This window comes from Odontesthes bonariensis, chromosome 3 (genome assembly GCF_027942865.1).
Source record: "Odontesthes bonariensis isolate fOdoBon6 chromosome 3, fOdoBon6.hap1, whole genome shotgun sequence".
NCBI lineage: Eukaryota > Metazoa > Chordata > Actinopteri > Atheriniformes > Atherinopsidae > Odontesthes > Odontesthes bonariensis.
This window is the reverse complement of record NC_134508.1, coordinates 20,728,556-21,003,173: the sequence shown is the minus strand read 5'-3', so window position 1 is coordinate 21,003,173 and position 274,618 is coordinate 20,728,556. Positions and strand designations below refer to the sequence as shown.

General features: G+C 40.9%; 15 protein-coding genes, 1 long non-coding RNA gene and 68 other non-coding genes across 94 annotated transcripts in view; 8 read left to right on the top strand and 76 right to left on the bottom strand.

The window, feature by feature from the left end:
* The window catches only part of LOC142377135 (vasopressin V2 receptor-like), a 3,313-nt gene extending 2,159 nt beyond the window's left edge, over positions 1 to 1,154 (top strand). Inside the window, exon 3 of the mRNA XM_075460946.1 lies at positions 205 to 1,154. Coding sequence (XP_075317061.1) covers positions 205 to 413 — 209 coding nt within the window. The 3' untranslated portion in view covers positions 414 to 1,154. The remainder of the gene's footprint in view (positions 1 to 204) is intronic.
* Positions 1,155 to 7,968: 6,814 nt separating this feature from the next.
* On the bottom strand, positions 7,969 to 23,708 carry crbn (cereblon). The gene is made up of 11 exons (XM_075460942.1): positions 23,607 to 23,708; positions 23,206 to 23,318; positions 22,905 to 23,107; positions 22,300 to 22,449; positions 20,137 to 20,299; positions 19,609 to 19,671; positions 19,415 to 19,499; positions 19,168 to 19,283; positions 13,986 to 14,050; positions 12,464 to 12,595; positions 7,969 to 10,232 (listed from the first exon to the last, which is right to left on the bottom strand). The coding sequence occupies exons 1-11, from the start codon at positions 23,677 to 23,679 to the stop codon at positions 10,049 to 10,051; spliced, it is 1,347 nt and encodes a 448-aa protein (XP_075317057.1). The 5' UTR covers positions 23,680 to 23,708; the 3' UTR covers positions 7,969 to 10,048.
* Positions 23,709 to 24,881: 1,173 nt separating this feature from the next.
* Positions 24,882 to 26,418, bottom strand: LOC142377799 (uncharacterized). The gene is made up of 4 exons (XR_012769552.1): positions 26,360 to 26,418; positions 26,234 to 26,260; positions 25,806 to 25,828; positions 24,882 to 25,214 (listed from the first exon to the last, which is right to left on the bottom strand). It is a non-coding gene; the product is annotated as an uncharacterized LOC142377799 (long non-coding RNA).
* Positions 26,419 to 29,659: 3,241 nt separating this feature from the next.
* On the bottom strand, positions 29,660 to 37,230 carry pa2g4a (proliferation-associated 2G4, a). The gene is made up of 13 exons (XM_075460928.1): positions 37,029 to 37,230; positions 35,811 to 35,939; positions 35,432 to 35,537; positions 34,564 to 34,633; positions 34,391 to 34,483; positions 34,005 to 34,068; positions 33,819 to 33,897; positions 32,017 to 32,095; positions 31,761 to 31,894; positions 31,553 to 31,647; positions 31,338 to 31,465; positions 31,174 to 31,227; positions 29,660 to 30,833 (listed from the first exon to the last, which is right to left on the bottom strand). The coding sequence occupies exons 1-13, from the start codon at positions 37,108 to 37,110 to the stop codon at positions 30,771 to 30,773; spliced, it is 1,176 nt and encodes a 391-aa protein (XP_075317043.1). The 5' UTR covers positions 37,111 to 37,230; the 3' UTR covers positions 29,660 to 30,770.
* Positions 37,231 to 40,983: 3,753 nt separating this feature from the next.
* erbb3a (erb-b2 receptor tyrosine kinase 3a) lies at positions 40,984 to 59,404 on the bottom strand. Its single transcript, XM_075460927.1, has 29 exons — positions 59,020 to 59,404; positions 52,336 to 52,493; positions 51,769 to 51,955; positions 51,302 to 51,427; positions 50,795 to 50,860; positions 50,404 to 50,522; positions 49,527 to 49,668; positions 49,247 to 49,360; positions 48,820 to 48,937; positions 48,637 to 48,710; positions 48,450 to 48,540; positions 48,263 to 48,280; positions 47,252 to 47,460; positions 47,033 to 47,165; positions 46,817 to 46,910; positions 46,404 to 46,558; positions 46,252 to 46,308; positions 46,011 to 46,152; positions 45,828 to 45,938; positions 45,629 to 45,727; positions 44,922 to 45,107; positions 44,653 to 44,808; positions 44,427 to 44,502; positions 44,157 to 44,303; positions 43,952 to 44,049; positions 43,656 to 43,835; positions 43,489 to 43,551; positions 43,133 to 43,394; positions 40,984 to 42,519 (listed from the first exon to the last, which is right to left on the bottom strand). Exons 1-29 carry the CDS (start codon positions 59,105 to 59,107, stop codon positions 41,765 to 41,767), a joined length of 4,224 nt encoding a protein of 1,407 aa, XP_075317042.1. The 5' UTR covers positions 59,108 to 59,404; the 3' UTR covers positions 40,984 to 41,764.
* Positions 59,405 to 62,012: 2,608 nt separating this feature from the next.
* Positions 62,013 to 68,152, bottom strand: arf3b (ADP-ribosylation factor 3b). 2 transcript variants are annotated; one of them, XM_075460926.1, is made up of 5 exons: positions 68,054 to 68,152; positions 66,284 to 66,528; positions 66,084 to 66,194; positions 65,853 to 65,977; positions 62,013 to 64,139 (listed from the first exon to the last, which is right to left on the bottom strand). In XM_075460926.1, the coding sequence occupies exons 2-5, from the start codon at positions 66,429 to 66,431 to the stop codon at positions 63,978 to 63,980; spliced, it is 546 nt and encodes a 181-aa protein (XP_075317041.1). In that variant the 5' UTR covers positions 66,432 to 66,528; positions 68,054 to 68,152; the 3' UTR covers positions 62,013 to 63,977. The 2 variants fall into 2 exon arrangements, with proteins under 2 accessions (XP_075317041.1, XP_075317040.1); XM_075460925.1 differs by having other exon boundaries at positions 67,993 to 68,055.
* A 3,981-nt stretch (positions 68,153 to 72,133) lies between these two features.
* On the top strand, positions 72,134 to 75,382 carry fkbp11 (FKBP prolyl isomerase 11). Its single transcript, XM_075462116.1, has 6 exons — positions 72,134 to 72,522; positions 72,636 to 72,698; positions 74,117 to 74,204; positions 74,318 to 74,351; positions 74,505 to 74,575; positions 75,133 to 75,382. The coding sequence occupies exons 1-6, from the start codon at positions 72,397 to 72,399 to the stop codon at positions 75,339 to 75,341; spliced, it is 591 nt and encodes a 196-aa protein (XP_075318231.1). The 5' UTR covers positions 72,134 to 72,396; the 3' UTR covers positions 75,342 to 75,382.
* A 1,847-nt stretch (positions 75,383 to 77,229) lies between these two features.
* On the top strand, positions 77,230 to 79,090 carry LOC142377117 (small ribosomal subunit protein eS26). The gene is made up of 4 exons (XM_075460924.1): positions 77,230 to 77,284; positions 78,168 to 78,345; positions 78,622 to 78,752; positions 78,996 to 79,090. The coding sequence occupies exons 1-4, from the start codon at positions 77,282 to 77,284 to the stop codon at positions 79,029 to 79,031; spliced, it is 348 nt and encodes a 115-aa protein (XP_075317039.1). The 5' UTR covers positions 77,230 to 77,281; the 3' UTR covers positions 79,032 to 79,090.
* Positions 79,091 to 81,067: 1,977 nt separating this feature from the next.
* On the bottom strand, positions 81,068 to 87,182 carry LOC142377116 (zinc finger protein Eos-like). 3 transcript variants are annotated; one of them, XM_075460920.1, is made up of 7 exons: positions 87,111 to 87,182; positions 85,708 to 85,812; positions 85,231 to 85,482; positions 84,532 to 84,699; positions 84,306 to 84,455; positions 83,914 to 84,045; positions 81,068 to 83,493 (listed from the first exon to the last, which is right to left on the bottom strand). In XM_075460920.1, the coding sequence occupies exons 1-7, from the start codon at positions 87,154 to 87,156 to the stop codon at positions 82,610 to 82,612; spliced, it is 1,737 nt and encodes a 578-aa protein (XP_075317035.1). In that variant the 5' UTR covers positions 87,157 to 87,182; the 3' UTR covers positions 81,068 to 82,609. The 3 variants fall into 3 exon arrangements, with proteins under 3 accessions (XP_075317035.1, XP_075317036.1, XP_075317038.1); XM_075460921.1 differs by having other exon boundaries at positions 85,919 to 87,181; XM_075460923.1 differs by lacking the exon at positions 83,914 to 84,045.
* Positions 87,183 to 89,023: 1,841 nt separating this feature from the next.
* On the top strand, positions 89,024 to 94,591 carry rhebl1 (Ras homolog, mTORC1 binding like 1). The gene is made up of 8 exons (XM_075460919.1): positions 89,024 to 89,434; positions 91,563 to 91,634; positions 91,729 to 91,796; positions 92,261 to 92,343; positions 92,494 to 92,550; positions 92,633 to 92,680; positions 93,558 to 93,639; positions 93,742 to 94,591. Exons 1-8 carry the CDS (start codon positions 89,383 to 89,385, stop codon positions 93,832 to 93,834), a joined length of 555 nt encoding a protein of 184 aa, XP_075317034.1. The 5' UTR covers positions 89,024 to 89,382; the 3' UTR covers positions 93,835 to 94,591.
* A 3,155-nt stretch (positions 94,592 to 97,746) lies between these two features.
* On the top strand, positions 97,747 to 103,133 carry prkag1 (protein kinase, AMP-activated, gamma 1 non-catalytic subunit). The gene is made up of 13 exons (XM_075460918.1): positions 97,747 to 97,873; positions 98,783 to 98,834; positions 98,923 to 99,023; positions 99,109 to 99,190; positions 99,298 to 99,356; positions 99,511 to 99,556; positions 99,641 to 99,695; positions 100,069 to 100,195; positions 100,403 to 100,568; positions 100,661 to 100,698; positions 100,869 to 101,015; positions 101,361 to 101,463; positions 101,618 to 103,133. The coding sequence occupies exons 1-13, from the start codon at positions 97,865 to 97,867 to the stop codon at positions 101,626 to 101,628; spliced, it is 996 nt and encodes a 331-aa protein (XP_075317033.1). The 5' UTR covers positions 97,747 to 97,864; the 3' UTR covers positions 101,629 to 103,133.
* A 7,002-nt stretch (positions 103,134 to 110,135) lies between these two features.
* Positions 110,136 to 110,208, bottom strand: trnaf-gaa (transfer RNA phenylalanine (anticodon GAA)). Its single transcript has one exon. It is a non-coding gene; the product is annotated as a tRNA-Phe (tRNA).
* A 667-nt stretch (positions 110,209 to 110,875) lies between these two features.
* trnaf-gaa (transfer RNA phenylalanine (anticodon GAA)) lies at positions 110,876 to 110,948 on the bottom strand. The gene has a single exon. It is a non-coding gene; the product is annotated as a tRNA-Phe (tRNA).
* A 757-nt stretch (positions 110,949 to 111,705) lies between these two features.
* Positions 111,706 to 111,778, bottom strand: trnaf-gaa (transfer RNA phenylalanine (anticodon GAA)). Its single transcript has one exon. It is a non-coding gene; the product is annotated as a tRNA-Phe (tRNA).
* Positions 111,779 to 112,535: 757 nt separating this feature from the next.
* On the bottom strand, positions 112,536 to 112,608 carry trnaf-gaa (transfer RNA phenylalanine (anticodon GAA)). The gene has a single exon. It is a non-coding gene; the product is annotated as a tRNA-Phe (tRNA).
* Positions 112,609 to 113,365: 757 nt separating this feature from the next.
* trnaf-gaa (transfer RNA phenylalanine (anticodon GAA)) lies at positions 113,366 to 113,438 on the bottom strand. Its single transcript has one exon. It is a non-coding gene; the product is annotated as a tRNA-Phe (tRNA).
* A 757-nt stretch (positions 113,439 to 114,195) lies between these two features.
* trnaf-gaa (transfer RNA phenylalanine (anticodon GAA)) lies at positions 114,196 to 114,268 on the bottom strand. Its single transcript has one exon. It is a non-coding gene; the product is annotated as a tRNA-Phe (tRNA).
* Positions 114,269 to 114,576: 308 nt separating this feature from the next.
* On the bottom strand, positions 114,577 to 114,649 carry trnaf-gaa (transfer RNA phenylalanine (anticodon GAA)). The gene has a single exon. It is a non-coding gene; the product is annotated as a tRNA-Phe (tRNA).
* Positions 114,650 to 116,239: 1,590 nt separating this feature from the next.
* On the bottom strand, positions 116,240 to 116,312 carry trnaf-gaa (transfer RNA phenylalanine (anticodon GAA)). Its single transcript has one exon. It is a non-coding gene; the product is annotated as a tRNA-Phe (tRNA).
* A 308-nt stretch (positions 116,313 to 116,620) lies between these two features.
* On the bottom strand, positions 116,621 to 116,693 carry trnaf-gaa (transfer RNA phenylalanine (anticodon GAA)). The gene has a single exon. It is a non-coding gene; the product is annotated as a tRNA-Phe (tRNA).
* Positions 116,694 to 117,480: 787 nt separating this feature from the next.
* On the bottom strand, positions 117,481 to 117,553 carry trnaf-gaa (transfer RNA phenylalanine (anticodon GAA)). Its single transcript has one exon. It is a non-coding gene; the product is annotated as a tRNA-Phe (tRNA).
* A 757-nt stretch (positions 117,554 to 118,310) lies between these two features.
* On the bottom strand, positions 118,311 to 118,383 carry trnaf-gaa (transfer RNA phenylalanine (anticodon GAA)). Its single transcript has one exon. It is a non-coding gene; the product is annotated as a tRNA-Phe (tRNA).
* Positions 118,384 to 118,691: 308 nt separating this feature from the next.
* Positions 118,692 to 118,764, bottom strand: trnaf-gaa (transfer RNA phenylalanine (anticodon GAA)). Its single transcript has one exon. It is a non-coding gene; the product is annotated as a tRNA-Phe (tRNA).
* A 1,726-nt stretch (positions 118,765 to 120,490) lies between these two features.
* On the bottom strand, positions 120,491 to 120,563 carry trnaf-gaa (transfer RNA phenylalanine (anticodon GAA)). The gene has a single exon. It is a non-coding gene; the product is annotated as a tRNA-Phe (tRNA).
* Positions 120,564 to 121,320: 757 nt separating this feature from the next.
* Positions 121,321 to 121,393, bottom strand: trnaf-gaa (transfer RNA phenylalanine (anticodon GAA)). The gene has a single exon. It is a non-coding gene; the product is annotated as a tRNA-Phe (tRNA).
* A 2,036-nt stretch (positions 121,394 to 123,429) lies between these two features.
* trnaf-gaa (transfer RNA phenylalanine (anticodon GAA)) lies at positions 123,430 to 123,502 on the bottom strand. Its single transcript has one exon. It is a non-coding gene; the product is annotated as a tRNA-Phe (tRNA).
* Positions 123,503 to 124,670: 1,168 nt separating this feature from the next.
* On the bottom strand, positions 124,671 to 124,743 carry trnaf-gaa (transfer RNA phenylalanine (anticodon GAA)). Its single transcript has one exon. It is a non-coding gene; the product is annotated as a tRNA-Phe (tRNA).
* Positions 124,744 to 125,500: 757 nt separating this feature from the next.
* trnaf-gaa (transfer RNA phenylalanine (anticodon GAA)) lies at positions 125,501 to 125,573 on the bottom strand. The gene has a single exon. It is a non-coding gene; the product is annotated as a tRNA-Phe (tRNA).
* Positions 125,574 to 125,881: 308 nt separating this feature from the next.
* On the bottom strand, positions 125,882 to 125,954 carry trnaf-gaa (transfer RNA phenylalanine (anticodon GAA)). The gene has a single exon. It is a non-coding gene; the product is annotated as a tRNA-Phe (tRNA).
* A 1,726-nt stretch (positions 125,955 to 127,680) lies between these two features.
* On the bottom strand, positions 127,681 to 127,753 carry trnaf-gaa (transfer RNA phenylalanine (anticodon GAA)). The gene has a single exon. It is a non-coding gene; the product is annotated as a tRNA-Phe (tRNA).
* A 757-nt stretch (positions 127,754 to 128,510) lies between these two features.
* Positions 128,511 to 128,583, bottom strand: trnaf-gaa (transfer RNA phenylalanine (anticodon GAA)). The gene has a single exon. It is a non-coding gene; the product is annotated as a tRNA-Phe (tRNA).
* A 1,138-nt stretch (positions 128,584 to 129,721) lies between these two features.
* Positions 129,722 to 129,794, bottom strand: trnaf-gaa (transfer RNA phenylalanine (anticodon GAA)). The gene has a single exon. It is a non-coding gene; the product is annotated as a tRNA-Phe (tRNA).
* A 757-nt stretch (positions 129,795 to 130,551) lies between these two features.
* Positions 130,552 to 130,624, bottom strand: trnaf-gaa (transfer RNA phenylalanine (anticodon GAA)). Its single transcript has one exon. It is a non-coding gene; the product is annotated as a tRNA-Phe (tRNA).
* A 2,382-nt stretch (positions 130,625 to 133,006) lies between these two features.
* On the bottom strand, positions 133,007 to 133,079 carry trnaf-gaa (transfer RNA phenylalanine (anticodon GAA)). Its single transcript has one exon. It is a non-coding gene; the product is annotated as a tRNA-Phe (tRNA).
* Positions 133,080 to 133,836: 757 nt separating this feature from the next.
* trnaf-gaa (transfer RNA phenylalanine (anticodon GAA)) lies at positions 133,837 to 133,909 on the bottom strand. The gene has a single exon. It is a non-coding gene; the product is annotated as a tRNA-Phe (tRNA).
* A 757-nt stretch (positions 133,910 to 134,666) lies between these two features.
* On the bottom strand, positions 134,667 to 134,739 carry trnaf-gaa (transfer RNA phenylalanine (anticodon GAA)). Its single transcript has one exon. It is a non-coding gene; the product is annotated as a tRNA-Phe (tRNA).
* Positions 134,740 to 135,047: 308 nt separating this feature from the next.
* On the bottom strand, positions 135,048 to 135,120 carry trnaf-gaa (transfer RNA phenylalanine (anticodon GAA)). The gene has a single exon. It is a non-coding gene; the product is annotated as a tRNA-Phe (tRNA).
* A 1,658-nt stretch (positions 135,121 to 136,778) lies between these two features.
* On the bottom strand, positions 136,779 to 136,851 carry trnai-gau (transfer RNA isoleucine (anticodon GAU)). Its single transcript has one exon. It is a non-coding gene; the product is annotated as a tRNA-Ile (tRNA).
* Positions 136,852 to 137,404: 553 nt separating this feature from the next.
* Positions 137,405 to 137,477, bottom strand: trnai-gau (transfer RNA isoleucine (anticodon GAU)). The gene has a single exon. It is a non-coding gene; the product is annotated as a tRNA-Ile (tRNA).
* A 2,725-nt stretch (positions 137,478 to 140,202) lies between these two features.
* On the bottom strand, positions 140,203 to 140,275 carry trnaf-gaa (transfer RNA phenylalanine (anticodon GAA)). Its single transcript has one exon. It is a non-coding gene; the product is annotated as a tRNA-Phe (tRNA).
* Positions 140,276 to 141,032: 757 nt separating this feature from the next.
* Positions 141,033 to 141,105, bottom strand: trnaf-gaa (transfer RNA phenylalanine (anticodon GAA)). Its single transcript has one exon. It is a non-coding gene; the product is annotated as a tRNA-Phe (tRNA).
* A 757-nt stretch (positions 141,106 to 141,862) lies between these two features.
* On the bottom strand, positions 141,863 to 141,935 carry trnaf-gaa (transfer RNA phenylalanine (anticodon GAA)). The gene has a single exon. It is a non-coding gene; the product is annotated as a tRNA-Phe (tRNA).
* A 308-nt stretch (positions 141,936 to 142,243) lies between these two features.
* trnaf-gaa (transfer RNA phenylalanine (anticodon GAA)) lies at positions 142,244 to 142,316 on the bottom strand. The gene has a single exon. It is a non-coding gene; the product is annotated as a tRNA-Phe (tRNA).
* Positions 142,317 to 143,729: 1,413 nt separating this feature from the next.
* trnaf-gaa (transfer RNA phenylalanine (anticodon GAA)) lies at positions 143,730 to 143,802 on the bottom strand. The gene has a single exon. It is a non-coding gene; the product is annotated as a tRNA-Phe (tRNA).
* A 2,352-nt stretch (positions 143,803 to 146,154) lies between these two features.
* On the bottom strand, positions 146,155 to 146,227 carry trnaf-gaa (transfer RNA phenylalanine (anticodon GAA)). The gene has a single exon. It is a non-coding gene; the product is annotated as a tRNA-Phe (tRNA).
* A 757-nt stretch (positions 146,228 to 146,984) lies between these two features.
* trnaf-gaa (transfer RNA phenylalanine (anticodon GAA)) lies at positions 146,985 to 147,057 on the bottom strand. Its single transcript has one exon. It is a non-coding gene; the product is annotated as a tRNA-Phe (tRNA).
* A 308-nt stretch (positions 147,058 to 147,365) lies between these two features.
* Positions 147,366 to 147,438, bottom strand: trnaf-gaa (transfer RNA phenylalanine (anticodon GAA)). Its single transcript has one exon. It is a non-coding gene; the product is annotated as a tRNA-Phe (tRNA).
* A 1,658-nt stretch (positions 147,439 to 149,096) lies between these two features.
* On the bottom strand, positions 149,097 to 149,169 carry trnai-gau (transfer RNA isoleucine (anticodon GAU)). Its single transcript has one exon. It is a non-coding gene; the product is annotated as a tRNA-Ile (tRNA).
* A 553-nt stretch (positions 149,170 to 149,722) lies between these two features.
* Positions 149,723 to 149,795, bottom strand: trnai-gau (transfer RNA isoleucine (anticodon GAU)). The gene has a single exon. It is a non-coding gene; the product is annotated as a tRNA-Ile (tRNA).
* Positions 149,796 to 152,520: 2,725 nt separating this feature from the next.
* On the bottom strand, positions 152,521 to 152,593 carry trnaf-gaa (transfer RNA phenylalanine (anticodon GAA)). Its single transcript has one exon. It is a non-coding gene; the product is annotated as a tRNA-Phe (tRNA).
* Positions 152,594 to 153,350: 757 nt separating this feature from the next.
* Positions 153,351 to 153,423, bottom strand: trnaf-gaa (transfer RNA phenylalanine (anticodon GAA)). Its single transcript has one exon. It is a non-coding gene; the product is annotated as a tRNA-Phe (tRNA).
* Positions 153,424 to 154,180: 757 nt separating this feature from the next.
* Positions 154,181 to 154,253, bottom strand: trnaf-gaa (transfer RNA phenylalanine (anticodon GAA)). The gene has a single exon. It is a non-coding gene; the product is annotated as a tRNA-Phe (tRNA).
* A 308-nt stretch (positions 154,254 to 154,561) lies between these two features.
* Positions 154,562 to 154,634, bottom strand: trnaf-gaa (transfer RNA phenylalanine (anticodon GAA)). The gene has a single exon. It is a non-coding gene; the product is annotated as a tRNA-Phe (tRNA).
* Positions 154,635 to 156,047: 1,413 nt separating this feature from the next.
* Positions 156,048 to 156,120, bottom strand: trnaf-gaa (transfer RNA phenylalanine (anticodon GAA)). The gene has a single exon. It is a non-coding gene; the product is annotated as a tRNA-Phe (tRNA).
* Positions 156,121 to 158,091: 1,971 nt separating this feature from the next.
* trnaf-gaa (transfer RNA phenylalanine (anticodon GAA)) lies at positions 158,092 to 158,164 on the bottom strand. Its single transcript has one exon. It is a non-coding gene; the product is annotated as a tRNA-Phe (tRNA).
* Positions 158,165 to 158,921: 757 nt separating this feature from the next.
* On the bottom strand, positions 158,922 to 158,994 carry trnaf-gaa (transfer RNA phenylalanine (anticodon GAA)). Its single transcript has one exon. It is a non-coding gene; the product is annotated as a tRNA-Phe (tRNA).
* Positions 158,995 to 159,751: 757 nt separating this feature from the next.
* Positions 159,752 to 159,824, bottom strand: trnaf-gaa (transfer RNA phenylalanine (anticodon GAA)). The gene has a single exon. It is a non-coding gene; the product is annotated as a tRNA-Phe (tRNA).
* A 308-nt stretch (positions 159,825 to 160,132) lies between these two features.
* Positions 160,133 to 160,205, bottom strand: trnaf-gaa (transfer RNA phenylalanine (anticodon GAA)). The gene has a single exon. It is a non-coding gene; the product is annotated as a tRNA-Phe (tRNA).
* A 1,658-nt stretch (positions 160,206 to 161,863) lies between these two features.
* Positions 161,864 to 161,936, bottom strand: trnai-gau (transfer RNA isoleucine (anticodon GAU)). Its single transcript has one exon. It is a non-coding gene; the product is annotated as a tRNA-Ile (tRNA).
* A 553-nt stretch (positions 161,937 to 162,489) lies between these two features.
* Positions 162,490 to 162,562, bottom strand: trnai-gau (transfer RNA isoleucine (anticodon GAU)). The gene has a single exon. It is a non-coding gene; the product is annotated as a tRNA-Ile (tRNA).
* A 2,314-nt stretch (positions 162,563 to 164,876) lies between these two features.
* trnaf-gaa (transfer RNA phenylalanine (anticodon GAA)) lies at positions 164,877 to 164,949 on the bottom strand. The gene has a single exon. It is a non-coding gene; the product is annotated as a tRNA-Phe (tRNA).
* Positions 164,950 to 165,706: 757 nt separating this feature from the next.
* On the bottom strand, positions 165,707 to 165,779 carry trnaf-gaa (transfer RNA phenylalanine (anticodon GAA)). Its single transcript has one exon. It is a non-coding gene; the product is annotated as a tRNA-Phe (tRNA).
* Positions 165,780 to 166,536: 757 nt separating this feature from the next.
* On the bottom strand, positions 166,537 to 166,609 carry trnaf-gaa (transfer RNA phenylalanine (anticodon GAA)). Its single transcript has one exon. It is a non-coding gene; the product is annotated as a tRNA-Phe (tRNA).
* A 308-nt stretch (positions 166,610 to 166,917) lies between these two features.
* On the bottom strand, positions 166,918 to 166,990 carry trnaf-gaa (transfer RNA phenylalanine (anticodon GAA)). The gene has a single exon. It is a non-coding gene; the product is annotated as a tRNA-Phe (tRNA).
* A 1,413-nt stretch (positions 166,991 to 168,403) lies between these two features.
* On the bottom strand, positions 168,404 to 168,476 carry trnaf-gaa (transfer RNA phenylalanine (anticodon GAA)). The gene has a single exon. It is a non-coding gene; the product is annotated as a tRNA-Phe (tRNA).
* Positions 168,477 to 170,447: 1,971 nt separating this feature from the next.
* trnaf-gaa (transfer RNA phenylalanine (anticodon GAA)) lies at positions 170,448 to 170,520 on the bottom strand. The gene has a single exon. It is a non-coding gene; the product is annotated as a tRNA-Phe (tRNA).
* Positions 170,521 to 171,277: 757 nt separating this feature from the next.
* Positions 171,278 to 171,350, bottom strand: trnaf-gaa (transfer RNA phenylalanine (anticodon GAA)). Its single transcript has one exon. It is a non-coding gene; the product is annotated as a tRNA-Phe (tRNA).
* A 757-nt stretch (positions 171,351 to 172,107) lies between these two features.
* On the bottom strand, positions 172,108 to 172,180 carry trnaf-gaa (transfer RNA phenylalanine (anticodon GAA)). Its single transcript has one exon. It is a non-coding gene; the product is annotated as a tRNA-Phe (tRNA).
* Positions 172,181 to 172,488: 308 nt separating this feature from the next.
* trnaf-gaa (transfer RNA phenylalanine (anticodon GAA)) lies at positions 172,489 to 172,561 on the bottom strand. The gene has a single exon. It is a non-coding gene; the product is annotated as a tRNA-Phe (tRNA).
* Positions 172,562 to 174,219: 1,658 nt separating this feature from the next.
* On the bottom strand, positions 174,220 to 174,292 carry trnai-gau (transfer RNA isoleucine (anticodon GAU)). Its single transcript has one exon. It is a non-coding gene; the product is annotated as a tRNA-Ile (tRNA).
* Positions 174,293 to 174,845: 553 nt separating this feature from the next.
* trnai-gau (transfer RNA isoleucine (anticodon GAU)) lies at positions 174,846 to 174,918 on the bottom strand. Its single transcript has one exon. It is a non-coding gene; the product is annotated as a tRNA-Ile (tRNA).
* A 1,590-nt stretch (positions 174,919 to 176,508) lies between these two features.
* On the bottom strand, positions 176,509 to 176,581 carry trnai-gau (transfer RNA isoleucine (anticodon GAU)). Its single transcript has one exon. It is a non-coding gene; the product is annotated as a tRNA-Ile (tRNA).
* A 240-nt stretch (positions 176,582 to 176,821) lies between these two features.
* On the bottom strand, positions 176,822 to 176,894 carry trnai-gau (transfer RNA isoleucine (anticodon GAU)). Its single transcript has one exon. It is a non-coding gene; the product is annotated as a tRNA-Ile (tRNA).
* Positions 176,895 to 177,760: 866 nt separating this feature from the next.
* On the bottom strand, positions 177,761 to 177,833 carry trnai-gau (transfer RNA isoleucine (anticodon GAU)). The gene has a single exon. It is a non-coding gene; the product is annotated as a tRNA-Ile (tRNA).
* Positions 177,834 to 179,491: 1,658 nt separating this feature from the next.
* On the bottom strand, positions 179,492 to 179,564 carry trnai-gau (transfer RNA isoleucine (anticodon GAU)). Its single transcript has one exon. It is a non-coding gene; the product is annotated as a tRNA-Ile (tRNA).
* A 240-nt stretch (positions 179,565 to 179,804) lies between these two features.
* On the bottom strand, positions 179,805 to 179,877 carry trnai-gau (transfer RNA isoleucine (anticodon GAU)). Its single transcript has one exon. It is a non-coding gene; the product is annotated as a tRNA-Ile (tRNA).
* A 553-nt stretch (positions 179,878 to 180,430) lies between these two features.
* On the bottom strand, positions 180,431 to 180,503 carry trnai-gau (transfer RNA isoleucine (anticodon GAU)). Its single transcript has one exon. It is a non-coding gene; the product is annotated as a tRNA-Ile (tRNA).
* A 240-nt stretch (positions 180,504 to 180,743) lies between these two features.
* On the bottom strand, positions 180,744 to 180,816 carry trnai-gau (transfer RNA isoleucine (anticodon GAU)). The gene has a single exon. It is a non-coding gene; the product is annotated as a tRNA-Ile (tRNA).
* Positions 180,817 to 181,056: 240 nt separating this feature from the next.
* On the bottom strand, positions 181,057 to 181,129 carry trnai-gau (transfer RNA isoleucine (anticodon GAU)). The gene has a single exon. It is a non-coding gene; the product is annotated as a tRNA-Ile (tRNA).
* Positions 181,130 to 191,879: 10,750 nt separating this feature from the next.
* ankrd33ab (ankyrin repeat domain 33Ab) lies at positions 191,880 to 195,546 on the bottom strand. Its single transcript, XM_075459981.1, has 5 exons — positions 195,471 to 195,546; positions 194,325 to 194,631; positions 194,107 to 194,236; positions 193,797 to 193,937; positions 191,880 to 192,709 (listed from the first exon to the last, which is right to left on the bottom strand). Exons 2-5 carry the CDS (start codon positions 194,583 to 194,585, stop codon positions 191,880 to 191,882), a joined length of 1,362 nt encoding a protein of 453 aa, XP_075316096.1. The 5' UTR covers positions 194,586 to 194,631; positions 195,471 to 195,546.
* A 5,252-nt stretch (positions 195,547 to 200,798) lies between these two features.
* On the top strand, positions 200,799 to 230,437 carry arhgef25b (Rho guanine nucleotide exchange factor (GEF) 25b). Of its 4 annotated transcripts, none has more exons than XM_075460917.1 (17): positions 201,065 to 201,146; positions 212,394 to 212,433; positions 218,573 to 218,892; positions 218,988 to 219,092; positions 222,901 to 223,028; positions 224,620 to 224,686; positions 224,773 to 224,876; positions 225,055 to 225,124; positions 226,121 to 226,210; positions 226,356 to 226,448; positions 226,628 to 226,678; positions 226,774 to 226,851; positions 226,938 to 227,129; positions 227,216 to 227,396; positions 227,488 to 227,690; positions 227,788 to 227,928; positions 229,458 to 230,437. In XM_075460917.1, the coding sequence occupies exons 2-17, from the start codon at positions 212,394 to 212,396 to the stop codon at positions 229,554 to 229,556; spliced, it is 1,962 nt and encodes a 653-aa protein (XP_075317032.1). In that variant the 5' UTR covers positions 201,065 to 201,146; the 3' UTR covers positions 229,557 to 230,437. The 4 variants fall into 4 exon arrangements, with proteins under 4 accessions (XP_075317030.1, XP_075317029.1, XP_075317032.1 ...); XM_075460916.1 differs by having other exon boundaries at positions 218,570 to 218,892; XM_075460915.1 differs by lacking the exon at positions 212,394 to 212,433 and having other exon boundaries at positions 200,799 to 201,146.
* Positions 230,438 to 231,651: 1,214 nt separating this feature from the next.
* b4galnt1b (beta-1,4-N-acetyl-galactosaminyl transferase 1b) lies at positions 231,652 to 248,055 on the bottom strand. Of its 2 annotated transcripts, none has more exons than XM_075460910.1 (12): positions 247,754 to 248,055; positions 245,941 to 246,042; positions 242,565 to 242,787; positions 242,298 to 242,474; positions 241,632 to 241,738; positions 240,193 to 240,230; positions 239,930 to 240,110; positions 235,893 to 235,985; positions 235,612 to 235,799; positions 235,398 to 235,538; positions 235,076 to 235,313; positions 231,652 to 233,469 (listed from the first exon to the last, which is right to left on the bottom strand). In XM_075460910.1, exons 3-12 carry the CDS (start codon positions 242,777 to 242,779, stop codon positions 233,252 to 233,254), a joined length of 1,596 nt encoding a protein of 531 aa, XP_075317025.1. In that variant the 5' UTR covers positions 242,780 to 242,787; positions 245,941 to 246,042; positions 247,754 to 248,055; the 3' UTR covers positions 231,652 to 233,251. The 2 variants fall into 2 exon arrangements, with proteins under 2 accessions (XP_075317025.1, XP_075317026.1); XM_075460911.1 differs by lacking the exon at positions 247,754 to 248,055 and adding an exon at positions 247,582 to 247,734.
* A 936-nt stretch (positions 248,056 to 248,991) lies between these two features.
* os9 (OS9 endoplasmic reticulum lectin) lies at positions 248,992 to 264,613 on the top strand. Of its 3 annotated transcripts, none has more exons than XM_075460908.1 (15): positions 248,992 to 249,195; positions 249,606 to 249,788; positions 253,591 to 253,654; positions 253,734 to 253,810; positions 254,483 to 254,581; positions 258,192 to 258,393; positions 258,583 to 258,738; positions 258,852 to 258,967; positions 259,382 to 259,442; positions 259,613 to 259,692; positions 260,139 to 260,342; positions 260,440 to 260,635; positions 261,079 to 261,246; positions 261,641 to 261,750; positions 263,318 to 264,613. In XM_075460908.1, the coding sequence occupies exons 1-15, from the start codon at positions 249,046 to 249,048 to the stop codon at positions 263,453 to 263,455; spliced, it is 2,004 nt and encodes a 667-aa protein (XP_075317023.1). In that variant the 5' UTR covers positions 248,992 to 249,045; the 3' UTR covers positions 263,456 to 264,613. The 3 variants fall into 3 exon arrangements, with proteins under 3 accessions (XP_075317023.1, XP_075317022.1, XP_075317024.1); XM_075460907.1 differs by having other exon boundaries at positions 259,610 to 259,692; XM_075460909.1 differs by lacking the exon at positions 261,079 to 261,246 and having other exon boundaries at positions 259,610 to 259,692.
* A 1,987-nt stretch (positions 264,614 to 266,600) lies between these two features.
* Positions 266,601 to 274,387, top strand: c1galt1lb (core 1 synthase, glycoprotein-N-acetylgalactosamine 3-beta-galactosyltransferase 1, like b). 2 transcript variants are annotated; one of them, XM_075460906.1, is made up of 4 exons: positions 266,601 to 267,126; positions 267,274 to 267,543; positions 270,289 to 270,953; positions 271,655 to 274,387. In XM_075460906.1, exons 2-4 carry the CDS (start codon positions 267,318 to 267,320, stop codon positions 271,964 to 271,966), a joined length of 1,203 nt encoding a protein of 400 aa, XP_075317021.1. In that variant the 5' UTR covers positions 266,601 to 267,126; positions 267,274 to 267,317; the 3' UTR covers positions 271,967 to 274,387. The 2 variants fall into 2 exon arrangements, with proteins under 2 accessions (XP_075317021.1, XP_075317020.1); XM_075460905.1 differs by having other exon boundaries at positions 266,601 to 267,543.
* Positions 274,388 to 274,618: the final 231 nt, after the last annotated feature.

Below are 274,618 nucleotides of genomic sequence, written 5' to 3'. Positions count from 1 at the left end.
GGGGATGAATAAAGTATTTTTCTATTCTATTTCTATTTCTATTACATTTAGTCTGTTTTTGTAACAATAAAGAACCATGTGCTTCTCTGAGCTTGCGAGAGGTGCGCATTTACGCACCAATAACAATCAACATTTAGGCCTATACATGGCAAAATATATTTTCTTGCAAACATATGACAATTTGCACGTCTGCCGTTCTTTCAGCTGCAACTTTCACCATCCTCATGCTGCTTGCCAGCCTGAACAGCTGCGCGAACCCCTGCATTTACCTTCTGTTCAGCGGTGAGTTTCCAAAGAGGTTTCTGAAGCTCCTGTGCCGGCGGCATTCAGAAGGCAAAGATTCAATACACGAAGAAGCAACTCTCGTCAGCACTTTGTATATGAGCTTCAAAAATGTCTCTGAGTCCAAGTGAAGATACTGAAACCTATCCCGGTTAGTTTAAAACAAACAAACAAACAAACAAAAAAATCAACAAGGAAAAGGAAAAACAATGAAATCTTCGTGCTGAGAGGAGCAGTCCCCAAGCTCGCTTTGAGTTTGACAACGAGATGGAGACCATGTAACCATCCTGTCTGGATTTCTGACCTGTGATTTTGTCACGTGTCGTCGAAGCAGTCACGATTAACATAACATAATTGGGTGGACATGAGTGAGAACTGCATTCCAGGTGTTGTTGGACGTTGAAGGAAGAGGTGAAAAAATAAAGAAGTTCTGCTGTGCTGCGCACTTTGGGAAATAACCAGTATTGGACTATATGAACAGCTGTTGCGTTCACGTCATCAAAGTGTTTTGACTAAAATGAGACATTAAAAAAAATAAGTTTTTTAATTTTATGAGACATTCCTCAACTGTCACAAAAGCTGGATTTGAGGAGCATTTTTGTCCTTTCAAAGAGTGAAAGAGACATCACTGAAAGTAATTTAAGAAAAAAAATAAAGCCATTAATTTACAATACAACAATAATTACACCTTAGTCCTTGAAGTTGATGTCAGAGATAGGTGTATTAAGTGTTGTATCTAGAGCTTAATTTTCCAAAGAAATATATACTGTTACAAAGAGAGAGAGCAAAAAAAGCCGTCTTTTCATGGATGATGCAGTTAAAAGCCAGTAGACACATCATTTTCAAGAGGAGCATGTTCCAGCCTTTGAAAGTTTTGGTATTGTATAGTATTTAAAAAATGTGAACCAGTCCTGTAAATGTTCCCTGTGGTGAATAACTGTTTTGACTGAGTCTCAGAACAAGCGTGGAATAAACTCATATTGAAACAACTGCTTTGTGTTTTTCTTGTGTTTTCACATCTGAAAATGCTCAATTTACACACAACATAAGGCCCAAAATGGAAGTTAAATGATCCCACAGGATCTGAATCTCCTGTCTAAACAGGGACCGTGTTGTCCACACTGGGAATGTAGCTCTGTGTGTGTGTGTGTATTAGACAGATTCTAGCACGCTGTATGTCACACAGTGTTTGCGTTACCTGCAAGTCAACAGAGTAATGAGGAATTTTCATGTAGACAGAGCAGCATACCAGAGGCTGACAACATGAAAAATATTTCACTTGCTCTCAGTAAACATGTGGAGAATGTGGGCCATTTATTTTCTATATTTGAAAGCGAAGATAACAATCTTTTATCAAGATAAAACTATCCTCATCGGGACTTTGGTTTAAACCCCAAAAAAATTGCCACCATTTGTTTCTACGGGCAATTTTGGACAATATGAAAACTACAGCTGTATCGTCAAATGGGACAGGAGGCAGGTCATTAGTGTCTGACTGCTCTACACTGTGAGCAGCAGTATAGAGCAGTCAGCATCGAGCCCAAATGGAAAGTTTTTATTCGTTGTTAGTGTCACTATGGCAGCCACGATAGCCTGAATTTCATCAGCAAGTTATAACCCATAGCAAAACCTTCGACTCCACAGCCACCAGTAGAAATTTTAGTATCTCGACCTGTTATTTACACAAACTGTTTTAGTACCCCCTTTTGTCTTGTTCATTATTATGATTTGTTTCATAAAAGAACATCTAAAATAGTACCCTAACAATGGTCATGGTAAACCAAACACTGGAGCAACATGCTGTGGATGTAACTGTGAATTTCTTGTGACGCTCACCAGGCTTCTTTCTGTTGTGGAAACTCTTTCTATGCAAATCAGAACATCGTGTAGCCTTATTGAGTTTGAGGGACAAAAGAAAGAAGAAAAAAAAAGAGGAATTGGGCAGAGTCCATCAGACTACACGGTCTTGCATTTTTTGTTTCTCATCTCATCTAATTCACATCGGTCTCCATTAGTGGAAGTAGAACTGTTGCCCAGTCATCAGTGATAAAATTAAGTAAAGTAAATCATTCTAATGATCCTACCTGGCAAAGAGAATTTTGCATGAAAATTACTGAGGCATGTTTTAAATATAGAAACCAATTACTCACAGGTGACAGGTGAAGACAGCAAGGTTTTAAAGATATTCTGGCATAGCAAGTGATTTCACAAAGTGTTTGGTGTATGATAAAATGGAAAGAGTTGAGTACCTTTGATAAAGGCCAGAGACAGTCATGTTCCACCTAATCGGGCACAACTTTGCCAATGTTGATGCACTTCCGATATTTCGCCAAAATGTTTACAATGGTTTGAAATCTTGTGTGTTATAGTGTCAGTAAGAGAGATCTTGTTTTATTCAAACCTTTTTAAACACTTTGTTCAGCCTGTCAACATTCAGCATGATTTTTCTTTTATTATTTAATTCAAGCTCACAGGTCCAATCATTGGTGTCTTCTAATAACTTTACTCGTAAATGTCCCTTTTTCTATTTAATGCTATCACTTTTTAGTCATTTTTTTTGTTAAATGATATGTTTGGATTCAGTTGCTTTTTCAGAGCTATTTTGCACAGAGCAAACTACTCGGTCAAGGTTAGGTATTAGATATTAAAGGCGGGGTAGGGGATCTTTTTCTGGAACATTTTTTTACATATTGCTTGAAATACTCTTCACACCCCCATTGCAACCAATTAATTAAAAGTTTTGACACAAATATGAAAAGTTTTAGTGGCCTCTAGAACGTAGCCTGGCTGACGCGTCCACAATCTCGATGAGATGGTGGTCTGGGAACTAGGTGTGCATTTTCTCGTATTTGAGGCGTGGTTTACGAATGCCTAGAGCCGTTTATTGGGCGCTACGAATGTCTATCAAATGACGTGAGGTTCTTCCCATGCTGCTTTGCGCGCGATTCATAGCCAATTGTATCACTTATACCAGATGACGACAGAAATTCGACGAGGAAGAAGAAAAAAATGGAAAATAAAAGTAAACTTGCGCTCTAAGCTACTTAAATTGACAACAAAGTAGGCCTATATGCTATATTCTACATGAATTTTTATGTTGTAGAGTTGTGAATTTATTTTAATAATGGAGAAATTGAGCAGCCTTGCTTTGTTGTCTACAGTAGTAGATCAACCCTCATCTTACTTTGAAGCTCCCAGCTCCCAGAAGTGACGTCAACGAAGCTTTAGCAGCAGAAAAGCTATCAGGCTTGTGTTGATGATAATAATAAACTCCTGGACTATGTACAAACTTCCAAATGCATCGTTTTGTGAGTACAGACCATATTTGTACAACTGTAGAAGTTTGGTGTCATGGCATGTGATTTTAGATTTTAGTGTGGTAATTTTGGAGATACTGCCAGGGTCCGTTAACCCTTGTACTAAGCTATTCGGGATAACTCAGTAACTCAGCTGATGTTCAGCCAATATCGGAAAAACTTCGGGTGGGCTACTTGGCTGGATGTCACGGTTCAAATGACCCTAGGGTGAATCTACTCCGAAACACTTTCTAAGGCTGCATTGAACGGTAACGTTGTGTCCGCTGTCATGTTGGATTAACGCTCTACAAGCTTCGGTGTAGCGCATGGACGTCGTCATCGTCTTGCTGCCCCCCCCCCCGTTCTATGATTGGTTCCCAAACTCTAGCAAAAATAAGGGCGGTGGTTTCCAGGCTGACTTTGCAGTGAGAATGAAATCGAGCGCAAAGCAGCATGGGAATTCCCAGGCTATCTAGAACGTACAATCTAGGAAAAACACTATCCAATCATACTGAACGGACCGTTAACGATGATTGGATACTGATGCCGTCTATCAAACTGCAATCTGCTCCTCCCTCCCCCTCCTTCCCCCTGTGCGCGTACCCTGCTCCCTGAACGAATTACGCGTCCAGAAGCTTGGCAGGAAGCTAAACTAGAGCCAGCTTGGGTGGCACCTAGCATTATTAAACGTATAGTTAGCATATACTAAATACTAAATACGGCAACGATCGATGCTTGCTGTCAGAACAGCGCTCGTGCACCTTCGTGCTCGTGCACATTCATGTATTCTAGAGGCGTGCCTTGGGGGGAAAGTGAAGAAAAGGGTTGGGACTTCTTACCTGTGTATTTTCAAAATGCAGCTTCGCTGGACTCAAAATCCAGGATCTCCTACCCTACCTTTAAGATGACATGGTTATTATAGTGAGGTATTGCACCGTACTTGGTTAGGTAATAAAAAATGATGTGTTCAGAGGTAGGAAAACATCATGGCTATGGCTTTCACTACACACAAATGTCATTATCACATATGCATATGAACCTACTGTAAATTAAACTCCAGAATATTACTCAGTGTGCATCAGGTGTCTCCTCGACGTCATTTCAATTCCTCTAACAATTACTATCCTGGATAAAATCAGGCTTTAAAGATGAATTCCATCTTAATTTTCAAAATTCAAATTAACATGAGTTCTCATGAAATCGTTTTATAGTAACTGTTCATCCGCCTCTTCTTTGTCATAAAAGAGCATTTCACAGGCAGATGCACTACAAGCTGTGTATTATTCAGTTTCTGTTTATTTTCACTTATTTTACTGTCAGCTGCGTTCTTCTTAAATATCTATATTCCTTTCTAAATTTCTATGTTTCTAAAGCTTTTTGAGGATAATAATTGGTAAATAATGATGAATATGGGGTGATGGTGATGATGACCGATGGGGTGATCACGTGTGTATAGTATGTATGTGTGATATTTAATAGGTGTAGGTAATGGCTATGTGTTGCAGTGATGTATATTATATGTAAACTTATGAATACTGTTGATGCAGTTGACTACGGAGTATAGTGGGAATTGAAAACATGTAAACTATTGCGGATTGGATGGGGGTGGGAGTAAATAAGCTTGTCTTCATCCCACTCCTTTTCAAGCTGGTATTCTGTTGTTTAATTTATCATTTGTTGTTTTCTATGCCCAGAGGGCATAAGTGACTGTTATTTATAAATATATATATATTTTTTTTAATTTATTTTTTAAATTCTGGCTTGAAATAAATAAACAAATACAAAAAAAATACAAATACAAGATTAACATCACTCAGTTATTTTTAGAAGTTGTTAGTGGGGATATGAATCTGCAAAACATTTCCAAAGAACAAATAATTCATCAGCCAGCTTCAGGTTGTCTTTGCAACGGGTACACTAGCTGTAATTGAAAATAATTAAACATAATATGTACTTGCATTGCCTAAACGTACACACATACACACACAGCATGTTCACGTGGAGCGGCTCATGCACTTTAGTAATATTAGCACCTTACATCACCCACGGCTGTGAATACACAGTTGCTACTTAGTGTCCACCGGCTCATTTGATGACTCATACAGTCTTCTTCAGTGCATAAACGTTTTAATTAAGCAGAATTCTATCTAACCTTCCACCGATCAGAGCACTCTAGGAAAATTTTGTTCTTTTTCACAGTATATCCTGAGATGTAATGTGACAAAAGACTACAAAGCAAACTGAACATATGAAAAGCCTGGCACACAGTCACAGAAGAAGGGAATCTCCATCGATTTATCGGTCTCCAACTTGAGTCCCGGTTGTGAAATTGCAATGATTGTAACGTACACTATCGTGCAAGTCAAAAGCAAACAAACTGGCTTATCCATTTTGTGCGAGTTTGTTCAGGTGGTCGCTTAATGGAGATTACTTTTTAGGCTGGGTGGTGCGTGTTGCTGCTTATTTTCCAACTGTATCACTCAAGTTATGTCCTCATGTACAAATAAGAATATAAGAATGCAGGACGGTGCCTCTCATGTTTTGTGTGACCACAGCCAAAGAGCAGCTATATTCTGTCTGCTGTGGTTTGACAGATCTCCTTTTACATTCAGTGTCTCAGGCATCCCCATCACTCACTGAGCAGCAGCTCAGACAGCAGAGAGGCGAGGCAAGGCAAGTTTATTTGTATAGCATTTTCAATTCAACTACAGGGCAATTCAAAGTGCTTGTGTCTTCAACCTGGACTTAAATACACTGAGTGTTCCAGCTGATCTGAGGCTTTCTGGGAATTTGTTCCAGACATGTGGAGCATAGAAGCTGAATGCAGCTTCTCCATGTCTGGTTCTGACTCTGGGAACTGATAAAGAGGAAAGTGGCTCAGTGGTTAGAGTCAGTTGTCCAATAACCAGAAGGTTGGTGGTTCAATTCCCACTCTCGCCACTCAAAAGATTGGTGAAACTGACAGCTGGAGGGGTGTTAGTCTACCTCCTTGTCATGGCTGAGGTGCCCTTGAGCAAGGCACTATACCCCCATGCTCCCCGGGCGCTGTGAATGGCTGCGCACCGCTACAGGTTGGCATCTGTCTCTCTGAGTGTGTGACCCTGTGCATGTGCATGTGTGTGTCAACAGGTCCCCAACCTGGATGGGTTAAAAGTGGAGGACCAATTTCGTGTGTATGCATGACAATAGATCTGATCTTAATCTTAAGTAGCATCAAAACACCTAACAAATACTGGGAAAATAATTTCATGCGATCACTCATTTAGAGGCTAATGTATTTGTACACATCAGTGATGTTGGTCGTTATTACATCTTCTCTTTTATTTTTTTGTCATTTCATACCATGCCTAAAGTTTCCCCCTTCAGCTCTGATCAGTTCCTGTAATTTTACCTCATAAAAGTCATACAAATAAAAACTTTAAATGAATACAAATGGCACACAAAATCTGTCTAAAGTCTGCCATTTATGTGCAATGTTATGAGATCACATAAAACCCACGACACTCACCACATGACAAATAAAAGCATACAAACATCTCTTGAATAGATCTAAAATTTCAACACTCACATCTATGAACGATTTCAGAGACAGTTGAATATAATTCCAAAAAATGTGGCAGCTAGACATTAAAAAAAAAAAAGAAAAAACAAAGCTGACCCCCAAAAAACATCAGATTTGACGTTGCAAGGAAATTTGAGGTTTAAATGCACAGCAGTGTACTGTTTGTTGTCAATGTCATTATCCAAAATACTGCACACACACACACACACACACTTACAGACATACAGTATATAACATATCCTAAAAACAAAATATTCACAAATTAGAAGTAATAGCTACTTTTATCTAGACTGCTCCTCTGTATTCCTGTAAAAAAAGCTGCTGGAGAAAAACAGAAAGACTCGACACTTTGAGGAAGCTACAAAGAAAGTTGAGTGTTTATGATAACAAGCTAAAGTGGCAATTATGAGATAAGAAATACTTTTCTCTTGAGTTCTCACATTAAAGACGTCAGCGAAGCACGGCGGTCGGCAGGTCTCCACTCCCACACACGCAGACTCATTAAACTCTCACCATGCAAGCATACAAATGAACCCCCCACCCCGACACGTGTAGGGGTGTGGGGTATACCACAATGACATTACATGCAGACACACAAAAGCACAACCAAAGCGCATGCCGACTTGTCTGCCAAAGATTCACGGATTATCTAAGGACACATGAAATCCTTTACCTGCCTCTTTTGAATTCGAAGCTCACGGCATCATTTAAATAATGTTTCCGGCTTTACACAAACTTCAGCTTCTGGAGGACCTTCTTTAAACAAGTGCCGGAAGCATGCTGAACATAGCGGCAAGAAGCATTAACAAAAAGAGACAGACAAGAGTCCATGTTTGCAACCTGCATGTTTATTTTACTCAGTGGTACACTAAATGACATGGAAAAACAAGCAAAGGCTTTCTCTGGAACCAGGCAACTGATCTCCTCACTGAAGCATCCATTTTATAGCTTTATAGTTGAACGATAATCTGACAGCCTGGCAAACACTCAGTCAGGATATAACAGAGTATATAATTAAAAGCACTATCGTTTGGATTTCCTGTGATATTCTTATGGGCAGAATGTGTCCTTAACAAGATGATATGATATGAAACTTGAGAATTATAAGGCTTCGAAATGTGATTTTAAAAGCCTCTGAAGAGGCTCACATGCTTAAGAGTTCTGCGGGAGGATCCCAAGAACACGAGGATCAGCGACTAGATTGCTTCTCGATGAACTCTGAAGTGTCAGCCCAACTCTGTAGTCCTATGTGATATTTCAGCTGCTTCAGCCACATAAATAACACGCAACACATGTTTGGCTGAAAGTTGTTTCTCTCTAAAGCAAAAGTTTATCATTAGTAAATATGCCAGCAGCATATTTGTCTCGTCTGTAGACGTTTTGTGAGTCTTTGCTTCCAGCAAATAACCTTCGAACAGTACAACTGCAGATTGTTGTATTGAACTTGTATTTGTTGCATTATATCTTTTTTTGACAAACAAAAGATGCCAGCTGTTGCTCTGGTTTGAGGTGTCCCATAATCAGTAATGTGGCATTAGGCACGTCTCTCGAGGTGTTAAATTTCTCTGTCAACTGATGAAAAAATGATTTTCTAACAATCCTTCCGGACAAGAAAAAATGAGTTTAGACTGAACAAACTACAGAACAATAGCACAACAAATGCTTTAACTTCCTTATTTACACAAACACGAGCCAGCTCTCTGCAGTAAAAATGTTTTTTTTAAATCCTGGAAACTGAAAGCACTAACTCAAGAGAAACCTAAAAGTCTGAATCTTATCATCGACGTGCTGTTGCTCATCTGTCATTCATGACTGTGTTGCACAAGTTACTCCAACTTAAGAGAAGATACTGGGAGGGAGCGCAGACACAGCATTTTAACATGCCACACACCATGATAAATGCTCTTCTTTCTGTCTCTCTCTTAATTAGCTTTGACCTTTAACACAAAGCCTGCCCTGAGGCACTGATACATATCTAATTTTTACTTGTGCAACAAGAGATAATTATTCTGCGAAACATATCACCAGATGGGACACCGAGTTTCGGTTGAATACAAAACAAGACAGATTCCACTGGGTACGGATCACGTTGTCATTATCATCAACTCCGTACCTTTGTTTCTCACAACAACAACAAAAAAAAAAACAAATGTTGTGATAATTACCTGCCCAGTTTCTCCACACATCAGCATGTTCAATTATTTTTTCATTTCTCTTGCGTACAAAAAATACATCAGATTTAATTCCACGATTCAAAATGTCCCCTTATCGTTACAGCTCTACTTGTACATTGGCGCCCTACCATCCAGACAATTTCCTCCATCTGCCTGTGGGAGCTAAAATATTGTCTAAAACACATAAAGTGTCTGAATGCCAGTTGAATTTACAGCAAGTTTACAGATTAAAGTGGCTGACACACAAACCTCTGTGCCAGCTAAACGCAGTCAGACTCTGCATTAGAGGACAGGAGTTGACGGTATGAGGCATTGTGCATTAAGCACAACATCTTTGTGAACCTGCAGCTATAGCTTGATAAAACAGCTGGACAGGGGTGCAGATCAGGGAGCTGCATGCTGGGACCTTAAACACGATCACAGTTTGTCCAACGTGTCCTTTTCATTCTCATTTGCTCTCATCATGTCTCTACTCCATGCTTTAAGAACCTTTTAAAGCTATCATTAGATTCCATTCTCTTCAAATCTGCTCTCAGGATTGCCATCTTAAGGCTCAATGACCTTTCCACTAATGTGATGGATTTGCTGCCGGAGGTGACAGGTGCTGTGATGCATTGATTACAAGTAAGTAACTAAGTATTTGCAGCCAGACACTGACTGGAAATCCAGACATGGGGAGGTTTGCAGGGCGTTTTTTTTGTTTTTTTTGAACGAGGCAAATGCATGGCCTGACATCACAGGCAGAAGAGGCGAGAGCCCTCTCTGCCCTCCTCGCCTTTCCCCTCTGGGATGCGGGGAAGCATGGCTGAACGCGTCAGACCCCAAAAACGAGGCGGAGACAAGTCTTTCTTGGTGGCTGTGAACTTCCAACCCATGTGAGAGCCGCAGGTTCGGCACTGAGCAATGGTCCAGGCATACCTGAGAGCAAAGAGAGGAGCACATTTTCTTGAAGACCTTTCTCATTAGGATCATAATGACAAGAAGTCACCTTTGTCTGACCTTGCCTTTATAGGCAAAAAACCCCCCCTCTACTTTAAGATTATTTAAGCGTGGCAAAAAGCAAGAACACGATAACATATTTTTAAAAAAACAAGAGAGCAGATAAATCTAGCATATTTGAACCACACCACAGTAAAAATGTGCATTACCAATAAGTTAATAAAAAGACTATCAGCTGATATACTTTTCCTCTCTGAAGTGACAATAAAAGGGAGAAGAACACACACTAAGCATGGTTTACATCTTTGCAAAAGTGATGCCCAGCAGTGAGCTATCCAACAGGTCTGACATATTTCCTGACGGAGTCAAACATGGAGCAACACGGTTGAGAAAATAGTGACCTTTTTTTTTTTTTAATATGAAGTTGCTGAACTATCAACTTTACGTGTATCAGTTTCATCGGTGGGTGCTGGTTCCAGGAGGATGACATTTTTCCACATGTAGGAAATTTGAAATATATTCTAATTTTATGCTAGACTTTATTGGAGTAGATTTTTGTTTCAATCTTTTCTCATTAAATTCTGTGCATTTTCTCTTCCCTGTTTACAATCCATAATGAATTAAAAACATCACTGAAGATGTTTCCTACTCCAAAACAAAGTCCAGTCTCAAAGTGTGAAATTTTTCCACACCACACTTGCTTAAGTTGCATATTTGACAATGATTGGCTCGTTCACAGGCAGAGATGAAACAATGATATATCGTACATTTGTGCACATCAAAACTTAATATGTTTGAGCACAGGGCGAGTTTCCCCCTTTAGCAGATGAAAAACCTTTTGTTTTGTGCAAATAATCATCTGAAATAACACTAAGCAAAAATATGCTATCTAAGTTAAAGTTGTACTTCAAGCTGAAGCTTTCTATAACCGCACAGACCGAGTTACCCACAGACCTCTGAGGCAACAGCATTCATATCTCACAGATGCTTTAACATCCTACATTTACACGACTCTATTAATCAGCTTGCTTCTTATCTTATTCTGTGTCACTAAGTGCCAATGCATTAGTTTCCTTGGAGACTCTAGTCCAAATGAACTAATGCAGCCCACATAGTTTTAATATCTGGAACTGTTTGCTCGCGTCCTAATGTCCTAATTTAAAGTATCATAAATGAATGGAGAAGGGGGAGGAGGAGGAAGCACTCTGTCAGGACACAGCTTTGTGAGCTCCAAAGAGAAAAGGGTGTATTTTCATTGTAACATGATGAGCAAACCACCTGTAGTTTCAATAAAATAACTACATCTGCTGTATTTACATAACTAATTATTAAGCAAACGTTTTTTTCTTTGAGAGTCAGTTGTATTGTCTGCATGTTACATATGTTGGTAGGATGAGGGTTAAGGACAAAACACATCTATGTACAGTGTATTAAATTGAAAAGCCACCCTCCAAACTTTAGGACTTGCTCCTGTGTGGAGCAGCTTGGATTGATAAATAAGATGGGCCTGCTACAGCTCAGTTAAAACAGGCACCAGCATCCCAAAATGGATTAGTGGCTTGAAAGTTGAGCAGCTGCTGATTTTCATCATCATTGCGTTGATATGCAAAGCACACAATTCTGCTGCAATCATTAGTGAATACAGCTCGAAGATGAGTCTGACTCAGATCCGATCACGTTTCTCTCACAAACCTCTCTCTCATGTATAACTGGTCCGGTTGCTGCTAAGAGTCTGAGCGCGATTGGTTTGATCTGCAGCGGAGTTAAATCATCATAATCCAGAGAGTGACTCAACAGGTCTGAAAAAAAGTTAGTCTGACAGCACTCACAGCTCAGTTTAACTGCTGTTGAAATGAAACTCTAAATCTCGGGAAAAGACCAATCGGAAACCGAGTAATGTATCAGTGATACAAATTCATAACGATCTTACAATAATAAGATGTTTTAGGTTAGAGAAACACAATGGCCCTCCTCCTGCCACTAATACAAGAGAAACAAATGCCTCTCTGATAAATATCACACCACACAGTCAGAGTTTTTTAATTTCAGCCACTAGATCAAAAATTTTACTAAAGCCCAAAGGGTGCTGATGACACTGTGCGTCTCCAATTTAAAAGACAATTTCATGGGTACAGTGGACAAAAGAGCAGTGCTGTGTTACTGCATGGATGGAAGAGAGTCAAATAAAATGCAATGAGAGTAGGAGTTACCCTGGAAACCAGCTGTGCAGTGTGGACGGCCTGCCGACCAAATTGAGGTTGTTGGCTTTGTAGACGGTCAGCGTTTCGTGGACATAACCATGAGGGTTCACGTATGCAGCCATGGGGCCGTACAGAGACAAGCTGCGGAGAAAGAAGAGGCCATCAGCGGTGATTCTGACTTCAGCTAAACACAAAACACTGGCCTGATCCTTTGAAGAGGAGACTGCATGAAGAAGCCTAAATGGAAATGGAAATTCTGAAGTTTCTGATCCAACAATGACTTGGCAACATTTTGTAGAACGGCAAGTAATGTTAAAAGGACTTACAGTTTCAGAATAAGATGTAGATTATATCTGAAATCAGCATGGAGTGTACACACTTTTGAAGTAATGAAAAACAATACACAATGAAAGCTTAGAAGGACTGTTAAGAGAGAGAAAAAAAAAGAAGAAATGCAACAACATAATTTCCCTTTCAGGTGAATGATGTACTTTTTCCATTTCATTTCATTTCCGTATTCAACTCTATGAAGCATTTCAATCTTTTTCAAATGACACATTAGCTATGTTGTTTAATCTTGTCAGTGTCATCATTCTGCAGAGACCCGGACCAGAGCTAAAAGAGGGTGAATCGTGGACTTGCATGCAATGCTAATTCTGCCTTGTGACTGTTATGTGCGAACAAAGACATATTACAAACTTGACTGGTCAAAAAAAGGTTGTATATTCAAGTTTAAACCACTAGAAGTCTCCCTCAACTCATCATTCACACATTGTGCAACACACTTGAATTGTTCCTGGGCCCCTCACAGTGTGTGTTCTGCATTAAGCCCGCAGCACATCATCAGTCAGACGAGGTGAGCTTAACAAGATGCTCATTTCCGAACGTCTTTCTCAGAAATCATCTTGAAGACATTATCGCTCACTCGCGCAGACAATTTGGATGACAGGACCACTTTTTTTTCACAAACATTCAGTCAACGGCACAGACAGTTTCATTGGTCTTCAGGGTTGTGCGTGTCACTTTTGAACTAAGAGATTAATCATAACAAATCACAGAGAGTGAGAAAATTAAATTATATAACTGTGAGCGTTTGTGTTCTCAGGCTGTTGGTGTGGAGGTGCACAGCGGGTCCGCCTATACTCGTGATGCAGTCCCTGAATTTACGCAACTTCAAGACAGAGAGAGAGTCGAGCTGGCCTCGGCTTTCATGTGTTTATAATGACAATGATTACAGTGAAGAAAGTAATGCTGTGCGATATATAATCTTACTCCACTGAAAGCGAAGTACATTCAAAGTTTGTTCACTTTTTTCAGGCATGCGTTTGTGGCTGTCTGTGTAACAGTGGCACTGTTACTGCCATTAAAGCCCACGCTGCACAGTGAGTAAAAGATTTCTAAGATTTTCTCCGTGCTGCATTGTGGTCACATCAGTCACCAATCGCTTCAAACATCGGGCTGAAAAACATACGACATACATGTGAAACCAACAAGACGTCACAATGAGAAGAAATAAATGAAAAACACTCACCTGAAGATCTCGTTTTTTGTCGTGATTTCTGTGTCCTGGCACTGCTTACAGCACAGCGATGTACACTGAGGAGGACACACAGCAAAGGGTTAACGGGATATATGACAAATACTCTTAGGCGTTGAGGCTCATTGAAGACGCTACAATTATCCTCCGATCTTATGCTTCCACCAGAGCCACTCAAGCGATGATGCGAGTTGTGGCTGCGACGGTATAAACAGTGAGAGTCCATTAAAGGGGATTATCATCCTGATTCAGACAAAGGGGAAAAAGGTGATAATGGGTCGACGAATTTAAAAAGCACAGCGCATATCCACCTTCAGCTTCCGTTTATGGAACAGTAGAACTCCGCTTTAGTCAAAACGACTTTACAGCTTAATGTCTGTGAAAGGGTTAGCATGACACTGGCCTTCCTCACCCAAAGACACCTCTAATTTCTGTTCTTTATGGTTTCTTTCACGCTTTTAATGCGATACCTTCACACTTATCCCTTCTTAGTCCTCAAACTATTGTTTAAATGTGCGTTGTTCTTACGTCTTTTTCATTTCTATGACGTTAATAATCTAATAGGGGTGATGCGGTGGTGAGCACAATCACGTATTGACCATGTCTGCGGTGTATTTGACCATGTCGCAATATTTACTTAGGCACAAATGTGTACATAATCTGTATTAAGATGGGATAGAGACCCTTCAAAGACAAAACCAGATGCTGTTCGTACCGACAGGCAGCACAGAGGCCATTCCTGCCATTTCTTCTTTTTTTCTGCACCACCTTTTTTCTTTGATAAATACAACAGTAGAGCTGTGCTCGCCGTCAGGATGTGACCATTATCTTGTCTTGTATACGTAAAAGGAACATGTCTTCATGTGCTGAAGTACAGACGAGTGACACTTTAAAGAAAGAATCGCCTCCTTCAAACTTGAGAATCTAAACCGGTTGGCATTCCGTCATTGGGACACTGATCCCTTTTGTACTCAGACTTGCCTGTGAAAGCTAATGGTCACAGTGCGTGGGCAGTATTTGTCATTTGTGCAAAATTGGAAAGAAAATAAAGTTAAGTATATCTCTTCAGCCCTCGCAGTCAGTTTCTTACAACAACATGACATATTGTTATAGCAATTCATATCTGTGAGCCAAGCCTGCAGAGGGTGTATAAAACATATCCACAGTGGATGGAGGCTGCTGAAAAAGAGAAACACTTTTCTACGTCTTTTCGACTTACTGAGCAGTCAGTGTTACCCCTCATCAGGCACGTGCACAGACATTTTGGGGGGCAGGTGCTCAAGCAAAAAAAAGGGCACCCATCGCCAAAATTATACATGAAATTAAAATAATGATAAATAAATAAATAAATAACACAGTCGGATATTTTCAACGTATATATTTATTTTTGTTAACGCAACCAATACTAACTCAAATTATCAAATTGAATAAATAAATGAATAATAGTGTAAGCTTAAATGTAGTCCTTTGCAATCACAATAATATTACAGGGAAACTGCTTGAATGGTAGCCCATTCATTTATTTCATTTAGGTGCAATCTCGCAGGGGAGAAGCGCTCTTGGCAGCAGTTTAAGATGAAATATAAAAACTTTGTTCAAACAGGTGAGACCTCGGCATGGAGGTACCTCATTTTGATCATGTTTTACACTGTAAAATAAATATTAAGTGGCTATTTGACTGTGCAGTTATTTTATTCCCAACATAATGCTGTTTTCACACACATAAACTATGTCTTCTCATCTATACCATCCATCCATCCATCCATTATCTATACACCGCTGAATCCGTCAGTCGGGTCGCGGGGGGGCTGGAGCCTATCCCAGCGGTCAATGGGCAAGAGGCGGGGTACACCCTGGACAGGCCGCCAGTCCATCACAGGGCCACATAGAGACAAACGAGACAAACAACCATGCACACTCACACTCACTCCTAAGGACAATTTAGAGTCATCATCTATATCATGTTCTGTTAAATACTTAAGCCTATTTAAACTAACACAGACTTCTACTGAGCCAACAGAAAGAAGGCAGATGCCCGTAAAACGGGTGGTGCCCAGCACCGCCACCTCTAACGGCAGGGCAGTGGCGGAGGGAATCCACCCCCAAGACACGAGTGCCTTTATAAAATATAATAGGCCTATATATGTCTTTTTTAAGCCTATTCATACAAATATTTATTTGTCTTTTATGTCTTTTTTTTCTTTTGTCCCAACAAAATTCTGATGGTGCCGCTCAAAAAGATAATTGTCTGTAAATGCAAAAATCTATGCGGTCTGATAAACATCTCTGACGAATATTTGTTTCTCTGCGCAATAATGCTGCACCTTCATCCACGGGATCGTTGTCAAAAGGACATGTTGGTGAAAAAAGTTGCCTCCTACTGTGCCTAATGGACTTATAGAAGTAGAAGAACTCGCTCTGCTGACTGAATGAATGAGGAAATCAAATGTCGTGTGTGGCTGAAAGAGGGCGGAGACAGAAAGAAACTCAAGGTTTCTTGAATAAAACCTGCTCCCGACCAGGTTAGGTTCAGAGAGTCTGTTACTCCGGTAACTGACCGTGAGGTTAAGTTACCTCTCTTTGAGAAACAGGCAAGAGTTACCCCTCTTTCTCAGGGTTGAGTTACCTCCCTTTGTGAAACGGAAAACTCAGGGTTTCCCTCATTTCAGGGTTAACCTACTCAGAGTTTTCACTAAACCTGCTTCATGAAACGGACCTCTGGTCAGTAATTCTCTGTTTGTTTGCCTCTCTCGCTCTCTGGCTTCCACTCCCTTTACATCTGATACTTCAAATGAAGTCTGGAGTGCCTTTTGTTTGTAATGGGTCCTCACCATGCTTGTCATGTGGACCTCTGTGACAGAGTGCTGCTTAATTTTTTCAAGAGCAGTATTCCATTTTCTGATCCCATTTCTCACTTCCTTTCTGCTTTTATATCCATCTTCAGGTAGAAAAAGCCAACCACTGAAACAATGCATTGAATCAGCACTTGGGAATACTCCAGCCACACATTTCCAGAAAACCAATGCTTTTTGGAATGACCGCCCCTCAGCATTTTTGGGAAAAAACATTTCTGGTTGACAGGGCCCTACACTGCAGCACATATCAATGTAACTCTCATTGCACCTGATGTGAAATGCTTCAACATGGGACGGATCTGTAGGATATGGCATGGTGGCTATTTTTGAAATTGCATTCTCACTTTCATCAACAGCTCTTTCCTCCATATGCCCTTGTTGTGATGTAAAGGGAGCTACGGTCACTTCACCCTCTTCTTCACTCATCTCCTCAGGCAAAACTGTTTCTGTTGCTGCCCCTGAACATAACTCAGTCCTACACTCTGTCTGTCCTTCCTCATCTGTGGTGGGCTCATCTGGACCAGGTAGGGTTTCTGATTCTCCCTCATTTGTTTTAATAGTTGATGGCCTGATCCAAGATAAAAGAGAGCTGCTACCCTGAGCTGCTTGCTGCTTTTCCCTGTCCTTCTGTTTTTGTAGTCTCTCTTTTCTTGGCATTATGCTGCAATTTTTTTTTAAATGACATAAATCAATGTTGTGCATAATAATCAAGACATTACATATCTCTCTAAAGCTGACAACACAGTACGCACCCATGTTTTTACTGTTTTCTGACAGTTGAAGCATAAGCAGCATTACACTAATAATAGCCTATAGCCTTCCACATTACCTCACCAGACTGTCATGCAGCTCAACTTAAGACCTACCTTTCTTTTCAATAATTAAAATAATTAATGTCTGCCTGCCTCTCTCCCCTCTCTCTTCATTAAACATGACAAACGTCATTAAACAACTGGGCAAGGCTTTTAAATCATGGATTTCATGAGGGGTTTTTTGTTTGTTTTTTATCAAACGTCGGACCAGTTGCGACGTAATGTTTTCAGCGGCGCTAATTGTTGTTGTTAATTTATCACCAAACAACGTCGGGGTATTGCACTGTCATTACCTGTCTGTCTGATGCTCTGGGTCAGAGAAGAAGTTGGCTTCAGCCGTTTAGCCTGACGCTCAGCACTGCACGCACAGTAGGCAGTAAGTGAAGGAGGAGGAGGGAGGTGCGCATGGGAGGCTTGTGGGCGCCGCGGTGCATGTCGGGGCGAAATTCTCACAAGAACTCAAATAAATGCACCGTCAGATATCGAAACAGAGTTGGGGGGAATTGATGACAGAAAAAGTCATTTTTATTTTATTATATTTATAAAAAATTGGGCACCAGCAGAAAGGGCACTTTTCTCATCCAGGGCAAAAGGGCAGGTGCTTGAGCACCACTAGGGGTCTATCTGTGCACGTGCCTGCCCCTCATGATGGTTTAATCTCATTACTGTAAAAATCTCCATATCTGTCTTCCTAGAAAATACGACTGTCAACATAAAAATGTTCTATCATGAAATAAAAGTAATCATTCGGAGCAAATTTGTATTATTGTGCAGTGACCTTTTCCCCATCTGTAAAATCAAAGTTTTAGAGTGCCTAAGGAATGCGGTTTCCATAGAATTTTAACCTGATAATTGTGCAGGGAAAAAAAATCCAGACGATTGCAAAATCCCTACAAATCATCCTATTGAGAACACTAATGTTTGTGTGAAAGTGGTGGAACCACTAACCAGCAGACGTTCCCTTCCAAGGAAGGGAGCCATCAGCACGGCTAAAAAAAAAAAATAAAAAAAACGGCTTATGATCTCCCTTACAAACACTTAAACCGGGAATGACAGAGCCCAGACTGCTTCTGTTTATATTAAAATATGGATGTTAGCTGAGAGGTAGGAAAGGTACAATAAAAAAAACAAAAAGAGCCCCTTCAACACTGCCTGGATCCAAACACTCCCTGGGATCAGAACAACCCCAACCAAACAGCTGAAGTTAAAATTAACAGTCACCACCTATAAAATCAAACAGTCTTTGCTTATACTTACTGATTTCAATCATGAAGGCCAACTCTAAGCTGAAATACTGCAGCAACAACACATCTGTCAACTGATGTCAGGCTTGGTTAAATATACCAAAGAACATCAGAGTGAAAAACAGACACACTCCACAGAGCAGCGCACGAAAGAGAACTGGATCTCATCACAACATGAGGGGAATTATGTCTGCTACTGCATGAACAGAGGAGAGGTAGGGCAGGGCAGGTCACGACAGCGAGGCGAGCTGTGACCTTTTCATACCCGATCCATGATGTCCAGCTCACAGCGAAGTCTCTGGATGGCACTGCCGATCTTCAGCAGCTGGAGCCTCAGAGCATCATCTATGGGCAGACAAGCCGCCACCCTGTACGAGAAGTCTGACGGAAACCAGGGAGAAGGGAAGGAGAGGGATGAAATCATCACAGTGCAAATAACACCAACAAAAGACAAACATGCATGCGTACATGCGTCTGCAACCCCCTCTGTAATAAACCGAACAGAGGCTGACCTACGGCGTTTGTAGGAAGAGAATCATCCTTCAAATTTTCATCCCATTCGTGGAGCTGTTTCTTTACTCTGTTCATGAGCGACTCCTGTGAGGTGAACCACAGGAAGCAGAGAAATCTTTGTTTACATTCACTTGTATCTGATGTTTATATGTGCAGGAAATTCTACGCTGTGCACATGGACTGCGGTACTCACAGAGTCATAGAGTGCATACACCCACGGTGGCCATGGCGTCAGACTGGCACAGTGAAACTTCCTCTGTGAAAAAGGACGGATGCATCATGGGTGAATTAAATGTATTTGATATGAGTGCTTATTCCTGAAGCATCACAAAATCTACAGTTTCTTTTCCCATCCATCTAAAATTTGGAACTGAAAATATATATGTGCACATGTGGATGTTAAATCAATATGTAACAACTTCCCCTGAACACAACTTCACACAGTGACAACAATGACTTTGATCCATGTTTACGAGAACCTGCAAACGCACTATTGTCTAATACTGTATACAGTGCATGACCACTTGCTGGTAATTGCAACTAAAGACCCTTATCCAAACCACAAAAGACAGCCTCAGAACAAAAGAAGACAAAAGGGTTGGACACTAAAACCCAGGGGAATTCTAGTCTCACGTGCAAAGCAGCTTTGATTTTCTTCTACCAAGTAATGTCGCTTTTTTTCCCAATTCTAATTCTAAGTTTACATGCAGGAGTGTCTGACCTGCTGATAGGTATTCCACCAGCACTGAGCCTGTTTGCAGCTCTGAGTCAGAGGTTTGGAGGAGGGGTGCATGTGGAGCCTTGACAGGGGCGTCAGCTGCACGGCAGAGAGGGGGTCTGGAAGGATTCGTTCTGGAAGGATCTGCACTTTGGCTTGTCTGATGCTGAGAAGAACAAAGGGTGAACGATGAGAAAAAAACATCCAACAAGTGGTGTGCCGGCTGAATGTTATAAAGTATATGACAGTATTTTAGTAAATGTGAGATGATCGTTTTTTTTCTAAAGCTCAGAAATACAAATGAAGCCAGTGATGAGCAATGATAAAAAAAAAAAAAAAAAAGTTCAAATGGGACTGTAGACATTCACAGGAAATAGCACAAAGTCCTACTGTGCCTGAAGACAATGTGCAGTGTTTAATCAGTGGCTGACGCAAAGACTGCAGCAGTAGATTTGCAAAAGTTTTTTTTATTTTTTTTATAGCATGTTTAGTAACCTCAGGCTCAGAGGAAGTGCACTAAAATATAAGCATATCTTAACAGATAGCATATACCATACAACAGAAATGGCAGCTTCCTTTTAACGACTGCATAAATGCAGTCATATTAGGAGGTCAACAGGATTATCAAGACCAATTTGTGGGTTACATAAGAACAACTAGAGAAAGATAGAAATGTGTCCTAATAAAGCACCAGCTTTATAAATAGAACATCTCATGAATTTCCTGAGGAGAGGAGGTAAGTAAACATGATCTATAGCTGGACTGCAACTGTGCGTAAGCAGCCCTTCCGCATACGACCGTATTTAGTTTATCCTTGAACTACCGCTCATTTAATCAGGAAAAGTCTAGTTGAGATCTACTTAACAAGAGCTTGAGGCAAGGACAGCCGCAGCACAGTTTAACATACATATAAAATCCTGGTCTTGAGACTCAGAGTGAGCAGCTGTGATAATAGCAGTTTGTATTATATTAGTTCTAAGGAAAAAAGCTCTAATGCTTCCCTTCTTTGGTTCCTTTAGCATAAGCTGGACCATTCTTTATGAAACAAAGGAGATAACTCCGTCACATATTCCATATGATCTCAACTTTCAAAGCGACACCCCAAAGATTTTTCATGCAGTTGTGCCAACTGTGATTTGTGTGCATAAAAGTGAGGACAGGAGGATGAGTGTGAGCCATCTGTGACAATATAATTCCCTTTTGTGGCTCTTGACCCATTCTTTATTATAAACATTGATAATAAAGCAATATTCCATTATATTGACTATCATAATATACGAATATGATATGTATGATATAGTCTGAATGTAACAACACGATAACATTGCATTAGATGACATATCGAAGGCACGTTTTGTAGAATATTTTTTGAACACCTGAAGAACCACATCACAGCTTCTTATGAATTTCTCCAACCATCTGTCCATAACCTCATGGCGTTTTCCATCAAGGTGAGGGAAAAAAGCTAAAGTGAGTACGTTTTTTTGAGATTATTTCGATCGATTGGACATCAAGTAGTGTACAAACATGTTTATGACCTATAACTTTGAGTCAAGTGTGTTGAAACAGAGGAAAATCTTTCACATGAAAGGCAGTGGATCCTAAGGCCTAATACTGGGAGGCACTAATCTTGTTTTTGACATCTTGAAAACAAGAATGCCCGTCGTTGCAGGGACAGATGCACTACAACAAGATTTGGTGGATGTATTTATAGTTACTCAATAATGATTTCCCTTGAAATCCTAAAGATGGCTGTACAAATGGTTAGTCTGCCATCTAGCTGTGAGCTGTTTGAATCGTTCTGGTCAAGAGTCACAAGATGGCTGGTCAAAAACTAGTTATTTTCATTGTCATCAAGTAAAACACATCTAAGTAACTTTCAGCCTCAGAAATGATTCCATTGGTCGTGCTGAACTGAGAAAAGGTTCAGTGATTGTCCAAGGACTCCTCAGTGTGTGAAGCAGACAAGGATCGAACCTCAGACCTTGAGATTAGCAGCCAATGTAAAACCAAAGTCAACCTCCTTTTTTTTTTTTGAGGAAAAATAAAATATGAGAAGAATGTGTCAATTCTATCCTTTATGGCAGGCCCTTGAGCCAGGAAGTGACAACAAGCATTTAGTTGCTGACCTTTGGTTTCATGCTTTATGAGGTAATTTCAACTCACCCATCTGCTTGAGTTCTTATCTCATGAACCTTAAATCTCTGCCTCCCCACAGCCTTCACTTTGACCGTTTCAATGCCGTACTCCTGCTCCTCTCGATATGCATAGATTTCTGCGGTTGTTCCAAATTCTGCCTCCGGCTCAGCTCCATCACTGCAGAAACAAATAAACTATTTCAATTAAGTACCCCCCCAACAAAAAGATAACAATGGCTGACATCTTCTAGTCCCTCATATGGTCCAAAAAAACTTCTTCTACATTTATATTGATACGTCTTAATAGCATCTCTTTATGTATACCTAAGAAAAAAAATGTGTGGGTGATACCTAAATCTTCTTAACTTAAAGGAGGTAGTCTGGTCTACATGTTTAATGTATCCAATTTGATCTCAAATGCATCATCAGGGAAATGTTTTGATCACTTTTCAACGTTCCTCCATTATCAGTGAAGACATGGTACGACTGCTTATACAGGGAGAGGAGCACTGCTCATGGTAAGCGGAGTGGCATGTTTGTCATTCCAAATAAATGCTTTCCATCTCAAAGCCCTGTCCACCCTGTGAAGATTGCTTACGGATAGAGAAGCAATGCATTTCAGTCTCTACACACCTGTGTGCAAGCACAGCAAAGGTGCGGTCTCTCAGTATGACGCTCCGCATCATGCTGACCTCCTGCGGCCTGAACAGCTGCAGAGGCAGTGTCTGGCCCGGCACCAGCATCACAGCTGTGTGTGGCAGCACAGGGATGGTCTGGCAGCTGTCGTCATCGTGGACTGTCCGGCCGTGAAACTCCTCCATGTCCGAGCCCAGGTACTGAAATCACATTTGAAAAACAGTGGGATGGTACACATGGAAGTCAACTACATACAAAGAGGTGGTTCTGATAATAAGGAAGGTGGTTGACTGCTTACAGAATGAGATGTGGGAAGACTGGGGTCAAAGGTGATGACTTTGGGCTTCTCCGTCTCATCATTATCTCGGTCTTCAGTCTCCATGTCATCTTGTTCCTCCTCTTCCTCGTTGTCTATCACGACACAGCAAGTTAAAAAAGACACAATGAGGCTACTTATCGCTCCTCTTGTTTCCCACCGAGCTTATAATCTTAAAAGGTCCCTCCGAGTGTTTGAAATAAAGAAAAAAGAAAGCAACGATGAAAAAGAAAGCAAAAGCACAGGAGTAATAATAAAAAATGTACCAGTCATGATATGATCACTGACAGTGGCCTGTGTTGAAGATGTGCTGGTTAGCTGTTAGCAGGAGGAAGCTCTCCTGGTGAAACACCAAACACTGTCTTTGTACGCTTTACTGTTACCTGGTAAAAGCTGCAGCTGGTTTCCCATGTTGTCGTTTACGTTGTCCTCGCCTCCACCCCTCTCGTCAGCCATATCTTTGTGTTTACAATGCCAAGTCTTCTTCTACGGCGTCTACAGCGTACAGCGCCAACACGGGGCCAGAGCGCCACCTGGCGACGTTTCACCGCCATCACGAAGATCACAATCAATTCTTTTAGATTTATCTGCTTCCTAAACAATTACCTTTCGGCAAGCTGTTTTTAGCAGCCAGTCACCTCACTTTAGTTGTACTGCATACATTGTAGTCACATTGCTATAATCTTAGGCAAACAGTTATGACTTATTTCAAGAGGAAATGATCTGCACTGCAGCTGTTTCCAGTAGCTAATCTAAGTGGCATGAAACATTTAAAAAAAAGAAAAAAATGGAAAATATTTTGAACTAGCATGTAAAGCTATATAACATGTTAAGTCATTATTTTGTCTTGTTTTACTGTAGCAGCAGACCAGAAATGTTCTCAGAAAGATACAGCTTTGAATCTGCCCATGATGCTGTGCTGCTAGTGTGTCCTGAAGCAGTCATTGTCTGTGGCATTTGATACGTTTATGTAAGATTTCATCTTAACCCTCCAGACAACTATAGAAGTCTTAATTTTATGAGTTATAGGAACCTTGCATCCTAGGCATTTGATTTAACTTTAAGACTAAAGCAGTAAAATAGGCAACATTTGGCAGATTAAGTCAGTTGCTTTTTGGTTCAGACATGTCCAATTAACTAATCCAGTCTGCAGTTTAGTTTCATTAACATGAAGCAATGAGTTACATTAATATCTGCGATGCACACGATGCATTTTCTTTTCCTTGCTTTTGCTTTAAAAACAAACAAAAAACCCCCAAAAACAAGTGAAAATGGAAGAAATTATTAGCTTAGCAAAAATCAACCAGAATCACACCTATGTGATGTTGGCCTGCAGCACTGAGGATTAAGACTTCATCTAATGTAATTTCATTACAAATTATAATACAATAAACTTCAACAAGGTTTATATTTTCCAAGACATCAAGGTGGATAGATAAAGAAGTCATAGGCTGCTCCCTAAACATCCTGTATTCATTTGTGCACTTTCAGCATATCAGACAGTGACAGTGTTGCTTTAAAAATTGCAGAAGGATATCTGGGATGAAACTGCCTCCATTACGAAAGATGGTCCACTATTAAAGGATGCAGTGATACAAGTAAATTTAGAGAATAATCCTCGAACAGTTAACGAGTCTAACAAAAGGCTGAATCATATGGAAATTTAACAGTGTTACTTTATTGTTCAATACACCACGTGACAGTTTTAGGTAAACAAGATGTAAAATGGTCCATGAACAAAGCAGCTGCAGTTCTGATGACATTTCAGTCCAGCATCTTTGCCATCCTCCAGTCAGACATCCACAGCTGGACTTGGGGTTGCCATGATGGTTTGAAGTCAGGATTTGGGCCCATTTAGCAGATTGAAGTGCCATGAGGTCCATCTCAGCTTCATGCGTCAGTCATCTGGAGAGGCTCAGATGGGATCACAGCTTTCAGGGATGAGGGCTTACTTTGACCTCTGCCTCATCTTTCGCCTTTTACGCTTCAGCCTGTTAGAAACACACAAGTGGCTCAATACCCGTGTAAGTTGGACATATGCACACTTCACAGATAGTTTCATAAGCCCCTCTGATATAAGCTGACAATTTAGGAATTTGTTTGGCCATTAACTGAGACCTGTTCTAAGAAATACAAAAATCAATAACTGCGCATGCAGTGTACGGTGGAGCTGTAAACCTGCACCTTCACTCAGTGCAGGGCTTCAAACGGCCTTACATAGAAAACGCTGCTGCAGTGAACATGTGCTGATCAATTCACAAAACCAATGAGAACCATCAACTAAAATCGGTACCTCTCAATTTCCAACCATGGTAATTTTCTACGATCTTGCATCGTGGGCAGTTATAGATACCCCACCCAATATAAACCAAAATCTTTTAGAGAAAAATAGTCCTGTTAGTCTCCAATGAGTTAGACATAGCAAAGCTGCCCATCTAGTCCACCTTTTTTATTTTTATTAACCTTTACTCTAGAGAATTACTTCAAATGAAACATCCATCTTCTACAGCTCAACAAATCCAGCCTCAAATAAATGATGATTGTGTGAAACAAGCTTGAGTGGATCAAGAGTAATTGCTTACCTGCGCATACGCTTCTTCCTCCACTAAAAACACAAAAGGGACACTGATTAATACACACTCAGAGCATCTGGAGTAAGCTGTGTTTACACTCCTAATAAGTATTGCAAGGCATGCTTGCTGTGTCGCAGATACACGAGGGTTCAAGGCGCTTCACATCAAAACAGCCCTCTGCTGCTGCTGCTGCTACTGATAATAGAGCAATAGAGCGGGCCTCCTGGTCTGCTGCTTCAAACATTATGGCATTAAGTTAGCGTTAAAATTCATAGATATATATGAACAACTGGAATGACAGCGAGAGAAAAAAAACCTTGTAAGCTACCAGGCGTCACTATGCAGCGCAGGTGGTGTTAGCTAACAGCTAGCAGCACTGAGTGTGTCAGGAAGAAGAAACAAACGGCTAAAATACAGAGTCAGCTACGTTGTCTTACCTTCGCTCTCATCGTGTGGGGAGGTTTCTGTGAAAATGAGATAAAGATGTGGTCATTAACAGCGGATGAAAATAAATAATCAACGATTGCTTTGGATTGTGTTCGCAGTGAATTCGGGTTCCATACCTCAAAGCGAGAAGAGCAACGGAAAGAGGATGTGACGAACAAAGCGCGCCGTATTTATTAAGTATCTGACGTCATGTTTAAGCGCCAAGCACCAACCGCCTTTTGGCTACATGGGAAATGTAGTCGCAGTCGTCAAGTTCAGTTATGGTTGCTCCAAGTCAGCGTAAGTTTTGCTATTTACTGTGTTTAATGTAGTTTCTATTTCTACAAGGCGACAGTTGATATCGATTATCTGTAATCGGACCGATTTAAGGACTTGTTCAGAGTGATAGGTTTTTCACATTTCTATTGCACTAGGGTCTGGGTTAGGGTAATAATTAAATTCACTTTAAAATAATTAAAAACCTTTATTAACCTATAACAGCCTTTCACTTCTTAGACCCAGTAACTGTGATTCTGATCTTCAGGCACTTTAGCTGATATAGTGGGAGAGCCTATGTATTTTCGTGGGATTTCAATGTTAATTTTTGGAGACTAGTTGAAATGTGTTCTAGGGTCATTGAACTTTGAGAAAAAATATGTCTCCATTTTTTTTCCCCCGTTTCTTACCTTTTTCCACCTGATTTTGATATTTTACTGCAATTGACGCCTTAAATATGGCTTGTATTACTATTTTAATTAAAATAGTTAGCATATAATGTTTTTCTTCATGCATAATTGTTTTATAATTATTTTAAATATTTTTTCTTTTTTCTTTTTTTTTTTTTTTTCTTTTTTATTATTTTTTTTCTTTTTTTCTTTTTTGTAATTTTTATTTTGTAACATACAAGCTAAATAAATACTTAACACAGGGAAATTAACATCCAAACTTTCTGTTTAATAGTTGTTTTAAACAGTTTCAACAATATGAAACAAAATATATACAATATATACATCTCTGGAATGGTTCATGGTTCATGTGCTGCTGTCTACAATGACACTTTCAGATTTGCAATCAAATTAAACAGAAGTATCTCCATCCTCCTCCTCATCATCAATTCCCACCATATCTCCCTGGCTCATATTTCCACAAACCTCTTCATCTGCTCCGCACAGGCACATCTCTGAGCAGTTGATACCCTGAGACCTGCAAGAACAGTGTGACATGCATTTGGTCTTCTTGCAGCCACATTTAATTAATTGCGTAATGGTGGCTGGGGCATGGGGAACACGAGATGTTATTGGTACCAGTTAGCCTCCCTCTTCTTCCCATCCATTATCCGTTGGTGATGGTAACTTCGGATGAGCTACATGGTCTTGATCCCAGATTATTGCCTGGAAATGTGCACGGGCAATGGCTTCATGTAATGCCCCTCGTGTGGGGGGCAGCTTTTGAGCTTCCAGCTGTCGTTTGGTGAATAACGTCCACCCGAGTTCACTGACATCTGTCAGGGTAGTGCCAGGCTCATACAGCTGGCAAACAAATTCTTCGATGCTCTTTTCCATATCAGGAGTTATTTTTTCTTTAGCTCCAAGACCAGCAAATGCAGACCACACATCTGGGGAACACCTGTTTAATGCTTTCCAACATGTCAGCTTTCCCTTACCAGCAAATCGGCCTGTCTGGTCAGCTCCTGAAAAAGCATGGAAGCCTGCCAAGGCTGCGGTCCTTTCCTTACCAAGTGCATTAACCACCGGTTCCAGAGAGATAATCCATTTTTTATTACCCACACCAGTGATGAAGTAGGTGTCTTTGCATAGCTGATGGTACCGTCGAATTGCAAGAACAAACACATCGGTGTCAGGGGACTCTATATAGAGTTTTGTTGCACCTCTTTTAACAGCATCCAGACCATGAAGAATTACTCTTGCGTCAGCCTCTTCTTGCGAGCTGTGAAGATGTTGCACATTCACACAATTTGAGAGAACATCTTGCCTTGATGTGACAATGAAAACCTGTGGTTTTCCCATAAAGTGTTGAAGAGCTTTCCTGGCAAGGTAGACAGTCAGCTCATCTTTGGTACTGATGCTTGATAGGAACTGTTTTGCAGACACTTTCCCCATTGGTGTGCTGTCCTGTACATGGTAAGCAGTTGGCTGCTTTCCACCTTGGCGTCTCTCTCGTGTGGCCTCCTTTAGTGAAGAAGGAAGATCATAGCGATCAAACACTACATGGATCTCATCATTCTCTGGCTTACATGCTCTTTGGTCGTGAATCTTAGCACGCTGCAGATGCTGACTGTTACAGGTTGATTTGTAACAGTTCCTGTGCCATAGAGCGTTATTCTGCTGCAGATCACTTGCACTGTATGGTTGTAGCTGTTTGCTTGTCTGTGGGTAATCGTCATCTCCATATTTTCCTCTCTCATGGACAAAAGACAGAAATTTGGAATATGTTTCCAGTGAGGGCTGATGTACCAGTCCAGATATATCTGCTTTCTGACACTGGATACATAGCTGAAAATAGACTTCTGATCTTGCTTCAGAGAATATCTTGCTTGCCATCTCGAAACATGCAATGCATCAAACTGAAGGTCACTAACCCTTTATATATCATATACTGTACCTCGAAACAAGAAAAAATACTAATGAAATGAATCTAAGCAAGTTAAATGCTAAACATGAAAACTTGAGAAAATGAATGCAATTTCGCCAAAAAAGAATAATCAGTCAATTATTTTTTTTGAAACCACGTGACCATCCACAGCAAAACAAACCAGTCTTGTCGGTCAATTATGACTGGAACACTGGTAATGGTAGACTAAACATGAAACATAAATGTGTATAATGTCAGATAAAAAGTTATTTTATTGCAGACAGGTTGGAAATAATAGATCCCGAGTTTGCTTAGCTGGCAAGTAAAAGGATGCTAACATAATGTAAAGTTGGGGTGATCACTATATTTGGCCCTTGATTTTTTGTGCTCTCTGTTTCCAGAGCCAAGAATCTTCAATTTTAAGCTCTCCTGACAAACATTAGCCCTCTTTTTGAACAAAATGTTTAAATACTCGGGGGCCAAGCAGCGAAATTATACAGAGAATATATGTTTATATATCTCACCTTTTAAAGGCACTAAAAGCCAAAAGAAAAAATGGAGACATGTTTTTTTCATTCCTTAGACCCTATAGAATGAAGATATAAATGTCTCCAAAAATTAACATCCAAATCCAACGAGCACCCAAATCAGATACATAGGCTCCCACACTAATAATCAAAAACCTCAGAAAGTTTTAAAGGGCACAAGGCTATATTTTTGTCTCTGATGTCCAATTCACTTGATTTAAACAAGTCTTACCCAAAGGATCATGTGACAACTCTTCAGTGTGAAGTGATGCGAGTGAAGACGCAGTAAGTTTGCCAAAAAAGGACAGAAAACAAGAGTATGAAAACTTTTTTTTTTATTTGATGTAAAGTTCCACAGCCCAGTGGCTGCGCTAAAAAGCAGGACGTTGCTTTCCCCAACATACTCAGTTGTGGACAACGATGTGACCCAACAGTAACGGACATGAAATGATTTTACTGGTCCAACTGATCTGAAAACTTCCCCCAGAAATGACATGTTCCCAAAACCTTGTCAGTTTTAGTTTTCATGCTTCACAAGACTAATGATGTAGCAAATTAAGTCACAGGTGTCACTGATAGAAAAGTGTAAGCCCCCCCCAAAAAAAGTGGAACATACAATATAGATTTCAGTCTTTATCATAAAGGGGAATGGCAGTAAAATGTGGCAGTTTGTTCCCTAAAGTCAAGCTGATGACACGTTTGACTCAAGTACTTATAAATATTTATTCTTTTCCTTGTGTTATTGCTTCAAAATGTTAAATTAACCCTTTACTGCATGATACGGGTAAGGAAAATAAGTTGATTAAGTTCAGTTTAACGATACACTGCAATGATAAAATCATCTTTTGGAATCCACGGTGGTACAAGACGTACCTTAGACATCTGGTTGACAATGCACAAGTTTAAATGGCTTGTAGAGACTGTCAAAAGGAAACAATACGCCCTAACTCACAACCCACTAAAGCAAAAGGAGAATCCATCACACTCCCATCACAGGGTGTGAAACAATTTAGGCCGACTCGCTCCCATCAATGCCTGGTGTTAGCTTCAATTTTACTTAAAGAAAGAATCAAAAACAGCAACAAAATAAACATTAAAAGGATCAATGAAGTGTTTGTCACACAGTTACCACAGGGGCAACAAACATCTAAACCTCCTGACACATTTCCATTATTTCTTGGTCAAATTAGGGAAGAAAAAGGCAAAGGAACCTCCGATGGTACTTTTCCATTAATGCAGTAAAGGGTTAAGCATCCATGTAGGATTGCCATATTTTGAAGTGATGCTGGTGGGACTTTTGTGAATTCCTCTGTTTAATTTAGTCAAACCAACTCTGTGAAATATCTAATGGGCAGAGAGCTTAGGGAAACATGTCATATTTTCCCCTCATTCTTCTCTTTGGGGTCTTGCATTTGTGGAAAGGCAGTTTTTATTCAGCGGCTTCTGTGTCCTCCGTCGGCTGTCCAGTCGCGTTTTCTGCCGTCTTTGAGGCCTGAAGAAGGACGTGTAACGGGAAAAAATAAAATAAAATCAGTAAGCAAGAGTAAAACAAAGCAGCTGTTCACTGTAACATTAAAGACGGGTAAGTTAATGGCAGCGCAGTGTCAGGCCACGTTTTTTTTCTTTTTTCGAACTTTATTGCCAATACAGTATAGGCAATACCAACAAACACACCACACAAAAACAAACAAATAATAATAATAACAATATTGTACATAAAACACACATATAGAAATAAAAGAAAAGAAAAAAAAACGGGCCCCGTTTTAATCATGGTATACAGATGAGTCAACGAGGCTGGGCATCACACGTACATAAAATGAATATATTACCTTCTTTTTCTTCTTTTTCTGCGTCTTACGGCTCGCGGAGCTCTGTAGTAAAGTCTGGAGGAGAGAGGAGATGTTTTGTTATGAAGCAAAAACAATGTTTTACGTCTCGCATTTCTCTTTGTGGCCAAGAAGCTCCAGTTTAAGAAGTTAATTCATTCCCTCACCCTAAGCTCTGCATCCTGAACCTCATGCTCTGACTTGTAGAGCTCCGGATCAAAAGGTCCGTTGGTGATTCTGTGAGGACCATTGGCCATCAGCAGCACTGTGAACTTAAACTGAGCTACACACTCCCCTGAGAGGAAAAGACAGAAAAGAGTTGAATAGGACTATTCAATTACGAAATACATAAACGTGTTTAATGGGAGGGTTCGACACTCACCCTCTTTTTCATGAAGCACACTGAAGGGTTGTAGCAACTCATGTTTGGCACATTCTACCACACCAAGACGAGCCTTGGCCTCATCCTCGAAAGCCCTGATGGAAAAAATGATGTCGGAACACTGAGCGACAGCCTAATAGTATTCAACTTGACGTCAATCCATTTAAAGACATTTTCAGCAGGCCGGTTGGGCTACATGTGTTCCAACCTCAGAGTGAAGGGCATGGCATCAAAGCGTCGTTCCACCTCGCTGAAAAAGGTACGAGAGGTTTTCATCTTCAAACCATACTGTTTGCTCGGGTCCCTCTTATATATTGTGGTCCTCAGACCTGAATCTCTGGCCTAAAAGTAAAAATCACAGACACTAAGCATTCATTTCCAAAGTCGATTTCCGCGTTGACAGTTAAACTGCTTTGAAAGCATCATATCTGTAAAGGTGAGGAACAAACCAAAGAGACACTGACCTTCCCTTCTCCGGTGCTAATCAGAACATCCACAGCATATACTTCATGTACCTCGAACTCTGCCTTTTCGTGGTCCTTCCTGGGGGAGGAGTGAGGAAATAACGATAACAGAAAAAAACTCATATATAAATACAAATATGGCATCAAATATCCGACACTTTCATGAGTTTTGAGATTTTATTTTCAGTTAACCAAATCCAGACAAAAAATATCAATTTATAAAGCATTGTTTTGCACGCTGGTGCAGGAGACATTTTCTGGTGTCTTGAATACTGTCACTCTCAGAGAGCCACTCATTAAAGGGGAACTCCGGGGCATTTGAAGCGCATTCCCATTGCTAGAGGTTGTCAAATACTGATAGTAGGACACAGACCGGTGCAAATCTGCGCTCCTTGTGAAGCGATAGCGCTGTTCGCTCAGCCTGTCATGCTAACCAAATACGTGGTGGCTAAGGGGCAAGCGCTAAACCTTCCACGTAAAACAACAACTTGCACACTGCAGAAACGTCACACCACTTTATAAACCATCCTACAATAAAGTCACAAGCCTTACCATCAAAACCATATGCATGGTTCTCACATTACTGGCATGGGGACGATACAAAACAACTTTATAAACAGCATGTAACTCACCGGCTGGTTGTAGGCTCGCGCATGTGAAAGCCCAAAAGAGTCGATGGACGATACTCCCATATACAAAACAATTATCTTCTCTAGAAAAACTGCGTTCAAGTATTTAAAACATTACAACAATACATGCCCAGTAATATTGTTGTAATGTTTTAAATACTTGAACGCAGTTTTTCTAGAGAAGATAATTGTTTTGTATATGGGAGTATCGTCCATCGACTCTTTTGGGCTTTCACATGTACGCGCCTACCGACAAGAGGTAAGTGACATGCTGTTTATAAAGTTGTTTTGTAACGTCCCCATGCCAGTAATGTGAGAACCATGCATATGGTTTTGATGGTAAGGCTTGTGACTTTATTGTCGGATGGTTTATAAAGTTGTGTGATGTTTCTGCAGTGTGCAAGTTGCTGTTTTACGTGGAAGGGTTAGCGCTTGCCCCTTAGCCACCACGTATTTGGCTAGCATGACAGGCTGCGCAAACAGCACAATCGCCGCACAGGGAGCGCCGATTTGCATCAGTCTGTGTCCTACTGTCAGTATTTGACAACCTCTAGCAATGGGATTGCGCTTCAAATGCCCCGGAGTTCCCCTTTAAGTACGAGGTCCATCAACGCTGAAAGGTACAGCGATGCGGGAGGGTGCAAACGATTACGTGCTCACTGCTCTGGTGAACAAGTGAGGGTGGCCAGTTCTCAGATGAAAATATCTTAAAACCCTGGCAACTCCCAGCAGTTTGAATTTAAATCTTGATTTCTATGATTTGGATGTATTTAAAGCAAAGATAGAAATGCGTCTAATCGTACTTAAAAAAAAAAAAAAAAAAAGCCTGTAAGTACTTCAGTGAAAACAAGACATCTAAACTCAGATTCCACAGTTTAAAAAAAATCATGTCAAATTATATTCTGTACCACACAATCTGTACATAAAGAAACAGTGATTTTTTTATTTATTTCATTTCAATGAAATCGGGAAAAAGAGTGAGCATAATATTTTAAGTGTCCTGAACGTCGTTAACTTTTATTCTTACTGAGTTTTTCCAAACACAAAGTTCGACTGCCCTCAGCCTCAAAAACCTATTCAGTGCATTACATAGGAAAAAGCCCACTGGTGGGAAACTCAGTTCTGTGACTTCCTCTTGAGTAATAATAATAAAAAAATTTAAAAAAGGGGTACCTTTGCTGGTCTGTGGGGTTCTGGATGATGGTCTTTTCTCCATCTATGACATGCTGCTTTAACTGATGAGACAGCATACCTTTGAAAGAAAGCCAGACGGAATAAATCAAGTTGTACAAAGGTTATGAATATGCAGCAGTCATCGTCTTCCTGTGACAAACACGCACATCATTAACAGACACCCACCTTCAATAGGTGAGCATTTGAACGACTGCGCGATCTTGTTCCAGGCTTCTGTCACTTGAGTGTTCTGAGGGTACAAAATATATATTTTTATACCCGCTTTCCATTATAAACATTTTCCTTTTTTTTTAATCTATTCATTTTGTGTCTATTATGAAACCGCTGATGATTGGGTGATTTATTTCTGTGGATGCAGAGGAGGAAACACCTGAAGTCCAGGTCTTTTAGAGAGAATCAAATGTGAGCAAAAGCTTCATAAATGTAACGCGCACAGTCTGAGGGTAAATCTTGAGAAGAATGTCAATATCCATCTAAATAATTTCATGACCAGCACCAGCCATTGCAGAGAATTCATTCCTCAAGGTGACAAATAAAGCCACGTGATGTACCTGGTTCCCAGGTTTCACGAGGCGGAGAGCTGCTTCCGCACACAGATGGGCAGCTTTGATGACGTCAGCTTTTCTGCCTGTGATGGGGTTCTCCTGCAGAAATAAAGTACAGTTGTTCCATACTTGGACATAAGGATGCAAGACTTTTTCTCCTTTTAAATACAGGCTCTCACCTTACTGGCTCCAACGATAAAGCTGTGAGCAACATTGGCAATGAAGCCGTCAACATGAACCCCGAGATCTCTGCACAAAGGAGGAAGAAACGGGACAAGGGAAAATGGTGAAATAATACAGCAAAGGAAACTGATCTCGACTCAAGCTTTAAGTGGTAACCAGCTGCCATGATAATGAATAGAAATGCAGGACACAATCTAATCATGGGACAAGGAGACTTTCAAAGACTTAACAGTGTTTAGACTGAAACAAAACATTTCAATTTGCTATGTCTATCAAATTACCGATATATTTGAGGCTGAATTTATTTTGTGGCAGCTGGAACACAGCTAATGACTCAATCCAAGGCAGAGGCGCTACAGACTGCAATAAAGTGAACAGACATGCCAGCCAGGGTGTTAGGAAGCGTGTTACATGGGAAAACATAGACACCACGTTTTTAACTTGTTTGACCACATCACCACGAACACTACATGTTTAAAACACCAACAGAAGTACACACAAAACAGAAGACACGGCAGAGGACAAAGACACCAGTGGCAATACAACAACTAAGATGACTTCTTTGTCAAAGCACAACACCACATTAGAGAAATGTGATATGGGATTTAGCAGATGGATGGGAATCGAGGCTGAAATCCAACAATCGTTTCAAAAACACCAATTCTGGGGACCTTACTTGTCGTTTGCCACACAAGACAGACAGGAAGACAAGGCCTTACTAATGAAGCAAACAATCATCTGCAAAGAGAAAGGCCCCACAAAGAAGCCAGACTCTCACACAGAAAGAAGACAGGACAACACACTGGGAGACTCAAGACACAAGGGGAAGGACGGGTTGACATTAATGCAGAGCATGATGCCTACATTTTGACCAGATCCCCATCTTTAAGTGTGTAGTCAGGGTCACTCTTCAGGGGAGAGAAGTGGCAAACACAGTTATTGACTGAGACGCTGGTAGGAAAGGCAATGCCTAGAAGAGGGAGAAGAGAACCACCAGGTCTTCATTTGGAAATCATCCACAAATTTAGCAAGAAAGCTATTCAAGGACGGAGGAAGAGCTACATTTACTGTCATTCTCACTTCTGTCATGTTTACCGCTTTTAAAACAGTTGATCGAGCTATAAGGCACAATGTGGGAAACATCAACACTAGCAACAGTTTTTACAAAAGCTTCAACTCCCCCAGATGGGTCTACCCCAGCTCGTTCAGAGACAACTGACACACTTTTCTATCTTCGCCTCACCTTTCTTCATCTCCTTCTCCTTCTTGAAGACCTTTCCAGTCTCAGCCATGATATACATGTCACCTTTCTCACACAGGCTGAGGACTGAAACCCCGGGCTTTGCTGCTTCCACGACCAGACGAAGAGCCTCTAGGATTAGACAAATGGTACATGGTTAAAATAAGGGTGATGGATGAGAGCAATGCGCTAGATTATCTGCAGAGGTGCTACAGGGACCTATGTTTTGCTGCGACAGTTTGCACAGTTTACCCGAGCGTCTGTGCAGCCGTTTGATAAGAGCACATTTTATTTTCATTTAAACAGTCTCTGTGTCAATGGCTAGAGAAAAGTCTTGTACATGTGTTACCGCACATCAATCATCCAAATGCTCATTATCCTCTACAGCAATACAACATAAATTTGTCGAAGATTGTGCTGGCATATTTAAACTGTAGTTCACTTCTGGATTTTATATGATTTATGTATGGAAACATCAAGTCTAATCCATAAAAAGTTTCTCAAATTATTTTTTTCCTTTAGTTTAAAATGACTCAGTGGGTGAGATATATCATTGTATTATTAAAGAATTCAATTTCTATTTCCCAATCCCAATTTCCAAAGATGTAGTAATTGTTTATTACGTGTGTGATAATTAATAGCTACTTTATAATACATTCTGGAGAGGCTGGAGGGAATAAAAGTTGCAGTTGAAAATAGCGAGCTGGTGGGTCGATAAATGGGCAGAAGTGACAAAAGTCATACACGACCATGCAAGCTGCTGAAATAACTGCACACCAGTGTTTGGCCCAGAAAAAGTTTAAGCAGAAACTAAATAAGCGTTCATTCTGGCCTCGTGTCTGTGGTTGGCTTTCTTATCTTTCAGCTCGTTAGCCTTTTGCTGAACACTTTAGGCTGACAACAAGGCAGCAAACTGAGCTAGCTATTTAGTTAGCATCCCACGGTAGTTGAACAGCTCCCACCAACAAAGCCTCACGTCAACGTTAAGCAGCAGAAGCAGAAGCAGCAGAGACGCTAGCATTAGCAAAGTTAGTCAGCTAAAACTCAAGAAGCTGCACCTGTTAGCTAGCAGGATTAGATAGCATGTGTGTAACTCGAATGTTAAACCACATGGCTGCTGCAGCTGCTGCTGTGGCGGAGATTGACGTTAGCTGGTTGCACGACGGGCCGAAACGATCTTACCATCCAGTCACAGACAGATATTCATTTACATCAACTTACGGTTAGCGATGTCACCCCCCATCTTATATTTGGTGACCACCAGATCCTCGGCTATAGTCTGCTCTTGCTCCTCGTCAGACATCTTGGAAATTAAGTTTCAGTCGCTCCTTGGTCCGGCGTAGCGTAGCGACGACTCCCGGCAACTCAGCACAGCTCTGACCGCTGCTGCTACACGGGCCTCGTGCGGCCCTCCCACCTCACCGTGACGCGGGGATACGTCACATTGGCCGAAGCCCGCCAAAATGCTTAGTTGCTCTCCAAAATGTGGAGCGAGTATGGAAGTTTTTCTGTGCCATCAGTTTGAATACGAATTTCTAATATTGAATTTTTACAAAATCAAAATCAGACTTTGAATTTGAAAAACCAACAGTGTAAAAAAAAAATCAAATTCTAAAAACAAAAATCAGTGTAAAAGAATTCAACATCTAAAAAAAAATTCAACATCTAAAAATTCAGTGGAAAAAGAACCAGACTCAACATCCAGGTAAACAGGGAGAAGCAATCGATCCCTGTCTCAATTCATCCAACGGCAGCCAATCAAGTTGGACAGATCAGCGATGTCCACCAACGCTTGTGATGGTGCTTCGGTGAGTGAGTTTACTTTATTTGCCATTTGTGTTAGTAAAATTGAGTAATAGATATTACTAATATCTATTGAGCTGATATTAGCTTGATTGGCTCGAGGTGTTCCAGTTCTGTCGGCTTAGGGTTACATCCTGTGTTTTTGAAGATGATGTGGTCCCCTAGACTGGAGGTGTAGAACAGATGTGATCATAATTAGAACGTAGTTCATAATGATTCCCATCAGTAAAAGTGTGACTACCCAATGAGTTTCTGCCTTCGGTGGAGTAGTTTGGTTTCTTGGGATCGTGGGATAAAACGGAGCAGGATGACATTATATTGCTTTGTTGTGGTAAGCAACAAGCAAAAGCAGAGCTGATTGTTGACGCTGTTGGTTAACATTTGATTTACATTTCAATGGTTAGAAGCTATGCTGACTAAAATAACAAGATCACAAAAACAAGTGGATATAGTTGCCTTCACCTAACTACCATTAGAGATAGGTTGAGATGCTCTGTCATTCAAAAGAAACTTTTAATCATGTTCAATCGTGTCCACCAATTCAAAAGGAGGTAGTTCAGATGATATCAGGTATCTGATCAGTATGCTGTACAGATGTTTCCCAGGAGAGGCGTTTAGGACACATCTCATCAAGAGAAGGCCTCAGGACAGATCCGGGACTCACTAGAGAGATACGTCGCTCAATTTGCTTGGGAACGCTTTGGCCAATCAGTTCTTCTGTTGGACCAGTCCAGTTCATTCGTATGATAAGCTATCAAATAAACCAAGTCAAAATCACAGAGATGGTTCAATTTTGAGGCTTGATACAGAAGAAAAACATCTATTTACAATGTGCAGTCACTACTGTAGGTGTTTTTAACCTATGTCTCGATTTATCTGGCTTTATATTAGTCTCTTAACATCTCAATTGCATCTGGAACAGAATGGAAATAGTTTATATTCTATAATGTAAGAATATTTGGCCAAAATGTCTAAAATTATTATCACATTGTCCTTTCACTAACTTCTCCAAGATCTTTCAAGGGATTGAGGCTAAGTACACATGAACACATGTACTTCTAAAAGCAGTTTTTATTATTTGTATTGCATTTGTATTCATGTCCAAACCACCTTTATTGACAGTCCAAAGACATTCACTGTGAAACATCAGCCTCTCTGACATGCCGAATAACTCAGTCTGCAACTGTTCAACAACTTTTCCCTTGATATAGAAATGTAAAAATGCTCACTGCAGCCACCATACTTAAGTTATTCAAGCAAGTGAAGGTCTGATTAATCGTGTAAGGTAAAAAAATTATGTCTATGTTCTTCAAAGGAGTCCAAACTACCTGCACATTTACGTGAAAGCATGTAAAAAAAATGCTGTATACAAGGTTAGCACCTGCCTTATTGTCCCTCTCATGTCAACAAAGGGGAATTCTGTGCACAGTCTGATGTTGCGAGCTGAAATTCCCAGTTTTCCAGTCAACCCATACAAGCTGTTGTGGAAGTAAATGAAAATCGTCATCCTGGAGGGTGTTTTCCACGCTAAAATCTGCAGTTGTCAAGATATATGTGTGTGTACAGGGCCTGAGTGCTGAGCAAACATTCAGACTAATACCCCATCGGCCTACAAGATGTGACATGTGCCTGAAAACTCCAGACAAACCAAAGACATAGATTTTTTAATAATTTCACCACAACAATACAACCTGTGTGAAGTTGGCACCCCATATGTTGAAAATATGAATAAAAGCATTTTGGTTCGTTTGTGCACCGTTTGTGCAGGATTGTGCAGGCAAAATCAGCGTTTGTGCACAAACCGTCTTGAAGATATTTAACTTTTAAGAGGTTGGTGACCGTAGGTCACTCAGCACCCCATTAACATCCAAATGACTCGAAAATGGTTGGAATCGTTTGTGCATCGTTTGTGCACGTTTGTGCAGGCAAAATTAATGTTTGTGCACAAACAGTTTTTTTTATAATTTAACTTTTAAATTTTTGAAAGTAGGTCACTCAGCACCCCATCAACATGTCTTGGCGATCCTCATGTAAATGGGAAGAATATAATGACCTGGCCGAACGGGTCACAATGGCCACAGAAAAGTCTGTCATCCTACCGCATGTTGTCATCTACACCAAAGATTGATTTTGTTCAACTAGTAAACTAATAAAACTGCCCTGACTGAGGAAAATATTTTTGCTTTGGAGGTCCGTCACAAAAGGACAGCAATTTCGTCCTCCACTCACAAGTTACCCCCCACGTTTGAATCACTGTTGCTGCAGAGGCAGTTTGAATGGTTTGGAGCCACCCACAGCCTGCAGTTTTCTGAACGTTGCACTGCCAGACAAAACGTTTCATGTTCTAGTCTGGCTTGTTTAAACCAGACTTGTTTACAGTTTTAGTTACAGTCTGATAATTTCTGTTCACATCAAATAAATGATTCAACAACACTTCATAGTTGCCAGACATTTTGTCTTATATAATAGTTCAGACAAAGTGGTGTTTTCCTATTGTTGATCTTCCAGCTCAGATCATTTCCCTGAAGGGTCCAGAAAAACATGGCACTAAAACAAAAAATCCCATATAATCGTAAAGCAGGACATATTGTACACAATAAATACATCTAGGTCTGTCTACATACATATATACATACATACATACCTAGATAAAATAAGTAATTCACTGACCATGCCATGAGATGAATTCAAGGTGACCTGCTAAAAGGTCAGGCCTAAAAAAAAGAAGTTTGGTTCCGGTTTTGGCTGCAACAAGTTCTGAATCTCGTCGAACATGGAACGCGACTGAACAGAAGCCTTCTTCCAACAAGACGAGATGATATAATCAATGTTAATTTGAAAAGAATGTCCTTACTCATAACGTTGCCGGTGTATTGCATTTTGAGGCAGGTGGTAATCTGTCTGTGTCAGCATATTTTCCTTTCTAAGTCTAAGTTTGTCAACGTTCATTTTGCCTGCACAAACAAAGCACAAACAATTCCAACCATTTACAAGTCATTTGGATGTTGATGGGGTGCTGACTGACCTACTTTCAAAAAATTAAATGTTAAATTATAAAAAAGACTATTTGTGCACAAACATTAATTTTGCCTGCACAAACGTGCACAATCGTGCACAAACGATGCACAAACGAACCAAAATGCTATTATTCATATTTTCAACATATGGGGTGCCAACTTCACACAGGTAACAAACACAACAATTCACCTGTTGCTACAGTTGCAGAGTTCTTAAAATGTTAGTAAGTAGCTCGTAGGTGAGATTTTTTTTATGATTAATTCATTCATAATTAGTGTTAACAGTAAAAACATTGCCTTCGGTTCATGAGTTACCCGCATAATCTGCCAGTAAACTGAAATAAAGATATCACACAGATATTCAAAATATTTTTATTGAGTAGAAAATATGTTTCTTATTAGTTGAAGAGGTCTTGAAACATAGTCATAAACTCCGAAAGATTTGTTCTCAAAAATATTTAATCCATTCAAAATGTGAACAGAAGAAATATAGCTTGTAATCTGTTAGTATTTTCAACACTCATTCCTGAAATGCCCCAAATCATATGCCTGAATTCCAGGCTTCATGTAAACCTTTACATATGTGTGGAAGCCCATTTCTACCAATGTAATATGAAAAACTGTTCCAGTAGGTTATTGCAATGACAAACTTTCTCGGAATGATTAGCTGCTCCAGGTTCATAAAAACATTTTTTTCCACATATTGACTTACTAAATTGTGCACACTATTCATCTCTTCGTGCTTGGTGCTCTGCACAGAAAGGCAAGTGAGAACTGGTAAAACATATGTGAGCTTCATGAAGGTATCGTACACCTACCTTTACACATGACAAAGACAGGGGAAAAACACAAAACCAACTCTTCCAGCAACAATGATAGAAAGTAGTACAAAAGTCATTATTCTCAGAATGTTTTTTCATTATTTTGAGGTCTATTATCATAAGCACTTTGAGGATTTTTTTTCTCATCAAAATTGTCAGGAACGGGCTTCATTTTTAAACAACAAAGATACAGTTAGAGTTAATTTTTATTTTTTATTTTCTATTTGTGTCATAGGCTACATCATGTGGCTCTCGATTCTTTTCCTATTTCAGGTCCTTCATGACTGTGTCCCTGAGATGAGATTTTAAATGTTCTTCATGTGGGCACTGGATTGGGTTTCAGGAACATCCTGCTGTGCCAGTAGCCTGGATTGTCAAAAGATCTGTCCGCAGCAGCAGGTTCTCCCACCCCAACTCCAGCTCGAACTTTTATTTGGGGGTTGAACCCAGATGGGTGCGCCTCTATGCCACCCACTGCTCCGTCCCCATCTCTCTGCATGTTCTGGTACACCACCACATCTACAGGTGGTGGGGCAACAAAGTAGTCCATGTCCTCGTATTCATATGCCTCACCATCATCTCTCTCTTGCATCTTCAGCTCCTTCTTGTCTTGAAGAGCTTGCCGTAGCTTCGGCTGACTGTTTGTGTAATGATAGTCACCATCCTCCACATAATCGTCCTCCGCTTCCTCCACCTTTCCTCTCATTCCTCCTGATATTGGAGGTGGAGGAGGGTCATGCGCTGGAGGGCTTACTTCGTTTCCGCTGCATCTGATGTCCATGTATTCATATTTAACTTCACTGGATCCCTGCTGCTCTGATTCAGAGCAGTTCTTGCTCCTGTTGTGCCCTCTGAACTCTACAGACACTGAGGAGCATGCTGTCGCTTGTGATGACACAGAAGAGGTTTGTTTCTTGTTCGACTTCGGCCGCTGGCCGTTGTGCCTCAGTGAAACAGGTGTTACACTCATCTGCTTGTTCATGTACTCATATTCTTCATCATCTGGATCATCCAAGAGACCTGATGAATGAGACTTTCCCATCCTGGCTCGAGATGAGGACAGCAGATGATCTGAAACAAAAAAAAAATCAAAGCATAAAGTTAGGTACGACAAAGTTTAAGAAAAAAAATGCATTCCCATTGAAAGGATAAGCAGTTGGTTAAGGGATAGATATATCTGTTCATCAAAATATGATAACTGTTTATCCGCTTTAAGGAGGATCTTTCATCTCATATGATTGATCTTTGACAAGGTGTCTCCCACAGCTTTTGTGCTCAAAATACATTTGTGTTCTTATATCATTATTAACTGAATCTCCTTTAGTTACAACCACAGACAGTGCCTTAATCTGTGATTTCTTTTGGAGATGCATGTCTTATTTGTCTGAAAATGGAAATGAAAGTACAAAAAATATATATATATTGTAGAACTTTTTTATTTCCTTTTAATTTTGGTGCCTTCATGTGTAAGTCTTAACCCTCAAAACATGGCTGTGCAATAGTTGTAAATCTTGGTTGTGAATTGATTTGGTATAAGAAATTGCTGGTATTTTTTTGTTTATACATTGGAACATTAAGTTGTTCAAAGTCCTTCTTTTTTCTCTTTCTTTGTACAAACAGTCCTGTTTCATAATATTATTCCAAATGTGAACTTTACACAAAACTTTTACAATCAATGTATCACCTCTTTCTGGGCTACCTCCTGGAAGCACATATCCATTCTGATCCTCTTCCTCTATCTCTGGGGAGGGAGTCTCTGGCGGGCCCCCAGACATGCTGTCCCTCTGCGACATGTAAGCACTGTCTTCTCTGTGTCGTCTTCTTTTCAGGCTTCCAGCCAGAGAGAAGTCCTCGCTCATCTCCAGCTCAACTGGTGGGGCGCAGCCCTCCGAACTCTCAGACAAAGTGCGCGCAGAGTTTAGCCGAGAACGTGACTGCCAGAAGGTCTACCCAAAGCAAGGCAAACATTGCTTGTTTAGTGATCTGCTGATTTTTTTACATACAAAGTGGTCTAAGAACACAAAAGCTTGTTTTAGCTACCTGTCCAACATTGTCAACACCAGGAGTCATAGGCAGGTATCCGGCTCCGCTTGATGGATTAACCTTTATCGCAAAAAGAGAGAATGAAGCATAAATACAGAGGACCAGAAAACTATCTTCCCAGACACAGACTGACTACTATATGGACATAAAACTGTGTCACTTACTCTGTGAGTCTCCATCCTGGAGAGGCGATTGAGACTCCTGGACACGTAGATGGGTGCTTGAGGTATGCCCTCCACCACCCCCTCTGCTCCCAATTCCTCCATTTCGATATCTAGATCATCCAGGTCTGTACTCCGCTGGGCAACTTCATCTGGGGCTGACTCCTGTTGGCTGCAGTCCTCCTGACAGACCCGAGACAAATAAAGATTAGCATATTGCATAAGCAGAACATTTCCGCCCTCTGATGAGCCACAGTGGGAACAATCTAAGGATACTGATAGGGCAGGGAGTGTCTTACTCTGATCACTAGGTAACGAGGTGGGTCTCTGGCCATTCTGGTAAATTCACTGGCCAGCTCCTTAAATGTTGGACGGACATTCTCATCAATCATCCAGCCTGGATAATCAAGAAGAAGAGACATAGTTTGTTGCTGTTTTCTGAAGATTTGAAACTCATTGAAAACTAAGGACCTGCAACACCAGATAGAAAATGTAGTTACTCACACTTAACCATGACCATGTAGACATCAATAGTGCAAATTTGAGGCTGGGACAGACGCTCGCCCTTTTCCAGCAGATCGGGAACCTCCTGTGGACGCATTGTTGCATATGGCTCTGCCCCGTAAGACATCATCTCCCATATTGTCACACCTAAAATGAAGGAAAGGAAGTTAGAGTGCAGTGAAAGCTGAGATGTACACACCATCATCTCACTTTTCAAATACCATAAGTAGTTATCAGTCAGGCACTTGTACTTGGTGCTTTAAAGCTCACCATAACTCCAGACATCGCTCTGATGCGTGTATGTACGAAACAAGATGCTCTCCAAGGCCATCCACTTGATTGGAGTCTAAAATGTAATTAGAAAAAGCCTATTCGTTAGCTGAGAGAAAGCAGCAGGAGAAGTGGTGCAACAGTGTGCAAAAATAATATTGAAGTCGGGGAGATAATAATTTTACTGAAAGTCTGTCTTTAATATCTTTTCTTCAAAACAACTAACCTTGACTTCGTTGTAAAAGTACTTCTTGTCATCAGGATAAAGTAGGTCTGCAATGCCGTAGTCCGATATCTGGGCGGTGTAGTTATTGTTCAGGAGCACATTTCTGGCTGCCAGGTTTCTATGGACTATCTTGTTGTCCTCCAGATAATTCATACCCTGATGGAAGAGGATAGCAATGTGCTCAGTAGATTAGACCTTACATGTATATGTGTGTATATAAAAAAGTGTCCATGCATGCAAAAAACATGCTTAACTTATCGGTTCTTTACCTTTGCGATTTGAACACACCAATTAAGTAGCCTCTGCGGGCTGAGCTTGTTCTTGTTGTTCTTGACGTGCTCCAGCAGGGAGCCCTGAAGGCTGAGCTGGGTGACAAGCTGCAGGCTGTCACCGGGGCAGATACCCAGGGTCCTGACAACGTTAATGTGGTTGAGGCTTCCCATTGCTACCATGTGCTGCAGTGAGTTTAGATTAAATCATTAGATCCCATTCAGTGCCAGCATTCAAGGAGAATTCTCCATTTAAAGGGGTATTCCACAAAAACAGGTGCACGTATGAGCATAAACAGGAGAATAACCTTAGTACAATGCAACGCTGGCATTCGTGTGAATGTTAGGTTGACATGAATCACCCGTGAAAATATATTTTCACATCAATCGCACACCCCAAGAGCAGCAGCCAACCATCTCTGGACAGCATGTCCAGCGGACAAACTCTCCAAAAACTGCTAAGGAATGTGCCTGAACAAACTCAATCCCTGTAGGCTCCACAGCTCAACTTACAGGACCCACAGCTTTGGCTGCCAATGTCCTGGTGCCAGATAAGACAGGACCCCCCACCCCCCCAGAGATTCTGAGTCCTTACCCTATTGGGTCAACGTTGTGTTGGGAGCACAATACCCTGCAGGTGGCTTTAATGTTGTGGCTGATAGGTATATACTTTACTCAAACTTTCTCTTTAAGTCACATTTTCTTACATCTGTCAGCTGACAAAAGGTCTGTCGGCCAGTGCGATCATGAATCGTCTTTATAGCAACAGGCAGCTTTACTGTGTCACCCTCAGGAATCCAAATACCCTGTAAAGTACATAGAGCAGAGACAGTTCCAGTATTAGCTAAATGAACATTAAATGTGCAAGATGAACATTTTACAGGAAAATGTCACAATAAAAAGTACCTTGTGGACAGATCCAAAGACTCCGTTACCCAACAGCTTGATCTTACGGAGATCTGTGGGCTTCAACATCCGAGCGTTGACTTTCTCTTTCTCTTCCAAAGCCTCAAAATTCTGCAAGCACAAATAGTATAGCCTAACATATACCCAAATTCAACAAAACACAAAGTATAGAAGCTGACTTACTTCTCCACTCTCCATGTATCTCCTCATAGCTCGCTTACGCCGTATGGCGAGACTTCGGCGGTACAGGATGGTCAGAACAAAAATAGAGAATGAAGAAAAGAAGAAGGCAATCACTCCCAATACGATGGCTGTGGTCGCTTGCCTTATAACAGAAATGAAAATCAAAGTCACACTTTCAGCACTTGATAGAGAATCAAAATCCATATTATATCGAATGTGCCTGAGTGAGAGGAGAGTTTACCCAGAAAAGTATCGAGAAGACATTCCCACACAGTCCCCAATTCCAGGGCCAGTGCACCTTAACACAGAAAACACAGGGAGTCATTTTTAAAGAAAATAATTTTCAAAAATAGAATAAAATAGTCTTCGCTCAGATTTCTGTTCGTTTCTTACCCTTGGGTGCAGTTTATGTGGCATGGTTCACAACGACCTTGCTTGTTGGGGTATTTAAAGATGACTCCTTCTCCGCCCATCACACCCTCAGGACAGGAGGAGACACAGTGGGGACCATCCTGCAGACTGTCACATGCTACACACTGATCTGCTCCCTAGAGGGAAAAAAAAAATTGTTTTGTTTGACAGAGAAAAGAAAAGCGCGTGTAAGAAAGAAACTTTTCCAAAACACCAAAATATGGCGCATAGTCATGTCTATTAAGATGCCACTAGAGGGCAGTGTCTATGTCCAAAGCTGTCTGAAATGTCTTGACCTTTAACCCATTATGACATATGAGTGCCACTAAGGACGTCATAGGTCTTAATGGTTTAAACCCTATTGTGAAGTAATTAGTCAACAGGGAATATCTTACCGGGCCCCTGCAGGTCTCCTTCCCCTCCTGGACCTTGCACTCAGGGTGACAGGGCATACACTCCCCCGATTGAGTAGCAAACTCCCTCCTCTTCCTGCATTCAAGGGAAAAAGTCACATAGATTCCTGATAAGATCAAAAATTTTGGTAAAGCTAAGCCCCATGGCTTCTTCTTCTTATAGTTGTTGGTAATGGCAGTTATTTTGCCAAGACTGACCCAGTTAAGAACATGCAGTCCGGCACACACGTCCCTCCCCGGCTGTACTTCTTACAGGAAACACACTGGTCTGGTCCGGGACCCCAGCAGCCATCAGATGAGCACAAGGAGTCGCACACATGGCCCTCTTTAGCTGGACGCACAGCAAAAGGAAGAGAAAATAATGTGAGGGTGTATTATGATCGATGATCAGGTTAAATATGGCCAAATGCGACTCACCACACTCAGCTGATAGCCGGTTGTCCCTGATGTCAGTGTTCAGCCGTTTCTGTAGACGGTAGTTCAAGATACGTGTCCAGTTCACTGTCTCATAGTAGCAGAGGTTCCTGTTTCCTGTGATGTAGACGCGGCCGTCATTGATTGTCCGAAGTGAGCGTAAGCCGAGGGAGGTGAGAGATTTGATTCTCATCACCAGGAGAGAGTAGCCCCTGAAACCACAGGTGAGCAAGTGAATAGAAAGTCAAGGGAGCGGTCATTTTGTTTGAAAGACTCTAAACAAATTATACTGAATATTCTACTTTTAAAATAATTTTTTGCCATGTACAAATTTAAGATTTAGCGTCCTTTAACCTTTTTACACATGCTTATTTCAGGTTTTGCAATTTCAAAAACAAGTATTTATAAGGTCTGCAAATTCATTAGAAAATATACATTTCAACCAAAGTGAAGCTAGCTGTTACAAACATTTCAACATTTCGATTGCCTGAGTTTGAAGTCTGAATTCAGTTTTTTTTCTGCTTCATCAGTAAAATCTTTGAAACTGTTTTTTCCATCTTAACTTGTACTTGGTAGACCCTTAAAAGTAATTCTTCTCATGTGCTTTTCAAATGACAAAGTTTGCCTCTCGGGAAATGCAAGCCAAATAAATTCAAATTACTTTAATGAGTGTAAAATATTTCAGTACGGCTGTATACGTTTTGTGGTATTCAGATGTCAGCACAACATAAACAATAAGGAAGAATCAAACTTCAAGATTAAGGCAAATTTCTGCATCCACAAAACACAGGTAGACTTTGAGATTCCTCATCACACCCAAATACCCACAAAAAAGAGAAAAGAAAAACATGAAAAAAGAACCTACAAGAATATACTATGTTAACTCGTCAAAGAGAGCCCACCACCAACTTAATCACACAATCCCAGAACTGAAGCCCTTTGAGGATAAACCAAAACTGACAGTGAAAAATGAACCAGACATAAAGAAATAAGCATGTAAAATTTTGACTGTACCTTTTATTGCTCAGTCCCCTAAACAGGGTAAAAATGCCACATAGAAGCAAATTTAAATAAGATATAAAATAATGCCTGGGAGGGTTTAGTGCAAACTGCAGTTCAGGTTACATCATAACATTTCCATGGTTGACTTGTGAAATAGAAACAATGCAAGTGCAAAGAGTGGGGAAAAAAAACTACTCACTTGAAAAGTGTTCTGCCTTGAATTGTTTGGAGGTTGGAGAAGACTGACAGATCGGACATGCTGTCAGGCCACGACTGTATACTGAGGATGTCTAGAAATAGAGACGATGCGTTTCAGAGGCTTTAATCAGACTGCAAACACCACCACGCAACATTAACAACAAACGCAATCTTCAACCCACACCCACCTGTTATCTCCCGCACAGTGTTGAAGATTTTGAGTTTGTCTGGATCGAGGGCTGGTATGTCGTTGTACTCGTCACTTTGAGCAGACAAATAATATCCATGAAGCACAGACACAAATACTGAGAAACCTGAGATGTTCTTTATGAAAAGTAATACCAACTAGGACAAGGAGGAGTTGTATTTACCCTTTTATTCCTGTGACCAGGAAATGCAGACTGCCCTGGATCTTAGTACAGTTTATGAAACTGTCTATGTTACTGGCATCAACGGTTTGTCTGTTCTGACTTCCTGTGCCAAGGCATGCTATGAGGCAGATGAGGAGGAGGACAAAGGTTAAATAACGTTAAATAAATAAGTAAAACTATAAAAGATTTAAGCATTTGTGGGTAAAAATGTACAGTTACAGACTTTCTACTTTTGTATAACTAACTAGTTAATGGTGCATAATGCAGTTCTTGCATAACTAACTCCATCGCAACCTGCTACATATTAACAAAGATAATGCTTTTACATAGATACTTAAACTGTTGACTAGAGTGGGATAAAGTCAGCTTAGTTTGTTCAAACTGTTGTGACTGATCTGTGAAGCTACTGTTTAATTGTTGGGGATACCTTTTGGGCAGAGGCCTCCACAGGGCTCACAGCTTTTCACCCTCCCTTTGTCCACCTCCATTTTATGCGGCGGACAGTTGCTCACACATGAGCTGTCATCCACCACAAAGTTTGCTGTTCAAAAAAAACAGAAAATGATGTAAATCACCACAATGTGGCATGCTAGAGAACACATGTAACCTCCAGCAAACATTTCCAGCTTCATGAAGAGCAAACATAAAAGCTGCATTCATATAGGAAGAACAGTGAGTGCATGTAAAGTGAGTGTGTGGGAACTCACTGGGGCACTGGGCCACACAAAAAGAGCCATACTGGTACTTGGCATTGGGATTGGGCTCCATTTTGAATGCATTCTTGTTATAGATCAGAGTCTGGGGACACTGAGGCACACACGAGCCCGAGTTGTTGAAGTTCTTGCAAGCCTGTAAAACATCACACTGATTACCACAACAAAATGATCTTTTCCTGTTTCTCTCTTTTTTAAGTTATATTAGATCATTTGATTTTTCCTGAGAAGCACAGGTCCAAATATTACAAAGTAACACGAACATTTTCAAGAATTCCAATGCGCCATGTAAGCGGGTGTGTTTCCATGGAGTCTAATTAACTATGTAAACATGTCTTTGGCTGTATATCAATTAGCCATGATATCGAAACCAGTGGTGCTTCTACTGTACTGCTTGACATAAAGGAGTAAGTTTGAGTGTGAAATTAGTGCCTCATCTAACCAGCCCACCCAATAAAGTCAGCTACTACAAGCCACAAAAAAAAAATGTGTCACTTTATTTAGGCAATAATACATTAAGGTGGAAGCTGCTGCGATCAGAAGGATTTTGACTCGATTGAAAAAATATTTGCCATGTAACAGCTAATGTGACGGTGAAACACATACATCTTAAAAGTAAATCAGTTTTTTTGCCACCTGGACATTAAGGATAGGATCATTTTAGATACATTCATGAGATCAGATTTTTTTTATTTTAAGCAGGTCTGTAACTGATTCCGTGGAAAAAGCTGCAGTTTGGCATGAGACCTGAGAACGGCCAGCAGGAATGAATCCTGTGAGCAAAGACCGTCACTTATTGTACATTTTTAGAGATGCATATCAGTGTTATTGTTATAGTATTGTTTAAGGCATACAGTGGGTTCATACTCACAAAGCAGTCTGTGTCAAGTGGTCCCCTACAGCCTCCAGCACACTCACTATGACAACACTCGCTCGGGTTTCTACCAAAGCATCGGCCGTTACACTGAGGAGCGCACACAGTCTTTGTCACTGAAAGAGAGTCGAGTATGTTAATCCACCACACCAGCGGCAGGACACCTGATGTAAAGATGTCCTGCAGTAATACCTTAAATGTTTATTAGAGCTCTACATATACACTGAAGTTTAAATGAGTCTTCGGTGAAAGATGAAAATCTCTTATCACCCATGACTCATTTTTCTCAGGCAACCTTAAGATACCCCAGGGCAACCACTGCATTACAGAACTGTGTGACTGCATATAAAGCGAAGTGATTAAATATAAGACTTTTGATGTCACTCACAGATCTGGCATGTATCATTTCCTGGTCCCCAACACGACACGTCTCCACATGCTTCGTTACAAGGCTCTGGAATGTAGAGTCATCATGAATAAATGAAGTTTTTCTTTACAAAGTAGACAAAAGCCAAAGCGTGAAAGTTACGCTCACATTCTTTGGGACACTGGCATCAGTTCATACACTGAGTTATTAGCCACTGTAATTATCCCAGTTGTTCATAAACAGTTTAAATAAACTGTTTCTCTAAGAGGAAAAGTATATCCATTGCAAAGATCAACTGCAACTAACATGAGCCGTTAGATTTAGACATATCAAACTGGGGATGTTACTTTCTTATTTTCCCATCTGAGCTGCAGGAGAAACGATAGCATTAGGGAAGTTTGTGCTAGAAAAGACTTTTTCTGTGGAAAACACCCAACTTATGCTGCTCGAGTCTTGTGTTTACAGTTGCTGAGATATAATTACATGTAACCATTGGTCATATGTGCAGTCATCCCACTTTTCACTCACTCTCAGGGCCGTTGCCTTCGATCATTATTTCAGCTGTTCCATCCTTCACTATATCCAACCAATTCACCTGCGGCGCATAGCTCAGGTACTTGTTCTGGATGATCTTGACGCCTCCCTCCAGTATCTCTGTGGGCAAGACACATGGGTAAGAACAATTAGCGAAGCGAGCCTGGACATGCCCATGAGTCATCTCATCAAACGCTGCCACTCGCTATTTACTACACCTCATACAAACACAGTGTAATGTGCCAGAGCTCATGTTACACTGGCAGTTTGGCGGTTGAGCACATGAAACATTCCAGGGACTTCTTTGAGAGTACACACATCACCGTGCTGTGACGACTAGTATTCTGAGGGTGTGGCTGCGCTGTGTGGGTGTGGGAGCTCCAACAGTGCCACTTGTACCTCTTATCGCCTCTACTGCTACCTCCCACACTTTAAACACACACCATACATCAACGGTATACCTGTTAGGTGTGTCAGGCCCAGTTCTTGAAGGCCATGCTGCCCGTCTTTCTGGTAGTTGACCATCACAGCCAAGGCGTAGCGGCTCTCATAAAGAGTGGTGCCTCTGATGACACGCAGGTTGTCTAGAGGGAGGCGGGTGAACTCGTTCACGGCAAAAAGAATGTAACCCGTCACCTCCTTAATGGACTGTAAGGGTAAAAAATGAAGAAGAAGAGAAAATGCAGGTGTTTAAAACAACCTTGTTCTCCTGTTTCTGTGCAACAGATAGATTTCAGGGGCATATTCTGGCAGGAAAGGCGTGTTTTGCTCATAAGGTTAGTCACCATTGGTGCTGTGAATAAAAGAGCGGTAAGGCAACATAATGAACTCATAGAGACACAACCCTCTGTAAACAGTAGGCTTTCCCTCTCTTTGGCCTCTGAATCAACCTTATATGTGGGAATATGTCTAGCACTGGTTGATACACATCCTTGTCTAGACTGCTGAGAAATTGTTTTTAGTAACACATCCTGTGAAAAGACAGCTTACAATCAACCCTCTACAGACCGTGTTGCTGACAGTCTCACCTGCAGAAAGCTGAAGTCTCTGGTGTGCTCCATCATGGTAATCTCAAGGTTGCCCATCACGATGTCACAACTATTGTACATCTTCCTCATCAGATTGTACTGGATCTCTGAATTTCCAGTTGTGCTCAAAACATTCTTGGTGCCGGAGCAAACCACCACTGGAAAAGTAAAGAATGAGCAGGAAATTGTTGATATTTTCCATGCAAATATGTTTGATTACATTGTCAGATTAAAGCAAAAACTGAAATATCAGGAAGGTGAGACATGTTAAATCAAGACAGAATGTTATTTCTTCGGTACCTGATTATCTTACCTTCATATCCAACTTGTTACTGGTTCAAATTAAGCTAGAGCTTGAAACTAGAAATACCACAAGTGTAAAGCTTTTTGATGAACACTACTAAGTGCAAAACTGAAAAACGTTTCACGACACATTTGTTGTAAGAAGACAAATGTATTCGATTTTAGTGTGGTCACTCTTGTTTCAACACACCAGTCTCTGAGGTCTCTGAGGCTAGAAGAAAATGACTTGTTTTAAAAAGGTCTTGGTAAGTCTCACTCAGTTGGAAGATTCTGGAAGAATTTAGCTTATTTTAAGTAATACATACATACATAAACTTCCTAAATTTTCTGGAAAGCAGTTAGACAATCTCTATCTCATACTGAGAACCAGTTGTTTTGTTCTTGTAGAAGAACAGATATTCTTTAATTTTCATTTTTGCTTATCATGTATAAATCAGTTATGCCCAGTGTCAGTGCTGTACGGGCCTGGTGGGAGCATGTACAGCACCACAAAACACAAGAAAGAAAAGCACCAACTGATGATCATGCTAGGATATAAAAACACAAATAGTCCCATACAAGTTCTAATAGATAGCGTGAGTTTTTACAAAGACTGTTTTATGTCATTTACTATAAGCAGTTGTGTTCAGCTCACTCGATATGAATCAGTGTACTGTAACAGTGTCAGACAAGCTCAGGATTGTGTGCAGGCCATGTCCTTTTCTCCAACAAACACACAGGGCTTGTTTATGGTCTGTGGGAGTTTAGCCATTCAGCATCACTAGTAGGCTGCTTTGCTATTCAAATGCTGTCAGGAGACCAAAGACTAGATGGAATAACACATAAAAAACAAAGAACTGAACTTGACTGTTCTTGGAGTCATCAAGAAATAAATAATTTGCACAAATAGATAATCATGTACAGTTTGTTGGGACTGTCAAGTTACTTTTGGCATGCGATAGATTTTTATGGTTTTTACTTGTGCATCCAAGCCACAGTTTCCCCTGTCATCAACATCTTTAAGATGAGTTGAAAACCAAACTGAAAGGTCAGCATTATTAACCAGCAGTCCCTGACGTCACTGACACTTTTGCATCTGAAAGTGAGAAGAGGAGCTGTATACACTTTCCTTAATGGAAAACCTCATTTCCATAGTAGGAAAGTGGAGGATGTTGATTTTGGAAATAAAGCTATCCCATCGTGCACTGGTTGAATATCATTATATATATATATATATATATATGTATATATATATATATATATATATATATATATATATACACATATATATATATATATATGCCTTGATGTGATTGTAAAAGATCAAGTTTACCTCTAAAAACACAAGATATTCCTCTGAGTCTCCATATGTAGAGATAGTTAAAATAAAAACTGGTTATAAATACCAGTATATAGTTTTTGTCTAAATCATATTGTCTGAGACTAAACATTTATTTTTGCAGTGATGGTTTTAGCAAACAAATGCAAACAGGATGGACCTGTTTCCTTGAAGTCATGTAATTAACTACACTCCAACTCTTGGAACTTGAGGTCCTTGTTTGGGTTGCATTAGTTATCCATCAGGAGTTTCTACTTCCTTGATTAGTGTTCATGTGGATATATACACAACTGTGTCTGATACTGAAGGGAAAGTTACAAAGATAGCTCTAAGACTGTTGGAGCTATGAGAAGCATATTTTCAGCCAAAGTTTCCTATCTGTTTCATAAAATATGGACTTCAAAGGGAAATCCTGAAATATATATCATGTCCAAAGTGGCAGAAAATTCGTATAATCCTAAGAGCATGAAACAACAACTGTCGGCATAGGTAGAAACCCTGTGAGATCATTTCTTTTTTAACTTTTTTGTTATTTGGTGCACTGATCCTATGATAATGAATCAATTCCCACCTTGTGATTTCTGTGTTGGTTTGAACGTGTGTTAAACTGCACACATAATTAGGTCACATTCCATCAACTGACATTTGAGTCAAAATAAAAGCCAGTCAAACAACAGGATCAACACGGGCATAAAAGACTAACGATTATTAACCTCATAGCAGAGGCAGGTCAAAGCATGGTATATGTGCGAGTGCATGAACTTCTTTTGCGCGTGTTGTTACGGTCCACATTGTGGACACACACTTTATTTTAGTTTCAAGTTGGTGTTTTTGGATAAGTCTTCAGAAGATTAATTAAGTCAATGTAATGTCCTCTGAGGAGACGGAGAAATGACTGTGTGTGCGTGTGTGGCAACCAGCACATCCTGTGATCAGAAAGTCCTGATAAGGGTCACTTTATTGTGTTAGAACACCGAGTTTACTGGAACTGATTCTGAAGTAGTTAGCCCACTCAGAGCTTTACAACATTAATCTCTCTATTGCGTGGTGGTTAGTCATGCAGATGTGTTTTAGTTTTTTAGATATTCTTAGAAACATCTTGCTCTAAAAGCCCTGTCACCTCCACGATACAACAGAGGTGAATGGAATTTGTTTATCCTACTGAAGGCTTGCTTTCCAGAAATAATGTGCTATTCATAATAGCAACAAGCGTCAAAGGTTTCCAGGACGTCTGGACTGGAAACAACAGTGTTGTAACTTTTCTTTGTGGGGAAAAAGAAAACTCACTTTCATGTTATTGGAGTGACGGCGACCTGATCATATTCCCAAGTTGTGGGTACAACTGTGGGTAGATTATATATCTGGCTTGGAAACGCTTTGATAAACCTCTGTAAGATGTTCAGGCGTGTTCAAGCATTGTTCTAAGATTATTGCTTTAAAAACACAATTACATCTGTTTTTATATGAATTTTTTGACTGCAATGTTTTTTTTAGCCATCAACTGTTAATACCTGTGCGTTTTTTTCAGTTTATGTATTACTTGAAAACTTTTGATCACAAGAAAAGACTGGATCTTTATTAATTTAACCTACAAATTAGGATGTTTTCAGAATCCGTCCAATTCAGATTAAGTTACCTTCCGTTACAGTTGGATTCTCACAAGAGTCGCAAGGCAAGGCAATTTTATTTATAGAGCACAATTCATACACAGGGCAATTCAAAGTGCAATTCAAAGTCGCAAGAAAATTCATCTTGCTTGCCTCTCTCAAACACAGGATAGCAAAATGTAAGATAGAAATCTCAATCTGGATTTTAAATAGACATAGTACTTTCAGCATATCTTCTCTGGGGTTCTCAAAATCACCACGAAGTCTTGTTCATGGAGTTTTTTGATCTGACACCACAAATTTGGCCAAGTGATCTCACACAATCTCATATGCACTTTCTTGCAACCTTAATTGTGCTGAACTGAATTAACTGAAAATGTCAACTTGAGCTCTCGTAAGTATCCGTATCAAGTATTCAGTTGTGCTCACTCATGAACTGCTTAGATTCTATATCTTATTTAGTTTTAAGATTTAAAATTAAAATCAGGTTCACAATCAGCTCTTTATCTTTATCTTTACCTCGTCCTGTTTAAGCCCTGAGAGCAGTTCGGTGCTATCAGTGAATGCTTTGAGCTGTTGACTCTATACTGTTTGAACTGGATGTTAGGAAATACCTGTGAGCACCTGAACACGTATGTTTGAGAACCTTCCACAATGTGCAAAATGAGGAGCATGCATGTGGAACAGGTACCACCCACTACTGAGGGGGACAAACCAGTATGTACACATGCAGGACAGAATGTGACAAAACAATTTCTCTGCCACTTTGACAGGACACAAGCTGCAGATTTGGAGGCTGAAAATCTCAACAGGCTGAGTGGGTTTTCTCTGTCAAAGGAGGACTTTCAATGTTGGCAGATGGATGATGGAGAAAAAAGGAATGGGGTGGAGGGTTTAGAATCAATACACACACATTGACAGACAGATGAACACAATGACCCCATTTAGAGAGATTGCAGAGCAAGTGTTGTAGCTGTGTTTCTAAACCTCCTGCTGTCTGCAGACACTTTACTTTCTGTGTGCTTCCTCACTCTTTGAAAACACTGAAGCAAGTCAGACTTCCACCTACCTACCATAAACTGTCACACACATGCTGCATGAACTCACGACTGTATAGCTTCATTGTTCTCAGTGTTAATGTGTAACCTAACACATGTTGAAAACATGGCATGGATCAGGTTTAGCTGTTATTTTCATTTATCTGTTACCAAGGTTTCAATACAGGAAAAAAAGTGAGGGAGGGTGTTAAATGAATAGAGGGAGGAGGAGATAAACAAGCCCAATAAAGCAGCTGAGACGATGACTGATGTAAACAGAAACTTGGCAAAGTGATGGACAGAGATTACTGCATACCTCACAGGTGAGCGTGCTCAAACGTGCACGCGTAAACACAAAGACAAACACCTGAGCACATGAACTACTTTGTTTTCTGGTGAACCCACGGGTTCACAGCAAAGGTTGTCTACAAATGAAGTGGAAGATTATCTTTCTGTCACTGTATGCAAGACTTTATTGAACGCACTAAGTTGCTTAACATCATCCTTTGGCATCAGGTGCTTTTTGACACATCGGCTATTTGGTCAGGTCTCACCTGTTAGTAGAGACTCTTAAATATTAAGAAATCAGATTTTACTCTGAGGTGCTTAACACTTCAATGCTAGATCTTTAAACTCAACTACATCTGAGCCATTTAATCCGGCTGCAAAATGTGTCACGACAAAAAAACACTTGCTCTTCCTGTTGGCACTGCAGCAGCATTCAAAATGGAAGTACTACAAGTTGGCAATACATGTGTTGTTTACTTACAATGTGATTGTGTAAGGTGTTTTTCTAACTTCATTCCAGTCAGAAGGTGAACAGTAGTTTGATGAAAAGAACTGCTTCATTACAGACAGGGAATATAAAAGCACACTGGCATTAAAGTTTTGCATAAAAAGATATTAAGAACGCCCCCATAGATCCACAGACATCAATAGTTATTTTAACTTGAATAATAAAGCTGATGTGCTCTTTTAAAATTGATGATCCGAGCAAAATAAATACTTTCAAGCAATACGTGTAAAATTTGTGAGTGTGAATATTTTTATGCCGCAAAACTCAGCAAATACAAGTGATGCGTTCCAGTGCTCTACTCCTTCGGTGTTAACAGCATCTTCAAAGAAACAGTAAGTTTAATTTTCTTTGGTAGTGTGTTGCATCTACTGTACAAGTTGATTTCTAAATCAAATAAGAAATTTAAATATAATGTCTTTTTGAGTGCAGTAACACGTTTGGGATCTTTCATATAATTCTTCTTTGTGCTTTTGTGTTTAGGAGAGTGTCACATTCAAGATCTCAAGTTCACATTGTTTTTCTCAGAATCGGTCACTGCAGCCAGGTGCCAGAAAGAACACAAAGGCCAAAGTTCACAACAGGATTCAAATCCCAGCAGCTCTCTTCCTCGAAACTTCATCGCAACTTTCAGGAGAAAATTCAATAAATTTACTCAGGAGTAAAACGTAGATGTATTTGAGTAGTTTTGGTCTTCTTCACAACAGCTCAGCCTTGTAACAGCATCACTGTTGGAACAATCCCTTTACTTATATAAAAGTATCAATAGCACTTTGCAAAATCGGGCTTCTGAAATAGGACTAAAGCTAAATTATCGTGAAGTTTATATGTAAAAGATTGTACCTTGATTTGACTGATAGAAATATCTTCCTATGATGGAAAAGCAGGATTTTAGAGCAGTTGCTTGTAAAGGTAAAACTCAGAACTATTTAGTATCCTAATGGATCCAATGATTATGTCCATTACTATTTTCTTCATTAATCAGTTGATTCATTCATTTGGAAACCACATTAAAACGGTGAAGAATAGCCTTCCACCGCAAATGCTTTGAATGAATATATGAAGAGTTTACAAGTATTGTGAATTTGCCAATTTGTGAATCTTAATCATTTAAATAGTTCTGTTGAATAGACCAAGACTTTGTAATAATACTAATTAGGTCTGTCTGTTTCCCATGGCTTCATGTTAAGGTCAACATTTAAACACGATAAGAAGTTTTAAGTTTTAAGTTTGACAGCAAGTTTGACTAATTGTTCCACAATTGATTAAAGTGTCTCAAAAGAGACTTAAATATTTCAGAGATAAGATTTTCCAACTGAAATCCAGATAGCCTAATTTCGCCTGTCTGCCTAGGACTTGGGTAGTGAAAGACTGGGCTCTGTGGCAAAAACCTTGAAACAATTGAGACAAACAAATTGTGATAAAGCGCAACGAGTCGTGGGAGAGGTACAGGTGAGTCACAGCAAACAAGTTTTACGTGTGCAGAACAGGTTCTGTGGTCTGTGGAGACAGGTGTTCTTCCACAGATCCCTGGTGCTCAGAGGGGCTTGTCCACAGCGTAAATATTCCGTGTTGAATAAAATAAATACGAGGGTGCCTGTGTGAATGTTGCGTGCGCGCACCCACCTCCTTGTGTCTCTGCGCTGCCGAGTTGGAGAACACACAGCAGCAGGACGCAGAGCACCTGCTGCACCTTCCACAGGTGAACGGTCATCCTCGTTCAATTCTCAACGCTGGTGACGCTCGAAACAAACATTGAAATCATGTGAAGAAGAAGAACATCGTCCGTTTATCATCCAATCGCGTTCCCGGTCATTTCAATCCATGCAGACCAGTGAACTGCACTTCGATTAATCCTGATTGAATCGTTTTTCCTATTCCTTAGCGTCGCTCTGGGGAAGGTATAATCCCTGAGGAGGAAATCCGTGTATATTTTTTCTATTTGGCATTTAGACGAGCCACAACTTTACTTTGCGCCCGCTCCAATCTGTGTGAGAGAAATCACTACAGCGCAGTGATTGGAGCGCAGTCTGGAGCCAATCAGCGAAGGGAGCGACTTTTTCTCCAACACTGATTCAAATGGGAGGGCTCTATATGAGCGTTACAACACCCAGATAATAAGGCTACACACCCCTGACAGCTTCTGAAATTCTTAACAGTCTGGACATATCAAAAGCGAAGGTTTAAACAAGTTTTTTTCTTCTTCTTTAAACAATATTCCCCGACATTTTCAACACGTACACTAAAAAATAATGTATTAAAGAGCACACTCAAGAGCAACACAAATACACTGCAAAGTATCATAGCACAGTCGAGGATTTGAGGATAACGGATGAATGAATGACCATATTTAAACCTGTTAATAACTATTAATATATATGGGAGCACTGGCTGCACTGTCGGGGTAAAACATGTTGCAGATCTCAGAGTCTTTGCTGCTAAATTTGTGTTTGTCAAATGAACAAAAACAGAAATGTGAGAACAAATCACTGCAGAAATACTGACATTTTTGTGTTCACATGGATCCAAACTCATTTGAACAACTTTAATTGATATTTAATCAGTAAAGAAAGTTAATAGTTCACCTTTCAGGTAACGATGATGACTCTTAGTTTTCTCTGACTGAACATTAATGGAGGGGTCAATAAAAGCTCAGTCCTTATTTTTCTTCCTCATTGTTCCTCGATGTGTAAGCAGCTTGGTCATTACAGTTAGAGCAGGCATGGGACTTCCTTTGTGTGCATAACCTGAAAACACTGACCATAGAGAGAAGCAGCCTCTCTGATGTTGTTGGCTGCAACAGAAAAACAACAACAAGGGCTGAAACAGGTTTAGAAGCTTCCTCCTTTCTGTTTTCCTGCATGTATCACTCATGGTATGCTGGCACATTTCTCACATCTTAATGGGGAGACTTTGATCCCTCCACTCCTTGGTGCTGAAGTTCTTTAAATGTAAGATGATTTTATTGCTCCACCATTGCATAGGGGCTGCATGAGTTTACAGCTGAACTTGGGACTGACTTGTGCACAACAACATTGTATAACACGACTAGTAACCAGCTTGACATGCTGATAAGAGACATTGAGTGTTTTCTTTCCACCTTGGTTGGGTTAGAAAAGCCTTGTCTGCCATAAGAGTGGACAAGCAAGCTGAACAGCTCTGTGGAAACTTGTTTTGCCTGCATGTCCAGTCTGTCCCACGCAAGCACACACACACACACACACACACACACACACACACACACACACAAACACATGTGCACCTTATTTCTGTTTTCCCTATCTGGTCCGCTCTGACAAAACACAATTATGCAAAAGAGTGGAAAACATGCTTCAGTGAAAATAATCACCTTATTCTTTTCCTAATAACTAAGAAGGCTGTTCCAGACCAATAGTTAATATTTGACCACTTACAGCAAGTCCTTACCAAAAGTGTTTCTTTGTTTTGCTCCCACAGAAACCCACTCAAAATCAAAGGAAGTTCAGGGAAACGTGAGGAGAGTTTGGCATTGTAACCAGAATCCATAGTCATTGTCTATCTGATAGAGATGGGTCAGCCTACTCTGTAAGCAAATTAAAATAAATGTAAAAAATATTTCTCCATAATTACAATTGATTCCAAAATCATGTTTTGGACACCTGATAACTCTTCAAAGCCTTTTATGGCCAAATTTAAGGTTGATTTAGTTGAGGAGGCCAAGTTCCAATTCCTTCCAATTGACCCAATTTTTTTGGTGGGGTAAGGTAGGTGCTCCATTTCTTTTGAAAATCAAGGAACAGTGATCATCTAATCACACAAACAACCCAAAATGCCCTGGTTAAAGGGCTAGATGATCATTATTTCTTGATCCCTAAGGCTGAAGGCTCAAGCTACCCTCTGCAAAATGGAGACGTAGGGCCGAGCGAAGGAGCTGGGATTGGGCCTTAGTCAAAGTTTGTCTCTCTGTTGTTGTCTGCATGGCTGGATGGCTGCAGACAGCAACAGCTGCTTCTGAGGAAACAAAGATGTCATCAAATCAACTATTTAAGCTTTTCAACACTGCTGTATTGTCTTCCTAGGTTTTCATAACTTATTACGTAAAAAACAGTCAAAATAAAATAGTAATCCTTCTCTTAGCCATAGCGTTAGAGATTGATTCTCACAATACATCAGAATAATCAACTGTTCACAATTAATGAAGCTTTGTTTGACTTTTTTTTTTATGATCAAAGGACCAACAGGCATTCATCTTATTTGTACGAATTGAATTGTACACGTCGTTGTCTTAAGTAGGAGGAGTAGTGTTGTGCAATTACACCGATCACAGCTGCAGACAACATGAATGTGTCATGTGGAGTTGTTTCAAGGCCCATAATCCCATAATTGATCCATTTTAAATTAGAGGTGGTAACAAAAACAGAGTGTGGCATCAAACCATTTCACGTGTAAAAAAAATTAAGTAAATTCATGAACGATGTTGAACGTCCCTGTTGTGATTCACTGCATAGATATGCTTGCTTTAGACTGCCCTCTACTGGTGGAAGCCCGTAAATGTAAGACCTCCTGTGCATTAATATCAGCTGTTCACATAAAAACTACTTTCAGCAGTAACAGTGACTCGTAGCTGAAGAGACAGCACATACAGAAAATGGTTTTATTTGATATACAGCAGGATCTTGTCGTCTTACATAACATACAGATGTGTCCATGCATTCAGCAATGGAACATGGTCTTCACTGTTTTTAAAATCTACTAGCGTAACTATAACGGTACAGCATGAATAATCAGAAATGTTCTCTCTTTTTTTTTCACGCTGATTTTCATTGTTTCACAGACACAGTCTACATCAAAGTTTCTTTAAACCTCAAAGGAAACGGAAGAAATCTACCACCAGAGATGATTCCAGTATACTGGCAAAACAGAAGATACTCTACAAAACTTTTGCCTTATCATTGTGCAGTGTGGTGCAAAACAGGCCTTTGGAGGGCATTGAGAAATAAACCATTTTATAGATAAATACATGTTACTTCAAATCAGAAACAAACCAGCTGAGAGGAAATCGATCTAAATGTAAGGCCACATAAGCCAAAAGATCAAATTTTCGACTTAATGTATAATAAATGCTGGATATGATAGAAGCACTGATAAGTTGGTAGTGGATGTACAGTATGTGGTACTGTTACTAGTGTATGAGTAGTAGTACCCATTATGGCACATGGATATAGTTTTATTGACATAAGTCTGTGGGTTCTGCTGGTATCAGCGGTGTCGCAGTCCTTCGCCTGCTGCAAAAGTGAGTTGTGGACGTGCTGATTTCTGTAAAATCACCGACATAATGATCTGTTGACCCTGCTTTCCTTCACATAATTGAGAACACAGCACTGGAAATGACAGAATATGTATGCCAAATAAATATAATTACAGCTATTTATAGATTCATCCACAATTTTCACATTCAGTAGCACAATTATCAGTGACATAATCAACCCCCGATCTGCAAGACAAAAACACACAAGCAAGAACAACCTGATGCAGTTTGAATCCTCGTATGGACACACAAAAAGGCAGACAAGCAGCTGCTGTACAGGTATTGCGTTGATGTGTACGTCAACCTATATACTGTTCTCACAATAACGTTAACTGTATGGTTGTTAGTAAATGCTGCCACCCAATGCAGAAATTGGTGTTTTTGCATCCTACTGTAATGATAAGGTCAGTTAGAGAAAAAAAACCTACTAACAGCACCAACACCTATGCAGCTATAAGGATGGAGAAGTATGCAACAAGGCCAGCAAGAGGCATGCAGGTTAGGCAATCGAGAGCATGTTTAAATACTCAAAAAGGCTCTCCGGGTTGCCAAACACAGGGAATAGAAACACAGCACAGATATCAAAAGATTTCCAAAATGTGGCAGTAAGAGGACGTTTCTTTTGCAGTTACAGAGAGTCGTTCATGATTATTGCTGCCCGGGCTGCTTGCACAAACACATGGAGAAGGTGTGCACACTCACACCCACGCACTAAATCTGAGCATCAGAGTGCTCAGCACTGCTCACACATGAGAAGGGAGAGCAATACATTACAACCTATTATGGTGGAATGAATCTGCGAGATGCGATTGTTCTCGAACATGGCTCTGTTATCCGGCAGGACAGGAAACAAGCAACAACATAAAGAAAACAATACAAATGAATAAAAGCCAGAAAGTGCAACTGACGCAGGACCGCTCTTTGCATGGATGACTTGCTGTTAAAAAAGATAAAAGTGATATCTGACTGCTTTCTGACGCAGTGGAGTCACACATGATTCTTCACAGCACCTAGAGACGAACATACAGCACCTAAGGACAAGAGGTGGACAGGAGGAAAAGCAAGTGTCTGCTGTGACTGCTTACAGTTAGTGTGTGTGGTTGAATATGAACATGAGGATGTGTTTCAAATAACCACTGAAAACTATCAAGAACAGAGCAAAATTGAAATGTCCCCCACACAAACGGAGTCTTGCTTCGCACCCATTAATCAAAACCACCTAACCTGAACCCCTACCCCCACAGGAGAGAGAAAGCTGAATGAGTTTTTCTTTTTTTTTTCATTTCCAGTTTTCGTCTTATTTCTTGTTCTTGAGTTGATTGGCCAGCCAATCAAGACCCTCATAGAGGCCGTCGCCGCTGGTGGCGCAGGTGGCCTGGATGTACCAGTTGCGGTGACGCAGGGAGTGGAGGCCCAACTTGTCTGTGATCTCGGCAGCATTCATGGCATTCGGTAAGTCCTGTCAAATGTCAGAGGCGAGAGTTCAGGAGAGGAGAGCACTGCCCTTACGTCACTGCACAGACGCTTGTGTTTCTGTTTGTCTGCACTGAGCTGATCATTTCCTCCACCGTAAAACGATCAGAGCCGGTTCTGATACCGGTTTATCTTTCTTTCTTTCTTTTCACATGTGAAAACTTACTGCTGATGGTTATTGTTCTGTTTGTGTGAACTGAATATCTGGAGTTACTCAATAGTAGCTCATACCAAACAATTACTTTTGATTGAGGATGGCCCTCATCATTTTCTGATATTTAGAGACCAACACAACGAAGCGGACGTCAGAATATTATTGATGTGTTGTCCACTTTTGAGAAAAGAAAACTACTTCAGATCTTGATAATTGGAACTGAATGCTAATAACTGTTTCAAGCTGGAAATGTGAGTAAGCATGCATTATTTTCATTTATACACAAATTGTCTACAGAGGGTATGTAGTATGGACACTTCATTTTGTGTGAGTTCATATATAAGTCTATATTTACACAAATTTTAGGTACTTTTGTCTTTCCTTTTTTTTTATTGGGAACATAACATTTTTTTAGGGTTTCGGCCTGATGGTTGAACATAATAAAATTACTGGAAACAGCATAATATTTGTCATGCGTTTCGATATTGTCAAACAAAACTAACATTACATTAGGATTAGATTTTTCAAGAACAGATCTTGCAGATTAATCAGTAATGAAGAGTGAAACCCTTGAACCACACTAACCCACATACACTTGTTTAAAACAGTGGGTCCACAGATGGGGACTTTTTCCAACATTTATAAACAAGAAAACAATTGACTCAGTGCCAGTTTGCATTTTATCATTTATTCAACAAAATCCTCAGTAGATTTAATATTCCACTGTGGAAAAGCCCTGTTTTATACTAAATTAATTCATTTGCAGCATAATGAAGGTGTTCTTCCGTGTATCCGTCTTAAATCTGATAAAATTTCTTTGCTGGGATTCAAATTTGACCCTCCTATTCTTCATTTTGAGCCATATTTTGGGGTGGTTATCTTGGGGGGTAAAAATCCTCATCCCTTGTAGATAATTACCTTCATAGGTGATTACTTAGGTCAAAGAATATATAGGTTTTTAAGAAATGTTCTTAAAAGAAATCTATAACAATTTTCTGAAGGGCTTTTTATGATGGCTTCACACACTTCGACAGTAAAGAGAAGGAGCAGGTCAAGAGTTTTTAAGTGAGTCGAGCTCCACCCGTCTCTCCCCAATGAGTGTCTAATCATGACAACTAATTATAATTTTAACTGTGTGATAGTGTGATAGTGCATAGATGTGACTTGTTTTTTTTTATATGACTGATATGTGTTTAACGTATTTTAACTTATCAAAATTGCAAAAAAAAATAAAAAATCAGTTGTATACGTGTTTCATTTGTTTGATTGAATCACTCAGAGAATCAATTCTTCGCTTACTGAAGAATATTGAAAAAGTCAAAAATGTCCTGTGAGATTTTAATTCTGATGGAACTTTTTTCTTTACCAATCACAAAAAGCATTCATTGGTCATCTTTTTAACCAGTTACAACTGTATTTGAGTTGTAAAAATAAACAATTATGAAGCAGACATTCATTTAGAGGGGCTCATCTCCTACAACAAGCCAATTACTGTATGTGCAACGTGCAAGTGTCAACATATGCAGAACAGTAATGGTTTCTTGCCTGTTTATTGGCGAACACAAGGAGCACTGCATCTCTCAGCTCGTCCTCGGCCAGCATCCTCATGAGCTCCTCTCGTGCTTCATTCACGCGTTCTCTGTCATTACTGTCCACCACAAAGATCAGACCTAAAACAGCAAGGAGAACATGCTAAATATGTTGTTTTTTTTCAAGAGGAAGAAAGGCATCAAGGCTGGTGTTGCTCTCTGATTAGCTCTGATTAGCTCTGCTCACCCTGCGTGTTTTGAAAGTAGTGCCTCCAGAGGGGACGGATCTTGTCCTGCCCACCCACATCCCACACAGTGAAGCTGATGTTCTTGTACTCCACTGTCTCCACATTAAACCCTGAGAAGAGGGAAGACGTCATGCATCATGTAAGGCGAGCACAGAGATTCAATGTAAGCACGCATAAATGTGAAACACCCAGGACGCACCAATTGTTGGGATTGTGGTGACTATTTCCCCCAGTTTGAGCTTATAAAGAATTGTTGTTTTTCCTGCAGCGTCGAGCCCCACCATCAAAATCCTCATCTCTTTCTTTCCTATGAGGCTCTTAAGCAAATTCCCAAAAATGTTCCCCATGATGATTCAGGAGAAGATGTCAAACTTCAGTATTGTGGCTGCGGTCCTGGTGCTGGAGGCCTTCCTGAAAAATCTCAGTTGTCCAGCAGTAAGAGGGCTGAAAGGAAACAGAACAAAGACCTGTTAAGTAATACCTGTATATGTGTTACAATAATGACCCAAAATACCAATATGTTGGTATGAAGGCAGAATTATCAATACACCAAAATGCTACTGCTTACGCCCCCCCCTCACTTCTCTAAAACTGAAAGCTTATCTCACTTCGGCTGAAAATGCACGCCGCATGACAGGTGCAGAGCTATGTTACGCACCCACAGTCATCATCAGAGAGGGTGATGGAGATATGTGTCTGTGCCATGACTTCAGGCTACAGCACAATCTGTTCAGACCCTTTTCTCAATCTTTTTTTTCCTCACTGCAACAACGCCAAGTCTTTAGGGCACATGCAACATGTCCTACATTACCAGGCCTACCACTGACTTTAACACATTTAAAATGACCTCACCACAATGCCACCTGATGTAAAAGAGAAGACTGCATTTCCCCAGTGTTTTATGCTCAACGGTACATCTCAAACACTTACACATCAAGTCATTTTAAAAACAAATGACAATTTGCTCGTGGTGCTACACAACACTCAACACCTTACATCTCTGCGCCATTAAAGGTTAAAATCCTCACAGCCATATAACTGATGGCACCAAAAAGTGTTGAACACACAACAGAGATGTAGAATTTGTTTCTGGGGTTGAAAATGAATCTGAACTCATTTCCCAAACAGTTTCAAACACATCATGAGTACATCTTAATAGCGTTAATCCAAATGTGTGAGAAATCGCATTGATCCCACATCCTGAATTATTAAGTATGTGTGTTATCTTCGGGGTGATTTGTCTGTGCATATCCTTTCTGAGTAAATGCATTGATAAAGAAACAACCGATTGTTGCTGCAGAGAATAAACAGACTCAGAAGAGTGAAATAACAGAATAAAAAATGGAAATAAAAGTATTCCTGTCTATATATACACATAAGAGGCTGGCTGCAGCCCTGTCCATGGTGCTGAAGGAGATCGACTCTCTTCTCCTCAGCTCTACCCCTCTGACAGATATGTTTAACCTCAGGTTTGGCATTTCTGAATGGAGATATCATGAGGGAGCCGGGCCTGATAATGTTCACTCAGCTCCGGTGTCCCAGGTTAGCCTGGGATGCTACGTTGCACAGCCAACGTTTCACAGTCATCCGGCCGTCAATAACGGACCATCCAGAATCTATTGGCCTGAGCTCCACCTCATTTCAGCACACATGCCAAACAATTTCTTCCCTTTCCTATCGATATAAATCTCATTTTACAGTCTCGATTTACGCTTCATACGCAGAATCGATTAAACGTGACGGCTGCTAACGTCTGAACCGTCCTGATCCACCCCATTCATCCGTCCGCTCATCCTCTCAGCGGGCATCCTGCCTACTGCGAGCCGCCTGTCGCTGCTTCAGCCCGGCCAACAGCGTGTCCACACAACCACCACGGGGTGGACGTCTGTCCCACTATTGTTTTATCACCTGGTGATGTATCCTACCCGATGTGTATCCCGTTGATGGTGCAGTCAGAGCCCTCACTTACCTTTTTTGAGCAGTCCTCTATTGAATCTCACGAGACTGTCAGGGGAAACAACTCGACAGTAAGCGAAATCTCGCGTTAGTTGATAGAACCAAACTAGTAGTTGCCAGATTACCAGTAGTTGACCTTTAAAGAATGCGTAACCTGTTTCGTATTACGCAGTCTGTGTTTGTGGTCGGTTTGTTTACAGTTGACCATATATAGCCCTGCTTTCCTTCATAGATGACATCACAATTTTAGATCCAACATTTTAAAAAGTCATATAGACACTATACTGATGGTTGGGTTATCTTATTTACACTTTTGACCCGTGATTTCTGTTCATCCCAGTTTCTTATTGAATATTTTGGTGTTCTGTCACATATCCCACTTATTTGTTGGATTGATCTGAACTGAAATTGCTCATTGAGTTAACAGCTGCCATTGACTTTTTCAGTTAATGAGCTCTATAGATGATAATTAGCTTTCTTTTTCTATAACCAGTTACAGGGTCTTTATGCTGTTGGCTCAATAGGGAAATCAGAAGAACAGAGATAGAATCAGTATTAATAATTACACCTGTGCTTTTCCTGTTATCACCAGTCAGCATGTCTGCTACAAAGGCTTACTGCATCCGCTGTCCTCCCACGCTCTTCTAGTACTCGTCCAGATGGTCAGATCCCACCAGTGGCAATAGTTCCAACAAAGATGTTTGACTTAGATTATGTCACATGGGTCTCTTCACAGGACAGGAATTCAAGGTTATATAAGACTACTGTGTTCTGCAAAATTTAGGCTTTCATTGGTGTTTAGTCATGAGAACAAATAACTCACCAGGAGTTTTCTTGCTACAACACAGGCCATATAAACATGAACCATAAAACAAATAAGTCCCTGAAGTCAGTTAAATTTTAGGCAGTGATAGGCAGTTGGTCATACTGCAACTGCTGATCAATCTACACTGAAAAAAAGATTTTGTGTGTAGTAATATTTACAATTTTTATTTTCTAATTGTAAGTATCAGTGAGAACTGGAATTATTCAAGTAAAACTACATGTATCATTTGTGTAATAAATAAACTGTGTGGGAAGAGTAAGTTTTATTATGTATTTTCACATAATAGTCAAAGGTTTCAAGTGCTTTTTCACCCATAATGCTCCGAAGAGACAAATTGGGATATTTATCATCCACTTTCACTGAATGAGTAAAGATTTTTACTGAGAATATGGGTTGACTGACCAAAAATCAACAAGAAACTAGTAATCAATTTTATGGTCGCAGCAAACTGTATAAACTAAGCATGTAGCAGTTTGAACTATAAGCACTGTGATGGCGTCACTTTGAGACACTTCAGAATTTCTACACCAAGCAATAAATTCAAACTACATTAGTTGCATCCTAATAAGTAAAGTTTAACTTATCACTTACAAGCGTAAAATACAGCTTTAATGTAAATGCATTAGTAATAACAATTTAGTAATATATGATGCCGTGTAACATTAGGAAAGTCAGATATGTAATTTCCCTGCATTAGTGCTTTTTCTTCTAGTATGTTGATAACAGTCGCCTCATCAAACTTGCTTTTGCTGAAGTAACACTTTAAATGCAGTGGAATGAGCAGGTTGGTAAAACGTTCAGACTTATTTCCCTTATTTCTAAATCATAAGCTAAATACTTTTCTAAATGTAATAAATCTAATTGTTTCTGAGCTCTTTCTATATGAAGTTCTTCTTGTATGAGTGAGGTTGTTGAGCGTTCAGGAACTGGTTAAGTGGTTACCAGCACTTAACTCTTGTGCAACATTTCAATGCACAGGCAGGGCACAAAGTAAAGTATCTGTTGCAAGAGACTAATGCCACAAATAAGGATAATGAGAACATAATTATGAAATGCTTCTTAAAAGGGTTGGGCTGATTTGTGTAGTGTAAACAGATTTTTTTTGTGTGTTGAAACATATCTATGACTCATAATGGCAGATCAGATCATACTGGATTGTTTTTACCAGCTGTTAACAATGACAGTCTATTACCAAGCCGTATTTAGTTGCAAACACTGAATGAGTTGATGGAAACGGATGACTGCTTTTACATTTATCTTGCTCTGTGATCTGAGGGACGAAGCAGACTTTGTCTTCCGTTTGCAATGAGTCATCAGTTTCATTTCATTTCATTGTTGCACTATGAGTGTTTTCAGACAGCCTGCTGACTCAGACACTTGTTTTGATAAAAAACAACTAATTAATGATCTGTTAATTTATTCATCTTGTTGGTTTCTATTAAACACACACATTTGCTTTGGTAAATCACAGCACTGATCATTATTAAGGCTCTGGCTTGACATGACATTATATCAAATAACACTATATTAATCCCTGAAGAGAAATTGTAAATTAAATAAATATGCAATATGGTGTGAATACATGGATGAACATGCAATATGGTCCTCCAACCTTTCATGCCAAATGGCCTGAAACACAGGATGCAGATATTTGCTTTAGTTAGCACCAGGACTTAATGCTGAACTTGCTCCCCTTTGTCTAACACATGAGCGTGTTCCACAGATTCTGCAGTCTGTACTGGTGATCTTTCCACGATATTCCACTGGGGAAAACAATTATTGGGACAAATACAGGTTTTTAATACAGTTAGTTTTGATAGCCTTACTGGGAGAAATGGGAGTAATTTACTTGGGAACACAAAACAAACTGACTCCTTTAGCAAACATAACCTTAATTCCTTGATTACTTCCTTCCACAGGTTTGGGATTCTGGAAAAAAAAAAAGGATTTAGCTATTTGACTTGTGTGACTCTGACACTAACATATTTCTGACCAGATTTTGCAGGAATGGAGGGGGCTGTGTGTGCGTTTAAGCAATAAAATCCTGGTGTTTGTCAGACTTTGTCTGGATTCTTGCTCAAGTTGTTTTGTGTTTAACGGACGCCTTACATTTGCAAAACTCACACTAGCTTTAAGTGATATTGGTTTGTCTTAATGGCTGACTTGCTAACATTTTGTGACCCTGTAACAAAATACTGGGGATTTCCGCCTGACAAGAGCGCTCATACATTTGACTAAGAATAAGTCGTGACAGTGAGTCACGGGTGAAGGAAATGGGCCTTCAATTCATCAGCAGTTTTTTAAACCTATCATAATCATGTTGTTGAATGTAACTGATCAACATCTATGGATATTTGATACACAGTTTCATTTTGGTTTTGAGCTAGACTTTCGTGAGAGCTTAGAGTTAAAATGTATTAAGGAAACTACACCATGTAAGCACAACAGAAGCTGAAGATAATGTAAAATGTGATGACTTGATATTGGTCTTGAGGGCTTTATGATAATGAAATACTACCATTTGCTCATCTATCTGTCAGGCTGGTTGATTTTCATTCTGTTCAAAACTGCTTTATTTATTGCCAAAGGGAAAATATTGCTGCAGAACAAATTAAAAATATCCATGTTAAGGAGAATAAATAGTCAAGAGTGACTGTGCTAGGCTGTTACTGAACTGACTTCTTTATTGCAGCAGAGCTGAAGAAGCTTCAGACTGAAGACACTGTTGCTCAATGACTATGTTGTGTGCAGGTATTGTCCATTTTGTTTTGCACTTTGTGCAACATTCTTCTTTGCACAATCATCTCCGGTACATGACATCTTATGAAAGTTAGTGTAGAGGTGGAGCATGTGTGAAGGAAACTTGTCCATTAACTGCAGTCTAAGTACACAAATATTCAGCGTTTACAAAGAGACTTTTTCACTATTATGCAACCGTTCAACCCAACCTTCTTTCCTATTTTTCTTTTTAAAAACAATAAACAGGGAGTTTGTTCATATTTAAATACAATCACAATGACTGTAAGTGGGTTGCTTATGTTGCCAAACTGTAGATCATTTGAGCCTGGAATTCTGAATAGGAAATAATCACCCATCTTTCATTCACACTTCTGCAGTCCAGATCAGGGGGCAAGAGAAACACTACCAGCGACGTGGCATCTCTGCAGCAGCCTGTATTTGGGGGGGGGGGGTGTCTGCATGCTGGAGCTGGAGCATCAGAGCAGGAGCAGAGGCGGAGCACAGCACCGCCACCCCCCCAGCGCCTCTGCACAGCGCCGCTTCCGCTCCCCACCCACGGCAGCTGATGGGATGCTGCTGGCGGAATGTTTGAGGCGGGCTCTTAACAAAAAACCAGGTGTTGGGACAACGTCCACGGACTGCTAGTGCTTATCGCTACAGTATTGCAACACATCAGCAATACCTGCTGCTGAGCCATATTGGACGCAGGGGTCGACGGACGACGCAGCTCGATCGGCTCTCTCGGTGTGCGCTCTGCATTCTGTAGAAGAAGCCTACACGGACATTACTGGATGGGAGCTCTTTCCCAGAAGTTCACAATGGAGGCACGCGTTTTTCTACTCCTGCTCGCAGCTTTCGCGTGTGGACTCGCGCAGGTAGACGAAAACACAGCGGAGGAGCTGCAGGTGGAGACATTGGTGAGTTGGACGCATACTACACTATAACACAGTCACATTGCAGCAACAAAACCTGTGTAATGCAACACCAAGTGAAAGATAACTGCCTCAGAGTTGTGAACTCTTGACTTTAGGTGAAGCCTGAAACTTGCTCCGTACTCTCCAGTTTGGGGGACACGCTGCAAATCCACTACACGGTAAGTCAGAGTCACACTCGGTCCATCTGATATTGACACAATACGATCCACTCTCCTGTGTGTGGGGGATTTTTTTATTTCCTTCTTTTTCTTTTACAAACAAAGGCAGGGAGCTGCCCAGCTGATGACGAGCGCAGTTGTTGTCTATGTGGCACAGTCTGCATGAACCATGTGGAGCCCGCTGCATCTCCACACAGCGGCTCAGTGTGAAAAATGAAAAGGCTCAGCCGCTGATAGAGAGGATTTCTGATGGACAGATTGCGGTTTAGTGTGTGTTTGCATGGTCGATGTGGCTTTATGTGGAGTCCGATCGAGTGTGCTTTTACTATGGAGTAATGGGGCGGTGCAACACGTCAGCAGTTACAGCTCTGTCAGCTCTGTCAGTGGGGCAGCAACACAGCGGGTGGCTAAAGTTGTCAGCTCTCGTACATAGCGAGTCCTCACACACTGATCAGAGTGGAGATTGGTATGTGTGACTTTTGTGTGACCTGAGGCTGTGGGTCAACAAAATGTATAATGTCACATTGGGGTATACTTAACATTTGAACAGTTAACACCAGTTTGTTCATTGTGTTACTGTTATAGACCCCGTAGCTGAACATTTCCCAGAGGATTTTTGTATATATATATATACAAAACGAATTTAATATATATATATATATACACATATTTTTTAAAAATTCGTTTTAAATATTAAAAATGGAGGATATTGAGATTCTTTGAATTCCTTTGAATTGGACACAGTTGAAAATTCGTTGAGTCGAAAAGTCTTTATGGTGCCTTGAATTCTTACCATAATTGAGTGTTTTGGGGTGTTTAGGAGGTCCACAACTAGAGTGCTGCAGTGTACCTTCCCTTTAATAAAACAGGGATGGTACACTTAAGGGTCCAGTAAGGGTTGAACTATGCTCTGAGTGCTTTCTTGTTGATAATTAACTGTTTTCAGATCGACTTTTTGTGAAAACCAACAAACATCAACAATGATGAGGTAACTATTTATGCTGAATGAGAAATTCTTAAGGGCACAGCTCTGGATGAGTTTCTTTGAGCGCTGAGGCTTATATTATCAGATGCCAGCAGTTACTATTTTACTAAATTCATTTCAGCTAAACATAAAACTGAAGTCAGCAGTTGGTCAGTTTAGCTTATAAATATAAATGGAAAAATAAATATGAGGTTGTCTTAGTTTTACCCAAAAATAAGTAAGCTTGCTTAGCCACACCTCTAAAGCTCACTGACATTTTTGTTGAATTTGTGTAATAAATGTAGGGGGAAAAAAGTGGAAAGTTAGACAGGAGATTATGGTCTTCTTTCATAAAATAATTAGTTTTCATGTAACTGGAGAGGAAAGTACATTTATCAAAATAGAAAATCCTTTTTCACATGCACGACCTCTTGTTGAATGGTTTCTTGAACAGGGTAAACTGATGGATGGAAAGGTGATCGACACATCGCTATCCCGGGATCCGCTTGTTGTCGAGCTGGGAAAGAGGACGGTTATTCCCGGTAAGTTAGCAAGTTTGTGCAGGCTGTATTTTGGGAAACTTGGTGAAACCTGTGCAAAGCAGGGATTGCGTTGGCTTTGCTGATTGACTGTCTCTGTGTGACTTTCTTATCAGGTCTGGAGCAAAGCTTGGTGGGCGTGTGCGAAGGGTAAGTTGAATAAGAAAAGGTCCACCGGGGTGAAAGAGCTTGGCAACTGATATACAAGCATGTAGTTACAAATCAGTTTAAATGTTTTTTTTTAATGAAATGTGAAAAAAAATCCTACCTTAGTGTGTAAATTGTTTTGTTTTTTCATTCAAGGCAAAAAATCAAAGCCACTATTCCGTCTCACCTTGCATACGGAAAAAAAGGTTACCCTCCTACAATTCCAGGTACACAGCACACGTGCACAAATCAGAGCATGCTATGAGGGACGTCAGTTGAATAGATATTTGAAAAACTGCATAATTACACAGATACTATAACACAGTCCTGGGTGTTATTGCTAAGACAACATCACATGTGTTTATAATGTCAGTATCCATTTTTCTGATACATGTTTTTAAAAAAACTGTCAAAATATTACTAGTGTTGAATCTAATTAACCCTGTTTTGGTCCTACAACTACAGTTACCTTTTTTGTGCATTGATTACAGCATGACACATTTCATTACAAACCTTCTGTTTACTAAATATTGTTTTTATATATATTTTGCTATTTTAATATTTCTTACATCTGTTCAGTTAGACATAACTTATGTGTAGATGAGTGACATTTTTTTAGAAAACGTCTTCATAAACAAGAGGCCAAATAACAAATGCAAATCCTTCCACGCAGGTATAATAATATATAGGCTTTACCTACTGAACACATAACCCTTTCACCTCGTGTTGCACATATGAGTGAACTACCCCACAAAACAATCCATGTGTCCTCGGTCTGTCTCAGGCGATGCCACTCTTGAGTTCGAGGTGGAGGTGATTTCTTTGTCACAGCAGACGCAGTGGCAGAAAATGGTCAACGATGTGCTCCCCCTCGTGTGTTTGGCGCTGGTGCCCACTCTGCTCGGCTTGGTGGGACTCTACCTCTACAAAAAAGCCAATGCACAGAAGCCCAGCAAAAAGAAATCTAAAGATAAGAAGAGCAAGAAGAAATGAGAACAAGGCACATAATTATTTAAATAAACTTTTTTAAATGACTTTGTTCTTTATGTTTATTTAATTGTTGCACGTGCTTTTATAAGTCTTTAGGTGTTGTGAAAATGCAGAAAACAGTTACTTTGTAAACTTAGTCCAGCATTCATAGTGTATGCTGTGCTAGTATCAACTTCTGTTGGTCCTGGATCAATGTTAGGAGCTAAGACTTCATAGATTCATTAACTTGCATTGCAGAATTTGCACTTAAGGTCTGTTGTATTTGACAGAAAGAACAGCTGTGGAATAACAGCATTACTTCATTTACACCTCAAATTATCATGTGAACTATAACTGAGTAAATTATTATGAGAATACCATGAGAGGTGTACAAACACAGAAGGAATTGGTATCAGAATATTACTGGATCTGAGGCAAAGGTAAATGCAGTCTTTATGATGTGAAAAAAACAACAACAACATTTGCCCGACAAGCTGAAATGGCATCAAAGTCTGAAGCTTTCTGCTAATTCCAACACACTGAACAAAAGCTGCATGTAACATCTGGCCTACAAAGAAAAGCATACTGTATGTTGAGCATATAAAGCAGCCATGCTTTTTTTTAAGCAGTTTTATTGTTTATAAATTGTACATTGAGATAGAATCCTCTTTTGGGGTTAGAAAAACAATGAGAAGATGATTTCATCAATACCAAATGTATATGTGAAGAATAAAATCCCACATCAGCATCCAGGCACGTCTTATTTTGTACATAGTGTAAATTAAGTGAAATTAAAATTAAATGAATTCCTGAAGATCTCCTGGACTGTTATCTGTTGCAGCTGAGCTGAAGAAGCCTCTGAATGAACACAATCTGTTGTGCCATCCCAGTGTTCTGTAAAGGTTGGGCAGTGTTGTCCATTATGTTGCAGAGGATTTCTTTCTCAGTTTCTTGAGGTTCTTTGAGTAACAAGCTGTGATGTTGCTGCCAAAACAGATGGCTGCAGATCAGACTGAACCCTCCACCACAGACTTGTAGAAAATATGCAACACCGAAAGACCCAAGTTTCCTCAAGAAGTACAGTCTGTTATTTCTTTTCTTGAAACTGACTCCTTGTGGACTCAACCCTCATAAATTTGCACATCCTAATTGGCAGCAGATATTACAATACTACTGCCAGTCCTTTGAAGCAAGTATAATTAAACAGCTGAGCTTTATATGCAAGAGTAGAAGAAATACCACATTTTAGAGAGCTTCTCTTATCACCAAACTCTTACCCTGAAAAGATGCTCTAAACTTATGGAACTGGATGTTTTTTCACAGGTATTTGAATGTTTTAGCAGATTTCTTAATGCCTCACTGATAGTTCAAACAATCTTTCATTGTCTTTTGTTTTTTGTTGTTGTATGAGGTAAAAATACAGATATGTTATTAGAGAGAACTTATCTGTCTTTTTCTAGCGTCATAAAGGCATGATAGAACAGAATAATTACTGGTTTAATGAGGAAAGAAGCTCTGATAGTGTGATGAAGTGATCTAGCGCTTTGCAAATGATGGGTGTCAAACTAGATACACTTACTCTGGTAAACTTTATACTATCTTTACTTTTTGATGCTACTCTGTGTCTAGGAAGAACACACGCATACACAAAGACTAATAATCGTTTTATTTTTATTCAAAGCTGATAGTGCGTTTTTTAGATAATTGTAAAACATCGCTGACTCCTAAAGCTCTGTGTAAACACATATCACTCCGCGAGATTTTTATTGTTTTTTCAAAGAAAAATAATGTTGTATTTGTTTTTATTTCCAACGAGGTGTATAGAATACATTTGGAATTTGAAAATAGAAAAATATAATTTACGAACCTCTTCTACATGATGAAAACATTCAGAGGGCGGGGCGGACTGCATTTCTTCTCACCGTACAACCTCTTCCGGTCCTCTTTCCAGCTTCCCGTGCAACATGGTGAGTGTGTGTCACTGGCGGCCGATCAGCGAAAACAGAATAAAATGATATTATACTCGAATGCTGAGACACAGTGTGCATCATTTTTGGTGTGATAAACATACAACTTAAAAACAGTGTAGAGAGCATATTTTAAATTGCACCTGAATTGTCGAAAAATGAATTTGGGCCTAAGGCTAACTGTTAGCATGCTAGCCATTTCATGCATGTGTTCCGTGAGCTAGCTTAGGATAATGTCGCTGCTAACGTGCGGTGAGACATTGAACGGTTATGCGTGTGTCGTGATTATTTAAAGTTCTTTAGTGAGAAAAAAACCCCAATAACAGGTAAAGTACGTACCTTTTCATATGCTTTGATATGGCTTTCGGCTAAAGACACGGCAGCCGTACCACGCACATCGTCATCGGCTGCGAATTGAATTGATCGTACAATCTGTTTTTTTTGTAATTAATGTATCGTATTAGAGACCTTAAAGGTATAATGAATCGCGATTTTATGTTGTTGTTTTTTAAAATACTGACACATTGCCTTTTGAATACTTTTCTTTTACCAGACAAATATGAAACGAAATGTTCTTCTGGCCTATGTACTGTAATTGAAACCATTGGTTGAGGTGTAAAGGACAGCTCAATACACATAAGTCAGTGAAAATCACATAGTATAAAATCGCGACAGTTTTCTTAACACCTGCAGCTGCCCAAGAACACAAGTTAACTGAATATTCTTTAAGTAGAACTGATTGTATATGTTGGGACAAAGGTTGTTCCTGCTATGGCGTAAAAATATATATATATATATATATATATATATATTAGTAGCACATACCAACTGCAGTTGTTAGGCTTTGATGAATCTTTTTCTAACTGCGGCTACTGTTTTGCAGACCAAGAAAAGGAGAAATAACGGTCGTGCCAAGAAGGGCCGTGGGCATGTGCAGCCCATCCGCTGCACTAACTGTGCCCGTTGTGTTCCCAAGGACAAGGCTATCAAGAAGTTTGTCATCAGGAACATTGTGGAGGCAGCAGCTGTGAGAGACATCTCAGAGGCCAGCGTCTTTGACTGTGAGTGGATTTTCTTGTTAATGGACTGATAATGACATGGGATAGTGTTTGAAAATTGTCACTGTACAAGCAAGATGTTATAAAAGTTTTAATCTTAAGAATATTTAAGTACTTAAGAATATTAAATACCCATCATGACTACCTGGTACTTAATATTAAGATGCTTCTGACTGAAGCTTCGAGGCTCAAGTGACTGTTCTCTCCTCTGTTATGGATCATCTTTTGTCTCTGCATCTCAGTATTTTGTTTTAATCTGCTTGATTCTCCACTCTGCAGCGTATGCTCTTCCCAAGCTCTACGTGAAGCTGCACTACTGTGTCAGTTGTGCCATCCACAGTAAGGTGGTGAGGAACCGCTCCCGTGAGGCCAGGAAGGACCGCACCCCACCACCCAGATTCAGGCCGGCTGTGAGTACTGTCCGAAACAAACTGTTGGCAATCACGTCTTGTCAGAGTAGCCTTACAAAGTCCTTTCAATACTGCACCTGATTTATGCATTTTAACAGAGCTGACTGGCCACAGCAGGAACAAATGCAAATAAAAACAGAAGGCTTGCTTTATATGATCATGTGTGTGTATATAAGTGCAGATGCCTGCAATGAGACATGTACTGATTTTTTTATTTTTATTTTTTCTCTTCCATTCTTATAGGCTGGTGCTCCGAGAGCTCCTCCAAAGCCCATGTAAAGCAAAATATGAACATGCTGTACACCTGAAAAAGGAAATAAAAGAATCTTTACAAAACATTAATGGGTGAAGCTCATCAATCTGTTATGTAGATATAGGAAAGACAAGCTGGTCAAGTATTTTTATTTGGAATAGACACAGTACAAAACTTACAGTAGTTTAAGATCAAATTACGCAAATGTATAATTACATATGATACATTTAAAAATGCTCTGCAGTTATTTGTAGCAATATTAGACAAGAGTGGCTTGGTTAAGATCAGCAATACCCCGGGTAACAAAGTGCTCCGAAGGAGAAAAGCCACCAAGCTGGGGGTAGCTTTCAGAATAAGAACATGAACTGAAGTAGGCGTTTTTATTTGGAACTAACTGCTTTGGTACCACATGCATCAGGTCTAAAAACACATTACTGTCTGCTGTATTACACAGATAATCAGTAGATTTTCTCCCCAATATTAGAACTTTGATCTTTTGTGCATAAATTGAGAGGAAAAAACGAAAAACCGGTGTGATGACTTTCTGCTCCTCGACTATGAACCTCAAGTCAAGAACAGCAACTACTTCGGGCCAGATGTGTTGACTAATAATGGGTTCTTGGTGTAATCAAAGATCAGACCATTAAAAAAAAAAAAAAAAAAAAAAAGTATTTCACACAGCATTAATTTTTTTTTTTACAAAGACTTGCAAATGTTCACAAAGAAAAACGTAAAGCCAAAGGCACAAGAGCAAAAATCTACTTCACATAAATGCCAACTGGAGAAGTCTCAACACACAGTGAAGAAAGGTCATTGGTCAAAACATGGTTTCACTTTTTTTTGGGACATTCAGGTCAACAAACATTTTTAATCAGACTAAAAGGAGCAATTGTTCAGATTCTGGGACATTTATCAAACCTCTTCTGTCCTGATGTGATCGAACGTTCACTTTAAGGCCAGATAATCTGATTTATTACAGTAGTTTTAGATTACGCTGCCATGTTAGAATTAAAGTTACGAGATAATCAGTGCTTTGTGGCTACTTAAAAGTGAATTCTCTCAAATCGTGCACAGCCAAGTACATCAAAGCTAATTCTGGCAAACGATTTCATCTCCACCTCGGAGCTTAACTTCCCCAATTGAAACAAAACAGATGTTTACATCACCTCTTTAAAGAGTTCCACAAAACTAAGTAGAGACGTGGTAAAATTTAACATCTAAAAGGATTTAATGTCAGCAAAGAGAAGTAACCTGCATGTACAAAGTTGATGACTGACCTCAATTTTCCATCTCACCACTATAGCTGGGAAAAGTGCATAACAGTAGGAAATAGTGGTTCTTTGGCTCAGCTATGGAGAAGTTATTCGGGGCTGTAAGGACCCACACTCGTGCTGATCTGAAACTATGAAAACAGGCTACTTTTTTTCCCCCTTTATTTCATAAAAATGTTTCCGCACATCTAGACAACCACTAAAACTGAGAATCCATAGATCGCCGGGTTCTGTTGGGACAAAACACTGAAACTGTACACAAAACTAATATTCATTCAGAGCCTAAAATAGGTGGTTTGAGTTTAGTTAAAGCCAACGTGCCTGAAGCTGTGAAAAAAAAAAAAGTTTAAATTTCAGTTGTGGTTAACATCGGGCCGATCATATACACTAAGCCACTGTCTGCTCAATGCAAAAGCTAAAAGCCTCAAGTCAGCCGATCATTTTCACCATCGTCAGCGTTTCTCAGCCTTTTTTTTTTTCCTTTCTTCCATTCCAACATTTATTAATTAATTTGTCCCAACAAAATGAGCGGGTACCGTGTGTCACTTATCTTTGCTGCTATTAATATCTGGTACCTTATAATAATAATAAGTCCAATCTACAAATCTAATGTTTATCGGTCATTAAGCTTCAATCTGTGAGTCTAACTCTTGACATTTCGAGCAGCCTTCTGGACAATAAACGTCTGATGTAACCTGAGTAAAAGTTAAAAACAAAACAAAACAAAAAAAAAAACTTGAAAAGCCATCTTTCAAAACACGTAAAGGAAAAAGAATCTGAGAGCGTTAAGATACATTGGCATGCATTTAATTTGTGCACAAATTACCAAGACAGGATCATTTATCGTCAATCAGAAGCGCAAAACAGATTCTAAAAACAGTGAATAAAGACTCCTGAAGGGATTTGGGGGGGCTTTTGGATTTAATTTGTAATGACAGTGGTGCTCAGCCACAGAAAACTGCACTCAGGTTATAGCTGCAAGTTTAAAATAGCATGCGCCTTTCAATTGTATCCGACAAATTGACTGAAAATCAACCTCATCTTAGTTAAGCGGGACAGCAAAAGCTTCAATTTAAAGCCTGAATTATTCTGTAACTTAAGACCTGGAGCATCACAAGATCCAAGATCTGTTTGGAAACAGCGGCTGGTAGATCAGATTCTCCTGTCTGTTCACAAAGCGAAGACAAGGCACAATACAATGACAAAACATCAAACTCATGTTTAAATATACTATAAATAGATCTGTTAAATATTAGTGTTGCTTTGTGGTTTAATTTAGCTTTGAAACGGGAACTATAAAAAAAAAAAAAAAAAAAAAGACCATTAAGCCTCTAGGTAATCTCTTAAAATTGTGGCAGTGATGTCTGAACCCCTTTTCCACGAGAGCAGAGCATTCCACAAGTTTTTGTCCTCATGTTATGAGAGAAATGTGCAGGTGGTCAATGTATACCATAAAACAGTTTTAATGTAAATCAGAGAATTCTGGCAGGTATCAGTGCAACAAAAGCAGTCATAGAAAAGGAAAAACAATTCATACACCAGCCCACATGGTATGAACACAAATAAACACCTTCATTTTCCACTGAACTCATCTCTCACACACACACAAACACATATAAATCTTTTCATATCATTTGTAAATATCAAAGTGCAATTCTAATTCAAGGAGAGCCGCCCCCCCAAACATTTAAGTTGAATTAACTAATCATGACCTGGTCTTTGAGTTTGGTCTGCACTTTATTATTTGATGAAGCGACGTCTGTACAGAATAAACCAAAACTTGAGAAAAAAATAAAAAGTTAAAGAAGCATAATTTATAATTAATTTGCAAAAGGTTCTTTTCGAACACGTAGAAATCTGTACACATCCACTGCTGACGAGCTTACAAACTGTATTTGGATTTTTAAGTCGCCTCCGCTAAAGTGCTCAAGAGGGTTTTTGAAGGTTATGAACAAAATCCTAGCATAATTTTCCTACCATATTTTGTGCATCGAGTTTGAATCCTGAATTTTGGAGCAAGGCACGTGTGTGGGGGATAAAAGTGCATTGGCTCTTCACATACTTTGGAACGCCTTTAATTAAAGTTGCATTTTAAATATATTTGCTGTTGAAGCAGTGCTGAAAGTAGTCAGGACCACTAATATGATTTTAGAGATGTAGAAACTTACTTCCTATAATGAGGTTGCGTGCCAAGTGCGCCAGTGCCTGTTTAAATATCTAAATATTTTATGCCATCGTTGACTCCTTTAGCTTAAGTGCAGACCAAACTCAGCCAGGTTCTCGTCTCAGTGTAAAAACAGCTCTCGGTGAAGCAGGTTGTCCAGTTTTTGTCCTCAATCAATGATGTGCTCTCCACGGACAATGTGGGAAGAAAATTCATAGCGGTCCTGGCTGCGATGACCACAGATGTTACACTCAAAAGGCTGGCGAAAACCATGGCAGCCCATGTGGATGGTAAACATGACGTGGTCCAAGAAAATCAACCGGCAGTGCTCACAACGAAAAGAACGCACAGCTCGACCCTCTCCGTCTACAACCCGAAAAGCCTCCCTGGAGGTGGAGGAGGGTGCTGTAGGTGAGCTGGGGGTTGGAGCAACGGCAGGAGATGGGAGGACGGAGTGTCCTAAATCTTCTCTTTCCACCTCCCGGTCTTTGGCGTGGCTTGGGCTGTGTCTGTCCCGGTTCCTGTGGTTTAAAATGGGAGGAGGTCTTGGGATATGGTTATTGGAAATGAGGAGGTGGTGCCCATTGTTACTGTGCAAGGTTGGAATAGGAGCAGTGCTGTTGCACAGCTCATCTGGCATACTTTCAGTGTCCGTAGAGTCCTGGCAACCATTGCTAGGTGATGGTGCATGACTTCGACCAGCAGGGAGGTCTTCATGACCCTCCGCCGCCTCCCTTCCCCCTACACTCACAGTTCCAAGCCCAACACCTGTCCCTGTGCAATCCGACCTCGGGCCTAGAGTGACGGAACTGTGAGTGGAGCTGTGGGTCGGCCTGAGTTCTGATACACATGAAAGGTGAGTGGTGGGAAGGTGTAGGGGCCTCAGTGTGTCTGATGCCCCTCCTCCTCCATTACCTGCTACCCCTGCGTATTCTCCTCCAAACCCAGCAAAGTGTGGGGCATCAAGGTCCCCTGCCTGCATGTCCCCATCTTTATCCAAACCGCCAGGCTCGTAAGGTGCATCAGCGAGGCTGAGGCGTATGTGCTTCTGCCCTGTAACATATAGACACGACTTCATGAAGTTTTAAAACTTTCTTTTTTAAAACTTATCGCATTAACATTTTCTGAGGAAGTAGACAATTAATTCCAACGCTTGACTCGGATAAATAAAAAGCCTGAATTCACTGTCTAATGGGTTTGTACTATGGTGTTGAACTGACACAACAGTAAAGTTTTACTTCCATTTCAGAAAAATAACCGGCATGTATGGGTGAGGGCAGCTCTGTTCAAACCAAATAATGCTGCCAAGCTAAGTCAAACCACACTACTATGATATATAAAATATCAAAAACTGGTGGTCCCATCATGAGGACAAAAAGTTTTTTTTGATAATGCATGGGGTGGTGCATTTTAAGCAGTGGACATCGATTTGTTAGTTTCTTAAAACCGTCCACACGGTGACCAAATGCTCACCTACAAATTTTTGTGGTGTGGATCTCTTGCGTTTGGTGATGCTGTTGGCGAGCCGATCAATAAATGCCATCTTGTCTGAGGAGGGTTGTAGTAGAGAGTCTGGTATAAACTCTAGTTCTCTCATCTCCTCTCCTGCACAGAGTACAAACAAACTGTAAAGTTAATTTGGGAGTTGTTGTTGGTTTTTTTTCTCTTATAACCCAAACAGAATTAGTTTGCCTAAAAATCTAAACCACCTTTTGAAACTCAAAGTAGTTTTGAATGGAGGATTCACTGCTTAACCCTGTGTAAGGAGGAAGACTACATTTCGAACTCAGATGCTGTAACAACACCTTGTGGAACGGGGACACTGGTGTAACAATTTATGAATGATGTAATCATTTATGCCACACCTGGATTCTGTGCACTGTTTGGTGGTTGCGACTCCAGACTCTGTAAGTAGCTGTGGCAGCGCTCGTGGTGCTCCTCCAGGGTGCTCTGCTGCTTGTAACTACGGCCGCAATAACTGCATTTATACGGCTTTCCAACAGTTGGAGAGGACACTGCGGACAAAGGAAGATGATGGTGTTATAATGGCGACTCTATACTTATATATTATAAAACATTATTCAGTCCTACCTGCATGAGTGCGAAGGTGGCCTGTAAGGGCGTCTCGTCTGCGGCAAGCATAGCTGCAGAAGGGACATTTGAAAGGCTTCTCCCCCGAGTGCAGCTTGATGTGACGGAGCAGATTACCCTTTTGGGTGAATGAAGCGCCACACTGATTGCATTGAAATGGTCGTTCACCTGTGGATATGACAAATCTGTCAGCCAACTACATCGACAGTAATTGGCACACTGTCTCATTACACCAAGTCGCATTTCAGAAACTGCAAGTACTATTAGTTACTATTCAAAATAGTAACTATAATATTCTTCCACAAAGACTCTCTGTGATTAAATTCCAAATGGCATTGTTTCTATGCTAGAAGACACAACGCTAAGTTGAGCATGATTGCCTAAGAGTTGCACTTTCAGTCAACAGGCTGCCGCTGGTCAGAGCAACCAATCCAGAACAAGGTTTGGGTGATAATAACCAAAATGAGAAACTGCTTGTTGGCATAGACAAGCCAAAACCCGTCATTTTCTAAGAACAAGAGAGTTTTTTTTTAGGTATTAAATCAGAGAGGGGGTTTAGTTTAAAAAGTAAGGCTCTGCATAGGGAATATTTTTTCCGTATGTCTCATCCCATATTTCTAAGATCATTTTAATTATACCTTAACAAAAGGTCAGTTATTTGTATATTAGCAATGGCATGAGATACATCAGATCAGTCACCTGTATGGCTGCGTTTGTGCACCATTAGGACATTGGGACCAATGCAGATCATTCCACAAATGTCACACTTGAGCTTTCCATTTGGCAGTCTGGTGGCTCCGCTTGGCATGGTTTCAGGATTGGCGAGTTCCCTGTAGCCTCCAGACTCCGATCCCTGTACTGCATCTCCTTCCTCTGTCCGCTCCCCTCTTTCATCCTCAGTACTGCGACCTGGGTCTTCATCACTGTACAACTCCACTTTAATGCAGCTACCTATGGAACAAAGGAGCCATGGAGAGGAAATATTTGACATTAGTCATGTGAGCTTCAATAGTAACTTTATCATGCAGCCACATAATCAAATACATTAAGCGTAATTAGAAAAAGAAAGTTTTTACACTCTTGAAAACCCATGATATTTCATAGAAAGATTAACAGACAGCTGGATATTATTATAAATTTAGGAAATTAATAAAGATGGCTTAACTTCGCACTGACCACTAAGGGAGTGACTTGGAGAGTTCTCCTTGCTATTTGGGGTGCTCACTGTTGGACCTCCGAGGGCCCCAGAAAACTCTCTTTCCATCGAGGAGTCTCCACTAGCTGCAACCACAAAGAAAGGACAAAAATCAAGATCTTCTATTTAAAAAATAAAAAAAGCACATCAACCTTAGAAAGTAGGTGTATCGTCCATTAAATAAACATTTACCTGATATGTTGAACTGGCCATTACAGTCATCAACATCCATACTAGATCAAACTGAATCCTGATATGACATTTATGTCAGAAGTGAATCCTTTCTCACTCACAAACACTCACTACACTGATTCAATCAAGAATAACTGAACATGACTAAATCCAGTACCTCCATTTATCTAAAAAGGAAAACGTGGAGAACTGTAGGTAGGTCCAACTTCACAACACAAACGACATTCCCAGACGTGCATAAAGTTCAATTTATATGTATTAAAATGTAATTCACAAGTCAGATTTTAATCAGACAACCCCAACTTCCAAGAAAATAAAACAATAGCACGAATGCTGAATTACAACAAACTAAGACCAACTTGTTGGTCCGGTGCTACCGAAAAAAAAGCTAATTCAGTTTGGACAGTAACAATGTTTCTAACTACAGCATTAGCTTGTAATGCGAACGATAATGCGCTGAAGATTAGCTCATGTGGGTCAATTAACCTTATCAGAAATTAAAACCTGAACGCCTACGTCTCAGGCGAAAGTAACCTTACCATTTAAAGACAAGACTCAACAACCCACGACAACTTGAATAAAGGAACCTAAAGTTCTGGTAATGGTTCATGTCAAGTTTGTCTTTGATAATTTAATCTGACATCATTGTTCAGAAAGACAGTGTTACCAGCATTTACACAACGGTGGCGTTGAGGTAACCTAAGTTTACGGCCTTGGTGGCTAACGTTAGCGTGTGATGGAAATTACCGTTTGCCAAGTTAGCTAAACTCAGCACCACAACGTTAAAGCAATCTGGCATCATCGACAGATTGCTAAAAAGCAAGGATCAAAGTTACAGTTAATCTTTAAAATAAACGACATTCACACATAATACCGTTTTTTGTCAATAAATGACTGACTATCACTAAACTGGATATGCAGGTCTGTTCGACGTCATGTTTAAGGCTAGCATAACAAACAACCGTTAGCCTGAACCATCTTGGTTAGCTAGCCAACACAGCCAATGTTTCCTTAACGGTTGCTATGGCACCCACCGCCACCCAAAAATGCTACGACTAGCTCGTTAGTGGTTTGCCTGCTAGCTAGACCTTCTTGAAGCCTAAAACTGACTTTTGTTTGACAGAAAAAAAAATCCAGAGGCAGCTAACTATAACTTTTAAACTGTCCAGTGCGCAAGCGCCTATTGCATTACCTGTCCCTGTCAGGGCCGTTTCAGTGAGGTTATTCTGAATTTTCATCTGCCTGTTTAAGACGGCAACATATCCCGGAAGGGTTTACCAAGAGTTGCAAATGATTTCCGGGTCATAGTGTTTGCTCTATATTTAGAGCTCTACAACAGTGCTCTATTTTATTTTATTTGGAAACTGTATCTTGTTCATATGCATTTCTGTTGCTCGAAAATATATACGAGTCGGATAATCTGTGACCAGTTCAAAATCCAGCATCTGTGAAACTATGAGGCTACATTAGTGCACATGCCATGAGTAACTTGTATATGTGTGAAGGTCTTGATTGCTAAAGGTATACATACAGGTGTCAGAGCCACATGCTGCTATTCACAAAAGGCCTTGCTTCTCCCAGCAATATAAAGTTAAACCACACTGCGCATTTTAGAGCTAATTTAGCTGATAAATAAATTAATAAATAAGGATCCAAAATCATTTTTGGCTTATGCGGTCAAGAACAAGACAGTGAGAGAGAAAAAAAGTGGAACGCAAAGATTAAGCTGGAGATTTGAAGGTAAAATATGCATCTATTGTGAGATAAATATTTCTGTCATATCCTAAGCCAAATTAACAGTACAGGCAGTGTAAATTGTGATATACCCAAACCTATAAACTGATTTTTTTGGGCACCTTCATTAAAGTAAATTAAATAAGATTTAGCTGTCAAATAAATACATTAGTTAATTCATTTGAAAATCTGAGGATTTAGTTTTCTTTCATTTTGATAATTTCATGTTGACCCCAAAATAGTGACTATGTACATTAACTTCTTGGACACTTCCTGGATCAGAGGTGGAATGTAATTTTGGTCTACTTCCCAAGTACTGTGGTTAAAGAGGGTGTTTTTAAGGTATTTATATATTACTATCTCATACTATTTTACACATTACTCCACAGCATTTACTCAGCCATATTTGAGTAACAGCTGTGACATTTTTTTTCAGGTGAGATTTTGGATTAAAAACAGATAATAAGCTTACAGAATACAAATCGTAAACCTATCAAAAAGTTGATTCGGTAGGTTGGTTCTTAAAAGTGAGTGGCTCTTGATGTTAATCTTGATCTGTTTGTGCGTTCATGTAGTTGCACCAGAGAGTGATGTTTCGACTGATATTTTCAGACAGTTTTTAATTGAATACATTCACATTCATATCTTGCATAGTTTAAATCAACAAGTAATAAAATTTCTGTTTCTATTACTGTTTTGGATCAAAATGCATTCAAGTTAGGATGTGATTTCACATGTATTTTCTTACAGCTGTGAAAGGCCTATAATGTTTTATTTTAAATCTGCAGCTTGTTCCAAATTTATTGAAACATTGCCTACTATGTTTCTGCAAATTGAAATGAACTTGCTTACAACATAATATCCCTTTGATTTAACCTCCATCTGTTTTTCACATTTTCAAAGTCTGCATCTGACATTATGTTCTGATGCTTTCCTAGTTTGTTTACGATGATAAAACTAGAAAATCATCATGATAAACTTGTATTTACAATTTTCTTGCATTCACCTAGAAAGTTAACATTTTGCTGTAATTCCCATATATTAATTTAAAAAATATATAGTTTATTCTTTCATTGACATGTTTATTATCACCTGCCCCACTTTCTGTTGCTATTTGCTCTGGTTGTGTGTTATTTTTTATGCTGCCCTGTTTTTGAATGCTGTGTATGACAACTGTGTAAATGCATACGTGTTGATATGGAAAACTTAAAATTTTCATCCGATAGTGTGGCTTGGACGTCAGTCTGGAAAAGTCTAAAAAAGGAGAGTGGTCAGTAAAATGCTGGGACGAACAAAGAGTGACCTCTGCTGTGCAGAGTGGCCTGAATGCTCACTTCTGACGTGTTAGCCAGTTTTTACGACGGTGTGCTTGCACAATGACAATTTCCGTCAGTTTGACTTGCAGATCGCGACCGCGTTGAACTCGCCTTTTTTTTTTTCGTTTTCAATTTAGGCCCAACGACATTTTTATGATTTCAATTTACCTGTAGATATTGATGACTACATCTGTTGCAGGAAGGGAATACTTTTAGAGATACGCACTGGCGTGTTTGCTTTGGTTTAACTCTAAAATTCCAGCTCGAGGCCCAGCGGAGAGCTCGAGCGGCAGCTCAAAAAGTTTGTTGTTGTCACGTGACGCGAGACGAATGTGGCGATAAAAGTTTGTTTAGATAGTAAAACTAGGTGGCGTACTACATTCTCAGAACATATTGAACAACGTTTACCCTACAATGCCTCAACCAAAATACCGAAAGATCGCCGTTATAGGTTACCGGTCCGTAGGTGAGTATATCACTTCAGCTCATGCACAGCTAATGTTAAATAGCTAGCTGGCTAACATGCTAACGTCCTGGCTTTGTTTTCCTTTTGAGCGTATAGGACTATCATCAGACAACGCTGGTTTACTTTTGTTCTTGTTTCGTTGTGTTAGATTATTTTTGCTGCGCCCCTTCTCTCTCACCACATTAAACTGAACCATACTATGCTGTACTGTGTTTTTGCCATATGTTAGTAGATATATAAATGGAAATAAAAGTTAGCTCAGTCGGTGATATTTGAGTATGAGTCCGAGTTATGCGTACAACGAAGCTTTTAGTTTGCCAATCGTGATATGTGTATCTTAACCACAATTTGAGTAAACTTACCGTCAGCCACCCACGGCTTCTTACTAAGCCATTAAATAGTTGTTTACATTCAACAGTACCCCGGTATGCTCGGCTCAGGAAAATATTAGTTTGCCGTCGAATTAGATACCGTGGTTTTAGGTAACGGATAGTATACAATCTAATTTAATCAAACGTATTCCTCATCATAGGACTAGGCACTAGGCACCTACACGTCCTACACAAGCAGGGATATTAACAGTATTGCTACTGCGCAGGTTATTATGTTAAGACACATTTTCACATACCTATTTATTCGGATAGATGGATCAGTTACACATTACTGTAGAACTAGTGTAAGGCTGTCTGGAAGAAGGAAAATCACAAACCTGTTCAGTCATGTAAAGAGTCCATGTTGTGATTATTTACAGGTCCAGAGTTAATTTGGTGTTCCTGTAGAATATGTTTGAATGCTTTGATTTTCATTTTTTTTTAATCAAATTAAATGGTCTTCATTTTATAAATTGGCACAACTTGTCTTGTAACCTTCTTTCTGAAACTATCAGTGCCCATTTGAGCTCCTGTCCCTGTAAAGCTGAATTTATGCCTTATGCATTGGTCACTGCACACGTAAATTCTGACATCAACTTAGTGTTTTTACTGGTGGTTGAGGCACTGCGCCTAACGTTGTCTTCATCTTAAACAGGGGGTGTCGTTTCTTATAAAATTAGACGGTACACGTATGAAATGGCAATAGTTGTCATACTAAAGGTACATCATTCATGCACAAAAGTAACCCGACTAATTGAACTCTGCTTTTTACTTTTAACTGCTATTATGTGAAATAATGATGCTTTCTTGGTTTTGATGGATCATACAGATTCTTGTAGGGATGGACCTGCTTCCATTCTCCTCCCTCCAGCTCATCCGTCTTTTACATTCTTTTTTTTTTTTTTTTTAAATGCGCCACTCAAACGCTGTTTTACAAGTTAGAGAAATTGCAAAGTGAAACCTCATCAAAGCACCACATTTGCCAGGTAATGTGAGGTTACCCCTGACGAAGCCCACGATTAGCAAGGCAGAGCGCAGCGGCTGTAAACTAGTTTGTTTTTTAGGTAGTTGTGGAAGTGAATAACTTCCTATGGCTTGGTCTTTGTAACTCTCCAGACTTTTTTTTTTTAATGAACCAATAATCTGTACACTGAAAGGAAAAGGAACATCCAGCGTGGCATCTCATTGATTTATCCTGTTGCGCTTGAAAAAATGTTTTTTCATTCTTTGATTCCTACACAAGGTTACACACCAATTCCTACAGAGCTGACACAAAAGGTGTTCAGGGTTCAGCCACATTCAGCTTGTGGAGCTGGCGATGAAAATGGCAAACTTGTGATTTACAGACAGTCTGGTGTCCTCCTGAGCCACAGATGCTCTGGTGACACAAGTTATGATGTAGATGTCAGAGGTCATAGGTTCAGTTCGCCGAAGGAACAACTATTAAAAATGTGTGACCGTATCTAAATATGAAATGGGGCACCATCTCTGCTAACAGCTATCAAAATGAGTCGGTGCTGAAGACTGGAAGAACATGTCCTCTGCTAATGTAGCTGAAATTACTGATCATTTGATCAAATTTGACGTGAAATTTTTAAAGGATGGTGTAATTTTTTTCGAAAACATGTTGTCCAGTTTAGGTTGCATTTAAATGCTCAACATACTAAATAAGTTAATATACTTATGTTAAGTATTAGATGGTTTCAGTGATGTTTTGAATTTTTAGTGAAGCAACATTGTACTTGCGTCCAACACAGGAAAGTCGTCTCTAACAATACAGTTTGTGGAAGGACAATTTGTTGACTCCTATGACCCCACCATCGAAAACAGTAAGTGTCATCAGAGTGCTCAGACATACTGCTGTAGAAACCACCATGGTTGGCGTCATGTGATAAATGTAAAACTGTCCATTTTTCTCCCCAGCCTTTAACAAAATGGTCAGCGTGAATGGTCAAGACTTCAATCTTCAGCTAGTCGATACAGCTGGGCAAGTAAGTTGTAAATCTGCTGTCGCAATTCACATTCATCATTTAAATCCTAGTCTCAAATTCTGTTTATTTTTAAACATTAGTTAACAGGTAGTTAACAGCCGTGGCCTAGTGGTTAGGGAGGTGGACTTAATATCAGAGGGTTACAAGTTCAAGTCCCGCCATTACCTCTCCCTACACCTCTATTCATGGCTGAAGTGCCCTTGAGCAATGCACCTAACCCCACATTGCTCCAGGGCCTGTAACCAATACCCTGTATCTAAATAGATGTAAGTCGTTTTGGATAAAAAGCGTCAGCTAAGTGTAATGTAATGTTAAATGTCAACTGAAATGCTACATTTTTCATAAAGGCTAGAGGCTTGTATGCTTGAGTTTTGTTGTTGTTTTTTTTATTTTTTTTTAATAACACGTTACATTTGGTAAAAGTTAGACTTTGAGAGATTGTGATCATTATTCTTTGTCTGTAGGACGAGTACTCAATTTTTCCACAGTCCCACTCAATGGACATCCATGGCTATGTCCTTGTATATTCAGTGACTTCCATGAAAAGGTGAGGGGATAGTTGTGTTCTTGCATGTGTTTTTCCCATATTCTTAACAGATGTATGAGTTGCCCATTTGGTCAGAACTTTAACCAAATGTCCCAAATGGCTTCTCTCAGACGAGAGCCCAAAGTTACTTTGATGACCGTCTCTTTTCAGTTTTGAAGTTGTGCAGGTCCTACACGACAAGCTGCTAGACATGGTCGGCAAGATTCAGTAAGTATTTGGCTCTCCAAAGTTTCTGAGATGAGTTTTTTCAAATGATTTTGTTTTTCATCACAATATTTTTCCGCTTTAGGGTTCCAACTGTTCTTGTAGGGAACAAAAAAGATCTCCACATGGAAAGGTATGTGTTGCTTTAGGTTGGATAAAATATTAAACTACCACTGACATACTTTGACCCCTCAATACACTTCATTCTTAGTCATCAAGAAAACATTCACACAAGCACAAACCTCATTTCCACTCCCGTTTTTAGTAGTGAATGGTTCATTCCCCTTATTTTTTTTTTTGCATATTCAGATATAGTTTGCACCGCAGTTAAATGGGCATGATGGTGAAAGCAACAAGTAAAGAAGAACTGTTTAATACGGACACACTCACAAGTGAAGCAGAGAGAAAGGAAAACAGTTATATTTAGTGATCTGAGTTCTGTAGCCACAAACGGAATAAAAAAACGGGAGAGTTATAAAAAGTCAGAAGCCATCAGCTCTGTAAGTTCAGAGCAAATGATCCTTAAATAAAAAAAGGAACGGTCGGATTAAAAACAAGCGGCCAAAACGCACATCAGCACGCACATTGCATCAGGGCTGTGTGTACTCGGCCCTAAAGTGGCTGTATAATGTGGTCACCTCAAAAACGTCTATGGAAACGCTAACAACAGCATGATGGATTAAATGCTGCAGCATCAAGCATCAGTGCATGCCAGTGCGGCGGTTTTACATAGAAAATAGCAGCTGACTCTTGTTGTTTGATGTTCATTGGTGCGATATTTTGGCCTGAACGTTGTTTAGGTTCTCTTTCATTTCTTTTGCTGTCATTAACAAAAAGGTGAAAAAAATCTTGGTCTCCGTGTTCTTTAAAAAGAAGGTGCAACTTTTCTTGCATTTTTGTCAGCACCCACTCAAAACACTTTTCAAATACCGGTACTCCGAATAAACATTTGGATGTTGCATACAATCATTTTTCTCTTTACATTAAGTACGCTATTCTATAATTCCAAGGGTTATCAAGCCAGAGGAGGGGAAAAAACTTGCTGATTCCTGGGGTGCTGCGTTCATGGAGTCTTCCGCCAAGGAGAATGAGGTAATGACATGTCTAACCTCTGGTTACCAACTCATTTATGCAATCCCCCTCATCATCAATGGCATAGATTCACACTCTGCTGACAATGTTCTTGCAACACAGACAGCTGTGGAGCTTTTCAAGCGGATCATTTTGGAGATGGAGAAAGCTGATGGGAATGCGCCTCCAGAGGAAAAGAAGTGCGCTGTGATGTAAAAGTGTGTTCAGGACATCAGTAAGCTACTTTACTGAAGACAGGAGGCACAACTTCACCAGCTTGCCAATCGTGACCTCGCCAATACCGAGATGCTGCAGTGGAACTTTTTCTTCTTTGTTGTGATATCAGATTGATTTACTTTGCAAAGCAACTGCCCAGACAGTTGATACCCTGTCCCACTAATTGTAACCAATGGAAGAAGTTTCTAGACCGCGATTAGTCTCTGTTTTAGGCAAAGAAGCACCAACAGTGAATACTTTCCTCGAATATCGAAATGTAATCTGGACAAAATCTTGATTTGGAGTTAAACCAAATGCTCAGAAGACAAAAAAAAAAAAGGATATTGGCAAACTTGGTTCTTATGTTTGAGACATGATGATCAGTGTCTCACAGCTTTGAGTAAATTAGTTCATGTACAGTGAGGGCTGGTTAATTACTTTTCTACAGACTGGTGTGGGTTTTTTTTTCAGCAGATCTCTGACAATAATTTTGTCACAGTTCACATTGATTTAAATGTGATAAAATGTCACTCTCACAAATGGTGGTTTTCCTTGAACACTAATGAATTTCATGCAAGAAATCCCACTGTAATTTTTAACAACTCATCTTCAGGTACCTTTCACCAATGAACTTGTGGAGCTGCGTCGTCGTGACGGGGGAGGCTGTTATTGTATATTTAACAATTCATATTTTAAGCTCTTCTGCCAAGCAGATAGACCTTCATTGTTTCTCTAGTTTAATTTCTCCCTATTGACTGTAATAAAGATGTTATCTTATGGATGGCACTCAGTTTAGAATGGAATAGATCTTTGTTATTTATCAGTTCTGGCCTTTTTATACAGCACAAATAGAATCTTAGAAATCGGTCCGGTACCTTTGGTTTATATCTGGCTTGATACGAGTTTGTGTTCCCTGCGTTATCCTAAATAGAGTACAAGCTTATTTGTGCATTAAAATTATGAGCCTTCTTGAGTTTCAATTTTTAGATAGCATTTTAACATTGCATTAAGACTATTTAAGTGGCTAATTTCCACAGAGTTAGTCATTTTTGAGTTGATGGTTCATGCTCGCCTGATAGTCTGGCGTGAAGCCTGTTTGCTAAAGAACAGTCAGATACTTGAGATCTTTAATGATATATATATTTTTTGTTAAAAAGTTCTGTAGCCTTATTAGAGAAAAACAAAAAAACACGACAGGCAGGATTTTTTTTTTCTTTTTCCTATTAGCCTCACGTTGTACCTGTAGTGGAATATTCTAACTTTATCAAATGCTTTGCATAAATAGTTAAATGATGGATGATTGATGATAGTTGAGCAGAAGCTGGTGATGCTGTGTCTTGTGCCTTACAGTTCAACCCCCCCCCCCCCCCCCCCAACTGCTTCCTTTCTTGATCTTAAGGTGCTCTTAAAGTTTATTTTCCCTTCTGTTGACATGACACCATGGTTGCAGGTGTTGTGCACCTGAGCACCAAAATTCCCTTGTGGGTCAATGTTGATTCAGAAATCTTGCTGTAAACAGTTTTGTAAATAAATAAATCTGTTACTCATTGGCTGTGCCTGCTGATTTGTGCTGCATCTGTTCATTTAAGTAGTTATATACATTTTATTCATAATCAAATGTGTCACTGATAATTGAAATTTAAGCAAATTAGCTTTAAAGTAGATTGAAACCTAACGGTACCTGTGTTTTTGAAAAAGACGATGAGGCAAATTCCTACAAAAAGTTGTATCCTGAGAAAACAAGTCACTGCTCAGTTGATGAGTTTTCATCATAGCTAATCGTTAAAATGTTGCGTCAAGTTTCTACGTGTTTGTTTGTAAATTTTGTGTTGGAAATGAACAGGAAAATAACAACAAAGCGATGCTTTGCTGCAAACTCATTAGCACTATACAGTACACAGGTCCATGTACCAATTTGAAATGAGATCTTTCATAGAATCTGTAAATATAAGTAATGCATGAAGACATAAATCTCACTGTCTGCAGAGGAGAGGTGAAATTGAAATCCTCCCAATGGTGTCCTTGCGTTAAGTATTTACTCTCATATAAACTTCCTTTAACTGCAATTCTTTCACCTTCTCAATGTTGCCAAAATTGAAGTTTGGGGCTTGAAACGTTACTTTTTTAAAAAAGTGTACCATTTGGATTGGCTCAAGTGAGCCCTGAACCTTCCCTTTTGTTATGTTGTTATAAAATTCTTAATCGTACAACTGAGCATTTTGCTAATTATTCACGAGGCTTCAGTGGCACTCAAGTGAGTCTCCAGGTATTTGACTTCTTGAGGGGTTACTCACAGTATTAAGAGTCGGTGAAATGCAATGCATTGGGCTCAATAAGGGACAACACTTAGCCACTGGCTTAAATATATGGATGACACCCGATGCCCAATTCTAAACCCAAGAGTTAGAGACCTTTATATAACCTATGTAGAGTGTTGTAGTTGGTGGACGATAAGGTCATGTTCATATGTGAGGATTTGAGATGCTTCCTCCTATTCCTCTGATTTACCAGAAACCTACACAATCAGATCAATTTACCCATGAAAGACATCCCAACTGGATCTTTGTTTAGTATGCAAAGAAAATGAAGAAGACCTGCAATAACATTGTCAATTTACTCCAAACACATCATGCCAGTAAACTTCAGGCCCAGTAACATTCCCAAAAAAAGCTGCATCGTGTAAAGGATAAAACAGCTAAACACAATCTGTCTAATGTTTTATGTGTGGCCCAGTGCTGAGAGGAGCACAAAGGTGGTTATGTTGGGAAGACATGACTCAACACGGGAGAGCCAAATCCACAAGACTCAGCAGTCCACCTGCATCTCAAAGATAAGGTAGACTCCTCTGAGGATTGAGATCAGATCAAGATAAAATGTATTGTCATGCATACATGCACACACGCAAAATGTATCCGCCGCTTTTAACCCATCCAGGTTGGCACCTGTTGACACACTCAAAGAGACAGATGCCATATACTGGAGTACTGGGCAGCCATACACAGCGCCCGGGGAGCATGGTGGTAAGGTGCCTTGCTCAAGGGCACCTCGGCCGTGACAAGGAGGTGTCACCCACTCCAGCTGTCAGTTTCACCAATCTTTTTGAGTGAGGAGAGTGGGAATCGAACCGATTATTGGACGACTGACTCTAACCACTGAGCCACGGCCATCCTCCACATATGTACATATTCTGGACAGTGTAGAAAAGACTATATGAAGCTATGTGCGTTTAATCAAAGCAACCACGACACACCAAAGGCTTCATCCATCACACGCATAGGCTGCAGTGAAGTCCGTAAGCCCTCTCCAAGCAGTTTCCCCAACATTTGCACCTTTATTCATGTGAACTTATAAATGACTTGATGGTGGGTGGGGAAAAGACCCACATGTGATCCAAGTGACCCAATGATTGCTTGTGGGTTCGTGACTCACAAAGCTTGTGACCAGTAACTCCTCTTAAGGGTTAAATATCTGGAATTCCCTCTAAGTTTATTCAAACTGAAGAAGCCTCTTTGGTTTGAAGCCCAATTGTCCTTAGAATAAAGTCTTCAGACTACCTGAAAATATCTTTGGATTCATGTAGTGATGATAAAACCAAAATCTCCTCATCAGAAAGCTTCAACTCTGCCATGTTAACAAAATCTTTTTAACAAGGCTCCAGTGATCAAATGTCTGTAAATATCTATGTAGGTTAAACTTGTTTGTATGATCGCATATTTGAACATTTAAAGACAACTTGCCATCATGTAATTAACTGGGAATGTTTCGTTGTAGTTTTACGTGCCCTCACTAAGTAAGATTTTGAAAGCACATCTTATTTGGGAGATAATGTGAATATCTCTTCCAGGCATGTAGCCTCAGGTGGTGAATTTCCGCGTGTTGCGTTAATACCACAGATATTACGGTAACCGCCGCTGCTTATCCATTCACGTAGCTGAAGAAGTTGAGTTGTAGCGGAAGAAGATCTGTGTGGCTTTGCGAGGTCCTGTCAATTGTGCACCCGGTCATAGGAAGACGATTCAGCCAATGGAATATGGAGTGTGTAAGTCATGTTGTTTGCTTTAACTTGTCTATATTCCAATAGCCTTTTCAACAAAGTTTTTCCGTCTCATGAACAAAGCCGACTCTCATGCTAACGTTAGCTGTTAGCTAGCGAGCTAATTCGTGATAGTTGTGTTTTAAAGGCTCTCTGTCAGTAATGTTGGTTGGAAAAGCACACATAATTAAGGCTTTAACTTCAGTAACAGAGCACAGTTATCACTGCAACATGGCAGTGTGGCACATAAAGTCTTAACATGGCAACCGACGTCACTTAAAAAAGCCAGAGCCGAAAAGGAAAGTCACCTCGACTGGTGGTTCGTGAACGTCAACAGATTGTGACGCTAGCTAACAAGCTAATATCTATGCGGTGTTTTTGTGCAATTTGCCGTCTTCAAGTTGTGAATAACTTCAACAGTCACAGTGTTGGTTCGACAACCAGGCATTATTGAATTAACGTGGTACACGTGACTTGTTCGTAACAGCAGTTACTGGCGCTGTTTGATGTTTAACCAGTTTGCTGAACGTGCACGTTATAAACTGCCTTCATCCAACAAAGACTCAACAGTGAAGCAGCATGTTTAGTTTTTTTGTTATTCGTGACTGCCCAGAGCATTAATGACTAAACACATGACTAGATACTTAAACCGAAAACACATTAAGGATTACATTGAACATGTAAAACTTGAACGTGTTAATATAACCCTTGATCAGTAGTTGAGCTCGCCTGGGGGTTTTCTTTTAGGGTTGGCCCGAGGTTACTTTAATATGTTGTCACAATAAGTTTGAAAAAGGGAAACAAGAACTTTTTAAACTTGGAAAGTAAATGAATAAACACATCCACAAAGTCTGAGCTCTTCAAATAACTGAAAACTGAAAACTTTATTGAGCTGATCTCCTTTTTTTTTTTCAGATCCCAGTAACTATTGATGATTTTGAGGGCAAAAAGGACCCAGTCACTGAAGGTAAGAGATTCCCATAAATCTCTTGACAACAAAGTTAGAAACGTTGACATGGGAGTGTCTTTAATCATTATCTTCCTTCTTTCTTCAGACCCAGAGCACAATGTGTACACCAGGTTCATGAAGTCACACCGTTGTTATGACCTCGTACCCACCAGCTCCAAATTAGTTGTGTTTGATACTTCACTTCAGGTTAAGGAAAAACTTTAAATCAAACATGTATATATTGTATGTGTCTCTCCGCTAGACTGAATCCTTTTTGTTAATAATCTTAAAGGTGAAGAAGGCGTTCTTTGCTCTTGTTTCTAATGGAGTCAGAGCAGCGCCTCTGTGGGACAGTAAGAAGCAGTGCTTTGTTGGTAAGAGTAATTTCCATATGTCCCCGTTTCCCTCCACATGTAGAAAATGACGACACAATCGGCTTAAAATGATGAACTGATTTCATGCCTCTCTTCGTGCTCTGCAGGAATGCTAACCATCACAGACTTCATTAACATTCTTCATCGCTATTACAAGTCTCCATTGGTAAGATGCTCATGGTCCTCAAGCAGATAAAGCTTATAAATCTCAAACTTAAACTGTAAAATGGTTTTGTTTAATCTAAGAGGTGAACTTATTTGCTCCCCAATTTTGTTACTTTATCACTTAACTAACCCATTCTCTCAATGCAATCATTTAGGTTCAGATATATGAGTTGGAAGAGCACAAAATTGAAACATGGAGAGGTGAGAATGTTTAATGAACAGCGTGAACATTTATTCTTCTCGTCATGGCAGTGAGTTCTATTTTCTTTTCTTTGATAACGATAGAAGTGTACCTCCAAGACTCTTTCAAGCCCCTGGTTAGCATATCTCCCAATGCTAGGTGAGTAGCAGCAGCACTTACAAGCATCTACATTTAGGGGGCTTTAGTTGTTGGTGTCAGATTTCACTTTTCTTAAAGAAGCGGTTCTGTATGCTTGTTTGTAATCTTTCACTTTTATTTCTGTTGACTAAATAGTTTATAACTACTAAAACGTTTCTCTCTGTTTTATAGTGTTTGATAATTCTTTTTATTATGTGTATGCGGCTCTATTCTTATATGTGAAGTTACTGCACGTCTTTGTAAGACACAAGATGGCTGACGAGCCAGCACACTTTCTGATTGTGTGTTTTTGTTCAGCTGTCTTCTTAAATGCTGTCTCCAATAACTTGATTACCACAGCTGTCTCTGAACTTGCTCTGCTCCTGTGCCACAGTTTGTATGATGCAGTATCGTCGCTGTTGAAGAACAAGATCCACAGATTACCTGTAATCGACCCCCTTACAGGGAACACACTGTACATTCTCACACACAAGAGGATTCTGAAGTTCCTGAAGCTTTTTGTAAGTCCGTCCAGGCTTTACTCCGTCCTGTTGCTACATGAGTATACTGCCATTGTCTGTTTGTTTATGGTTGTTCTACTGTAGCTCTCCAATACATGTAGTGACTACTGAATAAAGTAAAGAAAACTCGGATCTTTTAAAACTATTAAACAAAGTTACCCATCCCCCTTATGGTTTGTAACAAATTCTTCATATGCTCATATTCAGATATCCGAGATGCCAAAACCCTTGTTTTTGAGTCAAACTCTAGAGGAACTGAATATCGGGACATTCCGAAACATAGCAGTGGTCCGTACGGACACGCCGCTGTACACAGCACTGGGTATTTTTGTTGAGCAGCGAGTGTCGGCGCTCCCTGTTTTGGATGACAAAGGTACGTGGGCTGCTTGAAGTCAAATCCCAGATATTTCTGCATTAAAACTCATCTCGAATTTTATATTTTTATGTGCCGTCTCTGTTTTGCAGGCCGAGTGGTGGACATCTACTCGAAATTTGACGTTATAGTAAGTAAAAAGCAGTCATTGCATGCTGTTTTTTCTGTCTTATCATCATGCTGCGAGCGCCACAGAGACGTGTTGTTGTCTGCTAGTTGTAGGCACGTTTTTGTGAATGTAATGAATTAAAGAACAATGCCTGGTGAAACGTTGTACATCGAGGGTTTGTCTTTGCACAGAACCTGGCAGCAGAGAAGAACTACAACAACCTGGATATTACAGTGACCAAAGCATTGCAGCACCGCTCCCAGTACTTTGAGGGAGTGTTGACCTGCAACAGGCACGAGACCCTGGAGGCCATTATCAACAGACTGGTGGAGGCTGAGGTGGGAAGCCAATGTCATTAGAGCCCCATTTCACAGTGGACACAACAAAACTAACGCCCACTAAACTCTGCCTTTTGTCTGTAAAGGGAAAGGGTACAAACAGCATTCAGTGTGTTATTTGCACACATGTATGCTTCATTGCAGCTTCCCTGTCCTGAATCCGTGTTGCAGTACATTTAAATCTGTCTGACTGTCTTGCTGCTCACTGACAAATATCAAGGAGCAGCTGTTGTGTGTGCACACGTTATCATCCTGCAGATTTTCTCCGCATTCCTTTGGCAGTGGTAGAAATGGTATTGTAAAGAGCTGAGAGTAACGGGGGTGATGTTTCACTGTGTCCTCCAGGTTCACAGACTGGTGGTGGTGGACGAGCAGGAAGTGGTGAGGGGGATTGTTTCCCTCTCTGACATCCTGCAGGCACTAGTGCTAACGGACAGAGAAGAGTTAGGTCAGTACAGATGTCAAAATGTCTCTGAAAATGTAAAGCCTCTGCGCCATATACATAATAAAGGTTGCATTTAAAGCTTTTGAATCATTTCCAAATATTCCTGAATTTGTTGATGGTAAAGTTTTAACTAACGGTTTGATTTTTCTGCCCACAGGCACAGCTTGAGGGAGCAACCGTGAAAGGCTTCACAGTTTAAAGATGTAACCAGAGCACAGGCAGGAAGGAACGAACATGTGAGAAGGGAATTATCAAAGTAAATTGAAGTATTATCCATGGCCTCTAACATCCAAACATGGAGACTCCTCCCCTTTCTGCAAAAAATATGAAGTTTAGGAATACAGCAGCTTATAACTGCAGAAGCACACAACGTAGAGAGCCTCCTCTAAATTGAGCCAAATTCCAAGTTACCATAAGTCCAGGAGCGATTTAAAGAAGAAAAAGCACAAAAAACCTCTGAAAAGTTGTTAAGTTGATAATCCAGCATCACACCCACCTCTGTGGCTGTGATGCTGATCTGTATGATCTGATAACAGAAATGCTCTCCGTAATATTAATTTCTGAAGGAAAACTAATTTCCCCATATTCTGTTATGTTGACAGCATCCCACTTTCGCTTTAAGGTTACAAAGCTACAAACACAGCAGGCCGGCCTGAGAGTGATGGTAACTTGCATCTTTGGCAGGTCCGCAGCAGTGTGTGTGTTGCTCTGACACGTCACACATCTCCCTGGTGCGTGTAGTATGTTATCCAGCTTAAATTATTCAGTTATTCCTTATTTAGTCAACTTGTTCATTTAAATGCAGTTTGAGGACTTGGCTGCCAGTTTGCAATTTGCAAATTTACACATTGATTATTTAGATTTGAACACTACACTTTGAAGACTCCAGAGTGGTGTCGGTTAGATTTTAAGATGATTACTCAGAAAATGAATAGTCTTATTCTAAATTAGTTTAATCAGTCTGGATTTTTCAGGTTGCAGCTTCCAAACCTTTTTTTTCTTTCCAAAGACAGCTGAATGAAGTTTTTTGCCTAGAACGTTGTGTATTTAACCTTTTTAAATTCTGTTGTGTAGCCTGACAGCAAAGTAGCAAACCTGGGAGAACACAATAACAGCACTGACGAATCTGCTGTTACAAACGAGCTGTTTTAATGCCCAACACTGGGTATTTATGGATTTAGCATTTTACCACTTTGTGTGTTGTCATGTATAACTACAAGTGTAACGGATTGTATATTTTACATTAGAAACATTCTTTTCTCTGTTCGTGACCGATGCTTTATTTTTGTGAAAGGGATTTGCTTCAGTGCAGTAAAATCTCCTTGTTTTTGGTAAAATTGGTCCATCACTTAAAGGTCAAATTAACAGTTAATCTGATTAATTTTGATGCAGTGTTATGTTTTTTTTTTGTTAGTCACCATCAGTCTTATGACTGTCAGAATATTACAAATTGTAGGTTTATTATTTACCATTGTCCAGTCATTGTTTTTATGGGACACGATCACTAAAAACCAGCACTTGGTTTCCGTTTTCTTTGGTTGATAAGTGAGGAACATTTAAAGTTTTGGCATATGTGAGACTGAATGTATGCATCTGTATGTAAGGGCATAATTTTTGTACTAATCTGCATTGACATAATTTAAACAACGAGCAATAAAAGTTCTTCAAGTGTGCTTTTATTTAAAAGTATTTTTGGGGGCTTTTTATGCCTTTTAATGAGAGGACAGTTGGAGAGAGACAGGAAGCAGGGGGCAGAGAGGGGGCAAAGACACGCAGCACAGGGCCGCTCGGTGCGGGAGTCGAACCGGGACCAGCTGCAATGAGGATCATAGCCTCTATACACGGGGCGGCCGCCCAACCCACTACGCCACCGACCGCCCCAGAGTGTGCTTTTATGATGGCATGAATCACTAAAGGCACATCGTTTTATTTGAACATCTACCTGGTGACTGATCACTTCTACTGAAGGTTTGGGGTTGCGGAAACCAGCTTTAAGCATTTTAACATCCGTTGAATGTGCACTTGTGATCAAACACGTGTCTAAATGCACGTTTGGCTCACATGGAGTCAGAGTTGTTTTTGTAAAACCAAAGTGAGCTAAAACAATTTGCTGAAAGACACAATGTAACCGACAGGGATGCAGAATCAAGTCATAGTTACTCATATATACAAGTCACGGTGAGATTCTTAAAGTAAGTAATTTGTTAAAACTGTCAGAAAACACCTTTTAGGTCAATGGTAGCGTAAAAGTCTTTAACGTGAACATCCAAAGCAATTTGTCACAACAGCACATTTGACTCCTTTAATCCTGCAGAGCGAAAGAAGGTAGTTAATGTCTCGATTTCACGCAGCTCATTAAGATTTAAAGCAGACGTGACCAAAAGTGTTTAAATCTGGTTCATGTCTCATAGACCGTTCAGTCTCTCCATCAAAAAGAACCGTGTCAAATGGAGTTTGTCTGTTTTAACAAACATCTCGTGTTAAAGTGATTAATAAAAAAACATAAAAATCTGTTTTTGCTTTCAGTATTTCTCCCATAGATCAGAGGAAACGTCACATACTCTTTGTAGTTTCCATCCAGAGGAACAAAAGCCCTTCGACTGATGGGCACGGTTAGTGTAAACACACACATTTTTCAGTGGTGTGATCTTACATAAACATTGGCTGCTGCTACTGGAGATTATTCTGGGAACGGTTTGTTTTCAATGTTAAAATGAGAAAAGATGCATGGGTCAATTTGTCTGCTGGGTCCTATCAGTCAGACAACACAACAGTTCTTAGATAACCATACATGGGAGAGCTTTTGAGATTTTCAAAACATTTTTTTTACAAAGACCATGTTTTAAATCGAAAATAAAAAGGTTTATTGCAGCTTTTCCTTTTCAGCCTTTCACTGTACAGTGACATTCCCATAGAAAATGTATCGTGTATGTCACCTTGATAAAGCTAAGAGTACAAATTCCCTGCAGGTTTTGGTTGTAACAGGTTTACAGCAGTTCAGTAAACTAAACAGTAAACTGTCTCTCAGTTTCAAGTATGTTTATTTACATTTATTTTTACGTTATAACTGATAGAAAACATGTTTTTGTCTCTGCTCAAGGAATATGAGATATAAGAACATTTGATCCAACTGTAAAAACAGATGGCAAAAACATAGATTCTCACCCAGCACACCGCACCATCACAGAGGCATCTGATTGGTTCTTAAGTTTATTCTGCAAAATGACACCAACTCCAAACATTCAGCCTGACTAGTAAGGTGTATCTAAAAAAATCAAGAACACATGGTCCTACAGCTGATTAAGGTTGGGAAACATGGCATTCCCATTCCCATGGCATTTCAACTTAAGTCTGCTTTATATCAACTCTTTAATCATCATTGTAAAAAACATCCCAGTTAGTTCAGAGTTGGACAGACGCTGATATCGTGGTTGCAGCTGCAGCTCGACTGACAGGAACACCTATGCTTGAACCAGTGGCGGCTGCTGACTTTTAAAACAGGGGAAGCCCATATTACCCGTTCAGGGTTGTAGTGGCTCGTGCCATCCCAAAGCAGAAGATAGCAAAGTTAAAAAGAATTAGTTATAACATAGCTGTGTCTAGTATGACAAGTATGCCCAGCAAATACACAGAAAGAAGGACTTCAGTGAAGTTAGTTTTAAGTTGGATATTCGACAGACATTCGCAAAACACTCCAACATTTCAAGTGCACTCGTATTGCAGACTTTACAGTAAACACACGGAAAGGAGACTGCAGCGTGTACCAACTTCCTGTTTTCAAAATAAAATAAAATTTTAAAAATGTGATATTTAAAGTGATACTCCGGAGTAGATTCAACCTGGGGTCATTTGAACCGTGATATCCAGCCAAGTAGCCCACCCGCAGTTTTTTCGATATTGGCTGAACATCAGCTGAGTTACAGAGTTATCCCGAATAGCTTCGTACAAGGGTTAATGGATCCTGGTCCGTATCTCCAAAATTACCACACTAAAATCACATGCCATGACACCAAACTTCTACAGGAGTACAAATATGGTCTGTACTCACAAAGCGATGCATTTGGAAGTTTGAAAATAGTCCAGGAGTTAATTATTATCAACACAAGCCTGATAGCTTCTCTGCAGCTAAAGCTGCGTCGACGTCACTTCAGAGAGCTGGGAGCTTCAAAATAAGATGAAGGTTGATCTACTACTGTAGACAACAAAGCAAGGCTGCTCAGTTTCTCCATTGATAAAATAACTTCACAACTCTACAACATAAAAATTCATAAAAAAAAGCATGTAGAATATAGCATATACTTTGTTGTCTACAGTAGTAGATCAACCCTCATCTTACTTTGAAGCTCCCAGCTCTCTGAAGTGACGTCGACGCAGCTTTAGCTGCAGAGAAGCTATCAGGCTTGTGTTGATAATAATAAACTCCTGGACTATTTTCAAACTTCCAAATGCATCGTTTGGTGAGTACAGACCATATTTGTACTACTGTAGAAGTTTGGTGTCATGGCATGTGATTTTAGTGTGGTAATTTTGGAGATACGGACCAGGATCCATTAACCCTTGTACGAAGCTATTCGGGATAACTCAGTAACTCAGCTGATGTTCAGCCAATATCGAAAAAACTGCGGGTGGGCTACTTGGCTGGATATCACGGTTCAAATGACCCCAGGTTGAATCTACTCCGGAGTATCACTTTAAAGGTAGGGTAGGAGATCCTGGATTTTGAGTCCAGCGAAGCTGCATTTTGAAAATACACAGGTAAAAAGTCCCAACCCTTTTCTTCACTTTCCCCCCGAAGGCACGCCTCTAGAGTACATGAACGCGCACGAGCACGAAGGTGCACGAGCGCTGTTCTGACAGCAAGCATCGATCGTTGCCGTATTTAGTATTTAGTATTTAGTTTATGCTAACTATACGTTTGATAATGCTAGGTGCTAGCCAAGCTGGCTCTAGTTTAGCTTCCTGCCAAGCTTCGTTCACGGAGCAGGGTACGCGCACAGGGGGAAGGAAGAGGGGGGGGGGGGGGGGGGGGGGCAGATTGCAGTTTGATAGACGGCATCAGTATCCAATCATTGTGAACGGTCCGTTCATGTCAATGATTGGATACTGTTTTTCCTAGATTGTACGTTCTAGAGGCCACTAAAACTTTTCATATTTGTGTCAAAACTTTTAATTAATTGGTTGCAATGGGGGTGTGAAGAGTATTTCAAGCAATATGTAAAAAAATGTTCCAGAAAAAGATCCCCTACCCTGCCTTTAAAGCAGAGATGAGCTACTGTGTATAGAGTTATTGAAAATTATGAACAGATATAAAATGTAAAAATAAAAGGTGTATCTCATGCAGCCAGTGTAGTTACATGATACCACACTGATTTGGAGTCAATTAATCGCATGACCTGGAAGCTGTTGAGCAAAAATGCTAATATTTACAAATAAAAATGAATGAAAATTATGAACAGATGTAAAATGTAAAAACGTAGAACTAAAAAATAAATAAAATATAAAGGGAAACCCTCGGAAAATAATATAGCAAAGTAAACACAGACAAAACATGATAAAAAACAGGAAAAAAACACAAAAACTTCGGCTTTAAAGGAGCTGCTTTAAAGGGATAGTTCGCCTCTTTTGACATGAAGCTGTATGACATCCCATACTAGCAATATCGTGCATGAACTATAGGTTAAGGAATTAACCCCGGTTCTCTGAAACACGAGTGAGGTATCTCACTATGGGACATGCCCCCTGCGCTTCTCCCCAGAAGCAATTTTCCACTACGCCAGTCCTGACTGGCAGACAGACGTGTCGGACTGATCATGGAGGAGTGACTTCCTGCTCCTTATAAGACCGGAGCATCATGTCGTCTATTCAATCTGAGCAAAGTACACCTCTTCCTCGCTCCAGGCAAGGAGAATGATCTGGTGAGATGCCTCACTCATGTTTCAGAGAACCGGGGTTAATTTCTTAACCAGTCGATATTTGTAACTTGGCTGCGCCGAGAACGACAAACCGGAAGGATCGATCTGAGACCAGGCTCAGTCAAGAGGTGCGTTTGTACAGGCAGCTGTACGAAACTGCAGTGAAAGAGCACAGGGACCGCGTAAACTCCCAAAACTGGTGGACAGAGATTGGCAGAACTTTGGGGAAAGAGGCAGAGTTCTGTAAGAATGTGTGGAAGAAGCTACGGGACAGATACGTGAAGGCAAAGAAGAGGGCAGAGACTCCAAGTGTTGATAACGGGGGCTTCAAACCTTCACTCTATTGACTGAATTGTCTTGGCTCACGAACTTCGTGAAACACAGAAATACACGAAGCATTTCATCTTCCAGATACTGCAGCAGCATCATTGATGACAGTGTTCCTGGTCTTGACAGTGGCATTGTTTTCTTTTCGACTTTCTTCGTTGTAGAACACTGTAAAATAATAATTTTAATCATCAATATGAACTGAAGGCTTCAAATTGCGGAGATCAGCCCCACCGCGACCTGAGTCATTGGATTAGAACGGGAGAAAATGAAAAATGATTATGAAAAAAAATACAAAGTACAGTGGGACAAATAGTGACTCACGTGTATTTCACTGCTCTTCTGATTGAGCCGCTGCATCCTGACTCCGCTCTGTAAAGTTTTTTTCTTCTAAAGCCTGCGGTGCAGGTGTGTTTTTTCGAGAGAGAAACTTGAAATTGCAAGAGAATTTGCAAACTTAAATTTGGCAAGCTGTTTTACGTACGTGTACATATTAATCCGCAACGTTATTGACAGAGAGGTAGAAGCGGAGAGACTGTTTAGCCAATCAGAATGCGGAACACAATGCCAATCCGTGATGCAGCGAGACCGTGATAGGTCTCGCTGCATCACGCTGCTCGCTGCTCCCAACTGAGGTATTTCAGCTAGAAAGGGCTAAAATGGCCGTTTTCATTTGGAAAGTAAAACCGGGACCTCGCTCCGTGGAGCGGAGACGACAAAGCTGGGGAGCCAGATAAAGGCCACAAAAATGCAATATTTGACGGTTGTAGCCTCATGTGTTTTCATTAATCTAGGTTTTTGGAGATAATTCCTTTTTACCAGTTCACTTTCCTACCAGCCTCGTGTGTTTTCATTAATCTAGGTTTTTTGAGATAATTCCTTTTTACCAGTTCAATTTCCTACCAGCCTCATGTGTTTTCATTAATCTAGGTTTTTTGAGATAATTCCTTTTTAACAGTTCACTTTCCTAACATGGGCTGTTGTTCCCTACTGACAAACATCCACAATTCATAGTAGTCTTTGCCGAAACCCGGGATTGAACCAGGAACCTTCAGATCTTCAGTCTGACGCTCTCCCAACTGAGCTATTTCGGCTAGGAAGAGCTAAAATGGCCGTTTTCATTTGGAAAGTAAAACCAGGACCTCGCTCCGTGGAGCGTAGAAGACAAAGCTGGGGAGCCAGATAAAGGCCACAAAAATGCAATATTTGACGGTTGTAGCCTCCTGTGTTTTCATTAATTTAGGTTTTTGGAGATAATTCCTTTTTACCAGTTCACTTTCCTACCAGCCTCGTGTGTTTTCATTAATGCAGGTTTTTAGAGATAATTCCTTTTTACCATTTCACTTTCCTACCAGCCTCGTGTGTTTTCATTAATCTAGGTTTTTGGAGATAATTCCTTTTTACCAGTTCACTTTCCTACCAGCCTCGTGTGTTTTCATTAATCTAGGTTTTTTGAGATAATTCCTTTTTACCAGTTCAATTTCCTACCAGCCTCATGTGTTTTCATTAATCTAGGTTTTTTGAGATAATTCCTTTTTAACAGTTCACTTTCCTAACATGGGCTGTTGTTCCCTACTGACAAACATCCACAATTCATAGTAGTCTTTGCCGAAACCCGGGATTGAACCAGGAACCTTCAGATCTTCAGTCTGACGCTCTCCCAACTGAGCTATTTCGGCTAGGAAGAGCTAAAATGGCCGTTTTCATTTGGAAAGTAAAACCAGGACCTCGCTCCGTGGAGCGTAGAAGACAAAGCTGGGGAGCCAGATAAAGGCCACAAAAATGCAATATTTGACGGTTGTAGCCTCCTGTGTTTTCATTAATTTAGGTTTTTGGAGATAATTCCTTTTTACCAGTTCACTTTCCTACCAGCCTCGTGTGTTTTCATTAATGCAGGTTTTTAGAGATAATTCCTTTTTACCATTTCACTTTCCTACCAGCCTCGTGTGTTTTCATTAATCTAGGTTTTTGGAGATAATTCCTTTTTACCAGTTCACTTTCCTAACATGGGCTGTTGTTCCCTCTTGACAAACATCCACAATTCATAGTAGTCTTTGCCGAAACCCGGGATTGAACCAGTGAACTTCAGATCTTCAGTCTGACGCTCTCCCAACTGAGCTATTTCGGCTAGGAAGGGCTAAAATGGCCGTTTTCATTTGGAAAGTAAAACCAGGAGCTCGCTCCGTGGAGCGGAGAAGACAAAGCTGGGGAGCCAGATAAAGGCCACAAAAATGCAATATTTGACGGTTGTAGCCTCCTGTGTTTTCATTCATCTAGGTTTTTGGAGATAATTCCTTTTTACCAGTTCAATTTCCTACCAGCCTCATGTGTTTCCATTAATCTGGGTTTTTGGAGATAATTCCTTTTTACCAGTTCACTTTCCTAACATGGGCTGTTGTTCCCTCTTGACAAACATCCACAATTCATAGTAGTCTTTGCCGAAACCCGGGATTGAACCAGGGACCTTCAGATCTTCAGTCTGACGCTCTCCCAACTGAGCTATTTCGGCTAGGAAGGGCTAAAATGGCCGTTTTTTAATTTGGAAAGTAAAACCGGGAGCTCGCTCCTTGGAGCGGAGAAGACAAAGCTGGGGAGCCAGATAAAGGCCACAAAAATGCAATATTTGACGGTTGTAGCCTCATGTGTTTTCATTAATTTAGGTTTTTGGAGATAATTCCTTTTTACCATTTCACTTTCCTACCAGCCTCATGTGTTTTCATTAATCTAGGTTTTTTGAGATAATTCCTTTTTACCAGTTCACTTTCCTAACATGGGCTGTTGTTCCCTGTTGACAAACATCCACAATTCATAGTAGTCTTTGCCGAAACCCCGGATTGTCTGACGCTCTCCCAACTGAGCTATTTCGGCTAGGAAGGGCTAAAATGGCCGTTTTCATTTGAAAAGTAAAACCGGGACCTCGCTCCGTGGAGCGGAGACGACAAAGCTGGGGAGCCAGATAAAGGCCACAAAAATGCAATATTTGACGGTTGTAGCCTCCTGTGTTTTCATTCATCTAGGTTTTTGGAGATAATTCCTTTTTACCAGTTCACTTTCCTACCAGCCTCGTGTGTTTTCATTAATCTAGGTTTTTTGAGATAATTCCTTTTTACCAGTTCACTTTCCTAACATGGGCTGTTGTTCCCTACTGACAAACATCCAAAATTCATAGTAGTCTTTGCCGAAACCCGGGATTGAACCAGGGACCTTCAGATCTTCAGTCTGACGCTCTCCCAACTGAGCTATTTCGGCTGGGAAGGGCTAAAATGGCCGTTTTCATTTGGAAAGTAAAACCGGGAGCTCGCTCCTTGGAGCGGAGAAGACAAAGCTGGGGAGCCAGATAAAGGCCACAAAAATGCAATATTTGACGGTTGTAGCCTCGTGTGTTTTCATTAATCTAGGTTTTTGGAGATAATTCCTTTTTACAAGTTCACTTTCCTACCAGCCTCGTGTGTTTTCATTAATCTAGGTTTTTGGAGATAATTCCTTTTTACCAGTTCACTTTCCTAACATGGGCTGTTGTTCCCTCTTGACAAACATCCACAATTCATAGTAGTCTTTGCCGAAACCCGGGATTGAACTAGTGACCTTCAGATCTTCAGTCTGACGCTCTCCCAACTGAACTATTTCGGCTAGGAAGGGCTAAAATGGCCGTTTTCATTTGGAAAGTAAAACCAGGACCTCGCTCCGTGGAGCGTAGACGACAAAGCTGGGGAGCCAGATAAAGGCCACAAAAATGCAATATTTGACGGTTGTAGCCTCCTGTGTTTTCATTAATCTAGGTTTTTGGAGATAATTCCTTTTTACCAGTTCACTTTCCTACCAGCCTCGTGTGTTTTCATTAATGCAGGTTTTTAGAGATAATTCCTTTTTACCATTTCACTTTCCTACCAGCCTCGTGTGTTTTCATTAATCTAGATTTTTTGAGATAATTCCTTTTTACCAGTTCACTTTCCTAACATGGGCTGTTGTTCCCTCTTGACAAACATCCAAAATTCATAGTAGTCTTTGCCGAAACCCGGGATTGAACCAGGGACCTTCAGATCTTCAGTCTGACGCTCTCCCAACTGAGCTATTTCGGCTAGGAAGGGCTAAAATGGCCGTTTTCATTTGGAAAGTAAAACCGGCAGCTCGCTCCGCGGAGCGTAGAAGACAAAGCTGGGGAGCCAGATAAAGGCCACAAAAATGCAATATTTGACGGTTGTAGCCTCCTGTGTTTTCATTAATTTAGGTTTTTGGAGATAATTCCATTTTACCAGTTCACTTTCCTACCAGCCTCCTGTGTTTTCATTAATCTAGGTTTTTGGAGATAATTCCTTTTTACTAGTTCACTTTCCTAACATGGGCTGTTGTTCCCTCTTGACAAACATCCACAATTCATAGTAGTCTTTGCCGAAACCCGGGACTGAACCAGGGACCTTCAGATCTTCAGTCTGACGCTCTCCCAACTGAGCTATTTCGGCTAGGAAGGGCTAAAATGGCCGTTTTCATTTGGAAAATAAAACCGGGAGCTCGCTCCTTGGAGCGGAGAAGACAAAGCTGGGGAGCCAGATAAAGGCCACAAAAATGCAATATTTGACGGTTGTAGCCTCGTGTGTTTTCATTAATCTAGGTTTTTGGAGATAATTCCTTTTTACCAGTTCACTTTCCTACCAGCCTCGTGTGTTTTCATTAATCTAGATTTTTTGAGATAATTCCTTTTTACCAGTTCACTTTCCTACCAGCCTCGTGTGTTTTCATTAATCTAGGTTTTTTGAGATAATTCCTTTTTACCAGTTCACTTTCCTAACATGGGATGTTGTTCCCTACTGACAAACATCCAAAATTCATAGTAGTCTTTGCCGAAACCCGGGATTGAACCAGGGACCTTCAGATCTTCAGTCTGACGCTCTCCCAACTGAGCTATTTCGGCTAGGAAGGGCTAAAATGGCCGTTTTCATTTGGAAAGTAAAACCGGCAGCTCGCTCCGCGGAGCGGAGACGACAAAGCTGGGGAGCCAGATAAAGGCCACAAAAATGCAATATTTGACGGTTGTAGCCTCCTGTGTTTTCATTAATCTAGGTTTTTGGAGATAATTCCTTTTTACCAGTTCACTTTCCTACCAGCCTCGTGTGTTTTCATTAATCTAGGTTTTTGGAGATAATTCATTTTTACCAGTTCACTTTCCTAACATGGGCTGTTGTTCCCTCTTGACAAACATCCACAATTCATAGTAGTCTTTGCCGAAACCCGGGATTGAACTAGTGACCTTCAGATCTTCAGTCTGACGCTCTCCCAACTGAACTATTTCGGCTAGGAAGGGCTAAAATGGCCGTTTTCATTTGGAAAGTAAAACCAGGACCTCGCTCCGTGGAGCGTAGACGACAAAGCTGGGGAGCCAGATAAAGGCCACAAAAATGCAATATTTGACGGTTGTAGCCTCCTGTGTTTTCATTAATCTAGGTTTTTGGAGATAATTCCTTTTTACCAGTTCACTTTCCTACCAGCCTCGTGTGTTTTCATTAATGCAGGTTTTTAGAGATAATTCCTTTTTACCATTTCACTTTCCTACCAGCCTCGTGTGTTTTCATTAATCTAGATTTTTTGAGATAATTCCTTTTTACCAGTTCACTTTCCTAACATGGGCTGTTGTTCCCTACTGACAAACATCCAAAATTCATAGTAGTCTTTGCCGAAACCCGGGATTGAACCAGGGACCTTCAGATCTTCAGTCTGACGCTCTCCCAACTGAGCTATTTCGGCTAGGAAGGGCTAAAATGGCCGTTTTCATTTGGAAAGTAAAACCGGCAGCTCGCTCCGCGGAGCGTAGAAGACAAAGCTGGGGAGCCAGATAAAGGCCACAAAAATGCAATATTTGACGGTTGTAGCCTCCTGTGTTTTCATTAATTTAGGTTTTTGGAGATAATTCCATTTTACCAGTTCACTTTCCTACCAGCCTCCTGTGTTTTCATTAATCTAGGTTTTTGGAGATAATTCCTTTTTACTAGTTCACTTTCCTAACATGGGCTGTTGTTCCCTCTTGACAAACATCCACAATTCATAGTAGTCTTTGCCGAAACCCGGGACTGAACCAGGGACCTTCAGATCTTCAGTCTGACGCTCTCCCAACTGAGCTATTTCGGCTAGGAAGGGCTAAAATGGCCGTTTTCATTTGGAAAATAAAACCGGGAGCTCGCTCCTTGGAGCGGAGAAGACAAAGCTGGGGAGCCAGATAAAGGCCACAAAAATGCAATATTTGACGGTTGTAGCCTCGTGTGTTTTCATTAATCTAGGTTTTTGGAGATAATTCCTTTTTACCAGTTCACTTTCCTACCAGCCTCGTGTGTTTTCATTAATCTAGATTTTTTGAGATAATTCCTTTTTACCAGTTCACTTTCCTACCAGCCTCGTGTGTTTTCATTAATCTAGGTTTTTTGAGATAATTCCTTTTTACCAGTTCACTTTCCTAACATGGGATGTTGTTCCCTACTGACAAACATCCAAAATTCATAGTAGTCTTTGCCGAAACCCGGGATTGAACCAGGGACCTTCAGATCTTCAGTCTGACGCTCTCCCAACTGAGCTATTTCGGCTAGGAAGGGCTAAAATGGCCGTTTTCATTTGGAAAGTAAAACCGGCAGCTCGCTCCGCGGAGCGGAGACGACAAAGCTGGGGAGCCAGATAAAGGCCACAAAAATGCAATATTTGACGGTTGTAGCCTCCTGTGTTTTCATTAATCTAGGTTTTTGGAGATAATTCCTTTTTACCAGTTCACTTTCCTACCAGCCTCGTGTGTTTTCATTAATCTAGGTTTTTGGAGATAATTCATTTTTACCAGTTCACTTTCCTAACATGGGCTGTTGTTCCCTCTTGACAAACATCCACAATTCATAGTAGTCTTTGCCGAAACCCGGGATTGAACCAGGGACCTTCAGATCTTCAGTCTGACGCTCTCCCAACTGAGCTATTTCGGCTAGGAAGGGCTAAAATGGCCGTTTTCATTTGGAAAGTAAAACCGGGAGCTCGCTCCTTGGAGCGGAGAAGACAAAGCTGGGGAGCCAGATAAAGGCCACAAAAATGCAATATTTGACGGTTGTAGCCTCGTGTGTTTTCATTAATGCAGGTTTTTGGAGATAATTCCCTTTTACCAGTTCACTTTCCTAACATAGGCTGTTGTTCCCTCTTGACAAACATCCACAATTCATAGTAGTCTTATCCGAAACCCGGGATTGAACCAGTGACCTTCAGATCTTCAGCCTGACGCTCTCCCAACTGAGCTATTTCGGCTAGGAAGGGCTAAGATGGCCGTTTTCATTTGGAAAGTAAAATCAGGACCTCGCTCCGTGAAGCGCAGACGACAAAGCTGGGGAGCCAGATAAAGGCCACAAAAATGCAATATTTGACGGTTGTAGCCTCCTGTGTTTTCATTAATCTAGGTTTTTGGAGATAATTCCTTTTTACCAGTTCACTTTCCTACCAGCCTCGTGTGTTTTCATTAATCTAGGTTTTTTGAGATAATTCCTTTTTACCAGTTCACTTTCCTAACATGGGCTGTTGTTCCCTCTTGACAAACATCCACAATTCATAGTAGTCTTTGCCGAAACCCGGGATTGAACCAGTGACCTTAAGATCTTCAGTCTGACGCTCTCCCAACTGAGCTATTACGGCTAGGAAGGGCTAAAATGGCCGTTTTCATTTGGAAAGTAAAACCAGGACCTCGCTCCGTGGAGCGGAGACGACAAAGCTGGGGAGCCAGATAAAGGCCACAAAAATGCAATATTTGACGGTTGTAGCCTCCTGTGTTTTCATTCATCTAGGTTTTTGGAGATAATTCCTTTTTACCAGTTCACTTTCCTAACATGGGCTGTTGTTCCCTCTTGACAAACATCCACAATTCATAGTAGTCTTTAACGAAACCCGGGATTGAACCAGTGACCTTCAGATCTTCAATCTGACGCTCTCCCAACTGAACTATTTCGGCTAGGAAGGGCTAAAATGGCCGTTTTCATTTGGAAAGTAAAACCAGGACCTCGCTCCGTGGAGCGTAGACGACAAAGCTGGGGAGCCAGATAAAGGCCACAAAAATGCAATATTTGACGGTTGTAGCCTCCTGTGTTTTCATTAATCTAGGTTTTTGGAGATAATTCCTTTTTACCAGTTCATTTTTCTAACATGGGCTGTTGTTCCCTACTGACAAACATCCACAATTCATAGTAGTCTTTGCCGAAACCCGGGATTGAACCAGTGACCTTCAGGGCTAAAGGGCTAAAATGGCCGTTTTCATTTGGAAAGTAAAACCAGGACCTCGCTCCGTGGAGCGTAGACGACAAAGCTGGGGAGCCAGATAAAGGCCACAAAAATGCAATATTTGACGGTAGTAGCCTCCTGTGTTTTCATTAATCTAGGTTTTTGGAGATAATTCCTTTTTACCAGTTCACTTTCCTACCAGCCTCGTGTGTTTTCATTAATCTAGATTTTTTGAGATAATTCCTTTTTACCAGTTCACTTTCCTAACATGGGCTGTTGTTCCCTACTGACAAACATCCAAAATTCATAGTAGTCTTTGCCGAAACCCGGGATTGAACCAGGGACCTTCAGATCTTCAGTCTGACGCTCTCCCAACTGAGCTATTTCGGCTAGGAAGGGCTAAAATGGCCGTTTTCATTTGGAAAGTAAAACCGGCAGCTCGCTCCGCGGAGCGGAGACGACAAAGCTGGGGAGCCAGATAAAGGCCACAAAAATGCAATATTTGACGGTTGTAGCCTCCTGTGTTTTCATTAATCTAGGTTTTTGGAGATAATTCCTTTTTACCAGTTCACTTTCCTACCAGCCTCGTGTGTTTTCATTAATCTAGGTTTTTGGAGATAATTCATTTTTACCAGTTCACTTTCCTAACATGGGCTGTTGTTCCCTCTTGACAAACATCCACAATTCATAGTAGTCTTTGCCGAAACCCGGGATTGAACCAGGGACCTTCAGATCTTCAGTCTGACGCTCTCCCAACTGAGCTATTTCGGCTAGGAAGGGCTAAAATGGCCGTTTTCATTTGGAAAGTAAAACTGGGACATCGCTCCGTGGAGCGGAGACGACAAAGCTGGGGAGCCAGATAAAGGCCACAAAAATGCAATATTTGACGGTTGTAGCCTCCTGTGTTTTCATTAATCTAGGTTTTTGGAGATAATTCCTTTTTACCAGTTCACTTTCCTACCAGCCTCGTGTGTTTTCATTAAAGCAGGTTTTTAGAGATAATTCCTTTTTACCATTTCACTTTCCTACCAGCCTCGTGTGTTTTCATTAATCTAGGTTTTTTGAGATAATTCCTTTTTACCAGTTCACTTTCCTAACATGGGCTGTTGTTCCCTCTTGACAAACATCCAAAATTCATAGTAGTCTTTGCTGAAACCCGGGATTGAACCAGTGACCTTCAGGGCTAAAGGGCTAAAATGGCCGTTTTCATTTGGAAAGTAAAACCAGGACCTCGCTCCGTGGAGCGTAGACGACAAAGCTGGGGAGCCAGATAAAGGCCACAAAAATGCAATATTTGACGGTTGTAGCCTCCTGTGTTTTCATTAATCTAGGTTTTTGGAGATAATTCCTTTTTACCAGTTCACTTTCCTACCAGCCTCGTGTGTTTTCATTAATGCAGGTTTTTAGAGATAATTCCTTTTTACCATTTCACTTTCCTACCAGCCTCGTGTGTTTTCATTAATCTAGATTTTTTGAGATAATTCCTTTTTACCAGTTCACTTTCCTAACATGGGCTGTTGTTCCCTACTGACAAACATCCAAAATTCATAGTAGTCTTTGCCGAAACCCGGGATTGAACCAGGGACCTTCAGATCTTCAGTCTGACGCTCTCCCAACTGAGCTATTTCGGCTAGGAAGGGCTAAAATGGCCGTTTTCATTTGGAAAGTAAAACCGGCAGCTCGCTCCGCGGAGCGTAGAAGACAAAGCTGGGGAGCCAGATAAAGGCCACAAAAATGCAATATTTGACGGTTGTAGCCTCCTGTGTTTTCATTAATTTAGGTTTTTGGAGATAATTCCATTTTACCAGTTCACTTTCCTACCAGCCTCCTGTGTTTTCATTAATCTAGGTTTTTGGAGATAATTCCTTTTTACTAGTTCACTTTCCTAACATGGGCTGTTGTTCCCTCTTGACAAACATCCACAATTCATAGTAGTCTTTGCCGAAACCCGGGACTGAACCAGGGACCTTCAGATCTTCAGTCTGACGCTCTCCCAACTGAGCTATTTCGGCTAGGAAGGGCTAAAATGGCCGTTTTCATTTGGAAAATAAAACCGGGAGCTCGCTCCTTGGAGCGGAGAAGACAAAGCTGGGGAGCCAGATAAAGGCCACAAAAATGCAATATTTGACGGTTGTAGCCTCGTGTGTTTTCATTAATCTAGGTTTTTGGAGATAATTCCTTTTTACCAGTTCACTTTCCTACCAGCCTCGTGTGTTTTCATTAATCTAGATTTTTTGAGATAATTCCTTTTTACCAGTTCACTTTCCTACCAGCCTCGTGTGTTTTCATTAATCTAGGTTTTTTGAGATAATTCCTTTTTACCAGTTCACTTTCCTAACATGGGATGTTGTTCCCTACTGACAAACATCCAAAATTCATAGTAGTCTTTGCCGAAACCCGGGATTGAACCAGGGACCTTCAGATCTTCAGTCTGACGCTCTCCCAACTGAGCTATTTCGGCTAGGAAGGGCTAAAATGGCCGTTTTCATTTGGAAAGTAAAACCGGCAGCTCGCTCCGCGGAGCGGAGACGACAAAGCTGGGGAGCCAGATAAAGGCCACAAAAATGCAATATTTGACGGTTGTAGCCTCCTGTGTTTTCATTAATCTAGGTTTTTGGAGATAATTCCTTTTTACCAGTTCACTTTCCTACCAGCCTCGTGTGTTTTCATTAATCTAGGTTTTTGGAGATAATTCATTTTTACCAGTTCACTTTCCTAACATGGGCTGTTGTTCCCTCTTGACAAACATCCACAATTCATAGTAGTCTTTGCCGAAACCCGGGATTGAACCAGGGACCTTCAGATCTTCAGTCTGACGCTCTCCCAACTGAGCTATTTCGGCTAGGAAGGGCTAAAATGGCCGTTTTCATTTGGAAAGTAAAACCGGGAGCTCGCTCCTTGGAGCGGAGAAGACAAAGCTGGGGAGCCAGATAAAGGCCACAAAAATGCAATATTTGACGGTTGTAGCCTCGTGTGTTTTCATTAATGCAGGTTTTTGGAGATAATTCCTTTTTACCAGTTCACTTTCCTAACATAGGCTGTTGTTCCCTCTTGACAAACATCCACAATTCATAGTAGTCTTATCCGAAACCCGGGATTGAACCAGTGACCTTCAGATCTTCAGCCTGACGCTCTCCCAACTGAGCTATTTCGGCTAGGAAGGGCTAAGATGGCCGTTTTCATTTGGAAAGTAAAACCAGGACCTCGCTCCGTGAAGCGCAGACGACAAAGCTGGGGAGCCAGATAAAGGCCACAAAAATGCAATATTTGACGGTTGTAGCCTCCTGTGTTTTCATTAATCTAGGTTTTTGGAGATAATTCCTTTTTACCAGTTCACTTTCCTACCAGCCTCGTGTGTTTTCATTAATCTAGGTTTTTTGAGATAATTCCTTTTTACCAGTTCACTTTCCTAACATGGGCTGTTGTTCCCTCTTGACAAACATCCACAATTCATAGTAGTCTTTGCCGAAACCCGGGATTGAACCAGTGACCTTAAGATCTTCAGTCTGACGCTCTCCCAACTGAGCTATTACGGCTAGGAAGGGCTAAAATGGCCGTTTTCATTTGGAAAGTAAAACCAGGACCTCGCTCCGTGGAGCGGAGACGACAAAGCTGGGGAGCCAGATAAAGGCCACAAAAATGCAATATTTGACGGTTGTAGCCTCCTGTGTTTTCATTCATCTAGGTTTTTGGAGATAATTCCTTTTTACCAGTTCACTTTCCTAACATGGGCTGTTGTTCCCTCTTGACAAACATCCACAATTCATAGTAGTCTTTAACGAAACCCGGGATTGAACCAGTGACCTTCAGATCTTCAATCTGACGCTCTCCCAACTGAACTATTTCGGCTAGGAAGGGCTAAAATGGCCGTTTTCATTTGGAAAGTAAAACCAGGACCTCGCTCCGTGGAGCGTAGACGACAAAGCTGGGGAGCCAGATAAAGGCCACAAAAATGCAATATTTGACGGTTGTAGCCTCCTGTGTTTTCATTCATCTAGGTTTTTGGAGATAATTCCTTTTTACCAGTTCATTTTTCTAACATGGGCTGTTGTTCCCTACTGACAAACATCCACAATTCATAGTAGTCTTTGCCGAAACCCGGGATTGAACCAGTGACCTTCAGGGCTAAAGGGCTAAAATGGCCGTTTTCATTTGGAAAGTAAAACCAGGACCTCGCTCCGTGGAGCGTAGACGACAAAGCTGGGGAGCCAGATAAAGGCCACAAAAATGCAATATTTGACGGTAGTAGCCTCCTGTGTTTTCATTAATCTAGGTTTTTGGAGATAATTCCTTTTTACCAGTTCACTTTCCTACCAGCCTCGTGTGTTTTCATTAATGCAGGTTTTTAGAGATAATTCCTTTTTACCATTTCACTTTCCTACCAGCCTCGTGTGTTTTCATTAATCTAGATTTTTTGAGATAATTCCTTTTTACCAGTTCACTTTCCTACCAGCCTCGTGTGTTTTCATTAATCTAGGTTTTTTGAGATAATTCCTTTTTACCAGTTCACTTTCCTAACATGGGATGTTGTTCCCTACTGACAAACATCCAAAATTCATAGTAGTCTTTGCCGAAACCCGGGATTGAACCAGGGACCTTCAGATCTTCAGTCTGACGCTCTCCCAACTGAGCTATTTCGGCTAGGAAGGGCTAAAATGGCCGTTTTCATTTGGAAAGTAAAACCGGCAGCTCGCTCCGCGGAGCGGAGACGACAAAGCTGGGGAGCCAGATAAAGGCCACAAAAATGCAATATTTGACGGTTGTAGCCTCCTGTGTTTTCATTAATCTAGGTTTTTGGAGATAATTCCTTTTTACCAGTTCACTTTCCTACCAGCCTCGTGTGTTTTCATTAATCTAGGTTTTTGGAGATAATTCATTTTTACCAGTTCACTTTCCTAACATGGGCTGTTGTTCCCTCTTGACAAACATCCACAATTCATAGTAGTCTTTGCCGAAACCCGGGATTGAACTAGTGACCTTCAGATCTTCAGTCTGACGCTCTCCCAACTGAACTATTTCGGCTAGGAAGGGCTAAAATGGCCGTTTTCATTTGGAAAGTAAAACCAGGACCTCGCTCCGTGGAGCGTAGACGACAAAGCTGGGGAGCCAGATAAAGGCCACAAAAATGCAATATTTGACGGTTGTAGCCTCCTGTGTTTTCATTAATCTAGGTTTTTGGAGATAATTCCTTTTTACCAGTTCACTTTCCTACCAGCCTCGTGTGTTTTCATTAATGCAGGTTTTTAGAGATAATTCCTTTTTACCATTTCACTTTCCTACCAGCCTCGTGTGTTTTCATTAATCTAGATTTTTTGAGATAATTCCTTTTTACCAGTTCACTTTCCTAACATGGGCTGTTGTTCCCTACTGACAAACATCCAAAATTCATAGTAGTCTTTGCCGAAACCCGGGATTGAACCAGGGACCTTCAGATCTTCAGTCTGACGCTCTCCCAACTGAGCTATTTCGGCTAGGAAGGGCTAAAATGGCCGTTTTCATTTGGAAAGTAAAACCGGCAGCTCGCTCCGCGGAGCGTAGAAGACAAAGCTGGGGAGCCAGATAAAGGCCACAAAAATGCAATATTTGACGGTTGTAGCCTCCTGTGTTTTCATTAATTTAGGTTTTTGGAGATAATTCCATTTTACCAGTTCACTTTCCTACCAGCCTCGTGTGTTTTCATTAATGCAGGTTTTTGGAGATAATTCCTTTTTACCAGTTCACTTTCCTAACATGGGCTGTTGTTCCCTACTGACAAACATCCAAAATTCATAGTAGTCTTTGCCGAAACCCGGGATTGAACCAGTGACCTTCAGATCTTCAGTCTGACGCTCTCCCAACTGAGCTATTTCGGCTAGGAAGGGCTAAAATGGCCGTTTTCATTTGGAAAGTAAAACCGGCAGCTCGCTCCGCGGAGCGGAGACGACAAAGCTGGGGAGCCAGATAAAGGCCACAAAAATACAATATTTGACGGTTGTAGCCTCCTGTGTTTTCATTAATCTAGGTTTTTGGAGATAATTCCTTTTTACCAGTTCACTTTCCTACCAGCCTCGTGTGTTTTCATTAATGCAGGTTTTTAGAGATAATTCCTTTTTACCAGTTCACTTTCCTACCAGCCTCGTGTGTTTTCATTAATCTAGGTTTTTGGAGATAATTCCTTTTTACCAGTTCACTTTCCTAACATGGGCTGTTGTTCCCTCTTGACAAACATCCACAATTCATAGTAGTCTTTGCCGAAACCCGGGACTGAACCAGGGACCTTCAGATCTTCAGTCTGACGCTCTCCCAACTGAGCTATTTCGGCTAGGAAGGGCTAAAATGGCCGTTTTCATTTGGAAAGTAAAACCAGGACCTCGCTCCGTGGAGCGTAGACGACAAAGCTGGGGAGCCAGATAAAGGCCACAAAAATGCAATATTTGACGGTTGTAGCCTCCTGTGTTTTCATTAATCTAGGTTTTTGGAGATAATTCCTTTTTACCAGTTCACTTTCCTACCAGCCTCGTGTGTTTTCATTAATGCAGGTTTTTAGAGATAATTCCTTTTTACCATTTCACTTTCCTAACATGGGCTGTTGTTCCCTACTGACAAACATCCAAAATTCATAGTAGTCTTTGCCGAAACCCGGGATTGAACCAGTGACCTTCAGATCTTCAGTCTGACGCTCTCCCAACTGAGCTATTTCGGCTAGGAAGGGCTAAAATGGCCGTTTTCATTTGGAAAGTAAAACCGGCAGCTCGCTCCGCGGAGCGGAGACGACAAAGCTGGGGAGCCAGATAAAGGCCACAAAAATACAATATTTGACGGTTGTAGCCTCCTGTGTTTTCATTAATCTAGGTTTTTGGAGATAATTCCTTTTTACCAGTTCACTTTCCTACCAGCCTCGTGTGTTTTCATTAATGCAGGTTTTTAGAGATAATTCCTTTTTACCAGTTCACTTTCCTACCAGCCTCGTGTGTTTTCATTAATCTAGGTTTTTGGAGATAATTCCTTTTTACCAGTTCACTTTCCTAACATGGGCTGTTGTTCCCTCTTGACAAACATCCACAATTCATAGTAGTCTTTGCCGAAACCCGGGACTGAACCAGGGACCTTCAGATCTTCAGTCTGACGCTCTCCCAACTGAGCTATTTCGGCTAGGAAGGGCTAAAATGGCCGTTTTCATTTGGAAAGTAAAACCAGGACCTCGCTCCGTGGAGCGTAGACGACAAAGCTGGGGAGCCAGATAAAGGCCACAAAAATGCAATATTTGACGGTTGTAGCCTCCTGTGTTTTCATTAATTTAGGTTTTTGGAGATAATTCCTTTTTACCAGTTCACTTTCCTACCAGCCTCGTGTGTTTTCATTAATGCAGGTTTTTAGAGATAATTCCTTTTTACCATTTCACTTTCCTACCAGCCTCGTGTGTTTTCATTAATCTAGATTTTTTGAGATAATTCCTTTTTACCAGTTCACTTTCCTAACATGGGCTGTTGTTCCCTACTGACAAACATCCAAAATTCATAGTAGTCTTTGCCGAAACCCGGGATTGAACCAGGGACCTTCAGATCTTCAGTCTGACGCTCTCCCAACTGAGCTATTTCGGCTAGGAAGGGCTAAAATGGCCGTTTTCATTTGGAAAGTAAAACCGGCAGCTCGCTCCGCGGAGCGTAGAAGACAAAGCTGGGGAGCCAGATAAAGGCCACAAAAATGCAATATTTGACGGTTGTAGCCTCCTGTGTTTTCATTAATTTAGGTTTTTGGAGATAATTCCTTTTTACCAGTTCACTTTCCTACCAGCCTCGTGTGTTTTCATTAATCTAGGTTTTTTGAGATAATTCCTTTTTACCAGTTCACTTTCCTAACATGGGCTGTTGTTCCCTCTTGACAAACATCCACAATTCATAGTAGTCTTTGCCGAAACCCGGGACTGAACCAGGGACCTTCAGATCTTCAGTCTGACGCTCTCCCAACTGAGCTATTTCGGCTAGGAAGGGCTAAAATGGTCGTTTTCATTTGGAAAATAAAACCGGGAGCTCGCTCCTTGGAGCGGAGAAGACAAAGCTGGGGAGCCAGATAAAGGCCACAAAAATGCAATATTTGACGGTTGTAGCCTCGTGTGTTTTCATTAATCTAGGTTTTTGGAGATAATTCCTTTTTACCAGTTCACTTTCCTACCAGCCTCGTGTGTTTTCATTAATGCAGGTTTTTAGAGATAATTCCTTTTTACCATTTCACTTTCCTACCAGCCTCGTGTGTTTTCATTAATCTAGGTTTTTTGAGATAATTCCTTTTTACCAGTTCACTTTCCTAACATGGGCTGTTGTTCCCTCTTGACAAACATCCAAAATTCATAGTAGTCTTTGCTGAAACCCGGGATTGAACCAGTGACCTTCAGGGCTAAAGGGCTAAAATGGCCGTTTTCATTTGGAAAGTAAAACCAGGACCTCGCTCCGTGGAGCGTAGACGACAAAGCTGGGGAGCCAGATAAAGGCCACAAAAATGCAATATTTGACGGTTGTAGCCTCCTGTGTTTTCATTAATCTAGGTTTTTGGAGATAATTCCTTTTTACCAGTTCACTTTCCTACCAGCCTCGTGTGTTTTCATTAATGCAGGTTTTTAGAGATAATTCCTTTTTACCATTTCACTTTCCTACCAGCCTCGTGTGTTTTCATTAATCTAGATTTTTTGAGATAATTCCTTTTTACCAGTTCACTTTCCTAACATGGGCTGTTGTTCCCTACTGACAAACATCCAAAATTCATAGTAGTCTTTGCCGAAACCCGGGATTGAACCAGGGACCTTCAGATCTTCAGTCTGACGCTCTCCCAACTGAGCTATTTCGGCTAGGAAGGGCTAAAATGGCCGTTTTCATTTGGAAAGTAAAACCGGCAGCTCGCTCCGCGGAGCGTAGAAGACAAAGCTGGGGAGCCAGATAAAGGCCACAAAAATGCAATATTTGACGGTTGTAGCCTCCTGTGTTTTCATTAATTTAGGTTTTTGGAGATAATTCCATTTTACCAGTTCACTTTCCTACCAGCCTCCTGTGTTTTCATTAATCTAGGTTTTTGGAGATAATTCCTTTTTACTAGTTCACTTTCCTAACATGGGCTGTTGTTCCCTCTTGACAAACATCCACAATTCATAGTAGTCTTTGCCGAAACCCGGGACTGAACCAGGGACCTTCAGATCTTCAGTCTGACGCTCTCCCAACTGAGCTATTTCGGCTAGGAAGGGCTAAAATGGCCGTTTTCATTTGGAAAATAAAACCGGGAGCTCGCTCCTTGGAGCGGAGAAGACAAAGCTGGGGAGCCAGATAAAGGCCACAAAAATGCAATATTTGACGGTTGTAGCCTCGTGTGTTTTCATTAATCTAGGTTTTTGGAGATAATTCCTTTTTACCAGTTCACTTTCCTACCAGCCTCGTGTGTTTTCATTAATCTAGATTTTTTGAGATAATTCCTTTTTACCAGTTCACTTTCCTACCAGCCTCGTGTGTTTTCATTAATCTAGGTTTTTTGAGATAATTCCTTTTTACCAGTTCACTTTCCTAACATGGGATGTTGTTCCCTACTGACAAACATCCAAAATTCATAGTAGTCTTTGCCGAAACCCGGGATTGAACCAGGGACCTTCAGATCTTCAGTCTGACGCTCTCCCAACTGAGCTATTTCGGCTAGGAAGGGCTAAAATGGCCGTTTTCATTTGGAAAGTAAAACCGGCAGCTCGCTCCGCGGAGCGGAGACGACAAAGCTGGGGAGCCAGATAAAGGCCACAAAAATGCAATATTTGACGGTTGTAGCCTCCTGTGTTTTCATTAATCTAGGTTTTTGGAGATAATTCCTTTTTACCAGTTCACTTTCCTACCAGCCTCGTGTGTTTTCATTAATCTAGGTTTTTGGAGATAATTCATTTTTACCAGTTCACTTTCCTAACATGGGCTGTTGTTCCCTCTTGACAAACATCCACAATTCATAGTAGTCTTTGCCGAAACCCGGGATTGAACCAGGGACCTTCAGATCTTCAGTCTGACGCTCTCCCAACTGAGCTATTTCGGCTAGGAAGGGCTAAAATGGCCGTTTTCATTTGGAAAGTAAAACCGGGAGCTCGCTCCTTGGAGCGGAGAAGACAAAGCTGGGGAGCCAGATAAAGGCCACAAAAATGCAATATTTGACGGTTGTAGCCTCGTGTGTTTTCATTAATGCAGGTTTTTGGAGATAATTCCTTTTTACCAGTTCACTTTCCTAACATAGGCTGTTGTTCCCTCTTGACAAACATCCACAATTCATAGTAGTCTTATCCGAAACCCGGGATTGAACCAGTGACCTTCAGATCTTCAGCCTGACGCTCTCCCAACTGAGCTATTTCGGCTAGGAAGGGCTAAGATGGCCGTTTTCATTTGGAAAGTAAAACCAGGACCTCGCTCCGTGAAGCGCAGACGACAAAGCTGGGGAGCCAGATAAAGGCCACAAAAATGCAATATTTGACGGTTGTAGCCTCCTGTGTTTTCATTAATCTAGGTTTTTGGAGATAATTCCTTTTTACCAGTTCACTTTCCTACCAGCCTCGTGTGTTTTCATTAATCTAGGTTTTTTGAGATAATTCCTTTTTACCAGTTCACTTTCCTAACATGGGCTGTTGTTCCCTCTTGACAAACATCCACAATTCATAGTAGTCTTTGCCGAAACCCGGGATTGAACCAGTGACCTTAAGATCTTCAGTCTGACGCTCTCCCAACTGAGCTATTACGGCTAGGAAGGGCTAAAATGGCCGTTTTCATTTGGAAAGTAAAACCAGGACCTCGCTCCGTGGAGCGGAGACGACAAAGCTGGGGAGCCAGATAAAGGCCACAAAAATGCAATATTTGACGGTTGTAGCCTCCTGTGTTTTCATTCATCTAGGTTTTTGGAGATAATTCCTTTTTACCAGTTCACTTTCCTAACATGGGCTGTTGTTCCCTCTTGACAAACATCCACAATTCATAGTAGTCTTTAACGAAACCCGGGATTGAACCAGTGACCTTCAGATCTTCAATCTGACGCTCTCCCAACTGAACTATTTCGGCTAGGAAGGGCTAAAATGGCCGTTTTCATTTGGAAAGTAAAACCAGGACCTCGCTCCGTGGAGCGTAGACGACAAAGCTGGGGAGCCAGATAAAGGCCACAAAAATGCAATATTTGACGGTTGTAGCCTCCTGTGTTTTCATTCATCTAGGTTTTTGGAGATAATTCCTTTTTACCAGTTCATTTTTCTAACATGGGCTGTTGTTCCCTACTGACAAACATCCACAATTCATAGTAGTCTTTGCCGAAACCCGGGATTGAACCAGTGACCTTCAGGGCTAAAGGGCTAAAATGGCCGTTTTCATTTGGAAAGTAAAACCAGGACCTCGCTCCGTGGAGCGTAGACGACAAAGCTGGGGAGCCAGATAAAGGCCACAAAAATGCAATATTTGACGGTAGTAGCCTCCTGTGTTTTCATTAATCTAGGTTTTTGGAGATAATTCCTTTTTACCAGTTCACTTTCCTACCAGCCTCGTGTGTTTTCATTAATGCAGGTTTTTAGAGATAATTCCTTTTTACCATTTCACTTTCCTACCAGCCTCGTGTGTTTTCATTAATCTAGATTTTTTGAGATAATTCCTTTTTACCAGTTCACTTTCCTACCAGCCTCGTGTGTTTTCATTAATCTAGGTTTTTTGAGATAATTCCTTTTTACCAGTTCACTTTCCTAACATGGGATGTTGTTCCCTACTGACAAACATCCAAAATTCATAGTAGTCTTTGCCGAAACCCGGGATTGAACCAGGGACCTTCAGATCTTCAGTCTGACGCTCTCCCAACTGAGCTATTTCGGCTAGGAAGGGCTAAAATGGCCGTTTTCATTTGGAAAGTAAAACCGGCAGCTCGCTCCGCGGAGCGGAGACGACAAAGCTGGGGAGCCAGATAAAGGCCACAAAAATGCAATATTTGACGGTTGTAGCCTCCTGTGTTTTCATTAATCTAGGTTTTTGGAGATAATTCCTTTTTACCAGTTCACTTTCCTACCAGCCTCGTGTGTTTTCATTAATCTAGGTTTTTGGAGATAATTCATTTTTACCAGTTCACTTTCCTAACATGGGCTGTTGTTCCCTCTTGACAAACATCCACAATTCATAGTAGTCTTTGCCGAAACCCGGGATTGAACTAGTGACCTTCAGATCTTCAGTCTGACGCTCTCCCAACTGAACTATTTCGGCTAGGAAGGGCTAAAATGGCCGTTTTCATTTGGAAAGTAAAACCAGGACCTCGCTCCGTGGAGCGTAGACGACAAAGCTGGGGAGCCAGATAAAGGCCACAAAAATGCAATATTTGACGGTTGTAGCCTCCTGTGTTTTCATTAATCTAGGTTTTTGGAGATAATTCCTTTTTACCAGTTCACTTTCCTACCAGCCTCGTGTGTTTTCATTAATGCAGGTTTTTAGAGATAATTCCTTTTTACCATTTCACTTTCCTACCAGCCTCGTGTGTTTTCATTAATCTAGATTTTTTGAGATAATTCCTTTTTACCAGTTCACTTTCCTAACATGGGCTGTTGTTCCCTACTGACAAACATCCAAAATTCATAGTAGTCTTTGCCGAAACCCGGGATTGAACCAGGGACCTTCAGATCTTCAGTCTGACGCTCTCCCAACTGAGCTATTTCGGCTAGAAAGGGCTAAAATGGCCGTTTTCATTTGGAAAGTAAAACCGGCAGCTCGCTCCGCGGAGCGTAGAAGACAAAGCTGGGGAGCCAGATAAAGGCCACAAAAATGCAATATTTGACGGTTGTAGCCTCCTGTGTTTTCATTAATTTAGGTTTTTGGAGATAATTCCATTTTACCAGTTCACTTTCCTACCAGCCTCGTGTGTTTTCATTAATGCAGGTTTTTGGAGATAATTCCTTTTTACCAGTTCACTTTCCTAACATGGGCTGTTGTTCCCTACTGACAAACATCCAAAATTCATAGTAGTCTTTGCCGAAACCCGGGATTGAACCAGTGACCTTCAGATCTTCAGTCTGACGCTCTCCCAACTGAGCTATTTCGGCTAGGAAGGGCTAAAATGGCCGTTTTCATTTGGAAAGTAAAACCGGCAGCTCGCTCCGCGGAGCGTAGAAGACAAAGCTGGGGAGCCAGATAAAGGCCACAAAAATGCAATATTTGACGGTTGTAGCCTCCTGTGTTTTCATTAATTTAGGTTTTTGGAGATAATTCCATTTTACCAGTTCACTTTCCTACCAGCCTCCTGTGTTTTCATTAATCTAGGTTTTTGGAGATAATTCCTTTTTACTAGTTCACTTTCCTAACATGGGCTGTTGTTCCCTCTTGACAAACATCCACAATTCATAGTAGTCTTTGCCGAAACCCGGGACTGAACCAGGGACCTTCAGATCTTCAGTCTGACGCTCTCCCAACTGAGCTATTTCGGCTAGGAAGGGCTAAAATGGCCGTTTTCATTTGGAAAATAAAACCGGGAGCTCGCTCCTTGGAGCGGAGAAGACAAAGCTGGGGAGCCAGATAAAGGCCACAAAAATGCAATATTTGACGGTTGTAGCCTCGTGTGTTTTCATTAATCTAGGTTTTTGGAGATAATTCCTTTTTACCAGTTCACTTTCCTACCAGCCTCGTGTGTTTTCATTAATCTAGATTTTTTGAGATAATTCCTTTTTACCAGTTCACTTTCCTACCAGCCTCGTGTGTTTTCATTAATCTAGGTTTTTTGAGATAATTCCTTTTTACCAGTTCACTTTCCTAACATGGGATGTTGTTCCCTACTGACAAACATCCAAAATTCATAGTAGTCTTTGCCGAAACCCGGGATTGAACCAGGGACCTTCAGATCTTCAGTCTGACGCTCTCCCAACTGAGCTATTTCGGCTAGGAAGGGCTAAAATGGCCGTTTTCATTTGGAAAGTAAAACCGGCAGCTCGCTCCGCGGAGCGGAGACGACAAAGCTGGGGAGCCAGATAAAGGCCACAAAAATGCAATATTTGACGGTTGTAGCCTCCTGTGTTTTCATTAATCTAGGTTTTTGGAGATAATTCCTTTTTACCAGTTCACTTTCCTACCAGCCTCGTGTGTTTTCATTAATCTAGGTTTTTGGAGATAATTCATTTTTACCAGTTCACTTTCCTAACATGGGCTGTTGTTCCCTCTTGACAAACATCCACAATTCATAGTAGTCTTTGCCGAAACCCGGGATTGAACTAGTGACCTTCAGATCTTCAGTCTGACGCTCTCCCAACTGAACTATTTCGGCTAGGAAGGGCTAAAATGGCCGTTTTCATTTGGAAAGTAAAACCAGGACCTCGCTCCGTGGAGCGTAGACGACAAAGCTGGGGAGCCAGATAAAGGCCACAAAAATGCAATATTTGACGGTTGTAGCCTCCTGTGTTTTCATTAATCTAGGTTTTTGGAGATAATTCCTTTTTACCAGTTCACTTTCCTACCAGCCTCGTGTGTTTTCATTAATGCAGGTTTTTAGAGATAATTCCTTTTTACCATTTCACTTTCCTACCAGCCTCGTGTGTTTTCATTAATCTAGATTTTTTGAGATAATTCCTTTTTACCAGTTCACTTTCCTAACATGGGCTGTTGTTCCCTACTGACAAACATCCAAAATTCATAGTAGTCTTTGCCGAAACCCGGGATTGAACCAGGGACCTTCAGATCTTCAGTCTGACGCTCTCCCAACTGAGCTATTTCGGCTAGGAAGGGCTAAAATGGCCGTTTTCATTTGGAAAGTAAAACCGGGAGCTCGCTCCTTGGAGCGGAGAAGACAAAGCTGGGGAGCCAGATAAAGGCCACAAAAATGCAATATTTGACGGTTGTAGCCTCGTGTGTTTTCATTAATGCAGGTTTTTGGAGATAATTCCTTTTTACCAGTTCACTTTCCTAACATAGGCTGTTGTTCCCTCTTGACAAACATCCACAATTCATAGTAGTCTTATCCGAAACCCGGGATTGAACCAGTGACCTTCAGATCTTCAGCCTGACGCTCTCCCAACTGAGCTATTTCGGCTAGGAAGGGCTAAGATGGCCGTTTTCATTTGGAAAGTAAAACCAGGACCTCGCTCCGTGAAGCGCAGACGACAAAGCTGGGGAGCCAGATAAAGGCCACAAAAATGCAATATTTGACGGTTGTAGCCTCCTGTGTTTTCATTAATCTAGGTTTTTGGAGATAATTCCTTTTTACCAGTTCACTTTCCTACCAGCCTCGTGTGTTTTCATTAATCTAGGTTTTTTGAGATAATTCCTTTTTACCAGTTCACTTTCCTAACATGGGCTGTTGTTCCCTCTTGACAAACATCCACAATTCATAGTAGTCTTTGCCGAAACCCGGGATTGAACCAGTGACCTTAAGATCTTCAGTCTGACGCTCTCCCAACTGAGCTATTACGGCTAGGAAGGGCTAAAATGGCCGTTTTCATTTGGAAAGTAAAACCAGGACCTCGCTCCGTGGAGCGGAGACGACAAAGCTGGGGAGCCAGATAAAGGCCACAAAAATGCAATATTTGACGGTTGTAGCCTCCTGTGTTTTCATTCATCTAGGTTTTTGGAGATAATTCCTTTTTACCAGTTCACTTTCCTAACATGGGCTGTTGTTCCCTCTTGACAAACATCCACAATTCATAGTAGTCTTTAACGAAACCCGGGATTGAACCAGTGACCTTCAGATCTTCAATCTGACGCTCTCCCAACTGAACTATTTCGGCTAGGAAGGGCTAAAATGGCCGTTTTCATTTGGAAAGTAAAACCAGGACCTCGCTCCGTGGAGCGTAGACGACAAAGCTGGGGAGCCAGATAAAGGCCACAAAAATGCAATATTTGACGGTTGTAGCCTCCTGTGTTTTCATTAATCTAGGTTTTTGGAGATAATTCCTTTTTACCAGTTCATTTTTCTAACATGGGCTGTTGTTCCCTACTGACAAACATCCACAATTCATAGTAGTCTTTGCCGAAACCCGGGATTGAACCAGTGACCTTCAGGGCTAAAGGGCTAAAATGGCCGTTTTCATTTGGAAAGTAAAACCAGGACCTCGCTCCGTGGAGCGTAGACGACAAAGCTGGGGAGCCAGATAAAGGCCACAAAAATGCAATATTTGACGGTAGTAGCCTCCTGTGTTTTCATTAATCTAGGTTTTTGGAGATAATTCCTTTTTACCAGTTCACTTTCCTACCAGCCTCGTGTGTTTTCATTAATGCAGGTTTTTAGAGATAATTCCTTTTTACCATTTCACTTTCCTACCAGCCTCGTGTGTTTTCATTAATCTAGGTTTTTTGAGATAATTCCTTTTTACCAGTTCACTTTCCTAACATGGGCTGTGTTTCCCTCTTGACAAACATCCAAAATTCATAGTAGTCTTTGCCGAAACCCGGGATTGAACCAGTGACCTTCAGGGCTAAAGGGCTAAAATGGCCGTTTTCATTTGGAAAGTAAAACCAGGACCTCGCTCCGTGGAGCGTAGACGACAAAGCTGGGGATTCAGATAAAGGCCACAAAAATGCAATATTTTACGGTTGTAGCCTCCTGTGTTTTCATTAATCTAGGTTTTTGGAGATAATTCCTTTTTACCAGTTCATTTTTCTAACATGAGCTGTTGTTCCCTACTGACAAACATCCACAATTCATAGTAGTCTTTGCTGAAACCCGGGATTGAACCAGTGACCTTCAGATCTTCAGTCTGACGCTCTCCCAACTGAGCTATTTCGGCTAGGAAGGGCTAAAATGACCGTTTTCATTTGGAAAGTAAAACCGGGAGCTCGCTCCTTGGAGCGGAGAAGACAAAGCTGGGGAGCCAGATAAAGGCCACAAAAATGCAATATTTGACGGTTGTAGCCTCGTGTGTTTTCATTAATCTAGGTTTTTGGAGATAATTCCTTTTTACCAGTTCACTTTCCTACCAGCCTCGTGTGTTTTCATTAATCTAGATTTTTTGAGATAATTCCTTTTTACCAGTTCACTTTCCTACCAGCCTCGTGTGTTTTCATTAATCTAGGTTTTTTGAGATAATTCCTTTTTACCAGTTCACTTTCCTAACATGGGATGTTGTTCCCTACTGACAAACATCCAAAATTCATAGTAGTCTTTGCCGAAACCCGGGATTGAACCAGGGACCTTCAGATCTTCAGTCTGACGCTCTCCCAACTGAGCTATTTCGGCTAGGAAGAGCTAAAATGGCCGTTTTCATTTGGAAAGTAAAACCGGCAGCTCGCTCCGCGGAGCGGAGACGACAAAGCTGGGGAGCCAGATAAAGGCCACAAAAATGCAATATTTGACGGTTGTAGCCTCCTGTGTTTTCATTAATCTAGGTTTTTGGAGATAATTCCTTTTTACCAGTTCACTTTCCTACCAGCCTCGTGTGTTTTCATTAATCTAGGTTTTTGGAGATAATTCATTTTTACCAGTTCACTTTCCTAACATGGGCTGTTGTTCCCTCTTGACAAACATCCACAATTCATAGTAGTCTTTGCCGAAACCCGGGATTGAACTAGTGACCTTCAGATCTTCAGTCTGACGCTCTCCCAACTGAACTATTTCGGCTAGGAAGGGCTAAAATGGCCGTTTTCATTTGGAAAGTAAAACCAGGACCTCGCTCCGTGGAGCGTAGACGACAAAGCTGGGGAGCCAGATAAAGGCCACAAAAATGCAATATTTGACGGTTGTAGCCTCCTGTGTTTTCATTAATCTAGGTTTTTGGAGATAATTCCTTTTTACCAGTTCACTTTCCTACCAGCCTCGTGTGTTTTCATTAATGCAGGTTTTTAGAGATAATTCCTTTTTACCATTTCACTTTCCTACCAGCCTCGTGTGTTTTCATTAATCTAGATTTTTTGAGATAATTCCTTTTTACCAGTTCACTTTCCTAACATGGGCTGTTGTTCCCTACTGACAAACATCCAAAATTCATAGTAGTCTTTGCCGAAACCCGGGATTGAACCAGGGACCTTCAGATCTTCAGTCTGACGCTCTCCCAACTGAGCTATTTCGGCTAGGAAGGGCTAAAATGGCCGTTTTCATTTGGAAAGTAAAACCGGCAGCTCGCTCCGCGGAGCGTAGAAGACAAAGCTGGGGAGCCAGATAAAGGCCACAAAAATGCAATATTTGACGGTTGTAGCCTCCTGTGTTTTCATTAATTTAGGTTTTTGGAGATAATTCCATTTTACCAGTTCACTTTCCTACCAGCCTCCTGTGTTTTCATTAATCTAGGTTTTTGGAGATAATTCCTTTTTACTAGTTCACTTTCCTAACATGGGCTGTTGTTCCCTCTTGACAAACATCCACAATTCATAGTAGTCTTTGCCGAAACCCGGGACTGAACCAGGGACCTTCAGATCTTCAGTCTGACGCTCTCCCAACTGAGCTATTTCGGCTAGGAAGGGCTAAAATGGCCGTTTTCATCTGGAAAATAAAACCGGGAGCTCGCTCCTTGGAGCGGAGAAGACAAAGCTGGGGAGCCAGATAAAGGCCACAAAAATGCAATATTTGACGGTTGTAGCCTCGTGTGTTTTCATTAATCTAGGTTTTTGGAGATAATTCCTTTTTACCAGTTCACTTTCCTACCAGCCTCGTGTGTTTTCATTAATCTAGATTTTTTGAGATAATTCCTTTTTACCAGTTCACTTTCCTACCAGCCTCGTGTGTTTTCATTAATCTAGGTTTTTTGAGATAATTCCTTTTTACCAGTTCACTTTCCTAACATGGGATGTTGTTCCCTACTGACAAACATCCAAAATTCATAGTAGTCTTTGCCGAAACCCGGGATTGAACCAGGGACCTTCAGATCTTCAGTCTGACGCTCTCCCAACTGAGCTATTTCGGCTAGGAAGGGCTAAAATGGCCGTTTTCATTTGGAAAGTAAAACCGGCAGCTCGCTCCGCGGAGCGGAGACGACAAAGCTGGGGAGCCAGATAAAGGCCACAAAAATGCAATATTTGACGGTTGTAGCCTCCTGTGTTTTCATTAATCTAGGTTTTTGGAGATAATTCCTTTTTACCAGTTCACTTTCCTACCAGCCTCGTGTGTTTTCATTAATCTAGGTTTTTGGAGATAATTCATTTTTACCAGTTCACTTTCCTAACATGGGCTGTTGTTCCCTCTTGACAAACATCCACAATTCATAGTAGTCTTTGCCGAAACCCGGGATTGAACCAGGGACCTTCAGATCTTCAGTCTGACGCTCTCCCAACTGAGCTATTTCGGCTAGGAAGGGCTAAAATGGCCGTTTTCATTTGGAAAGTAAAACCGGGACATCGCTCCGTGGAGCGGAGACGACAAAGCTGGGGAGCCAGATAAAGGCCACAAAAATGCAATATTTGACGGTTGTAGCCTCCTGTGTTTTCATTAATCTAGGTTTTTGGAGATAATTCCTTTTTACCAGTTCACTTTCCTACCAGCCTCGTGTGTTTTCATTAAAGCAGGTTTTTAGAGATAATTCCTTTTTACCATTTCACTTTCCTACCAGCCTCGTGTGTTTTCATTAATCTAGGTTTTTTGAGATAATTCCTTTTTACCAGTTCACTTTCCTAACATGGGCTGTTGTTCCCTCTTGACAAACATCCAAAATTCATAGTAGTCTTTGCTGAAACCCGGGATTGAACCAGTGACCTTCAGGGCTAAAGGGCTAAAATGGCCGTTTTCATTTGGAAAGTAAAACCAGGACCTCGCTCCGTGGAGCGTAGACGACAAAGCTGGGGAGCCAGATAAAGGCCACAAAAATGCAATATTTGACGGTTGTAGCCTCCTGTGTTTTCATTAATCTAGGTTTTTGGAGATAATTCCTTTTTACCAGTTCATTTTTCTAACATGAGCTGTTGTTCCCTACTGACAAACATCCACAATTCATAGTAGTCTTTGCTGAAACCCGGGATTGAACCAGTGACCTTCAGATCTTCAGTCTGACGCTCTCCCAACTGAGCTATTTCGGCTAGGAAGGGCTAAAATGACCGTTTTCATTTGGAAAGTAAAACCGGGAGCTCGCTCCTTGGAGCGGAGAAGACAAAGCTGGGGAGCCAGATAAAGGCCACAAAAATGCAATATTTGACGGTTGTAGCCTCGTGTGTTTTCATTAATGCAGGTTTTTGGAGATAATTCCTTTTTACCAGTTCACTTTCCTAACATGGGCTGTTGTTCCCTCTTGACAAACATCCACAATTCATAGTAGTCTTATCCGAAACCCGGGATTGAACCAGTGACCTTCAGATCTTCAGTCTGACGCTCTCCCAACTGAGCTATTTCGGCTAGGAAGGGCTAAAATGACCGTTTTCATTTGGAAAGTAAAACCAGGACCTCGCTCCGTGAAGCGCAGACGACAAAGCTGGGGAGCCAGATAAAGGCCACAAAAATGCAATATTTGACGGTTGTAGCCTCCTGTGTTTTCATTAATTTAGGTTTTTGGAGATAATTCCTTTTTACCAGTTCACTTTCCTACCAGCCTCGTGTGTTTTCATTAATCTAGGTTTTTTGAGATAATTCCTTTTTACCAGTTCACTTTCCTAACATGGGCTGTTGTTCCCTCTTGACAAACATCCACAATTCATAGTAGTCTTTGCCGAAACCCGGGATTGAACCAGTGACCTTAAGATCTTCAGTCTGACGCTCTCCCAACTGAGCTATTACGGCTAGGAAGGGCTAAAATGGCCGTTTTCATTTGGAAAGTAAAACCAGGACCTCGCTCCGTGGAGCGGAGACGACAAAGCTGGGGAGCCAGATAAAGGCCACAAAAATGCAATATTTGACGGTTGTAGCCTCCTGTGTTTTCATTTCTTTAGGTTTTTTGAGATAATTCCTTTTTACCAGTTCACTTTCCTAACATGGGCTGTTGTTCCCTCTTGACAAACATCCACAATTCATAGTAGTCTTATCCGAAACCCGGGATTGAACCAGTGACCTTCAGATCATCAGTCTGACGCTCTCCCAACTGAGCTATTTCGGCTAGGAAGGGCTAAAATGGCCGTTTTCATTTGGAAAGTAAAACCAGGAGCTCGCTCCTTGGAGCGGAGAAGACAAAGCTGGGGAGCCAGATAAAGGCCACAAAAATGCAATATTTGACGGTTGTAGCCTCCTGTGTTTTCATTCATCTAGGTTTTTGGAGATAATTCCTTTTTACCAGTTCACTTTCCTAACATGGGCTGTTGTTCCCTCTTGACAAACATCCACAATTCATAGTAGTCTTTGCCGAAACCCGGGATTGAACCAGGGACCTTCAGATCTTCAGTCTGACGCTCTCCCAACTGAGCTATTACGGCTAGGAAGGGCTAAAATGGCCGTTTTCATTTGGAAAGTAAAACCAGGACCTCGCTCCGTGGAGCGGAGACGACAAAGCTGGGGAGCCAGATAAAGGCCACAAAAATGCAATATTTGACGGTTGTAGCCTCCTGTGTTTTCATTCATCTAGGTTTTTGGAGATAATTCCTTTTTACCAGTTCACTTTCCTAACATGGGCTGTTGTTCCCTCTTGACAAACATCCACAATTCATAGTAGTCTTTGCTGAAACCCGGGATTGAACCAGGGACCTTCAGATCATCAGTCTGACGCTCTCCCAACTGAGCTATTTCGGCTAGGAAGGGCTAAAATGGCCGTTTTCATTTGGAAAGTAAAACCGGGAGCTCGCTCCTTGGAGCGGAGAAGACAAAGCTGGGGAGCTAGATAAAGGCCACAAAAATGCAATATTTGACGGTTGTAGCCTCCTGTGTTTTCATTAATCTAGGTTTTTGGAGATAATTCCTTTTTACCATTTCACTTTCCTACCAGCCTCGTGTGTTTTCATTAATCTAGGTTTTTTGAGATAATTCCTTTTTACCAGTTCACTTTCCTAACATGGGCTGTGTTTCCCTCTTGACAAACATCCAAAATTCATAGTAGTCTTTGCCGAAACCCGGGATTGAACCAGTGACCTTCAGGGCTAAAGGGCTAAAATGGCCGTTTTCATTTGGAAAGTAAAACCAGGACCTCGCTCCGTGGAGCGTAGACGACAAAGCTGGGGATTCAGATAAAGGCCACAAAAATGCAATATTTTACGGTTGTAGCCTCGTGTGTTTTCATTAATGCAGGTTTTTGGAGATAATTCCTTTTTACCAGTTCACTTTCCTAACATAGGCTGTTGTTCCCTCTTGACAAACATCCACAATTCATAGTAGTCTTATCCGAAACCCGGGATTGAACCAGTGACCTTCAGATCTTCAGCCTGACGCTCTCCCAACTGAGCTATTTCGGCTAGGAAGGGCTAAGATGGCCGTTTTCATTTGGAAAGTAAAACCAGGACCTCGCTCCGTGAAGCGCAGACGACAAAGCTGGGGAGCCAGATAAAGGCCACAAAAATGCAATATTTGACGGTTGTAGCCTCCTGTGTTTTCATTAATCTAGGTTTTTGGAGATAATTCCTTTTTACCAGTTCACTTTCCTACCAGCCTCGTGTGTTTTCATTAATCTAGGTTTTTTGAGATAATTCCTTTTTACCAGTTCACTTTCCTAACATGGGCTGTTGTTCCCTCTTGACAAACATCCACAATTCATAGTAGTCTTTGCCGAAACCCGGGATTGAACCAGTGACCTTAAGATCTTCAGTCTGACGCTCTCCCAACTGAGCTATTACGGCTAGGAAGGGCTAAAATGGCCGTTTTCATTTGGAAAGTAAAACCAGGACCTCGCTCCGTGGAGCGGAGACGACAAAGCTGGGGAGCCAGATAAAGGCCACAAAAATGCAATATTTGACGGTTGTAGCCTCCTGTGTTTTCATTCATCTAGGTTTTTGGAGATAATTCCTTTTTACCAGTTCACTTTCCTAACATGGGCTGTTGTTCCCTCTTGACAAACATCCACAATTCATAGTAGTCTTTAACGAAACCCGGGATTGAACCAGTGACCTTCAGATCTTCAATCTGACGCTCTCCCAACTGAACTATTTCGGCTAGGAAGGGCTAAAATGGCCGTTTTCATTTGGAAAGTAAAACCAGGACCTCGCTCCGTGGAGCGTAGACGACAAAGCTGGGGAGCCAGATAAAGGCCACAAAAATGCAATATTTGACGGTTGTAGCCTCCTGTGTTTTCATTAATCTAGGTTTTTGGAGATAATTCCTTTTTACCAGTTCATTTTTCTAACATGGGCTGTTGTTCCCTACTGACAAACATCCACAATTCATAGTAGTCTTTGCCGAAACCCGGGATTGAACCAGTGACCTTCAGGGCTAAAGGGCTAAAATGGCCGTTTTCATTTGGAAAGTAAAACCAGGACCTCGCTCCGTGGAGCGTAGACGACAAAGCTGGGGAGCCAGATAAAGGCCACAAAAATGCAATATTTGACGGTAGTAGCCTCCTGTGTTTTCATTAATCTAGGTTTTTGGAGATAATTCCTTTTTACCAGTTCACTTTCCTACCAGCCTCGTGTGTTTTCATTAATGCAGGTTTTTAGAGATAATTCCTTTTTACCATTTCACTTTCCTACCAGCCTCGTGTGTTTTCATTAATCTAGGTTTTTTGAGATAATTCCTTTTTACCAGTTCACTTTCCTAACATGGGCTGTGTTTCCCTCTTGACAAACATCCAAAATTCATAGTAGTCTTTGCCGAAACCCGGGATTGAACCAGTGACCTTCAGGGCTAAAGGGCTAAAATGGCCGTTTTCATTTGGAAAGTAAAACCAGGACCTCGCTCCGTGGAGCGTAGACGACAAAGCTGGGGATTCAGATAAAGGCCACAAAAATGCAATATTTTACGGTTGTAGCCTCCTGTGTTTTCATTAATCTAGGTTTTTGGAGATAATTCCTTTTTACCAGTTCATTTTTCTAACATGAGCTGTTGTTCCCTACTGACAAACATCCACAATTCATAGTAGTCTTTGCTGAAACCCGGGATTGAACCAGTGACCTTCAGATCTTCAGTCTGACGCTCTCCCAACTGAGCTATTTCGGCTAGGAAGGGCTAAAATGACCGTTTTCATTTGGAAAGTAAAACCGGGAGCTCGCTCCTTGGAGCGGAGAAGACAAAGCTGGGGAGCCAGATAAAGGCCACAAAAATGCAATATTTGACGGTTGTAGCCTCGTGTGTTTTCATTAATCTAGGTTTTTGGAGATAATTCCTTTTTACCAGTTCACTTTCCTACCAGCCTCGTGTGTTTTCATTAATCTAGATTTTTTGAGATAATTCCTTTTTACCAGTTCACTTTCCTACCAGCCTCGTGTGTTTTCATTAATCTAGGTTTTTTGAGATAATTCCTTTTTACCAGTTCACTTTCCTAACATGGGATGTTGTTCCCTACTGACAAACATCCAAAATTCATAGTAGTCTTTGCCGAAACCCGGGATTGAACCAGGGACCTTCAGATCTTCAGTCTGACGCTCTCCCAACTGAGCTATTTCGGCTAGGAAGGGCTAAAATGGCCGTTTTCATTTGGAAAGTAAAACCGGCAGCTCGCTCCGCGGAGCGGAGACGACAAAGCTGGGGAGCCAGATAAAGGCCACAAAAATGCAATATTTGACGGTTGTAGCCTCCTGTGTTTTCATTAATCTAGGTTTTTGGAGATAATTCCTTTTTACCAGTTCACTTTCCTACCAGCCTCGTGTGTTTTCATTAATCTAGGTTTTTGGAGATAATTCATTTTTACCAGTTCACTTTCCTAACATGGGCTGTTGTTCCCTCTTGACAAACATCCACAATTCATAGTAGTCTTTGCCGAAACCCGGGATTGAACTAGTGACCTTCAGATCTTCAGTCTGACGCTCTCCCAACTGAACTATTTCGGCTAGGAAGGGCTAAAATGGCCGTTTTCATTTGGAAAGTAAAACCAGGACCTCGCTCCGTGGAGCGTAGACGACAAAGCTGGGGAGCCAGATAAAGGCCACAAAAATGCAATATTTGACGGTTGTAGCCTCCTGTGTTTTCATTAATCTAGGTTTTTGGAGATAATTCCTTTTTACCAGTTCACTTTCCTACCAGCCTCGTGTGTTTTCATTAATGCAGGTTTTTAGAGATAATTCCTTTTTACCATTTCACTTTCCTACCAGCCTCGTGTGTTTTCATTAATCTAGATTTTTTGAGATAATTCCTTTTTACCAGTTCACTTTCCTAACATGGGCTGTTGTTCCCTACTGACAAACATCCAAAATTCATAGTAGTCTTTGCCGAAACCCGGGATTGAACCAGGGACCTTCAGATCTTCAGTCTGACGCTCTCCCAACTGAGCTATTTCGGCTAGGAAGGGCTAAAATGGCCGTTTTCATTTGGAAAGTAAAACCGGCAGCTCGCTCCGCGGAGCGTAGAAGACAAAGCTGGGGAGCCAGATAAAGGCCACAAAAATGCAATATTTGACGGTTGTAGCCTCCTGTGTTTTCATTAATTTAGGTTTTTGGAGATAATTCCATTTTACCAGTTCACTTTCCTACCAGCCTCCTGTGTTTTCATTAATCTAGGTTTTTGGAGATAATTCCTTTTTACTAGTTCACTTTCCTAACATGGGCTGTTGTTCCCTCTTGACAAACATCCACAATTCATAGTAGTCTTTGCCGAAACCCGGGACTGAACCAGGGACCTTCAGATCTTCAGTCTGACGCTCTCCCAACTGAGCTATTTCGGCTAGGAAGGGCTAAAATGGCCGTTTTCATCTGGAAAATAAAACCGGGAGCTCGCTCCTTGGAGCGGAGAAGACAAAGCTGGGGAGCCAGATAAAGGCCACAAAAATGCAATATTTGACGGTTGTAGCCTCGTGTGTTTTCATTAATCTAGGTTTTTGGAGATAATTCCTTTTTACCAGTTCACTTTCCTACCAGCCTCGTGTGTTTTCATTAATCTAGATTTTTTGAGATAATTCCTTTTTACCAGTTCACTTTCCTACCAGCCTCGTGTGTTTTCATTAATCTAGGTTTTTTGAGATAATTCCTTTTTACCAGTTCACTTTCCTAACATGGGATGTTGTTCCCTACTGACAAACATCCAAAATTCATAGTAGTCTTTGCCGAAACCCGGGATTGAACCAGGGACCTTCAGATCTTCAGTCTGACGCTCTCCCAACTGAGCTATTTCGGCTAGGAAGGGCTAAAATGGCCGTTTTCATTTGGAAAGTAAAACCGGCAGCTCGCTCCGCGGAGCGGAGACGACAAAGCTGGGGAGCCAGATAAAGGCCACAAAAATGCAATATTTGACGGTTGTAGCCTCCTGTGTTTTCATTAATCTAGGTTTTTGGAGATAATTCCTTTTTACCAGTTCACTTTCCTACCAGCCTCGTGTGTTTTCATTAATCTAGGTTTTTGGAGATAATTCATTTTTACCAGTTCACTTTCCTAACATGGGCTGTTGTTCCCTCTTGACAAACATCCACAATTCATAGTAGTCTTTGCCGAAACCCGGGATTGAACCAGGGACCTTCAGATCTTCAGTCTGACGCTCTCCCAACTGAGCTATTTCGGCTAGGAAGGGCTAAAATGGCCGTTTTCATTTGGAAAGTAAAACCGGGACATCGCTCCGTGGAGCGGAGACGACAAAGCTGGGGAGCCAGATAAAGGCCACAAAAATGCAATATTTGACGGTTGTAGCCTCCTGTGTTTTCATTAATCTAGGTTTTTGGAGATAATTCCTTTTTACCAGTTCACTTTCCTACCAGCCTCGTGTGTTTTCATTAAAGCAGGTTTTTAGAGATAATTCCTTTTTACCATTTCACTTTCCTACCAGCCTCGTGTGTTTTCATTAATCTAGGTTTTTTGAGATAATTCCTTTTTACCAGTTCACTTTCCTAACATGGGCTGTTGTTCCCTCTTGACAAACATCCAAAATTCATAGTAGTCTTTGCTGAAACCCGGGATTGAACCAGTGACCTTCAGGGCTAAAGGGCTAAAATGGCCGTTTTCATTTGGAAAGTAAAACCAGGACCTCGCTCCGTGGAGCGTAGACGACAAAGCTGGGGAGCCAGATAAAGGCCACAAAAATGCAATATTTGACGGTTGTAGCCTCGTGTGTTTTCATTAATGCAGGTTTTTGGAGATAATTCCTTTTTACCAGTTCACTTTCCTAACATAGGCTGTTGTTCCCTCTTGACAAACATCCACAATTCATAGTAGTCTTATCCGAAACCCGGGATTGAACCAGTGACCTTCAGATCTTCAGCCTGACGCTCTCCCAACTGAGCTATTTCGGCTAGGAAGGGCTAAGATGGCCGTTTTCATTTGGAAAGTAAAACCAGGACCTCGCTCCGTGAAGCGCAGACGACAAAGCTGGGGAGCCAGATAAAGGCCACAAAAATGCAATATTTGACGGTTGTAGCCTCCTGTGTTTTCATTAATCTAGGTTTTTGGAGATAATTCCTTTTTACCAGTTCACTTTCCTACCAGCCTCGTGTGTTTTCATTAATCTAGGTTTTTTGAGATAATTCCTTTTTACCAGTTCACTTTCCTAACATGGGCTGTTGTTCCCTCTTGACAAACATCCACAATTCATAGTAGTCTTTGCCGAAACCCGGGATTGAACCAGTGACCTTAAGATCTTCAGTCTGACGCTCTCCCAACTGAGCTATTACGGCTAGGAAGGGCTAAAATGGCCGTTTTCATTTGGAAAGTAAAACCAGGAACTCGCTCCGCGGAGCGGAGACGACAAAGCTGGGGAGCCAGATAAAGGCCACAAAAATGCAATATTTGACGGTTGTAGCCTCCTGTGTTTTCATTAATCTAGGTTTTTGGAGATAATTCCTTTTTACCAGTTCACTTTCCTACCAGCCTCGTGTGTTTTCATTAATCTAGGTTTTTGGAGATAATTCATTTTTACCAGTTCACTTTCCTAACATGGGCTGTTGTTCCCTCTTGACAAACATCCACAATTCATAGTAGTCTTTGCCGAAACCCGGGATTGAACCAGGGACCTTCAGATCTTCAGTCTGACGCTCTCCCAACTGAGCTATTTCGGCTAGGAAGGGCTAAAATGGCCGTTTTCATTTGGAAAGTAAAACCGGGAGCTCGCTCCTTGGAGCGGAGAAGACAAAGCTGGGGAGCCAGATAAAGGCCACAAAAATGCAATATTTGACGGTTGTAGCCTCGTGTGTTTTCATTAATGCAGGTTTTTGGAGATAATTCCTTTTTACCAGTTCACTTTCCTAACATAGGCTGTTGTTCCCTCTTGACAAACATCCACAATTCATAGTAGTCTTATCCGAAACCCGGGATTGAACCAGTGACCTTCAGATCTTCAGCCTGACGCTCTCCCAACTGAGCTATTTCGGCTAGGAAGGGCTAAGATGGCCGTTTTCATTTGGAAAGTAAAACCAGGACCTCGCTCCGTGAAGCGCAGACGACAAAGCTGGGGAGCCAGATAAAGGCCACAAAAATGCAATATTTGACGGTTGTAGCCTCCTGTGTTTTCATTAATTTAGGTTTTTGGAGATAATTCCTTTTTACCAGTTCACTTTCCTACCAGCCTCGTGTGTTTTCATTAATCTAGGTTTTTTGAGATAATTCCTTTTTACCAGTTCACTTTCCTAACATGGGCTGTTGTTCCCTCTTGACAAACATCCACAATTCATAGTAGTCTTTGCCGAAACCCGGGATTGAACCAGTGACCTTAAGATCTTCAGTCTGACGCTCTCCCAACTGAGCTATTACGGCTAGGAAGGGCTAAAATGGCCGTTTTCATTTGGAAAGTAAAACCAGGACCTCGCTCCGTGGAGCGGAGACGACAAAGCTGGGGAGCCAGATAAAGGCCACAAAAATGCAATATTTGACGGTTGTAGCCTCCTGTGTTTTCATTTCTTTAGGTTTTTGGAGATAATTCCTTTTTACCAGTTCACTTTCCTAACATGGGCTGTTGTTCCCTCTTGACAAACATCCACAATTCATAGTAGTCTTTAACGAAACCCGGGATTGAACCAGTGACCTTCAGATCTTCAATCTGACGCTCTCCCAACTGAACTATTTCGGCTAGGAAGGGCTAAAATGGCCGTTTTCATTTGGAAAGTAAAACCAGGACCTCGCTCCGTGGAGCGTAGACGACAAAGCTGGGGAGCCAGATAAAGGCCACAAAAATGCAATATTTGACGGTTGTAGCCTCCTGTGTTTTCATTAATCTAGGTTTTTGGAGATAATTCCTTTTTACCAGTTCATTTTTCTAACATGGGCTGTTGTTCCCTACTGACAAACATCCACAATTCATAGTAGTCTTTGCCGAAACCCGGGATTGAACCAGTGACCTTCAGGGCTAAAGGGCTAAAATGGCCGTTTTCATTTGGAAAGTAAAACCAGGACCTCGCTCCGTGGAGCGTAGACGACAAAGCTGGGGATTCAGATAAAGGCCACAAAAATGCAATATTTTACGGTTGTAGCCTCCTGTGTTTTCATTAATCTAGGTTTTTGGAGATAATTCCTTTTTACCAGTTCATTTTTCTAACATGAGCTGTTGTTCCCTACTGACAAACATCCACAATTCATAGTAGTCTTTGCTGAAACCCGGGATTGAACCAGTGACCTTCAGATCTTCAGTCTGACGCTCTCCCAACTGAGCTATTTCGGCTAGGAAGGGCTAAAATGACCGTTTTCATTTGGAAAGTAAAACCGGGAGCTCGCTCCTTGGAGCGGAGAAGACAAAGCTGGGGAGCCAGATAAAGGCCACAAAAATGCAATATTTGACGGTTGTAGCCTCGTGTGTTTTCATTAATCTAGGTTTTTGGAGATAATTCCTTTTTACCAGTTCACTTTCCTACCAGCCTCGTGTGTTTTCATTAATCTAGGTTTTTGGAGATAATTCATTTTTACCAGTTCACTTTCCTAACATGGGCTGTTGTTCCCTCTTGACAAACATCCACAATTCATAGTAGTCTTTGCCGAAACCCGGGATTGAACTAGTGACCTTCAGATCTTCAGTCTGACGCTCTCCCAACTGAACTATTTCGGCTAGGAAGGGCTAAAATGGCCGTTTTCATTTGGAAAGTAAAACCAGGACCTCGCTCCGTGGAGCGTAGACGACAAAGCTGGGGAGCCAGATAAAGGCCACAAAAATGCAATATTTGACGGTTGTAGCCTCCTGTGTTTTCATTAATCTAGGTTTTTGGAGATAATTCCTTTTTACCAGTTCACTTTCCTACCAGCCTCGTGTGTTTTCATTAATGCAGGTTTTTAGAGATAATTCCTTTTTACCATTTCACTTTCCTACCAGCCTCGTGTGTTTTCATTAATCTAGATTTTTTGAGATAATTCCTTTTTACCAGTTCACTTTCCTAACATGGGCTGTTGTTCCCTACTGACAAACATCCAAAATTCATAGTAGTCTTTGCCGAAACCCGGGATTGAACCAGGGACCTTCAGATCTTCAGTCTGACGCTCTCCCAACTGAGCTATTTCGGCTAGGAAGGGCTAAAATGGCCGTTTTCATTTGGAAAGTAAAACCGGCAGCTCGCTCCGCGGAGCGTAGAAGACAAAGCTGGGGAGCCAGATAAAGGCCACAAAAATGCAATATTTGACGGTTGTAGCCTCCTGTGTTTTCATTAATTTAGGTTTTTGGAGATAATTCCATTTTACCAGTTCACTTTCCTACCAGCCTCCTGTGTTTTCATTAATCTAGGTTTTTGGAGATAATTCCTTTTTACTAGTTCACTTTCCTAACATGGGCTGTTGTTCCCTCTTGACAAACATCCACAATTCATAGTAGTCTTTGCCGAAACCCGGGACTGAACCAGGGACCTTCAGATCTTCAGTCTGACGCTCTCCCAACTGAGCTATTTCGGCTAGGAAGGGCTAAAATGGCCGTTTTCATCTGGAAAATAAAACCGGGAGCTCGCTCCTTGGAGCGGAGAAGACAAAGCTGGGGAGCCAGATAAAGGCCACAAAAATGCAATATTTGACGGTTGTAGCCTCGTGTGTTTTCATTAATCTAGGTTTTTGGAGATAATTCCTTTTTACCAGTTCACTTTCCTACCAGCCTCGTGTGTTTTCATTAATCTAGATTTTTTGAGATAATTCCTTTTTACCAGTTCACTTTCCTACCAGCCTCGTGTGTTTTCATTAATCTAGGTTTTTTGAGATAATTCCTTTTTACCAGTTCACTTTCCTAACATGGGATGTTGTTCCCTACTGACAAACATCCAAAATTCATAGTAGTCTTTGCCGAAACCCGGGATTGAACCAGGGACCTTCAGATCTTCAGTCTGACGCTCTCCCAACTGAGCTATTTCGGCTAGGAAGGGCTAAAATGGCCGTTTTCATTTGGAAAGTAAAACCGGCAGCTCGCTCCGCGGAGCGGAGACGACAAAGCTGGGGAGCCAGATAAAGGCCACAAAAATGCAATATTTGACGGTTGTAGCCTCCTGTGTTTTCATTAATCTAGGTTTTTGGAGATAATTCCTTTTTACCAGTTCACTTTCCTACCAGCCTCGTGTGTTTTCATTAATCTAGGTTTTTGGAGATAATTCATTTTTACCAGTTCACTTTCCTAACATGGGCTGTTGTTCCCTCTTGACAAACATCCACAATTCATAGTAGTCTTTGCCGAAACCCGGGATTGAACCAGGGACCTTCAGATCTTCAGTCTGACGCTCTCCCAACTGAGCTATTTCGGCTAGGAAGGGCTAAAATGGCCGTTTTCATTTGGAAAGTAAAACCGGGACATCGCTCCGTGGAGCGGAGACGACAAAGCTGGGGAGCCAGATAAAGGCCACAAAAATGCAATATTTGACGGTTGTAGCCTCCTGTGTTTTCATTAATCTAGGTTTTTGGAGATAATTCCTTTTTACCAGTTCACTTTCCTACCAGCCTCGTGTGTTTTCATTAAAGCAGGTTTTTAGAGATAATTCCTTTTTACCATTTCACTTTCCTACCAGCCTCGTGTGTTTTCATTAATCTAGGTTTTTTGAGATAATTCCTTTTTACCAGTTCACTTTCCTAACATGGGCTGTTGTTCCCTCTTGACAAACATCCAAAATTCATAGTAGTCTTTGCTGAAACCCGGGATTGAACCAGTGACCTTCAGGGCTAAAGGGCTAAAATGGCCGTTTTCATTTGGAAAGTAAAACCAGGACCTCGCTCCGTGGAGCGTAGACGACAAAGCTGGGGAGCCAGATAAAGGCCACAAAAATGCAATATTTGACGGTTGTAGCCTCCTGTGTTTTCATTAATCTAGGTTTTTGGAGATAATTCCTTTTTACCAGTTCATTTTTCTAACATGAGCTGTTGTTCCCTACTGACAAACATCCACAATTCATAGTAGTCTTTGCTGAAACCCGGGATTGAACCAGTGACCTTCAGATCTTCAGTCTGACGCTCTCCCAACTGAGCTATTTCGGCTAGGAAGGGCTAAAATGACCGTTTTCATTTGGAAAGTAAAACCGGGAGCTCGCTCCTTGGAGCGGAGAAGACAAAGCTGGGGAGCCAGATAAAGGCCACAAAAATGCAATATTTGACGGTTGTAGCCTCGTGTGTTTTCATTAATGCAGGTTTTTGGAGATAATTCCTTTTTACCAGTTCACTTTCCTAACATGGGCTGTTGTTCCCTCTTGACAAACATCCACAATTCATAGTAGTCTTATCCGAAACCCGGGATTGAACCAGTGACCTTCAGATCTTCAGTCTGACGCTCTCCCAACTGAGCTATTTCGGCTAGGAAGGGCTAAAATGACCGTTTTCATTTGGAAAGTAAAACCAGGACCTCGCTCCGTGAAGCGCAGACGACAAAGCTGGGGAGCCAGATAAAGGCCACAAAAATGCAATATTTGACGGTTGTAGCCTCCTGTGTTTTCATTAATTTAGGTTTTTGGAGATAATTCCTTTTTACCAGTTCACTTTCCTACCAGCCTCGTGTGTTTTCATTAATCTAGGTTTTTTGAGATAATTCCTTTTTACCAGTTCACTTTCCTAACATGGGCTGTTGTTCCCTCTTGACAAACATCCACAATTCATAGTAGTCTTTGCCGAAACCCGGGATTGAACCAGTGACCTTAAGATCTTCAGTCTGACGCTCTCCCAACTGAGCTATTACGGCTAGGAAGGGCTAAAATGGCCGTTTTCATTTGGAAAGTAAAACCAGGACCTCGCTCCGTGGAGCGGAGACGACAAAGCTGGGGAGCCAGATAAAGGCCACAAAAATGCAATATTTGACGGTTGTAGCCTCCTGTGTTTTCATTTCTTTAGGTTTTTTGAGATAATTCCTTTTTACCAGTTCACTTTCCTAACATGGGCTGTTGTTCCCTCTTGACAAACATCCACAATTCATAGTAGTCTTATCCGAAACCCGGGATTGAACCAGTGACCTTCAGATCATCAGTCTGACGCTCTCCCAACTGAGCTATTTCGGCTAGGAAGGGCTAAAATGGCCGTTTTCATTTGGAAAGTAAAACCAGGAGCTCGCTCCTTGGAGCGGAGAAGACAAAGCTGGGGAGCCAGATAAAGGCCACAAAAATGCAATATTTGACGGTTGTAGCCTCCTGTGTTTTCATTCATCTAGGTTTTTGGAGATAATTCCTTTTTACCAGTTCACTTTCCTAACATGGGCTGTTGTTCCCTCTTGACAAACATCCACAATTCATAGTAGTCTTTGCCGAAACCCGGGATTGAACCAGGGACCTTCAGATCTTCAGTCTGACGCTCTCCCAACTGAGCTATTACGGCTAGGAAGGGCTAAAATGGCCGTTTTCATTTGGAAAGTAAAACCAGGACCTCGCTCCGTGGAGCGGAGACGACAAAGCTGGGGAGCCAGATAAAGGCCACAAAAATGCAATATTTGACGGTTGTAGCCTCCTGTGTTTTCATTCATCTAGGTTTTTGGAGATAATTCCTTTTTACCAGTTCACTTTCCTAACATGGGCTGTTGTTCCCTCTTGACAAACATCCACAATTCATAGTAGTCTTTGCTGAAACCCGGGATTGAACCAGGGACCTTCAGATCATCAGTCTGACGCTCTCCCAACTGAGCTATTTCGGCTAGGAAGGGCTAAAATGGCCGTTTTCATTTGGAAAGTAAAACCGGGAGCTCGCTCCTTGGAGCGGAGAAGACAAAGCTGGGGAGCTAGATAAAGGCCACAAAAATGCAATATTTGACGGTTGTAGCCTCCTGTGTTTTCATTAATCTAGGTTTTTGGAGATAATTCCTTTTTACCATTTCACTTTCCTACCAGCCTCGTGTGTTTTCATTAATCTAGGTTTTTTGAGATAATTCCTTTTTACCAGTTCACTTTCCTAACATGGGCTGTGTTTCCCTCTTGACAAACATCCAAAATTCATAGTAGTCTTTGCCGAAACCCGGGATTGAACCAGTGACCTTCAGGGCTAAAGGGCTAAAATGGCCGTTTTCATTTGGAAAGTAAAACCAGGACCTCGCTCCGTGGAGCGTAGACGACAAAGCTGGGGATTCAGATAAAGGCCACAAAAATGCAATATTTTACGGTTGTAGCCTCGTGTGTTTTCATTAATGCAGGTTTTTGGAGATAATTCCTTTTTACCAGTTCACTTTCCTAACATAGGCTGTTGTTCCCTCTTGACAAACATCCACAATTCATAGTAGTCTTATCCGAAACCCGGGATTGAACCAGTGACCTTCAGATCTTCAGCCTGACGCTCTCCCAACTGAGCTATTTCGGCTAGGAAGGGCTAAGATGGCCGTTTTCATTTGGAAAGTAAAACCAGGACCTCGCTCCGTGAAGCGCAGACGACAAAGCTGGGGAGCCAGATAAAGGCCACAAAAATGCAATATTTGACGGTTGTAGCCTCCTGTGTTTTCATTAATCTAGGTTTTTGGAGATAATTCCTTTTTACCAGTTCACTTTCCTACCAGCCTCGTGTGTTTTCATTAATCTAGGTTTTTTGAGATAATTCCTTTTTACCAGTTCACTTTCCTAACATGGGCTGTTGTTCCCTCTTGACAAACATCCACAATTCATAGTAGTCTTTGCCGAAACCCGGGATTGAACCAGTGACCTTAAGATCTTCAGTCTGACGCTCTCCCAACTGAGCTATTACGGCTAGGAAGGGCTAAAATGGCCGTTTTCATTTGGAAAGTAAAACCAGGACCTCGCTCCGTGGAGCGGAGACGACAAAGCTGGGGAGCCAGATAAAGGCCACAAAAATGCAATATTTGACGGTTGTAGCCTCCTGTGTTTTCATTCATCTAGGTTTTTGGAGATAATTCCTTTTTACCAGTTCACTTTCCTAACATGGGCTGTTGTTCCCTCTTGACAAACATCCACAATTCATAGTAGTCTTTAACGAAACCCGGGATTGAACCAGTGACCTTCAGATCTTCAATCTGACGCTCTCCCAACTGAACTATTTCGGCTAGGAAGGGCTAAAATGGCCGTTTTCATTTGGAAAGTAAAACCAGGACCTCGCTCCGTGGAGCGTAGACGACAAAGCTGGGGAGCCAGATAAAGGCCACAAAAATGCAATATTTGACGGTTGTAGCCTCCTGTGTTTTCATTAATCTAGGTTTTTGGAGATAATTCCTTTTTACCAGTTCATTTTTCTAACATGGGCTGTTGTTCCCTACTGACAAACATCCACAATTCATAGTAGTCTTTGCCGAAACCCGGGATTGAACCAGTGACCTTCAGGGCTAAAGGGCTAAAATGGCCGTTTTCATTTGGAAAGTAAAACCAGGACCTCGCTCCGTGGAGCGTAGACGACAAAGCTGGGGAGCCAGATAAAGGCCACAAAAATGCAATATTTGACGGTAGTAGCCTCCTGTGTTTTCATTAATCTAGGTTTTTGGAGATAATTCCTTTTTACCAGTTCACTTTCCTACCAGCCTCGTGTGTTTTCATTAATGCAGGTTTTTAGAGATAATTCCTTTTTACCATTTCACTTTCCTACCAGCCTCGTGTGTTTTCATTAATCTAGGTTTTTTGAGATAATTCCTTTTTACCAGTTCACTTTCCTAACATGGGCTGTGTTTCCCTCTTGACAAACATCCAAAATTCATAGTAGTCTTTGCCGAAACCCGGGATTGAACCAGTGACCTTCAGGGCTAAAGGGCTAAAATGGCCGTTTTCATTTGGAAAGTAAAACCAGGACCTCGCTCCGTGGAGCGTAGACGACAAAGCTGGGGATTCAGATAAAGGCCACAAAAATGCAATATTTTACGGTTGTAGCCTCCTGTGTTTTCATTAATCTAGGTTTTTGGAGATAATTCCTTTTTACCAGTTCATTTTTCTAACATGAGCTGTTGTTCCCTACTGACAAACATCCACAATTCATAGTAGTCTTTGCTGAAACCCGGGATTGAACCAGTGACCTTCAGATCTTCAGTCTGACGCTCTCCCAACTGAGCTATTTCGGCTAGGAAGGGCTAAAATGACCGTTTTCATTTGGAAAGTAAAACCGGGAGCTCGCTCCTTGGAGCGGAGAAGACAAAGCTGGGGAGCCAGATAAAGGCCACAAAAATGCAATATTTGACGGTTGTAGCCTCGTGTGTTTTCATTAATCTAGGTTTTTGGAGATAATTCCTTTTTACCAGTTCACTTTCCTACCAGCCTCGTGTGTTTTCATTAATCTAGATTTTTTGAGATAATTCCTTTTTACCAGTTCACTTTCCTACCAGCCTCGTGTGTTTTCATTAATCTAGGTTTTTTGAGATAATTCCTTTTTACCAGTTCACTTTCCTAACATGGGATGTTGTTCCCTACTGACAAACATCCAAAATTCATAGTAGTCTTTGCCGAAACCCGGGATTGAACCAGGGACCTTCAGATCTTCAGTCTGACGCTCTCCCAACTGAGCTATTTCGGCTAGGAAGGGCTAAAATGGCCGTTTTCATTTGGAAAGTAAAACCGGCAGCTCGCTCCGCGGAGCGGAGACGACAAAGCTGGGGAGCCAGATAAAGGCCACAAAAATGCAATATTTGACGGTTGTAGCCTCCTGTGTTTTCATTAATCTAGGTTTTTGGAGATAATTCCTTTTTACCAGTTCACTTTCCTACCAGCCTCGTGTGTTTTCATTAATCTAGGTTTTTGGAGATAATTCATTTTTAACAGTTCACTTTCCTAACATGGGCTGTTGTTCCCTCTTGACAAACATCCACAATTCATAGTAGTCTTTGCCGAAACCCGGGATTGAACTAGTGACCTTCAGATCTTCAGTCTGACGCTCTCCCAACTGAACTATTTCGGCTAGGAAGGGCTAAAATGGCCGTTTTCATTTGGAAAGTAAAACCAGGACCTCGCTCCGTGGAGCGTAGACGACAAAGCTGGGGAGCCAGATAAAGGCCACAAAAATGCAATATTTGACGGTTGTAGCCTCCTGTGTTTTCATTAATCTAGGTTTTTGGAGATAATTCCTTTTTACCAGTTCACTTTCCTACCAGCCTCGTGTGTTTTCATTAATGCAGGTTTTTAGAGATAATTCCTTTTTACCATTTCACTTTCCTACCAGCCTCGTGTGTTTTCATTAATCTAGATTTTTTGAGATAATTCCTTTTTACCAGTTCACTTTCCTAACATGGGCTGTTGTTCCCTACTGACAAACATCCAAAATTCATAGTAGTCTTTGCCGAAACCCGGGATTGAACCAGGGACCTTCAGATCTTCAGTCTGACGCTCTCCCAACTGAGCTATTTCGGCTAGGAAGGGCTAAAATGGCCGTTTTCATTTGGAAAGTAAAACCGGCAGCTCGCTCCGCGGAGCGTAGAAGACAAAGCTGGGGAGCCAGATAAAGGCCACAAAAATGCAATATTTGACGGTTGTAGCCTCCTGTGTTTTCATTAATTTAGGTTTTTGGAGATAATTCCATTTTACCAGTTCACTTTCCTACCAGCCTCCTGTGTTTTCATTAATCTAGGTTTTTGGAGATAATTCCTTTTTACTAGTTCACTTTCCTAACATGGGCTGTTGTTCCCTCTTGACAAACATCCACAATTCATAGTAGTCTTTGCCGAAACCCGGGACTGAACCAGGGACCTTCAGATCTTCAGTCTGACGCTCTCCCAACTGAGCTATTTCGGCTAGGAAGGGCTAAAATGGCCGTTTTCATCTGGAAAATAAAACCGGGAGCTCGCTCCTTGGAGCGGAGAAGACAAAGCTGGGGAGCCAGATAAAGGCCACAAAAATGCAATATTTGACGGTTGTAGCCTCGTGTGTTTTCATTAATCTAGGTTTTTGGAGATAATTCCTTTTTACCAGTTCACTTTCCTACCAGCCTCGTGTGTTTTCATTAATCTAGATTTTTTGAGATAATTCCTTTTTACCAGTTCACTTTCCTACCAGCCTCGTGTGTTTTCATTAATCTAGGTTTTTTGAGATAATTCCTTTTTACCAGTTCACTTTCCTAACATGGGATGTTGTTCCCTACTGACAAACATCCAAAATTCATAGTAGTCTTTGCCGAAACCCGGGATTGAACCAGGGACCTTCAGATCTTCAGTCTGACGCTCTCCCAACTGAGCTATTTCGGCTAGGAAGGGCTAAAATGGCCGTTTTCATTTGGAAAGTAAAACCGGCAGCTCGCTCCGCGGAGCGGAGACGACAAAGCTGGGGAGCCAGATAAAGGCCACAAAAATGCAATATTTGACGGTTGTAGCCTCCTGTGTTTTCATTAATCTAGGTTTTTGGAGATAATTCCTTTTTACCAGTTCACTTTCCTACCAGCCTCGTGTGTTTTCATTAATCTAGGTTTTTGGAGATAATTCATTTTTACCAGTTCACTTTCCTAACATGGGCTGTTGTTCCCTCTTGACAAACATCCACAATTCATAGTAGTCTTTGCCGAAACCCGGGATTGAACCAGGGACCTTCAGATCTTCAGTCTGACGCTCTCCCAACTGAGCTATTTCGGCTAGGAAGGGCTAAAATGGCCGTTTTCATTTGGAAAGTAAAACCGGGACATCGCTCCGTGGAGCGGAGACGACAAAGCTGGGGAGCCAGATAAAGGCCACAAAAATGCAATATTTGACGGTTGTAGCCTCCTGTGTTTTCATTAATCTAGGTTTTTGGAGATAATTCCTTTTTACCAGTTCACTTTCCTACCAGCCTCGTGTGTTTTCATTAAAGCAGGTTTTTAGAGATAATTCCTTTTTACCATTTCACTTTCCTACCAGCCTCGTGTGTTTTCATTAATCTAGGTTTTTTGAGATAATTCCTTTTTACCAGTTCACTTTCCTAACATGGGCTGTTGTTCCCTCTTGACAAACATCCAAAATTCATAGTAGTCTTTGCTGAAACCCGGGATTGAACCAGTGACCTTCAGGGCTAAAGGGCTAAAATGGCCGTTTTCATTTGGAAAGTAAAACCAGGACCTCGCTCCGTGGAGCGTAGACGACAAAGCTGGGGAGCCAGATAAAGGCCACAAAAATGCAATATTTGACGGTTGTAGCCTCGTGTGTTTTCATTAATGCAGGTTTTTGGAGATAATTCCTTTTTACCAGTTCACTTTCCTAACATAGGCTGTTGTTCCCTCTTGACAAACATCCACAATTCATAGTAGTCTTATCCGAAACCCGGGATTGAACCAGTGACCTTCAGATCTTCAGCCTGACGCTCTCCCAACTGAGCTATTTCGGCTAGGAAGGGCTAAGATGGCCGTTTTCATTTGGAAAGTAAAACCAGGACCTCGCTCCGTGAAGCGCAGACGACAAAGCTGGGGAGCCAGATAAAGGCCACAAAAATGCAATATTTGACGGTTGTAGCCTCCTGTGTTTTCATTAATCTAGGTTTTTGGAGATAATTCCTTTTTACCAGTTCACTTTCCTACCAGCCTCGTGTGTTTTCATTAATCTAGGTTTTTTGAGATAATTCCTTTTTACCAGTTCACTTTCCTAACATGGGCTGTTGTTCCCTCTTGACAAACATCCACAATTCATAGTAGTCTTTGCCGAAACCCGGGATTGAACCAGTGACCTTAAGATCTTCAGTCTGACGCTCTCCCAACTGAGCTATTACGGCTAGGAAGGGCTAAAATGGCCGTTTTCATTTGGAAAGTAAAACCAGGAACTCGCTCCGCGGAGCGGAGACGACAAAGCTGGGGAGCCAGATAAAGGCCACAAAAATGCAATATTTGACGGTTGTAGCCTCCTGTGTTTTCATTAATCTAGGTTTTTGGAGATAATTCCTTTTTACCAGTTCACTTTCCTACCAGCCTCGTGTGTTTTCATTAATCTAGGTTTTTGGAGATAATTCATTTTTACCAGTTCACTTTCCTAACATGGGCTGTTGTTCCCTCTTGACAAACATCCACAATTCATAGTAGTCTTTGCCGAAACCCGGGATTGAACCAGGGACCTTCAGATCTTCAGTCTGACGCTCTCCCAACTGAGCTATTTCGGCTAGGAAGGGCTAAAATGGCCGTTTTCATTTGGAAAGTAAAACCGGGAGCTCGCTCCTTGGAGCGGAGAAGACAAAGCTGGGGAGCCAGATAAAGGCCACAAAAATGCAATATTTGACGGTTGTAGCCTCGTGTGTTTTCATTAATGCAGGTTTTTGGAGATAATTCCTTTTTACCAGTTCACTTTCCTAACATAGGCTGTTGTTCCCTCTTGACAAACATCCACAATTCATAGTAGTCTTATCCGAAACCCGGGATTGAACCAGTGACCTTCAGATCTTCAGCCTGACGCTCTCCCAACTGAGCTATTTCGGCTAGGAAGGGCTAAGATGGCCGTTTTCATTTGGAAAGTAAAACCAGGACCTCGCTCCGTGAAGCGCAGACGACAAAGCTGGGGAGCCAGATAAAGGCCACAAAAATGCAATATTTGACGGTTGTAGCCTCCTGTGTTTTCATTAATTTAGGTTTTTGGAGATAATTCCTTTTTACCAGTTCACTTTCCTACCAGCCTCGTGTGTTTTCATTAATCTAGGTTTTTTGAGATAATTCCTTTTTACCAGTTCACTTTCCTAACATGGGCTGTTGTTCCCTCTTGACAAACATCCACAATTCATAGTAGTCTTTGCCGAAACCCGGGATTGAACCAGTGACCTTAAGATCTTCAGTCTGACGCTCTCCCAACTGAGCTATTACGGCTAGGAAGGGCTAAAATGGCCGTTTTCATTTGGAAAGTAAAACCAGGACCTCGCTCCGTGGAGCGGAGACGACAAAGCTGGGGAGCCAGATAAAGGCCACAAAAATGCAATATTTGACGGTTGTAGCCTCCTGTGTTTTCATTTCTTTAGGTTTTTGGAGATAATTCCTTTTTACCAGTTCACTTTCCTAACATGGGCTGTTGTTCCCTCTTGACAAACATCCACAATTCATAGTAGTCTTTAACGAAACCCGGGATTGAACCAGTGACCTTCAGATCTTCAATCTGACGCTCTCCCAACTGAACTATTTCGGCTAGGAAGGGCTAAAATGGCCGTTTTCATTTGGAAAGTAAAACCAGGACCTCGCTCCGTGGAGCGTAGACGACAAAGCTGGGGAGCCAGATAAAGGCCACAAAAATGCAATATTTGACGGTTGTAGCCTCCTGTGTTTTCATTAATCTAGGTTTTTGGAGATAATTCCTTTTTACCAGTTCATTTTTCTAACATGGGCTGTTGTTCCCTACTGACAAACATCCACAATTCATAGTAGTCTTTGCCGAAACCCGGGATTGAACCAGTGACCTTCAGGGCTAAAGGGCTAAAATGGCCGTTTTCATTTGGAAAGTAAAACCAGGACCTCGCTCCGTGGAGCGTAGACGACAAAGCTGGGGATTCAGATAAAGGCCACAAAAATGCAATATTTTACGGTTGTAGCCTCCTGTGTTTTCATTAATCTAGGTTTTTGGAGATAATTCCTTTTTACCAGTTCATTTTTCTAACATGAGCTGTTGTTCCCTACTGACAAACATCCACAATTCATAGTAGTCTTTGCTGAAACCCGGGATTGAACCAGTGACCTTCAGATCTTCAGTCTGACGCTCTCCCAACTGAGCTATTTCGGCTAGGAAGGGCTAAAATGACCGTTTTCATTTGGAAAGTAAAACCGGGAGCTCGCTCCTTGGAGCGGAGAAGACAAAGCTGGGGAGCCAGATAAAGGCCACAAAAATGCAATATTTGACGGTTGTAGCCTCGTGTGTTTTCATTAATCTAGGTTTTTGGAGATAATTCCTTTTTACCAGTTCACTTTCCTACCAGCCTCGTGTGTTTTCGTTAATCTAGATTTTTTGAGATAATTCCTTTTTACCAGTTCACTTTCCTACCAGCCTCGTGTGTTTTCATTAATCTAGGTTTTTTGAGATAATTCCTTTTTACCAGTTCACTTTCCTAACATGGGATGTTGTTCCCTACTGACAAACATCCAAAATTCATAGTAGTCTTTGCCGAAACCCGGGATTGAACCAGGGACCTTCAGATCTTCAGTCTGACGCTCTCCCAACTGAGCTATTTCGGCTAGGAAGGGCTAAAATGGCCGTTTTCATTTGGAAAGTAAAACCGGCAGCTCGCTCCGCGGAGCGGAGACGACAAAGCTGGGGAGCCAGATAAAGGCCACAAAAATGCAATATTTGACGGTTGTAGCCTCCTGTGTTTTCATTAATCTAGGTTTTTGGAGATAATTCCTTTTTACCAGTTCACTTTCCTACCAGCCTCGTGTGTTTTCATTAATCTAGGTTTTTGGAGATAATTCATTTTTACCAGTTCACTTTCCTAACATGGGCTGTTGTTCCCTCTTGACAAACATCCACAATTCATAGTAGTCTTTGCCGAAACCCGGGATTGAACTAGTGACCTTCAGATCTTCAGTCTGACGCTCTCCCAACTGAACTATTTCGGCTAGGAAGGGCTAAAATGGCCGTTTTCATTTGGAAAGTAAAACCAGGACCTCGCTCCGTGGAGCGTAGACGACAAAGCTGGGGAGCCAGATAAAGGCCACAAAAATGCAATATTTGACGGTTGTAGCCTCCTGTGTTTTCATTAATCTAGGTTTTTGGAGATAATTCCTTTTTACCAGTTCACTTTCCTACCAGCCTCGTGTGTTTTCATTAATGCAGGTTTTTAGAGATAATTCCTTTTTACCAGTTCACTTTCCTACCAGCCTCGTGTGTTTTCATTAATCTAGATTTTTTGAGATAATTCCTTTTTACCAGTTCACTTTCCTAACATGGGCTGTTGTTCCCTACTGACAAACATCCAAAATTCATAGTAGTCTTTGCCGAAACCCGGGATTGAACCAGGGACCTTCAGATCTTCAGTCTGACGCTCTCCCAACTGAGCTATTTCGGCTAGGAAGGGCTAAAATGGCCGTTTTCATTTGGAAAGTAAAACCGGCAGCTCGCTCCGCGGAGCGTAGAAGACAAAGCTGGGGAGCCAGATAAAGGCCACAAAAATGCAATATTTGACGGTTGTAGCCTCCTGTGTTTTCATTAATTTAGGTTTTTGGAGATAATTCCATTTTACCAGTTCACTTTCCTACCAGCCTCCTGTGTTTTCATTAATCTAGGTTTTTGGAGATAATTCCTTTTTACTAGTTCACTTTCCTAACATGGGCTGTTGTTCCCTCTTGACAAACATCCACAATTCATAGTAGTCTTTGCCGAAACCCGGGACTGAACCAGGGACCTTCAGATCTTCAGTCTGACGCTCTCCCAACTGAGCTATTTCGGCTAGGAAGGGCTAAAATGGCCGTTTTCATCTGGAAAATAAAACCGGGAGCTCGCTCCTTGGAGCGGAGAAGACAAAGCTGGGGAGCCAGATAAAGGCCACAAAAATGCAATATTTGACGGTTGTAGCCTCGTGTGTTTTCATTAATCTAGGTTTTTGGAGATAATTCCTTTTTACCAGTTCACTTTCCTACCAGCCTCGTGTGTTTTCATTAATCTAGATTTTTTGAGATAATTCCTTTTTACCAGTTCACTTTCCTACCAGCCTCGTGTGTTTTCATTAATCTAGGTTTTTTGAGATAATTCCTTTTTACCAGTTCACTTTCCTAACATGGGATGTTGTTCCCTACTGACAAACATCCAAAATTCATAGTAGTCTTTGCCGAAACCCGGGATTGAACCAGGGACCTTCAGATCTTCAGTCTGACGCTCTCCCAACTGAGCTATTTCGGCTAGGAAGGGCTAAAATGGCCGTTTTCATTTGGAAAGTAAAACCGGCAGCTCGCTCCGCGGAGCGGAGACGACAAAGCTGGGGAGCCAGATAAAGGCCACAAAAATGCAATATTTGACGGTTGTAGCCTCCTGTGTTTTCATTAATCTAGGTTTTTGGAGATAATTCCTTTTTACCAGTTCACTTTCCTACCAGCCTCGTGTGTTTTCATTAATCTAGGTTTTTGGAGATAATTCATTTTTACCAGTTCACTTTCCTAACATGGGCTGTTGTTCCCTCTTGACAAACATCCACAATTCATAGTAGTCTTTGCCGAAACCCGGGATTGAACCAGGGACCTTCAGATCTTCAGTCTGACGCTCTCCCAACTGAGCTATTTCGGCTAGGAAGGGCTAAAATGGCCGTTTTCATTTGGAAAGTAAAACCGGGACATCGCTCCGTGGAGCGGAGACGACAAAGCTGGGGAGCCAGATAAAGGCCACAAAAATGCAATATTTGACGGTTGTAGCCTCCTGTGTTTTCATTAATCTAGGTTTTTGGAGATAATTCCTTTTTACCAGTTCACTTTCCTACCAGCCTCGTGTGTTTTCATTAAAGCAGGTTTTTAGAGATAATTCCTTTTTACCATTTCACTTTCCTACCAGCCTCGTGTGTTTTCATTAATCTAGGTTTTTTGAGATAATTCCTTTTTACCAGTTCACTTTCCTAACATGGGCTGTTGTTCCCTCTTGACAAACATCCAAAATTCATAGTAGTCTTTGCTGAAACCCGGGATTGAACCAGTGACCTTCAGGGCTAAAGGGCTAAAATGGCCGTTTTCATTTGGAAAGTAAAACCAGGACCTCGCTCCGTGGAGCGTAGACGACAAAGCTGGGGAGCCAGATAAAGGCCACAAAAATGCAATATTTGACGGTTGTAGCCTCCTGTGTTTTCATTAATCTAGGTTTTTGGAGATAATTCCTTTTTACCAGTTCATTTTTCTAACATGAGCTGTTGTTCCCTACTGACAAACATCCACAATTCATAGTAGTCTTTGCTGAAACCCGGGATTGAACCAGTGACCTTCAGATCTTCAGTCTGACGCTCTCCCAACTGAGCTATTTCGGCTAGGAAGGGCTAAAATGACCGTTTTCATTTGGAAAGTAAAACCGGGAGCTCGCTCCTTGGAGCGGAGAAGACAAAGCTGGGGAGCCAGATAAAGGCCACAAAAATGCAATATTTGACGGTTGTAGCCTCGTGTGTTTTCATTAATGCAGGTTTTTGGAGATAATTCCTTTTTACCAGTTCACTTTCCTAACATGGGCTGTTGTTCCCTCTTGACAAACATCCACAATTCATAGTAGTCTTATCCGAAACCCGGGATTGAACCAGTGACCTTCAGATCTTCAGTCTGACGCTCTCCCAACTGAGCTATTTCGGCTAGGAAGGGCTAAAATGACCGTTTTCATTTGGAAAGTAAAACCAGGACCTCGCTCCGTGAAGCGCAGACGACAAAGCTGGGGAGCCAGATAAAGGCCACAAAAATGCAATATTTGACGGTTGTAGCCTCCTGTGTTTTCATTAATTTAGGTTTTTGGAGATAATTCCTTTTTACCAGTTCACTTTCCTACCAGCCTCGTGTGTTTTCATTAATCTAGGTTTTTTGAGATAATTCCTTTTTACCAGTTCACTTTCCTAACATGGGCTGTTGTTCCCTCTTGACAAACATCCACAATTCATAGTAGTCTTTGCCGAAACCCGGGATTGAACCAGTGACCTTAAGATCTTCAGTCTGACGCTCTCCCAACTGAGCTATTACGGCTAGGAAGGGCTAAAATGGCCGTTTTCATTTGGAAAGTAAAACCAGGACCTCGCTCCGTGGAGCGGAGACGACAAAGCTGGGGAGCCAGATAAAGGCCACAAAAATGCAATATTTGACGGTTGTAGCCTCCTGTGTTTTCATTTCTTTAGGTTTTTTGAGATAATTCCTTTTTACCAGTTCACTTTCCTAACATGGGCTGTTGTTCCCTCTTGACAAACATCCACAATTCATAGTAGTCTTATCCGAAACCCGGGATTGAACCAGTGACCTTCAGATCATCAGTCTGACGCTCTCCCAACTGAGCTATTTCGGCTAGGAAGGGCTAAAATGGCCGTTTTCATTTGGAAAGTAAAACCAGGAGCTCGCTCCTTGGAGCGGAGAAGACAAAGCTGGGGAGCCAGATAAAGGCCACAAAAATGCAATATTTGACGGTTGTAGCCTCCTGTGTTTTCATTCATCTAGGTTTTTGGAGATAATTCCTTTTTACCAGTTCACTTTCCTAACATGGGCTGTTGTTCCCTCTTGACAAACATCCACAATTCATAGTAGTCTTTGCCGAAACCCGGGATTGAACCAGGGACCTTCAGATCTTCAGTCTGACGCTCTCCCAACTGAGCTATTACGGCTAGGAAGGGCTAAAATGGCCGTTTTCATTTGGAAAGTAAAACCAGGACCTCGCTCCGTGGAGCGGAGACGACAAAGCTGGGGAGCCAGATAAAGGCCACAAAAATGCAATATTTGACGGTTGTAGCCTCCTGTGTTTTCATTCATCTAGGTTTTTGGAGATAATTCCTTTTTACCAGTTCACTTTCCTAACATGGGCTGTTGTTCCCTCTTGACAAACATCCACAATTCATAGTAGTCTTTGCTGAAACCCGGGATTGAACCAGGGACCTTCAGATCATCAGTCTGACGCTCTCCCAACTGAGCTATTTCGGCTAGGAAGGGCTAAAATGGCCGTTTTCATTTGGAAAGTAAAACCGGGAGCTCGCTCCTTGGAGCGGAGAAGACAAAGCTGGGGAGCTAGATAAAGGCCACAAAAATGCAATATTTGACGGTTGTAGCCTCCTGTGTTTTCATTAATCTAGGTTTTTGGAGATAATTCCTTTTTACCATTTCACTTTCCTACCAGCCTCGTGTGTTTTCATTAATCTAGGTTTTTTGAGATAATTCCTTTTTACCAGTTCACTTTCCTAACATGGGCTGTGTTTCCCTCTTGACAAACATCCAAAATTCATAGTAGTCTTTGCCGAAACCCGGGATTGAACCAGTGACCTTCAGGGCTAAAGGGCTAAAATGGCCGTTTTCATTTGGAAAGTAAAACCAGGACCTCGCTCCGTGGAGCGTAGACGACAAAGCTGGGGATTCAGATAAAGGCCACAAAAATGCAATATTTTACGGTTGTAGCCTCCTGTGTTTTCATTAATCTAGGTTTTTGGAGATAATTCCTTTTTACCAGTTCATTTTTCTAACATGAGCTGTTGTTCCCTACTGACAAACATCCACAATTCATAGTAGTCTTTGCTGAAACCCGGGATTGAACCAGTGACCTTCAGATCTTCAGTCTGACGCTCTCCCAACTGAGCTATTTCGGCTAGGAAGGGCTAAAATGACCGTTTTCATTTGGAAAGTAAAACCGGGAGCTCGCTCCTTGGAGCGGAGAAGACAAAGCTGGGGAGCCAGATAAAGGCCACAAAAATGCAATATTTGACGGTTGTAGCCTCGTGTGTTTTCATTAATGCAGGTTTTTGGAGATAATTCCTTTTTACCAGTTCACTTTCCTAACATGGGCTGTTGTTCCCTCTTGACAAACATCCACAATTCATAGTAGTCTTATCCGAAACCCGGGATTGAACCAGTGACCTTCAGATCTTCAGTCTGACGCTCTCCCAACTGAGCTATTTCGGCTAGGAAGGGCTAAAATGACCGTTTTCATTTGGAAAGTAAAACCAGGACCTCGCTCCGTGAAGCGCAGACGACAAAGCTGGGGAGCCAGATAAAGGCCACAAAAATGCAATATTTGACGGTTGTAGCCTCCTGTGTTTTCATTAATTTAGGTTTTTGGAGATAATTCCTTTTTACCAGTTCACTTTCCTACCAGCCTCGTGTGTTTTCATTAATCTAGGTTTTTTGAGATAATTCCTTTTTACCAGTTCACTTTCCTAACATGGGCTGTTGTTCCCTCTTGACAAACATCCACAATTCATAGTAGTCTTTGCCGAAACCCGGGATTGAACCAGTGACCTTAAGATCTTCAGTCTGACGCTCTCCCAACTGAGCTATTACGGCTAGGAAGGGCTAAAATGGCCGTTTTCATTTGGAAAGTAAAACCAGGACCTCGCTCCGTGGAGCGGAGACGACAAAGCTGGGGAGCCAGATAAAGGCCACAAAAATGCAATATTTGACGGTTGTAGCCTCCTGTGTTTTCATTTCTTTAGGTTTTTTGAGATAATTCCTTTTTACCAGTTCACTTTCCTAACATGGGCTGTGTTTCCCTCTTGACAAACATCCAAAATTCATAGTAGTCTTTGCCGAAACCCGGGATTGAACCAGTGACCTTCAGGGCTAAAGGGCTAAAATGGCCGTTTTCATTTGGAAAGTAAAACCAGGACCTCGCTCCGTGGAGCGTAGACGACAAAGCTGGGGATTCAGATAAAGGCCACAAAAATGCAATATTTTACGGTTGTAGCCTCCTGTGTTTTCATTAATCTAGGTTTTTGGAGATAATTCCTTTTTACCAGTTCATTTTTCTAACATGAGCTGTTGTTCCCTACTGACAAACATCCACAATTCATAGTAGTCTTTGCTGAAACCCGGGATTGAACCAGTGACCTTCAGATCTTCAGTCTGACGCTCTCCCAACTGAGCTATTTCGGCTAGGAAGGGCTAAAATGACCGTTTTCATTTGGAAAGTAAAACCGGGAGCTCGCTCCTTGGAGCGGAGAAGACAAAGCTGGGGAGCCAGATAAAGGCCACAAAAATGCAATATTTGACGGTTGTAGCCTCGTGTGTTTTCATTAATCTAGGTTTTTGGAGATAATTCCTTTTTACCAGTTCACTTTCCTACCAGCCTCGTGTGTTTTCATTAATCTAGATTTTTTGAGATAATTCCTTTTTACCAGTTCACTTTCCTACCAGCCTCGTGTGTTTTCATTAATCTAGGTTTTTTGAGATAATTCCTTTTTACCAGTTCACTTTCCTAACATGGGATGTTGTTCCCTACTGACAAACATCCAAAATTCATAGTAGTCTTTGCCGAAACCCGGGATTGAACCAGGGACCTTCAGATCTTCAGTCTGACGCTCTCCCAACTGAGCTATTTCGGCTAGGAAGGGCTAAAATGGCCGTTTTCATTTGGAAAGTAAAACCGGCAGCTCGCTCCGCGGAGCGGAGACGACAAAGCTGGGGAGCCAGATAAAGGCCACAAAAATGCAATATTTGACGGTTGTAGCCTCCTGTGTTTTCATTAATCTAGGTTTTTGGAGATAATTCCTTTTTACCAGTTCACTTTCCTACCAGCCTCGTGTGTTTTCATTAATCTAGGTTTTTGGAGATAATTCATTTTTAACAGTTCACTTTCCTAACATGGGCTGTTGTTCCCTCTTGACAAACATCCACAATTCATAGTAGTCTTTGCCGAAACCCGGGATTGAACTAGTGACCTTCAGATCTTCAGTCTGACGCTCTCCCAACTGAACTATTTCGGCTAGGAAGGGCTAAAATGGCCGTTTTCATTTGGAAAGTAAAACCAGGACCTCGCTCCGTGGAGCGTAGACGACAAAGCTGGGGAGCCAGATAAAGGCCACAAAAATGCAATATTTGACGGTTGTAGCCTCCTGTGTTTTCATTAATCTAGGTTTTTGGAGATAATTCCTTTTTACCAGTTCACTTTCCTACCAGCCTCGTGTGTTTTCATTAATGCAGGTTTTTAGAGATAATTCCTTTTTACCATTTCACTTTCCTACCAGCCTCGTGTGTTTTCATTAATCTAGATTTTTTGAGATAATTCCTTTTTACCAGTTCACTTTCCTAACATGGGCTGTTGTTCCCTACTGACAAACATCCAAAATTCATAGTAGTCTTTGCCGAAACCCGGGATTGAACCAGGGACCTTCAGATCTTCAGTCTGACGCTCTCCCAACTGAGCTATTTCGGCTAGGAAGGGCTAAAATGGCCGTTTTCATTTGGAAAGTAAAACCGGCAGCTCGCTCCGCGGAGCGTAGAAGACAAAGCTGGGGAGCCAGATAAAGGCCACAAAAATGCAATATTTGACGGTTGTAGCCTCCTGTGTTTTCATTAATTTAGGTTTTTGGAGATAATTCCATTTTACCAGTTCACTTTCCTACCAGCCTCCTGTGTTTTCATTAATCTAGGTTTTTGGAGATAATTCCTTTTTACTAGTTCACTTTCCTAACATGGGCTGTTGTTCCCTCTTGACAAACATCCACAATTCATAGTAGTCTTTGCCGAAACCCGGGACTGAACCAGGGACCTTCAGATCTTCAGTCTGACGCTCTCCCAACTGAGCTATTTCGGCTAGGAAGGGCTAAAATGGCCGTTTTCATCTGGAAAATAAAACCGGGAGCTCGCTCCTTGGAGCGGAGAAGACAAAGCTGGGGAGCCAGATAAAGGCCACAAAAATGCAATATTTGACGGTTGTAGCCTCGTGTGTTTTCATTAATCTAGGTTTTTGGAGATAATTCCTTTTTACCAGTTCACTTTCCTACCAGCCTCGTGTGTTTTCATTAATCTAGATTTTTTGAGATAATTCCTTTTTACCAGTTCACTTTCCTACCAGCCTCGTGTGTTTTCATTAATCTAGGTTTTTTGAGATAATTCCTTTTTACCAGTTCACTTTCCTAACATGGGATGTTGTTCCCTACTGACAAACATCCAAAATTCATAGTAGTCTTTGCCGAAACCCGGGATTGAACCAGGGACCTTCAGATCTTCAGTCTGACGCTCTCCCAACTGAGCTATTTCGGCTAGGAAGGGCTAAAATGGCCGTTTTCATTTGGAAAGTAAAACCGGCAGCTCGCTCCGCGGAGCGGAGACGACAAAGCTGGGGAGCCAGATAAAGGCCACAAAAATGCAATATTTGACGGTTGTAGCCTCCTGTGTTTTCATTAATCTAGGTTTTTGGAGATAATTCCTTTTTACCAGTTCACTTTCCTACCAGCCTCGTGTGTTTTCATTAATCTAGGTTTTTGGAGATAATTCATTTTTACCAGTTCACTTTCCTAACATGGGCTGTTGTTCCCTCTTGACAAACATCCACAATTCATAGTAGTCTTTGCCGAAACCCGGGATTGAACCAGGGACCTTCAGATCTTCAGTCTGACGCTCTCCCAACTGAGCTATTTCGGCTAGGAAGGGCTAAAATGGCCGTTTTCATTTGGAAAGTAAAACCGGGACATCGCTCCGTGGAGCGGAGACGACAAAGCTGGGGAGCCAGATAAAGGCCACAAAAATGCAATATTTGACGGTTGTAGCCTCCTGTGTTTTCATTAATCTAGGTTTTTGGAGATAATTCCTTTTTACCAGTTCACTTTCCTACCAGCCTCGTGTGTTTTCATTAAAGCAGGTTTTTAGAGATAATTCCTTTTTACCATTTCACTTTCCTACCAGCCTCGTGTGTTTTCATTAATCTAGGTTTTTTGAGATAATTCCTTTTTACCAGTTCACTTTCCTAACATGGGCTGTTGTTCCCTCTTGACAAACATCCAAAATTCATAGTAGTCTTTGCTGAAACCCGGGATTGAACCAGTGACCTTCAGGGCTAAAGGGCTAAAATGGCCGTTTTCATTTGGAAAGTAAAACCAGGACCTCGCTCCGTGGAGCGTAGACGACAAAGCTGGGGAGCCAGATAAAGGCCACAAAAATGCAATATTTGACGGTTGTAGCCTCGTGTGTTTTCATTAATGCAGGTTTTTGGAGATAATTCCTTTTTACCAGTTCACTTTCCTAACATAGGCTGTTGTTCCCTCTTGACAAACATCCACAATTCATAGTAGTCTTATCCGAAACCCGGGATTGAACCAGTGACCTTCAGATCTTCAGCCTGACGCTCTCCCAACTGAGCTATTTCGGCTAGGAAGGGCTAAGATGGCCGTTTTCATTTGGAAAGTAAAACCAGGACCTCGCTCCGTGAAGCGCAGACGACAAAGCTGGGGAGCCAGATAAAGGCCACAAAAATGCAATATTTGACGGTTGTAGCCTCCTGTGTTTTCATTAATCTAGGTTTTTGGAGATAATTCCTTTTTACCAGTTCACTTTCCTACCAGCCTCGTGTGTTTTCATTAATCTAGGTTTTTTGAGATAATTCCTTTTTACCAGTTCACTTTCCTAACATGGGCTGTTGTTCCCTCTTGACAAACATCCACAATTCATAGTAGTCTTTGCCGAAACCCGGGATTGAACCAGTGACCTTAAGATCTTCAGTCTGACGCTCTCCCAACTGAGCTATTACGGCTAGGAAGGGCTAAAATGGCCGTTTTCATTTGGAAAGTAAAACCAGGAACTCGCTCCGCGGAGCGGAGACGACAAAGCTGGGGAGCCAGATAAAGGCCACAAAAATGCAATATTTGACGGTTGTAGCCTCCTGTGTTTTCATTAATCTAGGTTTTTGGAGATAATTCCTTTTTACCAGTTCACTTTCCTACCAGCCTCGTGTGTTTTCATTAATCTAGGTTTTTGGAGATAATTCATTTTTACCAGTTCACTTTCCTAACATGGGCTGTTGTTCCCTCTTGACAAACATCCACAATTCATAGTAGTCTTTGCCGAAACCCGGGATTGAACCAGGGACCTTCAGATCTTCAGTCTGACGCTCTCCCAACTGAGCTATTTCGGCTAGGAAGGGCTAAAATGGCCGTTTTCATTTGGAAAGTAAAACCGGGAGCTCGCTCCTTGGAGCGGAGAAGACAAAGCTGGGGAGCCAGATAAAGGCCACAAAAATGCAATATTTGACGGTTGTAGCCTCGTGTGTTTTCATTAATGCAGGTTTTTGGAGATAATTCCTTTTTACCAGTTCACTTTCCTAACATAGGCTGTTGTTCCCTCTTGACAAACATCCACAATTCATAGTAGTCTTATCCGAAACCCGGGATTGAACCAGTGACCTTCAGATCTTCAGCCTGACGCTCTCCCAACTGAGCTATTTCGGCTAGGAAGGGCTAAGATGGCCGTTTTCATTTGGAAAGTAAAACCAGGACCTCGCTCCGTGAAGCGCAGACGACAAAGCTGGGGAGCCAGATAAAGGCCACAAAAATGCAATATTTGACGGTTGTAGCCTCCTGTGTTTTCATTAATTTAGGTTTTTGGAGATAATTCCTTTTTACCAGTTCACTTTCCTACCAGCCTCGTGTGTTTTCATTAATCTAGGTTTTTTGAGATAATTCCTTTTTACCAGTTCACTTTCCTAACATGGGCTGTTGTTCCCTCTTGACAAACATCCACAATTCATAGTAGTCTTTGCCGAAACCCGGGATTGAACCAGTGACCTTAAGATCTTCAGTCTGACGCTCTCCCAACTGAGCTATTACGGCTAGGAAGGGCTAAAATGGCCGTTTTCATTTGGAAAGTAAAACCAGGACCTCGCTCCGTGGAGCGGAGACGACAAAGCTGGGGAGCCAGATAAAGGCCACAAAAATGCAATATTTGACGGTTGTAGCCTCCTGTGTTTTCATTTCTTTAGGTTTTTGGAGATAATTCCTTTTTACCAGTTCACTTTCCTAACATGGGCTGTTGTTCCCTCTTGACAAACATCCACAATTCATAGTAGTCTTTAACGAAACCCGGGATTGAACCAGTGACCTTCAGATCTTCAATCTGACGCTCTCCCAACTGAACTATTTCGGCTAGGAAGGGCTAAAATGGCCGTTTTCATTTGGAAAGTAAAACCAGGACCTCGCTCCGTGGAGCGTAGACGACAAAGCTGGGGAGCCAGATAAAGGCCACAAAAATGCAATATTTGACGGTTGTAGCCTCCTGTGTTTTCATTAATCTAGGTTTTTGGAGATAATTCCTTTTTACCAGTTCATTTTTCTAACATGGGCTGTTGTTCCCTACTGACAAACATCCACAATTCATAGTAGTCTTTGCCGAAACCCGGGATTGAACCAGTGACCTTCAGGGCTAAAGGGCTAAAATGGCCGTTTTCATTTGGAAAGTAAAACCAGGACCTCGCTCCGTGGAGCGTAGACGACAAAGCTGGGGATTCAGATAAAGGCCACAAAAATGCAATATTTTACGGTTGTAGCCTCCTGTGTTTTCATTAATCTAGGTTTTTGGAGATAATTCCTTTTTACCAGTTCATTTTTCTAACATGAGCTGTTGTTCCCTACTGACAAACATCCACAATTCATAGTAGTCTTTGCTGAAACCCGGGATTGAACCAGTGACCTTCAGATCTTCAGTCTGACGCTCTCCCAACTGAGCTATTTCGGCTAGGAAGGGCTAAAATGACCGTTTTCATTTGGAAAGTAAAACCGGGAGCTCGCTCCTTGGAGCGGAGAAGACAAAGCTGGGGAGCCAGATAAAGGCCACAAAAATGCAATATTTGACGGTTGTAGCCTCGTGTGTTTTCATTAATCTAGGTTTTTGGAGATAATTCCTTTTTACCAGTTCACTTTCCTACCAGCCTCGTGTGTTTTCGTTAATCTAGATTTTTTGAGATAATTCCTTTTTACCAGTTCACTTTCCTACCAGCCTCGTGTGTTTTCATTAATCTAGGTTTTTTGAGATAATTCCTTTTTACCAGTTCACTTTCCTAACATGGGATGTTGTTCCCTACTGACAAACATCCAAAATTCATAGTAGTCTTTGCCGAAACCCGGGATTGAACCAGGGACCTTCAGATCTTCAGTCTGACGCTCTCCCAACTGAGCTATTTCGGCTAGGAAGGGCTAAAATGGCCGTTTTCATTTGGAAAGTAAAACCGGCAGCTCGCTCCGCGGAGCGGAGACGACAAAGCTGGGGAGCCAGATAAAGGCCACAAAAATGCAATATTTGACGGTTGTAGCCTCCTGTGTTTTCATTAATCTAGGTTTTTGGAGATAATTCCTTTTTACCAGTTCACTTTCCTACCAGCCTCGTGTGTTTTCATTAATCTAGGTTTTTGGAGATAATTCATTTTTACCAGTTCACTTTCCTAACATGGGCTGTTGTTCCCTCTTGACAAACATCCACAATTCATAGTAGTCTTTGCCGAAACCCGGGATTGAACTAGTGACCTTCAGATCTTCAGTCTGACGCTCTCCCAACTGAACTATTTCGGCTAGGAAGGGCTAAAATGGCCGTTTTCATTTGGAAAGTAAAACCAGGACCTCGCTCCGTGGAGCGTAGACGACAAAGCTGGGGAGCCAGATAAAGGCCACAAAAATGCAATATTTGACGGTTGTAGCCTCCTGTGTTTTCATTAATCTAGGTTTTTGGAGATAATTCCTTTTTACCAGTTCACTTTCCTACCAGCCTCGTGTGTTTTCATTAATGCAGGTTTTTAGAGATAATTCCTTTTTACCAGTTCACTTTCCTACCAGCCTCGTGTGTTTTCATTAATCTAGATTTTTTGAGATAATTCCTTTTTACCAGTTCACTTTCCTAACATGGGCTGTTGTTCCCTACTGACAAACATCCAAAATTCATAGTAGTCTTTGCCGAAACCCGGGATTGAACCAGGGACCTTCAGATCTTCAGTCTGACGCTCTCCCAACTGAGCTATTTCGGCTAGGAAGGGCTAAAATGGCCGTTTTCATTTGGAAAGTAAAACCGGCAGCTCGCTCCGCGGAGCGTAGAAGACAAAGCTGGGGAGCCAGATAAAGGCCACAAAAATGCAATATTTGACGGTTGTAGCCTCCTGTGTTTTCATTAATTTAGGTTTTTGGAGATAATTCCATTTTACCAGTTCACTTTCCTACCAGCCTCCTGTGTTTTCATTAATCTAGGTTTTTGGAGATAATTCCTTTTTACTAGTTCACTTTCCTAACATGGGCTGTTGTTCCCTCTTGACAAACATCCACAATTCATAGTAGTCTTTGCCGAAACCCGGGACTGAACCAGGGACCTTCAGATCTTCAGTCTGACGCTCTCCCAACTGAGCTATTTCGGCTAGGAAGGGCTAAAATGGCCGTTTTCATCTGGAAAATAAAACCGGGAGCTCGCTCCTTGGAGCGGAGAAGACAAAGCTGGGGAGCCAGATAAAGGCCACAAAAATGCAATATTTGACGGTTGTAGCCTCGTGTGTTTTCATTAATCTAGGTTTTTGGAGATAATTCCTTTTTACCAGTTCACTTTCCTACCAGCCTCGTGTGTTTTCATTAATCTAGATTTTTTGAGATAATTCCTTTTTACCAGTTCACTTTCCTACCAGCCTCGTGTGTTTTCATTAATCTAGGTTTTTTGAGATAATTCCTTTTTACCAGTTCACTTTCCTAACATGGGATGTTGTTCCCTACTGACAAACATCCAAAATTCATAGTAGTCTTTGCCGAAACCCGGGATTGAACCAGGGACCTTCAGATCTTCAGTCTGACGCTCTCCCAACTGAGCTATTTCGGCTAGGAAGGGCTAAAATGGCCGTTTTCATTTGGAAAGTAAAACCGGCAGCTCGCTCCGCGGAGCGGAGACGACAAAGCTGGGGAGCCAGATAAAGGCCACAAAAATGCAATATTTGACGGTTGTAGCCTCCTGTGTTTTCATTAATCTAGGTTTTTGGAGATAATTCCTTTTTACCAGTTCACTTTCCTACCAGCCTCGTGTGTTTTCATTAATCTAGGTTTTTGGAGATAATTCATTTTTACCAGTTCACTTTCCTAACATGGGCTGTTGTTCCCTCTTGACAAACATCCACAATTCATAGTAGTCTTTGCCGAAACCCGGGATTGAACCAGGGACCTTCAGATCTTCAGTCTGACGCTCTCCCAACTGAGCTATTTCGGCTAGGAAGGGCTAAAATGGCCGTTTTCATTTGGAAAGTAAAACCGGGACATCGCTCCGTGGAGCGGAGACGACAAAGCTGGGGAGCCAGATAAAGGCCACAAAAATGCAATATTTGACGGTTGTAGCCTCCTGTGTTTTCATTAATCTAGGTTTTTGGAGATAATTCCTTTTTACCAGTTCACTTTCCTACCAGCCTCGTGTGTTTTCATTAAAGCAGGTTTTTAGAGATAATTCCTTTTTACCATTTCACTTTCCTACCAGCCTCGTGTGTTTTCATTAATCTAGGTTTTTTGAGATAATTCCTTTTTACCAGTTCACTTTCCTAACATGGGCTGTTGTTCCCTCTTGACAAACATCCAAAATTCATAGTAGTCTTTGCTGAAACCCGGGATTGAACCAGTGACCTTCAGGGCTAAAGGGCTAAAATGGCCGTTTTCATTTGGAAAGTAAAACCAGGACCTCGCTCCGTGGAGCGTAGACGACAAAGCTGGGGAGCCAGATAAAGGCCACAAAAATGCAATATTTGACGGTTGTAGCCTCCTGTGTTTTCATTAATCTAGGTTTTTGGAGATAATTCCTTTTTACCAGTTCATTTTTCTAACATGAGCTGTTGTTCCCTACTGACAAACATCCACAATTCATAGTAGTCTTTGCTGAAACCCGGGATTGAACCAGTGACCTTCAGATCTTCAGTCTGACGCTCTCCCAACTGAGCTATTTCGGCTAGGAAGGGCTAAAATGACCGTTTTCATTTGGAAAGTAAAACCGGGAGCTCGCTCCTTGGAGCGGAGAAGACAAAGCTGGGGAGCCAGATAAAGGCCACAAAAATGCAATATTTGACGGTTGTAGCCTCGTGTGTTTTCATTAATGCAGGTTTTTGGAGATAATTCCTTTTTACCAGTTCACTTTCCTAACATGGGCTGTTGTTCCCTCTTGACAAACATCCACAATTCATAGTAGTCTTATCCGAAACCCGGGATTGAACCAGTGACCTTCAGATCTTCAGTCTGACGCTCTCCCAACTGAGCTATTTCGGCTAGGAAGGGCTAAAATGACCGTTTTCATTTGGAAAGTAAAACCAGGACCTCGCTCCGTGAAGCGCAGACGACAAAGCTGGGGAGCCAGATAAAGGCCACAAAAATGCAATATTTGACGGTTGTAGCCTCCTGTGTTTTCATTAATTTAGGTTTTTGGAGATAATTCCTTTTTACCAGTTCACTTTCCTACCAGCCTCGTGTGTTTTCATTAATCTAGGTTTTTTGAGATAATTCCTTTTTACCAGTTCACTTTCCTAACATGGGCTGTTGTTCCCTCTTGACAAACATCCACAATTCATAGTAGTCTTTGCCGAAACCCGGGATTGAACCAGTGACCTTAAGATCTTCAGTCTGACGCTCTCCCAACTGAGCTATTACGGCTAGGAAGGGCTAAAATGGCCGTTTTCATTTGGAAAGTAAAACCAGGACCTCGCTCCGTGGAGCGGAGACGACAAAGCTGGGGAGCCAGATAAAGGCCACAAAAATGCAATATTTGACGGTTGTAGCCTCCTGTGTTTTCATTTCTTTAGGTTTTTTGAGATAATTCCTTTTTACCAGTTCACTTTCCTAACATGGGCTGTTGTTCCCTCTTGACAAACATCCACAATTCATAGTAGTCTTATCCGAAACCCGGGATTGAACCAGTGACCTTCAGATCATCAGTCTGACGCTCTCCCAACTGAGCTATTTCGGCTAGGAAGGGCTAAAATGGCCGTTTTCATTTGGAAAGTAAAACCAGGAGCTCGCTCCTTGGAGCGGAGAAGACAAAGCTGGGGAGCCAGATAAAGGCCACAAAAATGCAATATTTGACGGTTGTAGCCTCCTGTGTTTTCATTCATCTAGGTTTTTGGAGATAATTCCTTTTTACCAGTTCACTTTCCTAACATGGGCTGTTGTTCCCTCTTGACAAACATCCACAATTCATAGTAGTCTTTGCCGAAACCCGGGATTGAACCAGGGACCTTCAGATCTTCAGTCTGACGCTCTCCCAACTGAGCTATTACGGCTAGGAAGGGCTAAAATGGCCGTTTTCATTTGGAAAGTAAAACCAGGACCTCGCTCCGTGGAGCGGAGACGACAAAGCTGGGGAGCCAGATAAAGGCCACAAAAATGCAATATTTGACGGTTGTAGCCTCCTGTGTTTTCATTCATCTAGGTTTTTGGAGATAATTCCTTTTTACCAGTTCACTTTCCTAACATGGGCTGTTGTTCCCTCTTGACAAACATCCACAATTCATAGTAGTCTTTGCTGAAACCCGGGATTGAACCAGGGACCTTCAGATCATCAGTCTGACGCTCTCCCAACTGAGCTATTTCGGCTAGGAAGGGCTAAAATGGCCGTTTTCATTTGGAAAGTAAAACCGGGAGCTCGCTCCTTGGAGCGGAGAAGACAAAGCTGGGGAGCTAGATAAAGGCCACAAAAATGCAATATTTGACGGTTGTAGCCTCCTGTGTTTTCATTAATCTAGGTTTTTGGAGATAATTCCTTTTTACCATTTCACTTTCCTACCAGCCTCGTGTGTTTTCATTAATCTAGGTTTTTTGAGATAATTCCTTTTTACCAGTTCACTTTCCTAACATGGGCTGTGTTTCCCTCTTGACAAACATCCAAAATTCATAGTAGTCTTTGCCGAAACCCGGGATTGAACCAGTGACCTTCAGGGCTAAAGGGCTAAAATGGCCGTTTTCATTTGGAAAGTAAAACCAGGACCTCGCTCCGTGGAGCGTAGACGACAAAGCTGGGGATTCAGATAAAGGCCACAAAAATGCAATATTTTACGGTTGTAGCCTCCTGTGTTTTCATTAATCTAGGTTTTTGGAGATAATTCCTTTTTACCAGTTCATTTTTCTAACATGAGCTGTTGTTCCCTACTGACAAACATCCACAATTCATAGTAGTCTTTGCTGAAACCCGGGATTGAACCAGTGACCTTCAGATCTTCAGTCTGACGCTCTCCCAACTGAGCTATTTCGGCTAGGAAGGGCTAAAATGACCGTTTTCATTTGGAAAGTAAAACCGGGAGCTCGCTCCTTGGAGCGGAGAAGACAAAGCTGGGGAGCCAGATAAAGGCCACAAAAATGCAATATTTGACGGTTGTAGCCTCGTGTGTTTTCATTAATGCAGGTTTTTGGAGATAATTCCTTTTTACCAGTTCACTTTCCTAACATGGGCTGTTGTTCCCTCTTGACAAACATCCACAATTCATAGTAGTCTTATCCGAAACCCGGGATTGAACCAGTGACCTTCAGATCTTCAGTCTGACGCTCTCCCAACTGAGCTATTTCGGCTAGGAAGGGCTAAAATGACCGTTTTCATTTGGAAAGTAAAACCAGGACCTCGCTCCGTGAAGCGCAGACGACAAAGCTGGGGAGCCAGATAAAGGCCACAAAAATGCAATATTTGACGGTTGTAGCCTCCTGTGTTTTCATTAATTTAGGTTTTTGGAGATAATTCCTTTTTACCAGTTCACTTTCCTACCAGCCTCGTGTGTTTTCATTAATCTAGGTTTTTTGAGATAATTCCTTTTTACCAGTTCACTTTCCTAACATGGGCTGTTGTTCCCTCTTGACAAACATCCACAATTCATAGTAGTCTTTGCCGAAACCCGGGATTGAACCAGTGACCTTAAGATCTTCAGTCTGACGCTCTCCCAACTGAGCTATTACGGCTAGGAAGGGCTAAAATGGCCGTTTTCATTTGGAAAGTAAAACCAGGACCTCGCTCCGTGGAGCGGAGACGACAAAGCTGGGGAGCCAGATAAAGGCCACAAAAATGCAATATTTGACGGTTGTAGCCTCCTGTGTTTTCATTTCTTTAGGTTTTTTGAGATAATTCCTTTTTACCAGTTCACTTTCCTAACATGGGCTGTTGTTCCCTCTTGACAAACATCCACAATTCATAGTAGTCTTATCCGAAACCCGGGATTGAACCAGTGACCTTCAGATCATCAGTCTGACGCTCTCCCAACTGAGCTATTTCGGCTAGGAAGGGCTAAAATGGCCGTTTTCATTTGGAAAGTAAAACCAGGAGCTCGCTCCTTGGAGCGGAGAAGACAAAGCTGGGGAGCCAGATAAAGGCCACAAAAATGCAATATTTGACGGTTGTAGCCTCCTGTGTTTTCATTCATCTAGGTTTTTGGAGATAATTCCTTTTTACCAGTTCACTTTCCTAACATGGGCTGTTGTTCCCTCTTGACAAACATCCACAATTCATAGTAGTCTTTGCCGAAACCCGGGATTGAACCAGTGACCTTCAGATCATCAGTCTGACGCTCTCCCAACTGAGCTATTTCGGCTAGGAAGGGCTAAAATGGCCGTTTTCATTTGGAAAGTAAAACCAGGAGCTCGCTCCTTGGAGCGGAGAAGACAAAGCTGGGGAGCCAGATAAAGGCCACAAAAATGCAATATTTGACGGTTGTAGCCTCCTGTGTTTTCATTAATCTAGGTTTTTTGAGATAATTCCTTTTTACCAGTTCACTTTCCTAACATGGGCTGTTGTTCCCTCTTGACAAACATCCACAATTCATAGTAGTCTTTGCCGAAACCCGGGATTGAACCAGGGACCTTCAGATCTTCAGTCTGACGCTCTCCCAACTGAGCTATTACGGCTAGGAAGGGCTAAAATGGCCGTTTTCATTTGGAAAGTAAAACCAGGACCTCGCTCCATGGAGCGGAGACGACAAAGCTGGGGAGCCAGATAAAGGCCACAAAAATGCAATATTTGACGGTTGTAGCCTCCTGTGTTTTCATTAATCTAGGTTTTTTGAGATAATTCCTTTTTACCAGTTCACTTTCCTAACATGGGCTGTTGTTCCCTCTTGACAAACATCCACAATTCATAGTAGTCTTTGCCGAAACCCGGGATTGAACCAGGGACCTTCAGATCTTCAGTCTGACGCTCTCCCAACTGAGCTATTACGGCTAGGAAGGGCTAAAATGGCCGTTTTCATTTGGAAAGTAAAACCAGGACCTCGCTCCGTGGAGCGGAGACGACAAAGCTGGGGAGCCAGATAAAGGCCACAAAAATGCAATATTTGACGGTTGTAGCCTCCTGTGTTTTCATTCATCTAGGTTTTTGGAGATAATTCCTTTTTACCAGTTCACTTTCCTAACATGGGCTGTTGTTCCCTCTTGACAAACATCCACAATTCATAGTAGTCTTTGCTGAAACCCGGGATTGAACCAGGGACCTTCAGATCATCAGTCTGACGCTCTCCCAACTGAGCTATTTCGGCTAGGAAGGGCTAAAATGGCCGTTTTCATTTGGAAAGTAAAACCGGGAGCTCGCTCCTTGGAGCGGAGAAGACAAAGCTGGGGAGCTAGATAAAGGCCACAAAAATGCAATATTTGACGGTTGTAGCCTCCTGTGTTTTCATTAATCTAGGTTTTTGGAGATAATTCCTTTTTACCAGTTCACTTTCCTACCAGCCTCGTGTGTTTTCATTAATGCAGGTTTTTAGAGATAATTCCTTTTTACCATTTCACTTTCCTACCAGCCTCGTGTGTTTTCATTAATCTAGGTTTTTTGAGATAATTCCTTTTTACCAGTTCACTTTCCTAACATGGGCTGTGTTTCCCTCTTGACAAACATCCAAAATTCATAGTAGTCTTTGCCGAAACCCGGGATTGAACCAGTGACCTTCAGGGCTAAAGGGCTAAAATGGCCGTTTTCATTTGGAAAGTAAAACCAGGACCTCGCTCCGTGGAGCGTAGACGACAAAGCTGGGGATTCAGATAAAGGCCACAAAAATGCAATATTTTACGGTTGTAGCCTCCTGTGTTTTCATTAATCTAGGTTTTTGGAGATAATTCCTTTTTACCAGTTCATTTTTCTAACATGAGCTGTTGTTCCCTACTGACAAACATCCACAATTCATAGTAGTCTTTGCTGAAACCCGGGATTGAACCAGTGACCTTCAGATCTTCAGTCTGACGCTCTCCCAACTGAGCTATTTCGGCTAGGAAGGGCTAAAATGACCGTTTTCATTTGGAAAGTAAAACCGGGAGCTCGCTCCTTGGAGCGGAGAAGACAAAGCTGGGGAGCCAGATAAAGGCCACAAAAATGCAATATTTGACGGTTGTAGCCTCATGTGTTTTCATTAATGCAGGTTTTTGGAGATAATTCCTTTTTACCAGTTCACTTTCCTAACATGGGCTGTTGTTCCCTCTTGACAAACATCCACAATTCATAGTAGTCTTATCCGAAACCCGGGATTGAACCAGTGACCTTCAGATCTTCAGTCTGACGCTCTCCCAACTGAGCTATTTCGGCTAGGAAGGGCTAAAATGACCGTTTTCATTTGGAAAGTAAAACCAGGACCTCGCTCCGTGAAGCGCAGACGACAAAGCTGGGGAGCCAGATAAAGGCCACAAAAATGCAATATTTGACGGTTGTAGCCTCCTGTGTTTTCATTAATTTAGGTTTTTGGAGATAATTCCTTTTTACCAGTTCACTTTCCTACCAGCCTCGTGTGTTTTCATTAATCTAGGTTTTTTGAGATAATTCCTTTTTACCAGTTCACTTTCCTAACATGGGCTGTTGTTCCCTCTTGACAAACATCCACAATTCATAGTAGTCTTTGCCGAAACCCGGGATTGAACCAGTGACCTTAAGATCTTCAGTCTGACGCTCTCCCAACTGAGCTATTACGGCTAGGAAGGGCTAAAATGGCCGTTTTCATTTGGAAAGTAAAACCAGGACCTCGCTCCGTGGAGCGGAGACGACAAAGCTGGGGAGCCAGATAAAGGCCACAAAAATGCAATATTTGACGGTTGTAGCCTCCTGTGTTTTCATTTCTTTAGGTTTTTTGAGATAATTCCTTTTTACCAGTTCACTTTCCTAACATGGGCTGTTGTTCCCTCTTGACAAACATCCACAATTCATAGTAGTCTTATCCGAAACCCGGGATTGAACCAGTGACCTTCAGATCATCAGTCTGACGCTCTCCCAACTGAGCTATTTCGGCTAGGAAGGGCTAAAATGGCCGTTTTCATTTGGAAAGTAAAACCAGGAGCTCGCTCCTTGGAGCGGAGAAGACAAAGCTGGGGAGCCAGATAAAGGCCACAAAAATGCAATATTTGACGGTTGTAGCCTCCTGTGTTTTCATTCATCTAGGTTTTTGGAGATAATTCCTTTTTACCAGTTCACTTTCCTAACATGGGCTGTTGTTCCCTCTTGACAAACATCCACAATTCATAGTAGTCTTTGCCGAAACCCGGGATTGAACCAGTGACCTTCAGATCATCAGTCTGACGCTCTCCCAACTGAGCTATTTCGGCTAGGAAGGGCTAAAATGGCCGTTTTCATTTGGAAAGTAAAACCAGGAGCTCGCTCCTTGGAGCGGAGAAGACAAAGCTGGGGAGCCAGATAAAGGCCACAAAAATGCAATATTTGACGGTTGTAGCCTCCTGTGTTTTCATTAATCTAGGTTTTTTGAGATAATTCCTTTTTACCAGTTCACTTTCCTAACATGGGCTGTTGTTCCCTCTTGACAAACATCCACAATTCATAGTAGTCTTTGCCGAAACCCGGGATTGAACCAGGGACCTTCAGATCTTCAGTCTGACGCTCTCCCAACTGAGCTATTACGGCTAGGAAGGGCTAAAATGGCCGTTTTCATTTGGAAAGTAAAACCAGGACCTCGCTCCGTGGAGCGGAGACGACAAAGCTGGGGAGCCAGATAAAGGCCACAAAAATGCAATATTTGACGGTTGTAGCCTCCTGTGTTTTCATTTCTTTAGGTTTTTTGAGATAATTCCTTTTTACCAGTTCACTTTCCTAACATGGGCTGTTGTTCCCTCTTGACAAACATCCACAATTCATAGTAGTCTTATCCGAAACCCGGGATTGAACCAGTGACCTTCAGATCATCAGTCTGACGCTCTCCCAACTGAGCTATTTCGGCTAGGAAGGGCTAAAATGGCCGTTTTCATTTGGAAAGTAAAACCAGGAGCTCGCTCCTTGGAGCGGAGAAGACAAAGCTGGGGAGCCAGATAAAGGCCACAAAAATGCAATATTTGACGGTTGTAGCCTCCTGTGTTTTCATTCATCTAGGTTTTTGGAGATAATTCCTTTTTACCAGTTCACTTTCCTAACATGGGCTGTTGTTCCCTCTTGACAAACATCCACAATTCATAGTAGTCTTTGCCGAAACCCGGGATTGAACCAGTGACCTTCAGATCATCAGTCTGACGCTCTCCCAACTGAGCTATTTCGGCTAGGAAGGGCTAAAATGGCCGTTTTCATTTGGAAAGTAAAACCAGGAGCTCGCTCCTTGGAGCGGAGAAGACAAAGCTGGGGAGCCAGATAAAGGCCACAAAAATGCAATATTTGACGGTTGTAGCCTCCTGTGTTTTCATTAATCTAGGTTTTTGGAGATAATTCCTTTTTACCAGTTCACTTTCCTAACATGGGCTGTTGTTCCCTCTTGACAAACATCCACAATTCATAGTAGTCTTTGCTGAAACCCGGGATTGAACCAGGGACCTTCAGATCATCAGTCTGACGCTCTCCCAACTGAGCTATTTCGGCTAGGAAGGGCTAAAATGGCCGTTTTCATTTGGAAAGTAAAACCGGGAGCTCGCTCCTTGGAGCGGAGAAGACAAAGCTGGGGAGCTAGATAAAGGCCACAAAAATGCAATATTTGACGGTTGTAGCCTCCTGTGTTTTCATTAATCTAGGTTTTTGGAGATAATTCCTTTTTACCAGTTCACTTTCCTACCAGCCTCGTGTGTTTTCATTAATGCAGGTTTTTGGAGATAATTCCTTTTTACCATTTCACTTTCCTACCAGCCTCGTGTGTTTTCATTAATGCAGGTTTTTGGAGATAATTCCTTTTTACCAGTTCACTTTCCTACCAGCCTCGTGTGTTTTCATTAATGCAGGTTTTTAGAGATAATTCCTTTTTACCATTTCACTTTCCTACCAGCCTCATGTGTTTTCATTAATCTAGGTTTTTTGAGATAATTTCTTTTTACCAGTTCACTTTCCTAACATGGGCTGTTGTTCCCTCTTGACAAACATCCACAATTCATAGTAGTCTTTGCCGAAACCCGGGATTGAACCAGTGACCTTCAGATTTTCAGTCTGACGCTCTACCAACTGAGCTATTACGGCTAGGAAGGGCTAAAATGGCCGTTTTCATTTGGAAAGTAAAACCAGGACCTCGCTCTGTGGAGCGTAGACGACAAAGCTGGGGAGCCAGATAAAGGCCACAAAAATGCAATATTTGACAGTTGTAGCCTCCTGTGTTTTCATTAATTTAGGTTTTTTGAGATAATTCCTTTTTACCAGTTCAATTTCTTACCAGCCTCGTGTGTTTTCATTAATCTAGGTTTTTTGAGATAATTCCTTTTTACCAGTTCACTTTCCTAACATGGGCTGTTGTTCCCTCTTGACAAACATCCACAATTCATAGTAGTCTTTGCCGAAACCCGGGATTGAATCAGGAACCTTCAGATCTTCAGTCTGACGCTCTCCCAACGGAGCTATTTCGGCTAGGAAGGGCTGAAATGGCCGTTTCATTTGGAAAGTAAAACCAGGACCTCGCTCCGTGGAGCGTAGACGACAAAGCTGGGGAGCCAGATAAAGGCCACAAAAATGCAATATTTGACGGTTGTAGCCTCCTGTGTTTTCATTAATGCAGGTTTTTGGAGATAATTCCTTTTTACCAGTTCACTTTCCCACCAGCCTCGTGTGTTTTCATTAATCTAGGTTTTTTGAGATAATTCCTTTTTACCAGTTCACTTTCCTAACATGGGCTGTTGTTCCCTACTGACAAACATCCACAATTCATAGTAGTCTTTGCCGAAACCCGGGATTGAACCAGGGACCTTCAGATCTTCAGTCTGACGCTCTCCCAACTGAGTCTCTACACAGGAGTCTCTATATCCCATAGTGGGATACCGAAACAAATGTTGAAAGAGAACTATGGGTTAAGAAATTAACCCTGGTTCTCTGAAACATGAGTGAGGTATCTCACCAGATCATTCTCCTTGCCTGGAGCGAGGAAGAGGTGTACTTTGCTCAGATTGAATAGACGACATGATGCCCCGGACTTATAAGGAGCAGGAAGTCACTCCTCCATGATCAGTCCGACACGTCTGTCTGCCAGTCAGGACTGGCGTAGTGGAAAATTGCTTCTGGGGAGAAGCGCAGGGGCCATGTCCCATAGTGAGATACCTCACTCGTGTTTCAGAGAACCGGGGTTAATTCCTTAACCTATAGTTCATGCACGATATTGCTAGTATGGGATGTCATACAGCTTCATGTCAAAAGAGGCGAACTATCCCTTTAAAGCAGCTCCTTTAAAGCCGAAGTTTTTGTGTTTTTTGCTTGTTTTTTATCATGTTTTGTCTGTGTTTACTTTGTTATGTTATTTTCCGAGGGTTTCCCTTTTTATTTTATTTATTTTATTTCTACGTTTTTACATTTTACATCTGTTCATAATTTTCATTCATTTTTATTTGTAAATATTAGCATTTTAGCTCAATAGCTCCTAGGTATTGTGATGAATTGACTCCAAATCAGTGTGGTATCATGTAACTACACTGGCTGCATGAGATACACCTTTTATTTTTACTATTTATATCTGTTCATAATTTTCAATAACTTTATACACAGTAGCTCATCTCTGCTTTAAATATCACATTTTTAAAATTTTATTTTATTTTGAAAACATGAAGTTGGTACACGCTGCAGTCGTCCTCTCCGTGTGTTAACTGTAAAGTCTGCAATACGAGTGCACTTGAAATGTTGGAGTGTTTTGCGAATGTCTGTCGAATATCCAACTTAAAACTAACTTCACTGAAGTGAAAGAAGGTATAGACTTTGAAAATTCACACAGCAAGACCAAAATCAAGTATGATCGAATCTAAAACCTGTAAATGGCTGGATCTGTGGCTGGGTCAGAATCTGTGGAGCATTTTTCCCTGTCATAATGAATACTTAGAGTTTGATGGTAGTGGTAAGTATTCTTAAAAAAGGTAACATTTGTGAATGGGCAGCATGAATTCTAGAAAGAAACAACTAAAAGTATGAGTGAAACTCCGACAGCACTTTCACAGACAACCAGTCTCTTTCGTATCCGCTTTGGGACTGAAGCTCCAGCGTGCTTCTCCCCGCTTAAAAATTCGGCTGCCACAACATCTCTCATGATGGACAAACACTAACTCCAATCATCACGACACAGCCCCTCATATTGACACGCCCACGTCTAATCTACCCCCAGAGACGCCGGGCAGCCTCGGAAGTGATGACTTTTTGTCGATTTAGCCAATGATGACCTAGAATTGTAGAAAAAAACTTGACTCTCCCGCCCCCTCCTGAAGCCGGGCAGCCCTCGGCTCGGAAGCCTGGCCGTTAGTGGCGGCTTCATAACATGATTTCCTCAGTGAACGGCGGCGATTTCAGAACAAATCACTTCATTAAGCTACAGGACAACATGTTGTAGTTATGAATGTAAATGCAGTATTGGACATATCTTGTGTTTTGTGAATAACTGTTTTATCGTCAATTTAACATTGAAGATGTAGCAATTTCGCCAGAGAATGGGAGAGGCTGTCCGGTGTTCAGTCGATTTCTCCTACTTGTCGAGAATTGCTACTTTGTGGTTTTGCGCAAACGTGCGCATGCACCGAGCCGATTTTCTAAGTTTCGTTTTCACGCCCATAATGTTTTGCTACCCTGCATCTGATTATTTTCTCTTTTGGAAGACATGCAAAGTAATAAAACACTTATCGTATTAACAAGCAGTTAGCTTAACATGCACAAATGGGGTGTCATTCACCATTTGATTTTTGTATTTGGGACACTTCTGTCTTTATTTAGGTGACTCTGCTCCATCATTGTCATGAATGCATTGAGAAGGGGGAGCATTATTTGACAGCGTGTTATTGGACTATAAAATTGTGCTACCCTCTTAAATATTGATTAGAAAATGTTATGAACATGCTGCCATTCATCCTACAGTGGCAGTGAGGTGATAAGTCGTCTTAGAAGAATGCATTGAGAAGGGGGAGCATTATTTGACAGGGTGTTATTGGACTATCAAAATATACTACCCTCTTAAATAAATCAATTTCATTCCACTTTTTATAATTACACACATGAGAGACAAAAACACTTACTTTATGACTTTATTTGATATACAGAGGTAGAAAACCATAAAGTTGCATTTTTTGATAGGGTAGCTTGAATCGATAGACACGCCTATCGGTTTTTGAGGCGGTAGCATTTCTCGACGAAGTAGCACAAATCGACAGAACACCGGCTTCCCGTGTTGTCTCTGAATAGCTGCGGCTGGCTTGAACATATTTCAGCTATCTTTTTCGGTCCTCTGTGTAAGGTCAGCTAATGCTTTGGACCGACATCCTAATTTTCATTTCTCGCCGTTGCCTTTTTACGACCATTTTAACGTACAGTACAGCAAAGATTGCAGTTTAAGTTTGGTTACACTCTGTGAGTTTATGAGTAACCAAATCAAGTTAAGCGGTTTGATATTTAAATCCCTTTGCATGTACGGGATCAGGCTTTAGCCTTTGAGTAGAAGGTGCTTGTCAGACAAAGTCCATTTGAAGGAGCACAAAAATAAGTAAGTAATAGTTAATGGGTTACAACACCCTTTGTGGTACTCAGGGGCGCCATAACGAGGGAGGGAGGGCTCAAGCCCCGGGGCCACAGCCAACCAGGGGCCTCGTGAGGGGCCTTGTAATATTAATAAAATAATAAACTATCGCAATCGTGGGCCTACATTAATGTACTGTTAGATAAAGTTTAGAAAAATACCGTAAATGAACGCGCAGTAGGTAGCCTGCTGTAAGCGGCATGGTGGGTGGTCCGAAACAAATCGAACTCCAACAAGTTGAGAAGTGAGGCCTCAGAATGTTGCGGTTACATTGTATCTTCATGTATCTTCTTGACACCCTTTACGGCGTGTAAAATGTTACAATTTTTAACGTCTCTCACAGCACACACTCGGAAAGAAGCAGCTACGCAGAAGTAGCAGAAGTAGCCTACACAGTTCTGATTCTGAAATTAGCAATACAATTAGCACACATTGTTTGCTAGCAGTGTTTGGTGTGTTAAACCGTGTGGATTAAAGTGGAATAATTGTGAGAAGTCCTGTGATCAAGACAGCATTTTAAGGTAAGGATCATCTGCGCTATTGGATTGGTTTATTGCGCTATGTAGATGGACTTTGTCGTAGTTGTTAGCTTGATTCTTAAAAAAAACAAAAAAAAAACACACACACAACAAAACCGTACACTTAAAACGGTGTGTCCGCGGTCATCATGTTTTACTTTTTTCTTGGTGGACAGTGTGAAATATTGCTGCAAATGGTATTTCAATGCACACGTCAAAACGACAGCGAAGTGCACATTTTCAAGATGAAGGAAGAGTTGTGTGACGCTTGAAAACAGATCGGTTAATAATACACAATTTATTTATTAATGTTTCGCATATGAGACGTAACCTGCAACTGGTCTTAATGCTTTGGGAAGGATTCAATCGACTATGTATAGCAACGGCTGTAGGTATGTCTCAAAGGTTTCGCTGCTGCCTGCTCGAGAGTGATTTTGGCAACGCTAAGCCCTGCATAGTAGTAGGACTGCTGGGTTTGTGGATTTCGGTCTGTTGATTGAGAGAACCATGGGGTTTGCGTTTCATGTATTTTCTCCATGAGCCATGGACATTTCTCTCCATGGCTCATGGTTTGGTTTACATTGTCATATGCAGCATCAACTTGTAGACTGCGTTCAGACTCCTGTGCGCTCTTAGTTAGGCACAAAGAGGCTTCCGCTGACTTAAAGAAACTTCTGCTCTGTCATGGTTTTAGGGAGGTATTTGACCCACACGCAGAGGCTCTCAGGAGGCAGAATAAAGTTTATTATAAAAAATAAAGAATGTAAGTGTCCTTTGTACTGGGGAACTGGAGAATGGTGAAGAGAAACAGGATCACTGAAACGGAAGTGGAGTTGGTGAGAAACTGGGTAACTGGGTAACTGAGAGATCACAGAGGAGTTTCCTGGTAGCAGATTACATAAGGTTAGTTCAAAAACAGAACAGAGACTCTAGGGCTGTGTTCGAAACCGCCTACTTCTCCTACTATTCCTACTAGTCATACTTTTTTAAGTTCCCCAATGTACACTAGATGCATACTAGATTCGCCGAAATGTTGAGTATTCATCATGAGGTTACTTGTCACACTCAAACTACCCAAGATGCAACGTAACATGACGTCGCCCATCGCCATTTGAACGGTCAAATTCCGTTAACGGGACGAGAGCAGTCAAAACGGCATAACCGGAAGTGCGTTGCTCACTGCGGCTAGCTTTAGTAGCGCCAAATTCGTGGGAACAAAATTGTAAATATTGTCAGGTTTTCAACACCTTGGGGGTCCAAATGACTACTTTCTCGCCTGAAAATGTTTCAAATGTTGCTAAAGTTATATATTTACAGAGTTTAGAGCTTAAGCGAAATCAGCTTTTCAGCCCGGCTGATTTCGGCTTGGGCAGCAGTGAAGTGCACTGTGTGTAAACGCTCTGCATACTGTCTGATCGATGAGTATGCCGTTTTCAAGTATGTAGTAGGCGGTTTCGAACACAGCCTAGGACTCTTATCCTGTAGCTTGATGAGTCTAGATGCAACTCAGGTGTGAGCAATCACCAGCTGGTTTGCCCTCCAGATGAGGCTCCATGGCTCCCTCTGGTGGAGAAAAGATTACCCAAATCCCTGCTTCCTAACATCCTGGACCGATAGAAATATCCTAAAAAAAATGTATTTAAATTTTTAAATACTCTTTTGAATGAGTTTAAATTAACATGAAGATGAATAGAATAAGCCATAAACTAGTGTTTGTAGCTGCCTGACAAAATGAGAATATATTTTTGATCTTTACATGTCTGTAACCTCTACATGCAGCATGCGTCCTCCAACTGGGCACTTACTGTGTGTGTAACTACCTCCTGACCAGTGTTGTATAAAGTACTGAAATCTCACACTCAAGTAAAAGTATAGGTACCCCTCCAAAATATGACTTTGGTAAAAGTCCAAGTCACTGACTGAAATGTTACTTGAGTTAAAGTCTTAAAGTATCCGAAACGTCTTGTAGTTAAGTATGAGAATTACTGTAAAAATAGATGTACTTAAGTAATGTAATGAAAAGTATAAGTAAAAAGTAAACAAGGCAAATGCAGTTTGAATGACATTTTTTATATTTTGGTAAAGTTTGAAGGTCAAATACACTTAAAATCTACACACAACCAAGTGCAGGCAAAATGTGGACCAGGTTTAGACAGAAAATACAAACTTTGTGAACCTTCAAGTAAGGTCAGTGCTGAAAATGAGGCGTACATTACACCATTAAGAAAAAAATGAAATAAAAGAGGCTACTACTGTTATTGCCATCATTATAAACAAAATTTAAAGAAAAAAATAGGAGAAAACTGAAGCTTATCTGGCATCTGAAGAGGGAGTCCAGTTTGAAACCCCTTTTGTAAACCTTTCTAAAAAATAAATAAAATAACTCAGAAAATGCGGCCAACATCACCAAGAAAAAAATCTGTTACGATTACTGTACTTCACAAGCTATAGGAGGTGCACACACAACCGGTCATTATACAAAAGAAAAAAAGAATTGGGAGGGAACTGCAGCTTATCTGGCATCTGAAGAGGAAGACCTTTTTTGTAAAACTACCTAAAAAAGGGGAGTTTCTGTAAGATAGAATTTCCACGTCTTTGGGCAGGCATAACATGCATGGGGTCAAAACACTGTTGTGTTTTTTTTCTTTCTCTCTCTCTCTTTTTTTGTAACGAGTAACTAAACCGAACAATGAAAATGTATTGGAGTAAAAGTATGCAATTAAGTTCGGAAATATAGTGAAGTAAAAGGGAAAGTTGTCAAAAAATTTTAAACTCGAGGAAAGTACAAAGTATTCCAAAATATACTTAAGTACAGTAGTGAAGTATTTTTACTTTGTTATTATACAACACTGCCATATATCATATAGGTATAATAGCTACTACGTAAAATATTGCTTTATTATCAAGGTTAGTCATTTAAAACGAAAGAAAAGGGTACAAAAGTATTGTAGCAGGCTGCTGAAGCTCACCTTTCTGTCCTCGCATTTATCCACACAAATCATAGTTATTATGACTGGATCTATATAAACAAGCATCGCTTTGGAGACACTTTGCTTCTCTACATAATGTATCTATGGGGTGATCGTGATAGCCATAGACGCAGATACAGCCTATACTTTGGTTGGAAAAAAATGTAGCCTAAATAAGCCTCTAGTGGTTGTTAAGAGTAACTGCATGTAAATCCATGTTTCGATTTATTCCACTCTTTTTATGGAGCCTTAACAGCGCTTGTTTTCTAACACTAATGTTTATTTCATAACTTATCCTAACCAAGGGGAGTCATTTTCTAAAGCCAACCGGAAAGTGAAGACGTTTCGTTGGAACGTGTTTGTTTACACGTAACCAGGGCAACTGACAAAATGGCGTCCATGCTGTGAAAGAGTCGCATTATTTAAACAGGCGTTTTAGAGCTTACTACCATGATTGTTTCGTGACTAACCAGCTGATGTTGTTGTTTAAATCCAAGTATGAAGTGAAAAAAAGGTGTCAAAGAAAAGTGTTTGTATGTTCTACAGGAATTTTGTGTCAGTGTCTGACTTGACACAAAGGCAAAGTTGGCTGACAGATGTGTTGTGCATCCACCCACCTCCTTCATATATGAGGACTTTGTGACTTCGTAACCAAAATACTATAATTTTTCAAACAAGTGTAATAATGGCTGCTGCTTAGCTCCACGGGGGTGATGTTCGTCAAGCTGGGCCGTTGTTGATGTAAACACGTTGAATTGGCCTTTTAAGTTCCGTGTTTCCAAAGGATAATAAGACTGGTGTTATTAATTAAGTGAGTGTTGGTTGCGGGTGATCGATGCATTGCAGAGCAGATAGCAGAAGTCCTTGAGTTAAAGTGTCATGCAAGAGCGCCAGATGTGGCATTTTGTTTTTGTAAATATTTTGTGCAGCTGCTGCTGACCTCCGCCTTCCCCCAAACCACGGTCCATCGAAGAGGGGTCTGGCGACAGAGCTCTTAAACCCTAGTGGGGAGCACATGTGCGTAGGGTTTTCCCTCGCTCAACGATGAACCGTGGCAAGACAGTGGTCAACAGTCACCCCGCTACCTCGAGGAGGGGTTTCTCCAATGGTGACAGAGGTGGATCAATTATCACCACCTTAGCACTGCCCAACCTGTCTGGGGAGCACATGTCACGTGGAGACCCTCGCTCCTCGAGGAAGCGTGGCAGAGTGCTCGCCAGGCACTCCCTGAAAAATTACTATATATTAGGGGGTATATCAATGCCGCCATACACATCACACTCACGGTGACGGCATCGGCAGAAAATATTAAATTGGTGAATACGCACTCTACACAACTTAAACATAAATAAAACAGAAAAGGCAGGTAAAATAACGCCAGTACGCAAATTATAAATATTTTAAAGTTTATTAAAGATATTTTATTGTGGATTAAATCACTTCACATGAGTTCTCGCGGCCGCGTTCGCCTGTGACGTAACGGATTAGCGCTGCTCGTGATTTCAGCTGCGTTCCATCTTGTTTGCTTGTTCGTCATGCATCCACATGGTACTGGATTCATTTGAAATTGATTGATTTATCAAACGTAGTTTATATGTAATGTTTATTTGCAAATATTTGTATTAAATGAAGTGTAACCAAAAAAAAAAAGGCTGCGTTCCGGCAGTAAGGTGCAGACGTTCGAATGACGTCACATTCGAGTTTCCCCACGTTCGATTAAAGAATTCTTCAGTCAAATCAGTCATTTTATGCTTCCACCATATTTTTGACTCGATAGTGGCAAGGACTAAATAAGGCCAGTGCATGTCAGTCACAACTTAAACCATCACCATAGTCACAGTTAAATTGAATAAACAAACAGCAGAAGTGCTGTTGACGAAGAAACAAGCGAGCAACGATAACCTACAGATGGGGCTGCACATCTGGTGGAGACGGCAGAGATTCTAACGAGTCCTGGTGGATTTATCAGCCTCCTACTTTTCATTACTGTCATTTTCATATTTACTGCTGCAGTTTGGAGCACTAACAAATACATGGGAAATGTTTTATAGTCCCATGTTTATCTTTAATTTCAAGCAAACTCAATCACTCACAAAGTTATTAAGAGCAGTAAGTTTCATAAGCACGTGTTGGCAATATCAGAAAAGTACAACAGAGGAGAAAACTGGTCCCTCAGTTTTAATGCGCTATATACAGATGTACAGTATTTACAGTCATTCTTTTAACAAGAATATCTTGAAATGAACACAAACTATGAATTGATATAACACAGCAATTCAAATAAGCTATAACATATATATCTACATGTTGTACTGTAAATTAATATCCAGGTATATATATATGGCGTATTTGTATTGACCTGACTGCGTTTTATTTGACTGACGAGGTAGACACAGCACATATTTATGAGTCAAAATGAAAAAGCTTCTTTCTTATTTACCTTTTAAACACATTCAAAGGGGAATAGCATTGTCCGTTTAATCTTGGGTTAAGTCCCTTATTATTCTTTTTGGCTTAAGGCCAGAACACAACGGTGCCAAATGGCACCAAAACAGACACTCCTGTTACTTACTTTTCTTTAAGAGACTCATTATTGAGACAGGAAATAACCAGAGCTATACATTCTCTCATTAAATCCATCAGAAAGGTTGCTCCTTGAGTAAGTCACCAAATTGAAGTAATATGTAGCCACACAGAAGTTTAAACAGTTTTGGTAGTATAAAAATAATTATGTGTTTTATCGTCAAACTTCATCTTAAACCCCACTAAATGGTACAACTATGCCACCTGCACACATAAACTTGTGGGCTACCAGCAGTTTCCCTTCACTTGTGAGGTAATAATATCACTGATCAAAACATACATTTTTAATCTTTTTAATTCAAAACTGACAACTACGATGTGGAACTTCACCACAGCCTAGATCTGTGGGGTTAGGCGCTGGCGGCGTCGCTCCCCTTCTCATTGCTGCTAGTGGGGGCACTTTACTCAGGTGATATGATGTACCACATTACTGCGCCATTGATCTTTTCTGGCCTATCTTATTTAAATTTTTGGTGAATATTTTCAAGACATTTCGCTTAAACTTTTCAATCCCAGCGTTAAACAAGCTTTTAAAGCTTTTAGTTTACAAAAAGCATTGTTCTCCAAGCAGAAACTTTTGAAGGAATTTATTTTTTCACCCTCTTGCTTTCTTTGTCCTTCTTTGTCTTTTCCTTCTCTTTTTCAGCCTTTTTCTTCTCCTTCTTTTTCTCATCCTTAAGCTCCTTGTACCTCCACTTGGGTGGTTCTAGGAAGCCCCTTTCCTTCTTCTTTTTCTTCTTCTCCTTCTTTGGCGTTGCTTCTGAAGGCCTGTTGACACTGATCTTGGGAATGCATCCAGAGGGGAACACGCTGTTCCGTCTCGCCATACTGCGGGGAATGAATGTTGTAGCGACTTTGGTGGAGGCCAACGAGAGGATGCTGCCTCGCCGCTCAGTGTCAGCACAACATGTTGAAGCAATTGTGTCTGCAGAGTGGACCGTTGGGATCATGAATGAGACTGAGCCGTTGCTGTGGCACACTGAGCCTTCTTCCAGCTCCTTCTGCGCGTGTTTCTTCAACAGCTCTGGTACTGCGAGCCGCCTCTTCCCCATCGCTGGAGGGCTTGTGGGACAAAGTGGGTGACATCCGGTTGAGATTAGAGGGCTGTGGACACTGGTGGTCATCCGCACCAAGTGGTCCAAGGCCCCATTGTCCTGGGGATCACGTGGAAAGTTAAATCCAAATGTGTTTTTGAGCCGCAGACTAATTTTTTCTGCAGGACTTTTCTGAGCTGTTGCTTTGGCCACTCTCTCCTCTAATTCAGGCCACTGGAGGATGTAGCTCTCACAGAATTGCTCAGCTTTTGGCCGTAGTGTAAGGCGGCGGAGACGATGTAAAGTCTCAAAGCGACCAGTTTTGAGTGCCCAGTCCCGAGCACATTTCCCACGTGTAGAATCTACTGCATGTATGTCAGCCCCTGGCAAGAAAACAAAATAAGGGAGAATATTTGGCAGAAAAGAAAAATAAGGTGAGTGGAGATTCATCTCAGCTTCTAATTTTAGTGTGAGCTCATTGGCTTTTTCATAACCGGTGGTTTGGCTAAGAGGAGAGGTGCACTGATGATGAGTCTGTTCCAGTTAAGAGGTAGATGACACTGTGAGACATACCAGCAGTACAACATGCACGTAACAACAACTGAATACTCCTGTGTGTGTCAGAGTACCAGCAACAAAATCATCTAATTACTGACCTATTTTGGGCAATATGTTGCACAGGCTGAAGAAAAAAGAGGGAGGCACGACTGTGTTTAACTACCTGCGGTCACCATGATATAGTTAATCTATATGGTAAATGAATGTAGCTTATTTACCATAATATTTCAAATTAACTGAGGAGGAGTAGTGCAACCTGTCATGTCAGATCAAAAGTAAAAACAGTTTTGACTGGCAGAAGTTTAAAAAAAGGTGCAGACTAAAAATAACCAAGTGGCTAAACAACAACCAGCCAGGATGACTAGTAAATCAGGGATTACTGGAGAGTCTGTTAAGGTATGATAATGATCTCAGAGTGATCCCTTAAACTGGTCTTGCGTCACTGTCTCATTAACTCGCTAAAGTTAGATGGTGTCAAATACGGTGACAGATGACAGGTGGGGTCAACTATTCTCGCTGAGCTGTAACTGTTCATTTACAGCTTTATGGTGAAAGAGTTAATGTCACAGTTTGACAAAAGACCTGATAGTAATGTATTCCTGCAGCTGCTGATTGCGGAGCACTGTCAAAAGTGAAAAGCTGTTTTAATCAGCTGACGTGTGGCAAAACAACTGTTGAGAAAGTTATCTGAACAACACAGATATTTGATCCTACAGATGCAACATAAGCTCATATGCATTAAAACATTGCCTTTCATTTTAATTTCTCAATTTGAATCCTTAACAGACTCAAATAAATTGATCTCATTTTCTTTATTTTTCTTTATCATTACTTACAATGTGTACTAGAACAGAATGTTTGTCAAATAACTCTTTTGGGAACTTTACATATGTGTGCCATGCTCTTACGTACCGGCCATAACAAGAGCCGCCACCACGTCACTGCGGCCAGTCATTGCCGCTTTGATGAGGGCTGTGAACCCACGACAGTCCTTTATTTCAGTGTCTACACCAGGAAAGTAGTTCAGCAGATACATCACTGTGCTGATATGACCTGCAGCGAGAACACAAGATTCAGAGATCCGATCATCAGTGTAGGAGAAGATCGAGTGAATCTCAAATAAGCCACAAATAATATTTTTTAACTGTCTAACACATCATTGCTTATATTGACATCATACAGTACGCAGTGTAGCGTTATTACATTTTATTTGACATTTCACCTGCTTGAGATGCAATCATCAGTGCGGTGTTGCCTTCGTTGTCCTGGTGATTTATATCTATGAAGGGACAGTTCAGAAGGCTGTGTACAATTTCGAGGAAACCTTTGCAGCATGCCAGCATCAAGCCATTCTGTTGGTAACAGTCAATGCTCAGGATCAATGACATTTTCTTTCCCGTCAAACTTGTTAAATATTGCCGCTATGATTGAGACTCTCACCCAGCCATTGATGTCCAGCTCCATCACCTCGTCCTTTGTCACCCCTCTCTGTAGAACTGCTCGCAGAGAGGTGGGTTCATTTCGGGCGCACGCCTGATACAGCGTTGATGCTGCGCTTCCATTGTTTATCTCCTGCTTATAGTCTGGAAGCACAGAGTCATCAGAGAGGATGCTGTCAGAGTCAGAGGCACTTCCTGATGAAGGTGTGTCATCATCATCTGGGCCTGATCCAAGGTGGGGGTCCTCTGCTGTACTGGCCATCTTCCAACAGAGCGGGTGAAACGAGTCTAAGTCTTTTCAATTACATCTATGACAATATCACAAATAGAAACTGGTCAGACATAAATTTCTGGATGTTGTCTATGGCAACAAAGGTGCAGTCAGATCCATGATTTGCTAATAAAGTAGAATAATATGACATAATATCCTGTTAAAATGTGTTGGTGAATCACAGCACACTGTTTATCAGGCCTCAGATCTGGCACACGGAAAAATGAAAAGTTTGCTTGTTGACAGATTAACAGAGAATAGCAAGAGTCAGGGATTAAGAGTGTCGTATCTGTGTGTTGCAGAGGTGTGGCATCAGTGAGATGAGCTCTGTGTGCCTTTTTTTGTGGACTAAAAGGATCAGCATTAAACGTAGAGCAGGGCTAAATGAGGAACAACCCACCTCAGAATAACCTCAGTCACATGTGGCAGCGATCAACTCATTCTTTGGCTCTTTTACCGTTTTCTGAAGCCAATGTTTAGCTATTGAAGCTAATGACTACCGGTATCTTGTGTTTAACCTCTCTCATTTGCTTCCCACATCCTATGCAAAAGTTTACTCATGTTTTACATGTGTTCCTCATACTGGAATCACAAAGATTTTGAGTTGTTTTGGAGCATTGAAGAGAATCAGTCACCTGGTATGACATATTTACAGAAAGGGAAGGGTTTTGGTTTGGGAAATCTTTATGTTAAGCTTATAATAGTCAATTCTTTTTACATCACAGACCACTGATAAATCACAATTCATGAGCCCAAAGTAGATATCAAATTTTTTAAGAACAACTGGAGCACCCAACATCTTAAAATCATAATATGACATTATCACTATCAACACACGGACACACAAACACATGAACACGAAAGACATAAACTTACCATAAAGGGCACTCTGCCTGTCTGTAAGTGTAGTTATATTCCTCTTTCACACCTCTGTGATGACTTCTGACTTATGTCAAAACTGTGAATAGTATTCCAGTGCAACCGTCACAGTTTCCTCGGCCCGCTGACAGACGTGCTTTACCCATTTCCATCCTACGTGTAGAACTAAGAGGAGGAGTCTTTGCAGAGTCTTCACAGACACACTGTGTTCATCTCCTATGCTTAGCTCATCCCACTTAAAACAGCTTTATGGAAAGGATTACTTACTGCTCAGGCCATTTTCATCTTTCAGCACATTGTATTTTTGGGACCAAATACCAGATATTGTCTCCCTTACTGTACACTGGAATAACAACGCCATGACACAATCATTTTTTAAAAGATTATTACAATTAAAAAAGCTTGGAAGAGACACATTTGTTCAATAACATGTTCAATAACCACTGCACCATGTCTCCCATCAAATATCATTAAATATCCCATCTATTTATGCAAGCATATTTACAGTAAATGATTTACAGGATGTGTTCAGTATGTTGTATTCCACAAAAATAAGTTATTAATCCAAATGAAAAAACAAACAAACTATAAGCTGCTTCAGTAAGATAAATCTAATTAATTGATAGGACTAATGAGCTGGCAGTCCAATCCCATCAGTCATCATGACTGATGTGTTTAGAAAAGATAGGCAGATTTCAAAGACCAAGATGTTAAAGCAGCAACAAAACTCATCTCAAAGAAAAGCAGCTGCAGCTGAGGTTGTATGATGGTTTTTCTAAGATTTAACACCAGAGGGGGATCTTGCACAGTGTTCACGTATTCCAATCTTAGACTATAGTTTTTATATGGTCAAAGTAAAAATAAACTGACTACAATTTATGTGTTAAAAAAAAAAGCATGTGCACAGGGCAGAATGATCTTTTAAATCCTAAATGTCTCCATGTTCTCTAGGGAAGGTATTTAGATACCAAGATATCTAGCTTTAGGAATGAATACAGACTTCACAGAGGATTTGTGGGGCATGGCTGGACCTGTCTGGATGGAGAGACCCCCTTTCATCCTCAAGAGCCCGAGGAGAGATCCCACTGCAATTGTCTAGCTGTCTTGATCTGACCTGAGGAGAAAAAGAGCTGCTGCAAAGCATAGATTGTCTTCTTATAGGCTTTTTGTCAGACAGGAGCCAGGATGGTACTGACATTTTTCTGAAGCCTTTATAACTGCTTCTTTGCCTTTGAGTGAATGAGAAGCATAGCATGTGTGCTTAAATGAAGGGAGAAGGAGATGACCTCACTGAGAAGATAAAAGATACAACAATAGAGAAAGCTCAAGATGAACCTGAAAAGCATGGAATTTAAAATGAAGACTTTGGCAAAAGTGCAAGGAAGGACTGATGAGCTTCTGAGAGACAGCAGTGTTAAGGTGAGTGCCTTTGGACCTGAAAAGTTTGGTCAAAATCACCTTGGGTTGTAGTAAGCATGCACAAATGCAGATTTGATGTGATATGTGATTGAGCAAGATACATATTTATTACATAAAACAAGGCAGTAAAAATATCTGCAAAGCAAATATATGCCAGAATCTTGTTTGTTGGTGATCCTTTAATCTGAAGATTATCATCATATTTTTGTTTCAATTTCGCTTAGAATAACGCAGGTTGAAAAGATGATCATATTAGATAGAATTTGTCATGCGCTGCGTTAAAATGTTGCGTTGCTGTTTTCATTGCTCGGTGCACACACAGATCCACACGAATTTCAACACACATCCATCAAAATTAGACCAATTGAAAGCACTCGTGTCATGTAAAACCTGACAATTCTGCAGAATTTTCAAGCTTAAACTGTGCTGTGTTTTTACAGAACTGACTGCAATAAGCCTGCTTATACATGTACATCACATCTCTTGGTTGTAGGATTTTGACGCTGTCCAGTCTCCTGATCAGTTTAGTCCCCTGAGAGAAATTCCACAGATGCGTTAAAGAGACAACTTAAGCTGAAACATAGATAAGAAAGACAAGGGGTGGAGGGAAAGGTTAAATTGTAGCAGAGACATATAATTAGCTCAACCACTTTTTCTGATCTGTGAGGGCCAACCTACTCAAATCTGCTGCACACAGACATTTAATTGTCTCCTCCAAATCCACTCAATCACTTGTCTGTTTTGTGAATAAGATTTCAGACACCAGCAGGGAGCGGGTGCTATCAGACGGGGATGTCGGGACATATTTCAAGTGTGCCAGGAAGTCCGGTGCGGCTGCTGGATGTGAAGGTACCACAGTGAGTGTGACTGCTGTGTCGAAAACATTGTGACACGTAAAAAATCAACACTAGAAGGAAAAAGCACATATTACCTTGTCCTAATGATTAATTAGAGACTTATTAGGCTTATGCATGCTGACATACACATGCATGAACATACATTAATCCTATTTTGTCGAGAAATCGTTGCTCTCGAGCTTAGAGGGATCATCACGTTAGCAGGGTTTTTAAAAGCTTAACTCAATGCCAAAGAGAGCATTTTTATATTTGATCAACTGTAATCTGCCCTCACAAATAGATTTTTAGCTTTGTGTTGGTCAGCCCGCACCACATCTTTATCTACAAGCGTGTGCAGAAATGTGTATATTTGTAGTTAGAAGCAGCTCCGTTTCTTTCTTTTTTTTTCTTTCTCACTGACTGTGTCCATGTTGATTTTGTTAGAATCTGTCCTCAAATCTGCTTAAATGAACCCGCTGGCTGCCATGAACACTAACAGCTGTACCCAGGGGATCATGAATACTTAATCTTGGATTTCAGATTAAATTGGTGTGCATCCATTCCAGCAGCTCAGCATGCTGTATGCCGAATATTTCCACTGCAGGGCAACTTCTCGGGTTGCTGCAGCAATGATACTTTTTCACGTGGTTTCATTACGGGTAATAAAAATGATAGTTGATACACTTAATTGCTCTGCAAGTGAAACTACATCTGAGAACAGAAGCGGCTGCTGCTTTTATTGAATGAAAGTGTGACACAATCACATTCAGCCACATGGCCTCACAATATGGCAGCTATCATTTGCTTCATGGGGACATTTCAGTGTTTGTCTCAGTTTTATCATATCAGTGTCACCCTGCTTACATTTGCGAATTGGAATCGGCACAAGCTCGGCATATATTTGATATCTGACGAGTATTTTGGATTTAAAAAAGATGATGCTTGATGAAAGTTTTTTAGGTCGACCTCCAGCATTTGAGAATAAACTACCTCGAATCTCAGGATTAGTTGTATTCCTGAAAAGATAATCATTGTGACTTTAAAGCTTTGTAATTGTTGTAATTAGATGTTCAGATAATAACATTTTGAATATTTAAAAACATTTGAATTCAAAAATACTTTTAGATTTCAGATTTGAATAAAGGATCTCCTTAGATGTTCAGCCGAACATTTTTCACTAATTCTGTGGATTAGGTGCTCTTTTAACTCGTCAGGATACTCGTCAGTGTATGATTAATGTCCATTCTGTTTGAAGAAAGTTCTTCTCTCTGCTTCCATATGCTGATTGTTCAGATCCCTGTCCAGAACTGAGTTGACCTTTTAATTAAGTTTGTTGAGTCTTTTTTAACATCAGACCCAAGGTGGTCCATGTAGAATCATAGCAATCAAGTTCTCAGTAACATGAAGTGCCTAAAGAAAAGCCACTGGTTTCTTTTTGTCTCTTTAAGGCATTAGCTGTCACGCCCGAAAAGGGGCTGTACACACAAAAAGAACCCAAAAGCAGATAGGGACTGAGTGGGAAGATCAAAAACCAGTTTATTAGGAGGATAGGTTGGTGTGTATGTCCGAAGAGAGTGGAATCCGGTTCAGGTGCTCACTGGGGAGAAACAGAGTGTCAACAAAAGGCGGTTCAGGGGATCCATGGAAATCTAACTTAAAATGTAGTGGCTTACAGGGAGATCCAGACGGAGTGCACTGAGGGATGGGGTAGTCCAAGGCTGTGGTGTGACTGATCAGAAAAAGTTGTGTGGCAGGCAGGAAGGCAGGCGGCAGCAGCAAGCGAGTCACCAGGGAGACTGGAAGTCCTCAAAAACAAGAGCAACAACCACAGGTAACTGTGAGACAATCTGGCAGAGACTGGAACTCCTGCTGCTCCTTAAAAAGCCAGCCATTAATGGAGGCAGATGGACAACAGGTGTGCAGACAGGAATATGCCAGACTCCGCCTGGACTTCCTGGATGCCTGCTCGCCCCGCCTAGAACTCAGAACACACCACAACCTAGTGACTCATGACATTACACTTCCCATTAAAGACGCTTTTGAATCAATTTTGACAGACTGACAAAATTGACTGGTGGGATATTGTTCGGAAAATGAGCAAAAATACTCAGGAATACTGAGTACAGGAAATTCAAAAGCATAGGACATTTAATCATGTTGCAACAAGGTAACATCTACATACAGAGGTTGTGATGCAAATGTTAAAAGATACAGAGTTCTCAGGAAGCTTTTATAGGGTAGAAAGACGGAGGTTTGCATTTTTGCTTATACGAGTTATGAGACATTCCCTATTGCCCTTCTGGGAGCAGACAGTGGTGACCGGAGCAAATCTGATCTCACAGAGATACATAAAATGACTACAGCCTTTTTAAAAGCACATCATTTATTTCTGAGAGACCATGCTGAAGAGAGAACAGTTCTGTCCTGGATCTCCTGAAGTCCATCCTCATCTCATATGTTTTGCTGATGTTGAGTTGCAGGTGATTTTCTGACACATCCTTCAACTGATATATTCAACAATTGCAGATATTCATCATTACCCAAAAACTTATTCAGAATCACAAATGTCAACCTCATGGTGGCACTAAAGCTGCAGAAGATGATGAAGTTAATTCTTTCCTTATCATAATGCACACGATACAGTCTTATTTCAGTCTTGTCTGTACAATCTGTAGCAGGGGCAGACATTACCAATGCCCCAGGTCTCAAAGTCTTGAAAAAAAAGAAAGAAAGATAACATGGAAATTTACTGTGTACAGATTACATTTTTGCTCATTTATTTGAAAAGTCTGTTTGTCTTTACTCATGTGATGACAGCATTAAGATACCAAAGCCAAGGAGTGAATGCCTAAAAAAACAGGCTGATTATGCTGGTGTGAAGAGAAAGACGAGAGTGAGGAGAAAGGGAGGGAAGAGGAAATGGAGGAAGGACTGGGAAACAGATGCTGGCACAGCAGTGCAGCGTGTTAGCTACCATCCCTCCCTCATCTCAGCCCCTCCCCTTCCCTGTTTCCCTCCCTCACTTACTCCTGGTCCCCTTCATAATTTTTACCCACTATCTCATCTCACAGAGAGGCTGGTGAGTCAAAGGCAGGACCGTCTCTGGTTTCCCTGCTGTCTCTCATCAGATCATGGGATAGGACTGCCCGCTTCTCTCAGTGGTTTCAGCTCAGATTTGGAGTACGACTGTGGAGCCTCTGTTAACTTTTCTACTCATATTCTGTGAGGATTACAACAGGACTAGTGCATTTGTTTTAGCGTGTGTAAGTCGAGCACTATGCCTGCTTCTGATGGTGTTGAGTCTGGCAGCAGAAGTGGATCACCATGAGAGGGGGTCACCACCAGCAAGGCTGTGGGTGTCAGCATCTGTTCCGAAAACTGCTGCGCAAATGTGGTTGCTGCTTTGCCAGAGGTAGAGGTATGTACACTGTCTCCTTTGCCATAGGAATTTTACTGTGTATGTTCTTTGACTGCTGAGCTAAGTGTTCACACAATTCAATAGAGTTCCCTTTTCCCCTATGACACACGTGTATCAGGGTTTTGTTGCTTTGTATACATGTTGCAGTCAGTTAATGTTGCTACTTGAGGGTTATAATTGGTTTTACTAAGGTTTCACTGCTTCGCGGCATAACTTATAAAGTACTTTTAAACCTCTCTGTCATACATGTTTTATAGTTTCACACGTTTCATGGTCATGCTAGTTGTGCACTGTTTAAAGAGCATTGCAATCACTTTTTTTTAAAACGGTTTTTCACCAGCTGACTTTCTGGTCCTATCACAGATAAGTCAAACAGCATGATAGCAGTGTACATCAGCAGCAGAAAACAGCAGATGGCACAGTCAGGGTGAAATCTGTTACAGACACGCCAACACAACTTCATGTTAAAAAAAGGAGAGAATTAAAGTTGTTGTGGGTCTTTGTTGGTAGATTTGTGTTGGCAGATTTGTTGCAGCTTGCGGCTACTGACTTAAAGAAAAGTCCAATAATTTATTTATGGAATGTTTTGCCAACCTTGAGAGTTACATACATACAAATAAACAAAGTACAGTTGGAATTATTGAATAAAGAAGCAGCATTTTCATTTACAATCCAGCTCTTATTGGTATCTGGCAGTTTTACAATATCTATACATTTCTTTGCAATTTTAACTCCAAAACCAAACTTCACGACTTTAATGTGTAGACTCAGCTTTTATTTGAAGGTATTCACAAGCAAATATGAGGAAGAATTTAAAGCCTGATTCTTACTCGGCGCAACCTCGCTTTGACCCATTCTTACTAGTTGGTCGCAAATGGCGCAAACGGTCACGTGACCCAAAATTCCGCCACGCCCCCGTCGCAAGCTAGAAAATCCTCGCGCGGCGCAAGGGCGCGCACACAACTTTTTTTCTGACTTTGCGCGAGCTCAACCGGAAACAGCTGACCAAGAGAAAGGAAAAATGAACACTGCAGAGACCGCGGTGACCGAGAGGATGCGCCTCTACAAACATCTGTACGACACGTCTATGAAGTTACACTGGGACAACGTTTGACAAAGTTCGTCTTGTTGCAAAGGACGAACATTCCACCTTCTCTTCTGTTTTTGCCGCAGCTGCTTAGCTCTGAGATACATATACAGTTCTACACCCAGAGTAAATTCATTCCGCATCCGCATCAGATGTGCCAGCCTCTGCTGACGTGACACCACAGGTGGCATTGTGTATGCTTTCTTCGTATGCTTTTCTTCGTCCGGTTCTTCAGCTTGTTTCCTCAACAGTGATGCCCGCTGGTCTGGAGAGAACTGCAAATGTGACGCATTCTCGGCGCAAACTGCGCTCATGAGCTGAAGGAACTGTGAAGGGGCTGGCGCTTTTGATGACGTCATTAATGGTTCTCGAGCCAGAACAGTTGCGCGGTTGCGCCGAGTAAGAATCAGGCTTAAGAGTTATTCATTTTAATTGTGTTGAACCCTCTTTGTCAGGGGCTCAGATGTCATGGCTCAATTGAACATAAATCATGAATTAAAAGTTAATTCTTACATTTTGAGAATGAATTTTGGAACCCATGGATAACGCCACAAAATCTTTTTCCTTATTCATAATGCTTTTCCAGGCCTTTACTGCAGCTGTCTCCAGTTATTTGTGGGTTTTTCTGCCTTTATTTTTCCTTAGGAGACGAAATTCTGCTGAAACTTCCTCTTCTTTACCTTCATTAACCCTGGGGGTTGTTTTTGTTATAGCTATGTTTTAGGTCATTTTCCATCTGTCGTCTGAGGCTCCATCTATTAAATCTTTACTACATTTTATGAAACCCGAGCAAACAAGATGTCCTTATACACTTCAGTATTCATTCGGCTGCTGTCTCCCTCTCTTCATTAAATTGTCTCCATGTGTTTCACAGATGATAATGTGTGCTTCGCAATATGAGCTAAGCCCTCTCCATGCTTTTTTCCTCTTGTCATAGTGGCTCAGGTTAATCTTAGATTTTTTATTTTAATTTATTTTTTTATATATCCAATACATGCCGTTCCAGCGCTGCTGTGGCTCTTGAAGATGTTCTTTTTTGATAACGTCTAATCTGGCCCCTCTGCTCTTGAGGCTTATGAATGGTTTGCACCTTTTCATGAACCCACTATATTTGCTTTTGTGAAGTGTTCTCTTTACAGAAGATAATGATTATGCACCACCACCACCACCCCGGATAGTGTTCCTCACTTGGCAGGATGTTGTGAAGTGGTTCTTCACTTGACCTCAGAGCTTTTTTTGGAATGTATATTAGCCGCTTTCGGACAGACCGTTCTAAGAACGCAGTTATCAGAACTGTCCTACTCGAATTTGTTTCTGATAACTGTCCTTCTGTTTCAGTCTGCATTCGCACATGAGTCGGGACCTGATGGGGACTGATGCGCCGTGCGCAGCCGTCTGCGTCAGTGACGTGTTAGCCGTTAGCCGTTTAGCGCCACATTCAACAACAAAACAAAACCGTAAAAGTAGGAGAGAAGAAAAACACCACCAAGAAGCTAATATGGAGCGCGGGGAGGCCATCGTGTTTATGGTCTGCATGATGGTGATATTAATCATGGACGATCACATCAGGCGTCTAATATCGAGGCTGGAAGAGCACACAGAGAGAGTCAGGAGATACTTTTTCATTTCATGAAGGAAGAAAGGAGAGCAGAGCCCTGGAGACAAAGGAGGCAAAGTGTAAGTTTAACTTATTAAACACCCGCCTGTTCTGTCTGTGTTGTATGAGTAAACATTTCAGCCGTGATAGCATGACATGGGGTGTAGCTACCGACCACCAAACACCTCCGTCAGATGTGTTCCTATAGAACCATGAAAAGACCCGACCTCGGAGAAGGAGCTAAATAGTTATAGGAACTAAGGGAGATACCCCCGAGTTCCTATATGTCCGAACACGGGAGAAAACGGCCCCGTGGATTAAAAGGTTATAGGAACTGCCAAAGGTTCCTACAGTCCGAAAGCGGCTATGGTGGGTTCAGCTTCCAAAGCAAATACCTCACTTGCAGAACTTTTTACCGCCTAAATGAATGAATATATAACAAATGCAAAGATAACCTCTGTATACGAGACAGCTTTGGAGTCAATAGCCGCTTTCGGACTGTAGGAACCTTTGGCAGTTCTAATAACCTTTTAATCCGCGGGGCCGTTTTCTCCCGTGTTCGGACATACAGAACTCGGGGCTTTCTCCCTTAGTTCCTATAACTATTTAGCTCCTTCTCCGAGGTCGGGTCTTTTCATGGTTCTATAGAATGAATCTGACGTAGGTGTTTGGTGGTCGGTAGCTACGCCCCATGTCATGCTATCACGGCTGAAATGTTTCTTCATACGACACGGACACAACCTGCGCGTGTTTAATAAGTTAAACTTACACGTCATCTCCTTTGTCTGCGGCGCTCTGCTCTCCTTCCTTCATGAAACCAAGAAGTATCGCCTGCGCAGGGGTGGAGCAGTGATTTTTAAATGTGGGGGTGTTACATGAGCGCCACATCAAGCCCATAGACACGACACTGAAGTTGGCATCCGATTCGTGAATTAAATGGATGGGCATAAAGGGCCATTTTACTGCATTTTTTTGCATTTTGATCGCCCTAAACTAGATCCTGTATGGAAACTACAATAGTTACACTGCTCAAATCTGGATATAATTATTCTAAAGAGGGTACAGAGTCTTTAAAACACATTTTATGATTTGTTAAAACTTTATTTGGTGTCGAAATACCCCCATCCCCCACGGGTGCGACTCCCATGCGCCTGCGCTCGATCCTTCGTCTCCTGACTCTCTCTGTGTGCTCTTCCAGCCTCGATGTAAGTCGCCTGATGTGATCGTCCATGATTAATTCATTGGCTGCCAGCCATTTTCAGTTCAGAGCAACCCATACTGCCAAGTGTTTTTCAGTATTTTGACTGATTTTCCAAGACCCACAGAAAAGTGTGTCTTATGACTATGTACACACCAAAATTACCAAAAGAAAGAGTAGACTCTCTTCTTTGATCAGGAAAAAAAAGTTTGTTTCTACCATTTTCAGTCTTTTAGTAATAGACAGTAGAACATAGGTTGGTTTCACCAAAAACAGCTGTTTGACCCAAAAAATTGGGAAAACGAGCTCTTTTTTTTTGTGCATAGTGGCACTGCTGCCACCTAGCGGGTAATTTTGCCAGTATATTCTCTGTTTAGTGTTTACAAGCCTAAGATTTAGTGACGAACTCCGCTAGATTGTCCCCCAGCCCGCTCCGTTAAAAACGCAATTGAGGTCTATAGACGTCTTTGGCAGTGAACGTTTTTTTTTAAATTGACGTCTATAGACATCAATGGCACCGAAAGAGTTAATATCACCATCATGCAGACCATGAGCACGGTGGCCTCCCCGCTCTCCATGTTAGCTTCTTTGTGGTGTTTTTTCTTCTCTCCTTACTTTTAGCGGGTTTTGTTTTGTTTTGTTTTACGTTGAATGTGGCGCTAAAGTAACACGTCACTGTCGCAGACAGTTGCGTCGCATCAGTCCCGACTCATGTGCGAATGGAATGCAAACTGAAACAGTTCCGCTGGGGAAGGACAGTTATCTGAACGAAATTCGAGGAGGACCGTTCTTAGGCTACGTGCCCACAACAACGCTCTGAAGCAGAAACGCAGATGTCCGTTTTTTTCCTCCACAATTTATCTGCGTTCTCACGAGCGCTTGGGGGTGGATATCTGTCTACCCATGGGAACAGGGAAAACGTATAAAACTCATAAAACTCGCAGTTTGCCGATGTAGTATGCACGCCCCGGACGTAGGTGGCAGTAGCAACAATACCTTTGGTATTGTTATATGAGTTATATTGTTATATATTAATAAATATGAGAAATGCCTGTTTTGTGGCTACTTCCTCTGCGTCAGTTGGAAGAAAATGGCGAAGCGCGGCAGCAACAACAGTACGCCTTCAAACTTTGTTTGGACAGTTGATGAGGTCCAGTTGCTCTTGAACACGACACTGAACTACAAAGCCAGGAAGGCAGTGGATAATGTGGATTGGGAGAGTGTCCAAAATAAATATAGTGAGATATGGGAGTCGTTCATGGAGAACTACCCACTTAACGTGTGCAAAAAACGCACTTCTGCGTCTTGAACTGTTCCTACGGCGACGAGAGGTTGGATCGTTTTCAAGATCTCCACTCTGGAGGGCGTTTGCGTTTTCTCCGTTTTGAACTCCTAAAAACGCCGTCGCCGTGTGCAAGATAGGCACATCTGTCGGAATGTTCTGCGTTTATCTGTCGTTACCGTTGTCGTGGGCACGTAGCCTCAGAACTGCTCTGTCCAAATGCGGCTTATTACACCTGAGACCCTCACAAAGAGGGTTAAAGGGTATGAAAGAACTTTAATTTCCAAATATTCCAATATAGATGTACAACCTTAATTACAAAAAAGTTGGGATGCTGAATAAAATGTAAATAAAAAAAGAAATCAACGATTTGCAAATCAGACAAACCAATATTTTATTCATAATCAAAGATGAAACATATCAAATATTAAAAGTGAGACTTTTTGCTCAACTTCTTTCATCAAAAATATTTGCTCATCTTTAATTTGATGCCAGCAACATGCTTTTCTGATGTGGGAGTGCATTAGTGTCTATAGAATTGGCTACTTGCACATGCCTTTTTCAGGGAAGGCCTTGCGTATTTCAGCAAGACTATGCTACACGTATACTGCATTTACAACATGCATACATATTTACCAATGGAAAATATTTGTTGCATCGCGAAATGCAAAATATGGCACAAAAGACTAAGGATTGTTGAGCAGCTGGAATTCTATTTCAGACAAGAATAGGACAACACTCCTCTATCAATGGCCCAGCAACTGGTTTTTCTTCAGTTCCCCGACATCTGCAGACTGTTAAAAGAGGAGGGAATGAAGCACAGTAGTGAACATAGCCCGGTTCAAACTTTTAAGATGTGTTGCTACCATGAAATTCAAGATGAGCTAACATTTTTCATTAAATTGTAAAATTCTAGTTTGGTTTATGAGATTCGCTAATCATTGCATTCAGTTTAATTTACAGTTTACACAACATCCCAACTTTTTGTGAATTTGGGATCAGTTTATATGACAAACCCATTGTCATATACACGCTGATATGAATATGGTTTTCTTATCTAAAACAGAAAAAACTGTGTCAGTATCTACATCTTTCTGTACCTTTATTAGATGGGTCTAGTTTCAGTTTGCTGAGTGAGAGTATGTTTTTCGTTTATTGTATTCTTTGTGTATTTTAAAAGAGATGGGAAGATTGTCACAGTGGGATTGAGACTTTTATACCAGCTACCCATCTGGCATCGATTCATTTAAACTAACACTGATAAGAATATATAACACCTACGTATGAATACAAAACTTGGGTGCCTCCATCATTTGCAAACATTTTTGACTACACACCAACAAAGTCTTCCCAAGGAAAACTAGATAACTGTTAATGAGACAAAAGCACAGAAAGTTAGAAATGATTTTTGCTTCCATTCACAATGTGTGTTTACACATGTAATTGAGATGCAGCAAGAGCAGACAACAAGTCAGTGCTACAGTCACATCTGGACTGCAGCGTCTCTAAATATGCCACTCACCACTGAATCATGGAAACACAAGAGTTGGTGAGTCAATGTCTCAGCATTCCTTTCCCACAGAAACTGGACTTAAAGACCACTAAAACACACACACACGCGCGCCATTAACTTTTTTTTTTTTTTTTTATCTTTCTGGAAGGCAGAAATAAGATTTATGATCTACCTAATGGAACAGCGCGATAAAAGCATTAGTTTGCACGAATGACACATTCTCTCTTCGGTCTCGAGTCTTTTGGTTTCACATTTCTGGGGTTTACTTTCCATAAACAATAAGAAATCAGCATCGAGTGTAATATTAGCTTCACAAGATTAAAACCATCGTTACTAATCAAAGTTGAAAGACTGTGAAGACAAAAAGAAAAACCCTGGCAGCAAACGTAAAACAGAGCGAGAACACTGGTACTCATATTGTAAAACTCACCAGCAAAGTTACTTTTCAAAAATGTCCCGCTTCTTAGCTATTCTCTCTGCTGCGTAAAAACATTTCAGTCCTCTCTGTCTTGCTGATTTAGCAGATATGTTTGAGCCATCGTTGGCCTCTCGACTCAGCCAGTGACTCTTCTGTCGAGCAAAGTTTAGCCAACAGGGGCATCTGAGTTAATTGTCTTTGGATCTTTTCTACAAGAGCAGAACCAGACATCATAATCAGACAGCTGGTAAGCAAAGAAGCATAAACGGATAAACATAGTCTACAGGTAATCAATGGTGAGAGATGCAATTTGAGGAAAATTAAGCACTTGGCCGCTGTAATCACGAGGGCCAATTCGAACATAGTGTGCCAATCAGAAATGAGATTTTTTTTAAATATATTTTTTTACTCGGTATACAGAATTAACTTTGCCACCAAAAATAAATTGACAGGTATTTTTTTTTTTTTAAATGTAGGCAAATAATTTTGCAATTGTCAGTGAGTTGTGTTCAGATAGGTAGAAATGGTAAGAACTGCAACTATCACCTAAATGATAAAACTCTTGTTAAGCAGTTTGATCAAATATGGGCTTCCATCACCTACTGACAGCTGACTTAGCCTCGACATGTAGGCCCAGCATCTCGCTTATTCAACAAGTTGTTATCATGACCTACCAGAGGGCATTTCAGTCTGGTAACTTTCAAAGTGTTTTTTTTTTTTTAATGTGTGGTCAACATTGTGAATGGATTATTTTCACAATCTTCTCCTGAATATTACCAAGAAGTGTTGTTGCCTAAACCAAACTAAACAGTGACAAAAGCAAAAATTCAGGTAGGAAATAAAATAAAGAATAAAGACTCAAGGTAAATCCTGGTAATTTGGATCGGAGGATTTGTTGATTCAGTTCAGTTCATGAGAGATCACGAACGTTATGTCATCAGACACAGGACTGTACTAGGGTTGCGCCTCGTTGTGCGCACGTTCTGCCACTTAGTAGCAAAATGGCAGCTGGCTCAATAACTGTGGACTGTTTGAAAAACTCAGAAAAGCTGTTTTTGTTTTTATTAGGATTTTTGCTGTAGTCTTGACATCTCTTTTTGCTCATAGTATCTCCTTGGTCTTGGTTTTAGGTATCGATTAGTTATTAGCTTACTTCAGTTTGTAGTATCCTTTGATTACACTCATGTTTTGTCTTTGTTTGTTTTTACTTTGATCAGTTAATGCTATCTCGCCTCAGTTCACTTTTGTTCTTGTTTCACATTTTCACCCACAGCTTCCTCAGTTCCCCTCCTGTCCGGTTATTAGCTCCCCTGCCTTCACCTGGGTTCATTATCCTCAGCTGCACTCATTCACTAATCACTCTCCCCACAGTATATAGTCTCCTTGTAGTTTCACAGTCTTTGCCAGATTCTTACTGTTGCTTCTAGTTCTTCCCCCCGCTTGTCTTTGCACCCTGTCAGGCTGTTTTATTATTTAGTCTTATGTGCTTGTGAAATTCTTGGTTTCCTTTGTTCTCTTTCAATAAAATTATTAGTTATACAACTATTGCCCATTCCTGTTCCCACATTTGAGCCCTCCATATCATTTACCTTGTGACAGCTTTGATATAGACGATGCTAACAGATTCAGAGAAAAGTTGTTTTCTTATAGATTATAAAATGTAGAGAAGAGAGCCAAATCGATTTCCTCCATTTGCAGAAATAACTCTAATTCAGTCGTGGAAACTCGGGTTTGTGGTGAATAATTTGTCCCTGGTGTGCTTGTGTGGTTAAAAACCACCGAAAATCATTATTGTACAATATTATGACAAACCGTAGACATAATAAGCTCGGAGACTGTAAGTACTTTTTGCATTTAGTGGGGGAAATAAAACTGGAAAAAAAAGTGCAATGACACTCCTTTTGATCTGTATTTTGGACGAGGGTTATTTAGTCATGATAACCTTAAAGGGACAATAACAGATTTATTCTTGAAATTCATTCAAAAAGTGACTAAATGTTCAAAGATTGCTTCAGATATCTTTATATAAAGCATAGTATTGATTTTGTGATGGATGGTTAAATCTCACTTGTAACCTGCCTTTGTAATCCTGATCCCAATAATATGGACTGGCATCTTCAACATTTTGATTTAGCTGACAAATCTTTCTTTGATTTTTGACCAGGCATTAAGATCTTTATGTGCCTTTGACACTTTGCTCTGTGAATCTTCCCTGCATAGAAATAAGGTACATATAGGCATCATGATACCCAGTTTCTGGCAAGATGTTAACATCCATGGTTCACAGATTCATTGGTAGGTGACAAAGATCCCAGTTGAGGCAGCCTATAATTTGATACTCCCGTTGAGAGTTTTGCTACTCAGGGCCTTTCTATTCAAACACTCTTGATGTGTCTAGATAGAACAGTGATGTTGGTGCATACCTTCTATTAGATTTAATTCAATTTAGTTAAATTCATTTTAGTTTTATTTATATTGAGCACATTTACAAAAAAAGTCAGCAGAGCACGTAGGCTTATAGATTTTACTGTGAAAAAGTTCAAATTGAAGTCCAATTCCATATGATTCTGTTCAGATCACCCATTCATTTTCTATACCTGCTGGATCCAATTTAGGGTGGCAGGGGGCTGGAACCTATCCCAGCTGAGTACATCCTGGAGTACACAGAGACAAACAACCATGCATGCTAACGCTGACTCCTAGGGACAATTTTAGAGACACCAGTTAACCTGCCATGCATGTTTTTGGATGGTGGGAGGAAGCCAGAGAGAACCCACGTAGACATCGGGAGAACATGCAAACTCCAAACAGAAAGGTCCCAGCTGGGATTCGAACAGGGAACCCTCTTCCACACCACCATGCGGCCCTCTATTCAAATGGGCTCAGTTTAATTCAATGCAACTCTATTCATTCTAGTATGATTGTATTTAAATATTCATGAAAGTTAAGAAAAAGTTGTCTAGATAAAGAAATTAAAGGACTGCATCAAACCTGCTCAAGTTTTGTTGTTGTTGTGTGACTGCGGAAAAAAAACGAAGTTTAGATTTTTGGCTTTAAAATAATCATGTTTATGTAATTTATATTTCTTTATGTCCTTAAATTAAATTATTTCACCAACTGACTTTTGTCTTTTTTTCTTAATGCACGGTAACTTTCAGTGGGTGCGTTTCGCTCCACTGTTCTGTGTAGAAAGCAATTTTCCAAATACCTTGATGGTGCCTCAGGACACAAGCAGCTGTAAACATGAACATTCATTCAGGCACATATGTAGACAATCCCATCCCATCACTGCCTCGACCCTTAAATCCTCTGTTGTTCCAGTTGTTTGGGAAGAGATTACAGGGCAGCACCTCCATGAGCTGCACTGCTGTAACAAACCCCACAAGCAGACATGTGAAATGTGAAAATGAAAACAACCTCTGTGGTAACAAGCCTCACATTCTCACCTCACCCCTTTAACATCTCCGTCACTTTTCTTTGGGAAACATGCATTGTTTGTGATATTAGTATTGGTGTCATATAAGGTGTTTTCCCCCTCTGTTCTGTCTGGTTGTTGGTCTTTGGATGAGTTTGCTTCCTGTTCATAGAAAGCAGTCAACACAGCCTGTCTCTTTTTTTTCCCATTCACAGTCTTTTTGTCTCTTTGATCACGCCTTCTCTTAACATGTTGTTTCTTTTGCTTGATTTTGAAGCTATTATGGAGGTTTCTCCTTTCTTGTCCAGCTTTCTGATCTACCTCCTCTGAAGATTTCCCTCTTCAAGAGTTTGTCTTTTCATTTGGAACAGAGTACAACAGCTATTTATACATAGATAGAATTACTTCTAGAAAAAGAATGCTTGGCAGTCTACTTAAATGTCCTGCCAATAGTCTCACTGTCTCATCACATATAAATCACTGTGGCTCACAAACTGCCCCGGTTAAATTGTCCATTGGCTTTCCAGTATGAATGAAGTCATCACTGTCCGTGTGAGATGAGTAATAAGCACAAATGTGCACACCTCAACTAATTATGCAGTTGCCTACATGACATCTTGCACTTTTGTGTTAGGTAGAGGTGGGTTTTGCTGGAATATTATTGCTTGATCACAATAATAGTTTATTTTGAACTTGATTTGCATGAAACTGACAGTAATACATGCTGTGTGTTACAGATGCAGCAAACACTGAGAACTGAGTGTTCTCTGAGACAAGGCAAGTTTATTTATGTTGCACATTTCACACACAATGGTGTTTAAGCGCTTTGCAAAATGCATGAAAATCATGAAATAGGAAACAGCTTACTCTATTTATACACCAAAGTACCAATTAAAGATTAAAGGAAAGAAATAATTAAAGACAAAACAAAGATGTAAAAACAAAGAGGAATACAAGCTTGAGACTGAAGTTAGCAGGTTAGCTTAACTGACTGTTGCACAAAAAGGATACACAGCAAAACAACCATGTGTAAAACAAGCCACAACACCTCTAAAGCTCGCAATTGAACACATATATCATTTGTTGTATATGCAAAAACTGAAGTGTAAACACGTCTGGTTCAGGCTAAGTGGGGGTTATAGTTCTATTGTTTCTCAGTGAGCTTTTCAGGTTTGCCATCTATTTCATATCCTGGAAATTGTAGTGATTAAATCTAGCTTTTCTCACGTTTTATCTGGGCTCTAAACAGTACCTGATGCCAGTTGAGACATCTGACTCCAACCAGATCTTCTATAAAAGGAGATGTTGTCCAGGACTGTATAACTGGATGAATACATTGGTTATGGATCTAGGTAGTCATACACATAAACAATACATGCATACATGGTCATGCATGGTTGATGCCATCAGCAATCATTCCATACACACTAACAAATTTGTTTTTCTCTGCATGATAAAGTAAATGGCTTTGCATGAGAGTGTGTGAGAAGTATAATTTGGGCAAGACATATGCCTAATGTGTGGGAGTTGGCAGCCCTTTGGAAATGTTAACCCATCCTGTTTGTTTAGAGACTGCAAACAGAGACGTCTTGTCTACCATGGAATTTTCTGCTATAAAAGTTTGAATATACAAAATAACTTTCTTCTTTCAACTTGTTGTTTATTTCCACCTTAAAACAAAATAGGTGACTTTGTATTCCATTCCACAGAAAACAATTTCATGATTGCATAAAACGGTGCATGGTGAGTGGGGACCCCATAAGAATATATATGGACAATTCCAAGCTGTTAGGCTGGTAATGGCAGATGGAAATCTTTAACATGTCCTTTAACCCTAATAGAGAAGACTGAAAGGACATTTCAGACCGAGAGATGATTAAATGTACTTAATGGGTGTATGGGGATGGGGCCTGAAGTCGGAAGTAAGGCACTTACCAGTGACACAAGGTTTTGTCCCACACAAAAAATGTATAAACTCAAACAAGCAGTACGAACGCCCAAAAGCCGCGTTCAATGTAAGACGTACATTGAACGCGGCTTTTGGGCGATGTGCTGCGCTGTTACAGGCGTGTTGTCGGTTCACAGAAGCATGAACTGCTCTTATCACATGCTGTTTTAACTTTGAGCTTCATTTAGCACTTGTCACCATCCAGCCATTTTCCTGAACTGACTACAGCTTTAAAGTGCCCTCACATTAACATAAAACTTTCATGCTTACTTTTCAAGTTCTCGCTCTGGTTTAGACATTGAACCGCTCATCAGTTGGTTGCGGATCGAGGAGCATGACATATTTATGTGTGCTTTTTGGCTGTCACTCCCCTGGATCATCTGTTATTCGACCCTTCTCAGGACTAAGTGGACGCAGATGACATGAGAGCTTCTGACTTGCAGCTTTGGTGATTACAGTGATCTAGACTTGGAAGTAATTTCCGGGACTCAGTAACAATGATTTTGACTGTCAGCATGCACATGTCAAGCCCTGATAATAATCAGCTCCCTCTTGAAACTTGATGTGTGGGGCTGGCATGGCACATGTGCAAAGCTTTAATCACAATTAAAACTGACGCGTTATCATGCCGCTTGAAGCAGCTCTCCAACTGCATCCGATTACTTCCCGATGAGGCTTCCAATGACCATATAAGGAGTTTAGTTGCTATCTCCCAATTGAGAGAGAAAGAGCACCTCAGCGACATTTCCGTAATGTTAAGTAGGTCATGGTTGCAACACGCTCCCTCTCGTCTCCTGATCAGATCAGCACAAATATAATCTTACCAGAAATCTAATATTTTTTAAATATTAGATTATAAATCTAGTTTTAAGTCTAATTCTAAACGTGTCAGTTCTCATTTAAAAGTAACATACAGTTAGGTAATAAAGAGCCCGTCCCCTGCATTACTAATCTCAAAGATTAAAGTGGACTGTTTTATCAAACAGATCTAAACATGCATTTCTCCACACAAGCATGTCTAATACAGCTGGATTCAAGGAAAATAACAGCCTTTTCGTTGGTCAGTGTATTAATTCTAACTAAAGACAATGTGAGGAAGTGGAATTGTTTCAAGTGGAAAATTGCCATCTTACAAAAACAAAGTCGGAGGACTTTCCTTTTCCTGCCTCATTGACTGCGAATGCCTCGAGATGTGATTTCAACTGTGTTGAAAACAAGTTGGTTTCTGTCAAAGTTATAGATAGATAGATAGATAGATAGATAGACAGATAGATAGATAGACAGATAGATAGATAGACAGATAGATAGACAGATAGATAGATAGATAGATAGATATGGAGGGAATATTTACTCACAACAACAAGGTGTGGATGTGCAGGACTAAAACCAAGCGGTAATCAACTAAACACAAATTCGTTGTGATGCAAACACAAAAAGCAGTAGTACCAGGAATTAGTAGGTACAAAATCAGTCTCTAAATAAAACAGGATGTGAACAAAAAATGTCCCTTAAATGAGAGAAAACAGAAAATTAAAAAAAGAGACAAGCTGAAACTGTGTTTCTTTCTGCATTTCAAATGAAAATATGTGTGCTGTTGTGCAACTTGCTGGCAGTGCTCAGTGTAGCACACAAGGATTCTTGTTGTTGAGTGTGACCTCTTGCTAATGTTGTGTTCCCATTTACTACCTTCTCCTTCTGGGTGTGTTGTCAGAGCCACTGAGGTCGTAACCAGAATCATACCCCTCCGAATCCTGATCGATCTATCAATCTGTATGTAGGGAATTTGTACTGCACATACACTTACCTTCACAGCTGATGTGAAATGATCCAAGCAAATGGGTTTTTTGTTGTTGTTGTTGTTGTTAAAACTGGAGTTGGAATTTAACTCTTCAGCTTTTAGAAAACGCTTACACAAGACACAAATGTTTATTTTCTGTCGATTCTCCACGACGCGTGTATGAGAGGATGCATCAACAGCACGCATGCCTGCACGCACGACAGATATTCCTTTCAGTCCTGATGGTGGTCCAGCTGCTGCTCCTTGGAAATATATTACACATTACATAATGTATTCAAACAACTGTGATGAGCTGAGTCACTCGGCTCAGCTGTGATTTGGATGTCACAACAGCCAAAATGAACCATTAGGGGTCGTTTCAGGGAAAATGGTGAACTATTTGCAGGAAACACTGCAGAAACGTTTGTGAGCATGTCTCATTTTAACAGATGAGGTGTTTGGCAGTATTTCTGTTCTGTATGACCTGACCCTCGTGAATGGAAAAGCAAACAAACAATCAAAAAGAGTCAAATAAGAGTCGTTGTAGGGCTGATTTTAGTTCTTTAAATATTTAGTGAAATAATACAGCTTTGAAAAGTTACAGGAAACGTAACACAGCAGGATGAGTTTGCACTGATGGCGCCACTTTTTGTATGCATTCTTAGCCCTGCAAGCAATGTGGATCTACTGTAGGTTAGACAGTTCTGTTACTGTGGTTGAATGTAAAATCTCAATATAAAAACACATATTTACACATTTATTTTACAATGCATCGTGTAAAGTACACACAAACCAGCTTGTGCGGATAGCACAGAGCTTATACTAAACCTCTTGTGGATGCATTCCTATTTTATATTTTTAAGAACAGCTGTAAGGAAATTGATTAAAAATAGATTTATGAAAACAAGGCAGTATTTTAGGCAAAGTAACATTTGTTGTCATTTTTGTAACAGTTGTTAACCTTCAAAATCCCAGTTTGTACATGACTTTACGAAATGGAAGGCAATCAACCGAGGCTGTGTGTTCTATGACCAACAATCCTGTGTTAAAGCTCTTGTTAGTACTCCAGAGATTAGTACAATATAGAAGTTGTTGATTATATATTGCAAGTCCTATTGTCAACACAATATTCAATCATGATAATGTATATTGTATGTGTTTTAAACATGTTCAACCATAATACTATTACATATCATCATATGACAAAACAAGGGTTAGTCATTGGTGCAGCAGTCCCAGTATTATTTATTTTATTTTGTGAACATAACACCTACTAAATATTTGCAATGACTAATACTTTTAAAGCTGTTTTGTCTTTTGCTAGTCTCCATCTCGACCATACAAGGATCTAGTTTCTGGCAGCTCATCTTTGGCTTGTGACGTTAGCCACTCGTATTAACTTGTTTTTTTCCCCATGAGTAAGATTTTGCTGGTAATATTTCATTCTTTCATTTCTCTTTTCACTTCTCTGGCAGTTATCTTTTTAATTCCCCACTGCTTTTTATTGTTATTTCTTCCCTCAACTACTCAAATATTTTTTGTCACATAGACTGTTCACTCGTTCGTCTCTCTCCCCCTACATCCACCAGACAGACACAAGCAAATAACCCAACTGTCCTCCCTCCCTCCAAATCACTCCATTACAGAAATTAGTTTGTGGCATTCACTGCCTGAGTGAATTGCCAGACTATTTGTTTATTTTGAAGTAAGCCTGCTTCAGATATGCATTGAATTGTAGGATATTTGATTCTCCGAGCTGAGTGTCGCTGCTTTATGCGAATGTCATGAGCAATGATCATTATTTTTGAGTATTTCTCCATTCGGGAAATATTACTCTTGTCCTACTGGAATACAAAGGAATTGAATGGGAGCAGGGAGAAAGTTGTTATTTAGTATTTAGTTGTTATTTAATTGCTGTATCAGGCAGTTTGGGCAAATGGCTGACCTAGTTTTCTTCTGGGTTCTTTAAAGCTCGTCGTCATGATTACAGCTTCCATAAATGTGCTGACAGGGACTATTGGCCTCTGGGAAAAGTCCAAAATTACAAAATGGGGCTCCTGAAAGATTCCACTGTGCTGTGATCAGCAAAACGGAGCGAACTGTTAATGTTAGAGTGCTTGATTTAAACAGTGTGGTTAAGGTTTAGGTACCACTTTCCATCATCAAGAGACTTCCAGCTGGAAACGAGATCCAGCTGTGGCGTGAAAGGATGCCATCCCCAGTACTGGTTGTGGTCGTAGGATGACGGCTTTCATTGCAGGCATGATGGCATCAGTTATGAGTGACTTTAAACCAAAGAATTCAGGTTTCACAAAATTAAGTTGGTATACTTAAATCTTTGTTCAGTGGTCACATCATCTCTGAGTGAGTGGAAAAGAAATACAGATCGCTGACCTGTAAGCTGATTAGATAAAATAAAAAAGGAACATTGTTAAGTTCCAGTACTCCTTTTCTAGTTACGTTTACTCGTCTGGCACTATTTTTGCCATCAATACAAGAGAAAAATGATTTATATCACATGTATTTGAGATCCATATATGGAATTCAGTCTCAAAATAAGGATAGAAACCTCCTATTTTTAGCAAATAGCAATTGATGTAATCTTGTACAGTTCAATGAAAAACATTAGAGCTGTACTTTTGATCACCTTTATTTCTGTGTTAGCTTCAGCTCAACTATTATATAAACCAAAAAAAACACCGAAAAGTGGTCATTCTTTACTTTTGATGTCTTAATACTTTGAATGCGCTTGATTACAGAAAATTTTAATGGAATTTTTGTAATAGTTTTATCTAACTAAAAATAGTCAGAACATTGTTCGATATAACTGAGAATCGAGATTCAATTTTCAATATTGATACATATCTTATTTTGTCACAATCTTGTTTAGTTTTAGGTTGTTTCATTTAAAAACAGTGTGCTGGCAGTCAAACTTTACAAAGTTCCCTGTTAACTTGTGAGTCTTTCCTTGTGAACACACACTTGTTTTTGTCTTTGCAGTGATTTAGAATAAGGTAATACTGTGGCTCCAGTGACTAAAACTGCAGTTCGTGCCCAAAACAGGAAATTGGACAACATTTTTGTGCACAAATATGTCTGCAGCATCTAACCTGAGAGGCTATATCCCACAATTAGCTGTGACTTTATTCCAATCCGTTCTCCCCTCTCTCCTGCTCTCCCGCCTATAGCAGAGTCTTATTCTGTGGCAGGCAGTGAAGGCAGTATTGCCCCATCTGTGGGATCCGCGCCCCACCAGGCCTCAGGCAGCACCAGCCCCTGCTCACACTCCTCATCGGGGGGATCCCGGCACCCTGTCAGTGCCCTGAAGAAATGGCTCACCAATCCCGTCCGGAAGCTAAGCTCTGATACTAGAGGTGGAGCAGGAAAGGCTGAGAAACAGATGTTCAGGTCAGACGGAAGGCAGCCACCATTGCTCCGTTCCCGCAGTGAGACTCAGCAAAGTTCTTTGGAAATGCACAATAACCAAACCATCCTGTCTTCTGGAAACACGGTGAGACTTCAAGGAAGGCATATGAGCTACATTTATGTTCTTGAGGAGAAACATCTGATGTACTTGTTGTAATGACTGTTTATTTTTGTGTGCAGGATTGGAAAGATGTTTTTTTGAGTCCAGCAGCCCTTTCGCCTTCGCTGTCATCCCATCAGAGCTACTTTTGCGACCTCCTGCAAAACAGAGACTCACAGAGTCTGGTAATGTCCTGTTATTATCTGATATGTTTCCCTATTTCTTACATACGCACCATCAGCATTCAGATTTTAGAGGCAGACAAACTACACTTGAAGATGAATTTGTCTTAAACTATCTATTTAATAATGTCAAAATGAGTGCAACAGTACAGGAAGTTCATTTTGTTTCTAAACATCGATATAAATGAAGGAAATCCCTTCAGAACAAAGGGAACAAAGGAAACAATGGCTTTGATATTTCCTGCTCAAACTACTTTGCTGGTAGCATGAGTAAAATTAAAATTTGGATTAAAGTGTTCGATCAGTAGCATCAGTGTTAAAAGGCCTCACAAGAATTGTAAAGAAAAAAAAGTAAATTTTGTTTGTTAAAGAATTAATTTTACAATGATTGATAGGGAACAAAATGCATGAATAATGGTCATTACTTCCCTCTTTTCATTCCCAAATCCCACTTTGTACAATCATAAGAGCACTATCCTCGACCATTAAGTGAACCTCAGAGGAAACAGTAATTACAATTTAAGGCAAACGGGCACAAAATGAAAAGTACTTAAACAGAAACTTCTAAATAAAGCAGCGCTTCAGTTTATCAAAGTTGATCCTGAATCTAGTTGAACATCACACAGCACTGAATAAAGAGGCTGATCACTTGAATGGTGAAGGAGAGAGTGGAGCTTCCTCAAACACTTACATTTACACTTTATATTTAAATCTCTCTTTGATCAGACAATTTGTGTGCCAAATGTTGTTGTATTGCTGCGATTGAGTTCATAGATGTTCTGACATTTTTCCTTTTGAATCTGGTGCTATGATTCAGAATTCATTGTTCCATCAATGATGGCAATCCATCCCGACGCCGATGGAGCAGAACATGCTCTAATTGTTTTATAATGCTTCTCATTTAGAATAAAAAGTTGGAGTGTCTGCCAACTACTCCAAAAACATCTCAAGTTTCTTTGGAAGAGTAAAGTAAGTTAAAAGATCAAAAAAGTTTCAATTTTTTTTAAATGCGAATGTTTGACATACTTCAGTACCCCAAGTCTGGGCCAGACTGTCAAGAGTGCATGAATTTTGGGGAAACGCTTAAATTCTTACTGCAGTAACAAAAAAAAAGATTGCATGAATTATACTTTTTCCAATGAGAACATACAGTGTAATGACATTAGTTGAGGGAATATCCAGTTGTATGTCAAATGCATTCCCACCAGTAAGCCCCTCCCTCCCCTCCAGGTTTCTTTGATTCTGTCAGTGTCAGGGTTCAAAGTTAATAACAGATGACACAAAAGCACTTACACATGTAGACAACTCGCACACAAAAGAGAACTATTAACACTCGCCCATCACTCTACATCATGTAAAGCTGCATCAGCATGTGAAGGCTCATTATTTACACACATCATTTGACTTCCACCAGTGGTGCCAAACAGGAACATTTTTCATCATATTTTACGTGCATGCGCTCATAAGCAGACACAAACACACACAAGCCTATGCAGAACCTTCTAGTCACTCTACACTGCAAAGGGAGTAGAGTGGAATCAGTCCTGTAGGCTGTTGTAGATAGCATCTGGAAGTAATCAACTTGCCAAGAAGTCTTCAACAGCCTGAAACAGGGTCAGGGTCGGGGGAGAGGAGAGTACACCAAATGTAGAAGCCTTAAGGCAGGGTGAGAAACAGGCTCATGGATGTTGACAAGGTCAAGTTTCATAATCTTTACATAAGAGATAAGAGGAATTTAAAAAAAAGGTTAAAGTAATCCTTTCACCCAAAAAGTACAGTATTTTGCCTGATAAATGACTGACCTCATTTTCACTCTTAATGGCCCTTTAGGACAATACCATTTCACAAACACCTGCAGCTTTGCTCGTGCACTATCTGGGTCAGAGTAAACAGTCTCTCCATCCTTTTAAAAGCAATACTTTGACATAACTGGGTATTACATTATTCCATTTGCCTACTCGCTAAGTGTTAGATGAAAAGATTGATACCCTACTCACGTCTGTAAGGTAAACATAAATGTACAGCCAGCAGCCTGTTTGCCTCACACAAGACTAGAAATGGGAAACAGTGATGGCTCCGTCCAAAGATAACAAATCCTTCCACCAGCATGTCTGCAGCTCGCTAATTAAATCTTTATCTGCCTTTTGTTTCATCCATGCAAATGCAGTAATGTTAAAAACAATAGGATGATCGATTGAACCTTTTACAACGTTGAATTAAAAAAAAAGAAATAGTCAACCAAACAACCCCTAAAAAATAGCACAATGTAGTGTTAGATTGCATATACATTACAGTAGTTTAAACGGCTTCATCTAACAGAGTTAGAGGTTGAATGAGCATGATTCACAAAAATGTTTGGACCACTGTTCAGGTGGTTTTAGAGCGACAACTATGTAATGATGTTCATTAGTGGATCATCGATGGGCATGCCACGAAGATGAAAGCTTCTGATCACTTGTATAGGCAGGACTTCTTTGCTGTTGGAGGACGTGAGAGCAAAAAAGAGCGACTCTGAAAAAAAAAGATAAACAGAAAGCGCATAGTTGACCTACAAATATGAACCGGTTCTACAGAGGGATTAGAGATGTGGTGCACCGAGGCAGAGGACAAAATGTGTTGAGACTAAAGTATGTCAAGAGGATTACAGTCAAATTCACATTAGATTATAGTGCTTTTAGGTGAGGAGTGGTATTTGTTATATAACTACTCTCCATGCCTGGGTCAGTTACCCCCATCTCTGTTATATGACTTGACAAACTGCACATTATTAGCCATCCTGTCTGCCCAACTGTCTCCTCTCCAGCACTGGAAAAAAAATGTGCTCATTACTCTCAGGTTACTTCAAGTTGCCTCTCTGAATTATTCCCCGCATGACAGTGTGTTGGCTGGGTCAAGAGATGCCGTTGATGAGACCCAATGATTTAAGTGTGTGTGTATGAGTCTACCACACTGTGTTTCGGTGGTGGAAAAAGTATGGACATTATATACTTCGTGTTCCACTACAACACTTAAACATTCTGCTATATACCCTGAATACTACTAAATGGCCAACCAAAACAGTTAGAATTACTGCAGTGAAATGATAAGATAACAGTCAAAAGTGTAAAGAGAGTTAGGCTGGAAAAACATGTACTTTTTCCTTCGTTTATTTTTTTTCCATGCCTTTTGGTGTAATAATGGATATTTTGTACTTCTTCAGGCCCAGTGGACGAGGAAGTACTCAGATCTTTAACTTAAGTACAATTAGCAATAAAGCAATTTGAAAAGTAAAGTTTACAAAAAAAATCCTGCTTATGAAATGCTTATTAACTAATATTAATTAATTAATAATTATTAACATGCAAGGAGCTTTCAAATATTGTAACTGAGATAGAAATGCTGTAAACTGACTGTCAGAGAAATGCTATCAGAATAAAAGGACACACATTTCCATTTGTAATATTGGAGCTCTGTGGCAGAAAGTAGCACGGCATGGAACTACTTGAGGAATGCAAATATTTCTCAAGGGAAGGACCCGACTCTATGTGCATATATTCTGCCACTGTTGGGGCTTTATATACCACCAGGCAGCTTGGGAATTTCTGCCTGTATTTTAACTTAGTTGTGCTATGAATAGTAGAAACTAACATGTTTGCCCCTGAAATACCATAGACAAGTGCAAAATGAAAAAACTCAAGCAAAGGTCAAGCACCTCAAAACAGTTCCTATCAGCTGAGTGAAAGTTGTAGGTAAATGCAGCTCTGACACTTCTTACATAAAATGTTACAGTGATGCTTACTAAGATCTATGTTGCCTCGCTTGTGTGTTTCAGAGTCATAAGTCCAGCATGAACACTCTGCAAGGGGAGGACTGCTGTGCTGGAGCTGAAGACTCAGCCAGCCAGTGCTCTGCTGTGGTGGACAGTGAGGAAGAAAGAAACATTGCCTTAGAGAAGAGTTTGTGAGTAACAAGTTGTATGTTCAAGGAATAATTCAATAATGTGGATAAGACATTCATTTGCTTTCTTTCAGAACTCAATGAGAAGACTTGATACCACTCTCCACTTGATAAAGGACACATTATTCTTTATAGTTCCCCTTCCCTGAAGAGTGTCGTGTAAAAAATATGAAAGACCTGAAAAGTTAGCTCCCACTTGGCCTCCGTCTGTTTACATCCTGATGCAACACATTTTGATAGAGCTAGCTCAATGGCTAGTTTGGCACGTCTCTGTCTGACTGGGCCTTTTCAAGAGGAAGGTCATAAAGAGACAGGAGGCCAAGAGGTGCTAAAAGCTCAAAAAATGTCCAGAAATATTCAGCCCAAATTCTTCCGCTTTTCCCCTGAGGTCTAAGGTGCAGGGTTGAAGGGGAAATTAGGGCTACAGCGATGATCACAGTCCTCATGGAACGGCAAAGCGAGGAAGCACAGTTCAACTGCATTCACTCAAAATCAGTTAATGTTACATGTTTCTCCTGGGTTGGCAGCTTTTATTTCTGCGTTTAAATGTAACAGCTGGGAAATACAGCAAGTTACCAGCTCATTGATCAGATTCCCTGCTTTGTCATCACAATCTCCTCATCTCTCTCATCAACCATACTCCGGTTTACACATCCACTTCAGCTCATTAGTTGCACAGCAACTTAAATTTAATAGATTTTATGAGCCATGGTGGAGATTAAGCGTGAAAAAGCTTGGAATGCTTGAACAATCAGAAGTGAGCAGCTCTGAACCCTGAATGTAGTGGGTACTGCCTTCCTGCCAGGGCCATTTTGGACAGTAAAATATCTCCCCTGGAAGTCCTGGTTTCCTGCAGTGGAAAAAGCAGGGGGTCGAGGAAATGCCCCTTCATTTCTTTGGGTCCCAGAGAAAGTTTTACAGTTGAAATGCAGCTGAAATGATGTGAACCTCTGCATTAGTGTTGTATAGACACAGGAGGAAACAACAATCTTGATTACCAGTTTGTCCTCTTTACAGTTTAGTTATAGGGGTTTTTGAAGGTAGATTTGTGTCCCCCACTTTCATGTCTTTATGCCATGCAAAGCTTCTTCTTTTTTTTTTACACTAAGACTGTATTTATATATCAGCTTTGATGTCAGACAAATGCAGTTAAAACAGCTGAATGAAGGAAACAGTCCAAAACACAGAAGAGTTTCAATAAAAACAGTAAGTTTTAAAAAACAGAATAAACGTCAAAGTCAACATTATAATGCTAATAAAAGACAGTAGATAAGAACTGTAGGAACTGACAAAAATGTATTTGTTTAAAAAATAGACATGGACACTATAGAAATAGATTCAAAATATTCAGAAAAAAGTGGTAAAATCAAAGAGAAAATCATGAGATGATGAGAAATATTAATCAAAAGCCAGACTGAAGAGATGAGATTGTGGTTTACTTTTAAAAGACGCAAGCTTAGACATGTAAGTGGTATCAACCATCTCGTCAAGAAAGCAAATATGTCTTCCAAAGCACTTATTGAGCATATGTACATTTCTGGTTACATGTAGCCAAAGGTTTTATTAGCTGCCTTGTTTAATAATGGTCTCTTAGATATGTTCTGACAGAGCTGATAGAGACGGAAAGGTTGTATGTTGAAGATCTTGGCCTCATAGTCCAGGTATGTCTACCTTCAAATGATATATTATAGTTTTTCCCATTTAGAAATTCAGGAGCCAATTAGTGACGTGTTTGTGTTCGTAAAAGGGCTACATGAGCACGATGGCCAATCAGGGTGTTTCAGAGGACATGAGAGGGAAGGACAGGATCGTGTTTGGAAACATCCACCAGATCTACGACTGGCATAAAGAGTGAGCCCCCAGTTCCTCTGACTCTGAACAATCTCTTACAGTTTATGCTTATTTTTTCTGAGCTCCTCGTGTTTCCTGATGGTCCAGCTTGTGTCACGTCTTCTCAGGCTGTGTGTTTCCTGCCTCTGAGTGTGTGTGTGTGACTTTTCCTGCCTGACCTCTGCTTCATGTTGCGCAGCTTCTTCCTGGGGGAGCTGGAGAAATGTGTAGGCGATCCAGACAGCCTGGCCCAACTCTTCATCAAACACGTGAGTCTAAAGATCATTGAAGTGCGGATGAGGAGTTTCCTTTTTTCATCTCTCTGCACGTTCTCTGTTTGGACGAAGGTTCAGTCATCTCAGCCACTGCCGCTGTAGAGCTTTAGAGCCTGCTAATGCAGATGTTTTTTCTTTCTTTCTTTCTTTCTTTCTTTCTTTCTTTCTTTCTTTCTTTCTTTCTTTCTTTCTTTCTTTCTTTCTTTCTTTCTTTCTTTCTTTCTTTCTTTCTTTCTTTCTTTCTTTCCTTCTTTCTTTCTTAACTGTCTTGTCATCACTCTGGTTTGACTTAAGAGCTTTCAAAGCCAGAAAGTCTCGAGTTAAAGATGCTCCATGGAGACCATGTTGTGTGAGAAAATCAACTGGATCTGCTGCACTTAGAGCAGTTTAGTTTTCTTGTTTTGCTGTTTTACTCTGAACTTGTAAAATAAGACTATTTGATGTTGAAATAAAAACCAGTTTCAACCAACAAAGCACAAAACATCTGATAATTTGAAAGACTTTTATTGAGTCACTGATTAAATGCTGTGACACATTAAAACATAAAAAACCCTCAAAGAGTGGTGAACACTGTGTTTATTGCCCTGAACTACAAAGTATCAGTATACAGTGGTGCGACAGCAGCAAAGTAAGCAAGATAAACTACTAGAGAAAATGAGGATAAGATTTGGATTTGGTTCAGTTCCTCAAGCTCACCTTCTTTATTCCACTTGGTCAGCATCTATGGCAAATAAAGCCATTCTTTCCTAGCCACTGGAACTATTTAATGATGCCAATTTCCTGGACTGATTAAAAACGAAAAAAAAAAAGAAAAACTCTTGCGTGGAGTGGAAACACAACAAAACTGAGAAGAAGCTAAGACCCTAAATGGTTCAGATATTGTCCCCTCCTCTGTCCATTTCTCTTATATCTGTATGCGAACACACTCAATCCTCACACACACACACACACTATGTGGAAAATTTAAACTGTGTCTGTGAAACTCTGCAGGAACGACGTCTTCACATGTACGTGGTTTACTGCCAAAACAAACCCAAGTCAGAGCATGTTGTCTCTGAGTACATTGAGACCTATTTTGAGGTGAGAACAAAACACTATCACTTCTATATTAGTTGACTTCACTTTGTAAAATTGAAACACTCATTATCTTGCAAAGCGTGTCTTTGTATATTTGTCCAAACACTGAAAGCGACATTCCTTTCCTTTCCTTTCCATCTCTAAACAGGATCTCAGGCAGCAGTTGGGTCACAGGCTGCAGCTCAATGATCTCCTGATCAAGCCTGTTCAGAGGATCATGAAGTACCAGCTGCTGTTGAAGGTTTTCTCTTTAATATATTTATCAATCTACATGTATCCTAAATGTGTGTATCCAAAGGTTTTTAACCACTTGTGCACCTTTACTTTCATGTGGGCATCATTGTGTCAGATTTAAAGTGTAAATGTGAAGAAAATGAGCAAAGATAGCAGCAAGCATCTTTCTCTTTCTGACACCTTCAGGACTTCTTGAAATACTATAGTAAAGCTGGGAGGGATGTTGAGGAGCTGCAGGTATGAACTCATTATGGAGGTGAAATTCCTGTTTACATTTAATTTATCCACCCAAATTTTGTTTTAACTTCGCTTCATTCAATTTGAATCATCAGAGGGCGGTGGAGGTGATGTGTTTCGTGCCAAAACGCTGCAATGATATGATGAATGTGGGAAGGCTCCAAGGTTTTGAGGTATTGAATATATTGAAATATTTTTTTGATCATTATTTGTCACAAATAAGATGCGATGACTTGGCAGTGTCTGTGTACTGTCTCAGGGGAAAATCACGGCTCAGGGAAAGCTGCTGCAGCAGGATACTTTCTCTGTCAGCGAGCAGGAAGCCGGCCTCCTGTCCAGAGCGAGGGAGAGACGTGTCTTCCTGTTTGAGCAGCTGGTCATCTTCAGTGAGCCAATTGATAAGAAAAAAGGCTTACCTTTGCCAGGTTACACCTTTAAAAACAGCATCAAGGTGAGAGGAGAACTATGTGTAATTGCATCTCTGGCTTACAATTTTTTTTTATTTGATAATCAATGTAAGCAATTGATGCTTTTTAGGTCAGCTGCTTAGGAGTGGAGGAGCCCTCTGAGGAGGATCCATTCTGTCTGGTCCTGACCTCCCGGGGGACTGACAGCAGTGTAACACGCTTCATCATGCACGCATCATCTCCAGAAATACAGCAAGCTTGGTTCAATGATGTGGTCCAGATCTTAGAAACTCAGAGGAACTTCCTAAATGGTACGAACGCTGAAATGTTTCTTTGATAAACACATAGGTTTAGGAGTCTGATGCATTTGAGTGATGTGACAAGTTTTCCTTTTTACTGCAGCTCTTCAGTCTCCGATAGAGTACCAACGTAGGGAAAGCACATCAAATAGTTTAGGAAGGACCATCAAGTCTCCAGCTGCTCCACCATCTGGCCTGCGGCCTCGCTCCTCAGCATCCATGGACAGATGTCACCAGCCCTGCCTACTGTCTTACAACAACTCCCTGCCCTCTCTGCACTCCCCCCGCCTCAGCCCAACCTCAAAGGTGAAGCATCTCCAGCAACACTCACATCGTATTTACATATAAACAAGCACAGCTCCACTCTCTCTTCTCTCTACTGGATTTCTCTCTCTGTTTTAAGGTCTCTAATCCACCTGCCATGACACTTCGAACTACTCACCCTCCATTTTCCGCACACCGCCAGCTCAGTTTGTGCACAGAGGTGAAACACGACTGTGGCACGTCTAACGATCTGTCACCCTGCAGCCATCACCACCAGAGGGTAGATATGTCCTCTGTTACACAGCGGCGGGGGGGGTGTAATGTCTGCTTTGCTTGTAGTGTGTTCTATGTTGAAAAATCACAGCTTTTTACTCATATTCTGGATAGTTTTCAACTACAACCCAAAGACATTGGGTGGTTTTAAATGTGGTGTTGATCAGTGAGTGTTTGTTGTCATGATCACCGACGTTGAGAGGAAATTACTCTGGCCACCTTTGTCAAATATCCTGTTGTTGTTTTCGTGTGGATTCATAACACTCTTCAGCCTTACATGTAGTGTCATTCATCCATCCAATTTATGGGAAAACCCACCGACCTGCTGTTTTATCTCATTCCCTCAGACTTCCACCAAGAGAAGGAAATGGCTTGATCGTAGTGCTTTTATTAGACGTGCCAATCTGGCCTGATTCCACAAAGTTGTTCTCGTCCTCTTGGCTCCCATTATGTGTTTTGGATCATCAGAGTTTCCATTGTGCTTCAGATGCATAATGGTAGAGAGGAGCTTCCCATGTTGCTAAAATAACCTGCACAGCAAGAACATAACTGTCATGATCTGGCGTAAAGATGACACAATTATTTATAAAAATGCATATTTTAACAAGTCAGGCTTATATGAGGATTTTTTTCATTTTTTTTTTTCACGAGCAACATCTCAGTGTTTTAGTTGAACTGCACGAAAAAATTAAGAAAATACACCTTTTTGTGCATAAAGGACAAATCAACAATCATTCAAATATCTTGAAGTCGATGTTAATACTTGCAAACAGCTTGTTGTGCTGCCCCCGTGTGGTCTGAACAAACCAAACCAATTAAAGCTGGCACTGGGACGGTTTTGCCTACAGTGTCACTTGTGTATTTCAAGTTCATCTTTCTAATTTATAAAGTGACACAAAAAAATTCTGTGGCTACAAAAAAAGTCTACAAATCAGAAGACTGGAAGATCTCAGGTTCCACTGTCAGGCTCCCTAAACCCCTTTATAACCCCCAAATTTCCCCTCATCAGTAGGAGAGTCATTCTGAAAGTGTTTGCTAAATGAAAACATTTAAATGCATACATTTAGTCCACCCAGAGTCCCTCTCCAGTTTATGCTGTAAGATGAGGAGTCCGCTCAGGTATTTCACTTCTTAAAGAGGTCATTGGCTCATTCAGGGATACCGGTGTCACTTGTGAACCATCGACCCATCAGGATCGCATGAATGAGGGAGTATGTTATTGTAGACCATGGTCTGTTAGATGTGACGGGTATTCTTACTCCTCTGTTTTTTTTTTTGTCAAGATAAATACCAAATACATTCTCAGGTTAATGTCTTGGGCCTTTCAGATTCAGGTGCACTGCCGAGTCTTTCACCATTTGGTCTTTATTGTAGCAATTGTTTAGCCGACAAGTCCAGTTAGCATGTATACCATGAGCTGCATGACTGAGAATCTTCAGACAACCTCAGAGCAGAACCAGTTACATGTGTTATGTCTTTGAAAATCAAATGTGTGTCACAAGTAAAAACATTAATTCAGGGCTTATTTCCTCTCAGGGTGTGACTGCCAGTTTCCAGGCGATAACATTTTGTGATGGTGCGACTTCTTCGGCACATCGGCTGAACAGCTTGGATCAGCTAAAGGAGCAGCAGTGACCTGCAGTCTGATAGTTGCTGTTAAGCCTGAGCACTATGTCAGCACAGGCTGTATCACTCCTACACAGGTCAACACAGCATCTTTGTTAAGTCAAATTAAAATTAAGCTGCAGGCCAATCTAGATATGATACAATATAATATAATCATAGTGGCTTGAGTGTGTTCATTTGAGTGTGTGTGCATGTGAACATGGGTAGTGATTAAAGATGAGATTAAATATGTGAGAACATGGTTTTGAAAATCACTACAGAGACTTTTCTTCATGTTGCTTTATGTTGTCAATGATTCAATTTCTTACTTCTTCCACTGAAAATTCCTTGATGGATATTTTTGTAATGGATATTTTTCACAAAGCACCAGTTCCACTTGATTCCCCCCAGAGAACGAAGATGTCAAATCCCCTGATGCAGCCATAGCTCTGTGTCCTCACTTAACTGTATCCTCGTAATCACTGAGTGGTTCTAACTTCCAGTTTCACTCCGGGATCTCGATCCATCTGTGCAGATTATCAAATAGCTGTGTTTTCCGTTTGGTGGACTACTTCAACCCTGCCATTGTGAGCGTTATCTGGACTAAACACATTTGCAAACTCAAACAAAGTTAACGTCATAAGCAAGCAGAAAGAGGAAAAAGGGAACAAAGATTAATTTGAGGTGCTCATATGTCATTGTCATTTTGAATGTAAATAATTTTGCGTGGGATCATATCAGTAAAATTTGTATCTTGATAAACACGTAAAATTAAAGAGAATGCTGTTCAGATATTTGCCAGTTCTTTTTTTGTTTGTTGTTGTTGCAATAAATTCCTATATGTTTCTTTATTGTTGAAGCATGACATATGTGTTTGTGTTTCCTAGGCATAAATACCTCATAGGACAATTTTTCCGTGTGTCTTTGTCATCATTTTGTTTTTGTTTTTTTACATCTTCCTTGTCCATGTACCCACGAGAATGGATTTAGAAATAAAACTGTGGCCACAAACCCTTGAGGATAAGAATACCATACATATACAGTATATGTATTTTTTGGGGGGGGGTTCTAACATGAAACACCAGAAAACTGAAATGTCAGCAGCATATAAACCACAGAGCTTTAGTCTTTTACCAAGAATGAGAAAGTCTGGAGATCTTTACTTTGACATTTACGGTCTTTTCCACTGAGGTCAAAGGTCAGAGGCACCTATTACCACACACTATTACCTTGTTATGATCTACAGTGAGTGTTAATAGCTATCTTTGCCTCAGCTGTCTTTAAACCGCACATTAAAATGTCTGAAATGTTTACCTATAAGTTTTTGGGTCTAAGTTGTTTGGTTAGATTTTTATGGGAAAAAAGCCTCATCTCATCAGTGTGTAGGTGTGTACTGCCCTCTAGTGGAGGAAACCCGATAACTGATTTGCAAGTAAAAATATTTAAATTATCCTCAACAATAAATGCAAATTATTCACTTCTTGAATAACACACTTTTGGCAGCAGGGACAGACTCTAAGTTATTCTTGTAGCCATCTAGAAGCTTCTTAAATGCTCTTGCATTCATTATGCACGAGATTTAAGCTTGAAAAAATGGCTGGGTTACCTTACATCTTTACTTTTCAACTTTTCAGCTTTCGTGCGGTAAGATAGTTAGTTAGTCCCACTGGAAGATCTCAGAACTTTGCCTTAAACCTGATTTTCTGACAGTAGGTGACATGTTTTGCATTAAAAGAAGCAGAGGCCTTCTTATTTGCTCATTCACTGTAACCAGAGCCAGGAACAGCAAAGCACTCACGAAACATGATAAAAATCTCCGTGGTGTTTCACTGTTGGTAGTGTGCTCTTGTCCCTTTTTACTTTAGACTTCATTATTAGCATTATGTGCTGCTGAAACAGCAATTTCAAGATAGCTGAAGGATTTATGTGTTTTTTTTAGTTTGCGTTTGTCTGTTGCGTTTGCAGGTGAAGATGTAGCATTCTTGAACGCTTAAAATACTCTTTTATCTAATGAAATATGTCATACTTATGAATTGCTTTATACTTTAAGGAGGTGTACAGAGAACAATGTGTGACAACTACACAGCGGTAACATGCATTTTCTTTACCCTGACCCTCCTTCCAAACAGCATAACACAAGTCCTTTTTTCCCACAGACATTTTAATAACTTTTGAAAATAAAAAACGACCCATAATGCCGTGATCAAATTATTCATATCAGTGGTTTCTGGGTGAAGCAGGCAATATACCATATTTTTTGTGTCAACACAACAAATGTCATTGCTTAGCAAAGTTTCCAGCTTTGCTAAAGATCATTTACAACTTCTAACGCGTGGCAAACTTTTGAACATAAGACGGTGCAATTACAGTAATAAATAACATTAATCGTGTTAGTCACTTTTACTTGTCTAGAAAGTTAGCATCCCATGGTAACGAACGAAAACCAAAAGATGAATTTCTTAATTAAAAAAACATAACAGAAAGATTTCACAAAAAACTTTTTTTTTAAATATTTCCCTTAAAAAAATAAACAAGTAAAAGCTGAAATCACTGGCACCTCTTCGCTGATAACAAATTGACTGTTACAAACTTATTTGAAACGTCAGGAAACAACACGGAGATTTAAGGGCGCCATCTGAAGGTCATGGTTTAAAAGAACCACATCAACGCTTCAGGCAGCTCGTCGCACTCCAACACAACAGTATCTCTTGGTATAAAAACAGAATGGCACTCATCTCGTACCGCATGGTAATCCTCGTTGTTTTTAGATGTCAGCTGATCATCAAACACATTTGTTTCAGGCAGCATGTAATGATGCAGTTTGCTGTAACTCACTGGTGTGCACAGACACAAATGCTCCTCTCTTTCAGATGCTTGTTGAAGAAAATGGAGAGTGACAGACAGCAGCAGACAAAGACAAAGCTGCTTCCAGATCAGGTCACGACATGTGTGACTCCAGATAGATGGAATCAATAGTTTCGCCTCCTCAGATGGGATTTATCCCTCACGCATACCAAAATGGACTCCAGTTAAGGAGGTAGACAAACCATAACACAGATAAAATAAAACACCCCAAGGCCAGCTGACCAGTCAGTCATGGAGCTTATGAACCACGCACTAAACAGTCTTTGAATGTGTTCATTATGTGGCACTTATGCTCTCAGTCTACAGGGCTGTCTTTTTCTGTGAAGTGTTTCTTTGTCCTCACCAACAGAGTCCTTGTTCTCCAGCTCGGAGACACCAGAGATTTTTCCAAGTGGGACACCACATATTCCCCTACCCACACAGTACAAGAGGATGACAGAGGAGAGAGTCTAGATGCTACCTGTTGGGTTTTCCTTTGTGTTGGAACAACAGCTTTCTGTCATGTGTTGGAACAACACAAAGGATGTAAAGTCAGATAAGATTTGACAAAACAAAATCCCCAATAACCTGATATTAGCCAATATCATACTGTGATTTAACAGTTAAATCTGACCCCTCTTTTCACTCCAGAATAGAGCTTACATATTTTTTTTAGTAGACTTATTTTTAGCTGACTATGCTCTGACAGGTGAAACATGCTAAAAAATGCTCTAAAGCCTGAAGGCAGAAAAAAACGTCCAAAGGTTGTAAAGAAAAGGCAAAGTGACATAAATCTTATCCGACAGGGTGAGGTTGAGGAGAATTTCTTTGGCAACTCAGGAGGAGCAGAGGAACTTTCGAGATAAGGAGTAGAGGGGGAACTAATTATGAGTCAAACACTGAAAACGGTTCTTGAAGAACAGGAGGCCATTTTTTGTGCGCGAGGCATCAGACGAGGCCGGTGGATATCGGAACTTGGTATACGTCTTGTCGCTTTCTGACTGGCTGATCCAGGGGAGTTTAATTTTGGTTGCATGATTTATAATGACATCATCACAGGAGCCCACATGGAGAGATCCCAGGCCGTCAATGAAAAACTCTGCAGAAGTAAAGAAAAAAAAAAAGAATTGAGACAAACATAATAACTGAATTTGGTATGTGTTGTTGAAAGACTCCAGTCATGTCAAAAAACACAAAAACACAACCCTCTCTGTTGGGATATTGTGTAAGATGTAAGCAAAACAGATATAACTATTTCTATATACCAATTATAGCACAATATTTATTAAAAAATAGAACAAAAACAACACAATACTGTGCAAAAATGTTGCAACCCCCCCTCTTTCTTAATATAGTTCCAGAAAAATGGAAAATAGGTATGTCAATCTATTGAAACATGCAAATATAAACGGAAATAAAGTACATTAGGAGTTTATGAGGAAAAAACAGAATTTGTAAAATTCTAACAAGCTTCAAAGTCAATATTTGACTTTGTTCTTCAACACAGCCTCTATTAGACAAGCTTTCTGTCATTTCTTTAAGTTGTCTTCAGGAATAGTTATCCAGGCTTCATGAAGGACATTTCAAAGCTCTACTTTGGATGTTGGCTGCCTTTTGTTCTGCTCTCTGTCTAGATGATCTCACACTGCTTCAATAATGTTGAGGTCCGGGCTCTGGAGAGGATTCATCCTTCCATTAGACCTGTCCCAGTCCACTTCTTGTCTTTTCTCCCTGTTTCCCTTCATTAAAAATAACTTTTTGACAGAAACCCCTGACATGGGGACCATTTCTGATGAGGCTTCAATGAACAGTAGATGGATCAACTGAAGGTCCAGATCTCAGGTCCTGTGTCAGAACTTGTCGGACATTTTTTTCAGTTTCTTAAGGATATCAATTTCAGATACTGCTTTTAGATCTTTTAGACACACTATGCTGTCAAATGCCACGTTTTTTTGTTTGATAGCTCTTTGGGGGAATCACCTTGTTGGTGAAAATTGAAACAAATTGTACATCTTTGTAACAGCCTGCTTGTAGGAAAATTCCCTAAGATAAAATTTCAAATTGTCTAAGTTGTCTGTTATGCTTCGACACAACACTGGTTCGTGTTTGAGTTAGGCGCATTTCCATGCTTGAATGATTCATAGGTCAGCGTCAAGGGGCTTAACAAACAAAAAACACATTCCTTTAAAAATGGTCGGGGTACAAGGACTGCACCAAAAAAGAATGAAAAATGTTTTAATGTCTAAAGAGAAACTCCCCAGAGAACTATTACTGAAAACCACTTTAAATATCAAAATAAAGTCTGGCTGCTTGTAAATATACAAAAGAAATGAGGGTTTACTCAACTCTGCAGTACTGTAAGGGAACGCCTTGCTTAAGTGAGACAACTTTTTGCTCGTCCACAGCAGTGTGATCACATTATAAATTAGTCCAGGGACTAATTGTATTTCATTTTCATTGTCTTAAACATCCAAATACAATGACTGTGTGTAATCTGGAGTTCAGACGTATCGATTTCTCATTTCACACCCGGCTCTTTACTTTTCCTGGCATGCTGCTGAAGATTCTCACCATGGAAGGAGTTGATTATCTCTTCAGCTACTATTAAAACTATACTTAAAACATATGTATGTTTCTTTGAGTTACTGTATACAGTCACAGCATTTGTCTCTTTGATATGAATGCAGTGTTTTAACTGTACTCACCCAGGTGAGCTACCCTGGCGAGACGTGGGTCAAAGCCGACCTGCTGGACTTTGTCAGTGCGAGCCAAGAAGAAGTTAATGACACCGTCGGTCACAACACAGTTGGGGAAGTCTTGAATGACGTGATGATATCCTCTTCTCATGTGTAAACAGTCACCGTCCTCCTCTCCTGGCTCAATGGAGATGGTCTGTCTGTATGTGGCAGTGTAACCTGTGGCTTCTCGCACTGCACCGCCCACCTAGAAAAACACCCAAACACACACTTACTTCCCTGAAATAACAATATTAGGACTCATTCAGAATTATATGAATCAGGCCCTCACCAGATCCAGAGTGGTCTTTTCTAGAACATCAACAAGTTTCTCCAGCTTTGTGTTAGCAGTGAAGACAAAGTCATCATCTACCCACAGCACGTACTTTGTGGTCACCTGGGAGACGGCTAGGTTTCGTCCAGCAAACCAACCCTATGATAGAAGACGCTGAAGTTTAGATTAAGAACTCTTCTACAGCAAAAGCAGAGAAGCGTGCACTTCCTACCTTTCCAAAGGGCATGATGTAATGTTCGATGTAAGGCCCAGAGACGGTTTTTGGATTTTCGCTGTCATCAGCTATTACTATAGTGACGGTGGGATAATATCTTCTGATGCTGTCGATAAGATTTTGAAGCTTTTCATAACGCAGGAAAGTTTTCGTAGCTACAGTCACCAGAGTGCTGATGTTGTATTCTGTAGGTAACAGAAATAGGATGCTGGCTTTTTAGGAGTTGAAATGTGTGATGACGTTTCAGTTTGGTTACAGATTAAATGATGGGGCTGTACCTCCTTTGGATCCAGTGTTGTAAAGTTTTGGAGTTACACCGTGACGGATCTTGATGGTGAAGACAGCTTGATGTTCCTCTGTCTCAATCTGCACTAAAAGACACAACATTAAAAATGCCCAGTATGAATTAAAGCTGTCTCAGGAAAAACATTTCACTCTGTAATGACAATGATACAATGATGATAATAGAATGGTGCATTTGGTTTTTATTAGTCAGCACAGTTGCATCCAACATGTTTTTTAGCTATGGTTATAGTTTAACTATGCCATATGCATGGGTGTGGAATCGAGCTACTGACTGAAGTACGTTGTATGTTGATGCTGTGGAACGTATGAGAGAATGTTCAACACATTCTGCAGCTTCTTATTTTCTTTATGGTAGATCATTGTACATGCAAGTAAAGCTGAATCCACAGAACAGACATTGGGCCTCATGCAAGAACCGTTCATACGCACAGATTTGTTCTTAAGTCGTGCGTACGAGTGATTTAAGAGAATTTTCGTATTTTACGTTTTCTTTCAGGTACGAACAGAATTTACGAGTGATCCAGAGCTGTCGTAGGAGTTTCGTAAAATAGTCCGCTGTTATTCTAATCAAGTTTGCTTGACTAATGGATTGTATATTTAATTACTTTGAAGCAAACATAAATAAATATATACATTATACCGCATAATTATGCTGACATTGTTCTGTTTGACTTAAATTATGCACTAATTGAAGGTTAATTTGAATCTGTATATAACAAGGTCAATAGGAAGTGTAACCAGTGGCTGACTTGCTACTTTTAGATGCCTTAGCGTGTCAGGCTCTTGGAAGAGACCGTGGAGATGTCCTTGTGGAGACAGACGAATGGCTGACATCGCGATTAAGATTGCCAAGGACTGTGCTGCTGCAAATATGCAGCTTGCTAGAGTAACAACTCCAGAGAAAAACACGCCGATCAAACCCAATTCCACCACACGTCCAGGTCCTCACCACCCTTGGATTTTTGGCCACTGGAACCTTTCAGAGGGAGACTGGAGACAGATCGGGGGTGTCCCAGTCCTCTGTGAGTCGTGCGCTCCCCTTGGTCATCAAAGCTCTCATCAGTTTATCACCCATGGTACATCAAATTCCCATACACCGCTGTCCAACAAGTACAAATTAAGAGGGACTTTCATCCCGTGGCTGGACTGCCAATCATAATTGGAGCACGAGACACATATATGCATCAAAGCACCCGTGCCCCTGTCGTGGAGCTGAAGGACAGGTGGGTGTGTCTCGATACAGCAGGGGGCAAACTGCTCTGTAGCCCAGAGAAGGCATGCCAGATTTGCACAATATTGCCATTAACGAGGGTCTCCCACTACCTGAACCAGCCCAGGCAGACCAGAGGGTGTGGTACCAGAAGACCCCCCTCATGGACCACCCCATCAAAGTGCCATCATAATGAGGCAACAACTGATTGCACGGCTTTAGTTGCAGTCATCGAGCGTCTGGCCATGGTGAGACGTTTTTTTTTTTAAGCCATTTTCATATCAAACCATTTATTTTTTTATTTCGGTGACATTACGAACTACAGGTGACACGGAATTAACAGCACTGGTAATTGCTTCCCATTTCTTCGCTTTAGCAGGTCCCGTAATTCCACTGCTGACACTGCTAAAAATGACAGATTTTCCTTTTTGGATCTCTGAAAGCAGAACTTCAGTCTCAGAGCCCGTAAAGTTGTTCTTTTTGCGCCTTGATGCCATTCTCATGACTCAACACTCAACACTTCCTGGCACAGGAGCGAGGAAGCACAGCTCCTAATATGGTATCATTTTGGGCGTGGAGTATGCAAATTTACTATCCTCGTGCACGTGAACTTAAATACGCACGGGTGGGATTCGTCATTTACACAGGTCGTTTACACACTTTTTCCGAAGTTAAGAGCGCTTGTTGAATCTGACGTGGCGTGTTTTACATACCTACATATCTACATACATACACACACACACACACACACACACACACACACACACACACACCCACACACACACACACACCATATAGCCTGGGGATTATAATCCCTTTTAAACACTCATGAAGCGCGTTGACCAAATAAACAACTGAATTTCCTTCAGTTAAACAAAGAGAAAACAGAGGTAATTTTCTTTAGAGCCAAGGAAGTACTGTTAACAATCAGTGGCCAACTTCTGACTGTAATGTTAAAAACCACAAGCCAGAAATCTGGGTGTTATTATGGACTTGAACTTCAACAGCCATATCAAGTCAGTTATGAAGTCACTTGAAGAATATTTCATGGACTGAAAGGACAACTGTGTCAGAGTGATAAAGAAAAGCTGCTCCATGCATTTATCTTCAGTAGACTGGCTTACTGTGACCGTGTGTTTCCTGGTCTGCGTAAAAGATCATGCAGACAGCTGCAGTTAATTTAGAAGGCAGCTGTTCCATGTCCTAACTAAGACCAGAAAAGTGGATCATATCACTCCAGTCCCGAGGTACACTGGCTTCCTGTATGTCTAATAGTTGATTTTAAAACATTGCTGTTGCTTTATAAAGCTTTGAATGGTTTTGGGCTAAAGTACATCTCAGGTTTTCTGGTACGTTATGAACCTTCAACACATTTCAGATCGTGAGATACAGGTTTGCTTTCTGTCCCCAGAGTTGGAACTAAACATGGAAAAGCTACTTTCAGTTTTTATGCAACATATACGTGGGGAAAACTTGTCATTAAAATGTGCTGTATATATATATATATAAATTTGCCTTGCCTTGCTTTAAAGGTGATAGAGAATGGTTGAATGGGGCATTAATCCTTGTTCTGTGATGTGATATGTAGCCCAAAAAAAATTGGTTGGGTCTGTAATGGCTCAGAACCTCCCTAAAAGGCTCTCTGAAACAGCTATGTTACTATGCTGAGTTTAGAATGCGTCGTTTGCCCTTATTGGCGTCGTTTCAGAGCATATCTGGCAACCTCATTATGAAATACAGGTAGGTGTTGGCGCTATTCGGTTGCTTGATTGGCTGTCCTTGCTCTCACTGAAAACAGAGCTATAGAGTAATACACTGACTGAAAAGAAAGCTCATCAGAATCAGAATTCGTTTTATTGCCATTGTTAGTGAACAGTGTTCACTAATTCCTAGTTAGTGAACAGTGTTCACTAACTAGGAATTTGCTGCGGCGTAAGGTGCAAACATGTAACATAGGATATAATAATAAAAAATAAAGAATAAAAATATATGAATATAAAATGTACAAGGTGTGTACAACAATACACAGTATCCAATATACAGAGCAACAACAGTGCAGCTTCATTAGTGCAATTTTAATGATGGTAAAGTGACTGGGGCAGGTTATGAGGTGATTATGAAGTGTTCATAAGTCCAACTGCAAGGGGAAAAAACTGTTTTTGTGACGGGAGGTTCTGGTCCGAATGGACCAAAGCCTCCTGCCCGAGGGGAGTGGTGCAAATAGAGAAGGGTCAGCCGTGATCCGACCTGCTCGCCCCATAATCCTGGAGACGTGCAGGTCATGGATAGATGGGAGGCTGCAGCCGATCACCTTCTCAGCGGAGCGCACAGCTCGCTGCAGTCTGTCTGTCCCTGTCGGAACTGACCATCGACTGAGCAAAATTCCGACTGAAGCCTGCTCGGAATCGTGCAAGGTTTGTGAAACTGTACTCCGTGAAATGCGCAGAGCAAAGGAAAAGTCGGCGGTTGTTTGTACTGGGGATGCTGTTAAAAATAAATAAAAGCCATTGATCGCGAACATTGCTTTCTGGGGGAAGAATATGTAACGATCGTAGTCCGCTTTCACAGCCTTGGAAGGCTCACCTGTACCTGTTTCTCGCCGAAGGGGCGTGTCTGAAACGGGGTGGCTGTGGATTTGGGTGTGTGGGGGGCGATTGCTGAAAAAGTGACATCACTTTTTCACAAAAACGGATTGGCACTTTTTCTGGGGGATATTCAAAAAAGGGGAGTACTTGAAACAGAGGTTCTGACACTTGAGTCCAGAGCAGATGGACTATTGGTCTGAGTTAGAGGTCTTACCTGTGTCTGCAGTGCTGGGATGAAACAGTGTGTTTGTGTAGGTGACAAACTGCAGCTGTCGGTTCAGGTTGGGCAGCAGGCTGCTAGTGAGAGTCATGTGCATCTCGCCATCACCTTTGATTTTCACCCCATCTACCTCTGCTGCTATGTTTAGGGTCCCCAGCATTGCGGTGATGTTTATCTGCAAAAGTAGATGGAGTGAGAAGACTGCTATCTGTATCTAAATTATGTAGAAGGAAAGATGGACATACTGAAATACTCACAGAGTAATTGTCTCTGGGGAGGTCAAGTAAGGCCAAGCCTGGAAAGATTAAACAGTAACAGATTTTGAAGTTCCAGCTATAAGAAATTAAATTTGATCAGTCATTTTGGATTTAGAATGCCCTGCTGTTTTTGCATTATCCTCAACGTTTACTTTACAGTTCTTTGATTTAAAGGCAGGCCAATTTAGGACCTGGACTATTCCAGTACATGTGTATATAATATGTGCAAAATGTGGTTTGACATAGTCTAACTAAAAAAAAAAGAAGATCTTCCGTGAGAAGGTCATTGTCTGGCCGGCAGCATTTGTTGCTGTAAGCGGTTCTAAAATCAAACAGCTGGAGGAACACTTAGCAACTAATTAGGTTAAATGGCAACAGATCAGTAACATTATTGGGTATAAAAAGAGCACCTTAGAGAGACAGGGCTTCTAAGAAGGAAATTAAATTAAGCAAAGGTTCAGTTCCAGTGCATGCACGGAAATTCCCAATGACCTTAGTTTGTGAGATCTTCTTATACCTCTTGATATCATTCTGTGTGTATGTTGCCCAATCCTAATCTCTATCTGGCGCCTGCTGTCTGAGAATGCTACTACATCTTCGTCATTGTGTAGACAGAGTTCATTCTGGTCCTAAACAATATGTGGTTCGAGCAGTGTCAAGGCCCTGCTACTCCCTACAGTACTCCCTACTTCCATAATTAACTGTGTGTGACCACAGCTCACCGTACCAAATGCAGGCTAAAGCCATTTCATGCAAAGAAAAAAAAAACATGAAACAATGACATGGAAACACCCCGTCTTCTCCGGAACATAACTCACTTAAAATGGACTGAAACAAAGTGGAAAACTATTCTATGGGTAGATGAATCGAAATTTGAAATTCTTTTTGGAAAGCATGGATGCCACCTCCTCCGGACTAGAGGAGAGGGACCATCCTGTTTGTTATCGAGGCTCAGTTCAAAAGCTCAGTTCATTAGCGCCATTGGATCTGCCAACTTGCACATCTGGAAAGAGACCATCAATGCTGAAATGTATAAAGTGGTTTTAGAGAAAATGTGCTCCCATCCAGATGTTTCTCAGATCATTTTTGGGGAGGGCCTTGTATATTTCAACAATGCAATGCTAAACCACATATTGCATCCATTGCAACAGCATGACTTCATCATAGAACAGGTGATGGGCCATGGCCATGCCCCAAAGTTTTTGAGATGGGTTGCTGCCATCAAGTTAAAGATGAGCAAATATTTTCCATGAAATAGTAAAATGTCTAACTTTCAACATTTGATATTTTCCATGTTCTACTGTGAGGTAAATATTGGTTTATGAAATTTGCTAATAATTACATAATGCCTGAATTTCTATTTCCACATTCTTGGAAAATTGACGCTGTACATTAGTAATGAGATCATTATAAACATCATTCTCTATCTGAAATCATACCTTGGACGATGATTGTTTTCAGGGGCCGTACCTCCAGCCCCTGTGTCGGATACTGTAAGGGACTGTTTGCCTCTGCAATAATGAGCACATCTGCAGGTGTCTTTGACCTGAGGAGAAAAGTTTGCATTAAAGTTTTTCACACTGCATACATCCACAAACATGTCTTGGCATAGAATAAGTAGGCAAATATGCTTGAAGCCAGTCGAGGCATTTCGCTATTTGAAAATATAAACTGTCACAGCACAATCGGAAAAAATGAGGAAAGAGTTTAATGGAAGATAACAATAAGGACATCATAATCAAATCATGATACCGTCTTATCAGAAATGAAGCAAACGAAAACATGAAACAAAAAAACAACAAAAGAGAACAGTTGCAAGAGTATAAAATGCTACTGGCATGAATAAAGGCTGCAAAGACTGATATGATTTGTCATTTTGACCACTTTACTGCTATTTTTATTGATTAGATTAAAGCAAAAATAATATCACCTGAGTGATAGAAGCATCTCAGTATTTGAAAAAGGTGAAGTGACAGCATAGGTGACAAATATATCAACCACAGATCCTAGTTTGACATATGGATGTCTTAAATCTGACCTGAATGTGTAAAAACACCCTGGAAGTAGAAAATGAAATGTGACCTCTCTTTAATTCTGCCGCTTACCTGCTCTGAAAACTTTTGTACTCTTTGGCTCGCCTTGTCTTCATTTCCTCCAGCTCAGACGAATCAAAGGCAGTGTACAGCGGGTGAGCTGACACCCGCGGGAATAAGAGTTGGGCAAAAGGCAGGTTTACTCCTCCACTGTCACCCTCACACACGCACCCATTACGAGCCAGCAAGCTGGACAGATTATCAGACATATATAATCAGACTGTAGCTCACACATTTTTTTTTTCTGTGATGTTCGGACTTAAAAACAGCGACGCTTACCTTGTTACACCATCCCTCACATGAAAGGGGATATTTCTTAGCTGGTGGTTTGCTTCTGGGAGCCTCTCTTCTAGACGTCTCTCTACTACTGGCCCCAGTCGCTGCCCCACATCCACCGTGGTATAAGCCCGAGTGGGCCATGAATGGAGGAGAGCCAACACGAGCACCACAGACACCAGGATGGCGAGCAGCGCTGTCTTTCTCAGCGACCACATCCTAAAACCTGTCAGACAGGCACACGTGACTTGCGTGACTTACTGGTTGCTGTAACTTCTCCTCTTGTCTACATCTTGATGGCATGTGACAACATGAAAGGGACATTATCTTTCTGCAGTCTAAGCTGCAATTGAATAAATTGTCCTGTCTTATTTCCCCTAAACTGCAGCTCAGACTGTACATAGAAACTACATGGCAACAGAAAATGAGAAAAAAAAAAATGTTAAAGCCCCATATTAGTTCTTTATAAATTTAATACTGAACTAAAAGTTCAGTAGAATGAAAAAAAAAAAAAATTGTGGAGCTGTTTACCATAAATGGACACACTGTGTAATGCAGACTTTAAATCATCTTCATCACGGCTTCAGAGATGTGGAAGATTTTCCAGATGCCCCGTAGTTCCATTTATAGTGGTGCTATTTAGGGGTGTGTAAGTAATGGATGGACTGCAAAGGTATTCCTTAAGTACACAACAACACTCTGTAGATGGTTTCTACATCTCAACTGTGCTGTGGTGTTGTTAAATCTTTTGGCTGCTAAAATGTGGTCAGAATCAGGACAAACAATCTTGGTTTTGGAGACACATTAGTTTCACACAGACAGAGGAATGTTAATGTAACCACACATAAAACACAAAGTCATTAGTCAATTGGATTGGCACAGAGTGGCTCAGTGACTAAAGTCAGCATTTTAACGGTTAATAACAAAAAGGTCTGGTAGTTGTTTTTTGCCCCAACCCTAAGTCCCGCCCCTCTGTGTTTTTTCCTCCCTCGTCTCTGCCACGCAAATAGAAACAGAAATTAGATTTTTTTTCTGAAACTTTCAAGTACACAATAATTTCTTTATCCCTCATCTGTGATGGCAAACTTCCTGTTTCAGACACTGTCAGTCTCTGCCTGCCTGTTAGTGGGCCTGAATTGCTCATATTGTGGGGATATAAAACTGCTCACGCAGATATACTGCGGAGGCTCCCCCTTTTGTTGAGGGCAAAAACTACGTTTACGTAACATAAATTATTAGATTTCACAAAAGCTGTCCCGGAAAGTAAGGCAAACTATTTGATGCTCTGTGATCTGACATTATGAGAGCAGGGCGGATGTGACACAGATACAGTCCACAAGGCCGGATTAACTATATGGGCCTGCGGCACAGTGCCCAGGGGCACCAACCATTCACAGCCAGTGGGGGGGCACCACACGACAAACTTTAAAAATATTTTTTTCATGAATGTTTGTACACTTAAAATGATTACACTTGACACTTGACATAAATATTCATATAAAATTCATTATTAAAAATAATGTGATAAGAACAGCAACGATATATCATAATTCTGAGCAATAGTTGCCTAATGTGAACATTAACCCCCCTCCCTCAACCTGTCAGTTGAGCCAGTCCACCTATGGTGAAATGCATCATGTTTTTAAAAAAACGCGGTAAAAATAAAAATAAATGGATAGACATCAATTGAGTGGTTGTGCAAAGAGAAAAATAAAAAAATAAAAAGGCTCCAGGCGTTTAGCGGCAATTAAAAATGTTCCAGTGTTAGATCGTTTCTTTATAAAAACATCGACAACTGCTGACAACCAGCTGGCTATTGCTAACGGTCCCACCATCTACCACAACCGGGCGGCTAAATATGCAGCATCAGCACGGCACGACGGTAAGAAAACCAGGTTTCTTACAAATGATCTCTTCCAATGCCAGCTGCCGAACAATCAGTCTCTAGAGATTGGCTAATCTATTCCCCTTCAACCGGCATGGTGTATTGTTTTGCGTGTAAATGCCTGGCCAGGCAGCAAAATGCTTTCACCGAGGGGTACAGTGACTGGAAACACCCGGACAGTCACAGCCCACGAGAAGAGCGCAAGCCACCGCGAGTGTCTGCTCTCACTTCTCAGGAGGTCACGGGATGCGTGTACGGTTGATGTTGTTCTCAGACAACAAAAAGAGGATGCGGCGAAGTATTGGAGAGGGGTGTTGCAACGCATTGTGGCCGTGATGAACAGGGTGCTTGCGCAAGTCTTGAAAGTCTTAATAAGTATGGAATTTTGAAGCACTGTTTTCCAGACCTTGAAAAGTCTTGGATTTTGTGTGAAAGTCTTAATAAAGTATGGAAAATAAATGTATGGTAGAATGTTACAGTATGCTCAAAGGCATTGTGAAATGAGAAATAGGAAGGTAGGATATAAAACTATAATTTTGCTAACTGGTCACTTACTGTATTAGCCTAATGGGATGAGATGTGAGTGAAGAGACTGAATTCTACATACATTCATCCATCCATTTATTTTTTTTTTATAGATAGTTTTGTTACACTTGTTTGATGTGAAATTCATGTACTTGTGATTTTCATGTTTTGAAACGTTTTCATCAGTAAAAGCATAATTTACTGTGAATAATGCATTTGTTCATTGAATACTAGCCTATAAAAATGAACATTTCTAATAAACACAGTTGGTACAATCTCAACCAATGAAGTAGGCAGTAGGAACACAAGTTACAAGTACATAAAGTTAAGGTCTTGGGGAAAAAAAGTCTCAGTTTTAAAAAAGTCTGGAATTTTGATTTGGAAAAAGAGCAAGCACCCTGGTTAAGTTTTGAAGTGGTTTGGCATTCCGGGGAGACAACTTATGGTGCTCTGGGACGGCTGTGGCAATGACGTCCCCCTGGATAATAGGAGTGTTGTTAGTGCTGCATAGGTGGATGCTCTTTGAACTGATAATATATTTCAATATAGACAAATGCTCTTCGAATTGATACACATTTTGAATCTGTACATTTTAATATATGGATGCTGTTTGGATTGTTAGTGAATTGAATGGTTTTAAATGGAGATATTTGAATAATCCTACATACTGTATATAGATGGATGCTGCTTTAATTGTTACTGATTTTGAATGAATACGTTTGAAAATGTAGCCTAGAGGCACTTGAGGTTTAGTGCCCAGGGGCACCACATTGACTTAATACGGCCCTGACAGTCCATGTTGCACAGTGAGAGATGCTGCTTGTGTTGCTTAACCTTAGTACAGTGATCTAATTACACCAAGCACTACTGATATCGATTCTTTGTCCAATCAAAATCTTTCATAACTGTGCAACAAATCAAGCTCTCTTAAATGTCAGCCTTGCCACCTCGTATGTCTGGGGAATGTACCTCACTGGCTCTATCTGGTCAGTGAAAGGGCAACCACTGTTGGCACCTGCATCTCTAGACACCATCCAGACAGTCACAGAAAGGATGAAACACCTGCCCCATCTGGAAACAAGAAGACAAAATAATTGGGGGGGAGGGGGGGGGGGGGGGGGGGTTGTCATAGTCACATTGGTATTTATTGCATTAAAAAACAACTCAATTCCATTGCATCAACATTACATGAAAACATAGTCTCATGTCCTCATGGCGATTCTTTTGCTGCTTGCATAGTCTTATATGTCCCAGAGGGTGTGGGTTAGACCAATGCAGTATTTCTGAGGCAATCTTAGGGGGCAATAAAACGGGCATGGGGATGGGTGGGTTCAGCCAATCAGCTGAACTTTTTTAGAACTATTTGTTTAAGCATCTAAAATGGCTGTGATGTTGGCTGCTCCCTTAAAAGCATCACTTCCTGTTATTTTACTGAGGTTTAGAATGCATTAGATTGAGAACCTATTAATTATACATATTTACCAAGCTTATTAGTATATTCAGAAACAGTGTGCTATCACTTTCTTCAAAGGTGTAGACTTGAAAGACCCAGTGACACGCATGGCATCCTATCTCCTCTTAATCTTTCTCTTAAAGATATAAACCCTAAAAAACCCCTAAGATCTTAAATCCTCGATTAATTAGGTGTTCATAAGTGAAATATTTGTCCAATAAGAGAGGATTAGTATGTATTTATTTACTATAACAATCCTCACTCCCCTCGCTACCTCTTATTCATCTATAGATCACTGTATTTGATCTAATAAAAAGAAAAAGCTAAATTTAGCTGATAAAGACAACCCCTATCAGACAACTAAAGACAACTATAAAATGACCTATTCTAAGAAATAATCATATGAGTATATTTCCAAAATAAGAGATTACAGTAGCATGAGTTATTGCGCAATCCTTCCAATTCAACAACATAACACGCAAACCAGAGCTAGATAACATTAGCAAGTCTATCATGAAAGAATGGCGCAATAAGTATGATCTTAAATAAATTAACAAAAAGTAAGATATACAAGGGGAATAAAGTGTGATTGATGGTTTCTTACATGCTAATTAACCCTACCCACCCTAATCGATCATGGCTATAACCATTCTGACACATGACCGGACGGGTAACCGAAGCAAGTAATCCAAGGAAATTAGAATAAAAATGAGCGCCTACTATCCTTGACCAGAAAATGAGCATTGTTCTCTAGGTATGCGGGGATGGCTGTGGACTGTAGAAAAATACTTTTTGGGTCCCTGCCAAAGTGAGCACGGCAGCCTTGCTGGCTCACAGGGGGTATATTCTAATATGGGTATATTAGCCTACGTTTGCCCCACATCCTCTGCATCGCGCAATATCTTTCAGAAAAATGTGATAAAAATGCAATCGTCTGTCCAGCAGTCCGGAGCAGCGGAGTGAAATACCAGACAGCACACAGGCCTATCAGCCTACATTACCGCGAATAACACTGCAGAAATAAAAAAAAATGCATTCAATAGCTTGACTATCTCTCAATTACAAGCCTTATGTCATGAAACACCCCTTCAAGCAATGATCTCTTGCTTTGAGACGCTTTTTAATCGAGAATTTTGGATCAAATTAAATGCCAATACCTTTCCTTTCTCCTAACGTTTTTCCTCAGCAAAGAGACTGTCCAATGTTCACCCCAGGGGAGGAAATTCTAACAAACGCCGTGTATAGGACTGGGCCTTTTTTTCTTTCTTTCTTTTTCTTAACAGTATAGCTTATTAGGCTACCGAAATGTTACATGAACAAGCAGCTCACCTCAGATAAGACGCGCGCTGTTGGTTGTGTCACCTCCCTCCTGAAAGAAGCGTGCCTCTTTTAATGAATCTGTTCCTCCTCGGTCTCGCAAATGGGATTAGGTGAAGAAACAAAAACGATGTGGAGAAGAATAATGAGGCGCCCGCGCATCGCAGCGCTGCAAGCTGAGGAAGGATGCTCCCCCTGCAGCAAGAACGGTTGCAGCGCACCGCACCGAAAGCCGAAACTTGAGTGGTCAGTGAACACGGCAGTGTTTCCCGCAGCGCATATAGTCAAGGCGGCCGCCTTAGCACACTCGCACTGCCGCCTTGCCAACGTTCGCGAAAAAAAAAAAAAAAATATATATATTTTTAAACCGAAGTAATAATGCTTTGCCAGGCTCAGACATTAAAAGACAGCATTGATAACATTAAATTGCGACACCTACTGGTTGTTAATGTAAATAGTTAATAATGTAAATAAAAAGTGTTACAGCTCTTAAACAGCTTCGTTATTGCTCTAACAGCCCCCCCTCCCCGTTCCAAGTAACCCCCCCCCCCGGCCAACGACTCACCACCTTGACTAAGAAATTTCCTGCGGGAAACACTGACACGGAGTGTTTTTTTAAAAAAAAATTCTATTTATTTAATTTCAGCACAAGACCAGCTTACATAAATAACTTGTGAGTGTGCATAGATGGGAGTTTGTGGGCGTCTGTGCACGTTCACAGTGTGTTCGTGCGCATTTGAATGAATTTTTATCTGCCGCAATTTCCACAATGCCCAGACACAGCCTGAACTGATTTGATTATACCAATGTGAGCTTTGTTTCAGCTGATGTGTCACGTTTTGATTTAAGATGTAGGGGGTGGGGATGGGGGGGTGAAGATACTCCGACACTCTTCAAGAAACATAAGAAACATTCGGGTTTCCAACTAAGAAAATAATTCTCTTGATCATAATAATTTGGTAAACTTGGCTGGTGACATGCTTTATCCATCTGGCCAATCTCACAGATTTCTGCATGATTTGTCTTCTTCAGTGTATGTTTATTTTATGGCAAGAAAGTCGAGGACGTCTGGTGTTTACGTGAATTATTAATGTGTATTATAAATGCCGCCCATTCAATTTATGCCGGTGTGCGAAACCAACATGTCCCAGGACCAAAAAAAGAAAAAAATAATCTTTAATAGACACAAAAACTAGCCAATGATAAAGCAGTATTTCTCACGTTGACCAATAAGCGTCCTCCATGTCAGGCGTTCTGTGTTTTGTTGCCGTCAGACAAATGGGGGTTTGAGAAGAGGGTGAACGATGGCTGCCTCCTTGGTGCGATGGCTGAAGAGGTTGTACTTTTTAATGCTAATATGCCCTCTATGTGTTCCAGCCTTCTTGAATTTAGAAGAGCTCAATGAGATGAAATATGGGATTCAGATTCTTCCAGACCCCGTCATCTTGGGGCAGGTGAGTGTGGCTATTGGTGGACGCTAACGTGTAGCTACTTAGCTAGACTGTGGACTGCCGTTTGCTAGCTTTAAAATTCTTCGCTTATTGCCATTCAACTTAAATTAATTGCGAGTCTTACGAACAGCAGTGTTAGGAAGACGCACAATAAGTTTACAGATATTTTAAGAATGGTGTATAAAGATGAGTTAAGGTTAATACTGGAGTTGTTCCCAAGAGACGAGCGCAGCATGTTGTGACAGCCGTCACAACAACACGTTTCTCACTTGACGTTTGCACCTAACTGTCTGTTTTACACCAAAACCAGGTTGTCAACTATCTATTCTTAATTTTCTTACAGCTCGGATAACATATGTCACTGACGCTGTTAAGAGATACTGCAGCTTTCATGATAGTCTTCTTCTTATTAGACCAAGACAGAGGAAGTTATGATGGTGTCCAATAAGTATAAGCAACTCTACGAGTGTCGACTTCCAGCCCAGGCTATCCGGTTTCATCAGGATCCAGCTTCTGAACCGGACTCACAAGGGTACACTGGACCAGATGTCCCAGACCTGCTCAGGCCAATGCATAAAGCCCCATGTCTAGTAAAGGTGAGGTCTCAACTTATCTGTGTAATCAACTTGTCAAAAGCAGAATGAGAAGGAAAGAAAAAAGAGATCAAAATACTTCTGCTTTTTGCAATATTCATGTCATTCGGATGTGTTTTGAGAATTTCGATTTGACCGTTTTTAGCCAAAAGTCGTTAGCGGGGTGAAGTTGGTTTTATATTCGACATTCGCCTTTTTTCCGGCGGTGTAATTGTAATAGCGTCACGAAAACAGCACCAATTAGCCTCAGGATGATATGAATTTGCACAGAAAACTAAGACTAACATATCACAGGCTTGATCAACTCACCAAAGTAAGCCTGAAAGATCAGAGTAACCGCGCCGAATATACTTCGAAGTGAACTACGGCAGCCGGAGCGCTTAGGGACCATCGCAAAAGTGCAACGCCTTTTCTTTTTTTTTTAATAACTCACTGGATATACAACCAATGAACACCAAACCACTTCTGATGGGTTTGTGAACTCACTATAAAGATTTCACAGCATTTTAGTTTCCAGAAAAATCATTTTAGGTAGAACATTAACTCAGTGTGCATAGTTAATTCCATTTTAGACTTTTATTTTGTAATAGGTCTCTTGTTTTTAAAGATATCAACACCAAACCACTTCTGATGTGTTCCTGAACTCATTGTGTACTCCCCACACCCTTTATTATCAAGTAAAACCTTTTAATTTTTTTTAAAAAGGTATAAGTAATCACTGTATTTGATTCATTCAAATGTGTGGCTTTTATTTTGTAATAGCTCTTTTGTTTTTAAAGATATCAAAACCAAACCACTTCTTATGTGTTCATGAACTCATTGTGTACTTCCCACACCCTTTATTAACAAGGAAACCCTTTTTAATTTTTAAAAAAAGGCATAAGTAATCACTATATATGATTCAGTCATATTTATGGCTTTTATTTTGTAATAGCTCTCTTGTTTTTAAAGATATCAACACAAAACCTCTTCTGGTGTATTCACAAACTCATTGTGTACTCCCCACACCCTTTATTATCAAGGAAACCCTTTTTAATATTTAATGTCTTTTTTTTTAAATAAAATAAATATTATCCTGAGGTCTTCATGTGGTCGGATATAGAGTCCAGAATGAATTTAATCAAGCCAGTACCTTTCCGGAAATGTGTCTGCTGCAGCTGCCGCTTTAGACCGTGGTGAAGTTGGTTTGATATTGGTTTGAAAAAAAAGACACCTTATTTCCTTATTGTGAATATCTGTCGAATATCCAATATCAAACCAACTTCACCACGGTCTGTAGCGGCAGCTGCAGCAGACACATTTCCGGAAAGGTACTGGCTTGATTAAATTAATTCTGGACTCTATATCCGACCACATGAAGACCTCGGGACACTTCGGTTTGGGTTTAGGGACCCTCTACTCACTACCACGTTAGTGTTATGTTGTTTGGAGCTGTAGAAGAGGTATAAAAATAGCGTTTTGTAGCGGTGACATGATATGCCCCATTCACTTCCAGGCTAACGACTTTTGGCTAAAAACGGTCAAATCGAAATTCTCAAAACGCATTCGAATGACATGATTTTGATGTCAACCACAGATTCTATAATACTACAGATTCGCAACTCACGGTGCATTTCCGGTTTCCAACGAGGCGATTTTGGTTGCAGTTCCACCCTCTTTCCACGTGGGGCGCTCAATTTTGGAGACCAGAATGAATGGTGTCCTATGGAGCCATACGCCCTAGCGTGCCCTTATCTCAAGATATACTTTTTTCTCTAGTAATTCGAATGTTGTGTTCGAAAGAGGATGTTTAGAAAATACCCATGGCTGAGTTTTAGATTTTTAGAGCCACTCATTTGCTTAAAAAAAGGATTTTAAGTGTATATGACGTCATACATAGCTTACGACCGGAGATGCCGCTTTACGGCAACAATCCTACTTGTTGTTGGTCCACAGCCTATCTAGTATTATAGAATCTGTGGTTGGTCTCAAAGGCAGCAGCGTTTTCAAGGAAGAGCTGTAGTAAGAGAGAATATGTGGTAACATAAGCGGAAAAAGTCCATCTTAATTCTGTCGTCGCTTGGTATGGAGCCAGCCGTCAAGCGGTGCCTCTGGTCGTAATTCATTCTTTCGCTGGTCGACCAGCTGTCATTAGCACAATGCTAGCGCGTTGTGGACAACAAGAAGCCAACCTGTAAGAAATCAAAGGGATACATATACTCGTTCAGTAGATTTTTGACTTGAAACCCATGTTGAGCTCTCAGAAACTACATTCAAATCTGAGCGCTCTTGAGGAGACTTAGGTGAAACTGACCATTTGTAGCATCTAGCTCCATTGGGCCCCATTCATTCTGGTCTCCTCCGACGCTCCCAGTGGAATTCTGGTGGAACTGCAGCCAAAAAGCCGGTACAATGGGGCTTAAAGCTGCAGTCTGCAAGATTTGTTGTTGTCATACGTAAAGTCCTACTTTTTGGCATTTTAAGAGTTTACATGATCTATCAGAACGCTTGAAGTTGAAAACGGTGACCTCCGTAGTCGCAAAATGCAAGAAATGCTTATTTTTTAACTGAAAAATAAAAAGTTATTCAACTTCCTGTCCCGCCCCTTCAAAACACATGAGAACTCGTGCACGTAGACGTGCACGCCAGATGCGCCTACACGACTCCTCATTCATCAGCTCACCTGTCATTTGCGATCATGGAAGACACAGTAAGTAGACTAGCCCGTAATAAAGTTCAATAGTCCAGATAAATAAGCGTGGGGACGAGCCTACCTTGTATCGCGCGTGCACAATCGGTGATTGACAGGCAACAGAGCCCAGCTCGTAAACCTGATTGGTTACCTTTTACCGGTCCGGTCTGCAATTTTGTAAACAAACCTGCTGGCTTTGGAGGGACCTAGCGGGACATATAGGGGACCTAGAGAACTCTTTTTTTTTTTTTTTTGTATTGGGGTATTTAATGTACAACTTTCAGAATCCCCGGACAGTTCCAGGCATTATGCTTGAAAAAGAGTTGCAGACTGCAGCTTTAATAGTAAGTGGCAAGGCTGTTCGTTAAAATGGCTGTGTGTCAACTCAGCGTATGTACTCCCAACATCCCGTAAATTGATCTTAAGTGCATTTTACGCCGGATTATCCCTTTAAACCGTGTTTGTAAAAAAATGTGAAGCGCCCATAAATTAATTTTGAATGAGTGAATGGGTCCTCCTGACTTCGACTGTTATTTTGATAAATCTAATTAAACAAAGTAATTTATTTATTTTTGGTTTGGGAGAAGCGGGGTGAGGAGGCACACGTCTTTTTGTTCCTGGTTTAGCTTTGAGTCGGGTTAATATTTCTAAAATGGTGAGCTTCATTTCCTCATTAGTATTGTGCCACTCTTTTGGATATATTTGCCTTCTGCTCCGAAAATTCTGACAAAACATGGTCGTTCCCAAACACATAGAAATGGTCTTCTTTCCGCTGTGTTTCCTCCCCATCTTGTTGCACGGCCAAAGCAAAGATAATGAAGGTGGGAGGTGTTAGTAATATGATAGAAATGCGTTCCTTATCCTAGTGACCCCTGACGTACTCACTATTTGCTTCCTCATAAGTTGATGTAAGGTTGTATTAAAGCAAAGCTTTAAGGAAAGGAAGGAAGGAAGGAAGGAAGGGGTCTTAGTGAACAGAACAGTGTAAAGTTAAAAAGCGTTTGATCGAAACGGGGGGGGTTGTACAGTAATTTTGACTGAATGAAAGTCGAACAGGATCATATATTATACTGAAGACGACGTTAAACAATTAGCCGAAATGATAGGTTGTTGTTTGCTGTCTGTTTCCTGCAGACTAAGGACTGGTGGACGTATGAGTTTTGTCATGGTCAACATATCAGACAGTATCACCTTGAAGGTGAGAGTTTCCCTCTGTTTTTAACCACCACTATGTTTTCCTTTCGACTTGTTTGTGACTGATATTCTTTTCTTTTCAGACACAGAAATCAAAGGGGACATTCTCTTCCTTGGTTATTATGAGTCTGAATTTGACTGGAGCAACGAAACGGCAAAGGTAAAGACACCTCTGTTGTGATTGTATATGCTTTCTTTTTAATCCCATGTTTTTTCAGTGCATTTGAAAAATGACTAATGGTCCAATTGTATAGTTGTATAATATGAGCTAAACCCATTTGCTTTCATGTGACAGTGGGAAGTATGTGGCTGAATGTGTTGTTTGATTATTGAAATATTCAGTGAATAAATCCATGTCAATTTCAGGGTGTGATATGGAAAAATATTTAAATTTACTTTGATTTACAACACATCAGTCACCTATTCTAAGAAATTTATGCTGACATAACAACCCACATTATTTCCTCAGCTGCATTTGTCTTTTGTATGAAACATGAAGCAGCTGGGAGTTTTTTGGCAACAGAAAAAAGATTAATTATCGAAGAATTATAGTTTTGCCCTTTAAAATCAGACACTGTTAAATCCCAGTGAACGTAAATGTTCCAGAAATGTGTGTGCGTGCATATAACTGAAAGTCATGCTATCAAACACAGCAGTCCTGTCTGTTTAATGATTTTGGAGCCAGCAGTCAGTTCGGCTTTTTTTTACAGTGTTGCATTTATATTGTTTGTGTGTTTTGTGATTAATCATCCGACGTACAAGAAGCCGAAATTCATAATTGTCCAAGAATGTAACCAGGCGGTTCGATTAAAACATCTTTTCCGTTCTGCAGGCCTCCAAACAGCACAAGTTGAAACGATACCACAGCCAGGCCTATGTAAATGGCTCTAAGTGCGACCTAAATGGAAATCCTAGAGAGGCTGAAGTTCGGGTGAGACATTTTAAATTGAGGTGACATTTGTATCCCACATGGCCTGAGTGAGTTTGTCTGTTTGCTTAGGTTAAGGTTCTAGTTTCTAAACTCCAGACCCAGATGTGTTTTTATTGCAGAATATGTAAAAACGTTTTTGTTTCTTTGACTGTTAATGTCTGCTTATTTTTTATAATCGGGCATTAAAAGGTTTGCCATCTCCAAACATATTACTACTCCAACCTATTTTAACTTGTCCTGTTTGTGGGGTAGGGTGGGAGAGATTCAGTTACCTAGAACATGACATCGAACGGGTACCTGCTCTGTACTCCTAATTAGGGTACCAAAAGAAATAGAAAATGATGGTGCCTGTGTCAGTTAACGATTGGTACAACCCAGGTAACTGTTTGAAAGATGCGGCCCATAGAAAACCGAGCCTCCTACTCCAAGAACTGAACTGAATAGGAATAGGCAAGAGCCCCTCTATACTAGCTAGTAATAGAAATATCACAGTATAGGAAAGGGAATTTGATGACTATAATTATACAAATATAAAAGAAAAACAATGTTTTTGTGTCTATCTCAGGGCTAAACATTGATTTGGTTATCTCTGACATGGTCTTGTGTGAAAGTCATGTTAGTCACTGAATGAACAAATCAGAAACGAACGAACTTGACGAACCAATATCAGACAGCATAGTCTGATATTGGTTCATCAGACCTATGTTTACAATTCAAAACCCGTGTGACATCTTTTTCTGCTGCCGCATGTGAATTTAGAAATTAATTGATTTCTTCAGCATGTTTGGCCTTGTGCTTCTTGACTAAGTTGGAGAACTTTTTCTTAAACGTCAGCGTATTTTGCCAGTGGGTCCTAACTCAAAACTTTCACTTAAGGTATTCAGGGGGATATCTGGCATTAATGTGGTTAACAAGTAATGTGCCTCTTCCCCTGACTACGATCCATGTGTTCAAACCGCCTTATGCCAGTTAACAAAGCGAACAGGATTCAGCATGGTGGTGGGGCATCCTGTCGGATATTTGAAATCTGAGAGTGTTAATGGTTTATGAAAAATGTTGTCATCAGTTATTATTAATGGTGCAGATATCCATTCAGATTTATCTTCTTCTTCATCTGTCCCTGCTTAAAAAGGCCACTCTGTGACCTCACTTTTGCTCCTCCACTGGCGATTTTTCTCAAAAGCCTTTCAATTCTCTCTCTTCCTCTTACCACTCATCTAAACTTTGCCCTATATGTATTTAAAAAACATATATATATTTTCTCAAAAGAAATTGCAGCAACAATTACCGTTATAATAATCACTTTTGTACATCAGGATCTAAAAAATCTTAAATGAGTCAATGCTGTCTGTGACGTGAAGGATTTCAGACTTCCTGTAATGCTATTTTTAAAGCCCTGTTACTTGCTAACCTTGTTAGGCCTTAATTGACTCATTTGGATTTGCAAAGCAGAGGAAGAACTGTAACGTTGTCAGGAGATGATGGTCCCAGAGAAGTTAAATCCCCTGATTCTTCAGACATTGTAACTCTCAACAACCTTTTGGCTCCTTTAAAACAATTTGGACGGTCTAAAAATACAGCAATGCTCCTGCGAAATTGTCCTGGTAAAGCCTTACCTGAGGCTGAGGGTAGGGCTGTCGCGATAACCGCAAAATGCAATCACCGCGGTGCTGAGAGGACCTCCGCGGTGCGTGTCCAGGCCACCGCCACCACCGCCCACCGCACGCCCGCTTGCACGCGCAGAACAACTCGAGAAACTAAAAGAGTTTTTAAGACTGCACAGTAGATACAAAGCGACTGACAGAACTGATACTTTTTTAAAGCCAGCACAGTAATAATGATACATTGTATATTCCCCGCAAGGCAGGACAAACACATTAACACAGCTAGGTGCCGCGTTTCTGTCGTCATCTTTGCATGTAGGCACCGCACACGCACACACGTCTGCATGCTACTCGTTGTGGTCTCATTCTCCCTCGGCAGCTGATATTACAAGAATATGCCTACTCAGTGTCGTAGCAATAGAAGTTAAAATAAAATGCAGTGGCCTACCTTTATCTCGGCTTTACTCCTCTGCCTAGTCCGGACACTTTATGGCTTTGAATCTTCCCTTATTATCCATGTTTAACGTTGTAAATGCGACCGTCTAATATCAACAATGATGATGATGATGATGATGATAGTAATTTATTTCAGACAAAACATTTCACCGATCAGTGCCAAGTAAACACAAAGTACATAATAAATTATAAATAAATTTCTTTAAGACACATCACATCGGTGATTATGAGTCTGAAAAGGAGTATGATGAAGTATAACTTATATAATCATACCCCTTTTCCAGTAGTAATTTATCACATTATTTTCAGTTTCCAATATCCTTTCTGATAACATGAAATAAGAATTATAGTTTCTCTGAAGATGAAAGTACTACATACACACACATATACATATGTACATGTTCACCTATACATACACCTATACACACATACATACATACACCCATATACACACCTGTCTGCTTATATACGAAAATAATACACAACTATTTACAGACCTATATACATTTACCCACACATGCACAGACCTGCACACACTTGCTGAAATCATACATAGTTTTAATTCCCAGCCAGGATCATCCCCCTTGTTCTTCCTTATACCTTTGAATAATAACCATTTTGAGACCTTTCTTAAAATAGCTCATGCTTGGACTTTGCTTCAGCTCTTTAGAGAGTTTATTCCAGGTCTTCACACCAACACCAGAAATGCACATTCTTTTCATTGTTGTGAAAAGTAGCTTCCACAGAACCACAGCTTGGTGTGCACATTTGCTGTTGGGAAATACCTGATCATTTCAACAAAACTGTGTAGGTGAAACTATTAAAAAAAAAAAAAAAAAAAAAAGTTTAAAAAATGTGCCGGAGTTGGTTGGTCGGCGGCAGTCTGTTTAAAACAAAAACTGTATCCCGGACACGTGAGCTCAACTGCTGCACTGATCTGCTTCGTTTTTCTCCGTCATTCCTAAACGAAACGTGCGTAGGTCTGCAACAATGTTGATATTTGCCATGTGGCACTGGCAACAATGTTGCAGAACTGGGGTATGCGCTGCTTGATCTCCGCTATGTTGGTCTGTGAGCGAGTAAATGACAGGCAAAGCAAAGTGAAATGTCAGAATCGCTGGGGAAAAAAGCCGGATTATGCGCTCGATTTTCATCTAACATTGCATGTCGTGGAAAGTAGCCTAATGAACAAAAATGCGATATCACCGCATACCGCGCTGTTGAGCGGCTATGAGTCACCGCGGTGGGAATTCCCTCACCGCGACAGCCCTAGCTGAGGGGTGGAAATATTCTGCTTTGGGTTTGTGTAGCAGCCAGTGGCACAGGAAACATGCACAGAGGGAACAACAGGTTTCACTAAATATGACTGAAAATGACTGAATATCTTGGGACAAAAACTTGGGACAAGAATCAATTTGTAGTTTGCTCCAAAGTGTTTTTCAACTTGCAGAAGAAAGCTTATGTAGGACTTATTGGGTCTCCATTCGTTTGCACGTTTGAATTTGTGCGTTCGAGAGAGTAAACATGACTCTCTGCTCCATTATTTCCAGTTTGTGTGTGAAGAAGGCTCGGTTGACTACATCGCCCGTGTAGACGAGCCTCAGTCGTGTCGCTATGTGCTGACGATTCACACCAGTCGCACCTGCCAGCATCCATTCCTGCGACCACCATCCACTGCCAAGCCGCAGAGTATCGTGTGCCAGCCAGCACTAAGTGCCCAACAGTACATGGATTACGTCAAGGCTCAAGTCTGTAAGTGAACAATGTGATGAAGGTAACAGTGTCGCAGCAACTGGAGAGCATCTCTCCTACTGACTTTGGTGTTATTTCCTGTTCAAGCAGGGCTTAATGGTGGGAAAGTTGTACCTAAACCAACAAGAAATGTGTGATTTTTCTTCTGTCTCTCTGTCCTTTCTTCTTCCAATCTTCCTCTTTTCCCAGCGGACACGAAGCGCAAAGTGGAGCAGATCTCAGAGGAGCTGAAGAGCCTCGATGAGATGTTAGCTGGTAATGAAGGGGCAGATGGAACAGTGGAAGTAACAGCAGAGGAGGCTTCGGCTTCACCCAGCAATGAACCAGACCAGGCACACCAAAAAGGTGCATTTTCCTACACGTAATGACACTCAAATCCTTTCTCACCCATATACAGTGTTTACCTCTGTACGGAAGGTGTAAAGCTTTTCTGTTCTGCTGTTTGTTTGCTCAAACAGATGATGCTGTTGTGTCCGAGGATACAGAGTCGGAAGAGACGGAAGACTCTGCCTTCTGGGAAGGAGTCACAAAGCCGGGAAATGCAAAAACAGCAGCCTCTCAACAGGAAAACGAGGTGTTGAAATTTATCTTGGAAGTAGATCTCAAAATGAAAGATGTCCTGCGTGATGAATGAAAGCCGACTCGGAGAACTAGATGATTTCATTCTTTAAGGAAAAAAAAACAAAAAAACGAGCTTACTCGGCTGCACAGTGTTAATCATAAAAACTGTTAAGAATTCACCTACACTAACACATTCTAATTGGGATTGTATTGAGCCATTAGTGAATAGTTTAATCATTGTTCAGATATTGTCATTCATCCAGGTTGGATGTTTTTTCCTGTCTCTTTGCATGTAAAATTTCCTTTTCAAATTGGTCTGTGTGAAAAGGTTCGCTCCAGTCACTATCCTCCAGTGAGGAGGATACCAGAGGGTATCGTTTGTCCCTCTCCATTTCACAACCCTAACTTGATTTTCTTTTCCTGTCAGGCAGCAGATGGTAGCTATAACTCGCCAGAAGATAATGAAGTCACAGATGATGGCGACGAAGGTACTGCTGCACAACATGCCATTTATCATCATTCAAGTCACTGTTTTACAATATTAATTGGACCAGTAGAGTATTTTATTTTCTGTCTTGATTTGTGAACCATTAGTCTAAACGTTAGTCCTCTTGTTGTTATGCATTATTGATCTTCTTTTTGTTGTTCGCTTTAGTAGAAAAATTCAACTTTAAGATCATCACTGACCCAGCAGATCTGATGAAATTTGTACAACACCTTAAGGAGAGCAACAGGAAGGTCAGTGTTTGTCCATATCTGTTTTTCACCGGGGACTTTTCTCTGCGTTTAGACAATGTAAATGAGAAAAAGAAGAATGAAAACGGTAAAGATCTAACAAACTTTCGCCAAAGTTCTAAAAGACGTTACTCAACAGCTGTTTCTGGTCTGAGCGAGCAAGCAAACATATGTGACTGATCAGCATCTTCGCAGATAATGATTTGACATTCCAGAGATCAGATCAATTCTTGAAGAGGTTTTTGCCTTTTGTCAGCCCGTGGAAACGTGTCCAGTTCACATTCCCTTTTTTTTTTTTTTTTTTTTTTCAGCTTTTCAAAAGACCAAAAGGTTCTTCATTAGTAACTCATCAAATTCTTACCCCTTTCTTGCCTCATGGAGTAGATGTGCTTTTCTTTAGAGTGCATTGGTATCCTAATCATTGTTTCTCTTTTTCATTTGTTTTGTAGAAGGAACAAAACCGAGCTAAAAGTGTCGAAGAGAGAGCAACGAGCAGCATGCAAACGCATGAGAAGCAGAGAGAGGAGAAGGACGAAGATGAAAGGCTGTTAGAGGAGTTTGAGGATGAGATGGCTGACCTCTCTGTTCCTTCTGAGAAGATGGAGGAGATAAAGGAGGAGATGCAGAAGGAGTTTGACAACATCATAGATGAGGTTTCAGACGAGAGACAATATGTCAAGAGGTCATATCTGTTGTAGTGTTAACAACAACAAATGGCTTAAATATGACTGTCTTCTGTCCGTGTCGTAGGCCCAGCAGGAATTGGAGACAGAGGGTCTGAAAGGGGAGTTTGACCGCACTCAGGCAACACAGACACTGGAGACGACACTGGATAAGCTACTCGATCATCTGGAGGAGAATGACGCTCAAGACCCAGAGCAACAAACGGGCCAAAGAGCCAACGACCCGACCAGGGGCAGCCCCAGCCTGGCTCCCAAGCAACCAGGTAACCAGGCAACCGGTCCCACCCAGAGTCACGTGCATGTCCATTCGCTCTGTGCCATCGTCGCACGTCATTTATGTGTCCAGTAGCTGTTTCTAGTGACATCCTTCATCTCGGAAGACACGCACTCATTCATGGAGTTTAATGCAAACAAAAATAAGAGACCTTGTTACCAAATTGAAGTAATTTGGTCAGTTGGTGGTCTTTTCCTCTGCTGCCACTGATGTAACTGTGGGTGACTTTATTTTCATTAGTCTAATTAAAAACTGAAATGACTGAAGTCAGACATAGTACCGTAACAGTTCAAAGCTGCTGTCTATTTAAAAAAAAAAAAAAAAAAAAAAAAGTGATTTTTGGATGGCACCTATCGCCTCCATCCTGTGACCCTGCTGATGGGTTTCTAGGTAAATTGTCTTGTTTGTCCCTCTTTTGTCTCGTCACCCCAGACCAAGCAGCTGATGACCACGTTAAGATCAAAATTACTAAGTATAAGACAGGCAGCAGCCCCGATGGGGAGGTCAAAATTCAGGAGATGGGCGAAGGAGACCCCCAGTGGCAGCACATAAAGGACGTGGTTAAAGAACAGCTAGAGAAGGCAGGACTGAAGGCCGAAGGTATGAAGGGGGAGTGACCGCAACACTCGCAGCCTATTCTCTTCTCCATTTCTTATCTCGACCTCTTCTCTTCCCATCTTATCAAAAAGTATGCACATCTTAGATATTTCTACAAAAGGTTTAGTCATCAAAAAGGCACTGATATCCATCTCTGCTAAAATGAAGACACACAAGTTTTTAAACATCACGAGGTTAAGATCACCTGAAAGACGGATGGAGAGGGGGGTGTCATTCATGTCTGTTCTTTATTTTCATCCTCTATTGCTTTGCATAATACATTTCGGTCTGATTAACACATGACACAATTTTCTTTCTGTTTTTGTAACTTGGGTGTTTGTGTTTAAACGTTAAGCACTCTGTTTCCCCTGTTTTTTTTATTTATTTTTTTATTTAGGTAAGATCGAGGTGAAGATCTTAACGCGAAAGAATGCAGAGGAATCAGGGGATCAGTGGCTGACTGAGGAAGATACAAAGTCCTTCAGGGAACTACTCATAAATCTCCTGGTAATTTAAGCACTCATAAGGACTTTTTATTGGGTTTGTTTGAATTCCTCTAAGAAATAATGATTGTGAAGTCAGGATCACATATAAATTACGTATAAATTCAAGGTAAATGCCGCTCTCCCAACAGACTCTTATCTCTGGCAGCTGGTTGGAGGAACACAAGGATCTTTGTTTTTTAATCTAAATCATCTAGTGCTGTCCACAGGTTTGGACTTGTCTGACTTTATGAATGGATAACCCGTAAGATATTCCAAAATGGGAGACACTTGGATATGAATATGTTTAACAGGGTTAGTAGGTTATCACAGTTTAGTTGAGGTTTTCTTCAACTTCAACTGTCTTTTTTTTTTTTTTTTTTTTTTTTTAATGAGATAAAGCATTAACCCAAAGTAAAGGGGGGGCACTGTGTTGTATAACTCAACAAGCAATAAACTGTTTGGCGTACGTCTCCTGAACTCAAAGTTCTCAGTTGTGTGCATGAGTTCGGGCTGTCAGAACTCTAACCTCCATTGGGCACAGCGGTTTAGAGTCTGTTTGTTTTTCTTCGGCCACTCTTTTTCTCATATCACTTCAGATTCTGTGATACCTTTAGGTTTTTGTGTGCACACAGCATGTCCTACATCAGTGATGCTGCTTTTAAAAGACTTTGAAAACCAATATGAAAGCTTTTGTTTCTTAAAGCAGTTCATGATTGATTTTGAGGTCTGATTTGGATTGTTTTATTGATGTTAAACAACGTGTGCTCAGATTTAGCCTCTTGACTCGCTGATATTTGCTTCTAGATTCTTTTATCTTTACTTGTATCCCTTCTGCAATGGATTCAGTGCCACCGGCTGCCACACACACACAAAGCAGATATTTACATGCCCACACTGAAGAGTTGGCGAGGCCTTTTTTAAACATTTTTTAAACGCTGCTCTTTTTGTTCCTCAAAACATATCTTTGGTGATTGATGCCAGTGAGTTTAAACTTAATCTGTCCACAAGACCCGCTGTGACTCAGTGAAACGCAGCAGTCACGCAGTCAGATTTTGGATCTGGATCACTTCACTGACCTGTAAACATGAAGTTTTTTTTCTACAGTTTTCTTGCTCCTCTTAATCTTGTCTAGATGTCGGTAGTTCACCTTTACTGCTTTGTATCAATGGCGTTTCATTCATTGGAAACTGACAGCTGGAAAGCCTTTGAAATCTCTTTTATAACCTCCCATCACTTTGAGGACATCAGTTGGCCTTATGTTCAGATCCTTAGTGGGAGTTTTTTAGAAAGGTCTGAAGAGGGTTGAAAGAGTCATCAGCTGACAATTCCTACTCGTCTACAAGTCCTAATGAGTCAATCAAAGCTTATGAAGTTAATGAAGATCTGAGACTTCACTTGTAAACCTGTAATTGAGTATGAAGTGTTATGTGTTTTGTGACCGCTGTCAGCAGATTAACGCGATGACTTTAAGTCAGTTCCTTTATGAGGAACAGTTTTCACTTCGTCAGCAATTGAAATTACATCAGACCTGAAAGATCACGGTTGTTTTTTTTGTTTTTCTGAAACGCTCTGTGTTTTCACCCCCGCAGACTGGAGGAACTGAAGAAGTTTACAAAGAGCAAAAGAGACAGCAGGAGCTGGAGAACAACTATAGATTTGTGTGGGGAGAGAACCAAGAGGAGTCCCAGTCATCCAGCACATCTGACTCAGACGATGTGGACATATGATCTCACGCAGTACTTTTCACTGCGACTATTGTGATGTTGAACTCCTGTGGAGACCTGTAGGGAGATGGACTCTGAGCTGTTGTCACAGTTAAAAAAAAAAAAAAAAAACAAAGACAGCCCACTTGATTGAATTATTGCTATTAAGCCTGGCAGATAATATCAGCTCAGCTGTTTGCACATTCAGTGTCAGTGTGTCTTGAAAAGGCAATAATGTAGGTGTCTCTGATGGGAACTGTTCATATGTTGCATGACGAAACCACATGTCAACTGTACCTGCGCAGTTGAAGGAAGTTATGCATTTCCTCCTTTTAGATGGGATTCAGATTTGATAAACGGCTGAAATAGCCGAGTGATATTCCAGTGAGTGCATTTTTCAGAAGCATTTTCCACTTTTACCAAACATTTCCATTTAGTTCTGAAGTCGTCGACAGCACACACTTGAACGCAATGTTTCCATTGACAAAGTCCTTTACCTGTAAAATGACTTGGAAGAGGAACTTTTTTTTTTTACCTCAACAAACTGAATGAAGTGTCTGCACACGTTGCTGCACGGATTTTTCCCAAAAATGTATTCTTATGTCTGAAAATGAAGTCCAAATTACTCGAGGCTTTAAAATTCCACTTCTCGCTGGTTTTTGAAACTCTCCGACACACTTTTGTTCAGTAAAAAAGTTACGTGCACACACAACTTTGGATTCCACAATGATTAGCGCACACGCCGAGCCACTATACATTAAAAAAAAAAAAAAGATTTTGTAAACTCAAGAGTTTATTCATTGTTTCCTGAAGATTTAGTTTTGTTTGTGAGGTAGTCACACACTGTTAAAGGAATTCCAAATGCTTAAAGGCGTACAGTAAGTCTTTCAAGCGTGTATTTAGTTTGTTTTTTGACAAGAAAATGTAATTTACTTTGATTTAGCAAAGTAAAACAAACGCAGCTTCCAAGTCAATCAGATCCAGCATACCAATTATATGAATGCTCACGAAACCCTTCAGACATGTATATAAAGGGCTTAGTTTGTATAGTTTGTGAATAACTGTTGCTACTTGGAGCTGAATATGTACATAATTATTGTGTCAATATGTTTTTGAATTAATTTGTTGTATGTGAGCGCAGCTTAAATGAGGAGCTACCTGACTAAATATGTTTCAAATATCTGACTGCCTAGTGTGTTACGTAAATGCAACTTTTACATTCGCCATCTGCACTGTTGAAACACAAAAGAAGCCTTCAGGTGCTGGGTGTGTCTATTTGCTTCATCAACTGAATTTGCATCCACTCCCAGCAGTTTGCCTGGCCTGACCAACCAGTTACCTCAGTAAGAATGGCTGTTCCAGAGTAATTAAAGGATACTGAGCTCATCGAGCCCCATTTATTCATTCATGAGCAGATCATTAGCTTCTACATAACCGCAAACACAATTGAAAGAGGAGCCAGGCAAATTTGTGATACAAGCCTCAGCTCCAACATGTTGTTTGAAGAGGGACACTGACCGTTATTAAATCTGCAGCATGTTCCAAACAACCAAAAAGGTCCCTTAACACTCTATTCTGTATTTCAATGGGGATACAGTACCGCATTAGGGACACTATTGCCTGATAATATTCAGAAATGTCCATCTTATAGGTCTGTGATTCACTCTACATCTGACACCCATTCCTCTGTACTCACGGATGAGGCCACGACCAACATTACACTCTACCTTCATTTTGATCTGAACTACACACGACAAAGTTTTGTGACTGTGTCTTTAATGCAGTCGTCTTGATAAAATCTGTTCCTGGACAGAGAGACATGTAAATACCAGCCAAAGTACAGAAAACTCCCTTTGCGGTTTGTCATGCTGTAGTAGATGTATCAAGGACCACATTTGTTTATGGTAACGCACACATTGACTCCCAAGGTGGGCACAATATCAGTGTTACCAAAATGTTATCAATGAAGTTCTGAGTTCAGCGTTAGTTGGTAGATACCGGGGCCGTGTAACTTTCTAACTCGCAGATCAGAGACATGTATACGTATAACTGTCTGTTGGAAATCCCATCTTAACTGGTCAGCATGTTAATTGTGGGATCTAATATAAAAAATGTAGTCACATTTGGAGAGCCCAACATAATGTACAAACAAAGGGCATGTATGTATGTGCATATGTATTTATTTAATTGTATGTTTCAGACATATTTCAATGAGAAATCCAAAGTTGTTTTGTTCGTGAAGATGTATAAAGGAAGGGTTGGTTGGCAGGCGACAAGTAGTTAGTATTCAGGATTTATAAAAATACAAAGTAAGATTCCTAAAGTTTGTCAGGATTTATCTCTGTAGGACCAAATTGGGGGGCTCATACCTCTATCTTGTGCTTTAGATAGGATGTTTACATTTGTAAGCCCCAGGTGACTAACCTTTAAGACTTTAAAAAAAATGGGCACTGTTCTGTTCCTTCTTGTAACAGCAATATGTAAAAACCCTGAAACGTACTCTTAATTGCAATTTGTTTTAATATAGTTTTCATTTGTGAAAAAATAAGATACTTCTGGTCATTATTCAACTTATTATCATTTATATTTAAAAAATGTTAATGTTACACATTGGCTTTCTATTTGTATAGTCTCCTGATCCCCCCCCTATCTGCCTGGGATACTTTTCTTTGATGATATGACCAATCATCCCTTTCATTACAGTCAGTCTAGTCTGACTTTGTCCCCTCTTATCATCTGTTTACTTTAGTTTTGCAGTGTAGTTATACAATTAGAGACCACCTTACTACAAAATTACATCTGCTGGGCACCAGACTCCTTGGACCAAACCCTATCATCACATATAGAAACCTTTCGTGGGGGAATACAAATAAATAACAGATAGGAATCATTTGTGAGAAGGGCCAGAGGGGCAAAAAAGGAAACACATCCCAACAGACGTCACATCTTTTAATCAAAATACTTTATTCTGTTCACGTGTATTGCTTAAACTTTTGTTGTGAAGTGTCTCGTCGACTTTGTGTATCTGGCAATATAGAGATGGAGGGAGATTCAGACTGGACGACTTTTACTTGTGAAAATACTGTAAATATACGTCGGTCTTTTTTTGAAAAGTCTTACCACAGAGGGTTAACTCTAAGCCTTCTTTTCGCAATAATTTGACCGGAAGTAACGTTTTATCTGGACGGAAGAAAGCAGTCAGTCAAGTTAGATGTAGTTCATGTAGTGATGAGGGACAGTTTAACATTGTTGTTTTAATGTGCGGTGCGGTATCATGTGACAGCTCCGTCGGTCAGCTAGCTCTGTACAGTTTCCGTTAGCTCTGTTGCCGCGAGAGGAATAACTTAACACCGAAGTTAACGTTAGCAGCGTCGATGAAATAACGGACAAGCCAGTTAGCTTGCGCCAGCTATCCCAACAGCAAAGGAGCAAATGATTAACTCGACATGACTGTTAATTACGGCTCGGTTTTTTTTCTTCCGGGTAGTTTGTTTAGTGATTGTTTTGGTCAGCTCGCTCGTTGTTTTGTCACGCTAGGTGTTAACTTAGCATCGCTTTAGTATGGCTAGCTGAGCTGTTAACGTTCAGACAGGGAGCGCCAACATCCCAGCTTTCGCTGTTTAGAGTTTTTGTCGCCCGCTGCGAAGAAGTAGCTGTGGGACAAAACAGTTGCTATGGTGTGTGTGTTACCGCTGGTGAGTAAACCACACCTAAAACGGGGAGTGACACTTAACACTTGTCACTTTTGTCATTTCTTCGCTGACGCCATCACAGTAATTGGACGGTCACTACAGCTCGAAACCCTCACGTCCACCCTCTCCCTTTCCTCCCCTCATGTTCAGCTTCTGCTAAGTTGAACAACTGCTCATGAGACACCCGGTCCAGCATGAAGGCCTTGGCACCCAGATTCTCCTTTTATGCGGGTTTCGTCGTGGGAACCTTCACACTGTACGTGTTTCTGCGGCAGGTACGGTTTGAGAGGAGTGTGGCAGCGCAGCAGGCCAGCAGCTTAAACAAACTTCATGACCATCCGCAACAGTTTGAGGAAGAGAAGAAGATATGGAAGAAAGAGAGGTCCGCTCTTTTCAACCTGAAACACCCTCATCATATAGGTACGTAATGGAGAGGAAACATGTCCAAAAATGTTCGTCCCGACCAATTTAGACAGGTTTTAGTGCGCCTCAGCGAGTCACCGGATAACATTTAAGTTGCCTTTTCCAAGCTTCGTGTCGACGGTTTTATCTCTGTGGTCTTTGTATTTCCATGAGTAAAAGTACCTGCTCTGCCATGTGAAAATAGTTAAAAACAGGAAGTCTTTCTCGAAAATCCAGCATAGTCAGAAGTGCACGAGTATTGTCGGCAAGACGTAGTTTATTAAAGTAAAAGTGCTGCTTTGATCCATCTTGAGGGTTTTAAGTAAAGTCACAGCAGGTAGACCTGAGATGTCAACAGATGATTAATGGGAGAGGAGAGAAGGAAAAAAACAGCTCTGCTACACACATCTGTCCTACATTTTGTGCTTTTAACAGAGCTTAAACAAACACATGCTTTGTTTGTCGTAGATACAGTGTTGTCCTATGATCTGGTCTGATGATCATATAACAATGTAAACACTGGCAGAACAAACTTTATTGTTAGTTAGTTAGTTAGTTATATATAACCAATGTTATATCTATTATCTGTTATATCTCCCTGCTGATTCTTTGACAGCAGGCAAAACTGTACAGTAAATTCTGATACCACAGTACTCTAATCCCAAGAAGGACAACAAATGCAGTTCAATTTGTATTCATTAAATGGGAATGATTAATTTCGACTGGCAAGAGTCAATAAGTTATAGCTTCTCTTACACGTTATGTTAAAGTGTTAGTTCGCCATTTTGCACATTAAGCCCTGTTTGGGGGTATTCTGGGATGAGTTAGAGATGTTCTGATCACAATTTGGACAGTTGGTGCTGAACGGAGCATTTAGGTATCCACTGCTGCAGCCCCCCACCTTTGCATTGAGTCAATGACCACTCAAGCAAACAATCATAAAACGGCATTAAACTTTCGTTTGCAGAGACATGAAACTCACCGTGTGGTCTGTGGTGGACAGCGATATGTTGGCTCGAAAATCACCGCGAAATACGCTTCCAGAGAAGTTATATTACCATTATTGTCCGTCTTCATTGATTTGTATTGGTTTGACTAGTATTACTCCGCGCGCTGTATGTCGCTGGATGTCTTGCTGCTGCTATTCAACGGTGTCCGGAAAAATAGGTCCACCAAATGCTAAAACAACTGTTAGAAGGCACATTTCGCTGCGATTTTCGGGTCAACGTATCGCTGTCCACCACTGACCACACGGTGAGTTCCATGTCTTTTCAAACGAAAGTTTAATGCCGTTTTATGATTGTTTGCTTGAGTGGTCATTGACTCAATGCAAAGGTGGGGGGGGGGCTGCAGCAGTGGATACCTAAATGCTCCGTTCAGCACCAAATGTCCAAATTGTGATCAGAACATCTCTAACTCATCCCAGACTACCTAAAAACAGGGCTTAATGTGCAAAATGGCGAACTAACCCTTTAAAGAGTACGATGAATGCTCCCCCCCCCCGAAAATGGGTAAATAAGTTAAGTACACTGTTAGTCAGATGTTGTCTGAACTTTTGGGTTTCTTTCCAAATGTGCCTTTTTACGAAGTGACAACAGGCTCTAACAGTTCCCAGATTTGCGAGGTAGCCAGATATTTTCTCGTTTCGAAGATATTTTTTCCACTTTGTTGACAAGTGCAGGTTGTGTTTTTGGCTGATATCACGGATGTCACAACAGCTCTTTGCGTCACATATTGTACAAACAGGAACTTCATACATACCCCAGAAGTCTTTTCTCACTCATTAAGATATGTAGAATATCCATAACAATGTTATTTAAAACATTATTGATTTAAGTGTTCAAATGTTCACATTTTAATACCTCTGGGGTTTGTTGGGAGGTTTTTACAATCAGTGTGTTAATACATATCAAGCAATAAAGTTAGCTTTTTCCAGCTCAACAGGAACGATGGTTTCGGTAATACAAGGAAGCTTATATACTCGGGTATATAGTACGAAATCAGTTTTAATTCTGTGATTGTGGGTAGCTGTATTTAGTCTTTTACAGACTTATTACAAGTTTGCAAGTTTGATGCAAACCAAAGCATTTTTGTAACAGCTTTACTTGATGAAACAAAGCATAGATCATCACAATCTGCCATCATCATTAGACAGCTGTACAGTAGCTTTAAGCTTTCTTTACTTGGGAATTTGTGAACTGAAAGCATAAACGTACCCCAAGATTCAAGCCATAAAAATATATATATATATGCTCACAAACCAACTGTCACACATAGCCAATCTAGTTAAAGCAGTCACATAAGAATGTTTTTAAAGAGCCGTTTCTCAGGTGGAAGTGCCTTCAAATTTAAGCGCTCCTCATCAGTGAGGTGCACAGAACGGGAAACCTTCTTAGTTACCTGAAGTTACCGTCGACTTAAGAAACGGTGTCTGCTGTGATTTGGGACAGTGTTATTAAATATCTCTGCAACTCAAGTAGCAAGTATTTGCATTTTGGAGCTAGATGTTAAACGTGACCTTTACAGACAAGCTAATAATCAAGCCAATTTCCCAAATTTTTAGAGCAACTGTGGAATTGTTGTGGCGAGTTTTGAATGAACACGAGCGACAGTAATAGAAGTTTTCAATGAGAGTCTTGCCGTTCCAGTTCTTGTCTTTTAATTTTTTCCCCCAAATATCAAACGTCTTTATGAGAACATAAGTTGTTTTGGTCCAAAGGATGTTGAAGTGTAAAATGGTGTTCATGTTAATTTCCTAACCAGGTGAGGACAGCCGCATGGCCGATGACTTGTACAACAAGGTGCGTATTCTTTGCTGGGTGATGACTGGACCCAACAATCTGGAGAAGAAGGCTCGCCACGTGAAGTACACATGGAGCCGCCACTGCAACATTGTGGTTTTCATGAGCTCTGTGGATGACCCCGACTTCCCAACGGTGGGATTAGGAACAAAGGAGGGTCGCGATCAGCTGTACTGGAAAACGATCCGGGCCTTCCAATATGCCTATGAGCATCATGCCCACGAGGCGGACTGGTTCTTCAAGGCAGACGACGACACCTATTTGATTGTGGACAACCTGCGCTGGATTCTCGCAAACCACACGCCGGACGAGCCGATTTACTTTGGCCGAAGATTCAAGCCCTACACCAAGCAGGGATACATGAGTGGTGGTGCGGGCTACGTTCTGAGCAGAGAAGCCCTGCGGAGATTCGTAGATGGTTTTAAAAACAAAGTGTGCACTCACACTACCTCTGTAGAGGATCTGGCAATGGGGCAATGCATGGAGAAAGTCGGAGTGCTGGCAGGAGACTCCAGAGACACTGAACACAGGGAGACATTTCACCCCTTTGTTCCTGAGCAACACCTCACAGCCAAGTTCCCAAAGAGCTTCTGGTATTGGAGCTACTGCTACTACCCCATTGCAGAGGCAAGTACAGCAAAGTCTGTGGAATTTCTCTTAAATCCTGACAATCCTGCTAAAGTGTTACGAGGCGACCTCAGCGTTATTACAGGGATCTGCTGTTCTCTTTGAAGTGGTGCTGTACGAGGTAGTTATCCTTAGTCAGCGTATTACCTAAAGCCAATTGTGGTTTGCACATGTCTAATTTGGAGAAGCACACGGGAGTACCAACACAACCGTGAAGGAGTTTTTTAGATCCTTTTTCAATTCACATGCACTGTAATAATTTCCGTTGTTTGTAGAAAATGTTGTTGCTTACACATGTAATTTATTGCTTTTTTTTGCTGAGTCTGCTTTTCCAAATTTTGGATATGCTGACTACCACCTCTTGTAGCTAATGAACTGAGTATGAATAACAGCACCTTCACACTGCCCCACTTCAAAGATACCAAACTGTCAGTTTAATGTTTGAATGGATGTTTTTGTCTTCTCGTGGATGATGGTTATATGAATGTGTGTTTTTCTCATTGTTTGTTGACAAAAGCTCTGGTGTAAAGACTGTGCAAACAGACCAATGAATTATCTGCTTTCTTCTATTTATTAATCCAGCTTTACATCACTGAGCTTCCTTAATGGGCGCGAGTTAAAATTTGCACTGCTCACTAATACTGTGATTAGTTTTATTTACACAGAAAGTATGATACTTTCATGTCTTCTACCGTTTGCAGGGCCCAAAATGCTGCTCGGATCTGTCGGTGTCTTTCCATTATGTGGATGCAGCAGGCATGTATCTGTTGGAATACTACGCCTACCACCTGCGTGCCTTTGGCTACAAATACCGGTATCAGCCCCCCACCCCAAAGGGTTATACACTTGAACAGTCGAGTTCCTGGGATGCTGCAGAAAGACAACAGGAGTCTGCTTTTGAGGAGAAACAGCAGGGAGAGGGGGATAAGCCACCCAGGACTAACCTGAGACAGGATGCAGACCCCCCTCCTGTCGCTGCTAAAGACCCTCCTGCAGCTCCAGCAGGCAAATGACACCAACAGTGTGTGGGTGTGTTGAGGGAATGGGTGCTTCTAAATGTGTGCGGCTTGTCATTCTGATTATCATGGCTCATATTTCTTTAAAAGCAGAAAATTGGTCCAGTTGGATCTCGAGTTTCTCCACATGCAGGTGGAGTTTCCTGATGATGCTCGAGATGAAGGACTGCTGTTAATGTGAACTGTTCCTCAGACTTAAGACGTTGGTTTAAAACTTTTACCTTTTTATTTCAGTGTTTTGTATGTGGTTTTAACAAGTTTCTTCTTGAAGAGCTGGGGTCACTTTTCTTTAGGCTTTATTCGTTTTGAACTAAAGTGTTCAAGTATTTAACGACACATTTACAGATAAAAAAGAAGAAAAAAAAGCAGCTGCACCAGAGCTACCACTTTGTTTTTCCTGATTTGTTGGAGTAGTTTGACGTCATTCCACAGATAAAGAAACTGTCTGCCAGTGGGATGGTGGTCCTTTAGTTCCAGGTTGTTTTGAGCCGTCAGGCCAAATGGATCCCTTCAAAGAAGTGCAAATTTAGAGTTTCAGTCAGTCAGTTTGAGCATGAGCTACCTCCGCAAACGTGACCTTTTTTGACTGCATTCAAAAGCCTTTCGTCTTCTTCTCACAGTTACATTATGTCAGTTTTCTGTACAGAAATTTGTATTGACATTATCAGTCTAATTTTATTTACATTTATCTAAATGAAGATTTGTTTTACATGAAGGAAATATTATTTGTTTTGAATATTCAATTTTAATGTTTCTATGTAGAGGTTTATTCAGATGACCGGGGCTTTAAACTGTTATTGTTTTAGTAATGTTTCATGTTTGAGTTTTCCAAGAAAGGGTTAAAAAAAAAAAAAGAATAATCCTAAAAGACAAAGAAAAGCACCAAATCATTTACAAGTGTGAAGCAGGACCAAGTATTTTGTGCCATAAACAACTTATTGGTAAAAATCCCAATCGACTTCCTCACACTTTCAGCCTTGATTTAATGTTAAAGCAGTGAGGAATCCATGCAGTCGCCTCTTTATAATATGATATGCTTAGTGAAAACAAATCCTGTCGTTATTTTAAAATAACCAGTTTTTGTCTCGGCTCTCCTTTGAGACAAGTACAAAACTAGAAGAACAACAACATTTTATAAACATTATAGCCTTCACGAATGCTTTAATCTTTGATAATGGGTCTTAGACTGCATTAGTTTTTATCTAGGAGTAGCTATTAAACTGGGAGCTGTATGTGGATTCAGTATGTACCCTTACCAAAACAGTTGTTACATTTTTATAGATGAGCACGATTTGGATGTGTTCACATTTCTTATTGAGGCAGTCCTGGTACTTTCTATGAAAATTTGCAACGACCAGATTTTAGTCCAGTCTTTTGCTGCTTAGACAAACTGGTTGAGCGATTACTAAATTGGCGCACTCCCTCTCTGGAATGAACATTACTCCAAACCACCCGCAGAATCTAATAGTCTTTGTGCTTCTTTAAGCCGGCACTGGATACACACGCCTGACAGGTTTCCTGCCTCCTCCGCCCCCAGTGGACTCATAAGCTTGTGCCTTGTAAACTGAGATTGTATGAGCCGTCAGCTGCACACGTGACTTTGCACTGTGACATTACCCCAACGAGAGTTGAAGTGTCATTTCATTGAATCCTACAATTGTACTGTGTGTGGCCTTTTGGCAAGTGGATGACTTCTTCATGACAGGGATTTCATTGTTATTGTTATTCTTCTTCTTTTTCTGACATGTTTTAGTTTTCAACAGTGTTCCTTGATTTTAAAGTTGTCGTCAGGCCAGATCATTTCAAATTATTCACAACAGTTGCTTTACTAGTTCGTAACCAAACAAAGAGACACGGTGATGACCAAGTGCTGTCCGACGCATAATTCATTTGGGATTCAATGCACTTTTGAACGAAACAGTTGCCGTTTTTACTTTTAACCACTCGAAGCCTTTGTTTTCTTGCCTATCAGAATGCATTTTGTGTTTACACTCGTTTTTTCCCCTGTGTGAAGCGAGAGCATGTTTGTTCCCTTTTAATGTCTTTAAAACGGAAAAATTGAACTTTGAACCAAATCGGCATGTTTTACTTGATGCTTTCTTTTGAAACGAATGACCCTTTGTGCAACTATTCGATTTTTACTGACGTTTTGATGAAAAGGCTTAGTCTAGTTTGTGATGTCAGTGTTGCCTCACATCTAGTCCTTGACAATCTCACTTAAAAACTTTATCAAAGGGAAACCTGTACAGTACTGTATTTATGTTTGAAATGTGTTTATGTTGGTATGGACGTTTTAATTGAGTCGGTATCTTTAGGGTATGAATTAATTTGACAGCGTGTGAGCACACAGGTGGTGTGCAGGATAATTTCTAGTGGATGGTTCTTTAATCACTATAAATAAATGCATATTTTATTGTACATCTTGAGTCTTTTTAATGGACTGTACAACAGAGTTAATGCGGGGTTAATAAAGTTGCTCGTCTCTTTACAGAACAGCGTTGCTCATAGGAGGATGTGTGCTGTCGCCATTACGGGGAGAGGCTTGGATCCTGAGCAAAGACAAATAAGGTTTAAAGGTCAAAAAATAACGTCCAATTTTCTTTGTTTATTTTAAAGTGGATGTAGGTCAAAGTTTCTTACCTCGGCCCT

Bases quoted from the DNA above. Each gene is read 5' to 3' on its own strand.
- arhgef25b (XM_075460914.1), top strand. From the start codon at position 201,053: ATGAGAGGGGGTCACCACCAGCAAGGCTGTGGGTGTCAGCATCTGTTC. The intron at 219,093-222,900 runs GTAATGTCCTGT...TGTGTGTTTCAG, and splicing joins ACAGAGACTCACAGAGTCTG to AGTCATAAGTCCAGCATGAA. The intron at 226,852-226,937 runs GTATTGAATATA...GTACTGTCTCAG, and splicing joins GAAGGCTCCAAGGTTTTGAG to GGGAAAATCACGGCTCAGGG.
- fkbp11 (XM_075462116.1), top strand. From the start codon at position 72,397: ATGGGAGCTCTTTCCCAGAAGTTCACAATGGAGGCACGCGTTTTTCTA. The intron at 72,523-72,635 runs GTGAGTTGGACG...TCTTGACTTTAG, and splicing joins AGCTGCAGGTGGAGACATTG to GTGAAGCCTGAAACTTGCTC. The intron at 74,576-75,132 runs GTACACAGCACA...GGTCTGTCTCAG, and splicing joins TTACCCTCCTACAATTCCAG to GCGATGCCACTCTTGAGTTC.
- ankrd33ab (XM_075459981.1), bottom strand. From the start codon at position 194,585: ATGGCCAGTACAGCAGAGGACCCCCACCTTGGATCAGGCCCAGATGAT. The intron at 194,237-194,324 runs GTGAGAGTCTCA...TGTTACCAACAG, and splicing joins AGCTGGACATCAATGGCTGG to AATGGCTTGATGCTGGCATG. The intron at 192,710-193,796 runs GTACGTAAGAGC...TTTTCTTGCCAG, and splicing joins GGCGGCTCTTGTTATGGCCG to GGGCTGACATACATGCAGTA.
- prkag1 (XM_075460918.1), top strand. The intron at 99,191-99,297 runs GTAAGAGTAATT...CGTGCTCTGCAG, and splicing joins TAAGAAGCAGTGCTTTGTTG to GAATGCTAACCATCACAGAC. The intron at 100,196-100,402 runs GTAAGTCCGTCC...GCTCATATTCAG, and splicing joins TGAAGTTCCTGAAGCTTTTT to ATATCCGAGATGCCAAAACC.
- crbn (XM_075460942.1), bottom strand. From the start codon at position 23,679: ATGGCTGACGAGAGGGGTGGAGGCGAGGACAACGTAAACGACAACATG. The intron at 23,319-23,606 runs GTAACAGTAAAG...GTGTCGTGATAG, and splicing joins CCAGCTGCAGCTTTTACCAG to ACAACGAGGAAGAGGAGGAA. The intron at 12,596-13,985 runs GTGAGTGTTTTT...CTTTCTCCGCAG, and splicing joins ACAAAAAACGAGATCTTCAG to CTTGTCTCTGTACGGCCCCA.
- rhebl1 (XM_075460919.1), top strand. From the start codon at position 89,383: ATGCCTCAACCAAAATACCGAAAGATCGCCGTTATAGGTTACCGGTCC. The intron at 91,635-91,728 runs GTAAGTGTCATC...TTTTCTCCCCAG, and splicing joins TGACCCCACCATCGAAAACA to CCTTTAACAAAATGGTCAGC. The intron at 92,551-92,632 runs GTAAGTATTTGG...TTTCCGCTTTAG, and splicing joins GACATGGTCGGCAAGATTCA to GGTTCCAACTGTTCTTGTAG.
- os9 (XM_075460907.1), top strand. From the start codon at position 249,046: ATGGCTGCCTCCTTGGTGCGATGGCTGAAGAGGTTGTACTTTTTAATG. The intron at 249,196-249,605 runs GTGAGTGTGGCT...TCTTCTTATTAG, and splicing joins ACCCCGTCATCTTGGGGCAG to ACCAAGACAGAGGAAGTTAT. The intron at 258,968-259,381 runs GTGTTGAAATTT...TTTTCCTGTCAG, and splicing joins CCTCTCAACAGGAAAACGAG to GCAGCAGATGGTAGCTATAA.
- pa2g4a (XM_075460928.1), bottom strand. From the start codon at position 37,110: ATGTCTGACGAGGAGCAAGAGCAGACTATAGCCGAGGATCTGGTGGTC. The intron at 35,940-37,028 runs GTAAGTTGATGT...GTCTAATCCTAG, and splicing joins GGGGGGTGACATCGCTAACC to AGGCTCTTCGTCTGGTCGTG. The intron at 31,648-31,760 runs GTTGGAACACAT...TTTTTCCATCAG, and splicing joins GCCATGCCCTTCACTCTGAG to GGCTTTCGAGGATGAGGCCA.
- erbb3a (XM_075460927.1), bottom strand. From the start codon at position 59,107: ATGACCGTTCACCTGTGGAAGGTGCAGCAGGTGCTCTGCGTCCTGCTG. The intron at 46,559-46,816 runs GTAAGATATTCC...TTTTCCCTCTAG, and splicing joins AGGAGACCTGCAGGGGCCCG to GGAGCAGATCAGTGTGTAGC. The intron at 46,153-46,251 runs GTAAACTCTCCT...TTCTGTTATAAG, and splicing joins TCTTCTCGATACTTTTCTGG to GCAAGCGACCACAGCCATCG.
- LOC142377117 (XM_075460924.1), top strand. The intron at 78,346-78,621 runs GTGAGTGGATTT...TCCACTCTGCAG, and splicing joins AGAGGCCAGCGTCTTTGACT to CGTATGCTCTTCCCAAGCTC. The intron at 78,753-78,995 runs GTGAGTACTGTC...CCATTCTTATAG, and splicing joins CACCCAGATTCAGGCCGGCT to GCTGGTGCTCCGAGAGCTCC.
- b4galnt1b (XM_075460910.1), bottom strand. From the start codon at position 242,779: ATGTGGTCGCTGAGAAAGACAGCGCTGCTCGCCATCCTGGTGTCTGTG. The intron at 242,475-242,564 runs GTAAGCGTCGCT...TAATCTGTCCAG, and splicing joins GTGAGGGATGGTGTAACAAG to CTTGCTGGCTCGTAATGGGT. The intron at 240,231-241,631 runs GTATGATTTCAG...TAATCTTTCCAG, and splicing joins GAAAACAATCATCGTCCAAG to GCTTGGCCTTACTTGACCTC.
- arf3b (XM_075460926.1), bottom strand. From the start codon at position 66,431: ATGGGGAACATTTTTGGGAATTTGCTTAAGAGCCTCATAGGAAAGAAA. The intron at 66,195-66,283 runs GTGCGTCCTGGG...CCCTCTTCTCAG, and splicing joins CACCACAATCCCAACAATTG to GGTTTAATGTGGAGACAGTG. The intron at 65,978-66,083 runs GTGAGCAGAGCT...TTGCTGTTTTAG, and splicing joins CTACTTTCAAAACACGCAGG to GTCTGATCTTTGTGGTGGAC.
- c1galt1lb (XM_075460906.1), top strand. From the start codon at position 267,318: ATGAAGGCCTTGGCACCCAGATTCTCCTTTTATGCGGGTTTCGTCGTG. The intron at 267,544-270,288 runs GTACGTAATGGA...TTTCCTAACCAG, and splicing joins GAAACACCCTCATCATATAG to GTGAGGACAGCCGCATGGCC. The intron at 270,954-271,654 runs GCAAGTACAGCA...TACCGTTTGCAG, and splicing joins GCTACTACCCCATTGCAGAG to GGCCCAAAATGCTGCTCGGA.
- LOC142377116 (XM_075460920.1), bottom strand. From the start codon at position 87,156: ATGAAAATTCAGAATAACCTCACTGAAACGGCCCTGACAGGGACAG. The intron at 85,483-85,707 runs GTCAGTGCGAAG...TTTGTTCCATAG, and splicing joins TCCAAGTCACTCCCTTAGTG to GTAGCTGCATTAAAGTGGAG. The intron at 84,456-84,531 runs GTAGGACTGAAT...CTTTGTCCGCAG, and splicing joins CCACCTTCGCACTCATGCAG to TGTCCTCTCCAACTGTTGGA.